A 288,358-nucleotide genomic window follows, 5' to 3' on the forward strand; every position below is an offset into this window, starting at 1 on the left:
GATGAGAACGAGTCACGGAGGGAGAAGCCACGTACGGGGAAAAAGGAGGGAGGATAGGTCGATACGGTAAACTATTGTCTGGTAGGTGAAGTGTTCACGAGAACCGGGCGGAAGAAAGCTTTGCGCCGGTTACGTGCATTCTATGTTTCGCACGAAACGTGAAGATGTGACATGCTCATCACCGCAACGATGTTCAACCGCGTCCAAGAAACCCCGCACCTCCATCTACGTCTATATAATCTTTTGCGCCTGTTCTCTCGATCGATACCAGTGCACACGACGAATCGCTTTATGCGTTATTACCGACCGAGAGGTGCAATAATCGTCATTCGTTCGTTACAATTTATTCTATAATTCTATTTTTTCCCAGGATATTTCGGTATTTTATGGTATATTCATTTCTATATGAACGGTATCAACAGTATTTTTGAATGAAATTTTGCAAAAACTGATACTGTTTCGTCAATAATAATAATAGTGAAAATTATTTTCTAAAATAAAAATATATAATTTGTACAATTTAAATAAAATTGTCTTTTAGGATATCATTAAAGATACGTTTTCAAGGAGAATTTGATATTTTCACTTGAAAAGCAGTAAGTGACGCGGGAGATATTTTCATTTCACGATTCGTAATTAATTTAAACGTTATTATATTTATTTCAATTTAATTTACTGTTTTAATCTATTAAAATTTACCTCTTTTATTTTTTAAAAATCGTTAAACGATATATTAAATATTAGAATCTACATATAAATTCGTCTTAATGAAATTTAAAAAAATTGTTGTATTGTAAAAGCGTCATTAGATTAGATCTTTCTTAATTTACGAACACTCAATAAGTACTGTTGCGACAACGCCATCTACAAGCGAATAATTTGGCGGGAGTATCGGAGAAATTGCGATAGTGGTAAAATAAAATTCATCACGAGCAAGTGGACGAATCGAAGTGGAATTAGGTTATACAATATTAAATTTTCGTGAAGCCCAAATACGAATTTTCGAGAATTTCGTCTCTGAATGCAGATTTATGCTAGTACATTACGTACACAAAGATAGTTTGGTATGCGGTGGTGCACGACAATCCTACATCGAAGTGTATTTGCCGATTGTCGTCGGGGGTTGGAGAGGTAAACACAATTCCATCCTACTACATACCTTGTTCTATTCGCTACGTGTACAATCTATACGTATCTGTGCTCTCGTCTAGGTATGTTTGTAACAAGGTTGCCAGCAGCGTTACTGCGAGTTTCGATCGTGAGACTAACCTTTATGCCGACGTGCGATAATTAATATTCAGATTAAATAAGCAAAATGATCGATAAATTTATGTTTCGCGACGAAAAAGTTTCTATTGCAGCTAATATTTTTTGAAAGAGGTATGTACGTTAACTCTCTCCTCTAATTTTTTGCATAAATTTAATCTCCTTTATACGATATTTTATTTTTAGCAAAAAAGATGTAATCGAAGGAAAAAGATTATTTCTTTGAAATTTATCGTGAAATATAAATAAGATAGAAAGAAGATATACCAAGTAAAAATAATCAATAGGAAAAATAAAGTAGAAGCGAGATTTTGTGAGACGAAACGTTCTACGTTTACTATTACCGAACTGGTTAAACAGGTTATCAGTTTATAGCCACCGTAAAGAGATTTTAAATTTCGCGGCACATGCTTGTACATTCCGCGTGTCTTTTTCTTCTTATTTCGATTGTTTCGTGGAGTTCATAGCACCGTGTACAGGATGCATTCGAGGTTCATAAATCCAAGGTGTTTTTACTTTTAAAAATATTTTTAATACATTTTTTTTTTCCTTCTATATCCTTCTATATCTGTATGTTTCAGGTACGTAATTTCTATATTTAAAATATACATAATTAATATCGTATCTTTAAATAATACTTACCTTTTTTTTTATCACTTATAAACATTATGGTTGAAATAATGGAGCTTTTTACGCATCGAATCGAAACAGGCATCTTTCAATAATAATTTCAAGGTTAAAATTCTTTTATTATATAAATTCAAATAAAAATTTTGTTGAAGTTTTAAATTAAAATTTTCAAATATTATATAATTTTTGAAGGGAATCATATTCACTTACTTGAGCCTTATCAATAACTGAAATCATTCGTAGTAGATATTTTATTTCCAATTTAGGAACTGAAATGCCCATATAATAAAAAATATTTGTATCGTAATAATAATTATTATTAAATTGGGAAACGAGGGTTACGCTAAAAAGTCACTGCTAAGTATACAAAATGAAGAAAAAAAACTCGCAAAAAGAAAAACAAAAAAACGAACATAGACTTTCCTTTTTTTCTTTTTTTTGAATATTAATCATTCTCTAATTTTTCTCTCTGTATTCTCCTCATTCATACATTCACATCTGATCTCGCGCGGATTTGATATCTCTCATTCTTTATCTTCTTTTTTTCTTTGATTCACATGCATACGCACATTCTTTCAATTTCTTCTTTAACGCTCACGCACTATAATTCGAGATTAAAACAACCACGGTAACAAAACAGAAATTAATAATTACATAAAATCTTCCATATGGAATTTTGCACTTCCTTTTTTTTTTTTTTTCCTTTAAACTTTCTTCTACAATCTTATAGTCTCTCTAATTGATAAAGGGCTCGTTAAAAGCACAATACAAACGATCGTCGATTATCGTTCGATTTTGAAAGTCACTATCTAAGCAGTTTTATGGCACGTATTCTCGTACAAGCCCTTCCTCTTTTCTTCTTCTTCTTCGTCTTCTTCTTCTTCTTTTTCTTCTCCTTTTTTTTTTCTTTTTTTGTTTTCTTTATACTTTAATCTTTATATTTACGAGAAAAAGAAAATTTTCCTCTTCGTCATATTATTATTTTCTTCCATTCTTTGTTTTCAGTTATTATTGTTTAATTAATTTCGCGGAATTTATATTGAATCGCAACAATAACGTATCTATTTTTGATATACACTCACACATTGAAATCAGAAGTCTTTTTTTTACCTTCGAATTTACGGTTTATCAGACTTGGACGTGAAGAAGGTCTGTCTTAGATCGTATATCTTTCGCAATACGTCAACGATCCCGTTGATTCCCGACGATTTTTTCTCCTCGATAAATTTTTTGAGAAAAGAAAAAAAAAAAACTAAGATTTTTTTTTTTTTTTTTTTTTAGAAATACTTCGCAACATAGCACCATTGGAACAAGAGAAGCATCTCGAGGCATATCTCGTAAAAAAAAAAAAAATTATTCATCGCGAGAGAGTGAGAGAGAGAAAAAAAAAAAGAAATAATTCATGCTCCTTTTTTGCATTACGATTATCAATTGAAACAAAAAGAAATAAAAGTTTTATATGATTTTCTTTTCAATACACGTCGGGCTTAACTCGAAGACCTTTCGAAAAACCGCGATCCTAAGTTGCAACGACGTTCATCATTTCGCTCTTGTTTCGTAAAAGAACTTCCAAACATGAACAACTTATTGTTGAAAGACATCGATATAGAAATCTGATTTTTTTTTTTTTTTTTTTGCTAGAACAGCCCGGTGAGGACCATTTACATTATTATTATTATTATTATTATTATTATTATTATTGTACGTTTTAGGGTTACGAATGTTTTTAACGTTAATCTGATATCGTTTATTTTTTGTTATTTTTTTTTTTTTTCCTTTATCAGAGTATCCTAAAACGAACAAATTCTATCAATATGTCTACATTTAACATGGATATACCATCGGTACTTCTTTTTATCCTTCCGTTTCTTCAAAACGTTGGTGGCCCTCGATGTTCGATCGTTCCTTCGGCAGCGATCGCGTTTGTTTAATCAGTCAATTATGCGATGGTGCTATTTCTTTTTTTTTTTAATTTGAAACCAATGTACGATTCGCATCTTCTCTTTTCTATTTCTCTCTGTTTGTTATTCACGAGCATATATATGTATATATATATATATACACATATATATATATACGTCGATGAAAATGAAAAGATTTTTTATTATCCGCGCTTATTTTCATATCTTTTCTTTCTTTTTTCTTTTTCTTTTTCGTATATATTCGTATTCAATGTACAAGAAATTTTCTAGAATTATTCTGTAAAATATTGCGTTGCACCCTAATAAGAGAATATACATACATACATATATATATATATATATATATATATGTAGCGATACGACTATCGTTGGCCACACAAATAAGACAGCCTGTACATTTACTAAATCTTAACGCTCTTACGTAATGTTGAAAGATATAATGCAGGGAATTTATCTAGCTTAACGAATACGTGATTATATACATTATGTACATTATCTCGTTGCTATAATCATCGCTTACGTGCACTTATTTGTTAGAGTTGACTACAGATCAGTGTTGTGTGTATGCGTGGTGATTGGTATGTATGTGTCAATACAATGAAAATTGTCTAAACTTACACAGTAGAATAGGGTTCTCGCGATCGTACGTACTACGTAAGATTTGTCGTTATACAATAAACAATTATACATTCTTGACGATCCGTCGGTTTAAAGATCTCGCGCATATACACGTATACACGTGTATACATATATATATATATATATATTTATATATGTGTATACATATATACATATATATATATTTTTTATATATATATTTCTTTATTAATTATTTATATATTTATTTAGTTATCACATCGCACGTTCGAAATAAAGGAATTCGGACTTATGATGAACAATCAAATTATTAATCTCTCTCGAAAAAAATGTACATTTTACAAAAACAATATATAAAATAATGAAAAAAAAGAAAATAAAACTAGTACTCGAACTTCTTGATTTATTTATATTATATATATATCTCCTCGAACACTCGACACTTTGTAGTAGTAGTAATAGTAGTAGTAGTAATAGTTATACACTTAAACTTTGCGAAGAATAAACGTAGAAAAAAAATCGTATTATCGTATATGAAAAAGAGTCAACTGCATTCATTCGTCCCTAATATGAGTTTCTCAGCATTTCTCTTTTTTTTCCTTTTTCTTTTTTTTTTTAAATCGTTATCACAGTGTTTTAGTACGCTCGTTTTTTCTTTTTTTTTTCCCCCTTAATTAATTATCGAATATTCTCTCGATTATTATATATATATATATATATAATAATATATATATATACATATATTATAAAAATTAAAATAAGACCGAAACATCGTTTCATCGATTTCCATTTACAATGAAGTTATCTCGTTATTATTGTTACATATAAAAATTATTACCTAATTTATTGCATGATATATGCATGTTTACACACCTAGTTTACTGTATCCATGTATATATATATATATTTTTTTTTTTTACTCGTCCACGTTCGAATATTTGATAGTCACTTCTTCTCTAGTTTTTTGTTTTTTTTTATTAATTCGAACGAAAAAAAACAATCCTCATCACCTCATCTACCTTCATTAGAATATTTAGAATGGGTATTTCAAATATTAATTTTAAACGATCATCGAAAAATCCTTAAACTTAGATACACCTTTTTTTAATTTTTCCCTTTCTTTCTCTTTCCGCTTGAACCGTCTCTCGTTTGATTGACACATTGACGACGGAGGAAGTCGTATCCCGAGTAATTTCAATGAAAATAGAATTCGAAGCGAGGAATCCGACGGATCTTTTTTTTTTTTTTGTCCTTGAGAAATGAAACCGACGTTATGCTATACACGCTCGGAAACCCTATATGAGATCCCATTTGCCTACTTAGACGTTGGAGCAGCCGGCTGGTGCTGCCCCGCCATCCCCAGTCTTGGTTGCGAGGAAGCAAGTAATTCTTTATAGTATGCACTAAATTCCGGCGGTAAAAACGACGTTGCAGCCGTGGGCGGAATCGGCGGGGGGAATAAACCATTGTAGAACGCGGAATAGTACATGGGGTCTAAAATCGGTAGGAACTTGCCGGGCGTATTTGGCAGTTGCGGAAGGTAAGCTGGATTGTTTTGCGGCACTGCAGGTACGAAACCAGAAGGTATACTTGGAACACTGTGTCTTCTTCCAGCTTCGGTTTGCCTTGGTTCCTGTTGTTGTTGTTGCTGTTGCTGCTGCTGCTGTTGTTGCTGCTGCTGCTGCTGATGTTGTTGTTGAGCGATTGTCAACGATTTATCGCCCTCGCTGATCCGACGTTGTTGCTGCTGCTGCTGATGTTGGTGATGTTGTTGATGCTGATGCTGTTGATGTTGATGAGGATGCGGATGTAGATGTTGATGCTGTTGATGAAGATGTTGTTGATGCTGCTGCTGTTGGTGGTGTTGTTGATGATGCTGCTGATGATGTTGATGCTGGTGATGATGATGCTGCTGCTGTTGCTGCTCCTTACCGCCTATCTCCACGTTTTTTCTCCTATCGATCGTATTTTGTTGTTGGATCGTGGCCATCCTGGTATAATTTCCACTATTTAGATGATTTAGATTAGGTACATTCGGTATAACAGGATGACTCGGTTTCCTAGGTGTATAAGGTGAAATTGGTTCACTCCTTGTCATATACTTGCCGTTCAATTGATGTTGCCTTCTTTGCGTTATAGGTATCGCGCTGGTATTTCTAGACGGGCTCGGCACGCGGACAGGAGCCGGTGTACTTAGGTGATTAACCTTTTGCTTAGGATTTACGATAGTAATTTCTAAATTGTTCGAAGCCATGGTTCGACTGTCGAGTACGTTCTGATAACCGGGGAAGTTGCCCCGTTTCGAACAATCCGTTGGTTTTTCTTTGATAAGCGTGGACGAGTTCCTCATCTCCAAGTTTAATGGATTAGGCCTCGGCACTACAGGTACTTTCACTATTTCTAAGCTCGGCCTCGGGTACGTCGGCTTGTTGGATTTCTGTGTCAAGTCGAGAACCCCGCCGTAAACGGGATCGTTATTACTGTACATCGGATGCGGTTGCAAACGATGATGCAGCGAGGGACGATACTTTGGAGGGATAGGAATTTCTTTTGGATCTCCGTAAACCGTCTTTTCGTTGTGTGCGAATATCGACCTCGACTGTGTCACCTTGGGCGGGAATAATATCCTACCGTTGGGGACAGTTGGCGGCACGAAACGATGATTTGCTTGATGCAACCCCGACGAAGGGGGTGGCGGCACGTTTGCGTTGGCGTACAATTGTAGCAACGCGGCGTTATTAGAAGTGCCAAGATTTATCACACGACTGTTCACCATATTGTTGTTGTTCATCGCGATATTGTTGTTGTTATTATTGTTGTTATTATTGTTGTAATGAGCGGGATGTTGCTTCGTCGGCGTTGGCAACCTCGCTTGATGATGATGATGATGATGCTGCTGTTGCTGCTGCTGATGCTCTTGAGGGGACGACAACATATGCCCTATGTCAGGCGTCACGGTGACGGAAATCAACTTGGGAATGGAGTTGGGCGTGACTGGAAGAGGATACGATATCGGTGGCTTTTCCTCCGATTTCATCGTTGCTGGCGCGGGTGAGTTGTTGTTGTTGTTGTTGTTGTTGTTATTGTTGTTGTTGTTTTGGATAACGCTCGGTCGCGTGTCCAAGTCGACGGCAGTGACCTCGAGCCCACCCTCGCGGAGTATCTCAAGTTTGCGCTTCTTGAAGCTGGGAATGATTATTTTATCCCTACTCGTGTCGCTCTCCGTTTCAAGATCGATCACCTCCGGCGATCTAGGGGGCACTATTGCCTTCTCGGCGAAAATTGACTTCTCACCGAACAACGGTATGTTCTCCTTTCCCTGCGCCAGCAAGCTGGTCTGCTTGGGATCTAATTTGATCTCTTTCATATCCTTCTCGGGCGGTGGCGTCAACGTGACGACCGTAGAGGCGTTCGTCACCACTGTGGTTACCGGAAGACCCGGTGGCGAACACGACGGTGGAACTTGTTGCGATATAAGGGGGCTACTGTTCAACTGTCTCTCCAACACGCTTTGACCTCCAGTGCCATTCGTGGGCGTGGTGGAAGGTGTGCTGCTAGGCGTTGAGATTGATGTGTTAGAAGATGGTGGCGGACTTGGCAGTTGGCTGGTTTGCTGGCTGGGCGACGGTGTACTATTGGCAATCATGGTGTTCAACGATTTCAGACGTTCCGGTTTCACTCTTACGCTACGTAGAGACGATGTCTTTCCAGTCTCTGTTTTCGGCTTTTCGTTCGACAGGAACGGCTACAAAATTATTTATAAATAAATAATAAGTTACACACAAGAATGATATGATAAATAAAATGGATGTTGTGGACGATACGTACAGCTGTCGATACGATTGATTGTAAGGGAGGGCTTGCAGTGGTAAGACTCGTTTCTACAGGGGGAGGCGTATCCGATGGATACGAATCGTTCGTTTCTTGCTTAATGTCCTCGGATTCTTCGGATACGCTGCTACTTTTACTTCGTCTTCCGTGCGTCAGTCTAATTTTTTCTTCCTCGCCTCTTTGATACCTCTCGTACGGTAACAATAACCTGTTCGATAAACGACAGACTCTATTATCTCCTATTTCACTCCAGATCCAGATTCTTTTCATTTTCGTACACTTTACCTTTCGTAATGCCGTCGAGTGATAGTCGCTGCGCTGGTGGATCCCGTATTACCACCTATATCGTCGTAGATATTCTTCCACAGCCGGCCAGCGCTGACGGAATCGTAACCGCCAAGCATTTGCACTTTCGTATAAAACAGGAAGAGATCGACTGGAAGGAAAAAAAAGGATCTAGATTAGGTCTCTCGTATTTTAGTTTCGCTGAATTATTTATATCGTACGTAAGAATATTGTCAAAAAAGGAAACACTGCTGTAGATCAGCTTCGAACAGTACCAATCACTGTTTTTTTTTTTTTTTTTTTTTTAATTTAATTCAACAACACATGGATCGGCCATTTACGGTGTGAATGAAAATACATGAGGAATTAAAAGATATAATTATCGTACAAATTTCCGCCAATTGTGGAAAAAAAAAAAAAAGACGTCACACAGATACTGACTCTGCCTGTAGCCCAGCAGTGGCATCTTTCCGACAGGCGTACCCCGCGAGTTCATGAAATTCTGCACGTCCGCTATGAATTTCTTTTCCTCCGCGCTGGTCTTCCGCTCGCTTCGCCGTACTACCGACGAAGGTGGCCTACCAACGCTCGGTACCATAACGTTCGAACTCGCCGGGGCACTTTTCGACGTGGACGCAACGGAAGCTTCACTTTCATTACTCGATTCACCGGGCGATGCGCTGCGCTTTTTGCGTTTCCTCCTCGGCCTTCCTTTCAATTTCGGTGCTGAAAAATATTTCACTTTGCTTTCAATCTCGAAACGAAGATAAAACGTAAATGTAAAAAAATAGATTTTCTGTATTGACGAGAAACGAGTATATACGTTCGATATAAATATAATAATAATAATAATAAAATGATAGTTAATATTAGGATTAAATAACGAGATGTTATCGTCTTATACGATTTTATTTTTCATTGTATCTAAAAGATTTTCAATACGATAACATTTTTTCCAAATTTATTTTAACGATCGAAAAATGACTCTACGAAAAAATATCATTTTTCGTTAAATATCATGGTTGTTTTCGTTGTCCGATGTTAAATTTTTAAAAAATTAAAACGAATAAATCAATATAATAAATTGTACATACGTATTTTATATTCTATTAATTAATATAAATCATTAATTAATAAATCATAACATGTATTAATGTAATGATTTAATAATTAAATGATTAAAAAATTAATTTCGAAATATAAAAATTGTTATTCGTAAATTACAATTTATACATTTACATTCGTATTCTTTACATTATTATTAAGCAATTGGTTGAATTATAGTCGTAATTATCATACTAAACACCCAACGATCTAATAAAAGTTAAAACATTCTTGATTTTTAATCACTAGAATTTTTACATCACTAATTTTTAAATTTATTTAACATTTATCACATAATATTTATCATACAATGCAGGTTAATACAGAATTATGTATCATTTCTACTTTAACTTCCAAATCTATTCCACGTGCACGTGTCACCACATTTCAATATAAATCCCGCCCGAAAAGTTAACCAACAATTCTTCCTTTGTACGAAGCATAAAAATAGAATACCTACCAACCAGTTTAAAATACACGATCTTATTTTCTTGTATTTTCATTACTATGGACATTGTGTTTTGTATCAAAATAAAGATTTAGCAAATGAATCGATAAACGATTCATACGTCACATTACACTATCTCACATTCACTATTAAAATTTTTATAAATCCTGACACATCGAATTATGTACATATTTGAAGACGGATGTATATATGTTAATAGAAGTGTTAATATGCTTTGTCATCGTTATAGTTACAAAATATTTTTCCAATGAAGAAACACAACCTTATATTAACGTTCTTCCCGCTAACCTTACCCGATACGTGTTCTATTGTTTTTTAAATGGCTCTCTAGACTATGCAATGTAATTGTATGTTGCGACCACATGCTAATCTCGGTCGGTAAATAATAAAAATATCTAATAATTAATTAATTGATTAATTAATGATTATTAATATATCGTATAAAAAAATACTTAATATTTAATTATATATTAAACAAATATTTTACGCAACAAATTACGAAAAAAGTATTTTCATAAATATTTATTTTGATTAAATCTGTTTTACCAAGTTACTTTCTACTTCTATTTCGTCATCGACGCAAAAAGAGATATAAATTTCAGTTGGTAACCTAACCTACCTAAATGATTGCAGAGGAGCTCGTGAGTTTCAAGATCCGGATAGTCAAAGGTATCTCTACAGAAGAGTATCCTTGTACCCGGTGTGGCGGTGAATCCACCCAGTGCGGCTGCTATGGACGAGCAAAGCCAGGACGGTTCGGCGCCTTCGAGCCTACGTAAGAGTGCTCGATATCGGCAATACCTGGGATACGAGAGCACCACCACTTTCGTTTGAGAACTATAGTCCGATTTTCGCGTGTTGTGATTGCTTTCGTACTCCTTCTGTTGCTTATCGACGTCCGAAAAATCAATGCCAGGATCGGTGAGCACCTGCGGTTGAGGTATCTCATACCTTAACGGGCTATTCTCCGGAGACGACGTTGGGGTCGGTGGGTAAGATACTTCCCGACCCCATGACCATTCCAATGCAGGCGATAACCACGTAACGAGATCATGAACACGCACCACGACCTTTTCAGATATTGTCAGCACTTCGTCCTGCAATCAGATAAGTATTTTTTTTTGTTTTATTTTTCATGTCGATATTTTTTTTCTACAAATATATTATATTTTTTACGTATCCGATAAAAAAAATTTTTTAAAAAAGAATAATTTTTAAAATGGATAAATTATAAAATGACTTTTCGAATCGAAATGACTTGTTTTATCATGGATAAAAATAATCGCGTAATAATTTTTGTCGAATATGAATTGTTATCCGCGTCATATGTCACTAACTTATCATTTAAGCAATCTTCTTTCTCACAACTAAATCTTTTCTTTAAAGTTTTTACAGATTTTATAAATACATACCTATCTCTTTGCAAAACTTTCGTACGTGTATTATATTTTTAAAAGTAGAACAAAAAGTCGTCGACATGTTTTATCATGATTTATTATCTTTCTCAAAATGCAACTGTTCTTTATTTTTTCTTTAAAATTTCGTATATTAAAATAATATTTCTAATATTGTTAATTAAATTACAGGTTAAATTGAAAATAAGATATTGAGAAGAAGAAAAATAAGCTAGAAGATAATCAATTTCAACTTTGAAGATTTTCTATTGACTCAGGAGGAAGTAGGTATCTTTCTTACCAGTCTGTTCCATTTTCGATATTATTTTACCGACCTTTCATCGACAGGTGGAGACACGGTCAAGTCTCAGCGCTACTTAAACTCGTAATCCGACCCATCCTCCACGTACATAGATCTACTTGTCGTGTATAAAGCTAAAATACCTATGTGCTCGTTATGTATACACATAATCCAGCCAACGTAACTCGTGGTTTATGTTGTACCTCGAGTGCATCGTTACCTACTCCGCTTCAGCGATAATTTAATTGTCCGTTGATGCCAGCGGCGACGTCATTTTCACAAAGTTTGACCTAACTTTTGGACCTGGTGATTTGTGGAATTTAATTCAACTGTAAGTTATTGCTTCCCATTAAAATTTAAAACGTGGAAGAATGGAATTAAAAAAAAAAATAAAAATTCCTCAAATTCCAAATAGAATAAAAATAATAATAATTTTAACAATGTATGATGGACAGTAATAAATGCAATTTGCGCATTTCGTTTATCTCGAAGATCGAATAATGCTCCGTAATGAGTCATACCAAACATTGGCGTGAAATTTATTACTGGGACGTTGAACGTGCATAAATCAACTGAAGAAATGTAAACACGCGGTATGCTAAGTATTAGCACTCTTTTCATCGGTTCTCGACCTTTGGGCAAAGATACGAGGTGGAAGCTCAAGAACAACAAAAAAAAGAGGGAATAAAAACTCGATCGTTTAACAAATTCGAGGTACAAAACAATCGGAATACAAAGGTAATTCATTTATATAAATACGAAATATATTGTTATTATTTATTTAATTAACATCAACCAAGCTCGTCCACGATGTTTCTCCGCAATTAGCTTATATAACTGGAAGATTCGTTAGTGGCAAATCGAATCGTCCGGAAAGAATTGAGATTCAACGAGGGGCAATTGTGAGATGCACTTGAACCGGTGGCTCTGCGAGTAAATCCGTTAACCCGCGGCGAAAAGAGCCTTGAGCCAAGTAAAATGGCCGGGTTTTAACCCCTTGCACTTCAACTGCCAGTCGAGTTAGCTATAAAATGTTGAACGTTTCAATGGAACTAAATTTGATATAATATTTTTCTTCTTCATCTCGATACGGAAGAGAATAGATTTTATTACTTATCTATTTGTATAAATAATCTTTTTATTCAATCATCATAATGGAAACAAAAGTTAAATTCATTTTATTTATCTATTAATTAACAACATTCTATTTAATTTGTTTTATAGCTTATATTTTCATCTTTTAACTCCGTGCTCATCCATGCCCTCCTTCAATCCTCCGCCACTTCTTCTTTTACTCCTCTTTTTCTTTTTTTCCTTTCTCGTCCCTCGTTTACATCCCATTCTCGATCTTTTCTTTTCCCATCTTTATATCTCTTCTTCTTTTGGCTTTCATTGCCTCTTCTCTCTTTTTTCTCTCCTCATCTTTAGTCACTTATTTGCTCCCCTGTTTGTACAATCTTTCCTTTGCTACCTTCTTACTTTACTTACTCGTTCCCTCTTCTCTGTTACACAAAATTAATTTATCGATGGCGTTAATAGTCGTTTAATATTTTCGAATCATTAAATTCACGAATGTAAAAATGAATTTTCTAATTTTTCCAATAATTGCATAAACCTAATTGAAAGAATATATCACTGTTAATACGTTTGCCAGTTGGATTTTCTTTCCCTCTCTCCTCTATCAGTCACGTACGTGCTCTCCCATTCTCAGTTTCAGGGAAAATCTTTCTCTTTTCTTCTCTCCTCTCGTTGACTCTCTTTCTCCTTCTCTCTCTCTCCTGTTTTCCACCCTTCGAGCACGACTCTGAAAACAAACCTTCCGTCTTAATCGCAGGGACACGCGAAAAACGATGAAGAAGAATTGTGTAACCGAGAGGTAGCACGCGTAGCACAAAGAAAAATCATCCGACACGAGCATTTCCCCCTTTGTCCTCCGCTCGTCTCTTCCATGTATTTATTGCCTGTGATTTCCTCCACGGGGTTCCCTCCACTTGGTTCTATTGACTTTTCGGACTCCCACTTGCCCCCTTATTGCTCTTCTTCACCCCCTATTGATTTCGTTAACACGGAGATATCGTTTTAATTAAACTCCCTCCTCTCCTCTCCTCTCTTGCATAGTTTTTGCCTCGACAATTCCTTGCTTGGCAGGCTTATAAACGTTTGTCACAAGGCACACGAGGAATTACGGCTGATTATTCGCGTATTATATTCGGTGGTTCGTTGTTCCAGGAGGCAGTAACGGGAGTAAACCGTGGCAACTTTGTAATCACGTTAAACCTGGTAGTGAAACTGATGGCAGGAGTTCAACTCGCAACTCGATTCTATTTAAATATTTAAATGTAGTTTTAAACTTGTCCCGCCCAAACGAAGTTTCCGCCAAATTGGTAATCTCTTACTTTTCAATCGTCTTCCAGGCCGAGCACTTACGCGAAACGCAATTAGCCGAGTGTAAATTTTGGATAACGGGGGTGAGGCTCGATCAAAGATTTTCCAGATGCTGATGAAATGATTATCGATCGATTCGATGGAAAATGATTTAAAATGATATAAAATTCACGATTCTTCGAAAGATCTTTTTTTTTTTTTTAATTTTCGTACATTATTGATATTATTTTACGTATGTATGTATCAATTTATATTTCGAGAGGATTTATTAAAATTTTATTAAATCAAAAATTTCAGATACCGGGATATAATGGTTAAAATATAACCGTTCCGAGCTCGCATGTACAAATATTATAAATTTCGCCTATGATCCATTTGAATGTTTAATGGAAATAAATGCGGGAGGACGTGATTTCTGGACAAAAGGATTAAGTTACGGTATTATTAATAGGTCAATGGCTGATGTTTCGATAAATCTCGTCGTGTTGGAAATGTTCAAAAGGTACGTATATTTTAAATTATTTCAAATTAAGGGGTGAGATGTGCAGTTGCAAAATTCGATCTAACAAAGCGAACGTATTGTTTGAGGGGATGGGTAAACTTTTTAAGGAAGGAAGGAGGGAATACCAAGGAAATTACACTCCTTGGGAGGAGTAGTTTATAGTATCTTGAAATATTAAAATATCTTCTCTGGTGAGAAACAGCCGTGGGTCCATGACTTTCCTTCCACCAACTCTTTATTACACCTTCATGTTTATTCGTCGTCGAAATAAGATCATACACCCAAGGAGAGGTAAAAGAAATATTAGAAAGAGTGGTAAGTAACCATTGATCAAAACAAATCCATTTCGCTTGTGGACAAAGCAATAATTGAAAGAAACATTAACACCTTTGAAATTTGATTAACATTTTGCATTTAAAAGATGGAAGCGAGACTCCACCATGCTTAGAAGCCATTCCCCTTGACTGCACACATCCGAGATGTGTATCTGGAAGAGGGAGAGCCAGGAAGAGTCGACCATTACTGGAAGGGTGAGAGACAAGGTGGGATTAAAGGGGTCAAAGGGGAGAAAGAGACGGTATGAGTGTATCCTGGGGTGGAGGTGTAACAGAGAGAGCGATGCACATGTGCAGGGACAACAATGTGCCAGAAGATAGTGCAATAGTTGGCACAGATACAGGCACAGATTTAACCCTAAACTCGTGACACGGACAGTGTGCATGGAATCACGTGGAAATGTATTCAAACGTTGCTATGGGGATTTCGCTGCCACCCTAAACACACCGATAACCCATCAATTTCAGCGAAATCGGACGACCCGGCAAACTGTAATATCCGATCATGTTTCTATTCGTATTAATCCATTCTTCTTCTCCAATTTTATTCGTGAATAATAGCCCGATATTATCGTAGTTGAAATATCATCTCTGCTCACGGACAGATACATAATTGTTGCACGAATGTATTCGATTAAAATTTTTATCGCGCCAATACTTGTATTTTATCGATTTACGAAACGATAAAAAGAGGAGAATCGAAGGGAATATTGATCGTGGAAAATTGTTCTTCTTTGCCGGTTGGAAGAGAATTGACAAAAGTTGTTTTTATCGGGAGCTATTTCGATTGGCACGGTGAAAAATTCAATTCTATTATTGGCGGATAAAACGTGTTATAACAATATTTTGGCAACATCCGTCAAACAGATTTTTGTCTCGTTTCGCGATTTCGAACGGTTATTAAAAGACTGGATAGATTAATTCAATTCTTGGCTGGGATTAACAACAATAGGGGACGGGATGAAAAGGGTTCACAGTTAACTGCTAAATCAGCGAAAAGATAGGGTAGACGATTCGAGAAGAATGTTTTATGGCAAGCGTCCAAATGATGTTTGTAGCTCGACAAGGAATTGTTAATGAATTTGTAGCGGGTGTAAAAAGGTTTCTATTGCTCTCCTTTTACGAATTATTTGATCAATAACCAATAATCGATTTTAGATTTTTTTTTTTTTTTCGTAATTTATTATTTACGGGTAGAAAAGATAATCGTGTTAGGCGAAATTTCAAAATTTATATCTGATATCTATGCTTTTTTATCGAAATCTATTTTACACGTGGCGAGCGTTAAATTATTTTTATATCGCTCCATCGTCCGATTATTGCCACGAGATTCGACATAAATTTCGCATTACTATTCATAAATTATTTGTAACTCTGAATTCAATTAAATTTTACAGCAAAAGTCATCCCGTGGCGGGGCAGAAATTGTCCACCCGTTTTGATTAATTTGACCGGCAAAAAATAATAAATAACTCTCGAAATTGTTTTACCGCGCGTATTAATTTTAACCGGGCGCGCGATCAATAATGTATGTTGTTCGATTTGTTTATTTCGAGAGCACATCGAAACGCGCGCATCGTTTTAATAACGATATCGGTACGACACGAAACAGGGCCCTTTAATACTTTTCCGTGTAATGCGACTCATACCCACGTCCATTTACCGACGAAATTTATTACATTAAATGTAATAAACGACTTGTATAGCATCCAAGCATGCCAGCGATATTATTATCGTAGCTGCGAAACTTTCTATCTATCTAGGTAATCTCATCTTCTGCCCGCCACCTCCTTTATCTCTTGTCTTTCACTCAACTTCTTAAGTAGTCTTTTGTAAGTTGAATTAAAATAGACGTCAGGAAATATTCCTCGGACGATAACATACCAGCCATCGGATGAAGGAAGTACAGTAATATACATATAAATGACCACGAATTTGTCCGTTTATATGGTCATTGGCCATCCCCACCCATTGGAAACGATCGGCCCCGAATGATTCCGAATAGTCCCGAACAATGGCCGTCTGTCCAGACATGGCGTGTGTCGGATTAAGACGCGAAACTTGTACAATTATCGTACGTGTATCGATAAAATCGATCGCTCGAAATGAAACGTGTGAAATTGTTGTTTGACCGAATCGATAATTACGATAAATAATGTTAAAGACGAGAAATATTATACACGGGAAGAAAAAAATCCGGGAGCCACCGTATAAATATGCAATGCTGCAGTTGACATATTCGCCGAGCGTACATAATACATTCATGAACGAGAATAGGTAGGGAGAAAGAGCACGAAGGTGGGGAGGAATACAATCGTAGAGTGGAATATGTAGCGTGTTGGTTTTAGTGACGCTCAATCTTTGCTTGTAAACCGCACTGGGAGGCCATTACTTTGGAAGTCACGTTGTTATCCGACCACGAATCTCACTGTGAAAAGTTTAGATTTCGAGCGTGCTTCCAAATCAAATTCTTTCCACCTCCGCCCGGCTCGAATTGTTTCTTCGTTTTTCTTTCGCTTTGAACCGGCTACCGAGAATTCAACAAAGGGACGTCATTCGAGTTTTATGGTTAGGGAAGATTTACATCGACAAAAGATAGACAAATGTGAATTCCTGGTGTACGTAGTAGATAAAAAAAAAAAAGAAAGAAAGAAAGGAAAAGAAAAATAAAGATAGGAGAAAATGTACGAGAGAAAATATCAATAAAAAAGAGGGGGGGAAAAATACGTAACACTTGTCGGACAGGGAAATACGAACAGGATTAATTTTAGCGCTTGTGACAGGTTTAAATCAATAAGTATGAGAGCCACTGCGAAGCATAAATCATTGTTAGATTAAACCCTGGAGCACGCGGTAGTAGTAGATGGGGCAATGGCGCGCTTTCAGGAAATATAGGGTGACCCAAAAGTTCCGATCTATATTTCATTGAGTCATATACAGATCGACATGAACAATGCAATATGAAACTAGGCTAATTGATCGAGTATTTTCATCTTTCTTTCGATAACTTTTTATGGCTATTGGCTTTTATTATATAATTTTTCTTTAAAAATTTTTCGAAATATTTAATTTCCAAAAAAAAATTTCATCTCATCTTCAGATATGTTTACATCTATACTGAAATATAATATCGAAACTTTAATGCAATTCGCAAAAATTCAAGAATTAGAATTTCATAATTTCATAAGCAATAACGATCAAATTTCTCGAAAGCTTAAACGAAAGATTTTTATATATATCTGGAAAAAATCGTGCGTATTTTGAAAATTAAAAATTAATAATAAATATAACCGCAATTAACGAGGTTGCTAATTAGCGCGCGCAATTTGAAGGCCAGTTCGCGACTAAAGTCATTTCCTTTAATGTAAGAAAATACGTTTTTGCTCGATTCAGTCGGTCTGAATGAAAACAGTGCCACTTTGAACTGGTATGCGAGGATTGAAGCTAAAAGGAATTTGATTATGCTTGGTAGTTTACACACGGTGTTTCTGGATCGATCGAGCCACCCGCTGTCTCTCCCTACCTTTCGTACTGTCTTTCTCTCACTCTCTCCCACCCCTATTATCCCTCTCTTGGCTTCCTCCTCTCTTCCTAGTCCCTTTTGCTCTTTATCTGTCTAGTACACACGCTCTCTCTCCGTCTTCCCTTTTTCCTCTCTCTCTCTCTCTTTGTGCGTCCGTGTTTCCACGTCTTCTTCATACTGGTTTCGTCAAGGGTCATGTGTGAGGAATGGGAATTACTTTTTAAAAAGGAATAAAATGGAATCGCGTTCTCGGTTTGATTATGTTTGTACAAATTCAAATGTTAGATATTTTTTTACAATTTTCTTCCACGTTAGATACATAAAATTTTCTTTCACTTAAATTCGATAATATATATATTTTCTTTTCAGATTGTATTTTTAGCTGTATTTTCTTCTCGTAAAAGTAAGAAGATAATAATAAATAATGCATCTACGTCAATGAAAAGCAATCAAGGATTTCTTTCTAATATATATCGTTAGTCATACATTACATGTCATAATTTTAATAGAATTTTCATGTAGATATGTATCATAGCCCTCTACATATTATCGAGATGACAAATTATAGGTTATACGCGTCTCTTATAATTTATATATTAATCAAAAGAAACGTTTTATTGCCAAATTCAAGAGCGTTTATAATTTGCTATTATATAAAATTTTTTCGATTATAGCTCGATAAATTAACTTCTTTAGTTTCATTTGCACGAGAAAAAAAAAACAACAACGATAAATAAAAATACGGAGTAAGGGGGGAAAGTTTTTTTTGAAGTGGATTTACCCGATGCGAAATAACCGCAAACCATCGAATTATCCACAGTTGTAGCTCTTCTCTCCCCCCCTCCTTTGCTCGTCGAGTTCCAATATTTTAGTTTTTTAGCTCGAAATCTTTGAACAGTTTTATGAAACTTAAACATCGTGCTTAAAACTTATAATTCCATGCAAAGAAAAAGTTTCGGCCAACTTCCACGTTTTATGTTTCATTTCTATTCATTATTCCGATGCTTCTTGAACGCGCCGATGCAAATTTTATCTTTTTAAGACGCGGCCACCGTCTTCCACCGGGACGTTTCTAAACAGTTGAGCGACAAAGCGACGATGACTAAAGTAGCCGGCGAACCGGATTTCGTTAAATACTGCTGCGAACCGGAAGATCTGGATTCGTTCGATCCATCACGCGGATCGATTAACTTATCTCGATCCCAAAAACGAGATTACGAACCGTCAAATTTCAACTAAATATATTCGTCGTTTTTCTATTACGTCTCGTTATTAAAGAAATGATGGAAAGATGGCGTAATAAAAGTGGCTGCACGAATATTACGAAGATTTCGCATTGTCCTCTCCACGTGGATATCCCTTTGAACGGATGCGTATTCATCTTTGATGTGTAAGATCGAGAAAAGTGATTAAATATTCTTGCGGTGGATATATAGAGCAACAATATGGAGAGAAACTTTTACTTTGTGTCCAGTGTGAAAGTGCGCTCCGTTATTAGCCCTTTTTTTTCCCTCCGTAAACGAAAGAAACAAACAATGAGGATAAAGGGAATGAGGGAAAAAGAGAGAGAGAGAAAGGGAGAAAAAAGAAAGAAAAAGAGAGAAAGAGGTGGGGATTTTATCGATCAAATGCATTTCCATGAAATTCAACGCTCTTTGTATGTTTCAAACTCTCGAAACGTATCTATATTGCGCAACGATAAATTTATTGGATAAACAAAATACGTCACTATATTGGATAAATAAATCGCAGAGTTCATTTTCACATGGAATGCCTCTGTTAAATAGTTGAAAAGCATTGCGGGAGAGGCTCCCTTTTACGAATTTCATATGGATGGATCGTGAATGCGGCGTCGAAATTATTTTGCGATTAATAAATCGAATTGGATCGCGTTACATTCGAAAATATTTTTCGCCCCTCGTTTTAAAGAATATATATATAATTAATTCCATGCGCGACGAATTTTTTTAAATTCACTCACTAAGAATAGTTTTGAAAGTATATAAAAATATATACTTGAAATAAAAAAAAAAAACAAGAAGAATATAAAATTTTAGAAATTGAGAAAGATCGTCAACGCGGAGAGATTTCCTTCGAATGAAATTTTTATTAACAAAATTTCATCCGAAATGGTACGTACACCTCGTTTACTTATGCATTAGACCGAAATATCCAAGACACGAGATAATACGAGGTGGATAATAATTTTCACTTTACCCCCTCGTTGATAATCTAATTTACTTAATTCCTTGATAAAGTCTTGGGCCAACGTATGGGAACGGGCAGCGTAAATTTCTAATTAAAGTGTCGGCGAATAATTTTATTTTGGACAGCGCCGAAACTCGAACTCGCGAGTTTCTCTCGCAATTCAATGAAACAACGAGGGTGTAGAACCTGTAGAGGGAGGGGGGAGGGAGGAGAGGCTAGAGAACGTTACCACCGACTTACCGAAAAGTTTCGCCCCACTCCACTCCACCCCCACGAACCGCCCCCACTTCGTACGCCCCTTGCGGCCGTCGGTGCATTATATTATATAATACACGCCCATAACGGCATACATTCTCGGCACGAGCATAATAATAATAATAAAGTGACGTTTACATTTCGCATAAGGAACGAGATGGAAGAAAAGTATCGAGCGAGGCGAGATCCGTGACTGTTGCGGGGAAAATGTTGAGGAAGAAAAAATATGAACGATTGAAAAAAATTTTAATAAATGTTATCTAGAGAGTAATTTGGTCAACGAGTGCGAATGGATAAAATTTTTCGTTACCGTCGGTCGATAATTATTGCGACGAGTGAAATAGAATTTGTGATAAATAAATCGAACGATTTCAACGTTTATTTCAACGTTTCATTCCCGAAAAATATTTTTTAATCTCAGATTAAACGTTTTATTCGTGTTAAATCTGAAGTTATACAGTTGAGAATGTACTGATTGTTTCGTATTATTTTAGACGGAACGGGACGAAATATAACCCGCGCGTGAAAAAAACAAATAGCACGAGAAAAGATGGCGGTATTGATTATTCGATTAAAATTTTATTTCGAGCGATAAGGTTAATCGATAGGTGGAATAATGAATTTTTATTTCAAGAGGATTCGAATACGGGGATGAATAAGTGATTTAAAAATATAAAAATGTTTGGTAAAAAAGAAAAAAGCGCGTATTATAAAAAACGAGCTTACGCATTAAGAGTAAATTACATGAGAAGATTGAACAGTTGATTCGCGATGCATTCATAACGTAAATAAAACCCGGATGCAATGTTGTAAATGCAAATAGCGTAGAGATAACATAGGGTGAAAAGTGAAGTTATTACACACTCGTGTTTGCATTCCTTCGCGAGTGGATAACAACCGTTTGTCATGGAATATATTTTCTCCCGGATTCTTATCAGAAAACTAAGGATATATACGTATTTTTCGACGGTATATATCGATTAGATAATACCATCTAATAATATTCAAACTATAACGACATCGACATTCATTCAACGTGCGTATATTTGGGGAAAACGTTATATTGAATGCAATAGTTATCTTTGAACATTACATATTTCACGATATGCGTTATTATTATGCAAATAACGCGATTTCGATAATGGCCTCGTAATATTCGAGTAATCTAAATCAATAATAATACCTTCCTCGATAGCCTTGAGGCGACAGTGATACGATTTCATCAACGAAATACGTTCCGTGTGATCTTTAAAATGATTATTTATCTTTTAATTATATAATTGTAATGATAAATCTTTCGTTTGATAAAATTATTGAATAATTTTATTAAATATTGAAAAAAAAAGATCACAAAATTTAAAATTGAAAAAGATTTAAGTCTCGATCAAATCTTGTTTCCATTTCGTCTCAAATGTAATTAAAGTAGAAAAAAGATACGAATAATATATTCATAAGAGATTCCATATTATCCTCCAAACCGGTCTTGGAGTAGTCGGAGTAGTAATCGGGATCATTCACGGATCAACAAGGATTTGTGTACACGAAATACGTTCGTTATCCGAACGTTGGTAATGTCTCTTCGCATCATTCGATCATTGCTCAATTGCCGCAGAACATTATTATCGCGATTCTCGAGAATGGAGCGATAAATGCAGAGTCCTCGTGCACAATATGCACCGGTTGAAAGGAGAGAATTGCGCGCTTGGCGCATTTAAGCGATGGCTTCAAGATACTTCGGATCGCTTAAACTTGGGCGTAAATTTCGCGATAAATAAAATCATATTAATTTCGTTACGTGTGAAAATGAGAATTTCGCCAGGAATTTGCAGAAATATTTTTTTATATAAAAATTTATAAGCATCTTACTGTTAATAGATTCATATTTCGACGAATATTATAAATAATACGCAAAAATTGTATTCTAGAAATGACAACGAGTTTAACAAGTTTTCATTTCTGTCAATAATAATTGCACACTCTCGACTAGCCAGTACCGTTACCGTTCCTTCTTCACGTACACAGGAAAAAGCCTCTGTTAATTAAGCCCCCACTAATCTAAATTACCGTGTCTGAATCTCGAATAATTACCCGATTATTGAAACTAATTGAACGCAATCTGACTCCAACATCTGTGGTACGTCCAACAAATATAAATGAGTATCTGATGAGCATCTCAAAAAAGAAAGAAAGAAAGAAAAAAACAATTACCCTCCCTCCCTCTGTGATTAAGGAATAATAAAAGGGATGAAATTCGAGCGAATGGAAGAATCGAAAGAGATCGTTAAAAGGGAGGAAAACGATCGTTGACCGAGGATGGCCGCAAAGGCTCAACGTTCAACATTATTCCAATATCGTTTCACCTGAGAAGCGAAGCGACGCGAGAGGCAAACAAGCAAAAGAAAGGGATTCCTGCCTCATTGAGGGACAAAAAGAAGAAGAAAAAAAAAGAAGAAGAAAGGGAAAAAAAAGTACACAAAAAAAAAAAAAGAAAAAAAGGAGGAACGAATGTATGTATTCCCAACGAAAACTGCAACGCGATAAACCTTCTAACGCGTACACGTTAAAACCGGTATTACATACACGCCGGTGCACGCGCATAATAATACACGTATACATGAGAAAAGTCGGCGAGGAGTTTCGCCGAGCGTGGAATTCATCTTGCTCTACGATCCCTTACATTGTGTGAGGCCATCGAGAACTGGTTTCATCGGGTCCCCGAGTAGCTGTTTCATTTTTTACCGGGAAACAGAGAGGGCATTTTAATAGACGGCGCGCAAATCCCGGCCAGCCAGCCAGCCAGCCAGCCAGCCAGCCAACCATCCTAAAGGGTTGCTCAAAACCAAGCGAACCGGCGTAAAACGATTGACGAATCACCGAACACGGTTCTATTAACCGTGCCACCGACTACAAATTGATAACCCCTCCCCCGTTTGTCGCGAGATTGGCCATCGATGGACCCGTTAAATATGTCATTTCACGTGGGCCAGATATCTCGATAAAATGTACAGATAACAAACAGTTGGAAGGGGCGGGCTTCGTTTCACGGTAAATTGGGCAAATTCGTTGCAAACAGCAAGTTGCTCGTAACGTTAAATCTTACGAATTTTTCTCACCCCTCGAATATCTTTAAAAACGAGTAGTATCTAGGAAGGTTTATATATATATCTCTCTCTTTATTCCATAATATTCAACCTCCCCCCGCCCCGAATAGCTTTCCGATAACTTTCTGTCTCGTATAAAGGAGGCAGAGTGCGGAATTCTATAGGACAGGCCGATACACATAAGAAAAGAAACGCGGAGAGAATGATGGAACTCCGTCAGCCCATGGAAGGAGAGAGAGAGAGATAAATGATGACAGTGATAAAATGTTTATTCCCGTTGAAGTACGTGCCGCGAGAATCGTTTCATCGTAAGCCGTTGAAAATGAATTTGAATTTATACCGTGTAATTTTACCGCGACTATTATATCGGCAAATACCGGCCGTGAATTTTATCCATCCCCGCGCGAACGTATTGGCAAATAAATTTTAATTGATTCAGTTTTCAAAAACTGTTTCCCGAGGTGCGCGCGCATCCGTTTACAGCAATCGTTTGGGAACGCGCGTTTATTATATACCTTTTTTTTTTCCCCTCCACTCCTTTTCTTCTCAACTGTTATTCGAACTGTTGGCAAAATGCGTACGATTCCCGTTAATAAATCTCGTACGGATCGATTGACGGTCGAATTATTTTGGAGGGGTGAAATTAGTGCGAAACAACGTATGCATAAATCAACGTATCAATTCGGGTACGTAAAAGCAAAATCTGACACTCCGCGCGCTTCCCCGCGGCCGAGCGCATTATTATTATTATTATTATTATTATTATTATTATTATTATTGCTGCAGCGATCGTTCGTTACGCTGTTCTTGACCGCGTGCAGTCCTCGTTCATTGTACCCGCGATGTTGCGATCAACGGACAGGATGTAATCGTCTATCTTCGTTTCTTTTTTTATTATACATAATTAAAATCAGAATAGGAATTCCGCCATGCGCATGGGAATATATCGTTAATATTGCGATCACTTTGGATAATCTTCGAAGGTATTTCGAAAGAAATTAATTCTTGGTCGATCATATTTTTTTGAATGTATATTTTTTTTTTTTTCAGAATAATAAAGAAATTGAAGAGTGAATTAATCGATCGAAAAAAGAAGATTACGATCATTCGAGTGAATGGAATTGCATTTGGAGGATTAAAAATGGATGATTCGATGATTCGTATTATAAAATATAAATAATGTTTAAATGTAAATCGCGTTTCGTTATCGAATCGTGATTTTCACTTTACATATTTTTTTTTTTTCTCCTCTAATAAAAACTTGATCCAATTAAGTTTGGTAACGTTCGTGGTAACGAATATTTGATTTGATTGATAAGTGAGTGAACGTGCATGTTAAAGGGGAAAGTTTTATGATAAAGTGAACCGTAGTTGTGACAGAACCTTTACGTTCCTCAAGCTGAAAGCTATTCTATAAGTCGCAAACATAATAGACCACATACATAACAGAGTCATGCAACTTTAGCGTAGAAGCTATTCCTGCGGTATGACTTGCTTGCCAGGGGTTCTCATTCGTTGTGGTATATAAAATGCTATAAAATCGAACGGTTTTGTTTTCCTCGTCAGAATTCCATCAAATGCAAATTTACATACTAGGTTATCCGATAATAACTATATATTTAATGAATTCATTATAAAAATTATAAGTTGTGCGGTCAACTTTTTCCTTCTTTTTTTTTTTTTTAATATATAAAAAGGAATATCTTTGATCACGTTTTAATTTGAATTTAGATTAATTTATTTTCTTTCGTTGGAAATATAAAAACGATATATATACGATATTAATATTTATCATGATAAATTTTTCTTTTATTTTTGCCTTTTATTATCGCGGCATCGACAGTTTTATCATCATTGTATATAATATATTGATCAATAATAACTTTGCATCTATCGGGAAAAATATTAAAAAATTATTAGTTCACCAGTTAACCTAGAAATGTCAAGATATTGATTTTCCATTTTGTCATTCTTGAAATATTTTATTACGATATCTGAGAATATTTCATCGAATAGAAAGGTATATTATGAAAGGATGAATATATATATATATTCATAATAATAAAATTGATTCGAATCTTACGCATGCAAAATTTCAAATATACTTGTGCCATTATTTGTTATCGAATATATATATTCGAGTAATTTGACAAACTGGGCAGAAATATCGTATAACGAGAGATGCGGAATTTTTCTCAAACATTCTCAGAGTATTTATGCAATTTATTGGCTTCGAATCGATGTAATTATTAAAACCATACAACACACGGGCTTACAAGTTATTAAAAAAAAAATATATATACATATATAAAACGCTGAAAAGTCGAAATTGGTTTAGAAGAGTAAAGTACCGTGATCGATATGTTTCTATATACCGATTAGACGGATCACGAATGTCCCACATTGTATTATGTAAAACACGGTTGATCGTTAAAGTCTATCCTATTATCACTCGAACACCCTGTGTTCTTCGGTGAAAGGATCTGCCGGTAAAACAGATATCTGCCCCCCACCCTTTCCCCTCACTCCCGTCATTTTTCAAACGCTTTCAGGTTTATTCTTTCCCGACGTTGATTGATGACAGAAATGCAGACGCATAAAAGCTTCCACGAGGTTCTAGTAATGAAAAGAAGGGGTTTTAAAGACTCTTCGACGCCCCATAAGTTGCTAATGTTTTTATTGCCGTAAACACGATTCTTCGAAGGTTGTAAAAATATTAAAACGAACGGAGAGAGAGAGAGAGAGAGAGAGGGACAAGGAGGAGGATGAGGAGGAGGAGGAGGAGGAGGAGGAGGGAGGAAGAAGTTAAATTAAAGGTCGCAACGTGGGAAGGAGGAGGAGGAGGAGGAGAAGGAGAAGGAGGGAGAGGGAGAGGTTAACTATATAGAAATTTTATACGTCAGATATTGCATAAACGGGAGAGGCTCACATTCTCGCAGGAAACAATGAAACGAAATTATTTCCGCGCCGAGTTCTACTCGTTAAAGTTCGAGTGGAATAATTTCAGCTCTTTCATATCCAGCGTAAAAATAAAATTCTTCTCTTATATTACTTTCTCTTCGAGGCGTTCCCCTCCCCCCCCCCGGTGAAGAGAGGGAGAGAAGAAACGTACGTAAACTGTGCGATATCATGCGTCAGAATTATTTGTCCTTAGAGCTTAAGTATTCGTGTCATAATTGTGAGACTTGTTAATGCATAGTGATTATTCGATGGCGCTAATGGCACGATGGATAATTACATCGAGATACTCGAGTAACAATAAATTCGCTTCGTATACGTGTCTCCCAATAGCTTGCCGAGTAATTGATTAACGATCAAAGTAGTTGGATAATGAATTTACTTCGAATATCACGTTTGGTATACTTTATGGGGATTGAATGCTGCTATCAAGTTCATCATGAATCATCGATGCTGCTGCTGCTGCTGCAGCTCCCATGAATTACGAAGTATTTCTTATTAACCTGTATGCATAAATGGATAAATCATTGCGTGATTATTTTTTAAAGGTGGATAAGGATGTTGTCATCGATACGAATGGAGAAATTTCTGCTAATCTCCTTCGAAAAAGTTTTAAATTTTCGTTCACTGGTACAAGTTTCTGGGACGGTGTTACTTCGTTATAGAATAGAAACTTCAATAATACTCGAAGTACTTATATATATAGTACGTAACTCTCCGTGGAAATCACGAACAAAATGTTCGTAAACAGTTCATACAACGGGACTATGTATATATATATATATATATATATATATAAAATATGAAAAGTATATACGAGTGGATACATCTGTCATGTACTCTTTATGACATCTTCTATTATAATTATAATCTCATATTCTCTATTATAATACATTTCTATAAATCTTTTCTACTCGTAAATTCTTATCTTAAATTTTATTTCTATGAAATCGTGTTGAAGAGGAATATTTCTTGGATTTTTTTTAATTGTTTGTGTAACGTTGATATTTCAATTTTTAGAAGAATTTTACAATTAAAAAAAAATTTATTTCGTTTATATTAAAATATTCGATATTAATATTTTATTTCGCTCGAGTCTTTCAATTTTCTCTTGAAAAACTAAAAATCCATGAAATTTAAATTCCATATAAATTATTTTAATTTCGGACCGTGTTAAAAAAGTGTATTAAGAATAAATTATAAAGAGCGTCCAATAAAGTGACAAGATTTTTTTATATATATATATATATATATATATATTAATAACAGTGAGGGAAAAATCACAATTTTTGCCCGTGCATTTAAACATCCATTTACAAAGCGGCACTTGATTGCACTGACTTGCCTCGCTTCCATAAAACTTGTTTGATTCTCCAGTTAACACAATGAAACGAGTTTTGTCACTTGACATGTCCTTTATTCAATTATTCCACTTGAAATTTAACGACAGGAGAGCGAGACGTAGCCTGGAATATTCGTCGTAAAATTTATTCAAGAGGATATATTGAATTATACGTATATAATACAATTGATTGACGTTCGAATCCCTGAAATGTTCCAGTTGACACGTAATCGTAATCATTTAATTAATTCAATTTCCACGTTTATTTCTTCTTTCGATATACTAACTTTATTCGATTACACAGAAGAAGACAAGAATACAAGTTCGTTAAATTCAAACAACAAAAAAAAAAATCTCGCAAATAAACAAGTTAAATCTTGGAAACATTGAAAAATGAGCGGACGCAAATGAGCGCGCGTTGCAGTTATTTTATTTGTCCCCTGGAACGAGATAAAATTAAACGTCACGTTCGATTTGGACAAAAGTTTCATTTAACCAAATGTACACAAATGTTCGATATCAACGATATCGATTGCTTTTTTTCCCCTCCTCTCTCTCTCTCTCTCTCTTTTTCTCCCTCCCTCCCCTCCTTCCGTTAAATAATAGACAATTAAGTTATCGTTTAAACGAGATGTACGTTTGCCAGACATCTGTTGCCATCCTAATCCCCACACCGGGTGATCGTAAACCCGGCAAGCTTATTTTCTCTGCCTTTTGTGCCGGCCACCCATGCAACTACTTCATGCGGTTGTGAAACACGTTGTTCCTTGCGTCATTACGAGATTATTCGATAAAATGTTTTATTTCGGCCCTTTACCTCTCTTCCAACATCGGTCATCGAATACACAAATTGGAATCCTCGAGGATTTCTTACAATTAGAAGAGAATGCGCAATTAAAATTAAATAAAATATTTTAATGATTTAAAAAGAAGGAGAAAAAAAAACTCGGTCAATAAAATTGTCGAAAATGTCCTTTATTCAAGAACGATATTTCAACCTCGTTAAAATCGAATGAGGAGGGAGAAAGGGGAGGGGAATCGATAGGTTCATTAGAATTAGTTATTATTATTATTACGTATTAATTATATATATTGATAAACGATATTATTAATATTAATAATTATTATGGCAGCGTAATTACTTTAGGTACCTTAGAACGCGTGTGTAATATTAATATTATTGTTAATTATCGAAGTAATTAACAATTTAATATCGATTCAATATTGTTAACGCGTAAAAAATAATTTCATCCACCATTTTCATATAAATCCGCGTTATTTGCGGAGCGCAGGCTGAGTAGAAATGGCTGACCACAAAAAAGAAGGGGGAAAAAAAAAATGAAATCATTTCGACGATCAAACAGACGAGAAGACAAAGAATTGAAACATGAATATGAATTCCAAGGTAGTTGCGTTTTGCGCGACACTCAAAACTCGTGGAAAAAGCTGGAACGGTCAGTTTTTTTCGAATATTTGTTATACAAGCAATACACGTTTGCATATCAAACAACTTTTTAACAGCGCATGACCGATACGAGAGCTTAAATGATTTGTTTACCCGTGTACCACCCGGATATATATATATATATATACACACACACACACGTATGTCCAGAATTTGCATGTTATTATCTAATATTAATAATTAAAGCATTATATTAATACGATCGATAATACAACGTGTGTACACCGACATGCTGTGCATTTGCGTACGCGCAACTCGAATAAACAAATATATTGATTAAACGGGCGTACGAGAAAAACACGATTCTTCGACAAGGGAGAATAAAATTTATCTCTTTTTGCACGAAACAATATATATATATATATATATATAACGATAAAATCTTCCTTTCAATTTTCTCTTCGAATATAACTTCGTTATATAATTAAATAGACAAATAAAGGAAATTTGATGGGAACGTTATTAATTTTCGTACATACAAATAACGTTATTACGTTATAATCCCTCGAAAGGGATAATTACGTTCGCGATTATTATTAATAACTATAATTGTTTTCAGTCACTCTTGCACGATACCTCGTGCTGTACGGATCTTGTTTGCTAATGATGATAGTTGTACAATATTTTCATTACAATCTGATAATCAGATCATTTGATTATACAAGGGAAAAAAAATAAGTTAATTATGTTGTTAAAATATTGATTTCGCTTGATTGTAAATTTATCATTAGTTAATCGAGTTATATTTAAGTAGCAGTAAAATTATTTGGGTAAATTTGTTTTTTCAATTTCGATATTAAAAACTTTATTCTTCGCAAATCGATATACAATTTATTAAAATATCAATTTTATTAAATCATTGAATTAATTTTTATTATTCTTTCCACAGAGTTTTAATTATTGTCATTATTAGTGAAAGAATATTGTACAATTATTGAATAAATCTTGTTTAATTACAATGATTAGAAGATACACGTACGTTATACGTTAGAGAAAAACAAATACGGAATAGGAATACACGACGTGTTATTATTATTCGTAGAAGTCAAAGGAATACGGCAAATGAATATACACAAATATACCTGCTGACTAATCTCGAGATTTCGTGTATTTTTGTTTTCGCAACAATCGAGGCACCACTGTTTGTAGCGATGGCCTTGTAACAAGTATTGCCTCTCATTGTGGCCGTGTAAACGTTGACGAATGGATCGACACGCGCTTGGAAACGTTAATATTAACCAACGCAAAATTGAAATTGTGTGATTTCATCATTATTATTCTTAATCACTGTCTTTTTTTAGAAATTTTCTATAAAAAGAATAATACGTAATACGATATCGAATCGAAGGAGCGTTCATTTTTACGGTAAGTATGATATATATATATTATATATTGTTGAAATAGAATTCGTGATTATATAAATCTTTTTCGTTTCAGTTTCACACTATCGAAAAGGGATTCGGAAATATCCTTTTAATTATCGATTACGTTTCTTCAATAAAAGTCAAATACTTGGGAGATGCTTTCAAGACTAAGCTTAAAAAAAGATACCATCAAGAGACTCAAATCCAGTTATCAAATCCCATAGCGAATTAAACTTGTTTCAAACGTGAAATCTAATTAATTTTCTAAAAGGTTGTCGATTTATGCTTACGTCGACAATTTAATTAACGGTATCAATTTCGGTGAAATGTATTTTACCTTCGTGGAATTCTGTATCTGTATGTATGAATGCATGTAAGTAATAATTAGAAATCACATAGTCGGTGTGTATAGAGGTAAAAGTCTGGCACGCTTGTAAGCTTTCTGATCGATAGCCACTAAAATTAACATGATGCGACCAGGTGAACCGTGTTCGCATCGTGGAATAGTTCATGATTTATGACCACCATAGAGAGAGAGTTAATACGTGGCACCGGTGTGCAAATAAAACGACGGTAAAAACGAGTGCATATTGTAACCGATCTTAATTGGTCAATTATCGTTTTCATCGCAACGGTTTCCATTTTTAATCATCCGGAGAAAACAATATAATTGTCTCTCTCTCTCTCTCTCTTTCGCTATTTGTATAAATCCCCTTTTCACGCGCAAAAAAAGGATTAAAAAATTGTTTTCATATTTCGAAAAATAGCGCGATCGGATGAGAAACGAAAAGGATTAATCAAATTAAAGGGGATTTGCGTTCACCATTTATTATTTCGTTATTATTTATCATTATTTATTTCCTTCCGTTTAATTTAATTATGCCGCGATATAAAAATATCCATCCAATGTAGAATTTTCCTTAATACGAAACGTTATTTAATTCCATTTTGTTTAATTAAAATATCGACCGAGGACAAAAGAAAGGCTGAGCGCGATGGGAGGGGAAAAAAAACCGAAAAAAAAAAAAAAACAAAAATATCGTCGCACGCGAAAAATCTAGCCGCGAGCTTCTCTCTTGCGATATATATATATATATATATATTTTTAAAAATGCTTTTATTCCCGTGTATAACCGCAATAAAGTACAGTAAAATTTGAAAACAGTATCCGATCGGTACATTCTATTCTCAACGTTACTATGCTATTACGCGAAACGAAATTCCGAAATAGTTTTAATATTACGTAAACGAACGAAGCTCGGGCGAAACTGCATTGATCCAGTATGCGAAACGGGAAACTTTTCCCATTGACTGTACACTCTCCTCCATATCTACCTACCTTGTCGCTCGGCCTGTACCTTGAAATAGAAATGATTAAACTTTTAATAACTGATACGTCAGTTTGCTCGCTCGGTAACATTGTGTTTTATTATACAAAGTATAATAACCATAATCAATCGAGTCGTTCAATTTAAAAAGTGACGTGTTATTTTTTTTTTCTTTCTTTCTTTCTATTTATTGTTATTTATTTTTTAACATCGCAATTATTACTGTCGTTATTATTGGTTTCCCTATATATATATATATATATTTTCGTGATAAAGTCATATTTTTTTTTTTACCGCTAAGTATTGAACGCACACAAGCAAAAATTCAACGTTCGTTTCATTATTATATACGATTGATTTTATTCGAGAAAATATTCGTAATATTTCTTTTTTTATTTTATTTTCGAATTTCAAATTTAAAAGGTAATAAGAATAGCAATAGATTTGTTTGCGTCTCGATTATATTCAAAACGCGAAATCTTTCATTCCTTTCCTCGTTTTTTTCGAAATCTTTCGTGAATATCGTGTTTTATGTATGGGTATCGTGAAGTTAAGTCTTTTATCGATATAGAAGCCGCACTTTAGTACTTAATAATACTGCAGGAAAACTTCTCTCGAAAAATCAAGAACTCGTAATTCGTACGGTGGAAAAAGAACTAACACGATATACAAGTAATACCTTTTCAATGGACGAGAAATATTTCCAGCAATATTTCATGGGCTATATTGAATTTTCTTTGAAAATACGTTTTTTAACAATAATATATAATATTCGTTTTATAGAATCATCGTGGTCTATCATATTTCGTTTTATAAAAATTAATAACGCGTTGAAGAAGAAACTTTATAAGGGAATATATATTTGTTGTCGATTAAAAATAAAACGCGTTAAAAATAAATATTTTCTTTCGTGTTAAAAAAAATATAAAAAAAATAATTATCACAAAAATATAGATAATATATATAGGATTGATAAGAAACATAATTTTTATTGCCTCGCGTAATTATTTACGAACGACGAGAACGATGAAGATTTTAATTTTTTCTTTTTTTTTCGAAAAAAAAAGGAAAAATATTTATAAGTTCAAAAAATAATATTATCTTAAAATCATCATACGAACTGATTGTTCGCTATTATTAAAACGATGACTCATTGAAGTTTGTGCGCAATATTTTTTTTTTCCAGCACAAGGTTTACAATACCATTTAAATCGCAGTCCATTATTCTTTTGTACGGCAACTAAATTGAATTAATTTCCCTGGTATTCTCGAACGAGTAAGTTCCTCGATAAAAGTATACCCGATATAAATATGGATGCATCGGTCAAATGATAAATTCAAATTTTGCCCGTTGTTAAATCATTTTTTCAATTTTGCCTTTTTATTTTGATTCGATTTAAATAATTATTTGGATTCCATTCGTATTGAAAAATACAAATTTTCATTCCCGTTTCGTAAACTAAATTCATTAAACGTAATTATTAATGGTATCCGTCCCCTCTATTAGTGTGCTTTCATTCCCCGCCAGATGTCTCCTCCTTTCATAATATTCTAGCATCGCAGGATAAATATACATATATTGCGCGTACTATAATCAGTTTCGTGCCTTTTATTCGAATTCTATTATATTCCGTATTATATTCAAAAATATTATACTCGATGTAATTATGTATATATTTGAGATTTTGAATTAAAAACTAAAATAAAGTAAAGTAAAAAAAAAAAAAAAAATATATATATATATATAGAGAGAGAGAAAATTAAATGGAAGCAATAATACTTTGAAATTCAATTTTGCTGATACAAAATTTTCAGCAATAAAAATAAATTCGTTCTGATTCAATCCTATAATTTTCAATGACTCTAGGACTTTTGAAAATTTTAGCTATAAGCTTTTATGTTTGAACAGCACTTATTCCCGTGATCACGGATAAAATTATTAAAAAGTTATTTAAATTCATGAGAATAACAATGATACTTGAGCCACGGCATTATGTGTGGGTGTGGCCTAGAAATTGATGCCCTTAATTATAAAATATTATCTGTTTCATAAATGCAATTTCATAAATGCACCGTCTCCCTCCTTGGATCAATAACTTACTCTCCGTTCTCCTCTTTATAATTATCTTTAAATCCAATATTTTCCCCTCCCCCTCCGACTTCATTGAAATTTCATTTAAATAATCTCAAAACTTATTCAAAGCTTGTTAAAATTCAACAGAATGAAATAGGGTCTTTAATGCACATAAGAAGAGTTCACCGAAAGACAGTGCCATTTGTTTGAAAGTAATTTAATAGTTTTTTCTAGTAAAATTTCTTTTATAAAGAATAAAATAATTTTACGGATTTTTGATTGTATTTAAATAAATATAACAAACTATGATGATGAATTATTAATTAAATTTTCAAAGCTAGGAGAATAAACAATTCCTATTTTGTTACCATCAGAGCAAACAGTGAAAATGGTAGATAATGCAGACTTTGTCTCTATGTAACAATTTGACATCCATTGTTCCGTTAATTATTTTAAACTTAATAATCTCTTCATTCCGTTGCAACTTATTTCATTTGCGTAACCAATTTTATGAAAATAATTTAACGACCACAAAGGAATTTTGTAATTTGCTGTAATTGACAACTACAGCATTGATTATTTTCCTTTAATTATTTTTTAATTTATCAAGTAAGAAAAACTTTAATTAATTTACATAAAAGTGAATAGAAATAAACTTTAAAATTGTTTGAGAAAAGTGAATTATAAAAACACTAAATAACATTGTATTTATTTTTATTTTTTTAACATTATATAATTTACAAAAAATAATTAGTTAATTAAAAAAAAAAGAATATTTAAACAAAATTTACGAGATAATTTTTGATACACGAAATTTCAAGAATATATATTATTCTAATTATTATTATTTTACCAGGAAAGTCCGGCTCACCCACCGAATAACCACAAAATACAAGTGACACACGAAGGGTTACGAAGCGTCACGAAGTGACCCGAATAAGGTTCTACGGGACGCTAGTAAGTATATGTATACTAACCACGACCTCATTCGAACTTTTACAAGCCACTGTATACGAACGATTCCCATACCTGTCTAAATGTCCAATTATAAATATTACAATCTCCAGTATAATGGAAAAAGTTTCATTCTCTCGATAGTGCGTCAAGTAAGAACAGACATTTTTATTAGATTTTTTTTTTTCTTATTAAAATCCATGCTACACGTTTTCAAATAATTTCAAATAATTCAACTTTCTAGGTTAGAAATTTTATAACCTAAATGAATATGTTAGTACAAGATATTTCTCTTATATTCAATTCAAAGAGAGAAGTCAGGTCGGAACAAACCAAGTAAATTATTCATATGTCATAATATATATATATATATTTCAAGAATTTTATTTCTCAAATGCTTTCAACAAATTCACATAATTCATGACAATTTAATGCGTGCAAGTTGGTAATAATATACATTTTTATAAAAGCTTTCTATAAACTCGCAGTACAATACTTCTATTTTACATAGAAATTATCATCGAAAGTTTTGTTGAAAACATAGTTTCGTCATAATTTAGCGTAATTATACGCCAAGTATAGTAAGTATATGCATATATACATGATATATATATATATATATATATATATATATATATATATATATATATGTATGTATAAATAAGAAATAGGTTTTCTAAAATATAATGTATGTTGTAGGTACCATTTGTAATGATAAGGGTTAATTAAGAAAGTGACTCGTAAGTGGTTGGTTTCCAACAGAGAGAACAAACAACCAACCGGGGTTCTCTTGGCCCAAACAGAAAAACAAAAAAAAACGTAAGCAAGATTTACCAGTGAATCTCAGCTCTTTTAATTTTATAGATACACGTCTTTTTTCTTTGTATTTCTTTTTTTTTTTTATTTTTTTCTTTCTTTCTTTCTTTTTTTTTACGTAAAATCAACTCCAATACCGAGTTAATGCTGTTTAACAACGAGAACCTCGGAAACTTGGCACGAACTTTAAATTACTTTAAGAATGTAATCTTACCTGCATTCAGTTGGCTTCATTCAAACAAAGTGAATCGGAACTTTTGAAAAATTGAACGTTCTTATGTGGAACACTAACTTGAATTCCGTTTAATATCTCTCGTGCACTTATCCATTTGTTTTTCAATTGAAAAAAAAAAAAAAATCTTTCTAAATAGAGAAATATATTTTTTTTTAAATATTTATTATATTTAGAGAAGATAAAATTTAATTAAAAATTGAATTAATTTTAAGCAAATAAATTCTATTTAATATCAAATAGAATAAAAAAAATTATTATAGAAAGGGAGGAATGAAATTGAATATTTCATATTAATAATTTTAATACAATTCCTCTCTTTCATTTTATTCATTATTCACATTTTGTAATTTTTAACAACATCGCCAATTTTAATATTATTCTACCAACTTCTAGGAACAAATTTCATAACGTAAATTACTTTTAATTAAAAATATTCACCTGTACGTGCATCTATTTTTTCTCTCTCATTTTCAACAAACGATGCCATTACAAAATACTTATTAACGCGATTCGTTAGCAACTGGAACAAATATATTTCGTTGGATTTACAATTAGTAATAATATGTGATATACGAAAGGGTTAATTAATTAAGTACGTATCGATTGGCCGGAAGATAGTCTGCATCGTGTAACATGAGCTTTGCTCCAACATGAAATCAGGGGGGAAAGAGGAGTAGCGGTGGGCGGGGGGTAGTCAACCTGCTCGTGTCAGTGATTCTCATTTCGTTCCATCGCTATATCTTGTCAAATTCATCTTTTCATTTATACAAGTAATTATTTTTTAACAATTATACTTATAATATTATATTATAAAACGTTAAATAGAAATAAACGAGAATGATTAATTTGATTAAAATTAAATTTTGATAAATTTTTTTTAGATGAAATTCGATCCCGTTTCAATGTTTGATCACCATCCGAGCTCGAACCCTTTAGAGATCACGATAAGATAACAAGTGTAGAGGAATACGACTCCATCCTTTTCCATCGTTCTCATGAGTACCGTCGTAAATTCCAAATAATAATGCATTGTACGAGCTGGCGTGTTTTGTTTCTGAATAAGCACACTCTTGCACGTTTGCATAATTCGATACGCGTCGGGGTTTACATTGTATTTTAATTATCTTCATTACGTTACAACTTGTACAAAGTATTTCTCCGTTGAAATTGGAATGCAAATAAACGTTAAGATAGTTAGATGAATAGAAAAAAAAGATATATATATATATATAAAATTCTTTGTTGCCCTAGCAAACGAAGATTTTAATCTATTTTTCTTTTTCTTTCTCCTTTTCATTATCTTCCTGCATTCTGCACCAACGAATATAATATTTTAATTCAATAATTGATATAATATTTTAATTTATTTATCGCATCGAACTTTGCCATGAATATACTTTTTAACTCGTTTAATTTATAAATGTACTCGAATTCGACGAGATTTAATTTCAAGCTTTAATTTCATTGCCGTTTGATTTCGAAGTTGAAGTTCAATTTCTCGAAAATCCTCTCGCTACTATTTTTGCATCATATTTTTTTACACCGGCGGCGTTCTATCAATGTGATTTCCATTAAGCAATGCATTCAAACTTTATAAAAATCAATACGCGGAGCGAGCCTCGATTTATGTAAATAATACGTGAATATTCCATATACCAGATTAAATTTTAGAAAATTACCACTGCACGCTAACAGAGGAGTTCAATTAGCACGATAACGAACGATGATAAAATTTAATTAACAACGAAGACTGATAAATTGACTCACTATCGTGTTTCCGATCCGGAATATTCGTGTATAACTTTATTGTATCAATTATTATTTCAACGAATATCTTTTAGAACAAATGTATAAATTGCCGGAATATATTTTCTCCTCAAATAATAGAGTGAAAGAACGAGTTATAATGAATGGAAATTCTCGATACAACAAAAAGATAATAATCGAAAATTAAAGCAGAATCAAAATCGTTAATTAAATTTTGAAACCATTTCGATTGAAAGTATAATTAATTATTAACTTTACTCGTGTATAATTTTTTTAGTTGATTGAAATTTTATAAAATAGCAGTAATTGTTGATGAATACTTTTCATAGTATATAGCAATGATAATGATTCAAAATTAAATTAGCTTTGAATTACGAAACGCCACTGTTCGCCTTATCGCAGCGTGATTAATTAAAAATTCCTTAGAAAAGGAGACATTAATAAAATATGCTGAATAATGGTAAAACTCGACTACGATTATTTATTAGGTCGTTCCGATTAAGCTTTGCCTTAAGCTCTTGAAAAATATTCGGCATTTGTTTCAATTTATCGAAGAAAGTAATTCACGCTGAGATTTAATATCATTATATTTTCACTTCGATATATCACAGAGAAATATTTATCCCCGAAATACAAATGTTATTGGATCCTACACATAAACACATGTGCTCGGACAACAATTTAAAAATCATATAAAACGCGATAAACGGACCACAGAGCTTGCTTTGTTCACTTTCTATTCAAAATGATTCCCGCTGCATACAGAAATGGAAGTAACGATACCGAGTAAATGAAAATTCACCACTCTCGGTTATTGCTACGTTTCAGCAACGAGCTGCTGAATACGTCTGGCGATCATAAAATCATTTCTCTTTGTGCGCGTTAGAGGCAACGATAATTTTCATATAATTCGCGTAGCTTTGCTTGTAGTACTGAACGTATATCGAATATTTTATTTGAAATAAAAATTATATTCGTATAATTTCCATTACGATAAATTAACATTAATTAAATTGTTACGAGTTTCAGATCCGTCGTTCGTTGAATAATTTCAAATATTGTAGCAATTTCAACTTTATTTTATTTGAAAAAGTTATTCGATAAAAAGGAATGCAGTAAAAAATAAATGCAATTTAAATCTGCTTTATCGACGGTTGATGCGCACGTTTGTTATCGACCAACCAGTTGCCTACCAATGTGCACACACTGTACAAGCACTGCCCAACTACAAATGTCATACGTTATCATAGATCGTATCGATATTTGTTTCTCCGCGACTCATTTCGCATTAGAACCACGTTAACGTGTTCATCTGTGAAGCTAATAACAATACCAATGATCGCATTCCATCCGACATCAATGATGAATGTATCTTCTGACGCATATTAGCTTTGTGATTTACGAAAATGCATTATTATCGAATTAGCTGACGTAATTTGCTCTAACTTCCCACTTACTTCTGCAATCACAATTAACTGAAAACGCTTTGTCAGATTTCACGTAATTTAGATAGTAAGCGAAATATCAGTAAGTATCGTATAAAATTAACATTGTCGTATTTACATTATTTTATGTTTTACGTTATTCGATGATTTCCATAAATTATATTATATCATTTATTATTTAAAAAAAAATTAAATCGAATTAACAAAATGTAATGAAATATTACTTTCGTTTTTTTACAAACAGAAAGTGATACTGTAAAATAACAAAGAGATTTAAATTGAAATTCAACTGGGCGGAAATGATATCCATTTAACCTGTTATACGTTGAAAATATTAAAAATTTTAAAAGTTCAGATATGTATATGTACGTTAGAGTTGCGGCACGAAAGAATAATTTTAAAAGTTAGAAAAACATTGTACGTTTCAAACATGGCAGAAGTTCGATAATTTTCAAATAAAAATGCTAAAACCTTGTATTTATTTTCGCCGAGCTATTTCAAATTTAAACGCAAATAATATTATTTACTATTTTGAATTCGAATAATAATACCGATAGTGTAATTAATTATTCGTTAGAGAAAGAATTTTAAACGATGGAATTATCTGGATAGTCACGTATCACAGTACACTCCGTTATCGAATATCGATAATGAAAATTTAAAGGGCCTTCGACGCTTTCATTTTCCTCTTCACATCGCTTTGTGATAATCCGAGATCGTTCGTGGAAGAAGATTATCGTTAACCCTCTATATCATAGATTCGTGTGTTACGATATATGAAAATTAAAATTAAAATCTGAACAAATTTTTCAAATAATCAGTAACGAGTAAACCATTCGAAGAAGACAAGGCGTGTGTAACGGAAAAAATTTACAGTGTTGCGTTTCGTACGAGTGAACTAACTATTATTGTGATATATTATTAAATTGTGATTGATATTAATAAATTCTCTTGTGTAGCATTCGATAATAAGATAAGTGAAATATTATTAGTAAAATTTTAGCGATGTGATTATTTTATCTCGCATAAAATTCGAAAAGTGAAGTTCATAACCTATAATTCGTAACACGTGAATTTACTAATATTATCGATTACTAAATTATTTATACAAGAGAGTTTTAAAATCTAAGTTTAAAATCGTATTTTCGAAATGTGTTTAAATATATAAACGAGTTTTTTATTAAAAATAATTATTTATGTATTTCTCATCGTATATTCAATATTCCATTTTCGAAGGTTAATTTCTTTAACTCGTTCTACTCGAAGCGTTGGTATATTGTACGTGCATTTTGTGTTAAATTATAATTTTGTTTATCTCGGCTCATTGTTCTATAGATCATTGTTCTTACGTGTAATAAATTATTTGATTTTAGTGTTCCTGTGTTCCTGTGCAAGTTCTTATTACTTCAGTCATTTATTCGTCCTCGTCACTTAACCTTATGGATATATTCATGATTCACTACCAGCAACAGATCATTTCCTCGTCCGTGATCCATACTGATGTATTGTACACGACAATCTCTAATGAAATATCAGCCCACACTACGAACGCAAATAATCGACATTTATAATTCAATGTACTTAGAATTAATCCAACTGAAAATATCCATTCGTATTTTTATTAACCTTTTTTTTTTTCTTTTTAGTGAAAGTCACGAAGGCTGAACAACGTCAGAGAAGAATCTTCCAATGTGAATGATTCATTCTTCCTTCATTGAATACAAAATTCATCGATTATTGGATAGGTTTGTTCTTTTTTTCTACAACTTTATTTTCAATTCGTTTTATTCATATTGTGATTAAAACAAAAGATGAAAGAACAACACAACAATTTTATATAAATATCATTAGCTTATACACATTGTACAGTGAGATATTCGATCGTAAAAATTAACGACCACGTTCACGGAGATTACTTGGCGAAACTGTTACGACTGACATTATTGCCGAGTTTATATTTATTGCCTAATTAGTTTATATCCGTTAACAAGTCAGCTTATCAAATTAACTTATATTATTCATTGTCGAAATATTTATTAACGGAAAAGTATCGAAAAAAGAAACAATTGATATGAATAAGCAAAAATGAAAATACTGAAACAATTTCTATCTTGTAAAAATCAAGATTTTTGCTTCCTCCCTAGTCATATAAAAAGTTTCACAATATTCAGTGTTCATAAACTTATACTGGAACGAAACTTCGATACTCCAAAAACTTTGATTTATTTGAAAACTTTGAATACATCTCTTAAAAATTACCATGTATTTTCCTATTTCCCATAATACATTTTGAAAGCTGTACACGGTAAGTAATTTAACTCTGCCATTTGAATTTACTTGTAAAATATTTATTGCGCACGAAAATGTCATAAATAACAATTGTATAATTTAAAAATAAATTTAGATAATAAATTAAATAAAATAAATTTCTGTTAAAAATATATTACTAGTAAATATAAAAAATTATTAGATTTATTGCTTTTTATATTCTTTGCAATGAATTATTCAAACTTTTTTGTTTTAACAAACTAATCGTTAAATTTTTCTTTAACAATTCTTCTTTATTTATAATTTTCAAATTCATAAAGAAATAAATTATCCAAGTTAAGAAACTGAATTGTATCGAAAAAAAAAAATTTAACTCGACAATTCTTTTCAGGAACTAACAAACTTGTAAAATTTCCAATAAATTTGAAGTTTTCGGATATCGAAGTTACAAACAAAACAACATTTCGATCGGTTTACAATGCTCGACGAATAAACAACGAAAAAAACGAAAAAAAAGAGATAAAAAGTATTTAAAAAAAAAAACAAATTGACAAAGGAAAAGGGAAACCGAAAACAGAGAAAAACACATCGAAAATGCAACGATATAAAACGAGAACTATTCGATGAAAGAGGTTGTAGATTGGAGTAAATTCACTTTATTACTTCATGAGTAAGCAAGAGACAAGGGAAGCGAGTAGTTTATTGAGAATTACTGTGATAAATAAGGCGGGAGCAAGCAGTGGAAGAGGTTACACCGAAGAGTGGGGAATGGCAACGCGAGGAGAACGATCTCCACTCCATGGATACTCCTCGTAATGTGTACCGTATGCAGCTACATCTACACGCATACGCCATCTCTGAGCGCATACGTTTACGTGTGTTCATGTAAACGCGTTCTCTCTCTCCTTTCTCCTATCTCTCTCTCTCTCTCTCTCTCTCTCGCTCTGTCCCCTCCCTTCTATCCCCACTCCATTTCTATACGCGCGCGTGTATTTATATGATACACTATTCAAGTGCGCGTGCGGAGAATTCAGTTTCGTATGTGCACACGAACGATACAGTATATACAGACGGTGTTTCACGAATAGGATTACACTCGTCCAACATTAAATAGACTCTTGTATTCGCGATAAAGTTATTTTTACGATCGTCGTGAAGACATTCGTCGAGTTATCCTCCATGAAAAAGCATCAGCAACAATTTCAGTTGCGAATGCGACTACCAGTAGGTAGGGAGGAAATTTTTCTCTCGGCCAGACGCGAGGTTGAACACACTGTAGAGCGATGGCGAGCAAAGTGGGGGTAGGGCTATACCGCATGTGTATATATACACCAATCTACAGAGAGACCGAATGGTCAATGCTTGCTTGGCACTGTCACACAAATATGACACCAGGATCGAACGGAATTCAATACTGGTTTGAAATTTGTAATCAGATTGACGGCAAATTTCCGATGAATCGTGACAACATCATCTACATATATGGAGAGGACGGAGATATTCGGATGACAGATGCAAATGTAATCCGACTTGCATTCCATATATTATTTCACTTTGTCCCGGGGTGTACCGGGTCGTATTTGTGTACTTTGTGATACGATGGACATTATATTGCACTGTGATTTTGCTACAATGTACTTTTCAACATTTCCATACCGGCCGCCGGGTATCGGAAACCGATAAGATTGAAATTATGGCTTGTAATATTAACCTCCAAAGCTAATATTACCACAATCCCGGTTGTATTTTTATAAAAAACGTGTAGAGTGGAAGTATACACGAGTAAACGACAACCTCGTAACTCTTTTTTTTAAACTTTTTACTAATTTACGCGAGTACACACACACACAAGAGAAGTTTTTGTCCAAAGAGAAAGTTTAACAACGTTTAAGTTGTACACAATGCTTTCTATTGCGAGCTCGCAAATTAAATTTGCATTTCCAAAGAGTCTAATTTCCAAGACGGAATAATAGTTTTTAGAATATATATATATACGTTTTATCGCATTGCTTGCTACGTTTTCAAGCTGCAAAATTACTACCGTTTCATCGGTCCATAGTAAAAATCTTATGCTTTTCGGCTTGTACATTTTTGCTCGAGCCCCTTGAGAATGCTCGCGTGTCCGGTCATTTATAAAACAGGGCCGGTTTTTATTTCGTTCGAAAAATCTCATAGCGCGGATTCCTCGCCCTCCCCCCCCCCCCCCCTGTACTTTGTGATATTCTCCTTTACTATCATTCTGAAAGGCAACGCACGAGTAAGTGAATAGAATGATATATATCGTGGCGATAAAGTGTCTCCGTTTCATATACCGCAATATTTTCTCGGTGCCATGTCAAGCGTATTTTTATCCTCGGAACAATTTCGAACGAAAGTACCGACCGAGTCGAGCAAGGGCCCGTTAATTGTTTAACAGCTATAGATAATCTTGGAAATAAATCAATTCGATATATTTTTTATATCTCTCTCTCTTTCTTCTTCTCGATTGTTTTTCTTCCTTCGTCAATTTTTAAAAAAAATTATTATTATTATTATAGACGGAATAAAAGCAAGAGGAGAATATAATAATCAATGGAAATACGACGACACGAAATAAAACAAAACGGAGAAGAGTGGTGTAATAATCGATGCTTCTGGATAGAAATATTAAATTAAAAAAAATTTATGAATCGCGTCTAGCGGAGCGCGACAACGATTATTAATGTAACGTTAATAATTTTATTGTAACGCTCGATTGGGCGCATCGTAAATTATTAGCAATGACAATAACGCGTTTTGATGCATTTATTCATCCTGTGTACAATACAGAAATAATAAAACCGAAACGAAACGAATGGAACGAAATAATGTAAAATGTGAGACAAAGATGGGGAGGAACAAGATTGAAGACCACGCTTGTATTTCTGCAATTGTAATAAACACACAGTAAAACAATTCATCTTTGTCGGAAAATTTGTTTGCTCGCGAAACGATGGAAAATTTGAAAAGAATCTCCAAAACGGAAACAAGAATTAGATAAAAGATCGATACTAGAAAAACGCCCAGGTCTCGTTGAGAAACGTGTTGTTTCCCCAATGAATTTTGCGATTAATTTGATCGTGTTTTAAATATTTTAATAAATGAAATAAATTGCATCAGCGGGAAATAAAAAATAAGAGGAAAATATCGACGAAAATGCTTGGAAACGGAAAGAGAGAAAGTTTTTTTCAGGTTGTATAAAAAAAAAAAAAAAAAAAAAGTTTGGTTGACTTTAAAATTTGTTTCACGTCAGAATAAATAAAGAGATAGAAATTGGACTGTATGAAATATATAAAATTGAGATAAAAGAAGGGATGGAAAGATCGTAATTATAAAATAATCAAATGGACGAAGCAAATTTTTATTGCAACTTAGATTCGTAATTTTTTTTAAAAAAAAGAAAAATGCGGAAAGATAACAACTTTCGAATAAATATATTTTCCGAATAAAATTATCCCTTTTTAGTTCACCTTTTTTTAAATATTGTTGCTGGAATATGAAAGAACGAGATTTATTAATTTAAAAAATCAAAAGATGAATTTATTTTAAGATTTTAATGTATTCTTTTGAAAATTAATACACATTTTTCGTATTTCTGGTAAAAAAAGAGATAGAGTAAATCTCTAGTATCTTTTATATCCAGAAAATTGTGATTTATAAATCAAAAAGCGAATAATCGTTTCGTGTTAATTATTATCCACCGAAATGACCAGTTATTCCTATTTTCAGGTGGAGAGAGAACCCGTGGGCAAAGGAGTGTGGGAATAGGTGAAAGAAATGCATTCGAGGCATGTAATCCGTTTATATTCCCTGTGATTGACCGTTCTCCCATCAGTCCCTGTTACACGAGAACGTAACTCCTCCGTTGAAATCCGTTTCCCGCCCATTGTGTACGTCGTTTCTTTTCATTTTATTAGACGTAGTATTTATTCATAAATAAATGTCGTATTATATTATTTACTTTATTTTTCAATCCTTTCGAATTGCAGGATGGAACACGCACATACAAGACGGAAATAATAAATACGGAAAGTTTGTTATTACTCGTAATTTCAATTTCAATCAAATCTGAATTTAATAAGACAAGTTTTCACTCGTAATATAATCAATTTTTAATTTTTTTTTTTTTTAAACGATTTAATTCAATGCTCGATAATTCATAATAATTCATTATTTTACGTTTTCAGTTCAATTTATCGTAACAATAATTTCACGTCTCACAGGTTCACCCTTTTTATCCTTTACATCTCTCATCTTTTACGAGGTTACGTTTTAATTACAATTCCACAAAGTTGATAAAGTTTAAACGGGAGCACGCATAGTACGGTGAAAAGAAAAAGGAAAAAGGAAAAAGGAAAGTACAATATATCTTTAGTAACATTTATTGAAACTCTCCACGGAAATCATGACACGTATGATGACGAATAGGTTTTATTTTCTCGGCCGATCGAAAGAGGCGGGGGAGGAGGAGAGAGAGAGGGAGGATGGAATCTGGAACTTCACCCTCCGCCCGTCAAAAGTAAATAAAAGTTCTGTCTCACACCGTGGTATTCAAAAGTTCTGACAGGTTCTAAAGAATACTACAAAACCTCGATGAACTCGTTTCAAACTATATAATATTTTGTGAAAGTTAGCCTTTCTCTAATTCAATTAATGAATACTAAATCCGCATCTGCATCTCTCTAACGTTTTATTTTAATTCTCAATATCTCTTTGTAATATTTTCTTATAATTTTTTTATCTCGTTCTATTCTATTCTATTCTATTCTTTTCTTTTTTATTATCGAAATATACACGGAATAAAATTTTTTTTAAATATAATTTACAGGATAAAGCGCAAGATACACAGGAAGTAGTAAGTAAATAAAACACCTCGAAAGAAGTAGTAGTACCTGCTACATGATATACGACCGATCTTTCACCGTTCCCGTTGCCGGTTGATAACTCGATTTGTCAATATCAGACGGGGGGGATACTATCGAATTTATTTTTTTTTCTTTTTTTTTTTATACAAATCCCGATTCACCGGGTCGCAAAGTAAATTCTTTCGCCTCGTGTGACGAGAACTGCACGGCACACGATTTCATATTCCAACGAAGGAAAGTATTTTGCATAATTTATTTCGCTGCAACTTCTTTTCCACCTTGCGTCGCCCTTTTCCGCCCACCTCCGCCCAACGTGGTCGCCATCCCCTTCCCTCCACGTTGCTTGTTACAAACCACGCCCCCTTCTTTTCGAATCCCTCTTTTCGAATCCTTTTTGTTTCCGTCAACGTTGCGAAACTATTGAGATCGATCGTTCCTCCATTTCATTCATTCTCCAATTCCTTCTTGGAATTCTCTACAAGGTCGTCCCGAATAAAAGTTGCCGCCAATGTGGATGGATGGACAGTCTGTTTTTTTGATTAAAAAAAAAAGGAAGAAGAAAGAGAGAGAAAGGGAAATTATTTTGGATTTTGGAATTTTAAAGATTAAATTGATCTGCAGATTTATGAAGTTAGCATCGTAGCCAGAGACGAGGGAGTAATTACGTAAAATTACATAATACCGTTAATGACGTTTACGCCACGAGAAATTAGGTTCATCACGGACAAATTTAGCACAGTTATGGATCCCTGTATTGTATCCCTTAAATGGGGCTGCTGTTAATTAAGATTAATAAAACACCATCAATTGCAATGGCTGGTTTTGATCAATCGATAATATTTTTATCGAAGTCGCGATATAAACTACACAAAATTCGCGAAGAATATTTTTCTTCAAGTTTGAAGATCTTACAAAAATGAACATGTATTAATAATAATACAGATTGTTATCCCAGATATTTTTTTTTTTTTAAATCTCACCAGGGCAAAAAATATCCATGTTCAAAGGGTTAACTCGACAATTTCCGTTCACAAGCACGAACAGTATAAGTAAAAGCACAATCGGGGGAACTCGATCAAACACGCGAAGACAAACGAGTCATTTATAATGACTTGCGACATTTGACACGAAATTACGAGAGATTAAAGCATGATACGATAATTTGTATGAATATGTAATTGAAAAAAAAAAAAAGAAAGAAAATTAACATGGAGCAAGTAAGCTTACTTTTATCGCTTACCTTTATTCATTCTTCGAATAAATTCTCAAACGTTTGCGACAATTCAAAGTCGTCGGTGAAATTTCCGAGGAACAAATAGAAGAAGAATCTCGTCGAGAAGAAAGTTTTCGCGAGGTAATCGTGGCTGGTAATTATTATACCGTTAATTATTGCAAAAGCAAAACAAAAGTTTATGGGCCACTGAATGAAACTTTATTATTCGCTTTACTTGTTCATTTATTCATTTCGTTTGGCAGAAAGTAATTCGATAACTCGGTATCGATGACAAGGTTAGAAAAAGAGCGCTCGAGCGGGGAATTTTTTTTTTCCCCTAGACGCGCGGCACGCGTCGCGGGGCAACCAAGCGACAACGTAATTTATCCATTCGGATATCCCCTCCCCCATCGAGCGCGTTCGTAAGAAAAACAGGAAACTTTTCCGCCGGTGGCACGTGTACGCGCTTGTTGTAAACTTCGCACCGCATAAAAGCATGTAAATTGCAGCTCGCGTGTACGTGCTTGGCGTAAAGCTTCCAGAGAGCACTTCGTTTTCGCATTTAACCAACCTCATTCTTGTTTGATCAGCCCTGCCACAGCTTCGAATCGCTTTGAACGCATTTTAAGTCAAACTTTTGCAAACTATTTCTGCAATATCCCTCTCCAATCCTTCGATACACTGTTTATAATAAACGATTGATATATTCGCGAGATATTTTTGAAGGATTTCTAAAAACGGTACGTACAAAAATATAGGTAAATTGCTTATTCGTTAAATTAAGTTCTCGTTGGATGAAAGGGGATAGAGCGGACGATGTGACAGAGATGGAACTGTTTCACTCTGTCTTTGTCTCGTTTCATTCGATGCAAACTTGAAATTATTTATAACCTCAATCAACGTTTTTTAACGTATCAGATATATTCGTTATAATTATTTACCGATTCGTGATCACTTTTAAACTATTTTTCTAATTTCGTTAAGTAAGCATCTTACCTAAACGGCAGATCCTTACTATCCTTACTTTTCCCCGTAAAATAGAAAAATGAAAAGCTCGAGTAGTAATACCTGGAACAGAAAATAGAGGAACTACGTTAATTAAGAGGATATACCGATAGAAGGTAAATTCGAGTAAAAAATATTTAATTTAAATTTATTTTTTTCAGCCCAGTATGCAATAACCGAGTGGTCGATGAAATTGCAAATATAAAAAAAAAATTTGTTTTTCAATTCTTCTATATAAAACTTTTCTTCTATTTCGATCGAAGTCGTAAATTTTATTCGGAAGAAGAACAATTTTATCGAACAAATCCGAAAATGATTGCAAAAGAAGCTACGATTGCGGAAGGTGGAACGATTCTCGGTAAATTGGTGTGTATATGTATATGTATATGTGTGTGTATGTGTGTATCCACGTTATTTTAGTACAGGAGTGCGTGCTCTCGTTCGAGGTCACGTTTGATATTCTAATTGACTCGTTTTGCATATTAAAGGACATTTGAGCCACGGAAAAAGGGACTTTAATTACGTTCGCATCGAACTTCTTACCGGGTCTTGAATCGATTTTTCTTCTTCTTTTCTCGAATTAATCCTTTCGCGGCCCCGTGTTGTACCTCTGTGTTGGCCTCTGTGATTCTGATGTTTTTCATTAAAATCTCTACGGTACTTTTTTACGTGTAAAAATATATATATATATATTCCTTTGTGTTGTAAATTATTTTATTAAAAACATATTGTAACAATCTTTTTTTTTTTTCCTAGGGTTTATTCAATGCAAACAAATTGTTACGAAATATTTCTCGAATATGGAAGATCAAAAATGAACGGAAGTTGAAGATTAATTTTGCGCCTTATTAAAATTTAATTGCTCGATTGTGACGCGACAAAAAATTAAATTCATAAAGTTTCGATTCATCGAAAGATCGATAAAGAAATTTAATGGAGAGAGAAGGAATAAGAAGTAATAAGGATGGAATTATTTCAACAATTCAAATTCACGAAAATATGTTTTATTTCATGTGTAATCGTGGGATTACTAGATTTTCATATAAGCAACATCGTTTGAATTCTGTAAACGTGGAGAAATTTTAGATAGAAAGGGAGAGAAAAGAAGAGAAAATGTTCGTGGATCAAGAATGGTTATTCTCATTCGAATGTCGTGTCGCGAAAATCGAGATGAGCGACTTCCATTTCGCTATTGCTCATTCCACCTTTTCAGCGGCTGTGTCAAGACACGAAATTCTCGAAATAGACGGCACCACGAGAGCGAGGGAAAACGTGAAACAGAGAGGGGGGGAGGGACGAAGATGAAAATTCGACCAAGAATCTTCTAATCCAATCCAATTCATCGTTGAAAAGATTGTATTTGACGTCGACCGGCGTTATATACGCTTATGACGAATACTTTTTCAATTTTCAAACTTCTATACGATTTGTAATATTATTTTGAATTTTATTTTCATATTTTAAAATTCTTTCTAGATAAATATTACGAACGAGAGATATAAAAGATTTGCCCCGTCAGAGAATGAAAAAAGAAGGAAGACTTTTCACTCAATTGGGGCCAAAGATTTTGAAATAAATATATTACATATATATTATGTAATCAACTATTGGCACATGATCAAATTAATTCATTATTTGGAAGCCTTTTGATATCTTTCAGCATCAACTCTTTCAGAGCTGAATGATTGTGGAAAAAATTTTTTTAATATTAATTATTAACGATTATTAATTATTTTGTAAATTTAACATGAATATTTACTTTTTGATTGATCAATAATTAATTACAGAAATTATATTGCATGGAATATGATTAAATAAATAGTAATTGAAATAAATAAATAAATAATATATATATATTTAATATTGGAGATAATGGAGATTGAACATAAATATATTTTGTAATTGCAAGAATGAAACAGAATACGCAATTATAGATAGCACTATTTTATACTATAGCATAGTGCATGCTAGATAATATAGCTGTTTGATGTATTAATTCAGAGCAATTATAAGGGTTACGTTGCCCTACTGAGCACAGACTTGCTAACTGCCGAGCACAGTTATTTTGAGATAATTGCATTTTAAAGTTTAATCGTGCTGCTACCGCTTATGTATGCTGCCACCGAATTTCCAAGCCTTTAGTTTCCACCATGAGACGAAAATACTATTATACGTTATTATTAGTTGTATCCGTGTACAATTTCTTCTAATAATAACCGAATCTATTTCCAGCGTCGTGTACGATGACAGACTCTTTTCCAGGTAAAATTTAGATTCGATAAATTTTTGCAATTATTATTTATAAATAATTTACTTGTAAATTATTGTTACGTTCACGTAACAATTTAAATCCATTTTCTTTGTTCAAGATTATTTCCGCTCCATCTTTTAAAATATTTTTCATCGACAATTAACCTTGTCTTCAATCCTTTCAAATTGAAAATTAATCTTCGTATTTGGAAAATTGTGGTCGCAAGATTCCATTCTTGCTCAGTGCCAGAACTCTAGTAACACTTTAAGTGACACGCAGCACTCGAGTGATCGATTCTGTGGCGAGTTTCCAAGTAAGATAATCAAACTTTCGTCTCTTAATACCCATGGATGCAAATAAACGTTGTATGCCGTTGAATGTTGTTCTGATGTATACGAAAAACAACTTCATGATCAAACAACAGAGTATCGGGAACGGGATTAAAACAAATAATTAAAACTAGACGAACGCGCGTATGATGTTCCCGCTTTGTACAACAGGTTTAAAAGAAAAACTTTTTACCGACCAACGGTATACATGCTCCGCGTGATCCGAGCATTGACGGAGTATCTTGCGTTCAAGCTAGACGTGAAAAAACTAGACAAAGAAATAAGAAACGGGAAGAAAGAAGAAAATGGCAAAGACGTGAAAAGATATAAAACAAATAGACAAATAAACGGGGGGACAAGCAGGATACGTAGACAAAATTGAATCTCGAAATGTATTCCATAAATAAATAAAAGGCTTCCGAGTGGGGACGGGGACGAGGAGGAGATAGCAATGGAAGGAAGAGTGGGGGAATGATGGTACAGAGGAAGGGATCGCAGAAGAGTAGGGGAAGTTATATGGTCGTTACGCATCGTGGGTGTATGTGCACGTGTTCGCAACGCGCACGCGTATTTATATCTCTTTCCCTGTATGAATGAGCAGCGTAAATGTGCGAAAGCTCGTACGTACTTACACGCGAATGGCATGAATAACCAGCGCATAAAGTCCCGTTTACACGTCGAAGGAAAGCCGCTCTTCTGTTTCTCGCTCGGTAAAAAAGAAACAATGCGTTTGGCACGTGCCTGCCGTAACAACACGAAAGATCTTAAAAAACAAAAACTCTGTCCCATTTTTTTTTTTTTTTGAAACGTTTCAAAGAAAATCTGAAATTCTAATTTATACGACGGTACCATTTCATTTATTTTTCGCATTTTATATTTCAATTTTAAATTAAAGTTTCTAAAATTAAAAAAATTTTTTTCTATATTTATATTGGTTATATTTTTTATATTTGTCGTGTACGTGTAAATTTGTATAAATCTATTTTCGGTTATGAAAAAGATTGATGATGTTTCAAAACATCTTAATATAATATTTAAACGAAGCATGTTAAAAAAAATTAAATCTAAATTTATGCTTCGAAACTAAAAATTTTCATTTGTTTGAATAGTCGAAGCGTTGAGTTTCATTTGCAATCACTTCAGAATTTCTTAATAAGTTCGTTAACATTTTAAATATTGCGGTTTTAAATATTAAATTATACATTCGCGGAAGATTATTGGAGATACAAACGTTAAACTTCTTGAATTTTCTGCCAGCTTCTCTTTCAAATATAATCTTGCACTGAATCCATGAACGAGACATTCAAAGAGACGTTTCTTCTTTGATAAAAGGATAAATGTTTATCTCTGTCACGAACTTTTATAATGGATAAACTGTTCTTCCGTTCGTTGCAAATAAACCAAGAAACATTTATTAACGGATTATATACAAAACAAATCTAGCGATATTACATTTATATACGTGTATAACGTAGCTCGTTAACCGTTTGTATGAAATAATCTTGAAACAAGTTGCGTGTAGTCGAAGGTTTTTGCCGTTTCCTAAATAAATTATTCATGCATCATTCCCCTTTACCTTCGCCCATTAAATACCGCGAATACTAAATCAAATGTACATCAGAAAACGATTTAATTGTATCAAGTCGAAAAGTCTTATAAATAACTGCGGGAAAAACGGGAATATATTTCGTTCGAATTTATTTATTTATTAACGTTAAAAAAAAAAAAGAAAAGTCATCACTGTTTTTTCCCTCCTCTCTTCTCTCATTCTTTTTATTCGCTGGTTTTTACCCACTTTTAAAGTCTTTAAATATTGATCGGTCCTATATTATGTATACAAAAGAACGTTTTATTCTATTTTAATCTGCTTTGTATCAAAAAAACAACGGTGCTCGGAGCCTTTTATATACAACGCAGTAGAATCCTCTCCTCTCCCCCCCACCCTCATTCCAGTTTTTATTACTTCAATTGCCAACTTTTTCTTACATCAAATGAAATAATACACAAGCAAGACTCGCAGACTCGCTTTGCCTTATATACAGGCAAGTTAAATATTATATTATTATCCCTCACGGGGATAAAATAAAATCGTATATTTTATTGGAAAAGTAAATTAAAACTCTTCGAAAAATACTTTTTTTTTTTTTATACATTTTTCCCAAGTTTTCAACTCCTCTAAAAATCCAAACGGGGAGCATTTGATCGCGATATAAATTTCAATCGAATACTACTCCCGCTCGCCAATCCTTGCCTGCAAAACTTTTGCCACCAACTGTACGTTTATAACCTAACTCCTGCCAGTCCCACGTTTCACAATTTCAAATAATAACACGAGCAAACTTTTTATACCTAATAACAAGAAAGGGGGTATATATAAAACTGGGGAGAGAGAGAGAGAGAGAGAGAGAGCGAATGAATATCGAAACCTTGACCATTTCTTCCATTTACGCAACTTTGATTAAAGAAATCATATTTATTTTCTCAAATTTTTTACTTTAATATCTTTACCGATAGTCGATAAAAAAACGTGAATTAAAATTTACATTTTCACCGATAAGCAAAAATATTTAAAATATAATATGAAATACAACAAATACGAGGAAAGTTAGAGGAACAATCGATTTAATCCAGGAAATTGGTGAGATTTCTTTTCGAAAATCGAATTAACATTAGGAAAGGCAAGAGTAAACATATTTCCCTGGGCATTTTATCAAACCGGGTATCGGGTGTTCGTCAACAAAGTTTCGTTTGCGTCCTTCATTAATTCGATTAAACGTAGGATCAATTGACCAAAACTTTGAGGGAGCTTCTCTCTTTCCCCTCAACGCTCCTACTCAATCCTCCCCTCCCTCCTCCGTGTTGCGTATATTTGTATGTGTGCGCGCGCATTCTGCCCCCACCCCTTCCACCTCGAATCTGTTTCTCCCCCACTATTACTATTAACCCTTACCGCCAGTATTTCCCTTTTACTTTGTTTGCCCCCCTTAATCTTTCATTCCGCGTGACGTCTAAGCTGAAATCTCGTAAATACGGGCAAACTTAAGACGAGGTTCAAAAGGGCTTTTCATACTTGAATGTTGCTTCGTTTTCCAGAAAAAAATTTTACGAGCGTCCCTATATACAAGTTTATTGACGCTCCGAGTAGCGCTTTTGAGTCACGGATACTGTATTTCTGTAAACTTTTATTTTCTCTTTCTCTTCATTTTTCGACGTTTTTCCCATTCTGAAGAGAAACTATGTTTTTTCTATCGCGATGACACTTTTTTTCAACATTTACCTCCTTTTTATTCCTCGTAATAGAATTACTGAAAGAAAGAAACTCTTGCAACCGGTTTATTGAAATGAAATCTAAAGCTTGGTCTTTGGGAAAATTGTGATAATAATCTTGGATTCGAATTGTAATTATAGCGATAGTTTTTAGAGGAGAATGTTTTTAATTTGAAAAAAAAAAGGAGAAAAAACAGTAAACTTTTTAAATATTTGAATTCGATTACGGTTCCAATTTTGATTTCATAAATTGCAGTAATAAATGTTCCCTGACGCGTATACCGCGCAATGTCCACAAACTACAAGCAAATATCAGTTAATTACAATTTGCATAATACACTCGAAACTGTTCAATTCTAATTCAGACCCAGGTATGGAATCAGGTGCATTACTCCCATATCTGTTATTATATCGTAATTTTATTAGACCTATATTAAAATCAATACCGCTCGCGTGTTGAATAATAAATTTTATACGTGTACACATATATATGTATCATCTATATATTTCGAAAAATAAATCGAAGCTTTCCCTTCCTTCCGTTTTAGAAAAATTAATTAATCGGCAACAATAATAAAAGTGGAAAGGGAAAAGTTTGGAGAGAGAGAGAAAAAAAACAATCAAAGGTGAAAGGAAAAAAAAAAAAAAAGAAATTGACACGAACGAAAAAGTAAGACGTCGCCGCCATTAATCGACCGGTAATCACCCTGTGGAAAATCAAATTTATTACTAGCCCGACACCGACGAACAAGAAAAGAAGGGGGGGGGGGAAGAGGGAAAAAGGACGGATGGAGGAAAGAAAAGAGAGAAAGTTCTTTCCGTTCGTCGCACAATAGCAAATCTGATTGAGAGAGGATTAGCAGAACGTCCCTCGTTACGAGGCAGCACACTCTGATTTAATTTGATTCAAGCTGTATAAAGTAACGTTGAACAAGGCCAGAGGGCAGTGCGGTTTCGCCGAATGCGTCTGTTCGCTGTTCTATAAGATACCGAAATGCACTCGCCGTCGGTTGAATGGAGGAGGTGGAGGTGGAGGTGGAGAGGAGGACAGGCGGAATAGCCCAATGAACAAACGTATTTTAACCACCTCTCAACGCTTCGATCGATCGATGCGAAACCCTGTTTCTCTTTTCCCCCATACCCACTCGATTTCAATTGCCCGTTATTATGTTCTTCGATTCAACTATTCGACAAAATTATATGGGAATTGCGCGCTATTCGTAGGCGCCACACCTATGATTCATGGGGATTTCCTATCGTTTTTTTCAATCGAATTATACCGGGCCGGTAGTCAATTCAAATATAACACGGGAGAGAAAAACGGGGAAGATTTAATATCCTTTTTTTCATTTTTTTTTTTTTATTCCCATTTTCTTTTTCAATTCGCTTTCGATTGATTTCGAAAATCGCAATCTTTCTTTATTCTTTTTTTTATTTCCGCGACAAAAATTCACGGGAAACATTGATTTCAACTTTGGACAACACAACTATCGGGAAATCAGAATAGCGGCAGATTCGAATTCGCCGCGTTCAAATATTTAAAACGTTTTCAAAAATTTTCAAACATTTTGCGTAATAATCGTAAAAAAAATATTTTTCAAAAATATTTCAATTTGTTTTTTCCTCCCCTTTAACAGTATTTTCTACGATAATAAAAAATAGAATAAAGGGACAAAGATCGGTCGTGTGCACTTTTATTCGCAATTATTGATAAAAATCTATTCACTTTTTAAGCCGTTGATTTTAATATCGATATAATATGATTCTACGGAAATGGAATCATTTTTGAAATAAATTTTGAAAACGTTGTTCAAAAAGAATACAAATTATTTTTGCGCGTAATATAAAACTTTTTAAGAGAAATGATTAATTAAACGAAATATGGAAAACGAAACTTCAAATATCCAATCGATACATTTTTTTCAATGTTAAAATTTTTTTTATACATAATATTTCGGTATTACAAAGCGAAGAACACGCTGCTTCGTATGTCTAAATAGAACTCGCACGGTTATTGCATAAACATGCGCGGCCCGATTTATCAAGGGTAAAACGGAGTTGGCGGTCACACGCACGTTCGTGCTCAAGGGGAGAAGAAGAGGTCGTCACATTCCGCGAGAACTAATCTGTGTCCTTTTATGCTTCAATACTTATGAATAAAAGGAAAATGAAATTAAATGTTGAAAGAAAAAAAAAAAAAATCTCACGTGGAATAAAGGAGATATATTTTTTTATTTTTGTCAAGAAGACTTCAAAAAAACAGCAGAAAATAATATTCGTATATAATGAACGAGAAAAGAAATAATTTGACTGAATTATTTGAAAATCATCGTCAAGTAACAATTTTTATCAACTCGAAATTATCGACATCGATTTCTCTCTTCTTCAATTAATAAATCGATCCCGTTCGTTTTCAATCTGTTCGAGACTTGCAAACTGTTTTATCCGAGGAGTGGGGAGGGGGAAGGACTCTGTTTCGAGAAATTTATAAATAAAATTTCTACGTAACAGCATTTTAAACGACCACGCGAAGTTAGACCCGATACTATATTTAACGTAAAGAGTTTTATATTAAACCACGGAGGAAGTGCAATGGGGCACGTGCTTTGGATAAAAATTTATAAAATTTTCACCGTGATAACCACAGTCACAGTAATCTCACCGAATCAATCAAAGTGCGTTTTGTAACAGTCTCCTCCCTCTTCCTCCCTCCTCCCCTTGTACGCGTAAACATATCTAATTTTAATTTCGATATATTTTTCTCGGTTAACGAGTTACTCGATCTAATTAAACCGAAAGCGCGAACAATAATAGAGGATCTAGTCGTTCTATTATAGAACGACTGCGCGCTTTTGTTAATTTTATTCGTTCCATCTAAGATAATTCATTAACATTTACTGTAACGGTTATTAAATGCCTCCCTGTCGCAATTTTAATTAAGATAATTAATCCTCTTTCTCGAGCGCTTATGTTCGCGAAGCAACGAAAACGAACGTCTGAAAATGTAATTATTAATCCGATAAAAGTATATTTAATTACGTGATTAAAAGATTTCCTCAATGAAGTCGGATAATTAAAAAATTCAAACGTCGCGACATTAATTAAAAATTATTTCAAAAAGAAAAGGAAAAGGGAGGGAAAAAAAAGCTTTGTGTTTTTGATAGAGAAATTGTATGGCTGTTTCTCTCTGAAGAATGGAATTTTTTTATATTTTAAAAATTGGTTTCTTTTTCCCCCTCGCCCCTCTCTGAGAGATATCATCAGAATTCGAGCGATTTGTGTGCATTTATGAGATTATTTCGTGTCCGTTGAAATAGGATGAATCGATTTAGCGATTTAAAAAGCATGAAGCTCGACGTTAAAGTGAAAATAAATCTGGCTAAATTAAATGGCATACGGCATACGATAGTAATTTACATTGATTACATTTTCAGCATTAAAGTTTATTTTACGTTCTATTTTCCACAAATACGTCGTCTCTCGACGACGAATTAAATTCGTCGAAAATACGAATAAAATCTTTGCATACCCGAGTTATTTCATGCGTAATGAAATCAAATTAACGATATTAAAAAAAAATCAAAGAATTTTTCGCATTTAAAATTAATGAATGCTTTCAGGAAAATACGTTTTCACATACCGAAAATTAATAATTCAAAACTCTCGCGATATTTAAATTTACTCCCTTCTAAATTAAAATTTATTTCATTAACGTACGAATTTTAATTTTATTGATTTCCGATGACTTTCAAACAAGTTATTCCACGAATAAACCGACAGACGGCTGCACGGTATTGAATAACTTTCTGAGAGAACAATATTTCAATTCAAACATCATTCCCGATTCACCTCGGAGGAAGTAATAAAAAAGAAGCGAGACACGAGACTTTTCCCTTTCGGCTAAAAAAAGGAGAATATAATATTTTGATCTTGTATCCTTTTTTTCTCTCTCTCTCTCTTTTTTGCAACACTAGCGCCACTAAAATGTCCTGACACACGCCAGTCACGATTTCGATTCTTCAAACGTTTTCAAACATATTTCAAGAAAAATCTTTCAATTTCCGATATCTTAAGATACGATATAAGAATTCATATCTCAATATATATATCGTTGATTTTTCCTAGTGGGGGAAATCTAGAACGAAAATCACGATTCTGTTCGACTCGAATATATTTTTTATTAGAAAAGAAAAAGAGAGAGAATGAACGAGCGAGTAAGGGAGAGAAAGAAGGGGAAGGAAAAATAAAAGAATTTCAATAATTTCGTTAAATTAAAAAAAATTTTGCCGCAAAATTAGCGAACGAGGATAGGGAACGGAGAAAGCGGACAAATCGTTGCATAATGGTCAAAAGAAATCGCGAAGGGATATACATAGGTTTGTAGATGAAAAGAGAAGCACACGGGCTTTCGAGAACTTGGAAGTCGCGAGTGGTTACTATAGCAACGCGGAAGCCGGTAAAATATTGTCTGGGGACTGCGACGAAGAGATGGAAAAAGCAAAGGTGGAAGAGAAGAAAAGGGAAGGATGAAGCAAAATAGAAAAACAGAGTGAAAAGAGTAGGAGGAGGAGGAGGAGGCGAGAGGTGAGTGGGAAAAGAGGGTGAGAAACAAGAGTAAAAAAGAACATGCAAGAAAAAAAAAAAGTAGAGGGAAGGCAGAGAGTTTAATAGAAGAAAGAGGAAGTTGAAATATTTGCACAGTTATAATATATACAATTTGTCTAAATACAATTTAAATGGTATAATTAATATACATTCGTTTAAACGTGAGTACGTATTTTCTATTTTTTTTCTTTCAATTTTTCTTTTTTTATATTTTAAAAATTCATCTTGTATTTACAGCAATCGTTATTACGTGAGTGAATTCAATATTTCATTCGATATCATGCTATGTAAGCTTACTTACATTTATGAAAATTTAATGTCCGTTCAAACGGTATATAAGTACAACAATGTGCTCTAATAATATATATTTCGTGAATTCATTTCTTGACCGGAATGCGTTCGTTGTATGAGCGGCGGACAATAGTTAAACCGTTTCGTTAAACTAAGGTATTTAAGTGGAAACCTCGGGTCACAGGGAAAATAGTGAAATTACTCGTAAGGCAACGTTACACGAGGCATCCTGAAAACGGAAATTAAGCCTTACAACGGTATTAGACTCGTCAAGTTATTTTACGTTAAACCGTTTTGTATGTTTATCACAAACCACCAAAACGACAATTAAATCTCTAAACTTAATGAAAACCACTGGTTATTTCTTTTCGCGAAAATAAATCGATTTCGAAATAATTACAGGTTATGAAATGCAATGTAACTATCTATGGTTCAACGATGCTATAAAAAGGAATTGCAGCGTGTTCCGTTTTATCGTATAATTTATTTCATTAAAAGATAATGAACAGTAATAAATAATTAATATTAATTAGTTCTAACGTAACGAGTAAGTGAATTTTATTAAAAATTAAAACTTGACGAATTAAAATTATCAAATCACAAATATATTATTTTATAATATTGATTAATTATATATATATATATATATATATATATATTTTTTATTAATTATAAATTCTAAATACTTTAATCATTTCGTTATAACTTATTAACGTAATCTTAATAATCTGCTTTAATAACTATATATAATATCAGAGATAAAATTTTAACGCTTCGTATAAAAAGCTTTTCTCGAACAGTACAGTATATATGGAAGCTAAATCAATACCCATTGTATACATATGTATATATATATATATATATCACAAAAATAGTAGAAAAAAAAAAAATAATTATGAGGAGAGAACATTTATATTTTGAAAGAATGTAAAACCAATTTTGATAATGAATAATTTAAAAAGGAAAAAAAAAAGGAGAAGAAATTTTAATGGAATTCCATTGCATATCCGCATCGTGTAATATTGCCTTTTTTCATACATTTAATATCTGTTTCATTATCTCATAAACCTAAGCGGCCATTTTGCTATACATAAGCATGCATCTAGAAATTGATGGGACAAGAATTTTTCGTTCGAACAAACAGCAGGATATTCTAGTCACGTTCGGCGACAAATCTTTTTCTTCCTATTTGAAACGATCTTGATTTTAAGAGGCACAGGTCGTGTGAAATGTATATTTTCAGTTTCTCCTCTGGTAAAGGAAGTATATGACGGGCAGAGTACAGCATATTCTCGCCACTTACCGACGAGTAAAATATTAAACGCCAACGTGATATTCAGTGGAATAATTTCCATTTCTTTTCTTAATTCTTACATCCATGATAATATCTTTCTATGAATGCGAAACGTTATTATTTTAAAACAATTTTTTAACGTTAAACGAAATGAATAAAAATCGTATATAAAATGGAATGATTGTAAAAATTTTCTTTATTTTAATTAATTTATATTTTTTTTTTTAGATTCAATTTCCAACAAACTCGTGAATCGGTATTTGAATAAGATGGCACGAATGGATACGCAAATGCAAAATAACAGTATAATTAATAATCGATTATTAATTATTAAATTGCGATATACGCAAATATAAATATATATAAACGGAACGAAATAAACGGATATAAAATATAATTAGAAACAAAATGGTTACGAATAATATCACACAGATATAAATTGCCGATAATTCATCACTGAAAAATATATATTTCGAAAACATATCCACCGAAAAATTTCGTGAAAATTTGATGAACGATCAATTCCGATCCGCCGATAATATCGATGTTCCGTTGTGAATTTTGCGAAACGCACAGGTCTGCGCGCACGTAACGCTTAACATCAATTAACCCCATGACAAATGCGAACAGAACTGAAAAGCAGGTTTTACGACTAGTGGCTTTCCGTGTGAATGCATCCTAACACGTGGGTATAGCGAGTGGGGAGAGACAAAACAAGTGAACGAGCTCTAGACGTGGCAACGACCGGATACGCGCGCTCGACCGTCCTCCATCTCATTCTCTCTTCCTTTCCATCCTCTCGCTCGCGCCATCGCATCTACCTATCGCTCCGCCTCTCTTTCACGTCTTCTCCGTCCTTCTCTTGGCTTCCCCTCGATAGCGCTCTCTCGCTTGCGTGCTTATAGTCCTAAGTATGCACGAATGAGAGGGGCAGCGAACACGAAAAAGCCGAGGCAGTTATTATTTAGGGGGCAGTTGTCATACTGACGGAGACAATAAATTGACAAAAATAACGAGTTGGAAGGGAGAGAATTTGTAACGTCTGATCGAGTTGGCCAGATACTTGAAGTTGGTCATGTGTAACTTGATAAAGTATCGAATCCATAATATTGCATACGATTATTTCTATTAGAGTTTAATAATATAACGTAACAATGTTACTAGATATCGTTATTGAATAAAACTTTTAATTTATCTCTTATCGCGATTCAAGTTTATTATCGTTTTTATATATATATATTATTTTTCGATGTACATTCGCACTTTTTGCAGACCCTGTTCTCTCGTGATATTACTTATTTCTAGAAAGCTCGTATCGCGTTTTACGAACTTTTTTACGAGACCCGTTATAATAATAAGAGTAACGAGAGCGAATCAAGCAATAATAAAACCCAACTTTAACTGCAAATTACGAATTGGGAGAAATAAATTGTACGTAGAGTGAATTAGTTTCAGATACTGAATTTATGGAATGATATACCGCGTCCCAAGAATCACCGTCCAAGTATTATTCGAATGAAAGTTTATTTTCACAACGTTCGATATTGCTGGCCCGCCGTTTTATATGCAAAAAGGAAGGAATATCTACCATTATTTAAAAGTACGACCTCTTTCCCATTGTAAATTGCAACGAACGGTACGCGAAATTTTTCCTTCTAAAGTGGAGTTAGGTTGTTTCGCTACTCATCGATTTTATGCAAAGTTATTTGCTTGGCCTATTTCTCAAAGAGGAGCAGCTAAAAAGCGCGCATTGAAATAGTGAACCTTTTTCCGTATGCAATTGAAAAGAGAGCGTAAAAATTATTAAATTAAATGTCGAAAAATAAAATAAACATCGGTAATTTTTCCCCACCCCCTCTCTAATGGTGGAGAAAAGTAATTAATAAGTTTTTTTTCCATGCTTTGATCTGCATCTATGGGAAATGACAAGCAAATTGTTTCAAATACGCGAGCAATGGCGGAGGCACAATCATTTCTTCCCCCTTTTCCATCAGTTTCTCACTTTTCATACCGGCTGATCGCTTTTTAAATTCATCACTCATTCATTCCCATTTTATTCGATGAAACGAATACAGAACTCGGCAGCTGGCGCGACTCCAATTCACTCTTATCTATCAGTCGCAGAATAATATTGGGAGGCATCGTAGAATTAATTTTATTGAAAATAAATGCCACAATCTGTAACAATGTTTCATTTCCAGAGGAATGATGGTTAATCGATTGTTACAAGTTGTACGTACGTTTTTTTTTGTTTTTTAAAACTTCTAACAATTAATTTTTTTTTTTTCAGATCCATGAATTGGTGGTCGCAATGATTCTCGTCGTAAATTTTAACCCGATTAAAATAACTTAAAGGTTAGACGATTGTTTTTTAATCGATATCAGTCTCTAGTTTAACGAAGACTGTTATAATATACTCTAATCAAGCCATATTTAACTGAATAAACAATGACGGCGCATATAATTAAGTTCAATTAGTGGCGAAACAATTTTATTTTTGATACTGGGAAATGGATTTTAATGTACAATTAAAATTCAAGTCCATGTACTGAGCGTCTGTAAATTTATAATAAAGCTGCATAATTGAGAACAGAGAGTTGTATAATGAAGTTACAGTGTATTACGGATGCACCACTACATTAAATGAAGAATATTGCGTTGAATACACAAATTTTCCATTAGCCCGTGTTTCGGAAAAAATCGTTCACACAAGCGCAAGAATATTATAAATAATATTCTCTAATTAATTTTTGAAATTAAAAATCTTTCCATTACCGTCACGTAATTTTTTTATTTTTATTTTTATTTATTTATTTATTTTTTATTTTTATTTTTATTTTTATTTTTTATCTCATCTCGCGTAAAAAGATCTCCCAAAACGTAAAAATTATATTCGAAATTTTATTACCCGATAGTCCGGATATTTTTATACATACACAATTAAAACTTTAATTAAATAGACTACGATTCAACTACTATTCCCTTGTTGAATTTTTATGAATTTTAATTAAATTTCGCATTCAATCCTTACCTCATTTTCACGAATATCAAATTTTAATTCAAACACGAAAATATATTTGGCCTGTTTTAGATGACTAAAATTACGTCGGATGATAAATATCTATTACAACGTCGTTTGATATAACGAAGAAGAAGAAAAAAGGAGGAAAAAGGAGTCATATTTGAAAATTTGAAAAGAACAAAATCTTTAAAAAAGAAAGGAAAAAAAAAAATCTCATTTCCTGTGAACGTAGTAACTGAACGAAATGAAATTTTTAACCGTGATTGTCGTGGAGAACATTTTGTGTAAATTGGCAACGTTCGAGTTTCAGGTACAAATATTTAAATGAAACACGTGTTCAAATTCACGCTGCACATACAAAACAGATGCCCCACGTCGTCGTCCCATCGTCCCTCTCTCTCTCTCTCTCATTCTCGCCAACGATAGACCAATTGTGGGAGAAACAAGAATGTATTATGTATATATGTATAGTTATATACCGTTGGATACTCGTTTTCTCTTTCTGTTGCGAGTTTTCAAGCAATTTAGTCATGCAAAGGCTGAATCACTTCGTATATTATTCGAATTGAAAAATATCGTAATGCTGTTACCTTCGTAAATAAAGCCGTCCTGATTCGAATGTCTGCATTGGCGTAGCAATGGAATTTTTATTGAATTATTTATCAATATATATATATATATGTATTGATTATATATTTACAGAAATAAAACAAACGATAACTGTATCGTAAAAATAATAACAGTGACTCGAAATGCAAATCGATGGAGTTCAATTGTTTTATATTATATAAATTATATTATATAAATTCAGAATGGAAAGATATTGCAATTTGTGTTTCATGATTTAATAACGTATTTCAATTTAGGATGATTATTTATAATTAACATGCTGGTGGATTAAAGTTAGCACAAGGATTACTAGTATTAACTGTGTAATTTCTATCTTCGAGTGAGTAATAATAACATTTCAGCCGGAGATTTATTTTACGACCCGCTCTGTAGAGACTGTAATACAGATATTGATCTGCCTGGCATTTAATGTCACTCACAATGTTATTCCAACTAATACATATAGCGCTGGAATTTCAATAATTAATGCGCATATCTCGAGTTATTTTTGAATTAATCAACAGCTCGGACTTGTTAATAATTAGGATCTGAATGAAAAATATAATTTGCGAATTATAAAATGGAATTTTTTTTTGGTAAAAATCAAATCGACAATAAATAAAACGTATCATCAACATTCGACGATATTTAAATATCATTTAGAATTAAAAATAACACTTGCCCTCGGAATAATATGGATTGTATTTTTGGTTAATTTTTATAGGAAACCATAAATGGAAGTATGCCAAATTAAAGCCAAGTAACGTGGCTTTTAATTAGAAGCTTAAGACCGTTAAGATCGTGTGGCTTCCTTGTAAATTTACGACTTATGTATATGTATATTTTTGTATTATATAGATGTTTCAGCAGTTCTCAATCGATGAAAATATACATTTTCTTTTCTCGACACAAAAACAAAAGAAATTACAAATTAAAATCAGTAATTAACTTTAATAAGATAGATAAATTTTATTGAATATAAAATGGCAAAAGAATGAAATCAAAAAAAGAATGAAAAATTAATTTTCGATTATTTGCATTTATATGAATAATATTTTGAATAAAAGGATTAAATGCACCAACGTATAAAACGGAGAATTGATTTTTCTAGTTATTATTATTATATTTCCAACGACTAAAATTACAGTTTGTATCTACGGTCGGTATAAAAGTAAGGTCGGATATATTGGTTATCGACAGAGTATTAAATATAAAAGAGATAAACAGAAATGAAAGCAATTGAATTGGACTGTATTGCTATTGAATTGTATTTTTCAATGACACGAGTGATCTAATATGCGATACGACATAGATATTATATAAATAAATATATAATTTCGAAGTTGCATCATGATAAATCTACATTTTTACAATATTTTTTATTATTACGATAAAAATATTTACGAAAAAACATATTATCCGTTAAAATAATAATTAACTTTATTCGGATATATTTTTATTTAGATATTGAAAAATTTTAAAAACATTTTTAAATATCGTATAAATTTTGCATTACATTCGTCGAACTTGTAACGAAGTGAATAATTTATGAAAGTAAATGAACGATCGATCGCATAGATTTCAGCTATAAATCAAAAGTTTCCAGAGGATTAGATAGCGGATAATTAATCGATTGTATAAGAATAAAAGAAGCAAAGAAGAATAACTTAACTTAATGATTTGTTTTAAAATACGTTTAATGGATTTTACAAAAACATTTCTTATTTTAATTTACTATATAAGAAAAATCTACATTCTCTGAATAAACAATTTAATAATTCTTTCTTCAACATGAGAATCATGTAAGTTATTGCGCGATAAATCGATAAATTGTCAATCCGGCTTGTTCCACGGACATCCGTAATTTATCGAACGTCGCGTCTTCGATCTTCGATATTCAAATTACATCGTTTCCAATGTCTTCAAAATGGTAGATCGAGTAATAAGTCTGTCCATTTTTGGTGATGTATACTCTTTAAAGAATGTGATAAAAATGTTTTAGCATCAACGAATAAATATTTTTTCTAAAAAAAAAATTATATTTAAATATCCTTGATGATTAAATGGATTTTATATAAAAATAATAATAATATAACATCATTTAATATACTTTCAAGGAACGCAACAAACGAATTGAATTTTCAAGAAACTCGACGAACGAAATCAAGTATTATTCAATTTAATACTTTCATCATCTTCCTTTTAATAATTATAAAAATGCTACCATATATTTTTAACGTCAATCATAATTTCGTAAAAATTGATTTTCAACATACATAATACACATGGCACAGCTAAATGTTGACGATAAAATGGAATTAACAAAATTGGCGCTTGCGCAAAGATGGAGAGTGAGTGCAACAATGAACAAAGACGAGTCACGATCGCTGGAATCAATTACTGTATAAACAGTAAACCAGCTATCCTCTATAATAGTTTATCCTCCCTATAAAATCCATACCTCTGTAATTCAAGAGTATCAACAGAAATCCCAATGTAATTTTCTCTGGTGAATTCACCCTCTTCCCCCATCGCGGCTGCCACCTTAAAGGAGATACCATCGACAGCAAAAGATTCCAATATTCCTGCGCACGCAACGCCGTTTACACAGTTTTTTTTTTTTTTTTGTGTGCAACTCGTTCACCGAGTATACGCTATCACGGTGTTTGTGTTCTGTTGTTACGAGTGTATTGCACACATATGCTATCCTAGTCGAGCGAGGGACCGCGCCATACCATTTACGTTGGACGGAATAGGACGGAGAGTAAGCACTAGATAGGGATAGCGCGAGTTCGGTGAGTTGAAGAGTAAGTGAAACGGATAGACAAATGGAGGGACATGGCCAAACATTAAGCGCGAGAGAGACAGATAATAGAACGAGAAGAGGATTAAAAAGAAGACGCCGAACGAATAAAGGGCTAACGGAAGAGAATAGAGAGAGAGACAGAGATAGAGAGAGAGAAGAGAAGAGAAGGACAAATAGAGGAAAGCCAGTGTGGGCAAATAGAGAAGAGTAGATAAGAAAATAACAGGTAAAAGAGGATAAAGGAACAGATGGAGCGAATGATGGAACAAGAGAGAAGGCAAGTGATGCCGTGAAAAGTAAAAGAGTTAAAAAGAGATCAAAACGGTAGAAAAAAAAAAGAAGAAGAAGAAGAAGAAGAAGAGAGAGAAAGAAATTGACGCGAATCCTGACAAAGAGGAGAAATTGGAAGTTGGAAAACAGAAGTAAGGGAAGACAAAACGAAGATGAAAGAACGATGAAAGAACAGAGAGAGCAACAGGGGATCCGGAGCAATTGAGCGCGGGTGCGCGTGTATGAGGTACTAAACTCGTTTAACTGTGTGAACGATAATTGGCACATGAATCATGCATTTGGTTGTAGCATGTCACTTGGTGTACGTTCCACTCAGGCAACTTTTCGAGCGTACGCATGCACGCACCGTCATTATTATGCATACAACGCAAAATAATTATCGTAAACGCGAATCAAGCTGCGCGCTATTTGCATTTTCCACGCTAAATAGCGAACTTCTGAAACTTTATCAACCTGTCAAGAAATTAGCCAAAAATTTAAGTTAATCTTAGTTTTCTATTTCTCGTCTCTTTTGACTCAACTTGAAAGATATTTCAACTTTGATATTAGAATATTAGAATATATCGTCGAAATATTTAGATAGAAATTCAGGGATTTTTTTTTTTGTTTGTTACGCAATTATTAAATATATGAATATTTGAATCAACGTGTTAACTTTTATCCAAATAAAATTACAATTGTATCAATATTATGTAATTATACATCGAGATATATATATATATATTTTCATTATATTATTTTAATCTTTTGAAGGATAATATTGATTGCACACGCGTGTTATTGTTTTTTAATCCAAGTATAAATACGATAATCACGTACGAATTATTCTCTCGTATAATTTAAAATTTATTTTACTATTTTCCCGTCGCCGTTTAATATTTTTTGAATATTCAATCTTTAATCGCCTTAATAATTTTGTTCCATAAAAGGTTAATTATCATTTACATATATAATATATGTGAGTTAGATACTAAGCGACGATAGTTCCAGTGTATAAAATGAAAAATTTATCCACCGTGTTGTAAAATATTTCAAATAAAATTGGACATAAATTATACGATAATGGCGGCCATTTTCTACGACGACCGTTTAAGGATCGATCTCATTATATTTAAAATTTTCTAACCGAAGACAAATGCAGATCGCGCCGATAGATTAGAAAATTTAATATTGCTTATAGAGTAAGTAATTTAATCGAAGAACGAAGGATATTTCGATTCATTTAAGATAAGATAATTTCTAGGAAAAAATTTCCGCGCTATGGCACGTCGTTGACATACCTCATTGAATAACATCCAAGATCGAATTCAGATCACGTAGATCAGAGGAAGGATATGTATATGGTGAGTAACAATGAGATATAGATTTCAATAGTGCCTTAACGATCTGCATCGTCGTGCGCAAACCTGTTTATCGAGTTTACTGTGAGCATTGGGAATATCGACAATGTTATCGTCGCTCTCATGGACATTGAGCGGCCAGATTTCGAGTTGTCATTAAACGATCTTTCTATCTTTTATATTTTCTCTTCTCATTAAACTTGCGATATCGATTCGAAATTTTCACCAATACGATACAATTTAATATTTGGAATTTATTTTTCTTATCTCAAACTATTATCATTTTCACATCTTCCGGTTATTTTGATTCTTTAATCGAACAAAGTTTGATTTTTTTTTTTTATTCATATTAGAAAAAATTAATAAACATGTAAATTAAAAAATATTTTATTACATCTAATATTTATTCATGAATTATTGTTCGTTAATTTATTAATATTTATTATTATATTTTAGGTACAATAACTCTCTTCGCTATAGAATCGTTTTATCTAAATTACAACGACCTAGCTTCACTAGTCAGCGTCTCGAGTTTAGTTTCGAACCTACCGACGAAGACGTATCGTGAATAGACACGACGAGAGGAAGCAAGAAGGATATAGTCCCTTGTCGAGCGTTCATATTCTTGAAATAAAATTGCTACTTGTACTTGTATAGAATTATAATGGTAGGTATATTTATTGAATTTTAAATTTAATGCAAATATTATAAAATAAGAAATACGTTCAGAAAAATATTTCATTCCATTTTGACATATTCCCTCTCTTCCACACAGCATATTTAAATCTATCTAAAAACTAAAATTCATATCATAGAAACGCGGATCAAAATCTCAGCTTTGGCAGCGTAGTATTACCACGAGCTAGAATTACCACGAATATTTCGTTGCATAAATGAATATATATTATTTCTAATATTCGACGTCAAATAATATTTCTTCGCGATTTTTTTTCTCTTTCTTTCTTTTCTTTTTTTCTCGCATATCGTTCCTTTTGTGACACGACGGGAATTTTTATGGGTTTAATTATACGACCTTGAAACTGCATCACGCGTATAATTATACATTTTAATCTCGAAAATAGGAAACGTAATATAATTCACGCATAAAGAAATAAGAGAATAAAAAAATAAGGAAAGAAACGATATAATAATTTAAAAATAATTTTGTATATATATAAAATTATCGTTAGAATATGCAATCGAGAATAAAGAGCAGAGACGAAATTTATATAAATAAGTCGAAATACGAAATTCCTGTAAGTGAATGGTAATTATTCATATGAAGGGAATAATTATTCACTTCCGGGGTGTGAAAATATCGCGTCACGAATCGAATTATTATTTGTTTTATTGGCTGTGTGCGGACAAATTTGTATTTTAGCGATCGTGCATGTGTACTTCTCCTCCACGCGTGTGTGTCCATCCACGATCGATGATACACACCGATGCACGTGTCACGTACAGGACCACGAAAAAATCGACTTTATGAACTCCATTATCCCGTTTCTTTCTATTTACGGGATTTTTTTTTTCTTTTTTTCCACCATCAATTAAACGTATCGCTCACCGATGAATGGATAATTGATAATTGTTTTCAAGATTTTATCGACGAATAAATTTAAATCCTGTATTTTTCAAAAATCATTATTTCTCGATCCTGCATACGTTATATATATTATTAAAATAATTATCATCATTACAAAATATTTTTATCACTCACAAATACGTGTTTTACTCAAAATAAAGAAGGAAAATCCATTTGATTCAATGTTAAATAAAAGTTTGACGATCAAGGAGCAACGAGTCAGGTAATAATTATCACATATAAATTATTTTTCAATTTTCTGCCACGAACGAGATACAATTTCCGAAAAATTTAAAACTTATCCTTTTAATTTACGCCGGTCGTAAAAATCAAGAGGAGGGAGGGAGGAGGGGGAGAAAAATTTACAAATTTATCTCGCGACATTCCCGTAACACGTTGTCGTGTCCTTGTTATTGTCCTCCCTCTTTGTTTCCCCGCGGGGGCGGAGAAGAGGAGAGGAAAAAATCAGGAAGCTCCTCGAGTTTGAGATTTTCGACGTTATAAAAACGTCCCGAGGAATTTATGCGGCATTAACGACGTTTTCACGAGCGTGTTCCCTCGCGCGTTCTCTTGTCGCTGGGAGCACCGATACGTTGATACCGCCGAATTACCAACGCAACAACCACGAATTACCAACACTGGCTACGCGAATTACCCACACCGGCCGGCCATTATTCCGATAACCAATCAATAAGGTGCACGTATATAGGGGGCCTCGGGCTTCTAACGAATCGTTAAAACTAATTTCGTTGATGTAGACAGTTGTTTATACGCGCCTACCGATTTACAACGGGTGAATAGAGTTGGGGTTTATGGGGGAATGAAAAATAACTTATAATCGTGTGACGCGCGGATGGACGAATTGATAGCACACATGTATCGTAAGGTTTGTTAAGGTTTGAATTAATTTAAAAAAAATGTTATATATAAAATTGTTTTCCCCAGGTTGGAAAAAATAATTTTTCAATTATTTATCACTCTCTTATATTTTAACGTGTTTTTACGCGCCTTGAAAAGGTTTGATACTGAAACTTTTAATCCAAAGTTAATGCTATTAAGCTCAAAGCACGTGCAAAAGTAATTAAAGATTTTACAAGCGTTAAAATTATCTGCTTTACGATTTTCTATTTAAACACGATAAAGTAACCTTACCCATTTGCGAGATGAAACAGCGAACGGTAAATGGAAATAAACGGCTCTTACCTGAAACACATAAAGCAAAATAATAATAAAAGCTAATGCTAGAATTGCGGATAAAGGGGAAATAAAGAGGAGTGAATTTGACGTTGAATTGGTTCCCAATGGGTAATTAATTTAGGTGTAACCGACCAAGCACACTGGATCGTGTATATCCCACGTTTTCAAACGAACCCCCTCCCTCTCGATTCCTCCCAGCATTTTTTTCCTTTCCTATATTTCCTTAATACATTTTATGTATATTTTATTCAATCAAATCTCGCCAAAAAAATAACAAACACATTGTTTTTATTGATTCCGTATTTTTGTCAAACTGACACCGCTAAAACCGGCTTAATTTCACTTCGATACGCGACAATGCATGCTTATATTCATCACGATCACCGTGGTCAATTGTTTCCCCGTGGCGGCGCCCTCTAAAACCACGGCAGAACGGGCCGCGTAGCCGGCAAACTTTCGTCCAGTTGGCAAGTTGGCGCCAATATTTGTGGCCTACCCGCAACAGGATTCCGAGGCCCCCTTCAATTTGTCACGACTTGTCAAATTTTTTCCTTCATATTGCATCGCCCGATTTTTACAGAATACGACGAGAATAAGGAGAGAGGGGGGAAGAGGAATAGGTCATTAAAATCGTGTCCGACCAACCCCTCCTCTCGGCCACGCGAAAAGTGAAATCGAGCGAGAGAGGGGATTTATGGAGCGAGATCTTTTAATTAGCCTCGAATAATTCTAATGACTCGCGAAATTATGTTACACGTTGATTAATGATAAATTCGGCAACGATTTGCTCGATGCAAACCAATCGTTTGAGTTTCTTGATTTCGATATTTGCTAAATTTTTAATATTATACGTCGATTATTCGTTGGAAAAAAAATATTTTCTCACGGGATTTTATTAAAAAGTGACTAACTTTTGTTCAACATTTTTTCCCCCTATTTTTTCTTAAATTAATGAAAGTAGTAGTGATAATATTGGAATGTGAGGCATCCTGTATACGCATGCAGGCATACGCATAACGGATTATAAAACACTCACGTAGATCGTAAACGTCAAGTATTGTATTCTAAAGTAATATCATTGTGTTTATTTTAAGAGGAAATTTTAAATTGTACTTTTTCTTAATGCCATATGTGAATAGAGGTGCATAATTAAATTTCATCATTTTTGTTTTTCTGAAAAAAAAAAAAAAAATATCATTTTTGAAATATTCCCCACGAATCAAAAATTATTATTTTCTTTCTTCACTTGAAAGAAACTTATTTATTTATATTATCATCGTCCAAAAAAAGAAAAAGAAAAAAAATAAGCATCGTTTCGAAAACATTCTATAAGAGTAATTAAACACTTGCTTTTTGATACTACAGTTTTGGGTGCTCAATCTCTTTTTTCATTCACGTATCCTTTGTATTTTTCCAACACTGTATTTTCGTGTATCATCCACGACACGTAAAGATTAGCATGCAGACACAAAAGGGCCAGACGTACGCGTACGCGTACACATATGAATGTATTGTTGTACCGCGGGCAAAATAAAAAGAGAAGGGTGCACAGAGAGAGAGAGAGAGAGAGAGAGAGAGATGAAAAAGCAACGCTTGTGCGAGCAAGATGGGAACATGGCTAGGGAAAAAAGACACCATCTGTTACCGGCAATGAAATATATCTGTGTCAAAAAAAGATGGCAAAAAGAGAGGCACGAGTGAAATACTCGGGAACGTATAGAAGCGTGTGAAACTAAAAAACTCGTCAATAAAACGAGAGGGGGAGGGGGGGGGGGAGAGAGAGAGAGAGAGAGAGAGAGAGAGAGAGAGAAAAAGTGTAACTTGCAGAGATTAGCGTGGCTCAAACAACCAGAGGAATTAATCCATTAAGAAAAGGAGGGTAATTGAAAAATATACGCTTTCAAGCAAATTGTGCTATTCATTGCGCGTAAAAGCATAGATGCTATCACTAATATTTTGTTGTTAATTCTATCCGATTTGAAATCAACTTGATTATATTGAAATTATTATTTTCTTTTCGTTTAAATAAAAAAAAAAAAAAGTGACACGATAAAAAATTTTATTATTTCAGCGTGTATTATATCTATAGAAAATGGACGTCGATCGATCAACAACATTTTGTTTGGTTTGTATCCGTTAATGGACCGTTTATAAATAACTTTTTCCCATTGTTGCGCGTAACAATGCACGCCATTTGATTAACTATAATTCTAAATGTAATTTTCGAATAACAACTATGCCCCTCTTATTTTATTAAAGCCAAGAATAATTTAATTAATCGAGAAATTAAATTTTCCTTCCTTTTAAAAAAACACTCCAATTTTACAAATTGATTTTTTTTTTTTTACTTTATTAAAATCGAAATTCACTTTTTTTGACAAGTTCAGGTAAGGTGAGTAAATAATAACAGTATCGTATTCATCATATTATTTTATTTTATACTTTAATGATATATACACAAATATATACATTACAATTTTTAATAATAACAATAATAATAAACATCGTGAGCTTCCAATTATGGATTGTCCGTTACCATTAAATTCCAAAAGTCGGATATTATTTTGAACATTCGTCGTTTCATGGTGGCCAACCTCGCAAGGGAACACGCAATACTCGTTATTATTTGCCGTGTACGTTCTTTCTTCAATTACGTGAACGCCAGCAAACCTAGAATAGCGGGAATAGTTTGGTTTGGATGCTCGGTTATTTCGAATAGTTAGATTATAGTTATCGGGTAACTTTATTGGCCGGACGCACGGGTACGTAGCCATTATTAATCTCCGTGCTGTATACGTGTGTGTTTGCGTATAATTGCGAATATTGTGGATGCATTTAAAAGCTACATTTAAAACACGCGTTTCAAACGAATTGACCCGAGTCGTTCATTTATTCATTTGTGACAAATTGAAATTTACTTTAAAATGCAATTATACGAACACAACATTGTAATTATTCGTTCTCTGTTCTATAGAAAGACTTTTAATTTAATATTAGAATGTCGATAACAGAGAAGAATATATATATATATATCTCGTTACTTGATGAAAAAATATTTCTCGTTATAAATTCGCTATTAATTGTTTTTTTTTTTTTTTTCATAATTAATGGATCATATTATATTATATTCATTATATTAAAATTCATCGATATGATTACGAGAGTGTGCAGTTGGTAACAAACTTCACTAAATTTCACGTGATACGTTTCAAGTTGGTACGATTGGCTATACGTGACTATGTTCACTTTCTTCGCCGATTTTAATTATTCTCAATTATTTATATTCAGCATCTTTTATTCATATTATTTGCAATTTTTTTTTATTTAACGGTTATTAAGCATCAGAAGAAAAATTCATTTTCATTTCACACCGTTTTTATTGCTTATAATATATAAAACAGTAATTATGTATTTATACCGTTCCGTGTAACGTCCACTCGATATTTATTAACTTGATCTTATTCGCCGAGTAGTAGTTATAAATAAATGTTCCCCAATTTCATGATAAGACGGCTGATTTAAAAAACATTACAGCTTTTTTCCCCGTTGGGTTAATCATTTCTCTTCAAATGTCAGATTTCTCAGCCCGTTATCATTTCACTCTTTGCCTCGCATAATTTCACAATGCAACGTGTGATGCGAATTAACGCTAAATCACGTTTATCGAGTAGCCATATTATTTATCCTTGATTACATTTCAAAGTTTAATTTTAGATTTTAAATAAATAAATACGTAAAAAGGAAAAACAGAAATTGCACGTAATTGATGGTAAAAGAGATTCGATTTTCGAATAAATATAAATAAAAAAAAATTGTCGTTTTTATGATCAAGTCGAATCAGCCAATTTGTATTAGCCAACGATCAAACGATCGTTTGAATATTAACAAAAAAAAATTCAAAATTTCCAAAGCGAACCGAATTTTATTAAAAATATCCATCTTGTCGTGGATAAATCGACAAATTTCACAAGAAACATTTCCACTCTCTTTGTTCATCGCGATGCCCAACGGTAACAGAAGAAGTAAATCTTTTTTTTCGCGCGATAAAAGCGGCAGACCGCTATCGCAGATTAATGCAACGTGGATTTTTGCAGTTTCGGTTAATCGCTTTCTCTTTTCCTATTTTTTTTTCCCCCGATGCTGGAAAAAAAAAAAAAAAGATTTATTCCATCATCTTTACCATCGAGGAACAATGGAATTCGACGAGTTTACCAGGTGGCGTCCTTATCGCAACACAAATTTTATCACATAGAGATACAGTACACGATTAAATTGATCATAAATCATGACATCGAAATTCGATTTCACCGCACAATAAATTCATCATTTTATTTTAATAATTAAATATTATTCTACACGTCAATGAGTATTCATCCTTTCAATTATTTTTAATCAACACGTAACGTATTTGTTGTTATAAATCATCTCGTCTTTCCGTTCTATAAATTTTTTTTAAATAGTGAAATAATCATTCCATCCAATATGTTTATAATCTTTGTGCATAGAGGAAAATATTCAAATATTTCCTAACTAATTTAGAAAAGATTTAAAAAGTATTACATTTTTATTTATAAATTTAGCATTTCGTTAAATAATGCTGTATGTTAAATTTCTTTCTTTTTTTAAATTATTCGAAATATTTGTTCAAAGTTAATATCGATTCGTGCAACTTTTATTTCACAAGAGATTTACATTCAAGGAACGTGACAAAGTGCATTATTTAAGAAATTCTATTCTTCGATAGAGATCCTTCATAGAATACTGGTGTTTTTAGGGAACAAAATATATTTCAAAGTCCAACGACAAGTGTTCGGTTATAAAATAACAATCGACATCGTGGAAAAAAATAGATCAAACGTATCTACTAATGGTAATCATTTTCTTTTATCATTGTATTTCGATATTGCATATATAAATTTGCTAAAACAAGGATCATTAACGAGTTGGATATCTCAATTTTATTTCATAAAATAGTAGAAATAATTAATTAAAATAAACTTTCGAGTGAGTAAAGACGAATAATTAATTTGAACGAATCTATCGAGGATAAGTTTAATTTCTGAATATTAAATCATTTTTGGAAATCTATCTTCAGTCAAACTGGTGTCAAACAACAACGTCGATTTAATCGATTCGAAATTGGCTGAAACTATAATTCTCTCGCATAATTAACAGTTTACAGTCATGGAAACAGGTATCTTGTCTACGCTTGCCTTTATACCTCATTTCAGAACGCGTGCGTATAAATGAATACACATTACGTGCCCCGTTGACGTGGTGCACACACGCGTGTGTTACACTTAATGTTATACCGTTCCTATACGACGATAATCGCAGAAATGTATAGACAGGAATAAATCATTGTTCGTTTCTAATTTAGAATTTTTTTTTATCTCTCCTTATGCGTATAAATACAGTATATATATATGAACATTTGCATCGAAGCAGGCATATCACCAATCATGCGTTATTTTGATCGTTGTAATAAATACTTTGATTATCTAATCAATGCTATTATGCATCCCGCGAGATCGTATTTCTGTTTTATTATGCTCAAATTATTTCATGGATTGTTGTAAATGTTTACATTGGTCGTTAAATAACGTTTATTAAATTATTGGTAAATTTATTAATTATAATTTTTATAATTGGATCATAATCGATTAGTATTTCCGATTAATATTATTATGATCGATTATTGAAAGAAATTTATTATCGTTATTTGAAGGCGAATTTATAGGTCATGATCATTAAAAGAAAATGTCATTAATCGTTAATCGTTGATTAAAGAAAATTAATCATGAATCATTATTTGATAATATCAAATCGAAATTGAATAAGGGGTTATTGAAATGTATATTGTATCATTTATTTTTTTTATCTTATTCGATCTTCCTTTAGATTTATGTAAAATATATTCGTTTCTGATATAATTCAATTCGATACAAAATAAATATATCAAAAGAGATATGTTACTGATTATGGAAATAATATTTTTCCAATATTTATTTCCATAATCAATATAACATATCTCTTTTGATATATTTTATCTGAAAAATAATAAAAATTAATCAGAATTATTTTCGTTATGAATCCATTTGTGACAATAAATTGAAGAAGAATTTTTTTTAAAATTAAAATAAAAAAAAAAAAAAGGTTTCTGGCGAAAAATTTAATGATTACAATTTCTTTTTTTAGATCGAACATTTTCCAATTTTAAACGATAAAACATACTATGTTTTATATTACAAAAATAGTCCGATATTAAAAAGAAAATTATACGGTAAAATGGTTCGTGTGAAACAATGTGCACTAAGACAGATGCGTTAATTGTTTCTATAATTATTCATAACCGCTTAAATTCTAAAAATGCAATCCAATCGACTATAAATTATGTCCCGTGTACAACTAACCCTCCTTTTCCGTGACAGTTAATTTCCTGTTTTATTGCAGTATCGATCGATAATTAAATTGAAGCGAACAACACAACTAACACTTTTACACGGAACAGAAAAAGCTTTCATGTTGGGCTTTCGTAAAATTTTCGTTTTATTACCATACATTTATTAATTTCTTGTTTAATAACGTTCCTTTAATAACATTTTTATACACGTGATGTTATTGAAGATGACAGATTTATTGTTGGCTATATTTTAAGAAATACTTCGTAATTCTTAATACATTATTTTCAATGCACTTTATTGTTTTGTAACTTTGGCAATAAAATTTTGCAACAATTTTTATATCTTTTTCAAATGCAAAGAAAAAATAAAATGTAATATCACTTTCAACAGATAAAAAATATAATTGTAACATTTGTTTTTGATTCCAAAATTCCCTACTATTACAATTAAAACAATATGATAAAAAAATGATTAAAATTCTAAAAATTCAGTACCTTTAAAATTATTTTTAATTTTAATTAAAAAGGTAGGATACATGAAGAAGAGGCACTAGAAATTTTTTGTAAAATTCAAAGTTTTTAAGATTTTGATTAAAATTTTGACTATTCAATAGGAAAATATGATATATGAAGAGGTAGCACCAGAACTTTTTCAACATTTCGACTGATTTTACAAAAATATAATTCATTTTAATTTTGTTCACGAATGGAATGTGGTGAGCTACAATGAGGTAAGTATATTAGTTTTAAGAGAAATGTTTAAAAAATGAATAAAACATGAGTTCTTCAAAAAAAAGTATAGTAAGTATAAAAGGTAAGTATAAAATTTTTGCTTGCTACATACTTTAAGATTATATTTTTCTAATATAAAGTCGTAAAATACAGTAGAAAATATATGCCAATGGCACAAAATTTTGAGTTATGAAAATCTTGGAAAAATTTCACATACTTCTTCTATAATTATGCCTTTCTATTATCCAAAATTGTATTTAGAGAAAAAAATTGTATAATTAGAAAAATCGATTACATATTACAAATTAAAAGTAAAAAATATAAAGTATGTGAAATCTTTCCTGGAATTCAAAGACTTGAAATTTTAGGATAGCCAGCCATGATTTTTGGTTAATTTTGCGACAGTATTAGGAGACTATAATTTTAAGAGTAGCACGCAAAAATTTATTAAAAAATATTAAATATGATAGATTTTTGATTAAATTTCCACTTTTTATTAGGAGAATATAATTCTAGAAGAGGTGGCACGCGGAATTTTTAATAAAAGAGTTAGTAAGGTAAATTCTAGCTAAAATCTCCACTTTTTATTAGGAGAATATAATTCTAGAAGAGGTGGCACGCGGAATTTTTAGTAAAAGTGTTAGTAAGGCAAATTCTGGCCAAAATCTCCACTTTTTATTAGGAGAATATAATTCTAGAAGAGGTGGCACGCGGAATTTTTAGTAAAAGTGTTAGTAAGGCAAATTCTAGCTAAAATCTCCACTTTTTATTAGGAGAATATAATTCTAGAAGAGGTGGCACGCGGAATTTTTAGTAAAAGTGTTAGTAAGGCAAATTCTGGCTAAAATTTCGACTTTTTATTAGGAGAATATAATTCTAGAAGAGGTGGCACGCGGAATTTTTAATAGAAGTGTTAGTAAGGCAAATTCTAGCTAAAATCTCCACTTTTTATTAGGAGAATATAATTCTAGAAGAGGTGGTACGCGGAATTTTTAGTAAAAGTGTTAGTAAGGCAAATTCTGGCTAAAATTTCGACTTTTTATTAGGAGAATATAATTCTAGAAGAAGTGGCACGCGGAATTTTTAGTAAAAGTGTTAGTAAGGCAAATTCTGGCTAAAATTTCGACTTTTTATTAGGAGAATATAATTCTAGAAGAGGTGGCACGCGGAATTTTTAGTAAAAGTGTTAGTAAGGCAAATTCTAGCTAAAATCTCCACTTTTTATTAGGAGAATATAATTCTAGAAGAGGTGGCACGCGGAATTTTTAATAAAAGAGTTAGTAAGGCAAATTCTGGCTAAAATTTCGACTTTTTATTAGGAGAATATAATTCTCGAAGAGGTGGCACGCGGAATTTTTAGTAAAAGAGTTAGTAAGGCAAATTCTAGCTAAAATCTCCACTTTTTATTAGGAGAATATAATTCTAGAAGAGGTGGCACGCGGAATTTTTAGTAAAAGAGTTAGTAAGGCAAATTCTGGCTAAAATTTCGACTTTTTATTAGGAGAATATAATTCTAGAAGAGGTGGCACGCGGAATTTTTAGTAAAAGAGTTAGTAAGGCAAATTCTGGCTAAAATTTCGACTTTTTATTAGGAGAATATAATTCTAGAAGAGGTGGCACGCGGAATTTTTAGTAAAAGTGTTAGTAAGGCAAATTCTAGCTAAAATCTCCACTTTTTATTAGGAGAATATAATTCTAGAAGAGGTGGCACGCGGAATTTTTAGTAAAAGAGTTAGTAAGGCAAATTCTAGCTAAAATCTCCACTTTTTATTAGGAGAATATAATTCTAGAAGAGGTGGCACGCGGAATTTTTAGTAAAAGTGTTAGTAAGGCAAATTCTGGCCAAAATCTCCACTTTTATTAGGAGAATATAATTCTAGAAGAGGTGGCACGCGGAATTTTTAGTAAAAGTGTTAGTAAGGCAAATTCTAGCTAAAATCTCCACTTTTTATTAGGAGAATATAATTCTAGAAGAGGTGGCACGCGGAATTTTTAGTAAAAGTGTTAGTAAGGCAAATTCTGGCTAAAATTTCGACTTTTTATTAGGAGAATATAATTCTAGAAGAGGTGGCACGCGGAATTTTTAATAGAAGTGTTAGTAAGGCAAATTCTAGCTAAAATCTCCACTTTTTATTAGGAGAATATAATTCTAGAAGAGGTGGTACGCGGAATTTTTAGTAAAAGTGTTAGTAAGGCAAATTCTGGCTAAAATTTCGACTTTTTATTAGGAGAATATAATTCTAGAAGAAGTGGCACGCGGAATTTTTAGTAAAAGTGTTAGTAAGGCAAATTCTGGCTAAAATTTCGACTTTTTATTAGGAGAATATAATTCTAGAAGAGGTGGCACGCGGAATTTTTAGTAAAAGTGTTAGTAAGGCAAATTCTAGCTAAAATCTCCACTTTTTATTAGGAGAATATAATTCTAGAAGAGGTGGCACGCGGAATTTTTAATAAAGAGTTAGTAAGGCAAATTCTGGCTAAAATTTCGACTTTTTATTAGGAGAATATAATTCTCGAAGAGGTGGCACGCGGAATTTTTAGTAAAAGAGTTAGTAAGGCAAATTCTAGCTAAAATCTCCACTTTTTATTAGGAGAATATAATTCTAGAAGAGGTGGCACGCGGAATTTTTAGTAAAAGAGTTAGTAAGGCAAATTCTGGCTAAAATTTCGACTTTTTATTAGGAGAATATAATTCTAGAAGAGGTGGCACGCGGAATTTTTAGTAAAAGAGTTAGTAAGGCAAATTCTGGCTAAAATTTCGACTTTTTATTAGGAGAATATAATTCTAGAAGAGGTGGCAAGCGGAATTTTTAGTAAAAGAGTTAGTAAGGCAAATTCTGGCTAAAATTTCGACTTTTTATTAGGAGAATATAATTCTAGAAGAGGTGGCACGCGGAATTTTTAGTAAAAGTGTTAGTAAGGCAAATTCTAGCTAAAATCTCCACTTTTTATTAGGAGAATATAATTCTAGAAGAGGTGGCACGCGGAATTTTTAGTAAAAGTGTTAGTAAGGCAAATTCTGGCCAAAATCTCCACTTTTTATTAGGAGAATATAATTCTAGAAGAGGTGGCACGCGGAATTTTAGTAAAAGTGTTAGTAAGGCAAATTCTAGCTAAAATCTCCACTTTTATTAGGAGAATATAATTCTAGAAGAGGTGGCACGCGGAATTTTTAATAAAAGAGTTAGTAAGGCAAATTCTGGCTAAAATTTCGACTTTTTATTAGGAGAATATAATTCTCGAAGAGGTGGCACGCGGAATTTTTAGTAAAAGAGTTAGTAAGGCAAATTCTAGCTAAAATCTCCACTTTTTATTAGGAGAATATAATTCTAGAAGAGGTGGCACGCGGAATTTTTAGTAAAAGAGTTAGTAAGGCAAATTCTGGCTAAAATTTCGACTTTTTATTAGGAGAATATAATTCTAGAAGAGGTGGCACGCGGAATTTTTAGTAAAAGAGTTAGTAAGGCAAATTCTGGCTAAAATTTCGACTTTTTATTAGGAGAATATAATTCTAGAAGAGGTGGCACGCGGAATTTTTAGTAAAAGTGTTAGTAAGGCAAATTCTAGCTAAAATCTCCACTTTTTATTAGGAGAATATAATTCTAGAAGAGGTGGCACGCGGAATTTTTAGTAAAAGAGTTAGTAAGGCAAATTCTAGCTAAAATCTCCACTTTTTATTAGGAGAATATAATTCTAGAAGAGGTGGCACGCGGAATTTTTAGTAAAAGAGTTAGTAAGGCAAATTCTGGCTAAAATTTCGACTTTTTATTAGGAGAATATAATTCTAGAAGAGGTGGCACGCGGAATTTTTAGTAAAAGAGTTAGTAAGGCAAATTCTGGCTAAAATTTCGACTTTTTATTAGGAGAATATAATTCTAGAAGAGGTGGCACGCGGAATTTTTAGTAAAAGTGTTAGTAAGGCAAATTCTAGCTAAAATCTCCACTTTTTATTAGGAGAATATAATTCTAGAAGAGGTGGCACGCGGAATTTTTAGTAAAAGAGTTAGTAAGGCAAATTCTGGCTAAAATTTCGACTTTTTATTAGGAGAATATAATTCTAGAAGAGGTGGCACGCGGAATTTTTAATAAAAGTGTTAGTAAGGCAAATTCTGGCTAAAATTTCGACTTTTTATTAGGAGAATATAATTCTAGAAGAGGTGGCACGCGGAATTTTTAGTAAAAGTGTTAGTAAGGCAAATTCTGGCTAAAATTTCGACTTTTTATTAGGAGAATATAATTCTAGAAGAGCGGCACGCGGAATTTTTAGTAAAAGAGTTAGTAAGGCAAATTCTGGCTAAAATTTCGACTTTTTATTAGGAGAATATAATTCTAGAAGAGGTGGCACGCGGAATTTTTAGTAAAAGTGTTAGTAAGGCAAATTCTAGCTAAAATCTCCACTTTTTATTAGGAGAATATAATTCTAGAAGAGGTGGCACGCGGAATTTTTAGTAAAAGAGTTAGTAAGGCAAATTCTGGCTAAAATTTCGACTTTTTATTAGGAGAATATAATTCTAGAAGAGGTGGCACGCGGAATTTTTAGTAAAAGTGTTAGTAAGGCAAATTCTAGCTAAAATCTCCACTTTTTATTAGGAGAATATAATTCTAGAAGAGGTGGCACGCGGAATTTTTAGTAAAAGAGTTAGTAAGGCAAATTCTGGCTAAAATTTCGACTTTTTATTAGGAGAATATAATTCTAGAAGAGGTGGCACGCGGAATTTTTAGTAAAAGTGTTAGTAAGGCAAATTCTGGCTAAAATTTCGACTTTTTATTAGGAGAATATAATTCTAGAAGAGGTGGCACGCGGAATTTTTAGTAAAAGTGTTAGTAAGGCAAATTCTAGCTAAAATCTCCACTTTTTATTAGGAGAATATAATTCTAGAAGAGGTGGCACGCGGAATTTTTAGTAAAAGAGTTAGTAAGGCAAATTCTGGCTAAAATTTCGACTTTTTATTAGGAGAATATAATTCTAGAAGAGGTGGCACGCGGAATTTTTAGTAAAAGAGTTAGTACGGCAAATTCTAGCTAAAATCTCCACTTTTTATTAGGAGAATATAATTCTAGAAGAGGTGGCACGCGGAATTTTTAGTAAAAGTGTTAGTAAGGCAAATTCTGGCTAAAATTTCGACTTTTTATTAGGAGAATATAATTCTAGAAGAGGTGGCACGCGGAATTTTTAGTAAAAGAGTTAGTAAGGCAAATTCTGGCTAAAATTTCGACTTTTTATTAGGAGAATATAATTCTAGAAGAGGTGGCACGCGGAATTTTTAGTAAAAGTGTTAGTAAGGCAAATTCTAGCTAAAATCTCCACTTTTTATTAGGAGAATATAATTCTAGAAGAGGTGGCACGCGGAATTTTTAGTAAAAGAGTTAGTAAGGCAAATTCTGGCTAAAATTTCGACTTTTTATTAGGAGAATATAATTCTAGAAGAGGTGGCACGCGGAATTTTTAGTAAAAGAGTTAGTAAGGCAAATTCTGGCTAAAATTTCGACTTTTTATTAGGAGAATATAATTCTAGAAGAGGTGGCACGCGGAATTTTTAGTAAAAGTGTTAGTAAGGCAAATTCTAGCTAAAATCTCCACTTTTTATTAGGAGAATATAATTCTAGAAGAGGTGGCACGCGGAATTTTTAGTAAAAGAGTTAGTAAGGCAAATTCTGGCTAAAATTTCGACTTTTTATTAGGAGAATATAATTCTAGAAGAGGTGGCACGCGGAATTTTTAGTAAAAGAGTTAGTAAGGCAAATTCTAGCTAAAATCTCCACTTTTTATTAGGAGAATATAATTCTAGAAGAGGTGGCACGCGGAATTTTTAGTAAAAGAGTTAGTAAGGCAAATTCTGGCTAAAATTTCGACTTTTTATTAGGAGAATATAATTCTAGAAGAGGTGGCACGCGGAATTTTTAGTAAAAGAGTTAGTAAGGCAAATTCTGGCTAAAATTTCGACTTTTTATTAGGAGAATATAATTCTAGAAGAGGTGGCACGCGGAATTTTTAGTAAAAGTGTTAGTAAGGCAAATTCTAGCTAAAATCTCCACTTTTTATTAGGAGAATATAATTCTAGAAGAGGTGGCACGCGGAATTTTTAATAAAAGAGTTAGTAAGGCAAATTCTGGCTAAAATTTCGACTTTTTATTAGGAGAATATAATTCTCGAAGAGGTGGCACGCGGAATTTTTAGTAAAAGAGTTAGTAAGGCAAATTCTAGCTAAAATCTCCACTTTTTATTAGGAGAATATAATTCTAGAAGAGGTGGCACGCGAAATTTTTAGTAAAAGTGTTAGTAAGGCAAATTCTGGCCAAAATCTCCACTTTTTATTAGGAGAATATAATTCTAGAAGAGGTGGCACGCGGAATTTTTAGTAAAAGTGTTAGTAAGGCAAATTCTAGCTAAAATCTCCACTTTTTATTAGGAGAATATAATTCTAGAAGAGGTGGTACGCGGAATTTTTAGTAAAAGTGTTAGTAAGGCAAATTCTGGCTAAAATTTCGACTTTTTATTAGGAGAATATAATTCTAGAAGAAGTGGCACGCGGAATTTTTAGTAAAAGTGTTAGTAAGGCAAATTCTGGCTAAAATTTCGACTTTTTATTAGGAGAATATAATTCTAGAAGAGGTGGCACGCGGAATTTTTAGTAAAAGTGTTAGTAAGGCAAATTCTGGCTAAAATTTCGACTTTTTATTAGGAGAATATAATTCTAGAAGAGGTAGCACGCGGAATTTTTAGTAAAAGTGTTAGTAAGGCAAATTCTAGCTAAAATCTCCACTTTTTATTAGGAGAATATAATTCTAGAAGAGGTGGCACGCGGAATTTTTAGTAAAAGTGTTAGTAAGGCAAATTCTGGCTAAAATTTCGACTTTTTATTAGGAGAATATAGTTCTAGAAGAGGTGGCACGCGGAATTTTTAGTAAAAGTGTTAGTAAGGCAAATTCTAGCTAAAATCTCCACTTTTTATTAGGAGAATATAATTCTAGAAGAGGTGGCACGCGGAATTTTTAGTAAAAGTGTTAGTAAGGCAAATTCTGGCTAAAATTTCGACTTTTTATTAGGAGAATATAGTTCTAGAAGAGGTGGCACGCGGAATTTTTAGTAAAAGTGTTAGTAAGGCAAATTCTAGCTAAAATCTCCACTTTTTATTAGGAGAATATAATTCTAGAAGAGGTGGCACGCGGAATTTTTAGTAAAAGTGTTAGTAAGGCAAATTCTGGCTAAAATTTCGACTTTTTATTAGGAGAATATAATTGTAGAAGAGGTGGCACACGGAATTATTAATAAAAGTGTTAGTAAGGCAAATTCTAGCTAAAATCTCCACTTTTTATTAGGAGAATATAATTCTAGAAGAGGTGGCACGCGGAATTTTTAGTAAAAGTGTTCGTAAGGCAAATTCTAGCTAAAATCTCCACTTTTTATTAGGAGAATATAATTCTAGAATAGGTGGCACGCGGAATTTTTAGTAAAAGTGTTAGTAAGGCAAATTCTGGCTAAAATCTCCACTTTTTATTAGGAGAATATAATTCTAGAAGAGGTGGCACGCGGAATTTTTAGTAAAAGTGTTAGTAAGGCAAATTCTGGCTAAAATTTCGACTTTTTATTAGGAGAATATAATTCTAGAAGAGCGGCACGCGGAATTTTTAGTAAAAGAGTTAGTAAGGCAAATTCTGGCTAAAATTTCGACTTTTTATTAGGAGAATATAATTCTAGAAGAGGTGGCACGCGGAATTTTTAGTAAAAGTGTTAGTAAGGCAAATTCTAGCTAAAATCTCCACTTTTTATTAGGAGAATATAATTCTAGAAGAGGTGGCACGCGGAATTTTTAGTAAAAGTGTTAGTAAGGCAAATTCTAGCTAAAATCTCCACTTTTTATTAGGAGAATATAATTCTAGAAGAGGTGGCACGCGGAATTTTTAGTAAAAGTGTTAGTAAGGCAAATTCTAGCTAAAATCTCCACTTTTTATTAGGAGAATATAATTCTAGAAGAGGTGGCACGCGGAATTTTTAGTTAAAGTGTTAGTAAGGCAAATTCTGGTTAAAAATTTCCATTTTTCAGTAATATTGAGATAATATGATAGATGAAGAGATGGCAATAATTTTTTTGTATATTTTCTGAAGCATGTGTTTTATTCTTTTTTATATACTTATCTTATATATTTACGTTATTTACTTACCGTTTATACTTATCTTTATTTAGCTGTTGCAGCTACTTTTTTTGTGTTTTTTCAACAGTTTACTTAATTCTAAATATACTTACTATATATTTATTTCTTACATTAAGAGTTGGTATCATTACGTGGTATTGATCGAAAAATTATAATTCTGGACTTGTGTATGTATTATGTGTCTTGTGTAACTTTATATCTAAAATATTTTTTGTTTAATAATATTAAAAAATACTTTAATAATGTATGAATTGATTCAGAATAATTTCATTACAATGTTAACTTGTTTAGGAATAGTTATATAAAGAAATTATGCACATTAATTTTGTTTTTATTAAATGAAACACATTTTTTGAACATGCTGATATATCTCTTTATTTTCTATAAAAAAAATTTTATGCAATTTAAAAAATTTATTATTTTAATAATAGTTAAAAATGTTTAATAATAATTAAATATTTTCTTAATATTAATTAAATGATATAAATGATGAAACGTATAAATAAACGATATTAATGATTTTTCATTTATTAATTTAGAAAATTTTAACTTTATTTAATTAAGAAAATATTTATATTATAAGTGGTAATAATTTTTTGTAGAGAATAATAAAATTGCATCTGTTTATGCATTAAAAAATCAAAGTTAATCTTCATATATGTTCCGCGTATTTTCCAAAGAGAAGGATAATTGCATTATGTTATACCTCTTTGAAAGCAGTCAACTTTTATGTGAAGTATTTTTTAATATTCTTGTTCTTCATTATTCCAACTAATAAAGCTATATAGTAATAAAAAAAAAGTACATGTATAGTAAATACGATAGATATATAAGATATACAAAAAATATAAATTAAATAATAAACATGTAAATTTTATAAAAATTAATTCCAAAAAATATTTGAGAATATAAAGTTACGAATGATATATTTTTATTCTGAAATTAAAAAATTTTCAATAATAGAAAATTTTTTAACTTCACACGATATATTTATATCTGCAATATTGTAGAAGATTCAAAAAATAATAAAAGATCTACATTTTTATATAAAATTTTATTCATAATATTCTTCCTCAAACATTAACTGTCTTTTATTTTCATAACTACATTCATAATTATATCGATCCATTCCGCAGTTTTAACAAAACACAATTAAAACCTGATGAAATGGTAGAGATATAAATACACTTTTTTCTAATGAAATATTAAAATATATAAGAGAGAGAGAGAGAGAGAGAGAAAGTGAAAGACAAATAAATTTTATATTCTCTTTTACATACCATGTCAACGTATAACAAGAAAAACCATTCTCAACCCATACAAGCAAAGTAATTTGAATATAAAAGGGTTAAGTGTCCCATTGAACGTGCAGCGAATAACAAGTCTACTCACCACGACCCGAATATCTTCGCGAAAGAAGATTACTCTTTGAAACGTCGAAAGGATAAAATACGTATTGAATTGGATGGAAAATATGAAATTATCGAAAGATGAAATAACATTTTTCGGATGAAATATATATCGAATGTCTACGATGAAAACGTAAGGAGGAAACATTAAATTTATCCAGTATGCACTTTCCAAGTTGAACATTAGATAGGGGTAGGAAGAGAGATGATATATATATATCGTTACAACTGTGAACAATGAATATCATCCAGAGAGGCTAATCCGATTTTAATACTCTTGAAAGGTTAAACTTCGGGGCCAGCCATAAAATCGCCTCCCTTTTGCCCGTTCGATATCCAGCCCAATGACAATTTAATAAATCCTTTATTGTAGCGTTACGAGCGACCAGCTACCAGAAGAGAAAGTCACAAAGCGTAATCGAATCAGAATTTTATGACTCATCGCTTGTTCAATTGTATTATTCCGTGGAACGTTCGGTAATAAACAGAAGGTACAAATTGCTTGTTATTGTTCTCTGCGAGGTTGGCTCCATAACGCTGGTTCGCGAGTATTTCGTGAACTATATTGGTGAAGCAATATGAATAGTTTTGTGAACAACGAGCAACGTGTTGTTGTTATTGGCCACTGAACACTATCCGCTTGATGAATACGCCTTAACGTTTAACGAATACAAGTAACACGGAAAACAGACTAAAAAAAAATCTAGTCATCTTTACGAAGAAGCCTCTCAGAACGTGATATAACACTTAATTAATAGATTGTTGCAATAAAATTACATCCTCTTCTTTCTCCACTTTAATATTTCTCCGGGTAAAAGATTTTATGAAAGTGGTGGAACGAAGAAGAAAGAGGTTTTCAAGTTCTTTAGCTCGATTTCGCCTTTTTGTTTCTTTTTCGACGAAGTTCAGCTTGAATCACGAAAGTGTTTTATTAAGGCAGATTTATTATTATTCCAGAACACGGCCTTATTTCCAAGGGTGAATTCTATCTGTTCGCAAAAGTTCAGTGAAATTTTCTTTTTTTTTTTTTTTTTCTTTCTTTCTTTCTTTTTTTCTTTTTTTATATATTTTACGCGACGGGGAGTTAGGTTTCTCGACTTATCAAGTTTATGCAAAGTCGTATAACCCGTTTTAGAGAACGAAACAACTTGCACCCATATAAATAGATTTTCGATTTTTATATTTGAGAAGTTTGTAAGAATTTTTAATATATTTTCAATATTTTCTTCGATATTTCCATATTTTAAACATAGTTTCAAATATGATAAATTGAAAAAAGTATTTTGTAAAATAATAATATTATAAAAATTGTAATATTATCGCATTGCAATATAATATTAACATTATATTATTACATTCTAATATCGTAAAAGTACTTACTTTTCTTTCTGTATGTATATATTTATCTTGTAAGATAAAATATAAAAATATGAGAAATAAATAAATTAATAAAAAAAAATCAATCCATATGATTTTTAATTCTTTCAATAAATCTTTAAAAAAAAAGTCTACATTATTATTTACCCGATAAACAAATAAAAATTCGTTTTGATTTTATTCCACTTCAACTTTTTCAGCACTTTTTTACCGACTGTAGGAATTACATCTCTTTATGCGTTATTCGTTCTTTCCTCGTCTAATTCTTGTTTGATTACATTAAATGAGGAAATAAATATATTTTATTGCGGCTCTTCGCCACAAAAACGTTTCGAGGAGTACATCGATCCTATTCAGAATCCAATTCTTCGAAGATAATTCATTACAAAATCCGAATTTAATTTCTCGAACATAACCTCAACGTAAGCTTCACCCGATATTAAATACTTTTTCTAGTTTTTTTTTTTTTTCGCAATATAACTTGCATGAATCGATCAAAGGTTTAATAACTCTTCTCTCGGCTATATTTTTAAGCCAATGAGATTGTAATTTGCAAAATACAAGTCGAGTGTACGATTAAATAGTGAATAAATATCCGTATAATTTTGTTACATCGATATATACGATTTTATTACTATAGTAGTTTCAATTTACTAATTTGTCAAATAGAATTCTACATTTTTCTCTATGAATATATTCGAATATCGTATTTATTTTTCCATTTTTGCTGCATAAAAAAGAATTATACTTGTATATGAGAAGATAGAAAAGAGAAGAAAAAAGTAAGGAAAATGTTCAAAAAAATTTATAAACATACCTCTGCGATAAATATATATTCATAAATTCATGAATAAAGATTAATTAGGACAGGCAGGAAAATTTAATTGAATGAAATATTCAATTATAGGGATTGTTGAAATAGACGATATTTTATATAAATCAATTTTATTAGATTTAAAAAGAAAGATTCGGAATTGATCGAAATAATCATGGAGTAATTTAATAATTCAATTTTCGATCGCATCAATTAATTTCCTTTATCCTATTTTACTTTATATTTTTGAAGCTTTATTCCTTGATAACATTTCAATTTCCACGTATATATATATTTTATTGCCCTTTTGGTTTTTCATTAAATCAATTTCATAAGTGGCGGATAACAAAATGAGATTATGGCGTTTAATAAAGCAAAGTTTGCTTGGAAACTTTACAGACGTTTATTCTTTCATCGATCAGTTCTGTTCGAGAGGGAGGGCAAAGATGAAGGGAATGCAGTGATTTAATAAAGCCTGCAGGTGGACGAGCAAATAAAGATGCATGGACGTAAATCTTCTTTGTTAAATCTAATCTGATCCAGCTAAACGATTAACCTTTGATCTTATTTATATATGCCGAAATATCTTCACGATGTTCAAAGTCATCTCCAATTATCAATACATGTCTGTAGAATTTCATCTTTCGCAATTAATAATTGAACTATGCGATGAAATATTCATAGATATATATATAAAATTATGAAATATATTGTATTTATGAAATTACGATATATCTATGAAATTTATATTTATGAAATTTATCTTTTATTTATTTCTCGTTTTATCCTTTCCTTCGCGTACGTGGATGAAAATATTAAATTTTCCCCCATCCTTGCAAATTTATAATACATTTTACTTACCGTAACTTTTACGATATCAAGGAAATATCGCAAAAATGGAGGGAATATTTTTAAATAAACGATAAAATGTTTTCACATTTTCTTCTCTTCGTTATTTTCGTTTCGACAAAACCTATGTTATACACAAGATGTTAATGTATCATGATGCTACTATAACGTTCCATTATACAGGATTAAGATAATAATATGAGCATCAAACTGTCTAGTTATATCGATCTCTGCTTCTCTCTCTCTCTTTCCTAAATCGAGTTTATTTCTAAATAAATGTTGTTACATCTCTCAAAATGGTGTGTATCTCGAGGGAATATGGATGTATATTTCGAGAGAATAAAATGGAAAAATGTAAAAAAAGAATTCGAAATAGATTCCAATTAATTTCGAATGCGTGTACACATACACGTAACCTCACTTATTTTATCACTTGCCTTTATCACTGCGGTATTCGCATTGCTGTCTGGATTTATCACATTACGTAGCAAAGGATGACAAATGAGAGAGAGAGAAATATATTATTTCCAAGTAAATTAAATTCTTTCCGTGACTCGAATTATCAAAAATGTAACTAAAATTGAAACTTTGAATTATGAAAATTAATATACGATTTCTTCTTGATGAAAATAAAAAATCTTCTCCTCTTAATTTTTAATCTCTCAAATATATTTTGTATTCATATAGACGCGTCCAAATTACTTTACTTGAGTGTAATTCAATTATTAATAATATTAATTTATTCAAAGATGAAATTTCGTACGGAAAAAAAAGAAAATATCCGCATTTTCGATTTACTTTTCTATGTAAATTCACTCCCTTTGAATAGCATCACTTCGGAAACACCCTGTATAGATCACGTCGAAAGCGCTCATGCCGATCTTTCCTTATAGAGGAAAGAGGAAACTTTATAAGTTCCATAAATATTTAACAGACGAAACGTAACTGACGGAACCGTGGAATTTTAAGTACGGTTTATCAGATAAAGCTCAGATGTGTATACATATTTTTTTCTCCCTTCTCTCTCTTTTCTTCTTTTCCTCTTTCTTTTTTCTTTTTTTTTTTTTTTTCTTTTCTTTTAAGGGAGAAAGAGATTAAATGGCTTATCGATTTGACCCCCCGTCTGCCCTTTAATTCGTTGCAACTCATTCATAATATGTGCACATTCGAGTCTTTATAATAGAAATTGACCATCGATTCGACATTTGGTTCATTGGCATTGCTCTTGGTGACGCGTAATCAATATAACAATCAACCAAATAAACGCAATATTAGCTCGTTTTTATTTTTCGCGAATTAAAATTTCGAGTTTATTTAAATTATTCGGGAAAAAAGCGAACGAAATAGTTTTCAGAAAGCAATTCGATATTGCAAATATCGAAATATTGATTAAAAAAAAAAAAAAAAATTTTATTCCACGTATATCGAAATATCATATGAATATTAATTAACGCATAATATTAATTATATCCCCGTATTATTATTTATCGAGAATGTTGAACGTTGAACGTTTTCAAAGTCCGAAATTTTTCGAAATTAATCGAACAAGTATGACATCTATGAATAACTTGCGAACTATTGTTCGAGGTAAGAGCACTTTATATATAAAATATAACGTTGAATAACGAAGCATTATCGTGTATCTTGAACTCATAAAATCTATTTACACGTTAAATATGTATTCGTATTTTAAAACGAAGAAATATGTACATATACTTTACGAGCGATAATGAAATATTACGAGATTATTTGAAATAACGATAGGTAAAATATTTTTAAATTTCATATATATATATGCACATTATAATTTCATAATGTTGGGAAAAAAAATTGAAAGGAAAATCCATTAATGAAAAATATAAAATGAAACATGTATCTTTTTTATATTTAAATTTGAAAAATATGAAAATTTTTTTATCACGGTATTTAATATATCTCTTTGTTATTGTTCGGTTAACATGCTTCTCGATTTCGAAAACATTACACCGGAGCTTACATGCTTCTTTACATACTACTCGAACCTACCGACTGCGTACACATCGATCAAAAATTTTCTCCCGACACGGTTGATAAAAACACCTTCGAAAAAAAAGGAAATACATTTCGAAAAAATATTCGATACACACTTTTATATCGTACGAAATGCGATAACATTAAAGCAAAAAAAAAAAAAAAAAAAGAAAAAACGATGTAACGTAAGATTACATCTCATTAGTGCAATTAGTAGACATGAAATAACAGCGCTTTGAATATGGTAATAAAATGATGAATACGATGAGGTTAACGATAGACAGTCGGTAAGAAAGAGGGGACGGTCGGAGAGAAAGAGAGAACGGAGGAAGAGTGGAGAAAGAAGAGGGAATTAGTAACGTCAATAATAATAGTTGCAGCGTAACGAGGCCAAGAAGGAAATACAGGATCGTAGGACAAACGAATCGGGCAACTTTTGCGCGACACTGTACTCGCTGAGTGGTAGCTATCATACACACGATTCCATCATATACAATTCGCGTCTGAGCCTCGGCCACGACCAACCGCGCATTATAAATAACTTTCAGTATCGTGATGTGTATCCACTTGAAACTGCACACAACGTAGAGTCCATGAAGTCCGTGCTTCAACAAATTATGAATTCCTTATGAAAATATATATCTCGGATGAGATGGAAAAATTAAAATTAAAATAATTATTTTTACAAAAAAAAAAAAAAAAAAAGAAAAGAAAAAAAGACTTGATTCCAATTATTTTATTGATTAAGCGTATCGAAATGAATTTTTATGATATCGATAGAATTTTAAAATTTTAATTTATCTTTTTAATACATTTTTATAATTTTGAATTGTTTCTTTCTACATTGTGTATTTATATATTTTATATTTATTATCATAATTATTACAACTTTTATATTAATTTAATATATATTATTGAAAATAAAAAAAATATTATTGATCAAAATTTAATGCAATGATTTTTATAAATAAATATTTGCTCTGTATTTTGTTTTATTTTAAATACAATTTTATTTCATATACGATTTAATTCAATTATAAATGAAATGGGAACGAAAATGTGATAAAATATTTAAAAAAAATATCCGACAACATATTATTATAATATCAATATATTATTATTATATATTATTCTAAAAATTTCTTTTTATCGTGAAAATATGATTACCTATAATAATATTATATATCTAAATGATCATTAATTATTTCTGAAGTTGATTATCTACATCCGACTATAAATACTGATAAAACATACAGAGTGTATCACGTAACGGTATCCTCTCTTCAAATAATCTATAAGAAAATGCTGACATATAAAATTAATTAGTTTTTAGTAGCGCATAAATTACAGCGATAATATTTTTAAAATGTTTCTCTTGTTGAAAATGTATATTTCAAAACATCGATTAAACGCTCGAAGAAAACGTACGATTATAATTAAACGAATTGAGGAAAAAAAAAAAAAAAAAAAAGAAATCTCGATTCTTTCGAACAGGAAAGGAATGTAATGAAAAAAAAATTTTAATGAAGAAAAATTTAAGAATTAATTAAAAAAAAAAAAAAACTAAATAAAGTTCGATTGTCGTTTAATGGACGTTTATTTGACGACGTTCAAAAATGTTAGTTACCGTTATGCGATACGTATACATCCTGTATTGTATATATATATATATATATGATTTGTCTATTCATGGATCTATTCATGGCTTCCCCCTTCAGAAAACTTTACGTTATACTTCGTTCGAGAAATCTTCGCGGCTTTATTTATTAATATAATAGCGCGTCACGGGGTAAATATTATACATAACGAACAACTGTACGTAGAGAAAATTATGCGACTTATGCATTACAGCGAATCGAATCACTCGCGTAATTTCAAATGATAATAATGTTCTCGAGAAATTCCGATCCCACGGCAACCCCCACCTCTTCTCCCCACTCCCCGCACGGCTGTTATCTCTATCCTTCTCCCTTCCTCTTGTTCTCTCCCCGTCCCGCTTCCACCAATGTTTTTATGCGGATGGAACACAAACAAATACTACCACTATGTGAATAAGGAACACAACGACGGTAAATCGGCAAGCAAAGTGACAGCATAAGCTGAATGGAATTCTGGTAATTAAATGGATCTCTGAATGAACGACGATAGGCTATTCGGTGACCCGAGATAACCCCGGCAAGATAATGAAATTCTTCGATCCATAGCTCTATTTGTTCCTGTTTGCTTGCCTCAGATTATTAATGCGTTCGTAGAGTTTTACAGGGACTCGGCTCCATGTGTTGAATTCAATACGCTCACCGCTCGTTCTTGCTTGTTAATCTTTTCCGCTTTAAGGAACAGACCGTGTATACGTGTGTGCGTGCACATATGGTGGGGCGTGCGCGCGCGCGCATATTTCTACTCGAAGAAGCTCTAGTACAGTATCGTCTAAAAGTTGACTTCAATGATTTTCAATGCTCGAGAAACGTACAATTATCGTACGTATATCATAGTAATCACGTTTCACTCGCGTATTTCATACGACGAAATATATATATATACGTGTCGTGATTTGTGCAAGAATTCTGTAAAGAGATGAAAAAATTCAATTAGAGTTAAATAAAAATAAGCGTAATATAAGAAATAGTTTCGTGTATTAAAAATTTTGTTATTTTTCTTTTCGTCTTTTATTTTTTTTTTTTTTTTTTTTTTTACGACTATCTATCCAGTGTATACACTATATATGATACTTTATCACGCGTGAATGCCATGTATTAATTAATTAAAACTCTATGCGTCATATATCGTATGAAACAACGCGAGATTATTCGAGATCCACGGTCTGAATTTCAAGTAAACGCTTCTCGTATATTGGTTTAGTGGAATTAGAGTTTAAATGACTTTAAACACTTGAGATGCCGATGTGACTTGTTCCATATTTGCTTAGTACGTTTATCTAACGTTAAATATTTAAACGTTTGAAAAGTTGAAATATCATAATTTAACAAAGTTGATAATATGAAAATTTAAAAATTCGGGAAATCGAAAGATTTGAAATTTATTTATTTAATCGACGAAATCTCAAATTTGCATAAATTTTAAAACTTGGACGAAATGAAAATTTTGAAAACGCGAAAATCGTTTCGAAAATTAAAATTACAAAATTTTCGAAAATTGAAAATTTTGCGGAGAAATGGCACCGCTGCTCGAAACTTCCAAATATGATGAAAAAAAAAAAACAAAATTAAGAAAGAAATTCTTTCAGATTGATGCCGAATAATAACCATTTTGCCCCAAGTCTTTTTTTCCCTATCTTTAATACAGTTGATGTTTTTCTTCGCAACATTTTCAGCTACGTAGCAGCTGAGTCAGCCAAAGAATGATTGCACCAGCTGTACAACCGACACGAAAGCGCATCGCTAATTAATTATTTTCCTCCGGATAATAAAGGGCTACTGGCCTGTTTCTTTATAAATTAAGCGTTCCCTTCCCCTCCCTCCTCCTAGATTATAATACGTTACACGTTGAAATAAATTTTAATAGCCATCTATAAAATTCTGATTAATTTAGAGAATTTACACCCACATAATAAAGTAGAGGAATAATTATCATACTTTATTTTTTCCCATAATTCCCCCTTTTTTAAAAAAAACTTCTCTTTTATTTATGACTCTTATTTTATCATTTATTTATTTTTTTTTCTTCAATCAATAAAAAAACTTTTTATTCGTGTCTTTTTTTTTTACCCGAATTTATAAAGAACATTAAAGGAGGATCACGTTACATTACATGACGTGCAACTACATATCATTGTCGTTTCGTCATTCTTAGATATAATTATGCCTATGTTAAAAGTAACTTGGTAGGTAAGGAAGGCTGCGACATTACTGAATACTAACGAACGTAAAAAATATACAATTGTTTTATTGAACGTATATATCAAGAGGATTAGGAGGAATTTCGTATTTGATTCGACGATGATACGAAGATTATTGATTTATTGTTCAATCAATAAACGACGAATGTTGTTGACCACTTGAAAATAGCGGCTTTTAGATCTACTAATATATTTAATACTCCCCGTCATTATAATATTTACTTAATGAGTAATTACATTAATAATACTGGATGATAATAATAGCACATGAGCAATATGCGCATGATACACGAAAGAACGTTTGAAAATATATATATATATTAACCGCAATAAAATTGCGCTGCAATCGCGAAATTATTTATTATCGTTGAAGTATCATACAACCACCATTTCTTATTCCCACGCAGAATGTATTTTAGAACTTGAATCTTATGTTCTCCTTTTTCTTACCGCTACACCATTCTGCAGAATATTGAATTTTTTTTTACAGCCAACCATGTTATGACTCAGTGATGGGAATACAGCGACTCAAATAGTATAAAATATACGATGGAATATTCCATACACATCTCGATAAAAGTTTCAAAAAATTGTTAAAATTGATCTTGAAATCGATCACATTTTGTTTCCAATATAATTTAAATTAATTTATTATCTGCTTTATTCATTTTTTAATAAAACGAAATAAAATCTACGAGAAACATTGAGATTAAAAGTAGGTTGCAATAAATATTAGCGAGTATAAGGCAAAATTATTGCTGCATAATATATTCTTATTTTATCTCGACGAGAAACAAAAAAAAAAAAAAAAAAGAAAAAAAAAAGGAAAAAAAAATACAAAAAGAGTAGAAAATCAAACATTTGCGAATGTCAGTTACATCTGCAAACAACGCGTGAACACTTCACAGCTGTCTGTTATAAACCGGTGTATCCACCTCTAAACACTTTTGCCCCTTTCCTGCTTTGATAAATATTTTCATACAAATGCTAAAAATTTATTGATTGGGAATGCCAACTGCATAAAAAAAAATAACGTAATAGCCGTACGTCTTCCTTTCATAAAGCTCAATACGTATCTTTGTCAAAGTTTAATCCGTTACTGAGCTTAAAAAAGCTCAAATTTTAATACATCATACAGCTTTTTATTGCAAAATTATATTATTTTTTTTACAATAAATTATATTACGCGAAATAATTATCAATCGAAAAAGAAAATATCATCTTCCTATATATATATATTTCTAATAGATGTAACAAAAAAAAAAAAGTCAAACACCTATCAATATTTATATAAGAATATAATTTCAAAGTTAACGATAATTGTAAATGATTATTGTACTTTAATCATGTTCTACCTTATATCCTATTACCGCTTATGACTTGTAGGTTCATAAATATTTACAGCAAGCTTGGAGTTTAAATTTATAACGTTCGAGTAAACACGAACGCACGTCGCAAGAAAAGACGAGCGCGCGCGCGCGCGCACGACCACCCATGCGACGAGATGGTTGGAAGGTCGAAAACGTTCCAAACGTTTTTCTCTCTATATTGCTCGTAAACCAAGTTCGACTAAATTAACTAATTTCAGTCCCGTGCACAATATCGTTCCGATACTCGTCATCATTCATCCCCCACAAGTCTGTTAATATTCCAGTTACTCGAAAGGCACCAGTAGCTCGATCAAAAATTCATGAGAAAGTGCAGGTCGAATGGGCAGTAGTCGAACTAAGACTAGGCTCGGAGGCCAAACTAAGTATTCATTAAGCGTGCAATAAGTTCGTACTCGCAACGATGAGCACACAGCGGCGTGTTCATGATCTCGCCCGTGTATGTATATATATATATTTCTAACTTTGATTTAATGAATTTACTTGTACTTTTTTCACGAACGCGCGCAAAAAAAAAAAAAAAAAAAAAAAAGAATGAACAATACGCGTAACAAGTTGTTTAATTATATTCTCTCTGACATTAAATTAAATTATTTAATTGATTATATTGTTTAAAAAAAAAAAATTATCAACGAATAGAATATTTTAATTTGATTTCTTTTTCTTGGTTGTGACTAAAAATTTAATTATTTTTTCGTTTAAAAAGAAAAAAAAAAAATGAGTATCCCGTCGCATTAATGCGTAAAATATTGAAATGATTATTGAACAATTATTTCGTTTATACTATTTTGATATTAATTTTTAAATTCGTTGGGGAAAAAAAAATTCATCTCTTTGAAATCGCATGAAATAATAACGTTATCAAAATACAAGCCGTTATTAAATTATAGTGAGAAATAACCGCTTTGGGCCTGAATAGCGAGGGTCACCTTTTTTCCTATTATTGTGAAACCCTCTCTGAGTACACCGGAGAATTATTGTCCGCGAAAGGAAGGGCAAGACCAAGCGTTCGGGGACAATATTTCTACCGCACGGCAAACTGCCAAGGACGGTACATAGGCGGCTGCATCAGTGGCTGCATTCTCTAAAACCTTTCTCCGTTTCTTTCCATATCGTTACAAGAAAAGCAACAGATTTTCGAGTAAGAAGATCGAAAGACGAAAAAGCAACATTGCAACAATCTTGAATTTAATTCCTCCTCCTGCGATCATTTCTTTTTTTTAAAATTCTTAACCGTTGGAAAAATTCCAAAGATTTTTCGGGGACAATATTTCCTCTTCTCTACGAATTCGATAAAATGCACAGGAAATAGAACAATTGAAACAAAGAATAATAGTTTCTCGATTTATTAGTTACAAGATAAGAAGTATATCTTGTAGTTTTATTCTCTGTTTCAATAACATTGCGACATAAATTTTATTTTTCCAATAATATAATTTCAATAATTTTTAACGATTATTATTATTATTACTTAACTTATTCTTGTATAAATAAACGTTTCAAAATTTCCTAAAATATCTTCCACCAATTATAATTCTCTTTGAGAAGAATAATATTATTCAAGAGGAACTGTTCTCATTTAGATCTCGGTTTTCGCGCTTTTGGTAAACTTCAAAGTCGAGTAAAATCACGGAATTAATTATTTTGAGAGCATGTAACATGTTTGCATAAACAACATTGCGATAAAAGATATTTTTTATAATGAAAACGAATATTTTTTTTTTTTTTGTTTGTTTAAACAAAGAGATCAAGATTTTATCTCGCGTACGAGTAATTTGTCAACTCGTAAAATCATAAATTGTACGCGGATACACGATTTAACGATTTACATAAAGCCACCGAAACGCAACGGTTCACTACGCCAATGGATTTAAACAGACTGCAGGCTCGCCTGTATCACCATTGGCGTATAACGTCCCACTAATCGCCGCTCTGTTTGTCAACGTAATACGTTATCTGGTTGATCGAATGATTTTCATAGGAAATAAGTTAACAATGTAATTAAAGCTGTATAACTGTATATTATGATTATTCCATCGTTTCAATAATTTTATCCATCCATTTGGAATTCTATTTTAATTTTTATTCTGATAAAAAAAAAAAAACGAATTGACATCGAATTTGAATAAATTAATTTTATACAGATTTTTATTATATTATTTAATAGACGATTATATTTAAATTTCGTTATAAATTTCGAAAGAAAATTGTTAAAATCTAATCTCGAAATAGGGCAGAGATCGTTGTGTTATTTTAAATTTGAAATTGTAATTCAAGAATGAGATTTAAATGAAAAATGGTAATAATAATAGAGTTAGCGTGGTTTAATTTAAAAAAAAAAAAAAAAAAAAAAAAGAAAAAGAAGAAGGTTCGGTCGATATGGAAATATATGAATTTCCAAGTGGAATCTTTTTCGCGCAGAAAAATCGTTAAGTTGACGACTATGTAGAACTCATAAAGAGAAATGTACGATACGTATATGTTATGTATATTACGTGAATACTAAAGCCTCGTACACTCGACGTTCGCCTGTTTTAATTCAACGCGCCGATGATAAAGTTATTCAAGTAAGTTTTGCAAAAATGTATAAATATTTTCTTAAACAAAAGTACAAAGCGCGCGATAGTAACGGTGCATTTCATTAAAAATATATATATATATGTATATATATTTTCGAAGAAACGAATTCGGCCGAATGCGTGTATCTTTTATTTCTCAAGATAGATGAATTAATTAAAATTCTTCGTTAAATAGCAACTTCAAATATCTTTTTATTATTCAGTTGCCAGTATTATTTTATGAATTATTTTCAACGACCAGCTTTCATTATTCGTAAAATTCTCGTCCGCTATGGACTCCAATCTCGTTTACAAAGAAAGGAAGATCATCAAGCTCTCGGGAGCTCTTGAAGAGAAATTTATTTGAAAGGAGATTTTATTCGTTTCTTCTCATTATTCCCCCGTTTTCCTCTCTCTTTCTCTTTTTTATATATATTTTTTTACCCCCCCCCTTCCCTCCTTTTTCCCTTTTTAAATCTAATGTATTATGCGAGAAAAAAAAATTTTGTTTCTCATCTCGATGCTGCTTGATAAACGCGTTTATCGGTATATACTTTTATTGAAAATTGTCCTCGAGTTAGAATTATTAAATTTCTTTGAGCGAGGAAAAAATTCAAGAATTTTGCAATCACGTTAAAAAAATCCGATAACAAATTCTTTCGTGATTAATTATTTTCTATTTATTATGATAACAACGAAGTGGTATATAATTCAAAAATATCTTCTACGAGACGTTACAAAAGAATGTTTATTAAAAAATAATTTTTCAGAAAAATAATCTTAAAAAATTTTTAAAACTAATCACAGAAGATATTAGATTTTCCAAAGTCCAATATAATGAGATTATTTTACGTTGATGACCGACATTGTCGTATTATCCACGAATAAAATTTTAATTTAAAATGAAGAGATTAATATAACAATTATTGAAATACTTTTAAAAAGCTTTAAATTAAAAATCACAATTTATTTTCAAATATAAATTCAATTTGAAATCAATAATAATCTAATCTAACTTAACCTAATTGAATAAGAACAACAAATATCTAAAACTGTCGTATCAACGATCGATAACAAAAGATAATTTATTACATTTACATAGAAACAAAACAAATGGAGAATAAATACTATAAAATCGATAATTAATCGGATAAATTAAATGCTCTTCAATAATTTATAATTCTTGTTATTAAAAAATTCAACAAACTTAATTTTCTCGTCTGAAAATAAAATAACAAAATAAAAATGAAGAAGAGGCGGCTCAAAAAGGACAATGCACCCCAAAGGTTAACGACGTTTCACGAATTTATCGGGCGAGAAATACTCTTTGAAGTCCATCGTAGAGAGGAAGTAATTAGGGAGAGCTAATAGTTAGCACGAATAATCGGCCCTAGACAAATAAACTTTCGCGGATGACGCGTTAACGAGTTTCTGACAATGGGTTCTGTGTGATTAGCCATGATTTTCGAGATTGAGTCAATGCCAGAGGGAAGATTCATATCTAAAGAAAGTGGCGCCAGAATCACGACCGACAATCCTTCGACCGCAAATTAAATAACATCATTTCTTTAGGCGAGAATTATTTTCTTTTCCAATAATTCGCAACGCCATCTATCGTGTCTCTATCGTGTCGAGAAATGAAATTAATTTTTCCTTCCATTAATCTTGATAATTTCGTAAAGATTAAAAAATACTCGTGAAAAATTTGAAATTATTTTTCTTATTGCATATATATATATACATATATTATTAATTCTCTTTCGATAATTTTGCTATTAATTTAATATTAACAAATATTAATATAAATATAATAATAATTTCTTTTTTATTTTGACAAAATTTTATTACTTTCTTCCAATTTTTATTCCAAATATTTTGTTTTTTTATTTTATAAAAAAGAAAACTAATACAGGATACACGAGTTCATATATTATAAAGGGTAAATCATGTATACATTGTATACCCTTTTATGAAGATAATTTAAAATTGAAAGAAAAAATGAATAAACAGGATATAAAATTTTACCTTGACATTTTCATATTTCGATCCGTAAACCAAACCTATTTTCCCCCCCCCTCCCCTCACAAATATCATACCTCTCACTTTTATTTAAATTTATATGAACCACCCTCTCTCTCTCTCTCTCTCTCTCTTCCTCTTCGCGTTCTTCGTCTCTTATTAACGTGAAACTTTTTCTCGTTTATTCGGATATAATTATCTAATTTCCTTCTGAACATTGTGGCAAATTTTCTCCTGAAAGCATTCTCTGATTACGCCAAGGGGTATCTTTAATTTAATTTCTTTAGAATTAAATTTTTAATAGTCGGCATTAAGCAAATTAAATGAATGTTTCAGTTAAATAACATGGTCTGTTGTTTTTTTTTTTTTTTACCTGAATCTCGTGAGTGCTAGATGCTCGTTATAGAAGAAATAGAAAACAGAGTGTATTGGAATTTTTGCCGGGTAATTTTTCACCGCATTTACAGTATATCAAGCTTCTCGATAAAAATATAAAAAGATTAAAAAAAAAAATGAAAAAAAATACGGGAAGGGATTAAACGTTCAAACGTTCACTTGTACCACCACAATTTCTTTTTCCCGGGAAGAATCGAATTCTTTTAGCAAACAGAATTTTATCGCAGGAAAAAAAAAATTGCAATTCTTTTACCTTATACGTCATATTTTATTGGATCAATAAACACTAGATTATATTCGCTGCGAGAAATGTTTCTCCGTGAAAATCTTTAATCCCGGGGATTTCGAAGCGCGACTCTCTTTGGTGTTGTTTAAAACGAAAAAGAGAGAGAGAGAGAAAAAAAGTTTATTAAAGTCATTAAACCTTTTAATGGAATTTCATAGTTATCAAAGAGTCGTGATTACTGAACGCAAAATATAATTTATGACGCTGACGCTTTGATCCTTTTTTTTTTCTCCCACCCCTCCCTCCACCCTTCCTCCCCCTTTTTTCTTTACAGTTTGAAATATAATTTAATTAAAAAGCGTTTCTCGTGTTTTATCTTTTGCATTTTATTTAATATACGCTGCTCCAGTTCAGAACATGAATTTTCTGAAGAGAAAGAGAGAGAGAGAGAGAGAGAAAGGGGAAAAGGGAGGAAAAAAAACCTTGGCTTGTTATGTGTTGTGTAAAAAAAAAAAAAAAAAAAGAAAGATAAACTAGTTTCTCGAGTATTTCTTGTTTCTTAAAATTACTATAATAATATCGAAGTCCTTGAGAATTTCGCGAGTACGAAGGCCATCGAGAGAAGAGATTCCATCCGAATAAAATATAATAAAAGAGAATTTTTTCGATTATTAAAATAATGGAATAGGTAAATTTTCGAGGGGGGGGAAAAAAAAAGATATTATTCCATGGATAATTTTGGTAATTTCGAGAAAAAAAAAAAAAATTGCATCGAGGGGTGTCGCCAACAATACATTGAATTTCAAATTTTCATATGTTTGCGAAACATATTAATTATGCACACATTCGGATTTGATTAAATAATTTTCGCCGGGAATATTTCTCATGGTATTTCGAGTGATTCCGGGGAAATGCAAATATTTAACAGGAATGAATTGAATCGAATTTTAACGAACGGTGAATTAATTGAAACTGACAAACACGCAAACGTGGGAACGGCGAGAATATTCTTTTGACTAGACAGTCGGAAAAAGAAAAAAAAAAAAATAACGTAATTTCTTATTAATAGGCACGTTAACATTCATTAAACCGCATGGGAGTCAATGGAACGCGCGCGCTTGTTCCAATCCACGAGTCCCGCCATTATATCCGCTTCGCATCTCCCATTAATTTTTTTTTTTTTTCAACATCTCTGAACAACAACTCTGCTCCTTCTCTTTTCTCTGCGCTTCTCAATTTTCCTCTTTCTTCGAAATTTATTCGATAAATGGAAAATACGGGGGGGGGGGATTTTTAACTTTGAGGAATCGATTTCCAAAAAGTGTTTCCGCTCGAAAAGGTATTCGCGAGCAAAAGAAAAAAGCTTTATACTTTTGCTGGATGTACGGTTGCGCGAGATTATTATCGATCGAGGCCCCGTCGATTCAGGAGCTGAATTCCCAAATAACGCTGCTTTTGTTTTCCCTCGGCGACGAGGGCCCCGTATTAACTCGAATTTCCATCTTTTCTCCTCCCTCTTCCGACCCTACCGCCTTTCTTGCCCGCCATTTTCAACCTTTGCCTTCGAGACCAAAAGAAATTCAAATGATCTTAGTCGCGATCGCGGAAATAATACACGAATTTCAATTTATATTTAATCCATTTACACTCCTCTAAACTTTTTTTTTAAAATATGTTAACTGTCGACTGACCTGAAAACAAAATTCCTCGCGCTTTAAAAAAAAGAAAAAAAAACATCATCGACTATGCCCGCAAATTAATTGTACCGTTAGGTCAATACACGTTTGGTTACACGTTTTTAAGACGCTTTGTTAATTAACACCATGGTGAAACGTTTTAAAAAGATATTTTAAAACTTAGCCAATAACACGTCCATATTTGTAAATCATAAGTGATTGCCGAGATAATTCTCACTTTGGAGAATTAATCGTAGAATAAAAACGCATAAATTTCGAATGAACGATAAGACCTTCGGGGGGAGAGGATAGGGAGAAATAAAATGTACAAGTACGTTGGCAAATAAGGATAATCAAGATTGTTGGAGTGTAATAAAACGAAAAAAAATATGGGCCGAATCAGCGATGAATATTATGACTAATCGTACCGTGAATAAGAATGTGTGGCGTCACTATCATCGAGTTTCAACGTTGTCCAGTTACTTTTCTCCTCGACAAAGAAAAAAAAAAAAAAGTAATCCTTCGTTGCGTAATAAAACAAATCGTTGAATCTCATTGCTCTGTTAATTTTTGTTTTTTTTTTTTTTTTTTTTTTTTTATTCCAACGAGAATTATATTTTAAATTTTCTTGCTCGATAAAATATTAATTATATTATTGCGATAAATATTTAATTTCTAATAACGAGCGTATCGATTCGAATAGAAATGATATAAAGATAACATCCGGCATAAAGCGTCGTATTAAATCGTGCTAGGTTAGAATTAGTACGATATTGTTCGAATAGATGGCCGCAAATCTACTCGCTTAAATGGCCATGAACTACTCCTACCACTTCCTAATACTGTTGCCTCGAGGCAACTATTATCTATGATCTGTATCGATCACGATTCAACCATTATTGAATTACCAAAACCGAAAGAAAATTTTTTTTTTTTACGTTCCAGTCGAATTGTTGATATTTTTATGAAAATGAAGATTTTGTTTCTTTGTCGTTGAAGGATAACTCACGCTAGAGTGAGCAGGTGTCAAATTACATCGGCCGATTCATGGAAATATGTCTCTCCAGATATATGGCCGCGATAAGTCTTGAATAAGTCGCCACATATCTACCATATTATATTCTTGCAACTATATATTTTTCTGTATTTTTTTACAATCAAATCTCGTCCAAGACGATTTACAATCGTTCGTCAATTTCGAATTCTTCCTTTTCCATGAGATTACAATATCATTTCTCTTTATGCAGCGAAAAGGTTAAATCATCCGGATGAATTAAACTTGTCCGTCGGAGAATTCGAAAGATGTCTAAAGATTTCTGACTACGTTAAAAAAAGATAGAATGAAAGGGGGGGGAAAAATGTAGCGAGTAACCGAAGGAAAAGGAACTGGGTTTAAGAGCTTTTGCCATTGGACGGATCCAGCTTGTTTTCAAAAGACACACTCGCTACGGGTAACCCCTCTGAATACCAATTAACGTGAATTACGTGGGTACATGGAATTCGAGACCGTACTTTATCTCCATCGCTCCACCACCCTTCTCGCTGCTTCCTTCTCTCTCCCTCGCCCAGGCCCAATCTCTGTCTCTATCGTTCCCTCTTGATACTCACTCTCTCGCGCGACTCGTAATTAATTTGTGGTGGTCCAGACGTGGCAAGGACGCGTACACACCCTTGTCTCCTTTTTTCTCTCTCTCTCTCTTTTCTTTTTTTAAATTTCTAATCTTGTTTAAACGATTTTCCCCGTTTCCGGATAATAATTTGATTTCCTTTTTTCATTTAATTATCGAAAACTGTAATGAATAATATGTAAATAAATATTGTTTCAAAAGTTGAGATTGATTAATTTTGTTTATAAAAAAATTAAAATTGTACAATTTAAAATTTCTTTAGAGATCAAAAATTGTTGTTGAAACAACAATCTGTATATTTCTACATTACTCGGAATAGTTTTTCTACAATTAACTGGAAGGTTAATAAATATCTCAGCGCTCCCCCCCGGTGCTTATGCTTTTCTTTTTCTTCCTTCTTCCGTCTCAGCACAATCCGTTACAATGACGGTGTGCACTTGACAGCCGCGATAAAATCAGATATACACGAATATATGAAATAGTGGTAGTTTAATTGGCGTTGTGTTGCGGTTCGAGATGATGAATTAAAACAATTTTTAAATATATATATAAACGTGCTGGCGTTTCAATTTCGTTTTTTTTTTTTTTTTTTTTTTATTCTTTTAACGTTTAATAATAAATGAAATTTTGCAAAACAAAACACATCCATAAATATTTGGACATATTTTGACCTCGTTTGTCTCGATGGAAATTTTTATTACATATTTATATTTGATTACCTCGCGCGTAATCGATTTTACACGATATAGAAAATTCCTCAAGCTGCTCCTTGAAGATAAAAAAAATTGTACAAATATTTCTTGGAGGTCATTCTAGGTATTTTTTCAAGAGAGCAAACTTATTCCGTCGTAAATTTCATCTCTACAAGTTGGTTGAAATTTTTAATACGAAGAGAAGTTAGACTCTGTTCCTTCATCGATTTCATGCAAAGTTATTCTGTTTGCCTGACTTCCTTCCGAAAGAGAAACTCGCAGCACAAATTACAACATTCATTCAATTAAACTTTAGTTATACCGTGCAGTATTAAAACGTAATTTCAACATTCGGTTATTCAAACATAAGTCAAGTCTTCTCCCAAGTAAAATCTAAAATTTATTCTATTTCGTAAGGACAAAAGAAAATGGAACGAAAGAAAAGGTCTCCCCTTTTTAAAATTTTTCGTTAAATAATTATTTCAATTTTTTTTTCATCCTGACAAGAATAATAATATCTTTCAAGATTTTGTAAAAGCGGCTACAAATTCGTATGTTTTTAAAAAACGTTTAATTATTAATATATTATTATTAAATTAATATTATAAATTATACGAGACTCTTACTATGTAAATATATTTATACGTATATGATAGCAATGTGAGACGAATGAACTTGGAAAATCTGTAGAATCTCTTGACAGTACGATTTATGATTCATCGACGACAGGAAATTGCGGCACGAGCGGATTAATCACGATTAACAGCGGTCACGTTGCCATAATTGTGTCCAATTTATTCGATTCTCTTATGAGAATTGATAACGCTTCATGAATTGGTTCCCGATAATTTATTTCACCTGAAATATCACCATCATCCTTTCAAACTTAATAATTATATCGATAAATTTTATAGATTTTTGTCAATTCATCTTTGGGAAAGATTAAATGTACAATACCTGATAAAATAATGACGATAATATTTGACTTAATATATAAGGAAGGTACAATTATATCAAGTGGGGGGAGAAAAAAATCTTGAGTTGCTTAAACACGTTTCACAAGCGTTTAAACAGCTACTAAGAATTCACTTTGAACGCCCTCTCTCTCCATCGTCGAGGAAAAAAAAGAAAAGAAAAGAAAAAAAAAAGAAGAGATCCAACAGCCCAGTTATAATCGGGGAGAAGAAATCCGATTTCTGTTGTATCTAGAATACAAAACCGATGTAATCGCAAGCATAGATCGAATCGTTTTATTAATATACCTTTGACGAAGAGGTTTCTAGCCCCAAAAGATCATCCCTGAAGTCATTATCGTCCCTTGAAAAAAAAGAAAAAAAAGGATAAAAAGGATACGTAGATATATGCCGGTAATGGGAATTCACCCCTGTGAAAAAAAGTTGGTTTCATGGTCGAGAGTCGGGGTCTCGAGTATTGACAATGAATAGTTTTCTTCCGTAGCAAAAGACTGACTGCACAGTGGGAGGGGAGAAGAGAAAGACAGAATGAGAAAGGAGGAAGAGGAAGGAGAATAGACGAGACGCGCGTAATACTGGTCGAGAAGGAGGAGAGAGAGAGAGAGAGGATATGGGTAAACGTGGGTGAGACAGAAACTTTGGTGGTAGGGGAAAACAGAAATATAGAGAGATAAAGACACATGGAGAGACCGACGAATAGATGGAAGGGGTAACCGAAAGAGAAACACAAAGAAAAGGAAAGAAAAACAAGTGAGATAGTGACAGAGTTACAGAGCAAGAAGGTAAGAGGAAGTGGAAGCGCTAGATAGAGTGAGAGGGAGAATGATTCGGAGTGGGGGAACGGAGAAGAGCAGCGAGAGTGGGGGAAAATTTGATAGGAGGGATGGGTTACCATGGAAACGCGTCGTACTCCCAACCAACTCAGATAGAATACAGGTATATATGTGTTTACATACCTACATTAGATACATACATTATAGTATTATACGGCACATATACAAGATACTCGTATGAGAAGAGCCGTAATTTGTAAGTCGATTTCCTCTTTTTATCTCTTTCTCTCTCTATTTCTCTTTTTCAATCGCGTTAGTCGCAATGCAGTGTATTTTTAAAAAATTAATTTGTATAATTTTCAAAATTAATATTTCATGATTATCTATCCATTCCAGTAGTAGAAGATTTTTTTTTCGGAATATTCTATTCCAATGATTGATTCTCTGTTAAAAATACCGACTCTTTTATGTGTGTGTGTGTGTGTGTATATATACATACATATACACAGTATATCCAATCCTCTTATCCTATTTTTCTTTTATTCCATTTTTTTTTTTTTTTATTTTTATTTTTTTATATTTTGTGAAATAACTTTAGAAATATGCTCGCTGGCTTGATAAAAGTTTAGCGGTATTTGCGTATATGAAAAACGTATTCTCCGTTTTTAATTAATTTCAATTTTGTAATGCTTCAAAATGAAATTTACGAGAATGTGAATGAATACATTTTAGTTACCAGAGAAATTAAATTTACTGACCATATAACGTAATAACAATTTGAAAATTAAAAAAAATATTATCAAAAAATAATATAACGGTGGAATATGATTTTATAAAATATCATTTTAAAATTTCTTTTAATCTTGTTCCTTAAAAGGAAAATAAATTCTGAAAAAAAAAAAAAAACAATTTAAATACAAAAATCTAGAAATGTAACATTTTCAATTTCAATATTTTATTACGGCCCCGATCGATAAATATGATGACAGGTGATATAACACTTTCAAAACTATTGTTTACACGAACCTATACATTGTCGTCTACCTAAACAAAAGACAAGATAATTGCTTTCATTGCTATGTGCATCATCGTAAATATAAATAAATGTATACGTACAATAAAAAAGTAATTCGTCGTACCGGTCGCATAAATTTAGAAGCGATTACATTAATTAAATTTCAAAGGCGAAAATCGGGAACAAAGTATGCAAAGATGAACAATTCATGGGTCAATGAGGCCTTAGAGATACTTTAGAAATACTATGTTCCCCCCCTCCTCCTCAACTGAACTGGAGTCCGGGAGGGCACATTGGCGTAGAGTAGTGCCAACAGAAATAGAATTCCAATAAAGCAGGTTTCCAAGTGATCACGTGGAAAACTCGCTCCCCGTCTTCCTACGAAACACATACATATATGCATGGGTTTGAATAATAATTACGTTACGTAATTCGAGCAGATTATGAAACTGTTTCACGTCTTAATTATCCTACTCATTGCGAATTAAAAACATTGTATTATCGATTATCTATATTATATACACGAATATTCACATTGAATATTTAAAAAAGAAAAAACAAAAAAAAAAATTACAAGTTCATAAAAAACATACAATTTAAAAAAACACTCGTGAAAACTAATCACCAAAAATTGGAAAGAATAGTGACACGACTATGCGAGCAAAACTATTGCTTTTTTACTTTTATTGCGGAAACTCGTTTATATTCATAACGAAAACATCGCGCAAAACAGAAGTTGAGATTCACGAGAAACTTTAACTGCTAACTTTTCTTCTTTTTTTTTCCCCCTTTTTCTCAAATATTCTGAAAATGAAAATCGAGATTATATCATTTCAATAAAACGTAAAATGTAATTATAACGAATCGAAAATAATTAATCATTGAACGATAATTTTGTGAATAATGTTAACTGAAGTTACCTCAATACTCAACCGCAAATATGTATTTACGTGTCCCTCTCCTCGTCATTTCCCAGTCACGCTAATATACCTATAGGATTCGGTAATATTCGAATGTACACTGTAGATATACTATATATATATATATATATACATATATATATATATATATCGATCTCTGCAACTCGACAGGGGAAGAAAACAAGCAATATAACCGAAGAATGCTCTATTGAAAACTCGTCAGACAGAGAGGTTAGGATCCCAATGTGGGAGCGTGAGCCTGTGATTTTTTTTATTATTACGATTTCGAATGAAAATTTTCTCCAATCTTGTCTATTCCCGTCGGTACATGGTTACGCGATTTTCGCCACCGAGGGCGACACATGCGTCATTATCGCGTTCATTGTTAAACACAACGACAGGTTAATTTTATTAGATCGCTTCCTCCACCACCCTCAACCACCACCCTTCGAAGCGAAGTTTTTCTTTCTTTTTTCTTTTTTTTTTTTTTTCTTCCATTCGTTAACGATCTATTTTTCTTGGCATGCAGAACTTCCCCCGGAGCGTGAACTGGTTTCGAACGAGTGCCATGCCTTTTACGTTTTCTGGTTTTTGTGCTCCTCACGGAGGGAGACAAGGGCCGACGACTTTTAATGGACGACAGGGCGAGCCCCATAGGCGTAAACCGCGATTGTACTCCCATTCAGAGTCTAATATCCCATCCACTTCAACGGACCGGAATACTATAAAAGAAACTCTTTGTTACTTTCGATCTCAATTATTGGATATCTAATATAAATTAAAATATGCTTGTAAATATAAATTAGATAAAAAAAAAAAAAAAAAAAAGAAAAATAAAATAGCAAAATTTATTTCTATCAAATGATTTGATACTTTTCATTTAATCTAAATGAACCACTAAAATATAAAAATGGATTAAATTTGATTATTTATTAATTATGACTTAGAAAAATTAATAATTAATTATATACAAATGTATTTATAGAAATACATTTTTTTAATAATCAAATTGAAATTGCAACTTTTAAAATTATCGCATTTCAATATTATAAAAAAAAAAAGAAAACCATGCGTCATATTTCGCTATTTAACTACGAGAAAGTAATTAATTCACAAAAATTGTTCCAATTAAAATTTCGAGGATTCTAACCTGGTACCACGGATAGTATAGGGAGTATTATCGATCCCTGTCCTCGAGTCGGTGCGTAATTGTATAACATGACACAGTGTTGTAAACGTATGTAACGTAACATGATGTTTCAATAATTATACACATCCGGTTTTCGATACATTTTATGTTTTCCAAAGTATGGGGAAAAGATCGTGTTAATTAACTTACATATTATTTCAATTTAATGAAATTCATCTTATATTTTCTTCACTCGATTCGATTATATTCCCTTTGTTCCCGGTAACCTAACATCGAACCGCATGAATTGTGACACCAGAAACTCCCCCCTCCCTCTCCCTCTCTCCCTCCCTCCCCGCCCCACCCCGCTCGTTCGGATATATCTCGTTCCATTCCGTGTAAACGATAAAAATATGAGCCATGAGGAGGCGGCGGTTCGTTACTTTCAGCTTGTTATCGATCTTCCCGAGTCGAACTCTCTCATGTAATTCAATAATGCAACATGGCATTATTACACGAACTCCGTTACCGTATTTCCTGTATTGCTTCGCGTTTCAAAATAGTGTTGTGCCGTATGAACGGCAATATTATTAGTCACGAGGGCCGAGGGGTGGGGGAGCACGAGCGGAGTAGCAGGAGAGAGAGAGAGAGAGAGAGAGAGAGGGAGAGGGGAGGCAGAGAGGAAGGAGGGGGACAGGGCGGGGGAGGAGACGTTCTGTTACTGACATTTAGCGGTTTATTAATCGATACATTCTCTCTACTCCGTTTTAGCGTTTGACACGAATGTTATTCATGTTATTTCGTTTGTCATTCGTTTGTTATTCTATTCGATCGCATAGAATTTTCGACAGAAATATTATATTCCCCCCCATTTCATTTTTCCCTATTTCAGATATAATATAAATTGACAAAAAGATCGACGAATATATCGGGAATATTTCTTTCTTTCTTTCTTTTTTATGATCGTTATTAATTTCAATTTCAAAACTGGATATTCTGGAATTAATTTAATACACCGGGTTAATTTTTAAATAATTTATTCCATATAATGTCTCGATTAAAGATAAATGAATTTATCGATTAAAGATTATTGAGAGGAAAAGAAAAGGAAAGGGAAAGAAATGACGGTTGAAATAGCATTTTGAACCGCGATTCGCTTGATCCATTAAACAATCGATTTACATTTGTAATTTCGCTGCGTTTGCTGGATTTCTCATTAGCGAATACAATACGATATAAATGAATGGAAGATAGGTATACAATGAACGTGCTTTTCATTCGTTCGAACGATTATCGAAAACACAATTTGAAACACATTTGATACGGTTTGAACGTACGGGGGGGGGGGTCCTCCAATGGGGAAACGAGGCTCGAATAAATTTCATTTACAAGCGAAATATATTAATATTAATTATTCGCGATTGTGTTATTTCTACTTTGATATTAAATTCCAACGAATATAATATCCCATGTTTTGAACGGCAAAAGTTTCCAACAAATCTATTCGACTTTCGACCATCTGTCTCGTAAATTCTTTCCTTATTCCCTAACATACGAGATCCATAAATTATGTTTTTTTTTTTTTTTTTTTTTATAAATCCCGCAACTAATATTCATTCGTTTCAACTTTCTTAAAAGTTTTCTATATAAGGCTACGAGACTGGGTACTATACGTCTACTATTATGTCTGGAAGTATATATATATTATATTACGAGGTGGAAAATACAACTGTATCGAGGAGCAAACGTGCGAGTAAACGTTTTTCATAGCCTAATGATTACAATGGTGCGCGAGCATGTAAGGTAAGGGGATAATGCGTTAAGTAAATTGCCTTGATGTCGATGAAAAGTGGGGCGACATTTGTAACGGCGCAAAAACATTGGAATTTTTGTTATCGCATCGCCCACGCTTCGCCGCAAGCAATCGTTTCATCATTCAAGAAATATCATTCGTAAGGATATCGACTAAAAATAACCGATGGTTTCTATATTCGTGCATATTCCTGGAAAGAAAATTGAAAGAGAAATTATACACGTATAAAAAAAGAAATATCTTGCACCGTTGAGAGATTAACTCTCTTAATGTATATGAATTTAATTTTTAATGTAACCATTAAACATTAAGAATAAGAATAATATAAATAATAAAAAGGAATGAATTTAATAATGTTTCTTCCTTACTTTTTCGTCGTTTTTTTTTTTTTTCTTTTCCAGTCGTAAAATATTTAAATTTTTATGTAAATAAGAGTTGTAATAATAAAAAGAAAAATATTAGAAATTACTACTATTGTCCGCTATAAATATAATAAAAAATATTCATATGATTTTTTTAATGAATTTAAATTTCAAAAAAAAAAGTATCGTGAAAGTTCTCGGGGAGATATAAATTAAATACATTTCTTAAAATAGATATATATATATATATATTTTAGTTATTATATTCCAGTCGGGATATATTTTTCATTCCGCAAAGGAGATATCTGTTAAATTATGTAAAATAAAATAAATATAAAATAAATTATTTTATTTGGCAATATCTAATATACCGCTTGTAAAATTTTCAAATAAGCTTTTGAAATTAATTTTTTATTGCGATTATTTCAATTACACATTATTTAAATTACTACGATTAAATATACATGTTCTCAAGAAATTAAATTTTCATTCGAAGAAACGAAATTTCATATTCACTAACCTAATAATTTAATCCAACGTTGGAAAGCGGAAACTGCTAAATATTATGTATATATTAAATGAATATGCAAATCATTTTCATTATTAATAATTTTAATAATTTAATTGAAAAAATTGTTTATTATTTATTTTATATACTTTTTATGTATCTCTCTTCTTTTTTTATTATTTTTAATATACCGTTTGTTTCTTATTTTCTTTTTTTCATTTTTTTAGAATCATCAAAATTCTGTACTGATACCGAAACATTGAATTTTGATGAAATATTCAAAACTATATAAAAAAAAAAAAAAAAAAAATTTTTCTGCACTGCGTCTTTAACGATGGAGATATTTTTAATTAAAAGAGAATCCATGAATATGCAAGTGATTTGTGTAGCTGTTTTTGAAACATCCATTGGCAAAGAATACTGTCACAATTCAAAAAATGACGGGTTTTCGGGAAATTGAAATCTCGTCTGGCGGAGGTGAAATACAAATGTAAATAAAATCGAGTTTCCCGTCAGCTAAAACCTATTTCAAATGGAATCGGTTCATATCCATTCATAACTTAAATAAACTAAAAGCTGTTTCGGATAGAAACTAAATAAATAAATATGCATTCATGAAAATTTATCTAAAAAAATATGAATTTTTCAGAAATTATTATTCAATTAAAATAAATGATATTTTATCGTGAAACTGTATCAAACGTAAAAATAAATATTTTTAAATAGATAGATTTAAAATAATTTCTAATATAATTACACGAAACATATATATATATATATATATAGAGAGAGAGAGAGAGAGAGGAGTATTAAACACATATATAAATGTTAGAAAAAAAAAAAAAGAAAAAAAAGACTCACTACTCCCTTGACGAGAATTGAATACGTTTTCCGAGACGAGTGTCAGTGAAACAATTTCTAAAGGCTCGACAAGTTGGAGGTGCTCAAACGAAACGAAAGCTCACAAGTGTTGGACAGAGAGGAGTTCATTTTTCCCCGGTTCTCGTTAGAGTGACGAAAAGGGCCGACTTCTCGCGAAGATTGACGATTTAATTTAAGAATTCTCCATTCACTGAGGCTCTTTCTACTGTTCGTAGAAATATATATATACGTATATATTTTCGTTTGGAGAGATAGAAAAGCGGTGCTCAAACTGTTAAAATTAAAATCGGAGAAATCTGTATTAAAATACTTTATTTCTTATCTTTTCTCCGTTTATTTATTTATTTTTTGAAATTTAATAATAAAAATCTTTCCAAATAAAATTTCGTATAACAATTTTTCTAAATAATTTCTTTTTTCGTTTTTTTTTTTAAACAACAACGGGAATTGTTCAAACGATATGATTAAATTGCTCTAAAACTTGAGAACAGAGAGGAAAGAGAGAGAGGAAAGAAAAAAGTGAGCGAGGAGAAGTAATTTTATTAAGGGGAGGAAGAAAAAGAACGGACGATGTAGAGGGAAAGAAATTAAGAAAGATGGGGATCAATTGTGAAGAATGAATAAGGACGGAGCATTTCAGAGAGAGAGAGAGAGAGAGAGAGAGAGAGAGAGAGAGAGAGAGAGAGAGAGTGTGTGTGCGCGCAAGTAAAAAATAGCGAAATAGAAATTGAATGACAAGGAAAGACTTAAATAGTGAAATAATGAACAAAGAAAAAGAAAAAAAAAACGAGAGACAAGCAGACAAGTGGAGGAGAAAAAGACAGTTATTAAAAAAGAGACGGCAAAGAGGAGCGTGGTCTCCGTGATTGAAAGGGAGAGAGAGGAGGAGTGGAGGAGCCTTTGTAAGAGGAAGAAGGGGGAAAGAGTAGTAAACGAAATAAAAAGAGACGGAGAGAAGGTAAGAGAATAGGGGAAAGGAGAATCCCTTCCTTTCTCTGTAGGGAGAGTCCATACACAGTTGGTCAAAGGTTACTATACAGGCAACTGTGTACGACTGTGTTTAGAATTATCCAATCCAATCCAAGCTATACAAGCAAAACACATAATGTACAGTAGAGAGCAAAATTACTTTCCTTGTGAAAACTTTTTACCTCTTTATCCTTCCTCTATCCATGTCCATTCGCGTGCTCGTAATATAATTGATTAAAATTCAAATAAACAATTTTTTTTCCCCCCCAAGAAATCATATGAAATCAAAAAGAAATTGAAAAAAATATATCGAATATTTTTTTTTTTTTATTTTCTTCTTTTCGAATTTAAACATTTAAACGTTTTAATATGAATTTAAAATTTAATCACAAAGGAAGTATAATACAGGATATGGCTGTGGAATGAATTATAAATTAGAATTTTTAACAAACAAACGGATGAACTGATGAAATAATAATAATTATATAAAAATAAATAATTAATAATTATTATTATTAGTAATACTTAATTACTTGAACATAACGAATCGCGTTGATTTTATTTATAAAAATATCGAATGGAAACAAAAGTGGGTATTTTTTTTTCTTTTCTGCTCGTCAAATATTCAATTACCGTGCACCAGCGATGTAAAAGCAACGCGAATGAACGTGGACGAGGCCATAAAGGAAGAAAACCTTGAAGAAAGATGGCTCTAACTACTCGACATTGGCCAACGAGCTGAATAGGCAACTTGACATAATATAAAATCATTTTACCAAAGAGAAATATATTTCAAGAAGAATTATTCTCCTTAATGCAACTCAACCTTATACGTTTTCCCCTAATGAGTTTTATTTTAAGTTCTCCTACCAAAAACAAGTTTCATCACTATTAAAACTAATTTCATCCAATTAATTCATTTATTCGAAATTTATTCCTTTTCTTAAAAAAAAAAAAAAAAAAAAAAAAAAAAAAGAAAAAAATATATATATACAAATATATATATATATATTTTAATTGATTTGTAACAAGAGGGTGGCATGAATTGCACAAATTGCACGCGAACCGTGACAAGAAGGGGCCGAGAAAAAAAGCGATTCGCGGCAGGTCGGTTGGGATGGAAATAAAAAGGAAACTCGACGAAAGTAACTCCTTTTTACTCGGTTGGTATTGTAGCGTTCATAAGGGTACTCTGTATTCGCCTAAGTAAACTAAGAACGAAAGCGTTCTGCCGCGCTGCCCGCCAAGCCACGCAAATCCCACACGAACGTATCTAACCGTCGTGAAGTCGTGATGGTGAGCAGGTAAATACCCATACATTGATCACGATCGTGTGAACGGGCCTTAAGCATCTGCCTGTATGCGGAGACGCGCATACATACAACGGCCGACGAAATGGCATGAGCGCAAATACAAACGAATTTCAACCTGTCGAGTTCATTCGGTTAGCCACATGTACAGTTACATACGTCTCAACTACTACCTGTAGCGATTCAAAGGTTAATGTCGCTCGGAGGACCGATTCCTTTCCCGCCATTATCCTCGTCATCCCGCCGTCGATACCAGCGCCATCTCCCTTCACTAATGCAAGCCCAATACGCTGTGTTGCGTTGTAGCGGTACAACACGGTTGTCCCTTTCAGTATCGCGAAAAAATATATATATACGATCTTCGAAACTTTTATTTTCGAACCGCATTCTTTCGGTACGGGTTCGTTCCCTTTTTTTTTCTTTTTTCTTTTTTTTTTTTCGTACAATCTTATGCACATCGCGCGACCGCGGACTAATTTCGTTTAAGCGGGATCACCGCGCGGGGAGTTGCAGCTGTCCGCTTATCGGCGAAATTGGCTTTTCAGGATCTCGAGTAGGGTGGCGCTCGATTCGAGAAAAAAGAATGGAACATCATGCGCGATAAAAAATATAAGGAAGGTAATTTCTTTTTTCTTTTTTTTTTCACGTTGATTGTTAGAAAGATTGTTAAAATTGTTCTTTTTTTTTTTCTCTTCTAAATAAAAAGAGTTCTCGGTCGGGATAAAAGGGGGAAATCTTAAGTTCATAAATCTCTTATGTTCCTTTTTACGAACTCTCGAATCGTTTCTCGTGATTACACATCAAAATTCGTTTTCGTGCCATCGGGAGGGAGTAGATAGAAAGCAATAAAATGGTACGTAAGAACCGAAGAATCGACGATCGATTATTTATTCGTCGGAAGGAAACGAAAAATAAAAAAAAAAAAAAAAAAAGAATTCGATAAAAGCGATTGAAAAGGATTCGAGGGAAATATTCGACAAAATTTTTACTACTCGCTATTCTTCCTCTCTTCTTTTCTATATATTATTATTTATACATTTATACAGTATCGTAAATATTAAAATTTATTTTTCCATTAAGAGAAATATGAGAAAACATTTAATCAAAGAAATTTATATTTTCAAATATATATCATATTATATATTACGTATATCATAAAAATTCAATAATTTATAATAAAATGTATTCTACCTGAAAAGATCTCAAATACATATATTTCCAATATTATTTCATTTATTATTTTCGAAAAAAAAAGAACAACTCATAATTTTCCGGTGTCTCGAAATAAAAACCGATCAACGATCGTCGTGCTAATAAAATATCCGATAAATTTCGGCGACTAAAAATCAAAAAAAAAACGAAATGAATCACACAAGAGAGGAGGAATCGAATTGATTTTTCAAAATCAATAATTTTGATCAGATCGAAAAGAGAAAAGAGAGAAAAAAAACGAGAGAGAGAGATATTAATCGATTAATACGCGAGAGCGGAGTGAGGCCATTAAATTACCAACTTCTGTCATAATCTATCTCACCTCTGGCCAGTTAAACTTGGCTAATAATTCGCCAGATTGGCGCCGGCAGTAGGCATGCGCAACAAAAACCAATAACACTGGCTCTCTCCACTTACCCATACAGAGTAGCTCTATGCTCCGCTATAGCTTCCATTTGGCACCCCTGGTCCACCCCTGTCGTCCCCGATTCCTCCCTAACCCCGAGATCCTCGGCAACCATGCGAACCATGCTGCAGCAACAACGTACCAACACCGTATTACTAGAGATGGGAATAAACCTGACTCGAATGGCGTCCATACGTGCTACGTTCGAAACGTTACGAGCATCACGAAACCTTTTATCGACTTCTGTTTTTTCATCGGTAGAAAAATCATGTTGGTCGAGAGAGAGAGAGAGAGAGAAAACATTACTCGATGAATTATTTATGTTACGAATAAACATTATCCTCCCCCCCCTCGAAATGTAATCAATCTCTTTTTACGCTTTTATATACGAAAAAAACACATGTTCGATCGGAAAATCGAGGAACGGCCCGATAATCGATCAGAATTACGTATCCACGTCCCATTTCCACGTCCACACTCGATTCATCGAATCGAAGCTTTCGGGTCAGTTCCAGTTCACAAACACTCCACGATTCCATTTCTACGTGACAGCGTTCTAATATATCCAATGGCGGGGAGCACATACCGGGGCCGAATTCGCATAAATTCTGGTGGTACACGTAATGCTCGGTAGATGGCGATCGAGACCGGGCAGAATTTACGTTTTATTTGGACAATCTGACGAATCTACTTGGCGAGAGAACGCCCGACCCCGTTTCTCGTCGTTGCAACGACAGTTTAATTAATTAACACTGTGTGTCTGGGATAGGACAAACCTATAATAATAATAATAATAATGTCGCTCCGCGTAGATGGAAATTTTGGATCGTTTCGAAATTCGCACGTCGAAAACAACGATTGATCGATGATGTGTGTTCCATTTTTTTTCCATCCACGTGGATGGAAAAGATACTTCAAAAATCAATTTTATTCCAACTGTTAATGAATTTTTATATCGCGACGAAAGGAAGCACGTCGTGCTTTCGAATCGAAATTTCATTTCAATAGATCGATAGATCGTTGTTAATAAATTTCCACTTACGCGAAGAGAGAAGAAGATTCACGAAATGCTGATGAATTACGTAATAATACAATTCATTCGCGAGAATGATAGAAAAATTGTTAATTTTACTTTAAATGCTAAATGTAAGAATTAATATTAAATAAATGTTAAAAATTATTATTATAAATTTAATATCAATGAATATATTCGTTTCACGGAATACACGGATCGTAATGTACTTGTTCGTCGTAAAATCGAGTTGGAAATTTTGCGGAAAATCGACTATTGATTGAATACAGAGAGAGAGAGAGAAGAAAAAGAAAAAAAGATTGGGAATTTTTATTCTTGAATATCCTCCCGTTTGCTAATCCCGCGCGTTACATCGATGGAATCACAATTTTTTTTTTTTTCCCCTTTTTCTTCTTCCATCGATTAGATTCAAAAGATGGATCATATTTGTTAATCGTAATGAAATGAAACGGGTCAAAATCAAATTTAATTAATATATACACGGCTCGTGCGTTACAATTGCAAATAAAACGCGATACGACCATTTAATCGATTCCTCCGGTTAATAGCCAGGGTAACAATTTAATTAAATATTTTGCTAATTACTTCAATTTACGATTCAATTGCGTATATTATAAAATTTACTATTATTATTATACATATATACGTAATGATGATTAAATTTGATAATAAAAAAAAAAAAAAAAAGAGAGGAAAATTTAGAGAATATTTCGTACACGTATGAAAATTAGCATCTCTCGCGTGGTGCATGTATTTACATCGTATGCAGCAGAGAAATGTAAAGAAAATGTATGTGTAAAAAGATAAGATTAATTTGATAAAGAAAGAAATGAATTAACGTAAATAAATCGATTCTGTCAGTCTCTCCCGTATTTTATGAATTATATCTCTGTAGGAAACGTTAGCCACTGTAGGAATGTATTATGTAAGTCACGCTCCTGAATAAGAGCCTTTGCAAACACTGCATTGATTTTGTGCGTGTACATATATCCAACTTGAAACACAAAGTGGCGTTAGGTTAGCCGCCATGTTGTACGCCCGTCTCGTGTATATCAATTTCTTGTTATTCTTTTTCTTTTTTTTTTCCTTTCTTCTTCTTCTTCTTCTTCTTTTTTCTTTTTTCTTTCTTCTTACAAATAATTTATCGTCGATATGTCGCGGCATGTATAGGAAAATAAATCAATCTGTATTTAAATTCAACCAATAATTATATACGTGTATATTTTTCTTTATATTCCTCCGTTATAGATACACGTATATATATAGATATACGTGTAAATATATTTATGATCGAAGATATTTTTTTAAAGTAATTTAAAAACTTAAAACTTGTTTTCTGTATGTAAATAATGCCAATTTAAATAAATAATCGTGATTTTTTTCTGTCTCGTTTTCTCGTTTTTCCCGTGTGTTTGTAATGTTTTATACTTTATGAAAATGTTTGGAATCGCTCGTTTAATTATTATTTAATTTAAAGATTCTGTGATGTCAATTAAAATTATTAACGTTAAATAATATTTTTTTTTTTCTATCCCGATTATTATCTTATTAATTTAAAAAAAGAAAAGAAAAAAAGAAAAATTTTCTCCGTTTTCTGAGAGATTTATTAACGGATTATAAATTATTGTCTCTCTTTTATACGCGCAGATATATTTTTTATTTAATAAAAAAAAAAATTCAAATTGAGAGGAATTGAAGAAGACCGTTTTTTTTTTTTTTTTAATTCCCTTTTTATTTAAAATTGTAAACGTTAATTTCATATATTTCCATTACGAAAGTAATATTTCTTCCCATTTATAAATATAACGAAACTGTAGCCGGAAATATTTTCTTGTTCGTTTTTAAATTAAAGCGAACTAAAAATGTAAAAAATAAAAAAAATATTTGAAACTAACCTCTAATTTCCATATCAAATAATTTTCATTTATTTTTATCCGTCTAAAAGAAAAACAAATTTTTTTTATCAAACGGTTAAAAATGCATGTAATAAAAATAACGAAGAATTAATTTGAAAATGTAATAAATTTTTTATTTACCTGATACGTAAGTATATAAGTACGTATTTCAGTTAAATCATTTTTTTTTTCTTTTTTTTAATTTTAATCGTAAAAACAATAGTTAAAAATAACTATCCAAGTATCAAGTTTTTCTCACAAAAAAAAAAAAAATATAATAAAAAAATTTATCCATCGAACAAATCTTCATCGTTTATCTCTTCGAAATAACAGGTTGCTTCTTTCTTGAACAATTGAAATAAAATATTCTCGCGAATATATAATTTTTTTGACAATATAGAAGGTATCCTGAATCGATCAACCTCCTCGAACCTCTTCGCTCTCACCCCATTTCTCGCCAGAATTATATCGTTCCCGAAATTTTTCTCAAAGTTCCCGATTCAGCTTCCGTCATCCTTTCAAGGCATCCTTCCCCGGTCGAAATTCGATAACAGTCCCGAAGGGAGGCACTCGAACTATATCAGGAACAATTTGTCACGTTGGACGGAGTTAGCCGACGAGTGTTAGACGCGATTTATTTTCAAAATGTTCCTCCAAAGTGTCTCCCTTCTCTCCTAATCGATTCGTATTGCAAAGAATCTAATTTCTAATATACGAATTAAACGATATAATATTCTGATGAAAGATTTTTCCTTTTCGTTAAAATTTTCGAATAAAAATTAAATGTTAATGAAGAATCAACGTGACGAGAATTATTTCTATCTTAAAATGATTTGAGGTTAAGGAGAAAGTGCGAGACGAGAGAAAGGGAGAATGATAAATGGACGAATGTAGCGCCAACTGTATTCTAGTAAATATATCGAAATATATCCCTAGCAATTGAACAGCTCGGTGTAGAAAATATTCCTATTTTTGCATATTATATATCGTATTATCGTTTGTTTATTGTTGTTTCCCTATAATATCTGAATGTTTTTCTGAATAAAATTATATTATTTAACGTTAATTAACGTTTTAATTAATATTAATATGAATTAATTATCGTATTTTACGTAATGATTGATTGCAATTAAAGTGATATCATGAAAATAAACAGGTACATAATTACACTTTTATCTCAATGAAATGCAACGTTAATTTTCTTAATAATTTTCTCGATAATCACCCGCGCAAACGTAAAATCCTTCCTTTCAATTTACAACAACAACAACATATTTCACCGAGCTTCTTAATTTTTTCCTTCGGAAGAACACAAATCTAAAACTCGATCTTTTCCAAGCGAAAATAACAAAACGAGACACGGAAGAGAATAATTAATTTAATTCGTAACGCTCGTTCGTATTAATATATAAATATTTATCGAATCGTTATTTTTTAAAAATTTTTCAACCAACCTTAATAATTACATACACAAAGTTAATATGATAATTGATTTAAATTTCAAACAAAAATTTATCAAACCCAAAATTTCCTCTGGAACGAATTTATTACCAACCCTATCACCAGAGTTATTACAAAAATCACCAGAGAATCGCGCACAATGCCTCGTTTCAATACGTAACAAAGGCCAATAAAAAACAGTTCGATTCTTCCCTTGCTAATGGAAGAAAACGATAGGTTAATCGCGTTGTATGCGCAGGGCTTAAGGGTACGTTCACCCGATCGTCAATTCCCCCCCATCGTCCTCAACACTGACCTAACAACAACCGCGTGCACGCGAATTCCACGAGTTTTATTTAGAACATTGAATTATTCTAACGTGGAGGAGACATGCATGCACGCGCGTGAGAAGATCCATAGAAAGAGGGAGGAGAGGGAGAGACACAGAGAGAGGAGACGAGGAAACTCGTTCGCTATTTTCTAATAAATTATGCAGCCCAAGTGGACTCTCTACGAGTATCAAATGAAGCGTGCATTATGTACGTTGCAAGTTGAATTTGACGAAAATAATAAAGATGGGAGAGAAACATATATATATGCATTTTAATGGAATATGTCAAGCGAGATGTATTGGAGGAAAAAAAAATAAATAAATGAAAATTGTAAGGAACAAAGTATATAATTGGAATAATGAGTGGAAAATGATACATAGGTCATGCATAATTCATGAATAACAATAGTGAAAACGAGTCAATTATCCAGCTCAATTACTTTATCGATAAAAAAAGGGATGAAGAATTATTTCTTCGAAGAAGATTCGCGAGAAGGTGAAGTTTGGAAAGTTTATAGAAAATTGGATAATTAATTTTAGAAATAATCTTAAACGAGAGGGGATGTGAACTTTTTCCTCTCCAAAGATGGAATAATTGAATCAATCGAATAATTAATATTTCAAAAATTCTTCCTCAAAGCGAGGAGGGAGACGCGTTCTCGAAATTTTAAAATCGAATTGCTTAGAAAACGGCTTTGAGTCGAGCTTCTCTCGTGGAAAAGGGAGGGAAATTTGGAAAAGAGGGAATTAAAGAAGGAACGAGTGCAAATAAATTTCATCATTCCCGGAACAAACTTTTTCTGACCAGAAGAAGGAGGGGGAGGGAGGAAATAAACGAGCATAAAATATTTTTCTGACGGAATGCAATGAAATATTCGCAACGTGTATGTTCGATCGCGATGGAATGCATGCAAAACAACACTTTGTTCGCCCTTGTTATTCTCTTTCCCCGCCCGTATTTATGCCGTTCAACAATACCACGATGTTTCTATCTTCCTCCTTTTTTTCGTCTCCTCGATCATTAAAAGCGATTCGATCGAGAGAAAGAGAAAGATTTTGGCGTCGATGAAATCGGATAGAATTAGAATTAGAATTCCCCTTCCTCTATATTTTGTAAAATAAAAATTTCGTTGAAATTTACGCTCGAGAAAAAGTTTTCGTTACTTCCATCATTTAATTAATTTCTCATTGGAGGATCGTTTCACGATTTATTCTAAACTTTCGTTTCGCAAAAGATAAGGCAAAGTCCAACATTTTTGTTAATTAAATAAAACCCACACGCTTGTTAATCTCCAACACGCCTGTCTATATCGATTCATCTGTGTATATTAGTATTATATTAGTAACAATATAAACTTTTTATAACGTATATTATAATATATTTAAATAATATTCGTTCATTTATTTGTTCGTTCCCGGATCCGCGTTCCGTCAACGGAATTTAATTAAATTAAATATGCAAAGGGAAAATAATATTTATGAAACAAAATAATGTAATAATGCCACTAAAATTAATGTACGTATTTATCTTGAATTACAGTGGAAGGGAAAAAACTTCGCGAGGATTTCTACGAATTACACGAAGGAGGGGGGAAAAAAAAAGAAAAAAGAAAAATGATAAAAACCAACCTTTGAAATGGGAGTAGAAAAGTTCATATTCTCTTAATTTACTCGCATGGAAAAGAAACAAAAGAAAAAAAAAAAAGGAGGGAAGAAAGATAGAAAAAAAAAATATATAAAATAAAATAAAATAAAATCGGGAGGAAAAAATGGCGAAAGAATTTTTTTCCCTTTTTTTTTTTTCTTTTTTTGCAAAAACAGAAAAAAAAGCTTCGAAGTTTTGATGGAAATATCTACGCCCAACATTTTGCATAGTGAATAATAACATCCCGAACATATATCGAAAAAAAAGAGAAAGAAAGAAAGAAAAAAAAATAGGTAAAATGAGAAATGGCTGCGAAGAAACATTTTAATATTAAAATAATGCATGTGCGACAACAAAGCAACGCCATCTATCCTCGCCCCACTCTCCTTTCCATTTTCAATACTTTATACAAGTCGAGAAATTCTCGTAATTGCCTTTCTCATTTAGAGAAGTTGCCAGAAGAAAATCGAATCAAAACTGGATGGTTGAAATGAAATGAAATTTATTTAGGGGAAGAGGAGAGGAGGGATGGAAAGCTGGATGAAAGGAAGTGCAAAATTTCGTCAAAATCTATCTCGATGACGCGTCCTCTGATTGGCCGTAACGAAATATCATATCCTCCTCTTCTTCTTCTTCTTCTTCTTCTATTATTCTCTTCTTCTGTCCTCGATATTCGATTTTTCCTCCCAATAGGGAAAGGACAAACATTTTGAAACAAACGGGAGAAGTATTTTATTTTTTACTTTAATCCAGAAAACGATTAAAACCGATCAATCTGGACGGTGTGAAAATATTATGCCAATGACTTATCACGAATCGACTGTGCCACGTATATACAATTGACATGATTGATGAACACGATCGAATTAAAAGGCCCCATTCATCTTGGACTATCGAACAGCAACTGTTTATCCGACAACTGTACCAACCCCTCCTAATTTATTCCAAAGCGCAGATGGGATTATAAGATAATCGATCCTTGGTTTCAGTCCTCCGAATTATTCTTTCTGAATAGTTTTAGACCGAAGCTAATATAAAATATATACACGATTTCATTGCCTTAAATTTCATTTGGTAATAGCGATTTCCAATTTTACCATCTATTCGACAAAATTAAGGAAAGATTCCGTTAATGGAAATAAAATGAGAATAATAATAATAATAATTTTAACAACGCTCGACAAAACGTTAGAGAAACACAATTTTTTATTCGAATAACGAAGACTTTTAATCATTATTTGAAGTAATTGACGTTCAACTTGTCTCGACATCGGTTCAAAAATCGATTCAAAGTCGATGGAAAGTACAAGTTGAACATCGAGAACGAAATCCAAAGATTTATCGCGATGAATATGTAATGCGATAAAAGAAAAAAAAACACCAAAGAGGGAATCTGTGTGTATGTATATATACATGATTATAAATGAATTTCTTTTTTTCTTTTCTTTTTTTTTTTATCGTGTACAGACACGAAAAACAGGCCACCTGAATATCTCGGCCCCTTACTGATAAATTATTTTGCAGTTGACCTTCAGTGACCTTGATCTTGAACCACAGGTCGTTGTACGCGTTTTTTAAAACGCTCTACTATGTGATATATCGCATTTAATATATCGTCCCATTTAAAAAAAAAAAAAAAAAAACAAAGATGGCACGTTCGTATATCAACGAAAAGAAGAAGAAGAAAAAAAACTATTTACACCAAATTAATTATTCCCCTATTCACATATACACATATTTTTGTTTTTAACATCTTAATAACAGCTCAACAACAACAACAAACATTCGCGTAATCTATTTTAAGTGTCTTACCTAATACGAGAAAAGTTTTTACATAATACATAAAAGAATAAAAAAAAAAAAAAAATTAATTTACAACGTAAAAAGATTATATAAAAAAAAAAAAGAAGAAAAAAATATCATGAATATTTAGAATATTATTTTTACACTTACCTCTTTTATTTTATTTTATTTTATTTTATTTTTTTTTTTTTTTTGTTCAATTAATTAAATTCACGTTAAAATATAAATTCGCGTATAAAATATGCGTCGAAACCATCAAGAACGAATTAATGTTCATCCGTGATGTGATTGTATGCATATGTGTGTTGTGTTTCATAAAACTAACATTTATCGCGGGAATGCATTATTCATTACCTCATTTCTGCGGACAGTATTAGAACGTAACCTTGCCGAGCTATAGAAGATACTACTACTTATTTTCTATATACACACTGCCGCTGTGCCGTGCAATATAAATGCAATAAAAGAAGAAGAAGAAGAAGAAGAAGAAAAAAAAACTCGAATATAATAAAGAAATAACTTTCAATTGATCGTCAACGACGAAAAGATACGCAACAATGATCCATCCTCTTTCATTGACGATGATCGTATTTTATACACTTTTTCATCCCAATATTTCTTACATCCTGAATTTCCAATCAGACACGGAAATAACGAACGAATAAATTGCAAGTAAAAACTGGTCTCCCGAAGGGGAAAAGAGAAAAAGTTCCAATTTTTTTGCCATGCTCTCTTTCTCCTCTCCAGAGCCTTGACTTTTATCACTTCCATGGAGGAGGAGGAGGAGAAAAAAAAAGAAAAATAGAAAGCTTTTACTTTAGTTTTACAGAACAATCCGTTTTCTTCCTTTTAATTTCATCGAATTATCATTATTAATTGTATATATATAAAATAATAATTCTTTTCCAAAAGATAATTGATCAGAAGGAAAAGAAACATTGCGTCTTTTATTAGACGATCGTTAAAGAGGAAAATTGGCCCTTGACACAACGTAATAACAACGAAAAATTAAGAATAATAATTCATATGAAATAACATCATTTCGCTCGAAGCGTACTTATATCCGTAGATATATCCAGTTTCAAATGTAATTTAAAATAATATTTCCAAGGTCTTTTTTGCATCCAATTTATTGTTCTTACTCGATGCCGTGTGCAATAATACGGACGTGATTGTGAGCACGGTGATTCGATTTAACAGTGGCTCTCTCTCTCTCTCTCTCTTTCTCTCTCTCGCGCGCGCACAGACGTTTATCGATTTAAAATAATAACGAACGCCTATGTGTTTTTCCATTTACCAAAGTGTACCATTATATCTCCGCCTATTATGTTTGTATATGCACACGTGTATACAAACATACCCGCTTTGAGATCTGACAAAACGATTTCTATAATATCGCGAGAGAGAAATTTCCCGGTTGAAATAGAAAATATACATCCGGGATCTCCAATTTTCCAAATGCGTAAATTCGTTCGTTCGCTCGAATAATGTTCCGTTTCCCTCCTTATCTTTTTGTGTACAATGAACAATAGTGGTCCAATTAAATTACGACGATGATATTTTGATGTATAAAATTATACAGTCATTAGAGAAAGATAGATAGAAGAGAAGAGAGAGAAAAAATCTACTTTTGATAAATATTTATTTATTATTTCGTTTCTCACCGATATCTCGAGTTAAAAAAAAATAAAATAAAATAAAATAAAATGCAACGCATTTAATTGACGCGATGATTTCACGTTGAAAAAACGTGAGATACGTAAAAATAATTTTATCCGATCAACTGTATATTTAATAAGATAAATTGTAATCTTTTTTTTTTTTTTTTTTTTTTTTTATTTCAAATATAATTATCCAATCATCGATGTATATATACATCGATGTATATATTACGTATCAAATTTGAAATATGAGATGTTCGATAAAAATAACGTTTTATCTATTTTTTTTTTTTTTTTTTACGACTAGTTTCATTCTTACAAATTGATAACAGTTGTTATTTCTTCTTCTTCTTTTTTTTTTTTTTTTTAATTTAAAATTTCCTTTAAAATAATTTATCCGATGAAGATTTATCTATTCTCCCTCTCTCTCTCTCTCTCTCTCTCTCTCTTTCTCTAAATGATAAATTTATTATTTCCAGCAATTATCGCAATAATTTTCCCAACTTAAAACTTATATAAGATTATCACACGAACACGATTATTCATGATGATTCATGCGATATTAATCTATTCTCAAATTCAAATTTCAAAGAAAACGATATTTCGTAATTCTAACTCGATTAATAATTCGGGACGAATTCGAAGCCACAATTCTGTGATTCAACTCGACGAAAAAATTAAAAGGACGAAACATACTCGTACGAAATGAAAAGATAAAATAAAACTATTATATATATATACACTCATTTCCAGAGAAACTAAAATTATGATGGATCACGTGTATTATTCAAAGATTATTCTCTCATTCTTCGTGCAACCAGGTTATCTGCATAATTCATTGGGCTTGTTTTCAGAAAACTGTCCCCCCTCCCCCTCCTAGAAATTATTACCATTTTCTTTCTCGTCCGAAAAATTCGCAAATACGATACGGGAGGATTATTTATCAGGGAAAGTCGGTACAACTCTCCGGACTCGGTGCATATTTAATTAACCGAATTATTTCGACCAACTAAATGCTGCAGTTTCGACTGTTCCAGACTCTCCCAATTAGTAAAAATGCGAATTATGAACTCGAAAAATATCAAGTTTTTTCCTCCTATCTTATCTCTTCGTCCCAAATGATATGTAATTTCGATAACTCTGGATCGAATAATCTCGAAGGGGAGAGAAAATTTTCTGAACGAAAGTGAAAAGAGATAAAAATTTAATTTCAAAATGAGAAACAACAAAATTCTTCTCGTTTACCAAACGAGCCAGACCCTGTAAACAGAATGAGAATGACGAGCGAAGGGGCGCGGGTTAATTGACAATGTCTCGATAGTGGAGTCCAACCCCGAAATCCACCCTAACGTTCGACCAGGGATTTTCCAACCGTGTCCTGCAAACCCCCCAGGAGCATTTTTACATCTGCCACCCACCTACTTCGCGCCCTTGCCTCTATTAACCGCCTCCCTTACACCCTTTTTTGCATATCTCTTGGTTAATTCCACTTGGAATTTCTCTAACTTCTAAATGGGGATGAGAGATTTTCTTTCGAAAGAAATCCGCGATATTAAATTGCGGATGTTTATGCAAATCGGTAAAAAAGAGGAATATTTCTGATATTTTTTTTTTTCCATCTTCGATTTTTCCTTTCGATCGAAAGAAATTTGAAAAGATTTTACTTTATTTTAAAAAAATAGATGTTTAAGAAGGGGAGGATATCGTAGGGAAGTTGATGGAAATTTATCGTTGTTTTATCCCGAGCAATTTTTCTGAAAAAAAAAAAAAAAAGGAAAAAAGAATTTTGATCGTAAAGGTTGAATTAAATAAAATTTATATTTCCAATCTTTTCGTGTGTATCAATTTTCCACGAGTAAATATCCGCGAGCGATATCATTAGCGATGTGTAACTATATATTTGTTACATTCTTTTTAAATTTTTCTTTTTTTTCTGCCTGGATGAATTAATCGATGATGTCAAGCGTAATTCATACATTCAGTTACGGTAATATTTTGCAACGGCATTATCCGCGTATAAATTTAATTAATGTATAAATACATTTGCATATTAACGCGATTATACTATCATCCTCAATCAATATTAGGCATTTAAATAACATCATTACCAAGTTTTCATGGACCAAAGCCTTGCACAAACTGGTCGTATATTTATTTATTTCGTTTAAATTCTTTATATATATGTATTACCAACAATTAACAAAAAGTACCTAGAAATCTTCCATTACCGAGTTTTATAACCTGTAATCATCATTACCGATTATCGATAATAACAAAGTGGGACGCGATTTTTGTAATTTAACAATTAGCCAATTTAACGAGAGAAAAATCGAATTGAAAGGATTCGATTGTTAAATTGCTCGAAATTACAACGTTTCGTTTATTGCAAAATGTTCGTAAAAAAAAAAAAAAAGAAGAAGAAATAATAATAATAATAATAAATGTATTTATCACTCGCGCCCTCAAAGCGAAGGGGAAAAGAAAAAAGGAGGAGGAGGAAGAAGAAGAAAAAAAGGAAAACGAATTTAATGCTTAGAGAAGATGGAAAATATAAGTATGGAGCTCGACGGAATTTCAGAGAAACTTCAACGAAAGGGAGGCAAAAAAATAATGAGAATGCAAATATGGTTTTGAATAAAATCCGGAAAATATGAAAGCCGCAAGAACAACATACAGATCTGCATCTACTGCCTTCTTTTTTCTTCTTCTTCTTCTTCTTCTTCCTTTTTTCCCTCCTCCTCCTCCTCCTCCTCTTCTTCGTCTAGCTCCCTTTTCTTTTCCCTTATGAAAAATTGCGTTAAACATTCGTTGTAAACTATATAAGCGTAATACTTCTCTATAATCTCGAAAAATTCCGCGATGGAATCTTTTATAAAGCGAGCTCATAAATCTTTTTTATTATCTCCGTCTTTCTCGCAGAACTATTTATCTTTTTCTAATATTTTCGTACTCGCTTCCAATCATATTTTCATTTCGTTCCCTCTTTCTTCCCCTGCTATCGTATTTTATATACCCGTGCAATTTTATCGAAAAACTTGGCAAACTGAATTTTTTTATAATACAAGAAAGAGAGGAAAAAAGAAGAAAGGAGTGAAAATAAAGAATTATTTCTTCCACGAGAACGATCGATCGATCAGAAATATCCACAGAATAATTAAATGATTAAATACAAAATGTGATTTCAAAGAATATTCATTTCATCGATCGATTAAATAATAAATATTCTCCTAAATAGGGGAGGGGGAAGAAATTAAAAAAAAAAAAAAGGAAAAAAAAGTATTCGATAACACCGATTCACTCGTCCCCCTATTAACAGAGGGAAATAAATCTATATTGTGTTTTCGCGATCGTGCCTCGGAATTTCATGAATTTTTCAACTTTGCCATTCGTTTCATTTTTTCCTTCCTCTCTCTCTCTCTCTCTATTCTACTCTTCGACCCAATTGATTTCTCTTTGCCTCCAATCGCTCTTCGTTTGCATCCCCGTTTCACGCTAATAAATATAAACTTGCGATTATTAACTATTTTATCGACCGAGCCGATTTACATCACAATTGATCGATAATATCTCGTTGAATATTTATAGAATAGTTCACGGGACGGATATAATGCAATTTTAGGGTACTCTGCCAAAGTTTATATCCGAAATATATTAAATTTTGATGTTTTTTTTTTCCCCTCCCCTTTTGTTTCTTGCTTCAGCCCGGTGGACAGGAATATTTCGTAATTAATATCGCCAGATGGGAAGCCATGGACGAGTCGAGTCGAGGAGAGAAGAGAAGAGGAGAGGAGAGGAGAGGAGAGTAGATCGAGGAATCAAAAGCGAGCTCACAAAAGGAAACGGTCGTTAAAGAAGGGGGGCCATTAGCATGTCGTTAGCATAATACAAGGTGAATTTGATTCCGAGTGTACACGAATGTGCCCCGAACACTATCGTGGCCGCGGTAATCGCGTTATTATAAGACAGATTAATTTTAGTTAAACTGGTATCTTTGATACTGCGTGGGTGGAAATTGGCTTTCGACTCGAGATACCGATACATTTTGTTACAAAGAAATTAAACGTTGCGTATCGTGTTATTGATTAATTTTGCGAATATTATAAATATATTCGAATTTTCCTTCCTTCTTTTTTTTTTTTTCATAAATAAACGTTGCTCCACTTAATTTCAATTTTGATATTATTTATCATGCGTTGAGCGTAATGAATTATACAACGCGTTAATATATTCGCGGCACGCCTTTAAAAAATCGATTTCACAAGTCGAAACAATTATAAAAGTTGATATATAAATATCGTACGAGTTACAACCAATTTAAGTTAGATGAAATAAAGATAGAGTGAGATTGATTCCATTTCATTTTCTATCTAAACTTAAATTGCTTTGTAAATAAATAACCGATATTTTTTTTCCACGCACAATCCTTCCATTTATTTTCTCCAACGCAATAAATGATGCATGGATCCGAAGTGGAGAAAGAGAGAAAAAAAATTTCGTCGCTCGAAATTTTCATTCCGAATACCTCTAATGAAAACTAATTCCCCCAAGTTATTTTCCATCCAACGAGAAATGTTTTTTCCACGCTTGCCAAGAATTTCGAATTGAATTTCTTTAGAGAGATAATACGAGATGCGTGCGATCGAAAGTGCGGAATTGAGAAAGGTTAATGGTCATGAAGAAGGAGGGGAGGGGAGAGAAAAAAATCATCGTTTCGCGTAATGCGTGCTCTCGGAGGGAGGGATTTTTGCCGATGAAATGTTCGAGCAACGATGGAAAAAACGGAATGTAAACCGGTTTACAACGGTCGAAAGAGTATTTCCTCGTTGCGGAACGAGACGTTCGAGCGTTCGCCACCGATTACCGGTTAAATTACAATTATACGCCTTCCAATTTTTCAGGGGCGAAGGAGGGGGAGGAGGGGAGGACAAATTTTAGATAAGACGATGGTGGTCGTTTTGTTTTCAATTTGAGACTGATTATAATTTCAATCTCGTTCTCCTTTCTTTTTATTTGTTTATTTATTTCGATTAATGTAAATATCGTGTACGAAAGATAATGATAATGATAATGATGATGATTATGATGATCGATGAAATATGAATGTACGAGAACGATAAGCTTTATGGATAAGTTAAAGAATTTTAGCGAGATAATATTATTAAATTATATTATAATAAAAATATTTAATAATATTTAATAATCGTATATGAATATTTATCACAAAATTTATAATAAAAATATCACGATATCCCGTCAGGATAAATATTTTCGAATTTGCGAATTTAAATTTGCAAAAAGCGGTGGAATTAAAAAAAAAAAAAAAAGAAATTTATCGAATTCTGAAATCTGACAATTTTATTTTAAATAATAAAACTGGCTAATCGTTCGAAATAAATATGTATGAATTATTTTGAATACTGTAATTATACATATATGATGATTCTATGAGTTATCCATAAAGAGAGAAAAAGAAAAAAAATGTGATCTTGCGAGAATCACGTTTGAAGAAGAAGAAGAAGAAGAAAAAAAAAATATGCGAACGCGATATATGTTCGACATGAAACGTAGAATTGTTTCGAGTAACGTGGTCGAGCAATGAATTAGATCAAGGTTGCATTGCATCGCTAAAATTAGCCGACAGAATTCAGAAAAATTCTGGCATTACGACACTCCGTAATCGCTCGACGATCTTTCGAATTATTACAATTCTGAAAGGATAATCGTTGCTCGAACACAATCGATAATAAATATATTTTCAAAAGGAGGAGCAACTAAATTTTTATTGGTCCGATTAGTGGAAAAGATTAGTCGGTCGTAAAAATTTTTATCGCTCGAAAATTTTTCGACAGCCAAAGCCAAATTTCTAAGAAATATATATATATATATACGGAGAACATTTTACATTTTTCCAATTTTTCGAAAAAATTTTATCAAATTTCCCGAAAATGTTTTTAAATTTTTATATGAAAAAAATCGAAATAAGTTATTTTAAAAATAGGGAAAATGACGAAAAAAAACTTTCTACTATCGAACAATTAAAATATAAATGGATAGAAACGACAAAATTTTGTTTCTTCCAAAAAAATGTATATTCATATTTCACTCGAATCAAATTTTTATCGTATTTAATATAAAAATTTTATTAATCGATTTATTTTTTAATTTATTTCTCGAAATTTTACGAATTTGTTTTTTTTTCCCTCCCTTTTTTTTTTTACTAGTTCCTACTAAAAATCGATGGTGGAGATGCTTTTAGCGAGATTATTTTTTGATCCCGGTTAAAAATAAAAAAAAAGCTATACGCGTTTAAATTATTCCCATAATATTATTTCGATCGTAATCTATGCGCAACAATAATTAATTCTAATTTCGAGGCGAAATCATTAATCACGATTTAAAAAAAAAGGCGGGAAATCAGGACCGTGTACGTAACTTTCTACGATTATTTATACCGTTAGTTTGTGTATTATAAATATTGTAATATCCCATATTATTATTATTATTATTATTTCCCGTGCCGTTTTTTTTTCTTTTTCTTTTTCTTTTTTTTTTTTTCAACATTGCTCCACTCTGATTACACGTTCAATTAATATACTTTATATATTTGAAACTTGGAGGAAAAAAGATTGCTTATTATCTTATCTGGGGCAATTAACTCGAATAAAAGATTACAGTCGAGTAATTCTCTCCGTTCTATCGTGAAACGAGATTAAGTTTTCTACGTATTTTTAACCGCGAGATTTTCTATTTTACCACTTATGATCTATACTTTGAACTTTGTGATGGATTCGAGAGAGACTGGAGATAAAAAAAAAGAAAGAAAAAAAGAGGGGGAGGAAAAAAACCGCGTATCTTTTTTTTTCTCCACGTCCAAAGTTTTTAATAAAACGACTCTTATTCAAATTTTATTGCATATTTCAATATAACGAAATCTTTTTGAAGCGTGTTCTTCTTTTTGAAAAAAGAAAAATTTTTGTAATTTCACTCTTCCGAATAAAATGTCACGAGTTTTTATTCCGAACGTCCGACTATTATTATTATTTCGATTTTTATCTTCATTTCATCTATCTCGAAGATGAAAAAAATCTTCAAAGATAAGAAAAAAAATCTGATACATCTGATTGCCGTAAAACGTTCACAATCTTAATTACTTTAGCCCCAGTCCTCTCTCTCCCCGATAATTCTTATTCATTTATGGATTAAGAAAATGTTCCTCTCTTACTTTCACAATAAGATTACAACGAAACAATCCTAGCTGATTTACCGGTTTAAATATTACTTTCTATTTTACAGAATATAGCTATTTACGCGGCGCTGTCGTTATGAACCAAGATTGCTTCTCCAATTCATTATTTTCGCAATAAGAGCAATGTAGCAATTCGTCTGATTCATTACATTCGAAACTTTACTTTCTATCCACCATCGAACTGAATAGAAACGAAATTTAATAGACGTGTATGAAGAATGAAAAAAAAAAAATATCTATTTTTCCTTTTTCTTTTGCCTACAAAACTGCCACTACTATTTTGATACGTCCTATATCCTACGTAATTACGATACAAATATTGTATCGTCAAATAAAATTAATGGATTTTTATTTATCTTAATGGAAATGTTCTAAAATAATAACTTGTTTTCGCGAAATACTTCTTATTATACGGATCCTAAAAATATCGATTCCACAAGAACAGTTTAAAAAAAAAAGAAGGAAAAAATCTAATCTATTCATCTCGGAGAATGAGATATATAAATAGATTGTTTCTTTTCTCTCGGTGCGGACAAAATTGCTCGTTTATAATTATTTCGATCGATAAATAACCATTACAAAAATGAAATATTTCAAATATTTATTATATATCTTATTCATAGTCTTAGATAATAACAAGATATAATTTCTTTCGCAATAAAGGAAACATAAACGCTCGAAAATCCATCAAATTTAAATTTATTTCTCTGCGAAAATAATTCTCATCTTAATTTAAGACTACGAACAATCGAAATATCGTAATAAACCTTTTCAAATATATTTATTATTAATTATTTATCGAACGATATAATCACGAAAGAGTAAAAAACTCTTTGCAACTTTGTCGAACAAGTTGAATTAAATTAATAAAGATGACACACACACGCTTACGCACACACGCATACACGCGACATAATTCATCCTCGAGAAGTAAGAGGAAAAGGGGCAGGGGGGGGAATAAGAAAGCAAAAAAGCCACTCACCTCTCCATGCGTGTCCCTTCGGCCATCCGGGGTGTTCTCCGGCAAGAAGTACAACCGCAACGATGCCAGAGGTTGATTCGGTCCCCGGCTGTCCATCCACAACAGCTGAAGTTCCCCGATGCTGACGAGATCGGCATCGCTCCACAGTTTCGTGAGGAAGAAGCTTCCAAGACGAAGTACGCGACCATTTCCTATTCTAACCGCTTTGTAGAACGTGTACGGGCCATGGCTGAAGCAAGCACCGCCCAATAACTGAAACGAAATCGACATCGTTTCCTCTTATAACACTTGTCCCCTGTCCGTGTTTACATATAATAACGAGCGTTCCGTAATCTCTCCACGCGAACGTTATTATTTGTTTCCACGCGCGGAATGTCGAAAATGTATACACGCGCTCGCCTCGCCTATAGACGCGTTATTAATTCGTGGAAATTGTGTTGAACGAAAGCTAGGAGGTATGTCAACAAAAACAGTGCGACGGAAAGTATTCGTGTACGAGAATCGAAGAATTTTCTTAAATTTTTACAATACAAGATACTTGATATTGTACGCGTTAAAAAGTAATTTATTCGTTCAATTTTTAAATATATATATATATATAAGACAGGATTATTTTTTAATCGAGTATTTTATTCTCAGTTTATCGAAAGTTTATTCGGGGAACTTGGAGGCTTGTTAAACAAATGCTATTCAAATAAATTGATATATATAAAAAAAAAAATCGATATATCGATAGATTTATTTTTCTTTTCCACGAAGCCCGGGGATAAGGCAAATGGGTAAAAATATAATATTCGTATAGTCGGCGAAATATCGGAATAGGCTTGCGTCGAGTACGCTTATTTGTAAGCCATCAGATCGGTTTTATGGATGTTCGTCAAGTAAAACAAGTCGTTAGATGACTCATATCCCACGCCAGTGGCCCTCATTTGTATCATTGCGTCGCTTTGAAAAAAAAAATTTTTTAAAATTAACAACACATTTGTTTCCCGATAAATTAATAAATTGCACGGGGAAATTGATCCCAATTTATTCCTTCGTCTGTTCGATATAATCGAATATAAATTATCGAGGTAGATTTAGATAGAGATCTTTCTTATTAATAATAAATTTCCAATGTTTCAATAATAATCCATATAATTGTGAAATTTTAGTTCGCATCGGCTACGTGTTCATTAATAAACCTTGAGCTCATTTACAAGATTAAATGGAAAATTATATAGCGTGTTTGAACTTGGATAACGTGCAAACTAATGAAGGTAAAGTAATACATTTTCCAAGGAAGAAAATGGTCTCTGGTTATAATCCCTGTGATGTGAATATCGGTTGTTGAAAATGCGCGTTATATATGTTGATATGCGATTCGAAAGTAAAATTAAATCTTTCTAAAAAAAAAAAAAAGAATTTAATTATATAAAATTTAGTGTTTTTTTTTGTTTTGAAGAAATATAGATTATCGATACGATCTTCGGTATCTTCGGTTATTTATACATTTAAAAATGAGTGTTAAAAAAAAAATGTCATACTTAGATAATGAACAGATTATTTTATCGAGCAAATCGCAAACATTGTAAGTATGTCGGTCAACTACAATGTAACAAATAATTTCAATAAATATATATATTTTTCACACTTCTCTATAAATACTCGAATACGTGATTACGATATTTTTCAAGATTTTAATCGGAAATTATTCATTTCTTCTCGCGTTAGAAATTAAAATTTTTAAAACTAATTTTATATAAATAATTTTTAAAAATGAAACCACCATTTTTTTTTATATATATTTTATTTCATTTATATAAAGAAATACGAAACTAACGATATTAAAAAAAATTATCGATTCAGGAAATATCTTAAAATAAATATTACAAACCTACCATTAGCAATATCTATTAAATTTTATCTGCTTAACTCTTTTAAATTGCATTTTCTTTTTTTTTTGTTTTGTTTCAACAAACTATATAATCCAATAATTTTAAATAATAATTTTATTTTTTAACTTCAAGCATTATCGTCCAAACGTTCCCCGATAAACACACAAATATTACTTACAAACAAAATATTTCCTCTCTCGAATAAATATTTTGAAAATTATTGCGATTTACAAACAACTACGAAAAAAAAAAAAAAGAAAGAAATCAATTAATCAATCTTTTTTTATCAATCTTTTTCTTTCCAATTATTCGAAACGATTGAAAATGAAATCGGAATAATCCACGATTTTCGTTTATCCTTTAAAAGTATATAAAAAAAAAAAAAGAAGTAACGTTTATTATTTTATGGGAAGGTAACTAGAAGAGAGAATGAGAAAAGGATGAAAACAAAAAGAGAGAGAGAGAAATTCGATAAACGAAGCGTGCACGTAGTACAGTCCCGCGTATAACTCTCGATGAAGCTTCCTGTGCGAACAGCAAAGCGAGCAACGACTCGCATTCATGTCTTTTATGCCTTACCTCTTCCCTCCCTCCCCCCTCCCCCACGCTCACAAATGCGCTCACTTCTTCGTTTCCTTCCCCCCTTTTCTTTTTGCCAAGATTCAACCGTCAACCGTGCGTGATTAACGAAGCACGCGAGGGGACACGCGCATGCGCAATGCAGACGCGCGCATCGCAAGCGCATCAATTAAGCCGAAATCGAATTTTTTTTCGCGCTTCACCTTTGAACCAATTGAACCGAGATTGATCGATGATTACTGTGTTATATATCCAGTGGCGATGGCCGATTTCGAACGATACCGATACCGTAGACATTGGATAATCCCCACGTACGAGATTGCGAGCCGAGATTATTAGACACACAGTGGAGGATAGATAGATTATAAGTGGATGGGATATATCTGGTGGTGTTTGCATTGAATTTGAGATGTTTGGTATCTTTGTGTTGAATACCTTCGAACGAAGAAAAAAATTTTTGTTATTTATATAATAATACAGAGGATGTTAATAATTATTTAACGATGATTTATTTGCAATAAAATATTTGGAATATGAAATAAAATTCATTTTCGAATGAAAATATCAAAAGTAAAGTAAACTGAAGTAAGCTCGTAAATAGATTCGATTTTTTATTCTATATTTTTATTTTATAAATTTGTTATCTATTATACACGCGTGTTATCTCGTATCGTTTATCGTTTCATTTATAGTCTCTTATCTATTATAAATATATGTTATAAATGTCTCCGTTTTAAGATATAAATATGTAAAATGTAAAATATTAATAAAACATGAAATAATAATTTTTATGAAATGTATGAATACTCGATTAATTATTCCGTGAAATAAGATTAATTTTTTCTCTCTCTCTCTTTTTTTTTTTTTCTTTTCAAATTTTCCTTATAGTTTCATAGAATTTAATTTGAATTCCTTTTAATCTTATTGAATTATCTAAGGTAAAGTACTATAAAATTAAATTATAAAATTACGCTTCGTATATTAAATTAAAATAAAATTTATTAATAAAATTCTCTAATAAATGTAAAATGAAAAAAAATATATATATAAAATGGAAATTAATGCACATAATATTAAAAATAAGAATTAATGTATATATCCTAATATTCATATTTAACAATGTAATTGCATTAATTCACTTCGTTCAAGAATTCTGTTCGAGAAAAAAACACGCAAATAGACGTGAAAAAAATTAATTAAAATACTAGAAAATGAGATTAAATTCGCAATATCGAAATAATTTTCATATTATCGTGATATCAATCAAATATAATCTAGAATGCAAATATTATTAATGCAAAAGGATATATTATATCTTGCTTGAAACATTTTGAAACGCATACATATACATATATATATATAGTTATTATAAAGCAAACATATTTAATCTAATCTGATATAGTACTAAGTGCAATTTAATTTTCTCGAAACTTATTTTATAAATGCATCTTAAACTATAACCTTTATTAACCAAGTTCCCTCTCATGCGCTATTATTTCTCGTCATACGTGAACGAAATGCTTAAATTCCTACATAATTTAATTAAATGATATTACGAAAATTGAAGCAATATAACTAGGAAGAAAACGTTACTAAACTAAATGAAATATTTAATTTGGGAAAACTTCTTGATATTTCTTAGTATATACATATATATATATATATATATTTTTCCCCCCCTCCACTTCAAGTAAAAGTTTCTTTTCCAGTTTCGAAAGTTGAAAAAAAAAAAATGAACCGAATGGATTAAATAAAAAATGAAGACGCGATTAAATTTTTAAATTCGTGAAAAGTTTTCGCCTTCCTTAATTAATTATGAATCATTGGATGCAAAGAAAAAGTAAATTAAGTGCATAGTTTTGCAAAAGCTGTTTAAAAAAAAAAAACATAAATAATTTCATCAGCCAAGAAAATTTAACAAAAGATCTTTTCGAAACGCGTTAAACTCTTTTAACGAGGGAAAATATGTGCACAGATCCTTGCACAGATCTGTTAATATGAATTCAAATATTGCCGTGTATCGAATTGCAAATATCATGTTCTACCGCTTTCACACCAATGAAAAAGATTCGTGATTCGGAATATCCAATGGTACCAATGGTGAAAAAGCGAGAAAGAAAAATCTGATGCGCCATCTCTCTGCTTAACTCGAATACGCCATAGAGTATATACGCGTCTATACCTTATAGCAAAAGCTTGTCTATTTCTCCCCTTTACTTTACTTACTACATGCCCGATCTCGAATCGAACGGATTTCGGTGTGTGAAAACGACATCGTGCGTGTAGGAGGATTGTCGATTTATGTATACAGAGAGTTACTAAACATGTGACGTGGAATACCTTTGGAGGTTATATACCGATTCTTGGCCGGTTGCCTATTTACAGCCGCTTCTTGTGCAAATATAAACCGCTTGTAATTCGAAAAATAAGCCATATTTTCTTACATCAATATGTTTCTCTTTTCCTTCTTTGAACGCGTCAGAATCAATCTTGTAAAGACTTGTGTGTTTTCTTTGTACAAAGTTTGTCTCAAATTTTGTTTAAATTCCATTATATCCTGAAATATTTCTATTGTTTTTTGATGAGTTTCATAAAAATTTTTATCCAGAAAAATTTCATAGTTTTTGTATAGTGTGTATATAATAATAATCTCAGTTTTGTTTTGTTGGAAAGTACAATTTTATTTTCTCATAAAATACAGAGAATATGAATTCCATATTTAAAATAATAAAGATAAAATACAGGATATGAATTCATATATAAAATGAATTGAATGTAAATATAATATTTTAGTTTAAATTTTCGATTCCATCGTTAAATATTATTTGATGTTAATTTTTTTTTTTTTTTTTTATTTTTAGAAAGAAACAAAATTTATCATAAATAAATTATTTCGAGTATTTTTCTTTCGTAATAAATGATTTTGATGAAATTTAAATTACAGCGGAAATATTTGATCAAGTTTGATAAATATATGTATATATATATATATTTGTGAAAAATTTTTCAATATTATGAAAAAAAAAAAAAAAAAGAAGAAAAAGAAAAAAAGGACATATAATTATTATCTAAACATAGATTACATTAATTCTGTTATTTAATTCCGATTCAGAATGCATCATGTTGTTGTGCAAAAATGCATAATTACTTCGTTAACTCTAATACTTAAATAGGATGGCTATTTCCTTCCTCGATTGCATCGGGTTTAATTGCTCACTAAGTCAACCTAATAATAATCTATTCTTAAACACACTCGTGCAGTTTTCATTTGAAATGAAAATAACAAATATATTACATAATATAATAAGTAAAGATTATATTATATAACGTAAGTCATATAGTCAAACATGTAATAATTATATTTTCGAAATTAATAAATATTAAACGCGAATAACATTATTTATGATAAAAAAAAAAAAAGAGAGAGAGAGAAAAAAAAAATTTAAATTAATTTTATTTGATTATTTTAATTATTATAACATTTATTTATTCATAATTATTCGAATATAATTATTAATTAATATTTATTTCAATAAATTGAAATATAACTATTTTCTCAAAACTAAATATACCTCATGACAAATAATGGGCACACGGAATACTGAATAAGAATAATATATTCATATGTTATTTCCAGTTAAATAATTAAATTATTAATAGCATTATTAATTAAGTTATTATCTCGTATGAAAATCGTGACGCTCATTACGCCATTTACTATATTTATCGACATGCGACCTCGAAAACCATTACAAGCAAATAAAATTGAACACTCGAAAAACATTAAAAAATAAAAAATAAAAAAAAAAAAAAAAAAACAATTTTTTGCGTAACAAAATGTATTTTACACTCCACGATATTTCTATTTTATCCAATTTGAAATTTCATTGAATGAAAAGTTAAAAAAAAAATAATAATAATTTTACATCATAAAAAAAAAAAAAACGAGACAAAGGATACAATTTATCTACGATACATTTACAATCTTTTTTTTTTTTTTTTTTTTTTTTTGCGTGTCTACTCCTTAATCTAATGCGTTAAAATACAGAAAAAAAAAAAAAAAGACGCAAGCAGAGAATGAAAATTAAAAAAAAAAAAAAAGTTTGCTCGAACTAATCAATTATGAGAGAATAAAAACGTTTAACTCCGATACGATATACATATGAAAGGCCAGTTACATAATTGAATCAATAACCACGGAACGGTACCGATTGGATGAGCGCCACTGTCATAACTATTTCTAATGTTTTAAGGGTACAGTCGCGGGCAAGAGTTTCTCGCCGGTCAAGACACAGACCCGGCCACCAATGGTATTTATAGCGTTAATCTCGTTTCTCCGCTACAGCTGCATCGCCTGCGAACCCCCAACGCCATTGATATCGCAATTGCATCTACCGGTCCTTCTTTTTTTTCTCTTTTCCCTCCTTTTTTTTCCTCCTCTCTCTCTCTCTCTCTCTCTGTCTCTCCTCCATCCCCTTCCTCCAACTTCTCCCTCATACCACCGCCACTCCCCCACCCTCTCGACGTGTCCACGTAGTCACTTGGTTGCTGTGCATGGATTTTCGTGTGGCGCGTTTCTGCCTTCATTATTTACCCGCACACACACTCCAATTACCATCGCGCGTACCGGCCCTACCAAATATTTCTCCACGGCATCGAGAACGACAGCGCATGTATTATTCAGCATACGTTGTCGATGCCTCGTTCAAGCACATTTTATCCGTGTACACACATGGAACGTTACGATCGGTTTATTATTTATGCTCGTTGTCAGTCATGACCAGTGGCGCTCAATTCCTTAATTTACTTTGGAGAGGGGGAATTTTTTTTTTTTTTTTTTTTTTTTTTAATATATATATATATATATGTATATATATGTTTGAAACGAAAGATAAGATTTCTTATCGAGCTGTTCGAGAAGTATGCAATGAAATTAAAAAGAAATTTAGAGATAATGCGCTTTTATCGAATTCTTTTATGCAAATATAGAGATATTATTTTCATATTGATAAAATTGTATCGAATAAATATTTTTGTAAGAAATTTATTGACTTTTTTTTTTAATAATGAAATTTATTCCAATTATACTAAATTATACTTTTTCTTTTTATACCTTGTAATAATTTGAAACAGGATAATTATAATTTGTAAAATTTAATAATAAGAAAATGTTTATTGCCAAGCTTATTCGATCATTGATATTATTAATTTATAATTTGAAAAATTTTCTAATGTATGTACAAAATTATTATATTTCTCTCCAGATGCAAATGAAAATTTCTTTTATTCATCTTCTCTACACGGTTCCACACAAGGATATATAATATCCCCTCCTCCGTTTCCATGAAATAATAATTTCGCCCTGGATCTTTCTCTTAAACCATTAATTAATTCGTCCAGAATATTACAGGATATTAATTGGATCTAATATAAACTGACATCGCGTTAATAAATTATTAATCGATTAAACTGTAACACCTCGATATAATGATTCGAATAGCTCAATATATATATATAAGATTAAATTCTCATAATAACGAGAAAAAGAGAGAGAGAGAAATTTTCTTTGAAAATTTCACCGTTCATAATTTATCTTAATTGATTAAAAATCGATTTGTCCGTCGAGGTGTGGTGGTAACGATGTTTTTCGACCGAAAAATAGGTCAAGTAAATGACTTTATGAACTTAACGAGCAGAAGAACAATCCATCCCCTTCTCTCTCTCCCCCCTCTCCATTTCTACCAGAAGAAAATGCAAAAACTTTGACAAGTATTTTCAAATGGAAACGAAACACCGCGATCTACATTCTTTTCAGCAGCCTGAGAACCGCTTCTTCTGTAAAGCTAGAAGAATCTTTAGAAGTCACGCAAGTCGAGTACGAAAAAGAACCGAGAAGAAGAAGGAAGAAAGAGAAGGAGGAGGAGGTGGAAGGAGGAAAGGAACGACGAGGAAGACAAAATGATTATTCCGCGTAGAAATAGTAACTAACTAACAAATGGAATATCGTCTCATTTCTATAATTGCTCTTAAAGGGAACTGGTTCTCGGGGAGCTAACATCACGAGAGCTAATCCGTGTATGAACACCACTTCGCCGCTGTGTAAAAGTGAAAAGTGTTAAATCCTTTAACCGTGAATAATTATCGTTCGGGCGTGGGGAGGGTGGGGGAGGGAATGTAATTTAATTTTCTCGTTGAACATGTCTAATTGTAAGAGAGCCGTGTCGAGCCATTTCTATATATCTGCATATCATCATTGTATACAATGAACATTGTGATGATATGTAGGCAATGCATATCATTGACTTGGATATCGTTGTCCGTGACACGTTGTGAATAACTATTAAATTAATCGTGAAAAAAAAAAGAAAAAAAATGTGAAATGCTTCTTTTTAAACATAGATTATGCATGAAAATTATTTATATAATATTTCAATTTTCCGTGTTGACAATTTTAAGTTATTGAATTTTAAAACTAAGTTATACATGTAAATTTAAATTTTAAATAACAAAGATAAAGAGTTGTATATAAACTTTGTATAGTTTTATTCTATGCCGGTTAAAATATTTTTTTCTTTTTTATTTGGAAACCAAATATTATTTAAAAAATTTTTATTTCACTTATGTAAGCGTTGTCCAAAGTTTCTTCTTCTAACTTGAATTAAATTAAATCAGGAAATTTCCGATTTTGTAAACTATTTCGATCGATCATTTTCTTTATAAAAATGATGCCAGCGGCCATGTTTCCATTTCTTTTTTTCGAGTTTTCTTTTTGGTTTCATTTTTTCTTTTTATCCTAAATACCGTAACGTTCAGTCTGTTGTGCCTCTTCGAGTTTTATGTAATAGCCGTTGCCTGGTTTTCCTCTCGGCAAACCGGAGGCAACACTGGATGAGACGAGAACGAAAAAGGAATGCGAAAAAGAGTCCTGCGCATAACGTTTTAAGGCCAGTGCCAGAGAAATATGATGTGTAGCACGTTTTCATAATACAAGATTACGAGTGTTTCATCCTTCACCGGCGGACAATTACGAATTTATAACTCACGGTTGATACAACGTGAGAATAGAAAATAATGAAAACGACCTTTTCAAATAGCCATATGCTAATTAACTCCTTTCACTTCGAATAAATATTAACTACAAAGGAAGGTATGGAATAGACCTACCATTTTACGGGGGGACTTTGTATCGAGTGGAATGAAACATCGACCTTGACGAAAAAAGAAAAAAAAAAAAAAAAGGAAGAAAGGAAGAAAAAAAAAAAAGGAGCAGCGAAAAGAAACAATTTGCAATTTATAATACGTGATTCACGCGATTCAGAGATTTAATAAATTATATCGTAACATAATCCATACCGATTGATATAAACCTAAAATGTAAATACAATATCTCTATTTGTCAAATCTTCAGACTCGAGGGATAATCTTCGTGAGAGATAAGATATGTTGTTGCATCGTCTAAGAGAAATCACGTAATAATGTGAAAAGCTACGTGTGTGTGTATTTTCGATAAAATCTCGACGATCGGTAATTGGTAAAGGAATAATTATAATAAATAAATGATTAAAATTTACCATTTCTTTCCTTTTTTTTTTTTTGTATGGATTAACAGAGTCGATATTCTCGTTGCGGTAACAGTTTGAATGAGACTTATGTAATGAAGTAGATAATTGAAATTAGGGACCATTGGACGGTCTGCTGGATGAGTCATCATTGTTGAAAGACATTGGGCCCCTTTGTGGAATAATTTATCAACCGATGAAACACGATGAAAACTGATAGAGCGATAAAAATTAAATTATTCATAAAAAAAAAATTGCCAATCTATAAATTTTTTAATAATAGAACGAGATATGAAAAGAAGGAAAGAAAATTGGAGAAAAATCACGTATTGAAAATCAACTTTGCAACTTTGAATAATAAACATGCACATGTTAAATTTGCACTATATATATCAAAGAATAAATATTTGAAATCATAACATCATAATGATCCTCGCTCGAAACACCGAGACTCGTTTGTTTTATCGCATGATAATTCGCGGCATAATTTTTGCATTCGAAATAAAATATAATGTAACGAAATGAGGAAGACGAAGAAGGATAAAAAAGAAAGAAAGAAAGAAAATCTGACATAACTTTCCTTATATAAATGTTTCCAATGTAATATTCTAACTTGGTTAATTCATAATGCAGATATATATATATTCTAATCTATCACAGAGACGAAGATATCGATTCGTCTGCCCTCTCTCTCTATCATACGCGCTCTCTTGTACTCCCCTATGTATCGAGCATTTTATTCCATTGATTAATAATAATAAAAATTGGCCATTCGAATTGACTTAAGGAAAGGAAGGAAGAAAAAGAAAAATTAAGAAAGAAGTTGATTTCTTTCCCGTTTAATACAATCACGGGACGAAAAATATGGGTTGATTGTTATCCTTGAACCGGAGAGATTGATAAAACTGTATAAGCGAAAATAGATTGTTTACTTTATTTATCGATTAATTATAACAGGAGAGGGAAAAATCTGATTCAATTGCTCAACGTTTAAAATAGAAATAATTCCTTTCCTGATAATTATATATATATATATATATATATATATATATATATATATATATATCTATATATATATATATATATATATATATATATATATATATCTAGACTTTGATGGAAACGGAAAGAAAGAAGAAAATAAATATTTTCCCCCTCCCCCTTTTTTTTCAATCACAACACATTCTTCGTAGGAAGAATTTGAAACGTAACTAGCGAAAAAAAAAATCGTACAATTACAAAACATGTGATTATATACATTGAGCAAAGAGAACGAAGATTCCAAACAACACAGGAAGTTTCACATCCTCATACATATTAACGAAAGCAAGTCTATTAATATAAATAACTCGCGCGAGGAGTGGAGGATCCTCTCTTACAATGTTACACGATTACTACGGTTATAAGAAATAAAAGGGTATGCTTCTCATTTACTAATGCGAACACAATGAGACGGCTTATATAATTACTCACCGATAAAACGACGAATTAGCTTGTTTCTTCTCGTATATTTATATGTATAAAATATATATAAAAAAAGAGAGAGAGAGAGAGAGAGAGAGATATCGTTAAGTAATTTCCATGCTTATTTAACTTGGTTTACGTAAGAAAGTAAAATGTTAACATTTTCGTTTACAACTGTAAAGGGAAGGGGGTGGGAGAGGCAGAGAGAAAAGGAAATTGTCTGTAACACTTAATTGCAACAATCGATCTGTTACATAATTAATGAACTTGTTTATTCTTTATCGATGAAAAAGAGAGAAAGAGAGAGAGAAAAAGGAGAGCTTAGAGAAAGCGCGCTTTTAATTAAACGATCGAAACGATTTCGATTTTTCATAAATCTTTGGTTCCATTGTTGGATATTGAAAAAAACGAGAGAGAGAGAGAAAAACATTGAAAAAGTTAGCTTATTGTGATATCTGTCCATTCGCAATTTAATAACACAGCTATAAAATAAACACTAAATCCAATTTCCAACCTGTGGGTCTCAATTTCCCAAGAGGATAGTCGCCATTATTTTCGTTGAAATTAGTTTTATGAAAAATTTCATAACAGTGCGTTCAATATTTATTCCAGAAATTTCAATATTTATTTATTTCTCTACAACCTTTGTATTGTAATATCCTACAATTATTATTATTATTCGCAATATTTTAATACATCTTTGAATATTGAAATAAAATTGTGCGCGAGAGACGATTTTCGGATACGTAGTGGAAAAATTCGAACTCGTCAATTTATTTTCAATTATTATCGAAAAATTTTACGAAACATTAATAATAAATATTATCCCTGCGACGAATTAATATAATTCGAGGAGCAAGAGTATGAAATACGAGTATGAAATGTCAGGGGGACAATTTTATCGAGGGTAAGGTAATTTTAATAAAGAAAACGACACGCGATGAATTTCGATCTCGATATTATTCGACAACGAAACGATTCAATTAGACGTAATAAGAAAAAAAATTTCCAATTGTAATAAGGGAAAAAAATTTTTTAGGAAACGAGTGTTCCAAGTTTCAAGCTAGTCATTGAAAAAAGAGGGGAAGAAAAAGGAAAAAAAAAAAGATAGAATATATAGGGCAATGCCCCCATCTCCCTTTACCCCTTGTCTCATTGTATACACTCACCGCGTGTAATCGCATATATACCAAGCTGTCCAAAAGCCCTCCCGCACTCCAGACCTCGCTCGTCCCGTCTCTCTCTCTCTTTTCCAGTTCCCTTTCCTTCTTCTCACTCGCTCTATCCCCGTCTGGCGCACTACCCGTCTCTTTCGCTCCCCACCCGCTCGCCCGCTCGCTCTCTCTCTCTCTCCCTCCCAATGACACTTCTCTTGAAAAGAAGGCATCGTTCCGTCTCTGTCTCTCGCGCGCGCATCGCTTCCCCCACCAACGGCCTCCCACTAGAATGAGTTTTACTAAGCGCTTTAAGCCGCCGTCACAATCAGTGACTCACCTCAAGACATTAAGGGGCGATTCACAAACAAATATACCGAGAATGAATATAACGAGACAGGGGGAAACTTTCTATTCGAATATGTATATATATTTCTTGTTCCTTTGAAAGTTATTTACCGCGTTTATTTTTCAAGCGAGGAGAGGAAGCGGAAGAGAGGGTAATTGAATCGGCGTTATGAAACTGTAAATGTAAAGTAAATAGAGAGGGAATCTTGTGTATTCTTTTCAAATATTATCGATATTATTTCGTTCGATTAATTAAAGAAACGTTTCTTTTTCTTTTTTTTTGATACAAATTAGGACGAATTTCGAATCGATTAATCCTCCATGTTTTTTCCTTTTTCTTTTTCCAAAATGAGAATCGTTCGCGACGTGTTTCAAAAAAAATCATCTAACTTGAAATTTAAATATTAGCCTCGTTTTCGAGTGTGGAGTACAATCTGTTAGCGGAAGTTCTTGATAGGTTTATTACATAGACAGATATACATAGTTTCTCGAGTAAATATTCCTCGGTACTCGAATGATTTATTCTACCCGGCCAATCGATACCCCGGCCTTAAAGTGCATCTAGAAATGTTATTTCGCCGATTGTTATAAAGTCGCGCCAAACACTCGAAAAATTGTTTAACCTTTTCAAATATCTTGTCGAGTCATTCTAATAAATATGCATTATACGGGAAATTTGTATCGTCTCGTCTCTGTAAACTTATTCGAGCAAATACGTTTGTCTCATAAAAGCTTTAAATTAGAAACACTCAAAGATATCAGAGGAGATATCGTTCGCTTTTATATCCCTCACACACACATATATATATATATATATATATTTGTCGTACAGTCTGCTCCAAAATTTATCTCACAACGTTCTTGCCTACATTGAAATCGATACACAACGTTCGCACACATGTTCCTATTTCCACTTGGATTTAGATCCCCATTGCACGTCAAGCGCTGTTTGTGAGACAGCCTTTAGACTACACGCTCGCACACACGCGTACATATAGATACAGCGCATACTTTGCTTCGATCGGCGTTATTTCTTTCGACAATATTCTTTCCACGCACAATTTTCGTCGAATCAGAAACAATTAAATGAAAATTCTTCGAACTTTTACAACATTTCGATTCGAGAAAAGTTTTTCTTATTTTTACGTATATATTGTAATACTATACATTTAATCGATGATGATAAAATGAAAGCAATGAATTTGAATTATTTCGATACGGTGAAATTGACGGGTCGAATGTTTACTCTGATTGGAAACGTCTCAAAGCCATCGCTACCGTAGGCTCACAAACGCTGCAGTAAAGTAACGCCTGTGTGTACAAGAGTGAATCGACACAGGGGAAACGTACACACATACAAAGGAACGCAAAGACATATGTATACACACTCGATTCACGATATACGGGGAATTTGACTCAGGTACGTATGCACGTTTCACGCACACGCACGCCTCCCTCTGTAATACGAATCAACAACTAGGAATACTTGACTCGTCAACGCATCACTTCACGCAACATTTGCGGAACCACTTAACCCCTTTGCTTTTTTCCTATTCCATATCGAAACAATTTGTATTGATTATCGGGGAAATATCTCATAGCTAAACATCCCTTTGAACCGTTACTCGGGTAAAAGAGCGAGGTATTTATATCCGGGCTAATCCCCTTGACTGAAGTTATTCACTTATATTTCCCTAGCCTTTTCCCGCCGTTACTAGAAAAAGTTACTAGATCTATTATTGCGCAAGTACATGATGAAGAAAGAAAAATGTTTTGAAAATATTTTTGCATCGATATATTTCGTTGTAAAAATAAATAATCGCGAAATTTAGTCGACCGAATTCGTATTTAATTTCTAATAATTATATTTGCATTATTCGATTTCATTGTCGATTATTTAAATAAAGGATATTGTTGGCGGAACAAATAAACGCGCGTATATTACATGTATATATATTATTTTATAATAAAATTTGAAAGTTAAACTTTAATTCACCGGTGTACCATTTCCTACGGTTACAGCAATTTGTTCAAAAGCCATATTTTGTTGACCAATGCCAATGTATTATTTGATATATTATTTGCAAGGATAACGTGTTCAAACAATTTATACAAATATACCAAAAAAATAACGAGTTCAAAAATACGAGAATTTCGGAATGAAATATCGTTTCGTGGAGAGAGAGAAATATTTCGAGTCCAAAACGAGTTTATCGAGTTTAAGGAGTTTAAATCGCTTATTAGGAAAAAATAAATGGATAAAAAAAAATAAAAACAAAGGGAAGAAAATTACGTTCATATTCAGAATCCGTTTGAGCGGTCGATTTATTTTTTAAACATCCGATTTGATGGGTTCACGAGTGTAATCAGTTCTCGTTATTCTCGATCGGATAATTGTACGCATTATTTACCGAGTTTTCTCGTCATCGCCGGGGTTAAATTTTTCTCGAGGGTCATCAATTTCAATTAAAAAAAACGAAATTTTTCCCTCGATCCACCGCCGCGCAAGTAAATTCATAAACAGGCCGATGAAAACGCGCGCGTTTCCCCGCACAAGCCAATTATCGCCTTTCGAACGAGCGCTACTTTTAATAACATTTTTCACGCACGTTTGATAACGGCCATTCCGACTTGCGAGTTTTCGAGCTTTTGCTTCTGAAAAATTTATCACCGACGAATTAATAATATTTTTCGAACCGCAGAAAACGGTTTATTTTTACCATTCGTAACAATTTTTTTTTAGGAAATTTTCTAAAACTGAAAATGAAATAGAACGAAGAGATAATTTATTTGATCGATGAAAGAAGTCGAAAAATATCGCCGATTAAAATTTTCTCGTAGAAAAAGAGAGAGAAAATAAACGCGACGAAAACAACACGGCCTCGTGTTTCATCCTCGCTTCGAATCGACCGCGTTCAAGCGAAAGTGACATCTCCAATATTCGCATTCTCACCCCCTTCTTTTATTCGCTTGTTTTTATTATCATTCTCCCTTCTTATTATCATCTCAGGCAAGTTGTACAAATAATAAAAGGTTATATACACGTGTGCCACACGTATGTATATTCGGGAGCGGGCCCCATCCTCCTCTGTCGACAAAACCCGAGATCCTATGAGAATCCTCCCTACACGAAGGAGAGAGAGAGAGAGAGAAATCAGAAGTCACCTTGGAGATGGCTACGAAAATGGAACCGGTTCCTCGCCTCATATAATTGGGTCCCGCTTTGACCGGGGCCCCTCTTTGAGAATAATCAACGTTTATTTCGCCATTTAGCGCGGCCAGGGTGTTAGCCCATTCAACACTTTTTCTTCTTCTCCCTCTTTTTTCTTTTTTTTTTATACCTCTTCAAAAAATCGCCACAACCCGCTACAATTTCGCCCCCCCGAATAATTTCTATCTCCATTTCCCATTTTCCACGCGTCCAGAAAATTCATCTCAAGGATCTAACATTTGATTTTTATTGTTAATTTTTTTCCTTCCTACGTTTTACGTACGTGGAATGAATGGTCAATCAAGAATGAATGAAGTATATCTGAGACTTAAGGCGAGGGAAGAAAGATGCTATGATGACACGACGTGTATTTATATTGTATATATTTCGTATTGCGTACTTGACGATACAAATATGTAAATATTGGAATAATAAGAAATATATATATAATATAAGTGATGTATAGATAGAAGGATATTTTCTCACGTTTATTATTTCGATCGGTGTGATGGAAAATTATTGAAAAATAATTTTTTTCCATTGATCTCTCGCGGGTATGAAACGTTTGAATATTTCGTTCGATGTTTTTCCCCTCGTTAAGCTTAATCCTTTCATCGATACATATATATATATATATTTAATTTTTCGCCAATCAAGATTTCGAAATCCAATTTGGAAATTGTAAATCGAATATTTGGCGGATATTTATCGGATAGAAATTTTTCGAGTGTATGTAAATTAGGTATATTAAGGAGAGGGAAAATAAAGTTGGAGAAGAAGTTAGAAACGTATCGTGGATAAATTTTCAAATCACTAATTTTTCGAGACGGTTCAAATTTATTAACTTGGAAAGTTTTAAGATTGGAGGGAGAAGAATCGGAAAAAAAAAGTTGTTAAACTTCGAAAACTTTGGAATTATTATTATTATTATTATTATACTTTTATTATTAATTTCGTGGAGTATTATAATAACGCAAATTTATAATTAATTCCTTGAAAAGTTACGAGGACATTTTCCACTCAGATTTCGAGGGAAATGTAACGAAGAAGGCTGGTCACAATAATCTGGTTGGAGTTTGTAGATCGTAAGTTGCTATCTTTATGAAAGTTTATCTCTCGGCTGTACTGATTAAAACTAATTTCGAATAATTTAAGCCAATAATTTAAAAGCCTCCCCGTCGAAAGACGACTTTGTTAAAGAGATTCAATTTATCTTTTCTTTTTTTATTATTATTCGTTCATCTATTGATCTTTATTTATCTTTATTCGTCCCTTTTTTTTTTTTTTTTTCATTGTTTCATCCCAGTGTTAATTATTCGCGCACGAACAAAAACATTCGTTGCCTCATTTCTCCATCGAATAACCGAGCGTTTCTTTCTATTTTTTTTTTTTTCTTTATTTTTTCTTTTTCTCTCCTTTTTTCGATCTCCCTCTTTCACCTCGAATCTGTGAAACGTGAAATTACCAGTCGGATTGAAACGCCTCTTTAATAAGTCTTTTTGATGTCTCGCTCGCTAGAAAATGTCTGTCGTAATTTCTATTAATGTTATAAACTGCGAGGGAAGCAGAGTTCTATATTTTAATTAGAGACTTTTCATGCCTCATATTTTTCCATTTAGCGCCACGCCGTTGCACCGGTTTTAATATCCAAATTTCATTCGTTGATGGAAACTCCCTTTCTTGCCCTCCCCCTCCTCGCTTCCTGGATAGAAATAACAAAGAAGATCGAAAAAAAATTGTTTATTAAAAACCGTTTGGAGGAGGAGAGAAAGAAATTTGAAAAACTGTGATAAATTTCTATTCCATTCTCGATCCATCTTCATCGATTATCGTTAATAGACGCCGAAGAATTGGCGAAATTAAATGGCAATTGGAAGATAACGAATGGATCGAGGAGAGGGGAAATGCGAAAAAATTCGGGGATAGAAAATATTCGATCAAAGCGAAACGGTGGATAAATGAAAATGCAATTTATAACGGGAGTAAAATGCGTGAAATTTTTAAAATTCATAATCGAGAAATTTCAATTTGTATCCTGTATAATTTATCAAAAAGAGATAAAAGAAAGCAATAAATATACGATGCGCCACTTGTCTTAAAATTTAATTTATTATTTTTTTTAGTTGATAACAACTCGCCCCCCGCCAATGAGATAAAGGATCATCTTGCCAAGATCGTATCGATTTCGTTTTTCCAAATATTAATCGTAATTCTCTATTGTTTTATCGATATTACTCTTTTGAAAATGAATTATTCAAAAGGACAACAAGAAAAAAACGGAGAAAATCGTTGCCCCGATAGAAGAAGAAGAAGAAGAATGCAAGAACAAGTTCCACTTTTTCCCTTCTTTTAAACGAAACTTTCCACCGTCGAAGCCGGTTAAATAGTATCTTAATGATGCAATTGTATGAGTAATAATGAGCTATAGAAACACTCGTGCCGCGGCGTAACGCTTTACAAATACGAACATGAAACGATAATTACATTTACCATTGTGCGTGTAACAATAAGAGATACCATACCAGTTATTCAATAAAAGCAATTGCACTATCGAGAGTAAAGATAATATATATATATATATATATATATATATGGTTATTGAAGATTCGATTAAAACTTTTGACCGAATCTTCAAATTTTTTTTCTCGTTGTTGCGTTAAAAGTTTCGGATTTTTTTTTTTTTTTTAAAATTCACCGATTCAAATTTAAATTTTAAATTTAAAAAAATTCGTTTCGCGGAGAGGGGAGGAAAAAATTAATTCGCGCGTAAATTTTTTTCTGTGGAAAATTGTTTTCTATATCTATACGTGCAATTTCGCATAGATAACGCAACGCGACTGTTTCTGTTTCTCAATCGCGTGCAATCGGTGGTTTGCGAGGAGGAGGAGTGGGGGGAGCATGAAGGGGGGAGGGGTTATACATATAATATGAATAAGGCAACCGCGCATGCGCGCCAACACACCGACAAACGGTATATTCGCGTTTATAGATCCGATATCACATTATTATTAAATCCTGGCGCAAGAAATATAGTATTGCTGAACGGTCGAAAGAATCCAGGTTATTTCGTAACGTAAGATTTTAATTTATTCACTTTGCTTATCAGCAATATTTTTTCTTTCCGTTTCTTTTCTCTTTTCTTTTCTTTTTTCTCTCTCTCTCTCTCTCTCCCCCCTTCCCTCCTCTCACTCACTTTTAAACCGATCATTTCTTCTAAATTACTTTACTTAAATAAGACGAGAGCGTAGGAAGCGCGCGGAGATTACGTTTTCTCCTTTAATTACACATTCCGTCACGCGTTTATCTGTCAATAATTTTCTTCTCTTTTATCGAACTTCGTAAACAAACTTATCTTGTTTATTTACGATGCGCAAATAATAGATTATATTTGTATTACGTTAAATTTTATACAACGGCGGATCGACGACGGCGATGGAATCGAGAGAGAGAGAGAGAAATGGGCAAACAAAAATTACGATATAATACCTGAAAACAAAGGATGATAATTTAAAAATTCCAATTTATCTCTCTCCCATGTATATTATATGTTATTTCTACTTATCGATTTCGCATAAACAGCTAAAGTTAAAACTATAAAACGGAAGGTTAATTTAAAGGCTACGATTAAGCAAAGAGCTCGAGTCATTAAACTCGTTTAATTACAGCTTTGTGCGGACTTAATTATCGGAATTCTCTGTCCGCCTATATATTTCTCATATTTCTTCGAAATGTGTCTTCGAAAAAAAAAAGAGAGGGGCGATAAACAAAAATTTTAATTACGAATAAAAATTTTTGTAAAGAAAAAAAAATAAATATCGCATCGCATTTCTATTTCTCTCAAATCGGAAAACGTTATTATTGTCAACTCTCGATAGGCCACGTAGGCCAGTTCCTCCCCCTCCCCTATCTTCCCCACCCAACGTAAATTGAAATTCTGATCGTCTTATTCTTTCCACCTCTCTCTCTCCCTCTCTTTCTATTTAGTTATTATTAAATCACGAACGAAAGAAATATAATACATACAACCGGTGAATGCTTCGAAGAATCTAGGTTATTCCGTGACGCGCAACTTTAATGCATTTGCTTCGTTTATTTATAACTATTTTTAGTATTTTAATATTTTTCGTATACGCAAAATATACTGATTTTCTTTTTCACAATTTATTCCTTTATTCTTTTTGAAAATTGTGTTATCTTTCGTAATTGATATATAAAATGAATAAAGTGATTGCTTCGAGTAATTTGTATAAAAGAAAAAAAGAAAAAATTATAATTTTGTTATTTTAATTTTTCTTTACACAAATGATTGAATATTTTTTTTAATCCGGATTGTTGTTTCTCGAAGAAGAAAGAAATATTAATTCGATTAATATTTTCATAGACGTATTATTAAATATACGTGAAAGACAAGGACACTCGAAGTTGTTCGTGCTTTCGTTTCGTTGCATCGATCGACGTAAGATATTAAAAGAAACGTGATTCCAATTAAAAAAAATGAATTTGAAAGCTTGACGTGTGTCCTCTACGATGTACTTGCAAAATACTCAGTGACAATTACGACTTCTTCTTCTTCTTCTTGTACAAAATATTTTCTTTCTTTTTTTATATATATATATATATATATATATATATAAATTGCATTCTCAACTTTCCTATATACACATCCTATAATTAATTACACGATGCGTTAAACGATTTCACGATATTTTCAATATAAATTTATTTATTCTAAGATATGGCACAATATACTGGTAAATATACTGTGTAATTAATAATATGTACCTATTATTAATTGGCTTTATGAAATAGTAAACTTTCGATACGCGTTTACCTGTATTTCGTAATAATACAATAATCGTGTATAATATAGAAATGCAATTCGATATCGAATGGAGAGAGAGAGAGAGAGAGAGAGAATGTTTATCACCTAGATCAAATTTTGTATAAACACGGTTTATTACTCCAAAATTAACCATTTACCCAGAGTCAGAATCGTGCATTATAATATATCATTTGATTAATTAATTCTCGAGGTTAATATTTAATTTTTGCTGAAATTGAAAAAAACTTGCTTGTTTCTTTCTTTCTTTTTTTAATATATACGCCGCAAAATCATGAGAAAATTGCGAGGAATATTTTTTTAACGACCAATCGTCTCTTATAAATTAAGATTTTCTTTTAATTAATCACGTATATCCAATAAAAAAGACACATTTGTGTATTTAATTTTAATATAATATTTTTTTTTTCACAATCACAAAATTTGCATAATCAACGTATTCTTTTCCTCGTTCAAAATATAATTCGTTTAAATGTATTCTCTATAGTAGGCATTTTATTAAAAAATACCATCTCCTGACAGAGCCGATCAGTATACGTTAATCATAACGTGGCATTACTTACTTTGTACACGAATTACACGGAGAACTGTCCCGCGAGATTCATTCGAATCGGATGAATTCAGCTTCCTGCAGGCAATGGTTCGTCTATTATTTCACAATCGGCGATGATTTCATCCGACCGTTTCAATCTCTTTCGTTATCGGGCTTAATTTATACAATCATACACGATATTTTTCTTTTCTCTCTCTCTCTCTATTGTGATTATATATATTCTTTCTCTCTTTTTTTTTTAATTTCCTTTCTTTCCTCGCAAATTAATCTCTCCTCTCTCTCTCTCCACCGCCCACGTATCGCATTCAATTCGTCTCTCTTCATTCGAAACCCCGTTCATCATTATTCTATCTAAACAGTAGTTCAGGTGAACTCATTTCGAGGATGGATCACAATTTATACACGTTTCTCGTTTTCTTTCTTCTCAGGAGAAGATAAATTGTAATATCTCTTTCCGATATACAAAATAATTTTTAACTTCGAAAATAATCTGTTTGAGAGAGAGAAACGTGTAAATGCAACAGATAGAAGAATTAACACGTTTTTACTCAGCGTTCCGATATTAAGAATTTTTTCGTCGTACCTCAGAGAATGGCGGTCGTAAACCTTGAAAATGTCCCCCTCGAGGTTCAAATTAAATCCTAATTTTATATGACGGACTCGGCCAAGGATTCTTTTTTTTTCTTTTTTTTTTTTTTCACGAATATTACGTACATCTATTTCATACATTTTTATCAATCCTTAAGGGATAAAATAATTCTCTTAAAATTCGTATTTATAAAAATTTCAATCGTTATACTTATTATTAAAAATATATATATTGAAGATATGATGCTAAATTTCTATCGAAATGATTCAAAAAAATATGAATATTTTTAAACGGATCGCGTTCAATTTTCCGAGTCCCGAGTTTTATTCGCGACGAAATACACACACATACACACACAACTTCCCTCCCCCCCCCCCCCCCAACTCTTTCTACTCCAACGATTCGCCGGCCAAAGTAATTTTCCCACAGTCGTTCCGCCTCAAAATTACATTTATACTTCGTTACTTGATTGAAATCACGTTCGTGGCTAACGAAATTATCCACTTCTTTGTACACTTAAATAAACAGGCATCCGATTATTAATTGGCCGTATTTCATGCTTATCGAAGAGCAATCGGGCGTATTTAAATTTGTAATCGTTGATCAAGATGCATGGAACAATAATGTTCGTATCCACTGGAATTTATTGTTATGATATTATTAATATTGTTATTATTATTATTCGAGCTTCCTCCACGATCTATTTTTCGAATTAACCGCCTTAATGGACAGCCGTGGAAACACACGTTCGAGAGACTTTTATGAGTGAAAGTAATGCAGCTGGAGCTTTGTCGTCGATTAATCAAATTTATTTTAATGTGCAATAAGTAAAATTTTTGTTATCAACTTGAGAATATAATTATAATTATCGATTGATTATAAAGTTAATTTATTTATTTTTTTTTTTAACTCGAATCCTTGCACTTTGGAATTCGATCTATGAATTCGCGCGACATTAATTTATGGAAAAAAATTCTGCCCCTCCTCTGTCGAGAATACGAGGAGAATCGACTCGATTAATTCTTTAAACTCTTGCAACTATCGAAATTTTTTATATTTATAACACGAATGAAAATAACAAAGGGAAAAAAAGACTGTAAGCTTATTTATTTAAGGGTCAAACGAGAATAGTTTCTTCTTCTTTTTTATCACAATTCATCCAATCACTATGACTAAAAATACATAATTATCAATGCCTCTCATCGAGCAATAATCGGCAATGAAAAAGCGGACGTTCCTTAATAAACAGCTTGGAATCTATTCGAGAAATTCCAAAAGTGAAAAAAAATTAACATAAAACGATGTACAAAATCCTTAAAATTATCGCTAGATCGATCTAGGAAATTAAAAAATAAATAAATTTTTTTCCACTCATCATCCCTTTGAACGCGCACGGAAATCAAATCTGCCAAATATTCCACTCGTATATAGTGCAAATATAATACACGTTGTGTACACGTTATTCGGACGATGAAGCATCGAGGCAAAGATTTTTGCCCGAAAACATCAAAAGCAAGCTGCCTCGGGAGCAAGAAAACAGTGGATGAAAAAGGGGGAGGAAAAACGGGGGCGGGGAGAGATACGCGTGTACGTGTGTACACACTCGGGACAGGCTGTTAAATAAGCTGACACTCAAAAAGTGGGCGGCTGACAGTTTGAAGGGAGTCGCGCGAAATCACAAATCCCTCGAAGCGCTTTTGTAATAACTTTAGATAACCGCGGTTTCCAGAAATTAATCGCGATTTCCCAAACATTTTTCTTCACGCCCCTCTCCTTTTTTTCCTTTCGATAAATAAAAATTTATCCCAGAAATGGAATAAATTTTTCTTTTTCTTCTCTCTTTTTTTCCTTCGTAATTTCTCATACGATCGTTGTTTACGTTGTATTCGTCAAATTAAAGTTATCTGTAATTTATGCGTATCAAGCTCAGCGGGAGGAAATATTCGAACGAGAGAGAAAAAGAAAAACTAAATTATGGGTCGCCGTCGACATCGATTCGAGCCCCGTTCGCTTTACTTTCAATTCCATCCGCAGCGATGGAGTAACAACACAAATTCAAGAGTTGTTTTTTTCAATTAACTCGATCGTGAATTACGTTACGAGGAAGAGAAGATTATATATATATATATATAATTCATTCAATATGTATTTATACAAATTGGGAATACTTTTTTTTCTTTTATAAAGAGAAAGAGAATGGATGGTAAAATTTTTATTTATATTATTATTTTAAATAGACGGGGGAAGAAAAAGATTATAAACAGAAAAAAGAGGAATACGCTATAAATAATACAATCGAGCAGTCGATAGATAGTCCTGACAGCAAACTATAAACCAAACAAATAGCCAGTATCTTTCATGCGGTATTATTAATTCCTCCGATAACGCGGTATCTTTTATTCATGGCAAAAGTGTCGATAAAGCCGCGACGTGTACCACACCTAATTTTCTCGAGGATCGAGAAAGAAACAACTCGCGGATTCGGGATGAATCCACCTTGAATCCACCGAGTTATCCCCCCCCCAAACAGAGACGATCTCTCATCCGATAATGTTACACACCCTATTTACCGCGACATCTCGATTTTCCAACGAGTGAGAGAGAAGAAACGAAAATATTGGAAATATATTTGTCGTAATTTGAAAAAAAGAAATTTAATAATAATTAAATTGATATGATTTAAAAATTTAATAACATTATTAATAAATAAAAAAGAAAAGTTAATACTCTTCCTTTCGAAAAATCGTTCTTCGTAAAATTTTGATTCAATTTAATGGGCTTATTGATAAAAAAAGGAAAAACTTTGCAAAGATTAATCAATCAAAACTGCTCGCTTGTGATAATCCTCTACCTTCGATTTATCAGATCGAATTATTTATCTCGTCGAATATGTATTGAAACACGAGTGAAATAACGATTAGGTAAATGCATTCATGTATGCGCTCTACCTATATGTATATATATATATATATACCATTGTATCGTACTTCTTCAACCACGTATCTATGGTGCACGATCAATTGCTAAATAGATAAAATAGAAAAAAAGAAAAAAGTGAGATGGAGATTGGCGTCTCTTTCCTTCTTCTTTTTTTTCTCTCTCTCTCTACCTCCATTTCAACCAGTCAATATAAATTTCGATATTTCACCGGTTGGAAAAAGGCAATTACTTTTAATACGTGTCAGCGTGGACATGCACGAAGGTAATCACATCTGTCATAAGCATATGGCAGAGATAAGTTATCGCTGGTAACTCGATTCACTCGGACGTGTACACACACACACAAAACGAATTCCATCTTTAACGATGATTACGGCTGGAAATTATTATTCCCTCTTATTTATCCGCTTTTATATGCCTTTTTTTCTTTTCTTCTTTTTTCTTTCTTTTGCGGAAGCAGAGAAGACGAATCGATGAAATGTTTTCAATCATCGAATGAAAGTCAATAGACGAACGATTAACTCTAATGAATATGTTCCGTTGTTTCCTTTCTTTTTTTCTCTCTCTCTCTCTCTCTCTTTTCTTTTTTTTTTTTTCGTGCGTTAATAGCCATTCAAATTCATCGTAATCGAAAGAATATATAAATGAATCGCGAATCGATTTTTCGAGCGTGGCAATTTTTCTAGGACACATATTAATCGTACGCGATAAATTTTATTTTTAGTTTTAATCCTTTTAATAATATTCAATTCCGACTCTACTTCTATTATTAAATTTTATTACTTTTTCATACACGTTGAATTTATATTTTTTTTCCCCCCCGACGTATTAATTTTCAGATAGCATAATTTTATGAAAAAAAAGAAAAAGAGAAAAAAAAACACGAATAGAAATAATCTAATGATTTTTTAATTCGTAAAATTTTTTTCTCATAAAAACTCGTTATTTGTTGTTTTCGGTTGCGCAACGACATTAATGAAATTTGTAACATTTGGCTAATTGAATAATAATAAAACTCGAAAACTCGTGAATAATTCAATAATAATTCATATTTCGTAATATTGGGTTTAATTGCGAAAGAATTGTGTAATTAAATGAACTGTGCAAAAGGAAAACATATAATTCAAATTAAAGTATTATTTGTTGGAATATTTTTCTTATGATAGATATATGTAGGAAAGAAAGAAAGAAAAAGAAAAAAAAAAAAATATGTAGGTAGCGTATTATGAGTCATACGTGATATTGCAATTTCTATATACCTATATATTTCTAAAAGTATAATTATTAAATACTGTAATCACCGAGTCGTTAAATGCCAACTTTTTAAGATCTTAGATTTCTCATCAATCAAATTAATTTTATTTATTTATTTATTTATTTATTTATTTATTTTTTTTTCCCTTCTCTCTCGCTTCATTAATAATAATTAATAATCCATAAGCGTGTATAAAATTATTAAATCACGACATTTGCAACAACATAAGAATAGAAATATCATATATATATATATACATTTATATATATATAGGAGGAATATTTAATGAACATTTATCTTTAAATTTATCTACGTATCAAATATTTTTACGCTACAAAAATAGTATGTCCTACATTCTAAAATCAATATTTAACATAAAGGAAAGAGGATATTTAAAATTTAAATAAGAAACTTCTATCTCAAATTACCTTTTAAAACTCTTATTTATACATTATCGCATAATATAACATAAAGTTTAATTTGTAAAGATGTAATTTTTAATAAATCCTTCTCCCGTAATATCCCGTAATTAAAAAATATTATTATGTAACATAACGTGTAACACAATTACAATATATTATGTAACATTATTATATCGGGAATTCCGTATATTTTAATTAGAAATTTCTTTTTTTTTTTTTTCGATCGAACGTTTTTTTCGTAAATTTTTCAACGGACAATCAACGACAATCCACGAGAGCCGGATTAAACTTGATCCCGCCACAATGGATAATCTTTACAACAACGATGTAGACAATACAACGAGCAGCAGAGTTGAACTTTCTCCGAGCGACTAGATTCTATCAAAGCATACAATTTATGCTAACTTGACTAACGTAACGAACAGGATTGTCCCTAATAACTCGTGTCAGCAGTTGATCCGGTGCAAAGTAAATAATGAAACGCAACGGGGAGGGGAGGGGAAGGGAAGGGAAGGGTGGGGGACGAGGCAGAGCGAAGGGAGTGGGGAGAGGGAGGGAGACAGACAGACAGACAGAGAGAGAGAGACGAATACCCATTTTGCTCGGTTGGGCCGCGCATATTCGAATGACCGTGCGAACTGAAAAGTCATCGGTGTGCAATGTGATAGTGTTTATGCGCATGATTGTTTCGACCAATTCTCGTTCCGATCCGGTAATTAATTCGACAGTCCCGCGGAATGTAAATCATCGCTATCGTGGAAATGAATCGCGCCAGAAATGAAGGGTTTTTGACCAATGCGAAAAAACGACTCTCTCTCAACTCAACCAACGGGATTGATCGGACGTATTCTCTAAAACCTAACCTCAAACGTGTTTTGCTTTCGGCTCGCGCGGACAACTTATTACGACAAACTCGTTCGAAATTGGAGCTCGATATTGATTTATGGATGTGATACAACGGATGATGAGCAAAAGTATTTTGCTGCGTAAACAACAGATTTTTTTTTTTTCTGAAGAATTTATCCGTCTCGTAAATCTGTTTTACATAGAATTTTTTTTTAATCGGTTTAATTGTAAAATATTTAATATTATTTCTTACGAATATTTAACGTAAAACGAATTAGAAATTTCGAATTTAATTATTAAATATATCGTTTGATATTTGCACGATGATATATTATTCGTAGATAATAATAAGTAGTTTCTAGTAATTTGTTACGTAATCTGGTAATTTTGTTACGCAACTCTACGTAAAATATAAATACAGGATGATGTTATCTTTTAGAAAATATATTTATCGAGTTTAAAATTTTTGAATACGTAATTTTTAATTTAATTCCTTTAAAGATAATATTATTTTAGAGATCGAAATTTAATTATAATATAATTTATCACCGTTTAAATTTGATAAGTTTAATATGATTTTCGATAAATTTAGCAAACTATATTATTAAATGAATTAAATTGAGCTGAATTTGAAATTGAATTTCTGACCTTATATATATATATATATATATTTGAGCAATCTTTTATAACTATATAATTATATACAATAATTAGAGTTAATATATATGACGAAGATAATTAAATAATATATATAATTAAGTTTCTATTTAAAAAAACATTTTAATTGCAAATATAAGAAATTCAACAACTCATCGTTATAAGATAAATTATGTTATTTAACCTTTAGCCTCAAAAATAATGTTTCACTAAAAATATTAATATATCAAGAGTGGTTATATAGTTGATATACAATTTTACGCGATATCTTCTAGAAATGTTGATTTGATATTACAAGTTAAGTTCGCGATACAACCCTTTATATTTATTTATATCGAGCGACAAAAATTTAGACGAAAAAAAAAAAAAATAATTTCCCTCGGACATATATTACAGAAGCGAGATATTCAACAACTCTCAAAAAAATTGGAAAAAGTTGGTCTAATCTAAAAAAACAAGTTACCGTGACTTTTTTATTGATCCGGGCGTAAAATTATACTTATAGGATTTGGGAAAGTTTTCGCGCTAAAAGTTACAGCTTAAGATAAATTATCGATGGCCGGTAAGATGTAATTAAAAGTTGAACGTAAGTAATATTTGGGCGTGCTCGTTTTCATTTTGTTCAAACTTTCAAGAATACACCGTTGCGGAGGGGCGGTTGACCTAAATTTAAAAGTTATAGGTTATTTCGTAGTACGCTAAAAATTTCAGTGAACCAAAGTGAAGCAAAGCTCGAGCTCGTAGAAATAGAATTTACGATCAAATAAAATTACATTCTTAAATAATAGCCTATCTTTGTATTCGAGCAAGAAATAGAAGGATTAAATGGATAGAAAGCATATCGAAGATAATGAATGCAATAGAAACAGAAAAGAGTTTAGAACGAGCACCAGAAAAATCCATGTGTTTATCGAAATTAATTCTAAATCTCGTAATTCAGCCGAGCTACGCAGGAAAAATTAATAATTTAATAAGCATCATTTATAATCGTTCTCTTTTCCAGCGCGAACACGCGAAAAATGATTCGATTGCAATTTCTGTTATTTTAAACTTATAATACCGCGCGGGTGAAAAAAAACTTCATAAAACTTTAAACTTGGAACTTTTTTAAACTGAAACAAATTATCTTTTAAATGTTAAGTTTTTAAAGCGTGATTTAAAATAAGTGAAATATTTTAAAATTAAATTAAAAAAAAAAAAAAATGCTATTGAAGTAATTTTAATTTTCAAGCAAAAGAAAAGAAAAAAAAAAATAAAGACTTTTAGTATTTTACATCGAACAGCGGTTCTGAATATAAATTGGATATTTCCAGAGAAATCTTTTTTCCTTTTTTTTTTTTTTTTTTTTTCCATCGAAAGTTAAATTCAAACTAGATTAAACTTAATTGAATAGCCGCCTATACATATATTGTATTTTCAATTTATCGCACACAAATCGCAAAATTAACTCGAGTTCCATCGAGTATCCGAGACTTTTGGAACCGTTATTGTTCCGTTAATAATAAATATGCCCATCTTGGAATAAATTCCCGCGGACAAGGTTCATGTTGGTTCGAGTTTTGTACCCGCAGATAGTTTCGCTCGCGATCGATTAGGAAACGATCCCACCTGCCTGTGGGCCAACGACGTTACGATCAACTATGCGGAGAAGAGTATTATTTAAAGAGTCTGTGTCTGGATAGAGCGTGTGTCTCGACCTCTAGCATAATCGCGAGACACCTGGATATGGTTGGTGTACGTTGGCCGGCGAGAAACCGGTTTCCGCTAAGCTACGACCGAAAAGAAAATTTCAATAATGGTTATTACGCGTCTATTCACGACGTTTTCTTGTTTGTCCGATTAATTAGAAATTCCCCGATCTGTTCACCGATAAACGAATGCTTTAACGAACGAAAGATAGAAATTATATTATAGATGTTATTATTTTATTTCACTGTATTAAATTCTTGGATTTTTTCTTTCTTTCTTTCTTTCTTTCTCTCTTTCTTTCTTCTTCTTCTTCTTCTTCTTCTTCTTCTTCTTCTTCTTTTTTCTTCTTTTTTTCCAACGGCGTAAAATTTTAGGATTTTAAATTCATGTTTATTACGTGATTATTTCGAGGCGTAAGGCTTATACGATCGTTTCGAATTGATAGTTTTATCTCTCCACGTTAATTATGCCCCGTGTCTTGAAATTCTTAACTTTCGGTTCCATTATTTTCTCGTAATAAAATTGTAAACTTGATGCTCGATGGAAAAATATGACGAACAATGACAAATTGGATTTAAAAATGCATTTGACTGGGAAAAGGAATAAAATTTTTTACTGGCATAAATTAAATTTTATCAACGCAAGAACCCAAATTGTTATTTTTGCAATTTATCTGGCGATAATTTTTTTTTCCTCTCTTTCTTTCTTTCTTTCTTTCTTTTTTTTTTTTTTTTTCGAGCGACCACAACACTCGATGCACGCGTTATGCTCGGTAAAAAAAATAAAAAAGAGAGAAAAATTGTGAAAAATTTAGAAGAGAAGTTGAAATAGAAACGAAACATTTTAGATTTGTTTGTTTCGATCGATTCACTTTATATGTATATTTAATGAATTATCATTTCTTAGAATTCGTTCAATTGATTTGATATTTAATTCAATTCGAGATATCCAATTTCTCCATATTTCATTCGTTATATTCGACAAAATCGTGTACGATTTGATTAAATTTTAATGGAATGGAAATAGGCAAAGGGATGTTGTCTCGAAGTAGGTTTGCATAATTGAAGAAGAAGAAGAAAAAAATTTGTCGAGTATCGAAAATCTATTATTATACGGAAGGAAACGTGTAACGATTAGCGTATTGAAGGTGAAGAAATGACAATTATTAACAGAATGCGGATTAATTGGAAACTTTCTCATTGTGGTGAAAAATTTTTCCTCGCAACAGTGAATCTGTTTGATAGAAAGTAAGCTTCGGTTACAAATGGAAAAAAAAAAAAGAGAAAAAGAAAAAAAAATAAAAGAAAGAGAAAAACAGACACAAACGATGATCATTAACAACTCATTAATATTAATTCCACTAGCAAATTTTCATGGATTTCTCCGAACGAGGACGTTTGTTCAATTTACTAATGGATTCGCTCTATGAATACCGGATACAAATGAGGAAACAATTATCGGTTTTCAAACGATATGAAATAAATCTTAAAATAAATGTAATAAATGTACAATTGTATTAACAATTGAAGTCATGAATTTCGAAATTCATAAATAAGCAATCCGAGAAACACGAATTTTTTATTTCCCCTCTTTAATGACCAATTAGTAAGTTTTTATTATTCTAATGAATATTCATGAATTTTCATTGCGTTTGTATATTGAATATTGTTGGACTTTTTATAAAAAGAATCGAAAGATCGTAAACGCGATGTTTTCAAGTTTCTTTTTTTTTTTTTTTTTTTTTTTAATGAATTTCTCAAGCTAATCGCTAAAATTTTCAATTTTTTCGATTATCAAAAATTATACACGTATATGTATTTCGTTCCTTTTATAAATTATATCAAACAAGTATTTTTAATATAATTTCTTCAATAAAAAGAAATTGTGAAAAAAAAAAAAAATTTCGACTTTTAAAATTCATAATTTAAATTTATCGTTCGCTTTTAAGAGATAAAAAATAATAATTATTATTATTATTATTATTATCCATTTCGGTTATTATCTTAAAATTGATTACAATATCATATATAAATACATTAGTAAACATTCAGCAAGAAAAAAAAGATAATAAAAGTTTTGAAACGCGAATGGTTAATGAAAAACAAGCTGTCCTTTAGAACGCACGGTACAGTATAATAGAAAATTTATATTCACTCTATTGGAGTTGGTTGATATTCGAAACGCGGCAAAAGCACAAGTATACTGTACCATAAAAAAAAACACTGCATGCCGATATATATATATATATATATATATATACATATATACAGGCGCACGTTAAAAGTCTACTAGGCAACTGTTCCCCTTTTGCAGGAAGTTGCTACAATAATAGAATGCATTTTCCATTTGTCCAATTCCCAGCAGTAATTACGTCGGACCTCTCTATCGGGTTTGAAATCCCCACCATCCCGTCCATTCCCCCCCCCTCCACTCCTATACACTGGATTTCGAGCTCCACTATATCGACATCGAAGGCAAAAGTTACTTTTATATGTGTATATATATATATATTATATACAAAGTATCAATATATTGGTGGATATAATCGATCCATTCTACAGATCGAAATAAACACGAAAGTCGATATACAAAAATGTCGAGGTTGAGGCTTATTTATTAAGTTATTTATAAGTAATTTAATATCGTAATATTGGAGGGAGCGAGACAGCCAAGTGCGGCGAACGGTGACGACGAAGACGGAGCGACCAGCTCTCTGTCTCGCTTCGTCCAACGCGAACGCGCATGCAATTATTACACACGCGTGTTATTATGCGTAAAAGAAAAGAAAAAGAAAAAAAGAAAAAGAAATATTAAACAATATTATAGAAATACATCGAAAGATGCATGCATCATTCGCGCGAACAAAAAAATATTTTATTTCGACTCGCCAACAACGAATGTATAAACTGCGCTACGTAATAATCAGATTACGAAGTCCACGCAGCCTGTATAACGTGTATTACATCAGAGATGTAATAAAGAAGAAGAGGGGGGCGAAAAAAATAAAATAGAAAAGAAATATAATATAATGAAAAAGAAGAAAAATATTTTTGCAGATATTTTGAAACGAAAAAGAAAAAAAGAAAGACTCGTTTACGATTATTATAAATACAAGATTTCGAGAAATAATAAACGAACATTAAATTGATTCGGATTGATAAGTACACGTTCGGTTTGATCCCACCGCTGGCCGGATTGGAATAGAGAGACCTGCGATAAAAAAAGAAAAAAGAGAGAAAAAAAAAAGGACCCATTGCCGCTCATAGTTGTAAACCCTTCGTTCGGGGATCGATAATGGGCTCCAGGGGCCGACCGTGATGAAAAAAAAGAGGAAGTGGGAGGGAGGGAGAGAGAGAGAGAGAGAAAGAGAAGAAAAAGCATTCGATTCACTCGACGGGGCCGTAATCTTTCGCTCTGTACAGCAGCTGATTTGTCGCGTGCCCGATTGACACTTTGCTGTTGCGTGCTGTCTTCGTTACAGGGAATTTTTTAGAGATTTAAATTGTGGATATTTTTTTTTTTTTTTTTAGAAAAGAGATAATTTTGAAATATTTTTTTTTTTTTAGAAACAACGGAAAGATGAAATGTTTTAACGAAGGTGAAACGAGATTGAAAAAAAAAAAGTTAGGGTGATTACGAATTATTATTTTAATCAATTACTATTTTGCAAATATTATTGCGAATATCTGATAATATATTGGAATGTGAAAGTCAATATGTATGGTGGTAAATATTGGAAATGATTGGATATTTACCGATATCCAGAATATCGATTAAATATCGAAAAAAACAGCAATGTCTCTATAAGTGGTAACAATTCGGGTAACAATTTTTGTTATTTTTATAAAAAATGACTATCTTTAACCTTGATTGAATATAAATAAATTTTAGAGATTTATTTTACCATTTTATGAGAAACGAAATGCGAGAAACGGTCCCGTTTTTTTTTATTAATAAAATTACACGCGAATTTTAATTTTTTTCTTTTTTTTCTAAATTATATTACGATAAACTGCCGGCAAAAAAATATTGAATTACACGATTAATCGATTCCGGGATCAATTGTCTTTTTGTCGAGTGGTGAAAATAGCGAGCTGCCAATTACGGAGTCACGCGATCTGCCATTTATAGAGGCACATTATTAAAAATAATCTCCTCGACATATGTATATTTCGAGAAGTGAATAAACTTGTTGTTATCGCAAAACGGATTATAATTATATTTTTTTAATTATTACATGTAAATCGAAATAAATATATTCGTTCCATTTTTTTTCTTTTTTTAATTACATTTAAAAAGCAACGAATAAAACTTCTCTTCTCCGATACGATCTTCCTCCTTTCCCTTCCCTCCCCCTAAAATTCAATAATTCGAATTTAACAATTATCTAATCGTCATATCAAGCGCAAACTGTAGCAATTTTCTGATAATTAACGATAAGGATACACAATTTTCTCGTGAAATTTTCTAGATCGATGGGAAACACAGGTTTACACAAGTTTTGTGGAGAGAGAGAGAGAGAGAGAGAGAAAAAAGAAAAAAAAAATGCTTGTATCAAATGTGAAACGAGAATAACGTCGCGTGTTTTAATTTAAATTTATGATGTTTTACTTCATGCACGGAATTATGATTGCCCGAAACGATTTCCTGTGCAACAGCTGTCGCTGCAACACAGAATTACAATACAAATTGGTTTTTCAATCGCGATTTCCAGTTATATCCCTAAAGAGAGATCGATGAAATTATTGGAACAAGTTCAAGTTAAAAGTTAAGTTCAAATTATTCCGTACGATCTAAGAATAATTAATAAAAAGAAAAAAAAAGAAAAGAAAGAGAGAGAGAGAAAAAACAAGGATACAATCTGGAAAATACGAAAAATCTTATTAAAAAACATTCATCTAGTTTAAAATAAGTACGAAGAAAATGGTTTTATATAAAAGTTCAAGCAGTTCAATTCACAGACTGCACGAAACGCGATAAAAAACGAGGTCAAACTTTTAGATATCTCAAACATGACGGGACATTAAATTTAAATTCTAAGGTAAATATTTGATCGTTAATGGCATAATAGGAACAGAGTATATACTCTCAACTCGAACTTTTCCAATGAAATTTTCTCAACGAAATTTTAATTAATCCTAATTTCTAATATCGAGTTCGAATCGATCTCTTCTCTTTCTTTTCTTTGAAAAAAAAAAAAGGGAAAAAATTTCACGAAATTAAATATCTCTTTTTATTATTATTCCCCATTATTGTGCAACATCTATAACGATGCGAATATCTATCCCGTATAATTTAACAAGATTTATGACGAGGATATTAAAATAATTAGAATATTCATAAGGTTTCTCTATAATATAAGTTTAAAGTAAGTAAAGCGGTAAGTAAAAAATCGTTAGAAGGAGAGAAATGGATATTGAGAAATGTTAAAATATTACGATACCATCAAAAATAATTAGATAATTAAAATTAAAAAAAATTCGCTTCACATTATTTTGCATGTATCAATGTGATTTCTTTTTTTTTTTTTCCAATTTACGATAAACGATCAATAATAATAATAATAATAATAACGATAATAAATTATTTTGATATCATTTTTCTTTATCTTCAAGACAAACAATGATAAACGGAGATATCTATTTAAATAAAAATCACATTTTCCATTTGAAAAAAAAAAGTCACAGATAATATGACTCTCTCTCTCTCTCTTTTTTATTCGACAAAACAAAAACAGAAACAGGAAAACTGATAAAAAAAAAAAAAGTTGTTACCTTTCCTCCCTCGAGACAGTGAAAAAAAAAATTTGTACGACAAATATTTGGGGAGAAAATTAACTCATCAATTACAAAAATACAATTAGAAAAATAAAACGTTTCGTATCGGATCTTTCAATTTCAATGCTGCAAAAATAAAAATAAATTCCGTTTTTCCAGTTTTTCATTCACTTTCTACGTGTATTGTTTACTTGGCATTTGCCGAAAAAATGAAAAGTACAGCGGGAGAAGAGTGGAGGAAAACTGTTTCGCGAAAGTTGGGGGAAAAAGTTTGGCGAAAAAGAGAGAGAGAGAGAGAAAGAAAAATTTCCATTAAAAACGAACGACCAAGTATATTCTCGAGACAGAGAATAAAATCCTTCTCACGCATCTGACCATCCCTCCAATTCGAATTTACGCGATACACATAATAAAATATGAGATTCATCTATCCAGGGAGAACTAAAGTTAAAAAAAAATAAACGCGAGCTTTGTTTAATTCTCGAGTTAAAAGTGGTAAAGAAAAAGGGAGGCAAAGGAAAAAAAAAAATGAAAAAGAAAACCGGTTGGAAAGTAACGAGCTTTGGCATCAAAGTTGCATCATCCAGAGATGTAGCTTCCTTCTAATAAAACGTGCGACGAATCTGCGGGGATTAACAAGATTTGGAAGAAAAAAAAAATTTCTGTAGGGAAGGAATACATATTTTATTCGTCCTCGATTAAAGTTTATGCATTATTGAACAGAAAACGTTTGATAAAAATGGCTAATTTATACGTAGATAATATTACGTTGTTGCATATGAAATTATTGATTTCACACACGTGTCCAATAATTCAGAATATAATAACGGTTAGATAATTCGACGAATAATATTTATTTCTCGACTTGAAAGCTGCTAAGTTTTTAATCATTAAACAGAAAGATTCGAATATATTTATACACATATAAAATTAAACCCGTGATAATTCCTCTCTTTTCTTCTCCTTCTTTTTAATTATAATTTAATTGAATAAAACATCCGTTTATAACTCAAAATGATCGAATTCCCGTTACATATATATATATATATCTCGTGGGATACATATATATGGCGATAAATCACGTCAGAAGTTTGTCAAAAAATCAAGCCAGAGAAACCAGACAAATGTCGGTCGCGTGACCATATAGAGGCCCTGCTCGATGATCCAGGAAGTTTTTCAAAACGAAAAGACCGGATCTTTGTTGTCTGCTGGTAAACGAAACTTATTGTTAGTCGCGGCATTTTCTGCTTGACCCGGTTAGGAAGCAAGTTCGAATCGCTCTTTACGCATTCGCAACATGCCCCTTCTCGTGGACAAACGCATCCACCTATACTATTTCGTCCCGTGCCTGTTTCGGAATATTCCATCGTGATTCAAAATTCATACAATATCCCCGCACACGAGTTATACAGAGTCGATCCACCAATTGTTATTTTTAGATTATTTTAGAAGATTGCTATCGAGATATTTCATCGAGGGGATTTTTTTCCTTTTGTTTGTTTCACGAAGCAATGAAAAAAATGGGTAAATTAAATTATCAAATTCTTCTAATACTCCTGTATTATCGATTATTGATTTTTTTTTTGAGAGAAAGGATCTTAAGGTTGCTATTATAAAAAGGATTTATATTTGTGAAGATTCATGCTACGATACATATTAAAAAATATATATAAAATTAACAACAACATCTAAAGAAAAATTGTATTGAAATTTATTTATAAAACGAATTAAAAGAAACTTTGACCGATTGAAATTTAATTGAATCGATAAGCACACATATATATATATATAACTTCTTGTAACTGTGACTCCCTTTTTATCAGATAAAAACTCGCCAGATATGACGAGTGTCTCCTCTGTAATCGAAAGGATCGATATTCACGCGCATCCGTTTATCATTGTATCTAACAATGTTCATAAACACGCTTACAAAGCAGAATAAAAAGACAAACATTTACTTTCCGCTGACACGCGCGTGCACGCATGCGCATACGCGCACATATATCCCCTCTCCTAATCCACGAAATTCACGTCGGTTATCTTATCTCTCCCTCCTTCAACCCGAATCCAAATATTCAAACATTTGAATTCCCCGCGTTACGTTCGTATATATATGCATCCTCGTCTAGATACCAGCCACCCAATGGAAAGGATAAAAATTCTAATAGACGCGTAATCACCGGAACCGGGCCGATGATACAGTGCCAATAAAACGCAATCGACATTGACATACCTACACTCTCTCTCTCTCTCTCTCTCCCATCGATTGCTTATATAATTGAACTGTCCCGTCACGATGAAAAAGAAAAAGAAAGAAAAAAAAAAACAACTCTCTTTTTCGACGTTCTACACGTAACTCTTCCATTCCCAAAAAAGGGGAATAAATCGTTAGTTATACGCGCAATAAAATATATCCAAAAATTGCTTTGAAAATTTTAATGAAAAAATCCCTAGTCTAGTTCATTTTTTTCCCGCCCGGTTCGAAGATTGAAAATGATTTGAAGAGAGAATACAAAATAGGGAAATTGTTATATAATTTTTTTTATACAATTTTATCACAAATAACAAGAAGAAATTGTTTATTAATAAATTTATTATTATTTTATTTATTTTATGAATTTGGATCGTTATTAATTTTTTATTTAGTTGTAAAATGAGGATATAGTGAAAATCAGTTGTTATCAGGATTTTATTTAATATTTTATACAATAGTTTTTTCTTTACCAATATTATTTATTATATTTATTGATTGTTTGTTGTAGTTTAAATTTTATATTAATAGAAATATTAAATTTGAATTTAAATATAATATTACTTATTTATTTATTAATATCATTTTTAGTAAAGATTCCTATTTATTTATTTCATGGTTGATTATTAAAAGCTCATATATTGAAGCTCCTTGGATCTATAATTTTGGCTTCTATTATTAATAATTATTTATAAGAATGAATTTAGTTACTCTATATATAAATATACAGCGCTCCTTTCGTTCCATTTTCGCTCAAATTTCTTTCGATCCGTTGTTTGGGGGGGACTGATTTAAAAAATGACTTGCGTTTCCTCTGTTCGCCGCATCGAAACTTCTCCCTCTCCCCTTCCCCCCCTCTTCTCTTTTGTAAATATACAGTTGTTCGAGCTGTTTGAACGCGTGTGAAAGAGTTTTCGACGTAATGGGATGTAAAATAAAAAGAAGAGGAGGAGAGGGAGGAGGAGGAGGAAGAAGCACGGTATCCGAGGCAAAAGGCGTACCGACTCGTTCTTAATTTGAAAAGTTTTCTTCGACGGTAATAAATCGTCGAAAACGAAATTTATCAATTCTCGGTGCTCCGTCAGTGGTGTACACGTGGTGTACAATGCTCAGGCTGAAAAGGAATTACGATCGAGAAGGAAGGATCGAGAAAGTAAGCGTGTATATTATGTATTTTTCAACGTGGATCATGGAAGAGTCAACGAGATACACCGGGTCTGGAGGCTGGAGAAAATTTACTGCCAATTACTTTTTGCCTCTTATATATATATATATATATATATATATATATGTATGTATGTATGTATGTATGTATGCTTGCTACATTCTTGCTACATCTACCTGCATCTAAGGCCAAAACCTGCTGACTGAAGTGCAAGAGGGTGGGAAAGAAGAAGACCAGAAGCAAAGTAATGAAACGTGAGTATCTCTGTATATCTGAATGTGATAAAAGTGTTTCGATGCGAGAGATTACGTTTGATTACCTATCGAGATTAAAACAACGGTTTTTGTACAATACGAGTGTATTTAGATATATCTATGTAAAAGATTGTGATTGAAGTATTGTAATAATAATAAAAATAGCTGTTATAAGTACCCGTATTCTATTTTCTCATTACGAAGACGAAAATGATTTGATTTTATTGAAAGTTTTTGTGTATACGGGGAATTAATTAAAAACAATGAAAATAATAATCATCATAAAGTTTCGTCGGAGAAAATAGAAAAATAAAATTAAATTTTTCGAGTGTATATACGAATATACGTGTATTATATTTATAATATTATATTTTTGTAACTAAAAATATCGATTTAATGGTAAAAATATACCTTACTTTTCTTGTAATAATTACAAGAAATAACAATTTGCCAATTTGGCGCGTTCTGGAATAATTTTCAGATGATAAAGAAAAGAAAAAAAAAAAAAAATTTTTCGACCTTACATAGAAGAAATTTTGAACTAGCTATATAGTAGATATATTAGCTCACAGATATATTTAGTCACGGTATATTTTTGAATGTGTTCAAATCGATAAGATATAAAGACATGTTATTTGCATAAATTATAAAATACTTTAGAAATTGTACATAACCGTTAAAAAGAAACAAAAAAAAAAAGGCATAATTTATTATGTTTATCTAATAATTAGTTTAACTATGGTTAAATAACGGTAAAATAATAACTCTGTCCAAATGTAAAATTAAAAATAAAATTACGAATTATATATTTTTAAATCGCTTTTCTTTTTTTTTTTAAATCTATCAACGATAGCACGATTCAATTAAAAAGAAAAAAAAAAATCGCTCGATATTCAAAATTTATAATAAGTGGCGTATTACATGTTAGAAATGACTTATTGAAAAGAGAGAGAGAGAGAAAAAAAGATAATATTATAACTATGGCGGATATCAAGATTGTGCCGGCGAGTCCCGAACAGAATCTGATAAGACGCGCAATATTTATGATAGTTTTGCCATGAATATACGCCGCACGAAAGATACAAATGTGTTTTGAATTGATGATGCAAACTATTGTACACCACGCTGAATGTAAATATCGATAATGCTTCTTTGAACAGAGAGAGAGAGAGAAATTACACGTTGATACAACACACGAAAAGAAAAAGATTTCGAGAAAGAAGAAAATCGATGCGAATAGAATATAAGAGAATTTAGTGGAATTTGGTGGAGGAAAGGAGGGGTGAAAAAAAATTGCATTGCATTATATTGTAACCTCACCGACTTATTTACACTCGCGTGAACGTTCGGTAAACTTTGAGTAAGGTCCAGGTCGTGGCCTTCTTTCGCCGGATGAATGAAAGAAGCAACGAAACGAAGCGAAGCGACGATCGCATAAGTTCTTAATTGCAAACATTTCGAACTCGCTTTCATAACCCGAGTGCGCATTCGTGGTACGAATATATATATATATATATATATATATATATACCATATATTCAGTATCTTGGCACATTACCAATGGGAAATGTGGAATCCTCGTGTATTAACATATCATGTTATATCGATGAATCGTAATCGACGCTAGATAGATTTATCAGCGCGTTACGATTCACTACGTTACCGACCTCGTGTGCGTTAACCCCGCCCATTTGTAGGTTATGTTCGTAACGTTGCGTAACGTTTCGGATAATTCATCGGTCGATTCTTTCCTTTCCTTTCCTTTTCTTTTTTTCTTTTTGTTTAAAATTCGGTTTAATTAATCGGACAATTCTCGATTAATGGTAAACACGGATATACACGGATATCAAAGGAACAACGAGTTTCAATTAAAGTAAGAAAATGGATTGAATTTCATGATCATCTACAAATTGCGCTCGGTTGTTTGCTCATCGGTTACCCGCGGAAATTTCTATTTATTTATTTAAGCCACGCGTAAATTCCTATCGATCCGAATCTTTGTGCCATTATTCATCCGCAATGGATTCGTTTCACCATGTATCTCGCGAGAACAAAACTCGTAATTTAACAAATCTCTGTCTGTCGATTATTCATTCGACGCAACAAAATTCACAATTGTTATTAATGAACTGTTCATCCGTGTAATTGCAATTTGTATCGTTTATCATTAATGTCTGTTCCAATTTCTTCTCCAATTTTTTCTATAATATTTATAATAAAATTAATTAATTCGATATTTTCTTTTATTATTCCAAATTCTAAATTCTTTCAATAATACCTCTTTTCATAATAAAATAAATTCAAATTACAACGTTGTAATTAAACCATCTTCAAATGTGTAAATAAAAACTGAAACGTGTAATAGTAGTAATTCTTTTTATTCTAATAGAACAAATGCATACGGAAAATGAAAAGCAATTAAGATTTCGTGGACACCGTTTTGAAGCGCATATTTGATTACGGTTCGACAATTTGTGTCAAGGATGGATAAACTTTGGTTCGCGAGTGCGCTCGACGAGTTGAGGACGAATTACGCGAAATAATGAAAGATCTGTGAGCGGAATATTTATAAAAAGACGACAGATAGAGTAAATAATTTTGGAAACAATTTCGAACGATTGAACGCACCGATTGATCTATTTGTATCAAGGACCCAATAGCGAACCTCGTTGCCGTTCGAATATTAATTCGTGCCTAAGGGGAACGTATTCGTTTTAGATCGCGAGGCGATCAATTAAAATGTTTATATAAATAACGAAAGGAGAGGGAGGGGAGGGGGAGAGAGGGACGATAGCGTACCGTTGCGCCTTTCCACGAATTAAAGCTTGAATATTTTAGTTATAGTATTATGTTTCTAAAATTAAAAAGATGACGTAATGGTAGAACTCTCGGATTACAAGACTCGGAGAGTGTATGGTTAATATTAATGTAGTTTTATGAGCTTCAGCTTTTTCCAACGGTTAGTTGGAATAAAAGGGAACGATGTTTTTAAAATTATGATTTAGAGTTTAGTTTAAAACGCCGTGTTTCATACAGGTTTTGATAACTTGCCAACAAAGTTGTTTAAATTACACAATTATGTATGAAGTAAATTTATCGTTGGGAGAACGGGTTCGCGTGTTGTTTTTAGCACGTGATTAATATAATAGCGTTGCGATTGTTGTTATCAATTTATTACCATGGAAATATTATATTACTATTTCAACGGACAAATATCGTTATATTATTACATATTCAGCCGTGGGTCGAAACGATATTTGTTTAATATTACAAATTCCAAATATCGTTAATGTTTTCGATAAAACCAATTTAGCTTGTTTTTTTTTTTTTTTTCCCTCCCCCCCTCGAAACGAAAATAATATTACGCGTAATAAATATTGTAATAATCGAGTTTTAAAAACGGAAATTCGTAATTGTATTTCTTTTTTTTTATTTTTTATTTTTTTTTTTTTTTTCTATTTATAAACCGTACGAAACTCTCATAACTAGAGCACGAACCAATCCAATTACGCTGTAAGTAATCATTTTAGTGAAAAATGTTTCGTAGAAAGATTGAATGGTTTAGAGTTGGCCGTATAGCGAACAATTTGATTTTTCTCATCTCTGAAATTTTTTCGAGATATTTCAAAGTTATTTCCAGCTTTTTTTTTCGAATTAAAATCGCATTCCTTTTTTTCCTTTTGTCATCCACGCCCGAATGTAATTAATGCAAAATTTCCTCGATTGATCGATCGATGAATAAAAATTTATTATCAATATTAATATCAATTTGGAAAATTGATAAAAATCTTCTTCGAATAATTGATTTCGACTCTATATATCTGTCCATTTTTATTTCGTTAAATTCTATTTTTTTTTTTTTTTTTGAAACAAGAGCTCTCATAGGAGCTGAAATTCGAAGTCGTAAGTTTGATTTCGTATCGTTGTTTGTTTTTCGCTCAATAATGCATTTAAGAAGAGTCGCAGATAAGCGTCGCTCGGTTATAACTCGCGTACACACAGATAAAGTGGAATCAAGTTAAAAGTTGCTTTTTCTTCGGCACGTACACACACGTACACACACGCGGGGGAGAGGGGAGGGAGGGGGTACATATGCTCGTGCAGATATAGATATACATCTGGTTCCCTCCGCGAGGCGAGACTTTCGTTTTTGAACTTTTTCGTTTTCAGCAGCAGATGAAAGAAGCAATGTACTTAATCGCGTGAACGCGTCTATGTGCCAGGCCTGTGTGTACAGTCAGCGCGGAAAGTGAACGTGGATGCGCGTCGAATCACATTTAAATTGCGCCGCTGCGTAGGAATTCAATTAAGTTGGCGTTGATTTAACGAGTATTCGTTATAACAAATGCGAGATACATCGCGATGCGTCGGTTGTGCAATATAACGTTAACGTTTTTCCACGATCGGTAATAATATATCGCCACGCTTTAACGCTCTTAAGGTTATTTGGAATAAGAATTTTATTTTATCTTTTTTTTTCCCTCTTTTTTATTTTATTTTATTTTATTCTATTCTTTTTCTCTCTTCCGTTTTCGTTTTTAATATTAGGTTACTACGGAGAGATGAAAATTTTAGATTCAAGATAGTAAATATTATTCGTTATTCAATATATATATATATATATATATATCTGGTATATTATTTACACCGTGTTTCCAGAATTTTGCCGACTCGAGTTATTGTTGTGCGTTAATGTCACGAGTAGATTTAATGAAAATAAAAGTTTCGGAGAGATTTCTTGATTGTCGAAAAATTTGGAAAATTTTATTTTTCTTGAAAATGTAAAATTTTTATACGTAAATCTATTAATTAATTTAATTTCGTCTTCTGATTTCTTCTTCTTCTTTTTTTATTTTTTTATAAATAATAATAATAATAATTCACACGATGAAACATAATTTAATTTGTTAATTCAAATTCAAATTCCGAAACGATATTTCATATCTAATGTCATATGTTACAACTATTTTCATCGTTATTACTTTTGCCCTACTTAATATTAACGTTTCTCTCGTGCACGAATAAATTATTCATTCGTTGTATTGAAAGTAGTATTTATGGTATACTAAAACTGGCCAGTTTACATGTTATTCTAAATATATGAATAAAAAAAAAAGGAAAAAAAAAAGTAAGTGGAACGTTAAACGGTAAAAAAAATAAAACGTAATGGAATTTAATACAAAACATCGATCGAGGGGGAAAAAAAAAAGCATTTCAATTATGAATATATATATATATATATATATACGATATAAAAGATTCATGAAAGCTGAGAAAACATTGATTTACTTAACGACCCTTCCCTTCCCTTCCCTTCCCTTCCCATCAGTCTCGAAAAAATAAAAATAAAACAGTAACAATGAAAACGGATCAACCTTAAATTATAATTGATTAATGTATCCGGTGTCCCTGACGAGATTGTATAAAACAAGCTAATATAAAACGAAATTGATTTTGGAAAGCAAATTCCAGTGATAAATCGTTCCAAGGGCCCGAATAAAATTATCTATCATTCCCTCGCCGTCCTTCCTCCCATTGTCATAATGCTATTGCACAGTGAATTTCGGTGCCTGTTATTCTACCGATCATAGCCGGTGATAACTGGTCCCGCAAATGTTGGCATTACGTGCTACATCCGTGTTGTTAAATGCACGTCGAAAGTCCATTAAAATCAATAGGAGAAAAGAGAACGTAGGAAAGAGAAAAATTATTGATAGATGATTGCCCGAGAGAGGGAAAATTAAGATTTAATAATATATAAATTTTTTAATTTTGAAAATGACGATGCGAAATGAAACATTTTTGAAAAAAAAAAAATAATTCGTTCAATAATTTGATGCATAATTTAATATATATATATATATATATATATCTTTCAAAAGAATTATTATTGGAATAAATATTTTATCGTTGTATCGTTATATCTCTCTACTATTTACTTTTATGTATCCTTCAAAATCAATATCACGACCCCGATTGAATGAAGCAAGTTTATAACGTTTTAAACGAGGTCACATGTTTCATCAATTTTTTTTTTTTTTTAATCAGTTATTTATGAATAATATATATATATGTATGTGTATATGAATAATCGCGAACTTTCCAATATTTGGATAAAATAAATTTCTCTTGTATAATAATTACACGAAATTTAAACAATTATTTTAGATAAATATACGCAGCGAGCACACGTTTGAATAATTCTTGAACATTATGTACATTTTCAAGATACTTGATGGTAAAATACTCTTTCCATTACTTATGAAAGATAACAGACCATTAGTATTATACCGATAACGAGTTTCAGTCGTTCTTATCATCTAGAATTATTTTAACATTTACAACAAAGCAAACATATATTTTACACTGTCTGTCTATCTGTCAACTTTTTAATACAATGTGCCTCTTTTAAAACGTAGTACTTGTTATTAATTTAACAAGTAGTATAATTAATGTATTTTCGTCGATTAACATTTTTTCGAGAGAAGAATTGTTCGATTCGATTTCACTCAAAAAAAAAAAAAAAAACAACAACATTTTCAAATTTTTATTATCAATTAACGATCTTTTCTTTTAATAAGGAAATTAATAAGCGTTAATAAGAGACATCTTATTAAGACGTTTATCTTATATATGCATCAAAAGCAAACAATTGGATATTACCTATGTGTATGCAAAAGAAATAACAGAGCCAACAATACTATACATGCCAATCCTACATTGAATTGATTTCATAACTTTTCTACTTGGAAACGCGGTCAGCCAGACTTTCTGGCGCGACTGTACCCCCTCCCGACTAATTTTGCCGATTAGAATTTTAGCATGATGTACACTCCGTGGTAAAAACCTCGTTTCTTTTTTTTTTTCCACTCGTGAGCATTCTCGCGCTTTAAAAATTCCGTTCTGTAATTACTGTTCCTGAATTGACGATTGACGCGTTTAAAAAAATTAAAAATCGAGCATCGATTTTCTTCTTTAACGAATACAAACGGTCTTCAACCGAGAGAAATTATGAAACTGAAATAAACTAATTATTTCGATGGATACTCAATGATGGATAATTACTTTTCACGATAGATAACGATATTATTATCAGCATTCCTTTTTTTTCTTTTTTTTTTTAAAGCAAAAAGTATACAACGCCGTATCATCGCGGTTAACAATGTATCTTCGTTTATCATCGTTATCTTGATCGTGCAGAAGTCTCTTGTCGGTTCTCGTTTTTAATGAGCACGGACAACACGCGATCTCAAACAAATCTAAACGTGTCAAATAATTTAATAATTTATGAGGAACGTATATAAGATAATTACAGAGATAAATATAATTGTATATTACAGGAAACGTGGAAAAGTGGGGGATTGATCGCGTTAATAAAATTTTTATGAAAATTTAAACACAGGAATTTAAAAATATCCTTCTTGATTTGCCACCTCTGCTAAGTATAATAATATCGAGCGAGATAAGGGAAGAGTTCTATTGTTCCTGTCAAATCGAAACACTTGTTTTTCAAGATCCTCCGCCCTCCTCGCGGTGCAATTTACTCTGTAAAGTATGGTGAGCTCTGCGAAGCTACAAAAGTAAATTCCATTAAAGCAGCAACGGGGTACTTTCCTTTAATGTCGTTAGTAGGAAAGAGCGGGAACGAGGTGTGGTGGGGGAAGATCGTACGAGGGTAGAAGTGTAAGAAAAAAACGAATATCGTATCAGAGAATCAAAACGTGCAAAACTTGGATGATGAATATTATCGCGTAGGATTACATTTTTTTTCGCCTCGAAGAAAAGGAAAATAAATATAAACGAATAGTAATAAAAAGTCATCTTTAAAAGAGAGGAGACTTTAATTGGAAAAAAAAAAAAGATAAAGAGTGATTAATGAATTAAGTGATTAATATCTCTTTTATTACGTTGTATATTAAATCAAAATGAAGGCTGCTAACCTAAATTCATTTTTCACGGATTATGAATATTTGGTTCGGCTGAACGCATGAAGATCGATACACGCACTCGGCACGCGCTTGTGAGCGCGAATAAATATACGCCCGGTCGCGTGTACACAAATTTTAATTATGAATCGCCAATTGAATTCTGGCGAACAAGATCGTGTGTTCCACGCTACCAGAAGCGCGCTCGCGCGCGCGCGAACGTGGATAAATTATCGGCTAATTTCCTTTGCTGCTGAAAGATCGTAAAATTTATCTGGTAACTGGTTTTTGTGGTGTGCGTTGTGCGTTGGTAGTTTTACGCGATAACTGAAAGTGCGCTTAGCGTCGCGATCATTATTTGAAGTACATTTTTAAAGGCGCGTACCACTATTGTTAGTGAAGCACCTGTCCCGCTCGGTTCGTTGAATTTGGCTCGTGCTATACATGTGTGTGCGCGCGCATCGTGTCACGCGTACCAACACGAACGCGCACGAAGATACACGAATCCGGAGAGAGTCATGTAAACAGTACAAATATGCGGCCACATGTAAGTATGTATATGCATGACCGATTACCGAGTAAATTAATGAAGGAAAAAATATATATATATACATATTTTTTTTTTTATAACAAGATAAGAAACTACGTATTCAAATTACAAGAAATAATTCCTTAATATTTTTGTACATCGATATATGTGTGCCAATGGAATAAATTATAATTACAAATGAATTCATTATAAGGTAAAATTATATATATATATATATATATATATATATATGGTAAATTATGGGCAACAACGATGTATGATGTATTCAAATATAATTCTAATATACAGAAATAAATAGATAAACAGAAGATAATATACACGTAGTAGGAAGAGTGATAAAGAGAAAAAGAGAAAGCAGGAGGGGAAAAAAAGGTATAGGCTATAACTGACCATAAAATTTGTTAACGATCTGTAACGAGAAAAAAAGCAACAGTCGGTGAATCATGGGATAATTATCTTTCGAGCACGACTAGTATTTTATCAGAGCTATATTTGCGGTAACACGTTCGCGAATTGAGAATCAAGAGTAACGAGAAGCAAATATTATATTACATAAATCCCGGGAGAAAATGATTACCGTGAGAAACGTTTTTGTTATAGGGGCCTGTACAAAGTCTTGCAAAGACGTAAATTATGCCACGCGCACTAAATTCTAAATTTAATCTTTTTAAAAAATGTCATGTGTAATATTGAAATTCTTAAACGTAAATAATGAGTCGTCAAATCGTATTACGTAATTTTCACGATGCAAAAATAAACCTTTCGATCGAAATAATTTTAATATTAACTCGTAAATACTACGCGTTTTCTACTTTCGAAGCGAAAAATTGTAGAAAACAACTCGTCTATATTTGATGCACGAAAACATTGTTCAATATAAAACATATCTCGTAGAAATTACACAGCGAAGCTAAAATAAATGTTTTGTTATTTTTTGCGATTCTTGAATCGCGCACAGAAAAAGCACGGATATGTATGTATATTTGTTTACCGCAAGGACAAAGCATTATTTTAATCGTGATTCACGTATTATTTAACCGACGCACGAAATTAATAAATAACATTAATAATATATATATATATATATATATTGTTTATAAAATTTGTTTTTACCCGTTATTAAATTCAATTTCGGAAAACACGCGCGCATTTTATACTAAATTTAATGAAATTATTACATTGTTTTCCATCCATTATTTATTTAAATTTAATTACAAAATTTAAATATTTAATCATCTATATAAATGATTTAAATATAATTTATATGCAACGAATGTATATCCGATTAAAATTAAAAAAAATTTATTATTAATATTTGTATATTAATATATTCATTTATTTAAATAAATTCCATGATGCCATCATAATCATTAATATTATCGCAAAATATTACTTATTTTATAAGATAAGTATTCATTGTTGCATAATAACATCATTTCACCGTGCCTCACTTATCATACTCCAAACAGCTTTGCGTCGTATAAATATATAATTTTATTACGTCATAGACGCTCAAGTATAGGTCATAGGGAATTTTCGTTAGAGCACCTATTATTATTCTATTTATCAGTACCATTTTTATTTAATTTATTTAATTTATAATATTTTCCATTTTCCAGCAACAACATGGAAAAAGGAAACGAAATAAAATTTCTATGGATAAATAGCTCACCAGAAAAGTAAACTTTTATTCAAAAAGCCAGAGAGAATATTTTAAGTTGTTATACGGTGAACAAAGGCGACGAAAAATTGCAGAAGTTTGTTGTCTCTTTATTGCGAGAAAAAGACAATAGAGACCACTTTACATGTATTACGTATTCAGTCGAGTTACGATAACAAAAATAACGCTCACATGCTTAAATCCTGATATAATAATTATTTCACGATCCTTCGTTAACGATTAAATTTTCAAATATATATTTTTAATTCGTCCATTAACGATAAAGGCAGAAACAATGTGCGAAATTTAGATCTCTTTTATACTCGCGATACTCATTGGACTACTACTATTCTTTTACACGTAGCAATTTGTGAATCGCGATTCATATGTAATATATGCGTCCGATCATAAGATATTCATTCGATGCAATATCTAATTTCGTAGCACTGTCCTTGTTCATTCTACCATTGCGAATGAGCGATTTTATAGCTGCTATGTGAATCTACTATCATTTGTTTCTATGTTTCGTCAACCGTCCCGATTCGAAAAATGTCGCCGACAACAAATCGACCCATACACGGAATCGAAATCGCTATTCTGAATCTCACAAAAATCGTTTTCTGAATGCTTCCATGAGTATTCATCATATGAATTGCAATTCACGAATCACTGTATGAAAAACTCAGACAGCATGCGAGAGGGAAAAAAAAGAGATTTGAGAATGGAAAAAATGGAAAAATGACAAAAAAAAAACGAAAAAATAAATTTAAGCTATGATAAAACCAATAAAAAAATATTATCAATAGAAATCCATAATTATGATTCAATAATTGAATATAATTTATCGAATAAAATTGATTTCGAGAGATAAATAATATTAATTCAATTATTTTCGTATTATAAATAAAAAAAATTAATTAAAAAAAGGAAAGGAAAAAAACTGTTGATAATAAAAATTGTAAACTTCTTATTCGACTGTACATCCTTTCTACGAACACTCCTAAATATATTTTTTTCACGACAGCCACAAACATACGCTCTTAAAATTTTCTTTAAACAGACGACGCTCTATTTATCTACCGCTTGTACCATAATATTTCATCCTAATAATAACAGACGTATTTATCGATTCGACTCTTGTGCACAAATAATATTGTTGTATTTTCTCTACAACGTTTCTTTTATACAATAATTTTATCTATCTAATTCAAAATATTTTTAAAAAAAGAGAAAGTATCATAAAAAAGCCAAGAACTAAACAATTCGGGGAAAAATGTAATTTCTCATTAAATCGTTGTTAGGACAATGCGAGTCGAGGTGGCTGTGTTAAATCGGGTTAAGGCACATCTATAAATACCTCACTAACTGCGAGTGAGAGAACATGAGAAGAAGAGAGAGAGAAAGAAAGAAGTATAAAGTGTACTGGTAGAAGTGTGAGAAAGAGAGAAAGAAAGAATACAAGAGATAAAGAGAGAGAAAGAGGGAGCGAGTGAGATATGTAAACGGAGAGAAACAGAGAGAAATAGTAAGCAAGCATACGAGTAAGTAAGAGAAAGAATGAGAAGGGTGGGGATGGAATAAGGGATGGAGGAGGGATAGAAAGAGGGAGGAGGGAGACTAAGAAACGTGCAAGAGAGATAAAAGCAGAATCACAAAGTTGACATAGAGAAATGAAAATGAAACAGAGAAAGACGAAAGGTTGATAACGATGGAGAAGGGAGAGTTAATCAGTCCTTCTAATAGTGTGGCACATTGAAGATATACACAATTGCATTTGTTGCCAGATGTCTAAGTACACGATTGTCTCCCCTCCATTGACTACCCCTTCCCCCACTCATCACCACGCTGTCACTTCTGCATTACGGACGAGCAAGAGAACACATCAAGTGAATTCGACAAACGGGGGAAAAAAAAAAGATCGCAGGCGCGTAAATTCGTATTAACTAACGTAGACAATTTTTAATTATAATTTCAAATTATTATTGCTCACCTCTATCTTTTCCATTTCTTTGCTGCACGAGTGTCACTTACTATTCCCACAGTCATCTAGGATCCTTTGGTACACACACACTGACGGCACATAGCGCAATATATCACGAGCTACACAAACGCGGTGTGCGTGTATCGAAACGATATAGGTTTGACGCGCGCGGACCAGCGACTCACGGTGCGGCGCACGCCGCTGTCCCATCAAGACTACTTTGTATTTACTCTAATTATGTGACGTCACGGATACACTGCTCGCCCCACCATTCGCCGCCGGAGGCGCCCGAGCAATGACGAGCGTGCTCGAGTGTTGCCGAGGTCGAGCGAGCAATGCGCATGGCGCAGGCACCAGTCACCTGTCGTCTCTTCTCCTTCTTGTAGAGCACTGAGTGCAGTACATCGTGAAACGTTTGCAATAATCTACACTGTGCGATTCTTTCTCACCGAACTCTAATATTTGTAGTTACATATTTCCCTATAATTACGATTTCGTTCTATCCATTAGAATATCTTCAGTTTCTAACAGATAATCACAAATAATGTGCAATTACAGCTACAGAGCCAATTTTTGTGTTCTAACCTTAATTTGACATATGAATCTGTGCTACCAGTGAGACATTCATCCTAAAACTATGAAAATTCAAGAATGTGTATTCATGTTGAACGTTAATATGTTGTGATCTAGAGGATTTTTATTATGAAAAATCACATGTTCGACGTTTAATTTACAATGCATATTTATGGACTTTTGCTGTGAGTTTTAACCTTTTGAGCAAGATAGTGCGAGTGTCGTTTATGAAAAAATGAATTTTGAATACTGAAAACTGATTTAATTATTATTAAAATGTGTTTATAAAACTCAATTATAAATTGATAAAATACCAATAACAATTGTGTCTTGTAAATTCTTTTAATCATTACGTTTGATGTAAGTGAAGTTATATTTATTTGTTTGTTAATAATGAAATATTTGTATTTCTGATGTTAATATTAAATTTAAATTGTGAAAAACAAATTGAAAATTAAAACAGAATTATAAAAATTAAGAAATTAAAGAAATTAAATTTCTTTTCAAAAAAAATTTGAATTCCTATTATAAATTAATATGAACAGATGATAAATCTTTTAAAAAAAGAATTGATTGAACATTTGATTCTATATTTAAAAATAAATAAAATATGATAATTTATGATTTTAAATCCGTGTAAAAATAACTATTAATTTTGAATTTAATAAATATAGTCGATATAGATACGGAAAAGTGTGTCGATAAAAGTGCATAATAAATTACACCATTGTTGAAAAATCATATTTATTTGTTCCATTCATTATCCAAAGCTCTTTTCTGGTGTCTGATTTGCATAAAACTAGCGTTTTTCACGCTAAAAACTATTTGCTTTTATCGAACACACAAATTACATAAATCGATATCTACACACGGTAGACAAATTACATTTTCCAGACATTACACTTTATAGGTTAACTTTATTTTCTCGTCCTCTATAGTGAATAAACTTCTGATTATTTTGCACTCGCGATATTCTTTTTTTATTTATTCAACAGTTTCATACGTGTAACTTTCATATGTTATATGACAGAAATTTAAGAGTTGCTCCAGATAAAGATTTTGTTATAGCGGAAAGCAACGTGCACGAGGAAGTAGGAATATATGCATATATGTACATCATATATGAATATTCCTATATATATATATTTACAATAAGTGTAGAAGAAAACATATTTAGATGTTAATAGACGGATTTTAGGCCTATTTCGCGAGACATTGATTTGCACGATATTAATTAACAAACTATAGATGCAGGCTCGTATAGATAATATTCAATTGTATTAATTATTTCGTTGTTATTTTTTTCTTTTTCATTTTTTCATTTAGATATTTTTCATATTTTTTTCATTACAATTGTGTATACAAAACAAGATATAATATAAAAACAGAATTTTAAATAATATTAATATTACTTTCTTAATTTAAAACAAAAAATTATGATTGATAAATTAAACGTCTAACTGTATTTGAAACTACAAAAATACTAACAATTAATTACTACGTCAATTAATATGTCAAATTAAAATAAAAATTAATTTCCTAAATCAATAAAAAATAAGATATAAAATTTAAAAAAATTTTAAACGCATTTTTTATTATTTAAAAAATTAATTTTTAAAATCATTTTTTTTTTATTATCGGTTTGATATATATATATATTTGAAAATGAATAAAGAAACAGATTTATATAATTTGAAGTCAATTTGTTCAAACATACGTAACGAAATTATACATGGTACGGCCATTACAAGATATCATTTTGTGCAAATTATATACGTCACTAACTAATGAAAATTTTTTAGTCGAAACTAAAAAAATATCTAATAGAACAATATTATATAACTATAAAATTAATTTTTACCTTAATTAGTAGCTGGATAAAGGGTATATAATGTCGAAATTTAAAAATAAATTCAGCAATATATTCGTTAATTAAATTTTGAACTGCCATGTTTCTTTTGTCTATACAAACTTTATAATCACACATTTATTCTGTATTTATATGTTATATATTATTGAATTTATTCAAAAATATATAATATTAAACGAAAATAAAATCTTCTTGGTGTTCAAGCACTAGTTAGTGACGATATATGACACAAAAATATTATTACACTGCGAATTATAATTGACATAACGCGATCGAATCGAATCGAAAATTGCACTGCATAACTTAAAAATGGAGGGAAACTGTCCTGACAACAGCGCCACTAACCACCTCCGCTATCTAGTTCTAATTTTAGGAACTACGATGAATTTTTCTTGTGCATAAAATCACAGTTTTCGAACTTGAAATTCAGTACCCTTTTCATTTATTCGATTCGAAAATTTATATATTTTTTTGTAATAACCGTACTGTATTTAATCATATTTGCAAATTCCATTCGAGCTTGTGCACAGTATAAGAAGTGTACGAAATTGATTGTGATTTAGGTTATGATTATTGTTATAATTCAAACTGACAAAACAAAACTTGACAAGCTTACCATACAAGCAATGCAGGGAAGTATGTAGATTTGTTTTTAGACATTGAACATATATATATAGTCACGTACGTTTGAATTATTTCTAAATTCTTTATCAAGTTTTTTTTTTTTTATTGTAATTATTTAAACTGGAATATTAGAATATAAATTATACATTAAATTTTATTGTATCATTTTACGATAACGTACGTGACATTTTATTGTATAACGTTTTACACTTAGAGGACTGATGCTATATAACTTATATATGTTATAGTAATGTTTTTAACATTACCGAATTTAACATTATTATAATTTCAAATTTTATATTTTACTCCATTCCTGTCAATGCTAGTTTCGTTGGTCCTCCAAGAGTCAATAACTGAAACAATGCGAAATAACAAATTTATTCGCTATTTTAAGCACATCCATGACAAAATATTAATAGAATTGAGCTATAGCATGTCCCATTAACAACAATCAAGTTTCGTCTAAATCTAAATATTGGTACTATGACCAGAGCGTAAGTGGGGAAAATATCACAGCTGGCCCCCAGCAACGTCGAAAATCCAAAATAAAGGAGGGACATTGAGGGCCTTCGAGGAACTGCCCGGTCGTCCCAGCTACGACTTTTTTAAACCTGTTATTTCACACTTGTTTGTCGTGTAGAGTATCATTGAAAATGCATCATCTGTGAAATATAGAAAAAATGATACAAATAGTAACTATCATCTAGATTTTAAAAAGAATTTCTCAATAACCGAACCGGGCTGATCGGGCTTCCCTTTGCGCGTATATTCATATTATACATGTATATTCTGTAACTAATAGTAATATTAATTGTATGATCGCTATTATTATTAATATTATTTATTGTTATTATCGTTGGCTCGCACGCTAGACCGATTATTGTGTCTGTGCACTACATTCTTTAAAAATTCTTTTATATTATAATAAAAACTATTTTTTTTCTTTTTTCAATAAAAAAATAATGAAGTAATTTCTTGAAAATGTAAATGGCTTAAGCTAGATAGGTAAGATTTTAATTAAATATTTGTCTGAAACTGGGATCACAATCGCACGTACATACAATTTGTTAAAATTGTAGATAAATTTTAGAATAAAATTTCATTCAATACCCTATTCCAATCTTGTCGAGTTAAAGTTGTTATCCCATAATTCAATGTGTCTGAAATTTACTATGGTTGAGCGCACCGGCACAGTAATTGGCTTCTACTTGTATTAAGGAAAGCGTGTCGAGGTCGCACGAGGCTTCTGAATTTTTATTCGAAATGCTACTTTATATAGGGAAATTATAATCACAGATTGATTCAGCGCGTAAATTTCTCAACTGTCGTACGTTTCACGACGACTCATTCACGCTGATTGTTCATTTTTCAAAATAGAATTAATTATTTTAATATGGTGAAATCGTAATTCAAAGTCTATCGTAATTTTTTAGTCGCTAATAGATTAACAAATTTCATTGATCACTTTCAGTTTTCTTTTTTCTAGAAGAAACTGAATTTTATATTCATATTCTTGTTAATTAGATTTAATTCAATAAATAACAATCAAATACTTACTACTTAATAAGAATATATATATATATATCATTTTATCAAAGATATAAATATTATTACAATAATTAGTCCAAAAGTACGACCAAATGAGAAATTAATTTCGTGTTAACTTTCAAATATACTTCACTGTAGATATACAATTATTATAAACTTAATATTAAACGTTTGAAATAACGAATAATCCACTAAATACAATAGGAAGATATTCGACGCGGTATAGATAGACTTTGAAATAATCTAACCTTGACAATTCAAAGGATACGTCTACCTGTTTCCTGAGACCTTCATGACATACTTCGAGCAGTCTGATATGAGGAATCCGTACGTAGATACATATTTCTTCGTACGCGAATTGAAGCCTCGCACGAACGCGGGGTGCTGTAAAGTTATTAAGATTCTTAAAATAATTTTTCTTTTATTTTCTTGTATCTCATTCATGCTGCTCGAGAGTTCTTTCCAACGAAAGGTAACCATTTTGGCCAAGGTAGCCAAGGTACATCGATGCATGTAATCGGTCGATCTTACAAATCATCCCTATCACATCTAATACTTTCAATTGTTACAGATTTTTTTCGTTTCAAACTTGTTTACAAAGGCTTTAAGAAAATTGTTCTAAAACGAGAGTTGTAGTTCGTTTAAAATCATACATGTGAAGTGTGAATTTTCTGAATAGTTGATCGATTTCTTTCTTCCATCAGCCTTGGAAAGAGGAGTGATAACCCTCGAGCGAGCAACACGACGTAAATCATGGACCTTTTATCGAATAATCGAACGTGTACTTAATTATTCCGCGTCCCCACCGTCTGTTCCCCCATCGTCTTGATTATCACCATCATTTACTGCTTCTTCAGCGTTATCATCAGTCCCCTCATTATCCTCGACATTTGCATCATCATTGATTATATTTTTCACGTTCTCCTCGGTCGATACTTCCGTCACTTCGATACATTCCTCATCTGGAGGATTCTCATCTCCTTCCTCAGGCTCCTCTACCACAAATTCCGAATTCCCTGCCTCGTTCTCTTCAATCTCATCGTTTCTGAAAGCGTCCACTACTTGTTGCTCTATGGTGAGCTGTCTGACAGCGTTCTCCAAATTTTCCCTCAGAATGCGAGTCGTTTTATTCTCCTCATCTTGCCACGTGAAAGGCATGAACGTCATTCGAACAGTTTGATAGATTTTCCTAAAGCCTAGTTTCTTGTACAAACTTTGGCTGGCTTCGTTTTCCGGGCGTATGACCACGAAAGGCTGATAACCTCTGTCAGCGACCTGCTTCGTCAGGTACCTACGGTTTTGCTATTATGAATGGAGAAGTATATTTGATCAAAGACATTATTTCAAAATCCATCTAAATCTCTATCAACAGTATCAAGCAGTAAGCACCAAGCAATTAGATTAACTTTTAATACGATAAAAAAACAGAAAAAGAGAAAGATTTGTCTACCTTGCCAATTTCGTCCCGTAACCCTTCCTCCGATATTCAGGCTTGGTTTGCATCGAAAACATGGCCCCGTAATAAGACTGGACCATCCAAGCCGCCAAACTACCCTTGGCAAACACTCCAGCAGCGGGAAGCGTCCTGATCAATCGGAGGAAAACCTCGTGACACTCCATATCGTTCGCTGGATACAATTCGTAAATACTCTCAGCGTGTTCCGCTTTCAAGGGTTGAACTTGAATGTCGGGATGGGCTTCCTCGTCCGGTTCCTCCACGTTATCCACGTTCTGAGGATCCTTGCACATAAAAACATCCCCTATCACCCTCTCGATCGTCCCTGTGCCCTCGTAAAGGTGTATCAACTCCTCGGCGATATCGTAATGAACGAAATTGATGTAAAGGGGCTTCGTCCAGTCGATCAAAATATCCTCCTCCCTCAATAATTTAAGCAGATCCAGTCGATCGTTGGGGCAGAAAACGCCCACGCTTTCGAACAGTAAACCATGAGGCTGAAAATCGATCGAGCGATTAAAAGAGATCTTAGATTAAATGTAGAAGAGAAATTGTTACATCTTATTGTTAGAAATTGAATAATTTGATTTGTACGCAAGTCGTAAACACGATGATAGATATCAAGGTTTTTTAATTTTTGATTTATGAATTGGCGAATTTGGGGAAGGACAATGAAGAGAATTTAATGGTAACCAGTTATCGAATGGACAAAATTGCGGACACGTTAATTAAGTAAAGAGCATGGAATAAGATAGGGCGGCAGATTAGAGAAGTTACAGGGGAAGGTCAGGAAATGAACTGGCAAGGCTGTGAAACAAAAGGTTGGACGAAAGCCAAGCTAGGATTTGGGCCAAATTTTCTGCACCTCTGTGCGATACGTTCGGAAACAAGATGAATTTGTCGAAGACACGCGAGTTTTCCTTTTGATTTTCAAATTTATATTCGTTAGAAAAGGGGCCATCAATTTTCTTGTGTTTCGATTATCAAGCAGGAAACAAAAATGATATAATAATATCCATATCTTCAAGGAAAACAAATTACGATTTTGGCGATGTTTCATATTCACATTCTTCTCTGATGTACCTATTCGATAGAAATGAAATTATATTTGCTATATGCGTAAGCTACACGATCTTATCAATCTTGCTCTTAAGTGTAATCTAAAACAAATGGGTATTTCATACTTACAGATAACGTCATGCCTGGAAAATGTAAACAGATCTCATCATCCGGCCAGTCATTAGCCACATAGAAATTAAAATCCCATACCCTGTCATTCATATAGGTCAACAAAGTTTGATGGAACTGTGAAACAGAAAGATAACAATGTTACGTTAAAAGGTGTAAACAATTGTCGAGAGTTTATTCAAGGTACATTTCCCAACTGAATAACGTTGTGGCAAGTAAAGAAGCAAAATAACAAGTAATCCTTTCCCACCGTATGTTTACAAAGCTATGGAACCGCGAAGAAACAGTTGGAAATCTTCTTCATCTCGCGAAAGAATTAGAAGAGTACAAACTCTTGGGGTAGTTAAAGGGAAGCCTTTTCTTTTTTTCCCAGTGCGCATTCACTAAAGGCAACATCTTGTCAGATGAAAAGGTGGATATTTACGAGGAAGCTGCAGGATAAAGGAGAGCCTAGCCAAGGGCGATGCTCCAGACGTCGCTTCTTAAAATAAACTAGCATGTGCTGTATCTAATACTTTCGTGTTTAAAGCGTTCCTTTTCTTAGTCAAATATTGCAATGATATTCATTTGCAATGAGAGAACGGATTCTATCCGTTCTACTTTCATTATCATCAAAATCTAAATCAGAAATGTATAATTAAAACTAAATAAACTTATAAAAATTAAAGGAACTTTATCAATCGATACTTAAGATGAAATAGGCTATTATGCGTTATCTCTGACACTTTAGCATCGTTTCTCCTCTAAATAATAATTTCTATTTTCCAGAAAATTGGATAATCTTCATTCGTTTGATCCATCATCATCCACAAAGTCAATGTGTTTAATAAAATCAATAAAGCATCAATAGGAATTCTGAAAGAAAATGTATCTATTAATTATAGAATATAGTGAAAATAATTTATAATGAACTATGTATTTACTAGCTCGACTTCAACCTCGATCGAGTTGAAAGTAAGTAAATAATCGGCAATAGAATCTATTGCGGAACCTCGTAGCCTGTCCTAGATTTTATACGTATAATCTGGTTGCACCAGATAGACAGAATGGACGAGTATTATACTCGACAAACGTCCTGGCAATTTTACACGTCGATTCGATTTGAAATTTCAATACAAACAAGTCAGGAATGGCACGTAGCCGCATGTGTTTTTATTTGTTACGCACGTTTTATCCGTCATTGCCGATATCCGTTCTATCGAGTTTTACTTTTTCGAACGTTCAGACGAATTCACGTGTACGAATTGGAATTTTAACGTCCCTTCCCTTTCTATCGTAAGCGAACAAGTTCCCCGCATCTTCTTTTGTGGAAAGGGAATGTAATCGGGCTCACTTATTCTCGAAATACTTTGGCGAGCATACGTGTCGTATAATAAAATGTTTCACATGCAGCACGTGAAGTATAACCGGTGTAAATTTACATATCACTGGCTCGATCTCGAAAAGTGGCAGGAACGATGATGCAAATGAGAAAGTTGTAGAAACTGTCTCGATTCATTTGGTGTCTTTTAAGTGGAAACAGTACGCCCAGAAAATTCTTTGCCGGTAAACATGTCACTCTGTATGATCATAAAATTAATTTTAAAAGGAAAGTTAAATTGCGATAATCAAGCAAACTATAAAAACGTTAGTTTATGGGATTTCGTACACCAGTCAAATGTGAGATTGATTTTAATTATAATTAAGTTTTGTCTTTCGTGACTATCTTTCTTCTCTTTTTTCTTTTTTTTGTTCTTTAATATTATATTAATAAATGATAAAAATAAAACGAAAGATTTTTGTTTAATTCAACAGAAACAATATGATGAATCATTTTTAAAAATTCAATTTAATAAGATAGAACAATCTTGACACGAATTGATTGCGAATTACAATCTAATCTATTTGAGGTTAATAATAGAATAGAATGTAAATGCAATGGTAAGCCAGATAAACCAGATCTTATGGCACTTTATTAATTATTTTTAACGTATAAAAACATTTTATCTCAATTAACTAAATTCATGATTCATCAATATATTTCATATTTCGTTTTATTAAGAAACGAAATTTTTATTTATTTGAAAAAAAAAAAGGAACATTATTACTCACATCGTCATTTGTTGACAACAATTTAAATTTGAAGAACTTAAAAAGAGAAAAAAGAAATATAGTTAAAGATTAAGCTTATCACGAAGACAAAAGAAAAAAAGGTTAAAAAAAGAAGCGATTGAGAGAATGCTTTGTCAAAAATTACTCATTATCGATCATCTTCGAGCCGGGTTGACGTCACTTGGTAAGGATCATCGTGACTTGGTAAGCATGCAAGAAGAATCGATTCGAATGCGGATTCGAAAAAGCCATATGGCATCGCGTGTGCACGTCCGGACATGACCTTGACCTTGCCTTTTCGTTGGTTGGCACAACTTTATTCGAGGATAAATGACGGTATGCGGTATCGTTTCATGTTGGCCAAACATTATAACGCGTAATACGAGTACCAATAAGCATGTTAATTCTATCGAATCGCGCGAACTGGATAGCAGGAACAAGAACGGAAGAAAATCCTGTAAATTAAGAGGTTATCTTGTACGACTTGAACGATTGATATTTAAAAATCTTATGGGAACTCTAAGAAAAACTAATGGATGATGATAGAAGAAACGTATTTATATTGATCTTTAATACCAACCTTAGAATATTTTTTATTTCTATAAATTTGTATTATGTTTATCATAATGATATTCTCATTGAATCTGATATAATAATATTATTCAGAATTATTATTTTATTGTATTTATTATAAATATGTCATGTAGAAATCAAATCAATTTCAGAAATTTATAATTTTTCTTCCAAAATATATAATCAGCATTCAACTATTCAGAAATCAAATGTAGTATAAATATACATTTATGACCTAATCTTTATACATAAAAAGTAACATTAGGATCCTTAAGTGATTCCATCTTGCTATATTAAGCGTCAAATCAGCTATCACGAAATATTCTCTGCATAATTATATATTGTATGTACATACTCTCGACATTGTAATATAGTTGTTGAATTCATACGAACTTATGAATATTGTATCAAACGGAAGATTTATGATTTCAGATAAACAATCGATCATTTTCTTGATAATGTTAATTACACTTATAATATTATATTTTAACAGAATGTCGCAAAAACGAATATCTTGATATCGTGAAAAGATTACGAGATCGACACCGCGCGTTGATCATGGAAACGCAACCTTGGCCTTGACTCCGCTACACCTTGCACATCGGTAGCGGAATCGAGGTGGCGTGGCCAGCAGTCGTAACACCGATAGTCCCGCCACTCCGCTACCCGTCGACGAGTAACAAACAAAGCTCTTTTTAGATCGATAACTCACTAGCTCAAGAATGAAAGGTGAAAGAGAAAAAGATGGGTCGATGCCATCTTTCTAATTGATTTCTCTTCATTTTGTTTGCTTTTTTTTTAATTTTTTTTTTTTTTTTTATGTATCAAGTTTTTCTAGTAACTTTTTAAAAAGAGACCTCTGGTGGCTAATAATTTAATTGCGAATTCGGCGACACTAAACTCATCAATCTAACGTTCATTGTTTATTTTTGTAACAGATTCTCGAAGGTATTGAATATAAATTGTGGAATTAACATAAAGCAATATCGAAGTCATAATAATTTAGATGCCAATCACAATCTATTACGTAACGATATTATTTGATGTATGAAATTTCAATAATACACGGTTATCTACGCAATATCTTTTAAGAGATCGTTTAAAATTATATATAGAAATTTCTTATTTCTATTAATTTCTAATAAATATGCTTGTGCTGGAAATCTCACTTTGCAAAAAGAAAAAAAAAGAAGGAGAAAGAAGATTAAGAAGTCTTATTATACAGGTAGGAAAATTTTTCATTATTTGTTGAGAATTACAAGACAGTCTTAATTGAAAAGTATGTCGAAATAAATGTCTTATTAGCAATGAATAAATCAGCATAGAAAGGTAAGCTAGATTTAACAATTTGACTCTGAAATACATGCTCATTGACCGATTATCACACTCTGCTGAATTTATATTAACAGGTGTCTACACGTTTTCGATTAAATGGAAATACTAAAACTTCATTTAACGCCTCGACAAAACTATCATAGAAATAGACATAACGTTATATGCAGATTTATTCAAATCTGCAATTAAGAAATAATATATCGAGATAATATAATTTGATGATAATTTCTTGTAAATAATCAATGGTAATAAAATATTATTATTAATATTATTATAAAATTTTTTAAATTTAATTTATTATTATAATCATTATTTATGCTATTTTAATATATTTTATAGAAAAAAAATCCAAATTGAACAAACCAAAAAGCAAAACGTATTAGTACTACAAACTAGTACTAATAATAAATTTTGAAAATACTTTATAAATAGCTCTTACTAATATTTGATATTAATTAATAAAAATCACTAATATTTAGTGACACTATATCATCTTAATACCTTGTAATAATTTAGTTAGTCTGCTAATAGTATCGACCAGTACAGAAAATACATAGAAGAAACTTCACGAAGTAAAGTTAAAATAAACCGTTACTGGTCTGTGTAGCATGACAAAGGTGAAAGCGGCTAAAAAATATCAGTTATAATGGAAAATGAGAACACGATTTTAAATTTCATAATCAATACACATATATTTATGCCATCGAAATCAGAAGAGATTGTTCGATATTATATACTATACATATACGATTTAAAAAATAAAAGAAATCATGTCGCATTGTCTGTACTACTTTACGACGCCACATGCAAATATCACACCGAGAATATCGCCGCTGCGCAAAACGATCTGTACCAGCCGCGACCTTGACACTAACCTAGCACAACGGCCCACCATTTAGACCAGGTTACGGAGGAAATACTACGCAGGAATCTCTTCCTTTGCACCGGTAATCTTATCCTATCGAATCTCGTCGCCTCTTCCCTCGGGAATCCTACAATATTCTATAGTTCCCCTTTACGGTTCATCCAATTTCTATCAACCACGCGACAACTTTTATTTCTATTCTTCTTTCTTCTGTTTACTTCAACTTGTTTTTGTCTTGTACTTTCTTTCTTCATTAGATTTATTTTCCTAATCTAATTTCAATGTGAAAAATCATCATCTTTAATACTTATTATTTTAAATTTATCAAGATTATTATTTTAAGTTTTAATTTTAGAATGGAAAGTTAACATATAATTTAACAATATCATTCAAAGACTTCAGACTATGGAAAAGTAGTTTAAAAGTGGCAGACACAACAGGTATTGATCTTTTTCACTAAATTCCTTTTGAGATATTTTATTCCATGAATTCAATATTATCATGATATATATTAATCTTTTAAATATTGTAGATCTATGTTTCATTGATGTTCCATGAAATTCAAAATCTTCTTGGAAGAATAATTTAAAATTGCTTTAACAGAGAAGACGTCGGAATTTTCAATTAAATTTTACTCTATAAAAAGGTTTCAAAAACTTTAATCAATTATGTTTTTCATGTATTAAAAATATAAAAAAATATAATAATTTGTAGAGAATTACAAATTCTGATAATTATAAAAATGATTCGTTATTAATCATTGGAATTATTATTAAAAAGCTTAAAATACAATAACAAAAAGAAAATATTAGCCTAAAACATAATAACAGAGAAAATATTTGCAAACTAAGCAAAATTAATTCGTTTATACATAACAAGACAAATTAGGTTTTTCTATGAAATATGACATCATTCATAAATGATGTAATTGAAATATGACATCATTTGTAAATTGAATTTTATATATAAAAAGATGCCATTAATTATGAATTAATCAAGCAATTATTATTTATATATACATATATTCAAAAACTGTTTTTTCTGGATTTCCATAATTTTTATAATCAAATCAAGACTTTCTTTTTTATTTCAATGATTTTTAATGAAATCAGAATTTTTTCTAATTTTTAATTATTATTTTAAAAATTTAAGAAAAATTATAAATTCTAAGAAAATTTTTTAGGATTTTTTTGAATGAAAATATAAATTGAACAAGTTTAAAAGGAGATCGGACGCACCTTTAAGGATTCGGGCAAATAGCCATCAAGGAAGTCCAAGAGTTTAGGTAGTTCTTCCTTGGCAAGCAAACGAAAGTTTCTGCCTCGTTCCATCGCTTCAGGACACTCCATACTGAAACTAATTACCAAGAGATCATTGTGTAAGTGGCAAATTTTTGAACTACTTGAATCGGTCTTCCTCAAAACATATGATCTTATAGGTCCGTACAATTTTCAATCAAATTGTTCAATATTCGAAAATTTGCTGGAACTGAAATCATTATGATAAAAATCAATAAATATTTAATTAATTAATTAACTGTAATAAAACAATATGATATCTTTAATGTATCTTTCTTTAATGACTTTCAAATGACTTATTAATTATTGATTTAAAGATTTTCTCCATGAATCATTCACAATAATAATTTCCTAGAGTTGATTGAACGTCATAGTTTTCAACGAATCGATCAAATAGAAACTTATGAGAAAGAAAAATCGATTAGATCGCTTCGAGATGTAAAGCGAGGCAAATTAGTCGGTGACTATATATATCTAGCGAACTATAATGCCATTATGTTCTCGTTTCATGTTCATGTTCGTTTATAAATACGTATTGATAAAGATCTTTCTGTACAATGATTATATAATTACGAATATACTTTTGAACTTTAAAAAAAACGTCATTCTAACCATTTTTACCAAAAGTTCATGAGAAAATTCCAAGGTCTAGTTTCTTATTGCAACAAGTAGAACATATCCGTGCACGCTCAGACTTGCATTCACAATTATTCAATTTTCAAAATCATTAATATGGAAAGATGAAAGTAATAAGTTAGAATGATAATTGAATCAATTCTGGTATTCTCAGAAAGAAATCAAAAGAAAAACGAGAATATGAATAAATGATATATTCATTCTAAAAGTTGTAATACTAGAGGATTTATTTAAGATTGAAAACTAATGACTTTATTTGGAATAACTTGGAATTTGGAATTTTAAAAAAAAATTTAATAACTTGAAATTTAATGATCATCAGAACTAAAAATTGAGATTTAAAATTTTGTTCAAATATTTAATATTGTGAAATTTCAAAGATTTAGAATTTAGAGATAATAATATAAAATTACATGATCTTTTTTTTTTTTTTTTATATCTATAATGATTGGATAAGACTAAAGCATATTATTTCTCAAGTGGCGACAGTTATCTATGTCTATAATGCGCTTAGTTATGCCTACAACAGTTAACAGTGTCATCGATGTCAGTATAATCTCCATATTTTTTTTTATTGATCGATAATAATAATCTTCAATATTTTAAAACAATATATTTAGTTACGCATTGTGAGAAAGAGAAACGACATTGATTGTAATTAAGATAACTTATCTCTCTCTTTAAGTTACTTGCAAGCGATTTATTTTATGAAAAATGCCAATAAATCTAGTATTACTAACTAAGCATTTAACATTTTAATTTATTTTTATTTAATTTATTGACAAAGTAATTGCACTATGAAAATATTTTGCGAAATATCAAAGTATAGAAAATTAATTAAAAATAAGATATTAAAATTTATAATTATATAATATTATATTATCTTATCATACTAATTAGATTAATTGATGATAATCAATGAATCGAGAATACAAATGGTCAATATCGATTAGTATTATATGTGTACTAAATTATATGTACTAAAATAATTAAATAAATAATTAAAAATTGAAAATATTGAATTTTTTATCGAATTTCACTCGTACGAATAAATTGTTCTTCGTGTAAAATTCATTTTACCGAGTGATCATGTCAATTGAATAAAATGTAAAGCGAAAAAATTTCTATATTACACAAAGAAACCAAACTATCATGAATAACGAGTATTAGTTTCGCAATATTATGTCAACGATATTTTTAATAATAAAGAAAACATTCGTTTTTTTTAGAATGAATAAATTCTAGAAGGACGGCAATGAAACGAGAAAAGAAGATTATCTTACTAAAAAAAATCAAATATAGATAAAAGAAAATTCAGCGAAAAGTAATAAGATTATCCCTTACGACTCGTAAAATCGTAATAGTAGAAAGAATAATTCTTTCAAACTCTCTTACTTTATTTTTTCCCGCCTTTAAAGCGAAGTATATCTTTGCCTGAATATTTAAACAGATTTATCGTCTTCAATTTATTACCGTAACTTGTCCCGCGTCGTATGTCCACGTATGGCTCTAGTCTATTATTTTTACGATGAAATTAAACGTGTTCTCAATTTAATTAATGAACCGACTTAGGTAACATTACATAAACATTACATAAATGAAAATACGATGTGAATTAATATACGTGGCATGTTTCACAGCATCCTAAACTGCGAAGGATTTTCATTTATCGACAAGTAACCAACGACTACGTACATGCAGCGATTGCTGCAGATAATCACGCCAGTATCACGATAACATCACAACGGAAAACACTATGATCCAAATCGCATAACTTCTTAATGGAAATATCACAGGCAAAAGATTTTAAACGTTTTTTATTGTTGGCGCACCGATGACTAATGATTTATCGCATCCATTTCTTAATCGGGATATTATAATTATGCTTCTTCGATTTACCTTAACAAATTAATCGCGTGATTGTTATTCCAGCAAGTCGTAAATAATAATCACTGTGATCGACGGATATTCGATTGTCGAAAGAAATGAGAATTACGCGGCGTGAAATCGGCCGGAGGTGAGAATAGTTGCGGGCTGTTATCAAGAGGTAGTTCCAACGGAGGCACCCGCCCTCGCCGCCCCCTGAACCCGCACTGCCGCCCCTAGGTCACCATTACCCTCCTTGCACCTAACACCACTGTACTAGTCCCAGCGCAGGCGCTTTTTTTCTTCAATATCGTATCATTAGCTTCCAGCACCCAGCACTACAGAGTTTTGCGTTTTCATTTAATTGCAGGATTGTTAATCGAATTTGTTTAAAGAAAACTTCTTTTCAATCAGTATGCTTAATGTTTGAAAAAAAAATCTCAAGAGAATAAGATAATTAAGTATAAATAATTCAAAATTTGTTGATATATAAATATTTCAATTATTCTAACTTTAGTTAGAAATTATAATCATTAATATTAATTTATTTGATGGAAGTATAATTATATTAATATATATAAATATATGTTTATTATATGATCGTTGTAAAAATTAGCTATGTTATATACGAATCAATATTTTTAAAAAAATATCATTGAATTATGATTAAGTCCATCAAACTCTTTTTTCTCATGCATATAATTTATTTTAAAGAAATATATCGATTCTTTCTTTCATTTCTTCGATTTTTCATCTTCCATACATTGACCTTTAATATCGTGTTTTTCTCGAAATTATTAATGCGTTCAAAAAGTGATGCTTCTTAGACATTTCAAATTCTGTAATTATATAATTTAATAAATCATTTTTGTGAAAAAATATATAAATAAAATAAATATTCATATTTATTTTTATTTTACATTTTTTTCTTTACAATTATATTTTTTGTAACGAAAATATACAGTCTTACTATATTTTCACATGTATTTTTGAAATTCAAAATTTTATTTTTAATTCCACAATTCCTTTATATTTTATTTTCATGTAAGTAATATAAAACTACTATAAGAAAATATTCGCTTTGAAAATGTCATGATATTATTGAAATTCTATAAAACCCTTATAATTGTACGGTACTGTGTTCAACGTCACGGCGCAGGAAAGCACAGCTTCCACCGCCTCTTCATTTTCGCAGATCGATCCGACCAACTGACAAGAAGTGTAATTGAAAATCTCAAAGTTAAAGTTGTCTATGCTAATAGTGCGCGTTAAATGTACTAGAAAAATAGTAATATTAATTTATAAACTTCGTGTATCTAATTCTTAATCAATTGCTTTCTTGACTATAAGTCAATAATATTTTTGTTTGATGAAAATTTGTGTGGAAATAATTACTTATAATTAGTATTTGGTTACTAGTTACATGAGCTGAATGTCTGCATATATTGTTATTCATTTATTTAAGTAGTGATTTTGATTAATTTATACATTTTTATGAAAGAATAGAAATCTGGGTTTTAAACCAATTTAAAAATATTAACGAACTTTTGAGAAATTGATTCATTTTATTTAGGAGCATTAAAATGGCATCTAAAAGATTTGTCAAAATGAATTTGAAGCCTGTCTTTTTTTTTTTTAAAATCGTACAACATTTTCTTCATCGATAGCAAAGTCCAATAAAAATAATTTGATGATTTTATCCATTCGATTTTAAGTGTTCAATTGTTGATTGATATGTGGACGAGTTGGTGTAGCACAGGTAATATTTAATTTATATATAATAATATTTGTTTTTAAATTCTTAATACTATACTTTCACTATACTTTTCTTAAATCAAATTTATCTCTATTTGTTGCTATATAATGTTAAATAAATTAAATATTTAAACGTTCCCTCGGAATCTATCCCTACTTTTAACGTACGCGCATGCGTTTTGAATTTAAAACACGTATCAAATACTATAGATAATAACCTATAAGTGTTTTTGTTCATTTCTTTTAATAAAAATAATAAATTGCAAAATTTAATTTTTTTCTCTAAGTTATTATGAATGATATTTGTTAAAAAGTTAAGTACAACAATTTATTGATAGAAAAACTTGTTTCATTTGACATAGTTTGACATTTTCAATACTCTATATATTTACAATTACGCTACAATTTATAATTATAATTTGTACATAATTTAATATGTATTTGAAATATTTATAAACAATATATATATATTCATAATTCAATCAATATTAATAAATTTATTTCATATTTTTGAAAGAATGAAATATTCAGTTTACAAAATATTTACATATTTTTGATAGATTAATTCGATCAATTACATACAAATTTCATAGAATATTTTCATAAAGAAGATTTGTTATACAATAAATAAAATGTTATGAAATATGAAATACATCGTTAAAAATAATTGAAAAACAATCTATACAAGACAAAATTTATTTTAAATATAATATAAAATAATGATTAAGATTAATTTAATTTAATTTAATTTAATTTAGAGAAATAATGAAAATTTTGATATTATAAAAACTTGCAATTAAATTTATTTTTATAGATTATATTCACAAAGTGAGTATGTCTAGAAGGAAACTTGGTGATAAACAATTTAACAACGTGGATTATACACAGCTTACAGAAACTGATAATGGTTTTGTTGATTCCCAGGTTGAATATTATTTATTAAATATATTTTAAATATTTTTCTATTTCATAATATTATAAATATATTTATTAAAATCAATCAAGATATTATGTAACTAAAACACGTGAAAAATTTTACAAAGTAAAATTTTAAGCGATTGATTAAATATTTTTTCAACAGTTTGTGAGTCCATCAGTAAAAATACCATGGAAAGCCATTACATTAGCTGCTCTTCTTTTTGTTGGAGGTACTATAATGCTTATTATGGGCAGTCTAATTGTAAGTGGACATATTGATTCTAAGGTAAAGTATCTTAACAATATTTTTATATTTTATATTTTTGAAATTATTGCATTTCATTATAATTTAAAAAAAATATCTTTTCTTATTATTTCAAAATACATGTATGTTTTATTTTATATATATATTTATTTTATATATATTATATTAATTGTATCAATTTAATAAAAAATAAATATAATTGTAATAACAATAGTTTAATAATAATAGTAAACAATTTTATATATATATATATATACATATATATATATATATATATATTTAATAATTATTTTATTTTTTACAGTATTCAGATCGTATGTGGCCACTTATTATTTTAGGGATTCTAATGTTTATACCAGGTGCTTATCATATGAGGGTAGCTATTTTAGCTTATCAAAAAGTACCAGGTTATTCATTTGATGACATACCAGAATTTGATTAATCAAATGCAAGTCTTTGAAGAAATAATTATGAAGATTTTAAATAATTAATATCTTAAATGTTTAATTTATTTTGTTTTTATAAATTATAAATATGTTTTTATTGAATTATACATATAAATATCAAGAGTTACTTACGATAGTATAATATTGCAATAGAATTTTATTTAAATTAATTTTATACATTAATATTTTATTTAAATGTTCATTTTATTAGATTTAAGTGTAAAGAATACACAATTTATCAATAATATCAAAGATTTATTTTATTGTATTATAACTATATATGTACTATTTTGATGTAATTATCATATGCTTTCAAAAAAAAAGAAATTTATATATATATTACATATAATTTATTATTATACAATTATATAGTATTTATAATGTGTATAACTTCATAATACAATATATTTTAACTTACTCAAGACATAATCATCTTAAAAATATATTTTAAAATTTGTAATATATTGTGTATAAGACAATTATAAACGAAATATTGTTAATTTAAAAATAAAAATTAAATAATATTTGTTATAATTAAATTATAATAATTAAATTGTATAAGTAAATCAGTTTAGAAGTTAAAAAATTAAAATTGAAATTTTTACATAAAATTTTAAAGAAACAATTTATTCAAAAATATAATCTTGTTTCCATTAATTGTTTCCTTTTAATTAAATATATGTATGATTAAAATTCGAATTTATTGTTTATTTCTTAAATATCTTAAAATATTTATACTACTTAACTTACATATTTTACCTTTAAGTTTTTTTGTTGGTAAATAAATGGATTGAATTCTTTTTGTAATATATTTTGCATTAAAAGTTTACTCTGTTCCATTTGTTTATCATATTGTTGATTTATTTTTTTATTACAAAATTTCTTTATTTAAATTCTGTAAAAGATTAAGATTAATTAATAAATTCTAATTAAAAATATAAGTAATAGTAAGTATAACTTTCCTCAAAAATAAGATATACAGAATATTTTTTTAGATGATTGATTTCAGATCCAATATTTGATAAAAGTTGTTCTATTAAATCCAACATTGTAAGATACATTTCTTTTTTTGTCCAATCAGAATTTATAATAAGATGTGTTGTTGGATAAAACTAATCTCAAAAAATGATGAGCACAATATATATAGTGATATGAATATTTTTTATTAACAGCAATTATAATTTTTTTTTTTAATATAAAAATACATGAACACTTATGCTTACTTGTAATTTAGAATATATTCCTAAATTAATTACTATTTAATGTAAACGTTTAGCTAATGTCACATTAATATGAACCAATTTGACAATTAATGCACGAAATGTAATAATATTTAATATAAAATTATATTTCATAATTAATTTTGCAATGTTTGCAATTAAATCATGATTGTTTAATAAAAGCATTAATATTATTTTATTTGCAATATTCGTAAGTTCTAAAAATGTGATGTATATTTAAAAATATATATTCTGAATGTATTTATTAAATTTATTAATAAATAATATCATTTAATCATATAAAACTATTTTTACCTATTGGATAAAAATTGCTAAATTCATCTACAATTAAAAGATGAAAAAGAAAAATTGCATAATCTGGAAATCTTTCACAAAATGCATTTAATAAAGTGGTTATTATTTGTACTCTAATAGGATTATCTTTTACAGAATATATTTTCCATTATATTTCCACTTGCATCAGTACATATGAGATTAGTTTCTAGAAAAAAATGTTTCATAAATATAACTGCAATTAATTATTAATTTTCATTTTAAATATTATATCTTAATAAGAAAGTAACTCATGTTTAAGTAAGGTAAAAGCTTTTATAATTCGTTGATTTGCTAAATATATTTCAGCAAAAAGTAAAATAGTTGCAGCATCAATTTTATGCAAATGAATTTTTACTTGAATTATAAAATTAATATTTTTAAGAAGTGCATAAGCTAATACCCATAAATTTTTCTCAGCTAAACGAATCAAAATATATTTGGCAACATCATATGATATTTGCTATGATATAGCATTTGCTCCAAGTTGGACTAAAAAATATTAAATGAACTTAGGAATATTTTAAAATAAATATTAATATATTTTAATGTAATATTTTTTTAATTAAAAAATATTTCAATACAAATTTATTTTTTATTGAAACTTGAAAAAATATATAAAGCAAATTATGTCATTGAAATTAAATTTATAAAAAAAATTTAATTCAGAATTTAAAATAAAATATTATGCTTATATTTTTTTATATAAAATTTTATTATTATAATTTAAAAATATTTAAGTCTAAATATTTAAATAAATTAATTATTCTGATCAAATTCTTTAGAAAATGTTCTTTAAAAAATCTTAATTTAAAAATTCATTTAAAATTAAAAATATATATGTCAATTATCATATCAACTAAATATATCAATTATGCACATAAAAAAACAATTTTAATAATTATAATATTTTATTAAATTATTTATTACCTGCATACATTATGTTTAAAACGACAATTTTCCTATTTGCTACATATATTATTAATTATAATATCATAACAATAACCTTGGCAAATAGCTTTAAGTACACTAATATTTTTAAATTTTTAATTTCATTGTTATATCTTTTATTTCAGAAGTTTGTTTATTATAAAAAGATTTTTTTTATAAAGTATTTTTGTTAGCAATAAAAGTACTTTTTTTTGATTTTGATTTTATATTTCTTTTTGGAATATTATTTTCATTGTTATTGCTATATATTTTATTAAAATTTGTAGTATTTTTGTAATAATTTTCAAATACATTATCAGTCATTTCAAATGATTTTTCAATATATGATGAATCATCTAACAAACATGAATACCTGTAAAAATTTAAATATTTTTAAATATCAAAAGCAATTAATAACAATTATATTAATTATTATTATACAATAATTAAAAATATAAATAATTACTCATTCATAAGGATTGAATCTGCAAATAAAAATATACGGTCTTCCATTTCATTATTTATTTCTTTTTCATTATTTTCTTCATTTAAAAGAAAAGACTGATTTTTTATACACAACTTATTTGATACTACTTTTGATATTGTTGATTCACATAATTGTATACTCTGCAGAAAATCACAATCTTGTTTATTAATATTCCTAGAAATTTGAATTTGATTCTCTTTTAAAGGATTTGGAATATTTTTGTCATTTTTTAATTTTGTATCTACCACTTTTGTATCTACCACTAAATCTATATTTTCACTTGAGTAACAATATTTAATAGAAGATAAATAGTAAGAATTTGAAGTTATTTTTTCAAATAATTTTTTTTAAAAAATAATATATAATTATTTTTAAATTCATATTTACAATCTTGTAACATATGTTTTACATTTAATTTTATTTTTTTTTTTGCAGTATTATTATCACTTTTTGCAATATTATTATTTATACATTGATTTAATAAATCTGTATCTTTATATGAATTTTTTACAATAATTTTAAATTTTCTTTTTGATTGGACAAAAAATACTCAGATATATTTTTTGTACTTGGAGATATTTATATTTGTTTTGTAAATTTTTTATTAAATCATTTTTATGTAATATTTTAAAATTACTTTTATTACATTAAAATTTATATCATATTATGAGAGTCTTCTTAAATAAAATTTTAATTTCGTACCATTCTTTAATGCTTCAGCTTTTATAATTTTATCTAATGAAATATTTAAACAATAGTCAAAATAAAAAATTTGTACAGAAAAAGATACGAACATACAAAAATGTAATAAAAATAGAACAAAATTAGTAATTGTATTTTAAATTAATAATCATTTATTATATTTTCTTTTCCAGAAGACAAAATTATATTCATCTATAATTGTCACAGAATTTTCTTTTTTGGAAATATCATTATTTTTAACTTTTATTTTTACATTGCAATCTAATATCTTTAGATTTTTATTTAATTTTTTACATGATTTTTCATTATTTTAATTTTTTTAATTTTAGTTTTTGATAATTTAGTTGATTAATTTCCTTTAGAATCATTATTTCATTTATTTAGAGAAAATATAAATGATTAGAATAATTGTTCATATTTTTTATATTATCAATGATTAATGTATTATTTTTAATTTTATATTGCAATGGAATATTATGCATCAATGATATATTATTTAATATATATATCTTTTTGCATTAAACAATTTATTAAAACAATAATTACTTTTTTTAAACCTAAAACATTTTTAAATTTATTTAAAATATCTTTATTAATTTCGATATCAAATTTATTACAACATTGTTTAAATTTTTTTTTTAAACGATTCATTTCTATTTCAAAAAATATTCACTTTTATTTAATCTTTCGTATTTATATTAAAATAAATAATATTTATCGACACAAAAAAAAGTAAAAATACTATTACAATATATTATTTTTTTACAAAAATTTAATGCAATTTTCTGCAATAAGTATATGAATATGTACATAGTAAAATACTAAATATAATAATTTCTGACAATAATGTTATACTTACTTAATATTGTGATTTTTTTTTTATTTAAAAACAAATGAATATAAATTATATCTAAGTTTTTATTAATCACTTCTAATATTTCACAATTTAATTCATATGGAAGAACACATGTATATATTCGAACTTTATTTAGTTTCGAATGTCACCGCGAAAATATTTAAAAATAACGATAAAATAACGAAAATCATAAACAATTGATATATCGATAATATAAAAAAACTTTTATATACCTCATAAAATTTTAAAATTTTAAGCAAAATAAATACAATATATAATTGAAAATATTAATTGTTGAAATAATAATTTTATCATTTATTAATTTTGTATCTTTCTTCCTTTTTTCTTCATTATTCTTTTTACTTATCAATTTTTATAAATATCAACTAAAATTAGCAAGTTAATAAAGTTAATATATATATATATATATATATATATATATATATATTAAAGTCACAACTATAATAATTGTAACTCAATGTCTTAACATCATTTGAAACTTTTGTTTTGTAATGAAATTTATTATTTTGTTTATTATAATAATAATATGTATATTATATTATATTTATAATAATAATAAATATATTATATAATCACATAGCATTGTTGAATAAAATTTTTACGAATTATTCACAATAAATAAACTAATAAAAAAAAAATTTTAAATATAATATTAATGATTATAAAATATAAATATAAAATTTTTATAAATATTATATAAATATAATATTTTCATATTTATAATTGAAAATAATTTGAAAAAAAAATATATTGTATAAAAATATATAATAATAATAATTATTACTTTATCGAAAAAATAAAATTATTCAATTTAATAAAAATATATTAAAAACATTCAAAAAAATAATCATAGAAAAAAATTATAATTAATCATTTTAAGAAATTATTTCTTTTTTTTTAATAAATTAGGAACATCTAAATGTTAAATTTAGATAAGAAAAAGAAAATCAAAGATGAATACTTACTTCAGTATTTTTATTCTATTAACATGAAGATCTTTTTTTGTCTTCGACCTAAGTAATTGCAGGTTTTTAGATATTTCCAAAATATGAAAAAAAAAAAAACATAATAAAAAAATTGTAATTGTAATTGAATATATAATATTACATATTATAAAAAAATACAATTTAAATTATAAAAAATAAATATAATAATATTTTAAATATAAAAATATTTTTTATATAATTTATATAATTATATAAATGAAATCTCTGAATTATATTATATTATATTATATATATATTATATATATTCTTTTGAATATAAAATTTGAAAAAAATAGAAAAAAAAAGTATGATGAAGAAAAATAATAAAAATGATCCGCATCTGTAATAAAAATTATTTGAATATCAAAGGAATTTTATATAAAAAAATATATCCAATATACATATACCTAATTTCACATACATTATTATTTTAAAAATAGCATGCGAAGAATACAGTCTTTCCACAGAAAAACATCAATTTCTATGCACACAAACTTATAAAATTTTGAGAAATCAATCAGTTTATTTTTTGAGCCTGATATACAGTATTGTCCAAATTATAAAAAGCCATTTGTTCGTCGATCCAATCACGAACAGATGCAACATTAGCATAAACCCCTGGAATTCCACCTTCACCACAACCAATTCCCCATGCTACAATACCTGCTTGCAAGTATATATTAGGATTACTATTACTTGGACAAACAAGGGGACTTCCTCCATCACCCTAGAAAAAGTTAAAAAAAAAAAGAAATTATATTGCTAATATTTTTCTTTTTATATTATTAAATTTGTAATAAATTCTAATTACCTTACAAGTATCTTTATCAGACTCTCCACCAGCGCAAATAAAACTACTATCAAGAACAAAATATTTTCCTAATCTAGTTTTTCGAAGTAAATCCTGGCATTGATTGTGTGGTACTACTGGTAAATTAATTTTTTTTAAAATTACCTGGTAATGTCCTTCCTTACCTGTAAAAAATTAATATTTTAATTTATTAATACAATAAATTTTTATTATTCCAATAAAAAAATATTATAATTATAATATAAAATATAATTATAATATATAATAAATATAAATATAAATAAAAATATAATTATAATATAAAATAATAAATAAAATATTATAATTATAATATAATATAAAAATAATATAATTAAATCTAATAAATAAATTTAATAATTAAATCTTTACCAAATTTATCTTTTCCCCAACCACTAGCGAAACATCGAGTACCATCGAATACAGTATTTCGTTCCGGTAGACAAACAAGATCCACGTTCTCCATTAGATTCAAAGGCTCGGATAATATTAAAATAGCAAAATCGTTGTAAAGAGTGCCGCCAGCAAAGTTTTCGTGAATGATAACATTTTGCACATTACGATCTTGATGAGGAAAAATCTCGTTCTTAGTTTGCGTGTCCCATTCTCCAGCACGAATTCTCAATTCAGATGCTTGCTTTCTATTTGAAAATTATTTCATTATAAATAATAAAATATAAATCGATAGAATAATATTTTAAAATATTATCGATTATTATACCCTTGTACACAATGAGCAGCTGTTAAAACAGCTTGTTTGTGAATTAATGAACCTCCGCATTGATAGACGTTCAATTTTTCTTCACCGATATTTTCTTCTTTTATTATAGCCACCATCCACGGAAATTCACCGAATTGCGCTTCGCCATTCACATCACCAGTAATTCTAAAACCAACACCCTGAGGATGCCTTTGTCCACAGGTACCTTTCTTTTCAACTGGTGGTGGTGTAACTTTTTCTATTCTATCCGGTGGTTTACAACAAACATCCAAATAATTCTCGCACTGACCGAGCGCCCTGCATCATTAATAACGTTAAAATATTAATAAAATTTCCTTGAATTATCATTATATGATATAAAAACAAGATATATATACATTGATTGTGCAAGAAAAAAATAAAATTATAGTAATCTATAATTTTCATAGAGTTCAAAGATAGTCTCATGCTTTATTAGACTTAAATAATTATCATTGTGATAATATGATTAAGTTTTAAGAATAATAATTCATATCAATTATTATTCCGAATATGGATCACCATTGTATTGTCAAGTTAAATTATTAATTCGTATTTTCAAACTCCATCAAAAAAACATGAAATAGTAAATGTATTAATATATTGAAATAGTAAATTTCTATAAACTGTAAATAAATATAATAAATATAAAACCATATATTTGTTAAATTACGAATATTTGTATTTGTAAGTACATGCAAAATAACTTTGTTCCATGTTTGTTTAATTAAATTAAAAAAAATTAACAGTATATCTTTAGTATTAGTAAATTCAACCTTATTTTAATCATGTATCACTTGAAATTATGCTAATTTTAACCGTTATGAGACTATTCTTTAGAACTCACCGCGATGTGCGATGCTTAGTGACACTTTCATCATCGAAACCCAACCTGATATCAATAATTCCTGTTCCATTCTCCAAGATAGAACCATTGTGACACAGATAATATGGTACACATTCACAATTCGTCTCTGGTTGCTTTGGCCTATTCTCTGTGCCTAAAATCGTGTCCGATGTAGTAGAGCTAGGATCCGAAATCTGCGGGTTTTGAGGAGTTCCAAATATATTTGTTATTAAAGAATCCAAATTATTGTTTTGAGGCGCAGCTATAGAACAGCTAGCTATCCCCAATATCAAAAATATTTTCCTCATTGCCATATTTGGAATCCTGAAATACATTATTTTTCAAGTTATTTAAGTAAACGTTTCAAAAGATTAAAGTGTAAAGGTTTTCATATATAGTATAGTATATGAATCATCGGTTAAATAGTATCAATAACCAGACTTTTTTAAGAACGAACAGGTTTATTTGAAGGACATAAATTTTACTACACTTGTTGATTTACTTCTCAAGATTTCTCTCAAGATTTTAAAACATAATATTCACTTATGAATAGAGATATTTAATGCATTTTTGGAATTATTATACATTTTACTTAAATTCGTTCATTTTTTTCAAAAAAAGTATTAACTTTTCAAAGAAAATATCAACAAGAGTTAAAAAACATTAGTAGAATAGAGAAGATTCGATATTTTTTTTTAATTTGTTATAGATACTACTTATTATATATATAAAATTGAAAATAAAATAAGAGAAATAATTTTTTACATACTATTCGCCCTCATGCTATTGTGATCTGATTTGTGGATATGAAACTTTCAGCCAATACGCATGCTACTTTTTATTCTATCGGAAATAAGCAATTAAAATACAAAATACAATTGTCTTAATATATAAAGTGAAAATAATTTTATATTTATTAAACAAGGAATATTATTTAATCAAGTACTTATTTAATTGATCGATAATAATTTTAAAGAAAAGAAAGAATTTTTCTATATATATATATATATACACACTATATCAAAGTAGCAGAATATTTTTATGGAAGAAAACCTGTTGATTGGGTTTCCAGCAATTCCATTAAAGTCTTTTTATTGTACACATTCGAATAGATGATGATAGAATTAATATGTATTTTGATAAATTTCTGCCTAGAAAATTAATTATGTTCATCGTTAAAAATTATTAACTAATTGTAATTTATTTCATTTACACTATAAATAAGAATGATTTCACGATTTCGATATGAATTCTCATCTTCACAAAAGATAAACAAGAATACGATACACGTTTCGTACAAACTTATGAAAGATGTTCAATTATTAACATGACTCATTACTCGTTTCTTATGCTAATTCTGCGTAATGTTTTCAAGATATTCACATGTGTTAATTATTCATTGTCAATGTCATTATAACCATTCATCTTAATTAAAGATGATTTATAAGGCAAGAAAAGTAATTATTTAAATAATGTTATTTAAAAAAATTTATATTTAATATCAATAATAATACCAATGGAATATTCAGTTTAAAAAAATTGAGAATGCATAAGAAAAATATATTATCCAACAAATACTAGAATTTTCCTGTTTAGATTTCCCAAGAATTATCGAAATTGTTTAAAAAAACATGTAAAAAAAATTAGATAATATAAGCAGAATACATGGAAGAAATAATGAAAATAATTATATTGTAAATATCTTAAAAAATTATTATGAACATCATAATAATTCATTTCTTAATCATAGATTATATAAAAAATGATTAACTTTGACCTCTTTTATGACCACAATCATAATATATATTATATCAACATGATATCATAATGAAATATTGTGTATTAATTTCTTATATAAAAAACGAATTAGAAAGTAAGACAAAAAAATGAATATAAACAAAAAAACAGCAATATTTATAAAATTGATCATTCAAGAATACTTTTATGAAAAATACTTAAACTTGAATATTTATATTTATAATAAATATAATATAAATTTAATATCTATTTATAATATATACAATATTATGTTAATATCGTTAAAATTCAATTCTAAGAATCAACAAAATAATTTAGATTAATTTTTCAATAAATATTTTTCTCATATTTTTATATATAATTCAGTATAATCTATATCTTTTTAATTCAATAGATTATAATAAATTTTTTTACGTAGTAATGATGAATTCATATTATTATTAATTATTTAATTTTATAACAAAAATTTTCTAATAAATATACAATTGTGCATATATATAAAAAAAACATAAAGTACTTACGATTATCTTAAATGTCAAAAATTGAATTTTCTCTTCAAAGAACAACGAACAAGCGTGATGTGTCGAACGTTCGGACCGCAATTTCTTCGTTTACATACACAGCAGCCAAGCATCGAGCATATATATATAAGAATTGCCCCCTCCATTGTTCATGATTTCATGATCTTGTCTTACAGCAAATGTTTGTATATATATTCACATATACTTATATATTATGCTGAAACCATTGAATACTGAATTATCTTGTTGGTCAAGGTAAGTACTTAGATGGTATTTCCCATGCCGTTATGCAATTATAATATTAAAATAGATTTCTTGGAATTATCACAATTTTTTTTATTGACGTAATTTATGAAATTTTTAATAGTTTAATAATAAAGATTTAAATTAATAAAGATTTTTTGATATACCTTTTAATTTACTGTTTATTATATTATTATATATATGTAGTAAATTAAACAAACAAAAAATTTGCACTACTAATTGTATTTCATGCGAATCTAAAATTATTTCAATGAATAATTTACATATTTATTGACGAAAAGCCAAAAAAATCAATAACATTCTATTTATATATTTTCTTTTTTTATTAAAGATTTAAGATTGCATCGTTTAACTTGAATCAATTGCTTCTAAACGTGTTTGGCATTTAATGTATTTCTTGGAATTTTTTTTTTTTTTTTACATTAAGGTTAAATACCTACATTCCTTGTCGGACTTGATTTTATTTCTTAGAATTATTTAATTTATTCAAAATTATTGTAAAATAATAATGAAACTATTTTAGTTATTATAATTTTATTTTTTTTATTATTTTGAATTTTTTACTCGTAAAAATGATATGAATTATATTTGCTCTATTTATTTTGTATCAAATATTATAATTATGCTATAATATAATAATTTAGATGAATTTTAAAAAAAATTCATAACAATGTATTTTCGTTAATGACATTAAATGCAGATTTTACGATTACATTGTAATATATTATAGCATACATATTATCGATAATAGATGAGCAAACTACTAATAAAAAACTAGTAAAATATTATCATAGATTAAATATAAAACAGATTCTAAAATTCAATGCATTCTTTTATATTTTAATCCATTAAGTCCATTTTAATCTCATTCTCAAAATTATCAGCATTATTCGGCTAAAAAAAGAAATCACGATAATTAAAATTTAAACTAAATTTCAATATAAAAAACAGACAAGAAATAAAAGAAATATGATTGATTACAAAATATTTTGTAATATTGTCTTATATAGTATTAATATATACTGTTTTGCGAAGCAGAAAATATAATATCTATTTTTTAGATATTAAAGATTAAAATACATTGTAAATTTGAAAGAAAAATGATGCAATTATATCCAATTAATATCTTATATCGCGTCTCATGATCATGCGCCAATAGTAAGTATAGACAAAGAAACTAAATAGTTAAAGAATAGAGATACAGAAATTTAGAGAACCAGTGGCGCCATCTTTAGAGTGCCTTAGAATATAAAACATGAATATAGATAAGAAAAACAAATAATAAAAAATAATAGATAGGCTTAGAATTAAACGATAACGCCATCTCTTGAGAATCAAAGAAAAACAAATAATAAAAAAGAATAGCTAGGCTTAGAATTAAACGATAACGCCATCTCTTGAGAATCAAAGATAGAATAAAATAGAATTAACAATCAGCGCCATCTCTTGAGAATCAAAGATAGAATAAAATAGAATTAACAATCAGCGCCATCTCTTGAGAATTCTTGAGAATCAAAGATAAAATAAAGTAGAATTGACAATCAGCGCCATCTCTTAAATATTTTTTAAAAAAATATTTTGATACTCAAAAGATGGCGCTAAAAGCTCAATTTTTAACTTTATTCTATTAAATATAATAGTGCAGAAAATAAAATAAAAGTGCAATTATAAACAAATTCCAATATAGAAAAAAATAAACATAGGATAATTAATTATTAATGCTATATTTTTATTATTTTCTTTAAAGATAATATATATATTGAATAATTTTGATTATATATATTAATAATATATATTGATAATTTTTTGACTTACGTAGTTCAATATTTTTTTTGTAAATTAAATTATAGCGAGATATATTAACTTCAATTAATGGCAAAAAATGAATTTTAATTTAAGAGGTAAGTATATATAAAATAAGTATCTCTAAAATTTAATAAACTGTTGAAAAAATGATTAAAAATCCAAAAAAATGGCAACTGCAACAAGTAAATATATAAAGGTAAAATATAATAAAGATAAATATTTCACATATATATAATATCATAAAAATTTAATTAGCTGGAAAAATTTCGTGTTTACTTTTTTTTCGATTAATATTCCTAATATTTTTTTTTATAATATATTATTTTTATAATATATTTCTAAGAAGACAATTTCATAAAACATAATTTATAATGTTAGAAAATAATTTATAATTTATGTCTATTATAATATTATAAAAATATTGGACGTATATTGTATAATTATATTTATTCTGAATTTTAAATTGAGAAAATAATTTAGGATGGACCACAATAGAAAAAATAATTTAAAAATAATTTCTATCATGAAGATGATTTTATATATCTTTGGAACAGCTCTTATTAATTTAATCACTAAAATATAATTATTTTTTATAAATTTATCAGAAACAATTATTTTTCATCATTTATTTATTTTGTTTTTTTTTTTTTTATTAATCGTATATAATTTTATCTGAAAATGCATCAAAATATATATAATAAAAAAACAAAAAAAGACTAGATAAAGACTTGTAAAACACGTTAAATTTTTTTATCTCGCCCCGTAAGTTGCCAACTGTTGATTGATCCATTCTGTGAATTGTGCCACATTCGTATAAACAGCAGGTAAATTCGACGATCCGCAACCAATTCCCCAAGATATTATACCAGCCTAGAAAAAAGAAAGTCTCTCAATGTCGTTGCTTTTTCTTTTTTTTTTTTTTTTTAGTAACATCTGTAATCCATACTATTTGCAATAAACCAATACCTGAAAGTATTGTCCTGTAGCTGTGGGACATACCAAAGGTCCACCACCATCTCCCTGACACGTGTCCCTATTTGTCTCGCCCCCTGCGCAAATGAACGAACTATGTAGTTGAAAATATGGTCCCAATTTTGATGTTCGAAGCCGATTTTGACAATCAATTCTATTCACAATAGGAACCTCCACTTTTCGTAGTTCAGATTGATATGTTCCACCTGCATCATAAAGATTTTAATTAGTAAAACTAGGTTATGTATAGAATAGATTTATTAATACATTCAAATACATTCTTTTAAGCCTTATTCTTATGTCACACGTGATAACATCAATATAGCAAAAAATAAAAAATATCTAAGTATGTATAAATGATTATAGATAAATATATAAATAAATATAAATTAGGTGAATATATAAATTGTTATAAATTATAAAAAATTTTTTTCTTTTGAATAAAACAAAAGTAACTAGATTTTATTTGAATATTAAATTAAAATTATAATCAAAATCATAATCAAAATCATAGAGAATATATATACATATATATATAATCAAAATATTGATTTTTTGCGCGATCGATATTTCAAAATATCAAATACAAAGTTTTATAAAATTAAATTTTATAAATTTGTAACAAAATTATATTAATAAAGAAAAAAAATATATAAATATGATAATAATAGTTACCAAATGAGTTTTTTCCCCAACCTGTACCAATGCACCTAATACCAGGAGGAAATATCAATCCTTGTTGCGGTATACAAATAGGAACAACATTTACATTCTGTTTTACCGGTGCGTTTAAAATGACTACTGCTATGTCATTAAACAAAGCAGCACTATAAAACTGAGGATGCGTTACTATGATTTTTATGTTCGCTTCTTGAAAAGGCACTGGTTGATCGCCAGGTTGATATTTTAAATCCCACTGACCAAAACGCGCTATCGGTCTATTATTTCCTAAACTAACGAGATTTTAAAAAATTTTTTATCGTCGATTTTAATTTTCAATAATTAAATTCATATATATTTTATTACAAAATTAACATAATTTGCTTACTTCGTAACACAATGCGCAGCTGTAAGAATAGCACTATTTGTAATCATAGATCCTCCACATTGAAATAAATATTTACCGTCCGATTGTATTGTTAGTAAAGCTACCATCCACGGAAACTCTGCGAAATATGTTTTTCCAGTATCTACAGGTTGGGCTGTGAATAAAGAAAACAGCTAGTTACGATAAAATAGAATTTTCTTTAGTATATTCATGGATTAATGTGTTAATTTTTTTGGAAAATTGATTCTAGAAATCGAAACAAATATAAATAATATACAAAAATATCGATTGACGATTATTTATTAAATTATTAAGGTAATTTTACTTTGCGTCAAATGAAATGAGACAGAAACAATGTGACAAAGATAGAATTATCCCATTTTTCACTTAAACAATAACAACTATTGTTAACTACTTAATTATTTAAACTACTTACTGTTATACGATATAATTTATTAGTACGAATAATTAGTACGAATAAATTGTAAATTAAAAATAAAAGATAGGTTATTCAACTATTACAAGAAAGGGATTCAAAAAAGTTTCAAAAAATATTAATCTAGTATCTACCTGTCGCATACGTTTTGTTTTGTATACCACATCCAATTTGCGAGAACGAAGCTTCCCCGTTTATTATATTCTCTCTTGATTCTTGAAAGTCACGATTTCTTGCTACATTAATAGCAACAGGTCGACAACAAACTTCATCCACAGTTCCACACGCAGAGAACCTCGGATCAATGACACCAGCGCCATCGAAGCTAACAGAGTTTCCTGGCGCGCACAGCCAACTCTTCATGCAATAACAAGCCTGAGAGGTTCCAGGATTTCTAATGGATCCGATAACCACTGGAATCCCATTCCCATACGATGGATTTATTCCTTGACAACAGGAGGTAGGTACAGGGCACGTCTGTTGTCCGTAAGTCACTAAAGGATTCACAATTCCAACGTTTACAGGGATCACAACGCCATTGCTACACTGGACTGCGTTCCCACATAAAAGACAAATTTGCGACGAGACAGGCGGAGGGTATGAATATTGGATTACACTGGCTGGTTTGCAACAAACCATATTGCTAATGGGACACTGTATGTATTGCGAACGAGGATTGATCACACCTTCTCCAGACGTGCCGATGACACCGTTTGGATCGCATTGAGACACAAGCACACAAACACATATTGGAGCAGGTGGTAATTCTGTGTTAGTTGGAAAAATCACCGGTGGAAGAGTCGAAGTGGTCGTAGTTGCCTTTGTAGTGGTAGTTGGTGCTTTCGTGGTAGTTGTTGCTTTTGTAGTGGTTCGCATCGTTGTGGTAGTAATATTTGATGGACGACAACATACTTCTAAATCTCCTGTGCATCTCCGATATCTGTTTTGAAATCAAAAGTGATCAGAAGTGAACTAATCAGAAATTCTTAATAAAAGATTCTTATTAATTTTCATCTTTTTTCTATCTTTAAATTTTAATAAGATATTGATAAAAAATTTATACTTATTTACCATTTATACTTTAAATAAAGAAATTGTGATTTAATGTGGATAATTGTGGACAGACTGTTCTTGTTATAAATTCCCCGATATTTTTATAAAAAAATAAAAAAACTCACCGAATATCGATTGGTACAGTACCACCCGCAATTATGGTACGATTAGCATCGCAAAGATAATAAGGCACACAAATGCAATCCGCAGTAGGTGGTGTAGTAGGCACTTGTTCTATTTTGTTAAGCTTCTTTTTTAATTTAAGTAAATGAAACAGAAATAAAGAAGGAGATTCCTTGTGAAATGAATTGTCTAACGTTCTCACCATGCCTTTATTCGACTTGTTTAATGCCTTTGAAATCATTAATAGAATCGTGACAGCGTATGCCAACGTGAAGAGTCGCAACATGGCTTGTTTCCCACTCGCTGGCTCGTTTACTAGTGAACGATTTTTAACGCCAGTCAACGTTTTTATGTATACAGGATGCATCGATATTTCCTCCTCTAACGCATAGAAGAATATACAGATTCATACATTCAACGCTAATAGATATTTTGTTATATGGATCAATTGTCAATTTTTTTTTTTTTTTTTTACACAATGATGATGGTATATCATGATTTATCGACCCAGCCAAACATATAACCAGATAAAATTAATGTTTCCGCGCACGTCGTTCATCAAACAACAAAATTTTTTTTCTAAAGGAATTGTTGTATATTTAATCAAGGGCTCTTTGACACGCTAGATTCTTTTACAATAAAATGTATTTAAACGATTATTCGCACAACTCGCAACGAATACAATGAATGACCTATTTACCTAACAAACCATTGATGAACGTTAAGTTTACCGGTATAAAATATTGTCCACATTCGCCGACCAGATGCCCGATTGCGATACAAATAAAGTGCATTTACGTTACGTTGAACGATCAATAAATTACTTGCACTTGTAATATGGATTTAAAAAATTAAATTTGAAATGTAATATCGAATTAAAAAAAGAAAAAGAAAATTCTATTTTATTTTAATTTCCTTCGAGATAGCAAATGTATAGAATTTGATTATATAAGATTGATTGCTTCTATCGTGTTAAAAACGCGCGAAACGATTTGCGTTTGTCGATGCGTGTACCATCATAAAATGTGAACCGTTTCCATGAAATCCATTGTCATACAACAACAGTCGATAGTTTACCTGTAAAATATATTATTCTTTTCTTCATTTTTTACTCGCGATGATTATATGTATCTCTACGTTATTTTTTTTTTCTGGGCTAGGATTATGATAAAAGGAAAAAAAGGCAGGAAAAACGTTCACTTGTACTATCTTTCCAGTGCAAAGCGCGTTTTAATAGTGGCAATTGACAGAAATGTAGAAAAATAACGTTATAAAATTTATTTTTTTGTTTTAATACTCGATAAAAACAATAAATTCATACCAAGAACAATATAGTTAAATTAAACAAACCTTGGCTCTTTTTACTGGCAGATTTAATTTTTTTTTCTTCTATATACTCTTCAATTACTTTAAAATAAAAGAAGTATACTTGTTTGAATTGCAATTATTCTTTTATAAACATTATTTCTTTTATAAATCATGATACAAATTATCAGACTACATACACTTAAATAATGACACGCCGATAACATAATATTAATAATAATATAATATAATATAATAATAATAATAATACAAATAACATTAATAATAAGAAAAATAATTAGATACAAATATGACAGTGGTACACAAAAATGTACTCTAAAATTACAATGCAAAAATGGCGAACAAATCAGTAGTAAAATATCAAAAATCAAAGTAAAATATAAATATTCACTTTTGATTCGCATAAATTCAAAAAAAAATAAACAAATCATTCATACGTTAGATTTTTATCATCAACAAATTAGAGGAATCGATATCTTTTCTTTTTTTTTTTCATTTTCAATTCGAAGATTTGCCAAGATTTATAACCATTCGATCGGCTCGCCATTACAATGTGCTCGATAAAGGACAGAACATGCGATGAAAAGAATATATATCGCGTGGAAATTAACATTTGTACAATTCTGGTTGGATATCATCGGGGGTGGGGTATTATACGTTATAGATGATGAACGAAATCGTGAACAAATAAAGAATACTACCAGCGTTAATAAACGTCGAAATTAGCTACACCTCTTGTACGCCTGTGACTCTATTCTAGCTGCTATTATTACGTTATCACCTGCCACTCATAATCATAAGTCACACTGGCATCAGATTACGGTAACGTCATCTCGCGTTTTATTGTGAATCATCTTTTATACGAGTGACGCTGGCAACAGCAATCGCAAGATGGTTTTCTTTCTTAATTATTTCTATCGTGATTTCTTTTTTTTACATATATATATGTAAAAAAAAAAAAATTATTAGTCACACGAAGAGAAATTTCTGTCTGTTTGTGCTGGCGTTTTAATGATCTTAATGTTAATATTCTCTTTGGACTCTTTGTAATGTATCACTTTTGAACGATAATACTTAATTACAACTATCAATTATAATATATAAATATTAGAAATACAACATCTTTATAAACAATTCATATTTTGTATAAGAAAGTATAAGAAATACTATATATATATATATATATATATATATATATATATATATATATATATATATATATATGTGTGTATATATATATATATACTATATAGAAATATTAATTTTCATTACTTCGTTGCACTAATAAACTACTTCACATTGATAAACTCAACATAAAAAAAAATAAAATAAAATAAAAAGAAATAAAAAAAAAAAATAACGTAAGTATCGTTGTAAATCTTTAGATAATTTGTTATAAAATCAAAAAAGAAAGACAACGATGATATGCGAGCTATCGTTTGATTTCGCAATCGGAATTTGTTAAACGCTATGAGTCTTTTTCTCCTTACGCACAGTCAATAATATATCATATACAAATATTCGAGTGCAATTAATTTGACAGTCAAATGTATTGACGTGTCTCGGAGAATATATTGTCATTTCTTACTTCTATACATAATAATATCCTAACTAACGTAAACGTATCAATTATTATTGCATAATAGGAACATAGCCGTAAAAGAATATTAATAATAATAATATATAATTATATATCAATGTACACATATTTATGAATTGTCTTACCTCAGTTCAATATAAATTTTTTGAAATTACAAATTAAAGTTATACATTTTATAAGAATTCTAAGTTAAAGAAATACGTGTATAGTTGAGCAATACAACTTACTAAAAAGGACAGAATGATCGTTCCATTCTTTTTAACATGCACAGAGACAAAAAACCTTAGCAAGTCATTCGAAATGATATTAAATTGCACAAAATAATAGTAACTCGATTTCAAGACCGCCCAGGAAGTTACTTCTTATCTCTTTAGACGTCTAATCTATGCTATATTATATGCTTCTGCATACAACAAAGTAACTGTTAGATTACAAGTTGCAAAATCGACCAAATTTTAAGAAAAACAACTATTCTGTTCTGGTTTAAATACTTAAATATTAAATAATAATATTTAACTAATATTAAACTTCAATTCAAAATCTCTGAAAAATTGCCCAAACTTCATTAAATTTAACTAGAATTCTAAACTAGCTTAAACCTAGTTACAAAAATTGTCACTAGTTACAAAAATATATAAACACGAGAAAGGAATTACAAGGAAACTTTGATTATCCGAACATTGTTTAAAAGATATAATGAAAATTGTTACGAACGAATACAAAAAAAAAAAAATAAATTTTGTATAAATACTTATTTTGAAAATATTTATACTTGTATATTTATTTTAGGATTGTAAATTAAACTGTATTTAAAAATAATTAATTTTACGTTATTTTCACTTGATATAATACGTTCCGAAAATTTCTTTTCTTTAAATTATATAAAACAAATCTTTTTTAATTAGTTCGAATAATCAACTTTCAACCATACTCAGACTAATATATAAAAAATATATTAAATGATTGCCTAACTTAAATTTCAAAATCAAAATCAATATAATAATGAAATTAATATTTACGCGCTCGTCTATCCATGTTAAATATATAAATAATATTTTGCGTTCGTTGTTTAATTCGACTCGTGTGTTGTGTATTCTGTAAAAGATCGATAAACCAAGAAACAAAAAAAAAGCTTTCTCCGCCTGAAAAGAGGCAAGAATCCGGCCATCAGCTATCGAAGTACCAAAAAACAAAAGAATGTAAACACTACGGCTAGCATTATCCTTCGTTCGATTTGACCTTCGTTGAAGCTTGTGGTCAGATTCGCAGGAACGAGAGAGGCTCTTTCTTTAGTTTCAAAATAATTATGCATCTAGAATCGTATATAAGATTGAAAAATCGTACGTGATTCTATTTCTATTTAATTATTGCTCGAAAATAACAAGCATCATAGAGTCCTATAAATTAAAAATCAAACGAACGAGCTTCGTAAACTTCTTCTCTGTGAAAGATGTCACGTAAATAGTGATATACATACAATTAGAAAAAAGTTAATTTTATATGCAAAAATAAATTGAGAATACAAAATAAAATTTTTTTATTTAAGATTTTTTTAATAAATTAAAGTTGAAAATTTGTCAAATATATGTGTGAATTTGGATAATTTTCAATTATATAATAATCAATTATCAATTATATAATGGATAAGAGTTTATATTATACGTGAAAATAAATAAAAATACGGAATAAAATTTTTTTGTTTGAATTTCCATTTAAGAATACATATTAATTATAACAATCTAAACACTTTAGTTAAATAAAGTATATTCAAGATATACTCGATTAAGAATTAGCCAAATTCACATATTAATATTTGATAAATTTTCAATTGATATTTTTGAAAATAAAGCCTCAAACGAATGAATTCGTTTTATTTTAACGTTAACTAATCTATTCTAATATAGATATTTTCAACTTATTTTTATAAGTAAAAAAACTTTCCTTTGCCCTTTCCTTCCCTATGTAGTAAATACCATCAGTTAGGATACTCTATACATCATACTTAATGCTGTCAAATGATTAAGTATAAATTTTAAAAGGAACTATTTATCTCATTGGTCCATCGTCGACTTTTTAAGAAAAGTCTAAGTATCTTAAAAAGAAAAATCTTTTCTTCTATGACTTCTAATAAACATTAGTAATGTACAAACGCAATTTTCTATGTTACACATTTTGTATAGATAAATAAAACTGCGTAAATGTTTTTAATTTCAAATATCGTCTAATATATTTTTTTAAACTTAATTGAACGTAGTACTCTGTCCATTAACGTGTCTCGATAAAAAAAAATTTTTTGCTCGAAACTATTAAGATTGAAAAACGTGATTTGCTTCGTTAAATGATTTATAAAAAATCAATTATATTTGTAATCACAAACAACATGGATTTTTTAATATTCATGACTGTCGCATAAAAAGTCTTGAAGAGTCTTATTAACATTATCACAGTATTTGTTTGTAAAGTTTCAATCTTTTTTTTTTAAAGTCATTTTCACACTGACAAACATTTGTCGACAATCTTAAGAAAAATATGAATATTTATCAATGTTATGTCAATGCATGTAAATGTATACTTATATGAAATTAAAAAAAAAAAAAAAAGTTGAAATTATCATAAGTGATGACTTGAAAAGATGATAAAAATATTCATTTATAAATAAATCTTTTTCGTAATCGCAAAGGAAACTTTACAGAGAAGTGACACGTTTGGCGAGAGTATATGGCACCGTTTCGTATAAATAATTTCTTATGACTAAAATGTCTTTGGATACAGCCTCTTGATTATCTAAACTCTAGACGATTCATATTACGATTCGAATAATAATCTTTTTCATAGTTTGCCTCCAAGCTTCCAAGGTGGTTTATTTTATATTTCTTTTTCACTAGATACGATTGTCCAAACCGAAATAAATAAATTGATATAAGAACAGAAAACAAAGACAAAGTAAATTAAATGTAGAATCTTTTTTTTCTCTCTTTTGCTTAATCGATAAGATAAATTTCGTAAGATCCGATGGCAACCGAGCAACGAATGGTAACATTGTTTAGAGAAATTGTTACTAGGAATTTAATGTACATTCCTGGCATAAGGCACTTCGGTTCGTTTATATTTGAAAAGATGCGACGACGGTAAAATTACCTGCCAGCAGATGATACCGAAACGCTCGCGAGAGTTGTTAAGGATGGAGAGGAGGCACCACTTCTTCGAAATCCTTGAAAAGAAGATATACTTTTGATGTTTTATGGCACAAGAATGGTGACACGTGCTCGAGTGCCACGGTGTTTTATTTGACGCGTCGTTTGCCCATAGAGTTTCTCAACAGTTTGAACGCATTTACTGTTGCCAATGTACCAGGATTTTTGGTGCCTTTTGGACAATACTTGACCGTATGAGCAATGTCTCCACACGCACCACAAATTGGACACGTATAAGCCCTAACGATTCACAGAAAAAAATGATATGAGAAAAACAATTTGTGGCTTTCTCAAAAAAAGTTTTTTTTTTCAACCTTCCATAATATTTTTTTCTTTTTACTAACAAAGTAATGATCTTGACTTTTATTTTGTTTATTCTAAATCTATCTGTTCATTATTCAAATTTTTAAAATTGTTTTGAATAAATGCGTTGAATGTTTTTAAGTTAATAACTAGCAAATAATCGAGGCGAAATATCAAGTGAAATTTTGCTTTTCTGTTCAAATACATTCAAAGATACTACGGAAGATTATAAGAAAAAAAGATCGAAAGTTAGGAAAAAAAGTTACCTTAAAACTGGACAGGAGACGCGACCATCAGCATCTTTCAGCAAATGTTTACGGTAATAAGCCTCCTCTTCGCCATTATTTCTACAGAAAACGCATTCTGTAGGCAAAGGTTTCTTATTTTTCTTGCGGCGTGGTGTCGTTTCTGGCATTGTAACATTGTCCAGATCTGGACAATATTCAAAATCACGTCCATTATGACGGAACTCCTCCATTACATCTTCGACTATAATTGTCAAATTGTTATGTGTATTGCATTCCGTCAAAAAACATAAAAAATGTAAAAAATAAAGTACAAAGAACAAATAAAAAGATTTTAAGATCGGAAAAAAAAAAATCATGTATGTAGGAAGTGTATATAATCTAAAAAGTTTTCGAAAATGATCGAAAAATGATAAAAAAAAGAAATATTTAATAACAGATAAAATTTGCGATCTGTATGTATATTTTTGTTGTGAATTTAATGCGATACATCGTAAGTCGAGAAAATAACGTCCGTAGGTGTTGGGTTTCACGGTTTGTAAACATTCGTCGTCCTAATTTTTCGAATGACGCAGAAACGATATTGTCGTTTAATCGAAAATATATAATATTTGTAATAAGTATTATTGTTGTCAACGTTTAAAAGCCATCAGAAAGTTACAAAAAGCTAACGTTCATTTAGCGTTTGTATTTTCATCTCAAATATATTATATATGTGTTGATATGTAATGAAATAAGCCTGCCATCTTTGAACTCCTTTATCCTAAATCGAATGTTTCAAAAAAAGCACGCGATCTTCTGTTTACGTTCATACAATCTTGAACATCTGTATCACCCAGCCCAGACAAGAACGATCACTTGTAATCTTTTTTTTTTTCTTTTGTCTTTTTCCCCCCGAAAAAGCAAATGGTCGATAGACCATTATGTTTATGAAACAGTGAAATTTATTAAGTAATACCAATATATTATTTTTTTTTTTTTACATAATTCAATGAATTCGATCGAATAAACGTTTCTAGGAATCTCTTGAACGACGTGTTATTCAGCGGAACGTTTTAGAATACAGAATTCCTCTTATCGATTCGTTTGTTTACAAACTATGGAAAGTATCTACTAATCGGAACGCGAGTTTATCACGCATAATGAATCATGATCAGAACGCACGATTTTAAATCGAAGTACATTACAAAGCGACAGTGACATTTTAAATTGAGAGAAAAAAAAAAAAAGAAAAAAATAAGCAGATATCTATTCGAAAAAATATCAATTTTGACACATTTATAATTATGCGAATTAAGAAATGTCTCGTGCGCAGGTTAATGAGAAACGATTTCTTCTTTTAATCAAAACAAATGATCATCGATGACAGTTTATCCTAAGTTATGAGGAATCCATGATGTGAAAACGATTATTATGTAAAAGTTATTTACATTATTTTGTATTTGATTTAAATTATTTATGTAAAAAGGAAAAGATATTAATAAATAAGAAATTTGTATCACGATGTAGAAATTAAAATTCATTGCGATATAAATTATGATAGATAGAAATATAGGTTAACGTGGAGCAAAAAAAAAAAGAAAGAAAGAAAAGAAAAATCAAAACAAGTACAAATTAATATTAATATTTTTAATTTTTTTTGTTCACAATCATTTACAACGCAAAAAGGTTACGTTACGTCACACAATCCACGTTATGCGATCTATATAATTCGAAAATTTATAAATGTAAAAATTCGAAAATGTAATAAAAAATGTCTTATCGATTTTTTACATATCTAACGTATCAAAATCAATGAAGCGCGTCTCATTTCAATGGATTTTTATCGTCGATATTATTGTTCATAAGTTTTCCAGCAAATTCTATACTTTTTAAACAAATTGACTTACCATTTGGAACAGACGTGTTTTCTGTCTCGATCGAAAAATTGACAAATAATCTCTTGATCTCTTCTTCGAGGCTAGTGTTGAACGGATAAAAGAAGTTCGACACCTGTGGCATCGGAAGTTTTTGCATGAGCGAGACATGCATCGCGAACAATAAAAAGAAATTACAAGAAACAAATAAGAAAGAAAACTGGCAAAATCGCGCGCACGCAACTTTTTTACGAGAAGATGGAAGACGAAAGATCGCGAATAAACGATAAACGAAAGACGTCTCGATCCACCACAGTCGAGTTTCGAAATTCAACTGCCGAGTGCCGAGGTAGGATGTCACTTTAGCCTAACCAACGATCGCGAAGAAAGGATCTGATGGTGGGGATGATGCCTCCATACTTGAATCCGTATATTTCGTATATTCAAGTATTTATGTATTACACATTCCTGTAAAAAAATTACGATAATTGTATATATAAAAATATACAATTTAATTATCAATCTAAACGATTGGTCTGTAACATTGTAGTTTAGAAATTAATAATTCAATGATTGGAAAAGGAAGGCGTGAAATATGATATTGTACGTTTTGTTGGTACTTAAAAAAAATGTGATTTAACGTTGTTGAATTTTCAAATGGTTTTATTGAGGTTTTTATTAAAAATTGTTGATGAAATTTTCGAAATGTAATATTCGGACAAAAGAGCGAATTGAGATGAAACGAATGCCGTATCGAGATGTTTGTATTTCCTGGACGGCTCGGAAAGGTCGAATCGCTTTGATCTCGCCGCGAGACGACAGTGACGTTAAATTGTAATTTAAATCCACAGACATTATGCCAGGCTACGAAAGAAGACACAGTTTTTCACTCATTTATTTTTAATATCAATATGTATATCAGTTATATAAAAATACTGGAAAACGATCGTTCGCATTGCGGTACTTTTTTAACGATCTGCGTGTACTTTAATGGTAATTAATATGGTTCGCTTGCGGCAACTGGTTTCGATCGATGAATCGAAATCGTATCTTTTTTTTGGTGAAAAAAGAGACAAATGAATATTCGCTAATCTTCATCTTTATTGTTACTGTGTAAATATGTAGGCACTGAACAAATAATGTTTCATAATTTGTTTACAAACATTTACATTTACTGATCTTCTTTTTTTTTTTGTTCAATCATTGAATATTCTCTGCGAGCAGCTTGGCCACATTAGCCAAGACCGCTTTTAATCCATCTGCTCGACCTTTTTAACATCCTTACGCGTAAATATCATTATCGTCTTTCAGCATTGTATGCGCTCGACCCAATTTCTAATTACGATCTCAATATTTTATCAATATATATATATATATAATATATATATTTATATATATATTTTATTTTATTTTGTTATGTATATTTTTAATCTCTATCCGCTAATATAATGTTTTTCTAGTCTAAAAATTACCACGATTATTAAAGATAATATATACTTCTGGGAAATTATAATTAAAATAATAGTAAATATAATAATATGTCAAACATATATGTCCCGTGTTCGTGTATGAGTGTAAAAAAGAGAAAAAGAGATAAAACGATAAAGGAAGAGGGAGAAAAAGTGAGAAAGATGGATGGAAAGAACAATGAAAGAAAAACAATGAAAGGAATAAAACAGGACGCGGTTCGTGAGGAAAAAAAAATTAGAGATAAACACAAAATTCTAAACTTTGGCTGCTAATGAGAAACAATATTCCGCAGAAGCGAGAACGCGACGTCGTTCCATCGATCGATCAGTGCCCGTTATCGCATCTTTCGATGATTTTCAAAACGTTTTATTTACGTTACACGTAATTATATTAAGTAAATAAACGAGAATTAAAATCTTAAAAATGAAGTAGAAATTCAGATTGAAAGAGACAGAAGACGGAGAAGAAAGAGAGAAAGAGGAAAATAGGGAGAAAAGTAAAAAGGAGACGAATAGAGGCAGTGGAAGAGGAAGTTTTCTGTACGAAACGGATGCGATATGAATGCGCATGCGTGTAATGCTTGCGTGTGTGTGTGTGTGTGTGTGTGTGTACGCAATGATCATGCATATGATGATTTTATCATCGGTAGAAAAGAGAGAAAGAAAAAAAAAGAAAATTCTAATTTTGTTTCGTTTTGTTCTTTTTTTTTTTTTTTTTTTTTTTTTACTTTTTTACTTTTCATTTCTCACGGACAGCGGAAAGAGAGAAAGAACGAGAACGCAGAACTGAGGGGTTTCGAATTGTTTTTATCGTCTAACCGTTTCAGCCTTTTTCTTCGTGTCTCAAGTATAAAATTAAATGGGCGATAAAGCCTTCGTGTAAAACTATACTCATATACTTTGTTCTCTCTATTGTGCTCAAGTGTAACAACCTTTTTTTTTTTTTTTTTTTTTTTTCTTCTTGCTATACATGCGTGTTTTATTATATTTTGTTTTTTCTTCGTACTTTCCTGTATATATTACGTATACACTCGGAAATTCTCGAGTATTTGAAAATTGACAGAGACTCGATTACGTTGTTATACATGAGACACTGATAACGGCGGTGCTGTTCTCTTAACAACGAAATGTAACGCTGATTAATTTTAACCGACGATTCCATTATTTTTTAAATACGCATTTTTTTAATCGCCGATTTTATTAGGGTGATTCTCACATTTCTTTTTCCCCGACTTCCATTATTACTTTTTTTTTTTTTGTGTTTTTTTTTATATTTTTTTTTTTTTATTTTATTTTTCTTCCATTTCTCCTATCGCGTTTGTATTTTTTTTTGTTCAGTAATTTTAAGTGATCTTCGTACGTCGATGTCGCGGTGGTCCGTTTTGGAATAGCTATATAATTATTATAAATATATTCATATGTGTATGTGTCTCTGCATGCGCGTCCGTGCATGCGCACGCGTACACGCTTATCCCTGCGTGCGAATGCACACGCGCGTACACGTATACAATAGGTCCATGCGTTTTTTTTTTTTTTTTTCAAATCTTTTGTAATGCGCGTGTAATGCAATGTATGTGACAGTGACATAGTGTATACTAGGAATGTACATAGTGTACGTAGATATAATTAAGTTGTGTATAAAACGATGATACATACTATATTCATTACTCGTTTATATCAAACGACACATAATTATGATATCAATTTTTTTAGTCTCATTGTACGATGCGCACGGCGATCGGGCATCGTTCGCCAATAATAGGCTAGTCTTGTCCCGTCTTCCCATACAATGTCGATGTAGCCCGCCGATCTTGTTACGGTCACAAGGTCGCGCGGCGTGAGATTACCATTACAAGAACTTCCAAATGAATGGCCATCAGTCTTTGAGACGTACGGTTTGGCATACGCGCGATCTCTTCGTTACAAAAAAAAAAAAAAAAAAAAAAAAAAAATATATATGAGAAAAAAAATATGAAATATAATGTATATTATGTTAAACGAATTGATAATTTCGTTTAATAAATCGTACAAAGTTAATCGTTAACCGTTTTGGTGCCCAAAAGCGAATAGAGAAATAATACCGACGCGATGTACATATACATATATATATATACACATGTATATATATATATATATATATGTATATATATGTACGTATCGTGAAACGTGTATAATCGTTTCAAGTTATGCGCAGGATAATAAAATCAAATATTTTGAAAAATGTTTATGGCACCAACAGGGTTAACAAAAGTCCCATGCAATTTGTACTCTCGCGAGGAAGAAGATTCGCTTAAAAAAAAAAAAATGTCTTGCATAAAAAGGAGGAGAAAAAAAAAAAAGCGATGTTGCGAAAAGAAAAGGAAAAGACTAATGTTAAACTTGGAGTCCTTATGGACGGTAGAAAAGTAGGAAATTTTTCTAAGGATCAATTGGCCGATAAAAAACAAAAAAATAAAAACGAAACAGAAACAACGAATGACCGAAAAATGGAAGAAAAAAAAAAAAAAAAAAAAAAAAAGTCAAATTTCCTCTTTATGTTACACTTTTCTTTTTTTTTTTTCTTTCTTTCTTTCGTCTTCTTTTTTTTTTAAAATTCGTTTGTTCCTTTTTGTTCAAAATGGCTCGATGTTGATCCTCAAAAACATGACCATCCATTCTGGACAATCCGCGTTGATTATTAATATTAAATATTAATACTTCTAGTCGTATACTCTTGCTAGAGTAAAAGTGGTCTTGTGCGCCCCAGATACGTTTCACCGGGACGTGCATAGGCAATACAGAGTGCTTCAGGCGCATGTATTCTTGCGTTCTTGATATGCGATAGTACTAACCTAACAAAACTTGTCCTTATATTTCTCATTTGGTATGTCTTAGTCTTACTTTACTTAAAAAAGGAAATAATAACAATAATAATAATAACAATAAAAATAAAAATAATAATAATGATGATGATGATGATGATGATGATGATGATGATGATGATGATGATAATGATAATAATGTTAATAATAATAGTAATAATTATAATAATAATAATAATTATAATATTTATAATAATAATAATAATAATAATAATAATTGACAATGGCAATGGCAATGACAATGGCAATGACAATGACAATAATAATGACAATGACAATGGCAATGACGATAATAATAATGATGATAATGATAATAATAATAATGATGATAATGATAATAATGATAATGATAATGATAATGATAATAATGATAATAATGATAATAATAATAATAATAAAAATAAAAAATATTAATAATAATAATTAATTATAATAATAATGAACGACAGAGTGAGAGAAGGAAGTGAAAGAGAGAGGGAGTGAGAGAGATATATTTTATAATGAAATTTGAAAATAGTTAAATTAATGAGTGAAAGAATGAACACACAGATCTATATCATCAACAGTGTCCTAATAATAATCTACAACTAAAATATCGAACGGTGCAAAGTTATCGTATAAAATGATACTTATACATGGTAAAATAGTCGGTCCAGAGCACTCGTAAAGTAATCAAAAAGATTATTCTTTGTTCTTAGGTCCGACTGCGATAAACAAAACATTTAATAAAAACAAAGAAAACAAAAAAAAAAAAAAAGAAATAAATCAAAAAACACAAAATATAACGCTATTTTTCCTTTGCTCATGGAGCAGTTTATCGTTTAAAGAACATCTTTATCATTAATAGTCAGTCGATTTTAGAATTTCCTCTAGAGAAAAAGAGATATATGTATATATGTATATGTATAATATTTTTGCGTGCTCACATTTTCACGCTTTTTATCGTTCTATTTTAACCTACGCTTCTGTATGTACACACTTCACAATACCACTTTTTTTTTTCTTTTTTTTTTTTTTTAATCATTTCGATCTCTCCTCATTACTACCCTTCTCTACGACACTGTGTGTTCTTCCTTTGTGTGCGTCCGGTTTTTCACAAATACATTTTCCTCTGGATTACTTTACAAGTACCCTTCTCTGCATGAGTCCTCTCAACGTAACTAAGTCTTATATCGTCGAAAAATATCATATCGAGAATACCTCTACTATACTATTACTTCTTACTTAGTGTTTTTTTGTTTGTTTGTTTGTTTGTTTGTTTTGTTTTGCTTTGTTACCTTCAGCGAACAGGAATACTCAAAGTTTTTCCAGTTGAAATATCTCGTGGAGTACGGTTTAATATTGCGCGCGTGCGACTTAATTTTTCGTTTCACGTCTACTAGTCTCGCTTAGACACGATATAAACAACTGTGCCTCGAACAATTTTTTTTTTTATGAAAGTAAAATTTAAACGTAAATTTTTCCAAGTTGGCACGCACCAACAAGGCATTATATCGATTGATTAACGGGAATCGTCACATGGATATATCTTTTGAATTATCTTCCCTCGACTTTTTTTTTTTTTAATTCCCTTTCGTGTCTTCTAACCTCACTTTTACGGCCAGAAGATACGAAACACAATTGCACGACACAAAAACTGTATGTCCTTTCTTCGTTTCACCTTTGTCTTTGCATTTTTTTTCTTTCTTTCTTTAAAATAGCGATTAAACGCACTCTGTGACAAATAAGATTAATTAATTTTAGGTCTTGCTATTGCACCAATATTTACAATGGACGTTATACGTGTTATCTTCTTTTAAAGCGATCTTTGATATCGATCAGCAATTGCTTGTATAAAAGCCACTTAAAATATCAACAACGTAATAATATGTATATGTACATAAAAAAAAAAAGAAATAAAAAATTAAAAAAAAAAAAAAAAAAAAGAAGAAAACAAAAAAGGAGGAAAGAAAGCTCGCGTATACGCTTAAACGAATTTTTCTTTTCTAAAAAAATATCATCTATATAAGTGCAATATATAAATTCTATATTATACTGTTTTAAAAACAGAGTGAAAGGGAGGCAGAGAGAAAAGTAGAGATAGAAAGTGAGCGAAAGAAAAAAAGAAAATAGAATTGTACTGATTACATATCCATTCATTTACGCAATGAATTTTCAACGCGTTCGTCAACGTTTCAACGTTGGCTGTAAAATCGAGGATTCCTAGCGAGGAAAAGATCGTCTCCGCGGATGAATCCCTTGAGACTGAGAAAAATCACACCGATCGAAAAAAAAAAAGATAAATTTCGACATCGTGCGATATGCTTTGAAAAATGACCGATGTATATAATAATATATATATTTATATATATATATATCTAATGATTAATCTTGCGGCATAAATCGCATATGTAAAATGTTTTTTTTTTAGCACTCAAAGGATTTAAGGCTCCCGTTGCAAAAGTGTATTTTCATATACCGCTTGAAATATACGCTCGTGCAAATTATTTGTTTGAAAACGACAACCGCACGAGAAACATATCTATTCTCGAAGGAGTTTGTTACTCTGGGATCACTATACTGATGGGTCTACGGGTGAATAATATTGTCGCTCTTTACGTGCTACCATACAGACACATGCGGCAGAAAATAGTCTAGGCATTCTTTTTCGCGATACACCCTACATCGTTATTCAAAAGGAACTTCGATTGAACTTTATTACACGTTTCTTTCTTTCTTTCTTTCTTTCTTTCTTTCATTCATTTCTTTTCTTCCTTTTTGTTTTTTCCCTTTCTTCTTTGTTTGTTCCTTGTCACGAAGGCCAAACACGATCAATAATCGCTACCGACTTTGGATTAAGCGAACCAATTTTGAAGTAACGAAGAACCGTATCGCTAGGTACTAATTTCTTAAGAAGGAATCGTTCTCTAGTTCGACGCACTCTGTTCGTTTTCATTCGGAAAATATAACGCGGCTGGCGTTGCTTTCGTGCAACGGGATAGAATCGAGCCGGATCCCGGAGAAAGGCAGGATCACCGAACACAAATCCTCGCTTCGCGAGGTTTATCATCGACAAATATGTCGGCCTGTTTGTTAGATCCGTTTAATTTATAGATTATCCCTCGTTTATCCGCAGTTTACTCGCAGCCGCACAGTTTTGCCCGACATTTGCACGCGACTCCTGCCTATGCCACATGATGTCGACACGATCGTACACGCGGGATTGTCTAAAGCTACGAAAAAATGGCGTCGGCTGGCCGCGCGTGGAGCGCCACAACGGAGGAAGGGCAAAACTGCTGCAACGATGACATCACGATACATCACGACGGACAAATAATTACATGGACAGCGGAACGCGTTTCACCTTCGTACCTTCTATTTCAAATGAAAATTCGTAAGGAAGCGAGTAAACACGTTCGAATAGAATCTTCGAGGGCACAGATCGGATCTGTAGTTAGCGCTCGGTGCACGGGGATTTGCCGGTTGCAGATAAGGCCTGAATAGTTAGGGTTTGCTGTTGTCGTTGTTCAACGACAACGGGTCGGTGATCTTTTGCTGCTGCTGCTGCTGCTGCTGCTGTTGCTGTTGTTGCGTCACCTCGCTCACAGCCCCACCACTCATCAGTTTCGCATTGTTGTTCTCCGTGTTCGAGACTTTCGCGTACTCCCGTTTGCGCGGCATGCTCTCCGTCTTCACGATCGTGATGTCCGGATTGTTCTCGAGTACAGAGGTCGCTGGTTTCGGGACGGGCGTCGGCACCTCGATGTACCCCCCTCCCTCTCTCTTGATAGGCGTCGAGGTAGTCGGTGTCGCTGTTGTGGCCGCGTTCGCGTTGATCTTTTGCAATATGTCGTTCACGGACTCGTTGTTCTCGGCCGTCTCGTTGTTACCGTCGATCGCGCCCGACGCAACGCTCAAGTCGCCCGCCAACGAGATTCTGTCCGGCCCCTGTAGCGTCGACAGATAAGTAGCCAACGTATGGACGGTCACATTGAGGAACTCGGCTGCACGGAACAACGTGATCTCCTTCCTTCGCAGTTTGGCTAACACTTCCGCTGGCCCCGGCTCTGACCAAAAGTCCCTTACTCTGCGAACAAAATTCGTTACCGTATTTTCAATACTTGGTTTTTTCTCGAAGAGGGTACCGTAAATAATATACGAAACCGATGAAAGCATTAATTAAGCACGATTTCATCTTAAAAAAAAATGGAAACTATTTTATTTCATTTTACGCGATCGTTCGAGATATTTCGGGATGAAAAATCGTTGATGTTGCATTACCTATACGGATGTTTAAGGCAACCATAACTGTCGCGATATCTGCCATAGAGGGTTCCGTAGGAGACGCCAAGTATCTCGGCGGCAGTCTTCATTTCCAGTTCTTTGCTCTTGATGGCATCCATAACGCGTCGCGTGAACGGCTCCTCCCAGAACTCTTGGCGGCGTCCCGTCGTCAGGTAATCGTTCATCTTCACGACGTCTCGGAATTGCTCGGGGATCGATGGATTCGTGGCGTTGGAATTCGAGGGAGTGGTAGGCGCTGCAGCAAAATCAAACCACGTTAAATTCTTCGCGCCTACCGAACATGTAGCCGCACATAGCCTCTGCACTATGATGTGTCGTGTGTGTCGTGTATCTCTCATCCCCCGTTGTTACGCCTAACCACGACTACTTTTTGCTTCGATCGAGCTTTGGAGTGTGTCACGTACCTTTCTTTTCCTGGTCGGACGCGTTGTCATCCTTGGACATGTACGATAGCTGCGATAGAAAAAGGGAAGAAGAGAAAAAAAGGATAAGTTAAAAATCCAGAACACGGGGAAGAAGGGATCGAATGAATTGATCGAACGAGAATTGATCGTGTGTCCTTACCACCGGCAGTGGCGTTTCGTTATTTTCGTTCATCATCATCTCGTCGTCCCAACTCTCGTGGTCACCGCCCTCGCTCATCATTTCCTCCTGGGAAATCGAGGAGGTTTGAACAGGCGCGTCAAAGAAATCTCTCGGTGACTGTCCATTTCCGATCCATGTTTCCAGCAAGGATTAAAAAGGGCGAAAACAAAAAAAATTGAACAGTTGATAAATACAGTTGATAAACGATCCTTGTGAATTCGAATCTCGATCATGAGATTCGTAATTTCATGGATGGAATTATATGTTGTATGCATGTCGGTATGAATGTCGTAAATAAAATGGCCGGTCACACGGTAGGAATTATTTATAACAAATTTTTAAAACGAAATCAAAGCGCGCCGTTATTTATAGCGAGGATTAAACAAATGATGGATACGCAAGCAATGATACAAAAATTTATCTGGCATTAATATATCGCATCTACTATATTCTTCTGGATCAATTAATTACTTTTATTGACAATTCATGAATTATCATTCAGAAACATTACTATTATTATTATTATTAAACTAGATTTCTAAAATAAGTTAATTACAAATACGAGTAATGGAGAATGGAAGAAGAAGAGAAATTGTCTTTGATGAAAACGAAACATCTGAGCCATACTTGACGTACATTTCCGGTGATACATGTGATTTTCGGTGTGAAGACGTCGTGAGACGAGGGTGGATCGTCCAGAGGCGGGCGCCCTCTGCGTCTCTGCTTTGGAGGTGGCGGTTCGTCAGCGTCTCCTTCCCTGAGGACCGTCTCGACGCCTGGAGTCGCCGCCCCAGGACTGTGGCCGCTATTTCCTAGATCATTTTGCGTCGAATCGCTGCGCCAGCTCACCTCGGCCAAACCCTTGATGTGCAAATCCTCCGCGGTTTTCAACAGGGACGACAATCTCGTCTGAAACATCAACAGCACCACGAGTTTAATTTCAATCCGGTAGAAACGAAACAAAGAAGAATTTTCCTTCTTTCTCGCGAATCTTCTTTTCTCTTCTGCCGTTTAATCCATTCGAGAATTGCAAAATCAGTCTTTTTTTTTTTTTTTTTTTTTATATTATTTATTTAAGGTAATTCCGGGAAAGATGGACCACTTATCACTTTTCAACATCTCGGAGAAAATGTAAATAGGAATTAATATTCGTTACTCGTAGTTTTAAAGTTTCTGGTCTAATGGATGTTGTTGTCGAAAGAAATCGTCGGAATTCGCTGTGTGTTTAATTAAACGGGAAAATATTTATATTTCAATGGAGCGCGAGAAAGAAGGAATAAAAATAATGATCAAAATTGCGATCTTTTCGTTAATTGTCGAAGGCAACATTAACGGGAAGAAAATAATACGAGATAATTGCATAGTAAAAAGTTGTTTTCGTGTTACATTATTCTTCAAAGAATTAAATAAATCATGAATTGTCATATCCGCATTGAGTAAATTGTAGAATAGTAAAATGTACATAAGCAGTTTTATAACATCATGCTTTATTGTATATTATATTACACAGGTTTCCTTTAAATAACTCGTATCTTTTATAAAAATTCTTTTTCTTTACTTTACTCCACTCCACGTATCCGATAAAATGATCATACTTTTTAATGAAAATTTATAATTTGAAACAAACAAATATGAATTAAAAAAATAAATAAAAGGATCAAGCATTAAAATATATATTTTCATATTAAATTTTCACGATTTAGTTTATCGAGCGATATATATATAGAGAACCAGAACAGAGGAAAGAATTCAGTATCAGAATCGTATCAGAGACAAAGAGGATCGAAATTCGCGTGGGAGGTGGAAAGTAGATATTTTTTTTTTCCCTTTTCCTCCAAGCTGGGATACAGCTATATCCTCGATATCCTCCGACTAATCAAGGTAAGTAGCGAATTCCCTCTCGTTTCCGTCGACATTAGCCCGAGTGGTTTAACCATTCCTGGCAAGAGTTACCAAGGCAAGGAAGACGGCGGCAATATTTCTAACCGATCCGCTTTCAATATTTCCGCTGTGGAACGGGCATAAATGGTATAATATACGGGGCGCGACGGGTTTCAACGTTTTTGGCACGAGCTCGAGTCGAGTCAGGCGATTCCTTGTCTCCCTTTCCTCCCCCCCCTCCGAGCGGAGCATTCGATTCCCTCCTCTTGTATACTGTTACACACAGCGATGGAATACTATTATACATCGATGGAAGAGCGAGAAGTCAGTCGATGGAGTGTAAGAAATTCGAGGCGGAGCTAAGTAAATCTAATTATTCCCTGGCAGTCCGTAGGAAAAAGCGATCACGCGGCGGGGAGGAGTAAAAATTAGTAATTCCATTAATCCTGCCCGCTTCAATTTGCGCGAGCAGCATACTCGCAATCTCTATTCGATTCGCCGGGATTCGAGTAATGAATCGGATAGTCGCTGTCCACGGAAAAAGATACAGGATAGGCTAGATGTAAAAAAGAAAAAAAAAAAAAATTCGATATATCTGATCGGCGGTATAGGGTTCGATTACTATTTGCCAATTTTCACCGTAATAATAGCCGAACGACCGAGAGAATGCTAAATAATATGAGAACTTTCTACACAAACGATTCTCCGCGGCTTTCTATCAGCCACGAATGGAATTGGAAAAATGCTTATGTGGGTCAGCGTCTCCGGCAGCCAGCGTACCGGGAATAATGTGTATTTCAGAAACAAACGTCACCACCATCGTTGTCTTCGATCTTTGTCTTTCGTGTTTCTTCAATTTCGTGCGCGAGAAAACGAATGAAGAAAAAAAAAAAAAAAGAAAAAAAGAAAACAACGCGGCCTCCGACCTCGTTTAAATCCGATCGAGCTTGAAAAAAGTCTCAACCAACGATCGAACACATCGACGGATCTTGGAAGAACCGTGAACATATTTTCACCAGAGCCGGATTTTTCGCAGGCAAATCGTGGCCACCGCAGCGCCACCACGGAGAAAGCTCTCCGCGAATCTGCGCGCTTGATCACGACTAGAAACACGGAAGAATCGAGAGAGAGAACCCGTTGCTCGCTCTCGGGATACTCTTCGCCAACCTGAATACGATTTCTTGCACGTTTTAAACGATACACGTTCGACTTTATATATTTCGTGAGTCATCCGAAACGGTACACCACGACATCTCTCAGGCTTCGCATGATACTAGTTGCTTTCGTTAGGGACTATATGTCGAATTGTCGTAACAAGTAGAGGAGAAACTAAGCGTCTGGTTAACGAGGATAAACAGTGTCGGTTTTTGCGAGGCGTATCGATGAAATTCTCGTTTCTTTATAACTTGTTCATCTTTGACATAAATTTTGTTAGTTTTTTACGTGATTATTTGCGAGTAATAAAGTGATAGATTAATTACGCGATTCTATATTGAATTATTTCATTACTATGCTTAGAGGTTATAAAATTCAATGAGTTCTTTGTTTAATGATAGACCTTTTTATAGAAGAAGATAATACGACTCCTGCGTATGTATAAAAAACTATTGTATATATAATAATGGAAAATATGCAGTTTAAGATAAATATTGTTTTCAAAAATCGAGTGTATTGGAAATGTTCTCAAATAAACAGTACTCGTTGTACCTACAATGTAATCTAACCTATAAAGTTCTCGTGTTACATGTATATATATATATATACATTAATTAATAAATAAAGAATTTTATATCAAAGATTTTTACGATTAAAAAAATCATTCCAACTATATAAAATTCAAAGATTGCAGGATTCAAACGGATCTTTATTAAAAATAAAAACTTTTTCGATCGTTAATTAACCACTGGCAATAATAACGCCACTATTCCGATTTTTATCGATGCTTTTCTCCGGACGACAAAGTGGTCCTTCTCCCTTTTGTTCGATTATTCTTGACAACAAGAATAAAAAAGAAAAGAAAGGAAGGAGAGCGAAGAAAGAAACGATCGACAAAACAAATTGCATCTTCGCGAGGATTTTTGCCCGTGGATTAATGGGAAGTCGGAGTCGCTTTGAAGCGATGGTACATCGCTCGAAACATCGAAGAGCAAGAATCTTCAATTATTAATAAATTGAGGCCAGCCGCGTTCCTACGCCCTGTCCCCCGCGATATTTTTCCCTCCGTCAGCGAGACACAAGTGCCCTCCATAAATGTCCACGATGTAAATAAGTCGTTCATCGCGTCTGAGAAGAGGCGAAAGAGTCTACGTTCCGCGGACTTTATTTCTTCAATCAGTTTTAATTTCGACGTTCGAACGACGGTTGGCCAGTCTCGTTTCTCTCGAAAGTCAACGTTTCAACAATGTCTTTTCTCGATTCGCGTTAAGGTAAGGTTAGACTTACGATATGATCAAATATATATGTTTAATAAAGAATATTAACTTTTAAAATGTTCAATTCTAGAAATCGAAACAAATATAAATATTAAAGATTATTGAAGCTTATTTATTAAATTATATAAGCGATTTATATTTATCGTTAATTGAAACGAGATGAAAAAAAATTGCTTTGTTGTCGTATTTTGTTCTCGCCTTGTTTCATCTACAAGATAAATTTAAATTGTTTATAATAACTTGATAAATAAGACTTAATTGATATTCTTGTATATGAACTTTTATATTTGTTTTGATCTGTAAAAATCGTTCAAAGATATTTTATGAATATATTCCGTATATTTATGAGAATTTGAGAAAATCGAAAGTAAGACCAGTCGAAAAATACGAAGTAACGAAGTAAGACTGCAAATTTAAAATCCCCCCCCCCCCCCCCTCTCTAATCTTTGAAGAATTCGTATAATTTAATTTCGATGTAATTTAATTTCAATTTCAATTTTAATTATGGTATGAAAAAGTCCGGTTGTGCCAAACCAGAAAAGTAAAGAGCGCGGTTTTGTACAGAAATTCCTTTTTCAGCTAAAAACTCAGTTGCATTATATGCATAGCTATGCGTCTGCACACACATATCAGTAACATCGTTTTTTACTCTCCTGATTTAGCACCAACACACTTTTTTTTTTTGATTCCATAATTAAAATTGAAATTGAAAGATAATCTGATCTCGATATTTAACAAAATGTGACAAGATAATTAAACATAATTCAAGCAGAAGAGAAAGTTTTAAACTCTTTTTAAATAATTAAACAACCGATTCGTACACGTCGTATTAAATTCTTCAAGCATTATTTTAAAGGATAAAATTAAAAAAGTTATTTTGTATTTTTTACCAGTCTTGTTATCTTCTTCATCTACCTAGATGATATCGCAAGTAAATTCGAATTTGATTGGATAGTTTCGTAGCCAAGTACTTTGAGAAATCTGAGATATTCCAAGTTTAGATATAGTTTAAAACTCGTAAGTTTTTAAATTCTAGTCCTAGGATTAGAGAAAAATGATATTCTCTTAAGTATTACTCAAGCATTAGAGGATGATTTCGAATTTCGAAATGAATGTTGTATTTACAGAATTCGAATGTAAAAATTATATTTCCAGTAGACATTCCCTTATCCTTCTCATTTTTTAGCAAAGTGTTTCATTATCACGTTCCATTTCGTTTATTATAATATCAAACTTGAAACAAAATTTAATTACGTGAAATTTAATATATTATATTTGCATTTAATTACCAGCAATGTTTCGAATCCTAACTGTTTCTTTTTTACTCACTTTCTGGAATTATCTTTGTAAGCGAAATTACAGACGTATAGTATAATATAAACGATATAATAAATATACAATACGTAAATATATTTTCATAGTTACAAGTATTTTTTTTTTTCCCCCGATACTTGAAATCTCATAAAAATAATAATCGAAAAGAAAGCACGAACGAGTTAAAATTAAAATTTCGAAATTAAAAACTCGTCGACCATAAATTATGCCTGAATAATGATATAGGTTAAAATTATTGAAAAAAAAAAGAAAAAAATAATCGCGAAATCGAAGTGGTGGAGAAATGGCACGGTTAAATAAACACTATCAAGCAAATTTCGAAATTAAATAAATTTTTTTAATCGAATTTATCGCAAAAGTTTCGAATCTATCCACACACATACACACACACACACACCCTATATATTATATCCGATCCCGTCGTTGTTTAACGTTTGTTCAACCCGTTAACAAAAAGTTACAGATCACTCACATGGTCGATGTTAATCTCTCCCTTGTACATGAACTCGACCAGCACTTTGATGTCTGAGAACTTGACGTCCCGCATTATGACAATGGGGTCCTTCTCCTCGTACTGGGACAAAATCGTGTCGAAGTACGTGCTGCACGCTGACAGAACCACCTGCGAAAAAACAAAAGCGAGAAGGGCGGCCGTTAATGAAGGGGCTAAACGATCCGTCGAAAACTTTTGACGCTTGCAAATCGACCATTAAACCGAGGCAAACCGGTTACAACGGCGTGGAGGAAGAGGAGGGGAGGGGAGGGGACATGACCGACAAAACTCGTCCTTGACAAATATTCCTCGATGGGTACGAACACATCGAGAGAAAATCAAGAACGTTGAAAATTGAGCACCCGACAGAGTTAATTCATAGGTGTGCGGATAAGGGCACGCGACGCTGTGTCGCTCTTCATTAATTACCCCGAAAACGTGGCGTGCCACACGTGAGAGCCGTTATACACGCACGCGCGTATACAGAGACACAAGATCGAGTGGAGATGATCGAATTCTTAAGCGGTGCTTCCCGAACACCGCCGGATAAAATATGTATTTCCGCTTGGACGGGCGAGCCGGCTACTATGCGCAGATCTGTCATGAAAGTCAATGAAGCACTCGACGAACGGGCTACTACTCCTCTCTGACCGCTGTGATTCTCTATTTTTTTTTCTTTCTTTTCCTTGAAGCTTGTTACACACCTTCCTTAACTTGACGCTTTCGATACGAGGAGGAGGAGGAAGATTTCACTGATCTCGAGGAATTGCACACGTGCTTGGAATATCGTGGTGGGAAGAATTAGGGTAGAATAGGGGAAGAAAATAAGGAAAGTTTGAAATTGATAAGATAATTTGGATGAATTAGTTCTCTTTCTTTCTTCATATTGGGAAGAATATTTAAAAAAAGGGGGGGGATAATTTTTAAATACACGTTTACCTCGTCCAGGTAAAAGTAATTTCGATCGCACTTCTAATATTATTTCCTCCAGCGGAGAGCAATGAAATTTACTAATTCAAAAGATTAGAAAGTGTGTTTACGGTAGAGACTTGAAACTTGATTTGTTGCAACACCTGTTGACTTTGCCGGTGTATTTGCTGCTAAGTAAAGCTGCAGAATTTGCAGAAGGATGATTGTAGAGGAGAAAGTGATTGATAGGTTTATAAATCTCATTCTTGAAAATATCCCCTGTTTTTTGCAATTTTCTTGATGGCTTTGTAATATCCCCTTCCCCGTCGACCGATTTTTAACTCCTCTCCTTTTGCCCCTCCACGCTATACCAACGGTATCATACTCACAACTACCTGAACCCTATTCTGCAACGAAAATAAATCGTATCGATCGACGTTTTAATTCTTAAACCCGACCTATCGACACAAAAAAAAAAAAAGGAAACAAAGAAAGGATTCCCCTCCCGATCGACGTGGAGATCTATCGATCTTAAATAGAGGCACGTATTAAATTAAATCGAGCCGGTATGAAAAGGCCTTGGAGGATTGGAAACACGGTTTCTATTCAGGTCAGATCGGTTTATTAACGGCGGAGCGTGTAGTGGAGGAGACACCGGGTTCTAAAATCGGCGCGGAGGATCGATCGAGTGTGTGAATGCGAAACGGGCTTAAAAAAAAACGGGTGTCCAAGAACGGCTTCGCACGCCCACGGATGCATATTTAGCAGCAGTTGAACAACCGATATTTCTGTCGATCGTGATTTTATTTCCCGGCACGTCGTTTATTAAATCGATATCCTCCAACTGCCGTATCGATCGTAACTTTTCTCACACGCGTTCACCGTTTAATCCTTCACGCGAAAACTAAACTGGAGGGGGGGGTGGATACGTAAACGGAATCGGAATTTATTCCTTCGGATTATTTAAAATGATCGAGAGATTACTTCGTCCTCGGCAGCAGGAAATTTTCGTTCAAGTTTAAAAGATATCGATATCCCTATTATGTAGAATATAAATTGTTCTCAATATCTGGAGGGGAAATTTATTACTACTCGTTCATTATCTTGCTTGTTTGTCCCAGGCTAAACCGAGCGTTGCATCGTTTCCAATCCAGCCCTCCGGTAAATCAGCGTAGCTTAGCCCAGATTTGTCACCTATCATCGGCACAGATCAACACTCATCAAGTGTATTCAACACCTTCCTGTGTGAACCACTCTGTTTTTTTTTTTTTAAAATTATTTTTTCTTTCTTTATTTTCGTTCTATTTTTATCGATGCTCTCTCTCTCTCTCAAAAATTAGAATAAAATTATCACGCGTGATACATCTTAATTTATTTTAGTTAAAGCTTAAGACGCATTTAAAGTGTTGGCAGATCTTTGATCTATATTTTTGTTAAGTTTAAAAGTGAAATTAAATTATTTAATTGTTACGAAAAATATCATGGATTTGAAAATCGAACACGTTGTTTATTCCAACTTTCCTTATAGTAATTTCTCCGCGAGAGAGCAGGGAACGTCTTCTCTCTTCTCGCAAAAAGGGGAAATCCGATTCTTATTATACTTTGAATTAGGCGCCACCGGGTTTGGAATCGTTCGAGAAACTATCGCGAGATGGAAGAACGTTTTTTCAGTACAGGTTAGAAAATCATTTCTATATTTTTCACGTTGATAAAAATATTCGAGAAGCAATGAAATAAATAAATAGGAATCTTTTTCTTTTTACAGGGAGAGAGATTACTTCAAATATACAGAAGCTGTATTTTACTCGATCAACGGTGGTTCTAATTGTCAACCGAACCGAGCGCGTATATGATTTTTCCTACGAAAATTTGCATTTTATTTCACGAAACGTGAAGCCCACACGTAAATCGCGTTCCTCTCCTTCTCCCTCTCCTCTTCGACTGTCTTTTTCTCTCATCTCGACTTTTTTCTGTCGCTCGAGCCGTGGTTTCTATCGACTCCCCTCCCCTCCCCTCCCCCTCCTCTACAACAACACAAGAGCGTTCGCGTAATTCCTTGAAAATTATTCTGCGGAACGACAATAGAATTTTACATGCAAGTAAAAAAAAAAAAAAAAAGTGGAATACATACGTCGTATTAATTCGTGCCGCGGTTATTGTTACATTTGCAAAAAAAATCTCTCTCGCGTTTCGTTTTCGTTCCGAATTATTTATTCCTTAACCCTTTAACCCGGCCTACGCCGGTTTCAGTTTTTTCGCAAATTTGTTTCCCTTTCCGTATTTTTCCATTGTTACGTTGATCCCCTCTCTCCCCCCCTCCTCCCCCTTTTCGGTGGAAACAAATGTTTACCGTCCAATAAGGTCTCGTATTATCGCGTTGCGTTGTTGTGTATCAAATTGTCCGATTTTTCACAAACGTAACCGAAACGATTCAACCAATCGCGAACGTTGAATTTGATTGCCGGTTACAGAAAGAACGTCGGATATTGTGCTTTTCCCTGGAAATAATTGCTCAGTTAAAACGTTAATCGTTCCATGCATCAAACAATTTTCCGTCAAAAGGAGCCTCGAAATATCCTCGTCCCGCTCTTTGAAAATTGTCATTTCAATATTGATCACATCGCACATGAAAATCGTTTTTAATTATAACGAGCATCGAATATCTTATTATTTTTGGGGGGAGGAGGAGAAAAAAAAAAAGAAAAAAGGTATAACTAATCTGGTTGGAAAGACGTTTATGAAAAATCTGCACGATATTGCTTGCGATGTTGACAAACAAACAATTTGTTATTTTCAGCGAAAGAAATATCGATTTCGAGATAATTTCGAAAGAAAGTGGGCACGAAAATACGATCAAGATGATTCAAATTAAATAATGTTTATTCTTCTTAAATTGATGATAACTTTTCAAGTTATAGATTATGTATATATATATTTTAACCTAATATAATAAAAAACAGCATATCTGGATCCTTCATCCCAACGGGTTATTCATTTTATTGTTTTCAAACATCGAATCGTACAGTCTTATTCGAAAGTATATATATAAAATTTCTTCTTTAATCTTTCGCGCGCGATGTAAACACACGTGAGAAAACCGCGGCAAATTCGAAACGCTGCACAACGCTAACGAAAAATAACGCGCAATGCAAAAAAAAAATATTTGCTCATGTTAATCGTTTTATATAAATCAATGCCTCACCTATGCAAATCTCTCGGGGAAATAATCGAATTCGAAAATCGTCCGATAAATTTGCATAACTAACCATGAAGGATCGAACGGAAGCACGCGTCGCGAGTTGCTTCTCGCTGGCAAAAAAAAAAAAAAAAGAAGAACGCACGTTCGAAGAAGGAAGCGCGATGCATCGCGAAACATCTGGAAGCAGTAGTGTATGTGTGTTTCTGGAAAGCGAATGGTAGTATCGCGATCGCGGAAGAATGGGTTTCCCATGGCGGAGGCCGAGGAACTCTCAAGTACGAAAGAGTGTCTGGCTCTCGGCCCCGCCCAGTCAATAGCCTGAATATTTAATGTTAGAAGTTCCGTATTGATTTTCGCGATTTTTACGTCTCCGCAAATAAGGCCGTAAAAGACCTTACGCCGCCTCGTGTCTGTTTCTTACACGTACCCACACAGTCACGACCGCGCATGCACGTATAGGAGGACACTGTGTGTGTGTATGTATATATATATATATATATATATACGCGCGTACACGGTCGAAACGGATCAAGTAGGGAGGAAGGAAGACGAGGGAGAGGGAAAGAAAGAGAATGAGCGAGCGAGAGAGAGAGAGAGAGAAAGACGCGCGTTACTTTTCAGTGCCAGCTATATAACGCTTTTTATTATGCCGGGCCGCTTTTATGGGGAAATACTGCGATGAAAAAAGAGGAAGACGTCGAGACGCGCGGGGGAGGAAGGAAAGGGCAGAAGAAGAAAGAAATTGCACTGCCCGGGTTTCATATCGAGTCATTACGATCCCCGGGCACTTTCACCCCCCCTCCTCCCATCCTCCTGTCCCGACGTCGAACCCGCGCCTACCCACCCCACCCACCCACCTCCTATCCACCCCTCTCCTTGCCCCTACCCACCGCCGCCCACGACGTCTTCTCTGACATTAAACTTTTTATCGTGCATAACGGGGTGCTTCGTCTTTCGTCGTCGTTGGGAATAAAAAAAGAGAAAGAAAGGGGGAGGGGGGAGGGAAAAAAAGAAGGGAGAGAAAATAGTAATAAAGAAAAAAAAGAACGAAGAAAGAGGAAAGAAAGGGGGTGGCGGCGGCGGTAGTGGTGGTGGTGGCGGCGGCGGTGGTGGTGGCGATGGTGGTGGGACGGCGTAGGAAGAGGAGAACGAAGGAGGATATAAATGGACGGGGCCGATGGTGAGCGACCCCTCCTCGGAGACGGGGGTGCGCCGCGTCGAATTTGTCGATTCGCCGGTTTTCTCTCCCCGGCGTAAAAGCTTGGCAGACGCAATCGATTGTACCTACGTGTGCACACCCCCGTGAGGGGGGGGGGAGGGCAACCGGCGGTCCGACCGACGGGGGGTGGAAAAGGAGCACGGAATGATAGGCGACGTATCGTTGTTGTTGTTAACGCTGCCTTACCGTTATTTATTGATATGCGCGGCCTCGTTGGCTCGATGCAATAACGCCACGTCGGCACGAGCTTTCGAAGAGACACCGACCCGTTGTCTCGCGGATCGTTCCGGATTTTTGATCTTTTTTTCTTTTTTTTTTTTTTTTTTTTTGCCCGTCGAGACGAGGAAAGATTCTCTCTCTTTATATATATATATGTGTGTGTGTGTATATATATATATTTTATTTTCCAGAGAGTTTGCATACTGGCGCACGTGGGTGTACAACTGCGAGATACCACGTATAGATGTAACGTTTTTCCACGCGACGCCGGAGACTTTAACGCTTGACCTCGGCGTACCGAAAATTTTCCCCTCGTTCCAATTTTTACGGTAAACCGGACTTTTGAAACGGCGCGAATGTGATCGAGAAAGCAGATCGAAGGGCGCGATCATTGTCATTACCGATGCAGGAAAAATGATAAATAGCTCGCCGTGTAATCCATATTATTCTATATTTAACGTCTGAAAAGCGGAAAGCGTAACCGTTTTCTCTTACTTTTGACGTGCCACGTGCGTGTGGGGAAAAAAAAAAACGAAGTCGAAACGATTCCTCGAACTCGATTCCGTTCGTCGCTATAATGCAAAATTATAAATTTCTTTCGAGCCGAAATATCGAAATACTCCGAGGAAGAAGAACTCCAGTCGATATCTTCGCTTCGCGAGGGGTTGAAGCGGTGGCGAGGGGCTCGCGGGGGGAAAAGGAAGAGACGTAGAGTAGTAAGTACTTTACTTTTGATCGAGCGACGAAATATGGCGCACGATTCGTTGTTCGACGTAAGGGGCATTCGCTCGCTACCAAGTTCATTAGAAAAACGAGATTACCGGCCTCTCTGCCTCTAGTTACGTAATTCGATCGATAGTTCAGGCGTTTCCCGTTTCTGGCCGCCGCCGACGAGGAGAAGCAAAAGGGGCGACAGGGAAGAGGGAAGGAGGGGAGGGGGGGGGAGAGGTGCAGGGGGACAGAAAGACAGACGGTGAAACGAGAGAAACGAGATGGAAGGGTAAAAAAGGAATTTGCAACCGCGATGAGAGAAGGTGTGGCCTTGGAAAAGAGAGAGAGAGAGAGAGGAGAGAGAGAGAGAGAGGGAGGGGAAAAAAAAAGAAAGGGACTCGCGACGAAAAATTCAATTGGCGCCGGATTATTCGATTATCGAGTCTTTGAGACGCATGCATCGACGACGCGACGTTTCGTTTCGTTTCGTTTCGTTTCGTAATATCGACAGCGGAACCAAGAGAGTCGAGAAAGAGAGGGGAAAAAAAAAAAAAAAAAATTTCCAGGCTGCTGGAAGGAATCGGAGAATGAAATTAAATCGGATTTCACCAAGGACTTCTTTCGTAGATTCCCTTCCTCTCTTCTCTTTTCTTTCCCCTCCCTCGTTTCGAAACTAATCTCGCGTTTCGTTAAAACCATCGTCGGATGAAGGAGGTTAACGAGCTTGTAACCGAACATTTCAAAGTTGGAACGATTTTTATAGAAAAACGTAAACGGTCTAGACAAACTGTTCGAGTTTACATCGAGCTTTCCGAAGAAAAGAAATAACCGAAGGAAAAAGAAAAAAAATTGACGGAGAACGCGTATAAAAAAAGACGCGACGGCGTAGATTTCGATCAAATTTCAGTTGAAGACGTTGAAAGTGATTGTCAAGTACGGTCAACGACACTCCTCGTACAAATCGACTGTCGTTTACATTAGCGTAAAGACGTTTGAAGAGATTCTGGCCGCGAAAAAAATTGTCTTACGTAATTTCATAAATAACGCATACGCATAATTTCCATTTCAATAGGTGACTGTTTATCTCTAGAGTTCATCGTATCCCACCGATGAATGGAGAACTGAAATTAACGAAAACCGACTGTCCATCTCGCGTACTTCTCTTTCTAAACACTTTCAATTTTATTTATAAATATTTATTTATAAATATTTTTATTTATAAATATTGCGCAATCTCTACGGATTCGGCATCAATCAGTCAAGTTTTTCTCATCGGATTTAACTAAGATCGTTAAAAACTTACCTACTGTGAGAGGTTATGTAACGTTTTTGCAACAAAGTAAACACCGACGTTGAATTAAACAGGAATATATCGGCAATTTAATTCTAATTTCAATAATTGGTATTGTATTATTAAGTTACGTAGTAGATATTAAAAATTGTGTTATTAAAAATATCTAGAAATGGCACAACAATCGTTGATATGTCACACGACACTCGTCCCACTAATAACTAAACATGGCGGCAACTATCGATATATCGATATACTAGCAAGCATCGATATTTTTACCATCGATAAGATGGTATCGAAACTATCGATAATATAGATAGATTTGATAGATTTTTGACAATTTAATGACTTTTTTTCTCTCTAGGAATAAAATTTTTAATCCGAAAATATTTATTATTTATTATCGTAATAACATATCAAATAATCGTTGGATCGAACGAATAAAAAAATTTATGTTCTAAAAAGTAATATTTATAAAAATTTAATTGAAATTTCTATAAAATCCCTTGTTTTCGAATAAATTTAAAATAAATATCAATATTTTATTACATCGATATGATTGATCCAATAGCTGGTATATCGATATATCGATATTTTCCCAAAAGTTGTAACGCGGAAACAACTACTGGCATAACATATTCTCGAACCGAGAGACGGATCGTAAACCGACGAACGAACGAATTCTGAGAAAGCGGCGAACCGTGAAGGCTATGGTCACGACAAAGCGAACGGTGAAATTTTCAAATTTTCACCTTGGTCTTGGTTCATCAAGTGATGAGAGTGAGTGCGCATGCGCTACTAAGTTTGTCTCTGTGTTTGTATCACCGATGAAAAGGAAAAGGTCGTGTGTAGCAGAGGATCGCGGCGACAGAAAGAACAATGACGCGAATAGAAACGGAAAGAAAGAAAGAAAGAAAGAAAGAAAGATGAGAGGTAATAGGAGACGAATAAAGAGCAAAGGAGAAAGAATGAGAAACAGTTTGCTAGGAAAAAGGATAGGGAGTAGAAATAGAACTTCAGCGAAAGAAAGAAAGAGAAAGAAAATAAGAGTCAAAGAGAAACGGACGAGAGAAGGATGAAAAAGGGGAAAAAATAGAAGAGTGCAACGAGAATGATAAAAAAGTCGGGAAGAGAAAGGCGAGGGCGAAGAAGGAAGATTGAAACGGGAAGGGGAGGAGGGGGGGAGGCGAGGAGAGAATTGACGGAGGGAGAGAAAAATGAAAAAGGAGGGAATGACAGTGGGAAAAAGGTCCGTGAGAGGGAAAGAAGGAGCGAAAGAGCAGTAGGAAAGACGAGGAGGGAACCGGAATAGAGAAGGAGAGAAGACAAACGCAATTGTCCGAGGTTCGCGTGCATGTATTTACGTACGCGCGATTGTATACGTACTTGTACACATCTCTACTTGGACGCGCAGCCATGCATATGGGCTTGCGTGTCTCCATGATCGCAATGGCGTAAGGAACTCGTCGATCTACAAAGTAGAACGTAGTCACGCGCTGATTTTCTAATAACCCACTGAGATTTCATTGATTTGTAATCGTCACGCTCGAACGACTTAACAACCGAGGGAAACACAAGTGTGACTTTATAATACGAGATCGAGGGAACAAATCGTACAACACGTATGCGAACAACAAGACACTTAACCGTCGATTTCGAAAGTTTTTGGAAAATTCGAGCAATGCGAAGGCCGAAGGCTATTTATCTCGTCGGTTACCTTCGTGACTGCCTCTCTCTTCCAGGGGGAAAAAGTAACGAGATACAAAATAACAAGAATCGTGTCTGATTCTGGTTAAGCGCCTTTCAAAACACAGTAACTATGTGCACTTCGGCCACGATTGCCAATCGTATCGAAAATAAAATTGAATCACGCCTGTGGAGCGAATTATTCCTGGGATACGATTAAACGTCAATAAGTAAAGAACGATAATATTTCGACGATTAAATATATCGCGCGATTGACTTCTTGAACTTTAATTATTAGCCTTACTTAACAATGCCACCCTCCAAACGAATAGAATGCGTTCGATGATTCTCATGTTATCGCTGTATCTGGATTAATCTTGAACAAGATTTGTTTATCGATTCGTCACGCTCGTTTGTAAATTGAATTGCACACTCGTGATTCAAAAACGTCAACGATTAACGGATGTCGATACATCGATGTTGTTCGTTTTAAATAACACGATTTTCTAAAATGACTTTTTTTTTTTTTTTTTAATTTTCGTAAAAGAAGAGAAACATTAAACACGAATGAAAAATTTACGGTAGAAACGTTTCACACGAATACACAAGTTATGGGATGATACTTGCTTCAGAATAATAAAAATTAATAATAAAAACACTTATTATTCACGCACATTATATTTTTATCAATGCCAAAATAATATTCGAAAATCCCAATCTCGATCAGAAACTTTAACACGTCCAAATTTACGAACTACTGTGCTACGTCTCAATCAAACCTAACCTATTAATCACCTTATTAACGTTTAACCAAATAAGTTCGATAAACGATCAATCCGGATATTTTTTGTGCGATAAACAATCGAGAAGGCTGGAATTTTCGTAAAATACAGTTATCTGGTGGTAAGTGGGAACGGCGTTTTGATCGCGTGCAAGCAAAAATTACAAGTTTCGTCGAAGCGCGGACTGTGTATCAAGGTCCCGAAGGAGCTTTGCATAGATGGCGCAAAGTTTGTCCGCGAATTTCCACGTGATGATAGAACGCGTCGCGAGACAGTCTCGACGGTTTGCAACAATATAATATAAATGTGCGCCAATAGGAGCCGGGGGAAACGAGCGAGGCGAGATCTAATGAAAAATATTAAACTCCGAGACACGAGTAAAACAAATTAATCTTCTACGCTACTGTCAGTGGCGGAAGAGAAGGGGGAAGAGAGAGAAAGAGAGAGAGAGAAAAGTGATGTATAATAGCATGTATATGTGTAAGTGCGTGTTCCGAGGGAAGAGAAGCGTGACTCAATGTGAACGCAGACAAGAGAGGGAGAGAGAGAGGGAGAGAGAGAGAGAAAGAGAATGAGAAAGAAAGAGAATGAGAAAGAGAGATGGGGAAAAGTACTTACGCCCGTACGAAAATATCGATTATATTTTTTTACGAGTTCACTCGCTTCGGCGGGTGTTAATTTCGTGAAACTGCTTTTCCTTCGCCACGCGTCGCTCGTAAAATCCCATTTAACACGTGCGAGAGCACTCGTCCTCCCTTACCCTCTCCCTCTCCCTCTCTCTCTGTCTCACTCTCCTTCTCTCCATTTCCCTGGTCGCGCTTTGCCATCCTCTTTCTTCATTCGCCAGCGATCCCGGCGCGCATCAGGAGAAAATTCAAGCGCGCGCATTTTCCACTCGGGGCTTTTGAAGAATCACCCACGCGCCGATTTTCCCCGGGTGTCGAGACTGGCTGCGTTTTTGCTTTTTCCTTTTTCTTTTTTCTTTTTTTTTTTTTCCTCTCCTCTTTTTTTTACGCAGTGTCACCGGATTCTGGACCCCTTTTTTTTTCTTTCTTTTTTTTTTTTTTTTTTTTCCTTTTATCACAGGCTACGGGACGTTTAATGAACGCTTTGTTTACTTGCTCGTCGGTGTTGTTAATTCAGTCTTTGTCAAGTGCGTGTACGAACGATGAATCTTTTGTTGGACAAATCTTTTCTATTAAAAGTCGAGTGGTTTGATTCTACGATCATGCAAACCTGTATATACACCTAACTTTATTATTTCCGCGATATATAGACAACCAATTTGATTTCACGCGAGAAAAATAATTGTATTTAATACGATCATACGTAAATAAATCATTGAGTTTGTTTTCTTTTTTATTAATTAACATTTAAGTTCAAAGTGGAAAATGACCCGTTCTTAACAAGTCCTTATTTAATGATGCAACGTATGCGTCATGTGGCTTTAATGATGCGTGTACCGTATATAGAGTATTTAAAAATACGTAGGCGATATTCATAAGACCAATTATAGACAATAATACAAAAATATCCGCCGAGGCTTATTTTTCGAAACACAATTCAAACGATGTAAAATATATTTTTATCATTACGCAACTCGTTATTCAACCAAGCTCGAACCTCCATTTCCAAAATCACATCGGATCTCGTTCGAATTTGAAATTTCCCGCGTATCCCCGCGTAAAATAGCGGGAAACTCGAATATTTTTCCACGGAGGGAGGGGATGAGAGTCGCGAGACACTCATTTTCCCGGAGATGATCCGCCACGTAGACACTGTTGCTGCTGAAATAAAGCACTTGCCATTATTTATACAGTTAGGAAGCGGCGCGCGTCGTGTTTTTTAGAACACAGGATGTCCGGGTTTAACGACCCTGGCACCTGGCAACCCTTCTGGTTGCGCGGCATATAATTACCCGCGAGGCACACGGCCTCGTTGTAACGTGCATGCATCTCTCCTCCTCGTGCCGGCGGATACAGAACCTGAGAAACACAAACCGCGCGGATATCATCGTCACGGTCTCGGGGCCGCGAGGAATCTCCACTGTCGTTTTCTTTTCCATTCGGGGTATATGATCGATATCGCCTGACCCCGATTGAGGCGCGTTACAGACCGAACGATCGAAAAACATCGTAACCTCCCCGTCGTGCATAGACACACTCCGCGTTGACCACATTCCCAGACGACTGACCGATTCGCGACTCCTCGCCCACCGCTACGGTTTCTCGAGATACGATGCACGACTTCTCCGAGTTGGCCGCGATCCAACTCGGATCCAAATTGATTTCGATCGAACTTGCGGTGGATTGCCAACTGCGGCGGTGGGGGGAGCGTTCATCGATTAAAGGGGATTAAGGTACACAGGTATATAACTCGAAATCTATCGGGTTTCGTGACGGAGAGAGAGAGAGAGAGAGAAATTCAGTGGAATTACGAATAAATGAAAAATGAATTTAACCTAGAAACTATTCGGTGTACGTATATTATAAGATATGCTATAGGTCTATAGTTGAAAACTGCTTTTGAAAAAATAGGTCGTAATGCGGTTAACCGATACGGTTACCCTTGAGAGTATCGCTCCTCCGATCTCGATATGAAATTTTCACCGATCTTTTTCGCTATTTTGCGCGCACGTCGGGTTTCATTTTCCTTTTCAACATCCATTATCGGCAACGAGGTTTCCGGGCCAAGGGACGGCCGAATTTTTGCAACGGAGAGAAAGTAAATGTGTTTCGATATCGATTATTGATCGATCGGAGAAAAATAATCGGTAGTAAATTTTTGTAACAGATCGTTAAGACACTGTATATACCTTCGTCTTTAGCAAAGTTGGAGCAGAGTTTATCGGACAGAGTTTGTTAACAAACGGTAGAATTAAGCGGATTTTCATGGAAACAGGATCGAGAGTTATCCTTTTTGCCGTCGTTTCTTTTTTTTTCTCTCTCTCTCGTCGTGTCACGGGATCGATATTTTTAATTAACCCTTTGTCATCAGATTATTTCCAGATTTATTTTATACGGACCATGTTTTCGTAGAATTTATAATATCCATCCATTTTATTTACAACGATTCTAGGTTATATATTTCTTGAATTTGTAAGATAGATCGCAGACGGATGAAAAATCTATAAATACAAAATAAAGGAAAATTAGAGAAACATTTTCCCAATCTCTCTGTACTCTACGATGTTTGTCTCGTTCCTTGCGGGAAGGGTTAATACGTCTTTCCAACGTAATCGAAATCGTTCAGAGGGCTCGAATCGAATCCCGACTTTTAAATATTCACAAAACCCGGGCATCTATTCATTTAATAACAATGGCCGGGAATCAAGCTGTCTGCATCAGGGATCATCGGTCTCGGCCACTCGAAATCGGTTTATTTTACGAAAAAGACGACCTCACCTGCCACGAGCAAAGCGTTACATCGAACGGCAATCGATATTTAACCTCCCACCGGCGGCGATCGCGAAAACGAACAACAAGGAAGTAAACGCAACACCGTCATAAAACAAACCACAACATTGTAGCGCGATTGACGTTGCATTTTCATCCTTCTCTATCCTTCATATTTCAATCCGTATATTTTCCACCTACATACCGAAACTTCACCGTACATATATATATATATACCCTTTGACAAAAAAGAAAAAAGGAAGAATAAATCGACCAAGTGTCAAACATCTATTACGTATTTTAGTAATTTTCAAAGGAAAGAATCGTAAGACATTTAATGACTTTTATCCTATCTCTCTCTCTCTCTCTTCTTTCACGAGAGGAAAGAAAATTTTCGAGTCAAGCACACCTGGATGCAGGTGGTGGATAACAAGGCAACAGCTGTTCGTCAGCATTTCCTCGCTTTCCCCGATCGGATCTACGTAACCCTAGTTGCGTGACTGAATCTCTCTCTCTCTCTCTCTTTGCGTCCTTCGGTATCCGGCTTCCAAGTTTTTCGAATAAAAATCGGGGGGGAGGAGGAGAAGGCGAAAACAAGCACGCTTATATACACGCGTAATATACGCGTCAAAACATGGGTGGTGCAACCCCTCCTAGTTAGGTCGTTTCTTTTTTATTCTCCTTTCTCCCTCTCTCTCTCTCTCTCGATCCTAGGGTGTCTCAAAGAGTGCGCGCATTCGGTCGCGCGTCGGCTTTTGTTTTCCGACGCGATGACGCGGCGCGCGAGATCACCCTCGCCTCTCTCTCTCTCTCTCTCTCTGCTCCTCTTCCTCCTCCTCCTGCTCGACGCCGGTTTCCCGCGCGACGCGCGCGGCGACCAAGCCTCCTCCTCCTCCTCCTCCACCTCCTGCTCCTCCTCGCCCCCGCGTGCAGGCCGAAAAGAAACGAGGAAAAAGGCCGCGCGCGTCGGCGTCGCTCGGTGGCGGCATTCTAAATTTAGGAGGAAGTATTGATTTTACAATTTGGACCCCTCCCAAAGTAAAAAATAAACCAAGCCAAACGTACTCTACTTTGATAGAGTGCCTCTCCTCTGCGCGGCTCGTTTCGACGCACAGCCCGAGACGGAGATACAAAAAGGGAAACATGGAAGGGGGGAGGAGAGAGCAGGAGGAGGATGGGTGGTGGGGTGGCGGGCGAGCCGCCGAGGCTCGAGGGTAGGGGTGAAACAGCCCCGCGAATCGGGTGGGGGGGAAGAAAAGAAGAAGATAGCGATTGCCAGGGAAAGTGAGAGAGGGTGGCGAAGCCGAAGGGGCGAAGCTGGAGAGAGGGAGAGAGAGAGGGAAAAAAAATAAAGGAAAAAAAGAAAGGTGGAGAAGAGAGGTGGATGGAACGGAGGGGGGTGGAACCGGGTGTCGGCCGAAGGAGAACGTTAAGGGGGGGTGGGGTGGAGAGAGAGAGTGGCGAAATACCGTAGTTCCAGCCTGGTAAGAAACAAAGAACAGAAAATTGATCGTTTGTTAAGTTTTATGTTCCCCGGGGCAGGAGGCGAGGGTGGTGCTCTCGCCCCTCTCTCTCTCTCTCTCCTTCCCTGTGGATGCGTGTATGCGTGCACGTAAGACGAATCTTGGGGAAAATTCTGCGCCGTGAAGGGAAAGAAGAAGAGGTGCAACGAACGTGAGGAAGACGATGGAGAAGGAGGAGGAGGAGGAGGGGGAGCGGATGGAGAATGGATGGCCGGACCGTGGATGGAGAGACACGTGTACGGGAAGGGGGGTTGAAATGGACGAAGCAGGCATCGTGGAAGTCAATGGAAGCTGGACGAGATTGCCTTCGTTTCCCCCGTTGTCGTCTGCTCGCCCGCTTTTTTCCACAGAGGATGAAGTTTAATTACGGGGAAACGCGCGTTTATCGAGCTTACCCGCTTGTTTCTCTTTTTTGCCCCCCCCTCTCTCGCTTCTGCCTTTCTCCTTTTTTTATTCTTCTATTTATTATTTTCCTTTTTCTTTTTTTTTTTTTTTTTCTGCAAAATCTTTCGGAAAATTGCTCTGTTTACCGGCCTCGAACGATCCGTTTGGCCACCGTCTAACCGGTGCGTGCTGCTGCTGCTGCTGTTGCTTTCTCTGACGCGATTTCGGGCAGGCATTTTCTTTTTCCCCCTTTTTCTCTCTTCTACTCTGCCTGGTTTAAGGGCACAAAGGGCGAGAAAAAGGGAAAATAGTGGTAAACTGCATATATTGTAGCAATTTAAGCGGGCAAAGCGGCTGTGTGGAAATGGAAAGTGAAAATGGAGTGCTATGCGTTTTCGACGAGATGATACAATACGTCTGTAAACGCGTTAAACGACGCAGAGAGAAAAAGAGAGAGAGAGAGAGATCGCCTGTGAAACATTTCGAAGAGTGAAAATAGCTGAAACGAAGCGTGCACCTCGGGAAAAGGGACTTTAAAGCGAATAGGAGACTATCGGGGGTCCGACGAAGGGCAATGTTGTCGGTGATAAAAGGCCATCGATGGACCGGAACGATTATCCTCCTTTCCATCTCTGTCCCCGGATATTTCAACGCGCGAATCATCCTCGCGATCGCGTGTTTTCAGAACGAAAATGGAAAATGCCAAAAAATTTACGCGTCATCTGATCATCGTGTTTTCATCACATGTTGGAGGGGGGGGGGGGGGGGGAAAGAAAAATTTTCCTTCCAACTCTCTCGTTCCCTATTATCGCGAAACGACTAATTATAAACAATACACAAATATAAATATTTATATTTAATTATTCAATTATATCGTTAATGCAACGCGATATTTATATCCGAGATATAATTATGTAATAACAATATCAGACATATAAATATTTACGTTTATTATATCCGTGTCTGAATATCAATGAATCAATCGGACCCTCTCCTACAACAACGTCATATACGATTTCCCAACTCGTAATAATTGTATCTACGTTCCTTTATAACTTTATAAATTTCCTTGTAAATTCAACCTCCCACGCCTCGTCCCAAACGTAGTATCGTAAATATTCGTCCGAATAAAATTTATTTCAGAGATCTAAATAACCTAACCGAAAGAAGAAAAGAAAAGGAAAAAATTATATTCGTTTTAAATATAATTCGAGAAGAACGAGAAATTCCACGCGAATCGAAAATATTTCGAACGACGATCGAGAGAACGTCGAGAGAGAGAGAGAGAGAGAGAGAGAGAGAGAGAGAGAGAGAGAGAGAGGAGAGTGGCAGCGGAAATTCGATCCGTGCAGCCACCGTCCACGTGGCTGGTGAATTCGGTGGAAGGGTTGAAAACGTGTCTCTGTTTACCTTGTGCGCTCTGAGAGTTTTGCCCTCGCAGGCCAGAGTGACGTCGCAATAAGCTTGCCGCTCGAGCAGCTGTGAGAACATGGTCTGTAGATTGCTGTGATGGTATTTCCATCGTAGGCAATACTGTTGAGGGAACATGTTGGAGGATGACGTCGCGGGAGGTGTCGTTACTGAACTGCCTCGTTGCTGAAGCATGCGCGGACCTGGCAATTCAACCAACCGTTCGCCGCTTAGATCCGTTTCCTTCCTCTTCGCCTCACCTTAATCCCTCTCGGCCTTCCTTCTTCCCCCACTCTGCAACATTAAGTTAACCTCGGGTCAGCAAGATCAACTTCTCGCCACTTCCACCTCCAATTTGAAATATTAATTTTTTCATCGTATCTAAACAAGAATATGTGTGCAAGATTCGATCAAGAATGATCGAGGATCGAGAAAAGATAAAATTTGTTAAAATTTCGAAATTTCATTTAATTAGTCTAGATAAAGATGGCCAAAAAAAAAAAAAAACAAATCTCGTGACTCGTACATATTATTAATTTGAATCTTCTTTCTTTTAAAGAAGAACGAATTCTTGGAAATCTCCGGGTCACGAGATACGTTTCCAGGAATTCGACGAGAAATGATAAAAAAGAAAAGAAAAGAAAAAATCGAGGGGGTAATTAGCGCAAGGATACGCGCGCGCGGGAACAAAAAATCTTGATAGAAAAATTATTTTTAATTGCTCGACAATCGTGAGGAGGGAGAGAGAGGAGGGGGGGGGAGGCCGTTTCTCTCACGAGAGATACAAAAGAGGTTTACGATTCAATTCATTTCGCGGTGATACTTTTCGAGTTCTCACGATACCTGCCTCTGGTTAATCAGTCATTAATTACGTGATTAGGTTTGAAAATTACGTTTGAAAATTGCGAACGATTCGCGGGGCCGCCGGTAGTTTACGTTTCCTGTTACACGAGATAGATTGCACGAGAACGTTTTCCGGAACGTCTAAAAGAGGCGGCCAATTTCCAGTTCTTCAACCCAACTTGCCTACCTGCATCCGCGCGATGTAAATAAATACGCGCGCGGAATTACAATTAAAATCCCGTGGAACTTTTTCCATTTGTTGTTACAACATTTTCGAAATTATATTCAACAACTTTGCGATTCTCTAAACTCAATCGAATGAATTTTCATTTAGATCATTTTGCAAGAAACGTATTCAAATACAAATCTATTTTGTACCTGTTGTTTCATAATATTTGATCACTTGATATTTGGATGAAAGATTGAAGGATGAAAATTTCTAGAATCAGAAATCTATCAGAAGAATTGTATAGAGCGATAGAATATTTTTCCTCGAAGAGTGTTAAGAGTATTTGTAGGCGAAAATAAAAAAAGAACATTCTCGAGAATGTTCTTCGCTGGTAAATTCGCACCTTTATATCCCATAATTGAGGAAAGGAACAAAACTCGTTTTAGCAATGGAGGAAGGAATGCTTACAGGTATTGGTCGATGCAGAGTCAGTCTTTGGGCTCGTTCTCGAAGTGAAACCAACCCGGCTCCCTGTCAACCGGACGAATGGTTCCAAGACGATGGCCTTCGAAGCATTTACGCGCGAGTTTGAACGTCCACCTCGATCACGATTGTCCCTGACGATGCTGTGTCTCACGTGTTTCCCCTGTAACACACGATAGAGGTATTGGTCAGACAAACATCGAATTCGATTCAATCCACTTTCACCTTGTTCGAATTCACCTTGTTCAAAGATTTGCGCGAAAAATAAATGTTGATTCGATTTATGAATTTAGGGAAATATCTCGCAAAGAGAAAAATAAATTGGAAAAGGAAGTTCGTGTAAGTATTTTTTTTCCTATGGAATTAAATATTTATGATCCTACGAAAATGAAAATTCGAATTTTAATTAATTAACGTATCAAGTAAAACGGCGCGAGAATACTTTATGTATATCATATACGAAACGTAACTAGTTTGATGTTCCGTCATTTTTTTTTCGATCATTTGATCCAAGAGAGAGATGATTTTGTTTATCGAAAACTTTCAAATTTTCAAGATTTTCAATGCATATGAATAAATGTTTAACGAATTATACTTTGCCATTTTCACTCGTGTTTCGTGTTTGTATCCTATCGGATTATTATCGATCCAACGAACAGAAGGATAATATTTTAGAAATATTATACGATGGACAACTAGTTGCGTTTGTAAACAAGGTCGAATAGGACACACGCTTATTCGAGTCGCGAAGTCCTGAAACGACTCGCGAGCCTTCTCCTCCATGTCGTTAAATATTAAGATAAGATAACCGTCGAAAAATAATGTTCCAACCTCAACAAAATAACGTAATGTCAACAAACATTTCGTCCAGTCTGAAACACTCATCGTTTCGAAACGAAAAATTAAATTCTTTTAATCTTACACAAATATTTCTAAGAGAGATCCTTTTTTACAAATTGAACGTGATATTTCCTTTGTATAAAAATTTGTTTCTTAATTATTTTAAATAAACAAACATTTTAAAAAATTGATCTCGATATTGATCTTCGTATAGTTTCAAATACGAGAGAGAACATAATCTAACTTAATCTCGTTTTAATATTTACTCGATATTTACAAATTTTGGTAAAAATTGTAATTACGATCACGGAACAGAATCCTGTTGAATCATTTAGGGATAGGGTTTGCCCTTATTGTATTTCTACCAGTTTTGATCAGTTCGATGCGATTAGATTCGATTCGACCGTAGTCGATAACTAATTTTCCGATGATAGAAACGTGGTCGTAGCCGTTAATTTACAACCAGTCTCGAACGAGTGACCACTTTTATGAAGCAATTTGCCGCGATGCATCCCCCATCCAACTCGGGATGGTCTCGTAGGAAAGAAAATAAGAAATTCCGGTGTCGGGGAATGTAAAACGAACGAAACGATATACTTCCTACCGTGTCAACGATTGTTTGTCTCGAAACAACGATGAAAGCTGATAATTACTAGATATTAGATCGGTGCTGTCGTGTAAGCTGGTTATCGATCGGCTTCGCTCTTTGCTATTTGGATGGCCTAAAGGGAAGCACGTAGTATTGAAAACAATATCGGTTAAATGTTACTCGGTCGATAATATTGCCGATATAATTTTACGATAATTTTTTAATTCGCTTCTGGGATCGAAAATAATAATCGACGAGTGTCGATGATATCATCAATATATATCTTGGTTATTTAGAAACAGTGGATTTTAGAAATGTATTTGAGAATAAAAAAAATTATTATTGTTGTTATCAAATAATTATTCGAGATAGTTTTATTTCTCAAATTGAACATAGAGTTACGTGGAATATTTTCGAAAAATTGACAAAGGTCGGTCGAATAGATACGTATACGACAGGGGGGACACAACAAGGTGAAACTATTCTTTCTTCGGTATCTAATCTAACGAGATTAGATTTCTCGGTTGATTCGTTAAAATTCTTGGAAAAGATTGGAAACGAAACAAGATCGATTCGAAGAAACGGTGGATTTTGCCGGGGAAAGAAAGTTTGCCGGGCAAACTCGGGCAGAAAAAGAAGTATTCATTGCATTATCTGGAAACGATTAATGTGAGCCGCTTGTATCTATTAGCATAATTACCGAGAGAGAGACTGACTTTGTAAAATCGTGAAAGTGGAATATCGACATTTATCGGGGATTACTGACCGCTGATGAAGTTTCCATTACACGCGAAAATCGGAAAGCTGATTTGCCGAATCTACCCACTATTGAGACCGGTCACATTTGATTACACGTGTAATTATCTTGATAATGAATGGTGACAACGTGGCAGATGTCGTTATGACATTATTTAGTTAACTTTATTTCGCCGGCTCAAACCCGTTTAACTTCTCGTTACGTCGATATGCTTAAATAAAAGAAGATAATTCTCGGACGGACAATTTATTTCCGAATCTTTTAATTCCTTTTTCCCCGTAGATCTTCAATCGGGAACTGGTCGAGATATTATTAGACATTGATAGTTGGATAGATCTGTCTATAAATAAATGATCAAGTGTAATTCTGGCTCGTGTTAAATAACGTTATATCTAAATATAAGATCTACGCGTAATGTGTCGGTTTCGAAAATAATCATTTTCTGATAAAGCGTTTTTCATCAGAAAAAACGTCGATGTAAAATTCAAGAAACGGATAGAAAGAAAATTAATCTTAAAAGGAAAAAGTTTGAAAATTTGTATATACGATCGATTTACGTACGTGTGATAAACGAGGACTGGTATTAATCGAAAACGATGAATAATCGTTATTCGATCGATCGAGATCCCACGGTGGTAGGAGAAGCATGCACCATTTTTCGATATCTAGTTGGTAAACTGGTCAACGTCTTTCATCGAGGATGGAAGGTAATAACAACTAAGCCCAGGACTTTAGGCCGCACGCTTGAGTGCGGTTTTAAAATTCCCCCCCCGGGGCAAGTCTCTATGGAACTCGTTGGTGGATCGTGGGAATCAATAAATTCCCCGTATCGAAAAACGCTGAGAGTACAATACGCGGAAAAATCGGCAAGCCGCGAATTTGCGCGAAATTACGATCCTCCTTTCTCTCTCTCATCGTCCTCCCAATTTCAAATATTCCCGCGTGCCACGTTACCCACCCATTTTCTCAATCCCCTTCCCCTTTCATCTTTTATTCCATTACTAATTTTCCTCTCTCCTCTTCCTCTCCCCGACTCATTTTCCCATCTTTTTTCCCTTCCCATCCCCCACATTTTTTCTCCCCCCCCTTTCTAATTTCCATCTCTCGAATTCCTCCATCACCGCTATCTTACCTAACCTATTCGCCTTTTTTCCCCCATCTCGCCGAAAAAATGTCGATGGCGCGTCAAAAGACCGTTCTCCACGAGGTAACCGGATGTCAAACATTTTTGCCGAGGCTGGAGGGCAGCTCGGTATTCAGGTCTCGGTACGTATACGAGAATAACACACACAGAGAGACGTGTGGCGCACGCGCGCAACAATATTCGCTCGGTAGCCTAGATTCCCTGAGATACTTTCTATTGTGTTTACGGATCGGATTAGAGTACCTTTCGCCGTTGAGAAAATCCTCGACTACTCGAGACGCGGAAGACTACCAACGCTCAACCGGTGACCTTTTGGGAATCCGGATCAAATTGGGAAATCGGGTTAACCCTCCTTTGATGGGACACCCGCTAGAAGATCTAACTCGAGATACCGAGAGCGACGAGCACGAGAAACGTGACTGTCGTTCGTTAATTATCCTTTACGTGCATACGTTTGGGTAATATCGAATCGAAAGTTTCTTGCAAGTGTCGAAACTGGAACGGTTACTTCGAATGAATTAGATTAGGTTAGGAACGTATACGTATACATATGAATTGCATAGAAGGAATAAACGAATTGATACGATCGAGATTTAGATAGTTTCGTTTCGATAAAATTGAATAATATTAATCTTATAACACTTTGACAATTTGATTGCAAAAATTAAGAATTTTTAGAAAAGATAGAGTAGAGAACACTTCCACTTTTAAATTGTTTACCGGTGGGACGCTAAACGTATGACTGAGAATGCTGAAACTAGAGCCGATCGTATTTCGGCTATTTTCGACTAAGATCGGAAAATTAGCCGAAGATGCCCGAAAGACGCTCGGCTCTCGAGTTCGGGATTCTTGGTTGTCTCTCATCGATCCAAGTCGATCAATTTTCTGTAATTTTCAACCATAATTGACCAATATTCGCCGAAAGTAACTGAAAGACGATTACCTCATGGCTCAAGAGATTCTCAACTGATTCGAAAGTTTTCATCGATGTTATAGTAAACTTGCAAATTACTTGAATTACTTGAATTAGGTTATGTTTTTGATCAAGTTCGTTCCATGCTTTCTTAATGATCGTTTGTCTGATGTGCATTCGGATTATTCGAAGTAGGTAAGTAGTTGAAACGTGTTCTTAGGATCAACAGTTGAATACGTGACAGGAACATAGTTGAAAATTGTTCATTCGCGGTGATCGATGACTCGACGTGAAGTAGAAAATCGCGGCATTTGTCGAACGAAACGTTCGGAATTTAGAACAGAACGGTATATAGAATGTTCCGAAACATTCATTCCTATATACATCCATGCTTCGTTTCATAATTTCGATAAAATTCTTACTATTGAAATTTTTTATCGTCTTTAAATACAATTTTTTCATTAATTTTCCAAGGAAATAATTAAAAGTGAAGAAAAAAAAAAAGAAATTTAAAGAATAAGCACGAGAAAGAAGGAAGAGGGATAGAAAGATAATGATAAAAAGTCCGATTTTAATTATAGCTTCGCTAAAACCCACTCGGTTTCCGAATTAATAAAGAAAGGATTAAAACCTGAAAGAGAGTATCGAGCCTCTTTTCTTCCCAACTCTTTCCTAGAATACATTAAAACCAACAGCGCATTAATTACAAAGTTCTCGTTAAACTGATACGAAACTAATACATCGAGGGACGAAATAGGGAATTGGACGAGCATCGGTCGCGGCTTTTCTCTGAAAAATCCGTCGTCGCGACGGTGTTATCTCGTTCACAGGTTGCGAGCCCTACAAATTAATCAGAAGATTAATCCGCGATCGTTTCTCGAACTTTGAAATCGGTCGATGGGCCACTCGTGTATTCATCGGGCTTCTTCCTATTTTTTTTTTTTTCTTCTTTTTTTTTCTCTCTCTATCTTTTTTCCTTTTTCTCCTCCCTTCCTTCGATTATTCCAAAGTGTTCATTGCTGCGTGGTGAACGAACCGCGCCAAGTGGCCTCTTCCTTCTTCGAGAGGCCAGAATACTGTTATAATTCACATAATCGAAGTGTTTACGCCATCGGTCACCGGAAAATCGTAAAAATAACCGAACCATATTTGATTATTCGCATTCGTTGAAATGCGTTTTGCAAATTTTTTTTTCCCTGCAATTAAATTTAACAATTTATTATAAATTTTATAACAGATATACTATATTTCTATTATCGCGTTATAATTTTTTAATACGTTACATTACGAAAGATCATAATCATTTCAATTTTTTTCATTATCCATTTGGGAAACAATACAATCCTTATTATTTTTAATTATTTTCACGTCGTCTTATGTTGTTAAATGTTGCGAACAAAATAAATTCTTACTACAACATAATAAAAAAGTAAAGGATCTTTTCTACAATTAATTTAATTATTACATTAAAAAAATAACTTAACTTTTGAAATAATATCGTTCCCTCGATAAATATTCTCGAAGATTATTAAATACACGGTAGTGTAGAACATCAATAGTATCATTCAGCAGTAAAAACGAAACTAGAGTAATACATAAAATGCTTCGCGACCGTTAGATAACTCGAGATAACTGTGACGTCTTTCAATACGTCCAATCATTCTGAAAAAAAGGAAATAAACAAATAAATAAAAAGTAAAAAATGAGAAACGAATATACACATAAATCCTAGTCCAAAAAATGGAAAAACGTCCCGCCAATGGATGCTGCAAACTGTCGAAAATAAAAAAAAAAAAAAGAATATCCCCAGACTTTGAGGAGATGGAAACTTCTTCGATTCGTTTCGAAAGCAAAGAGAAAATCTTCGAAAAAGTTTAAGACAATGAATCGACGCGGAAGCAAGTTTAATTAACCTTAAATGTCAGGCAAAGATGTGGCGGATTTGAATTTGGAAAAAAAAAGAGAAAGAGAAAGAGAAAGAAAGAAAGAAAAGAATAGAAAAGAAATCCTCTGGAAACTTCGTAGGCAACAATTGAAAGTAACTCTGGTATACTTTTGAATAGCTGCAGGCCAACGACAATCGTTCGAAGTTGAAAGTTTGGCAGGCGGGAAGAAGCCATGAAAACTTCCAAGACTGCAATTAACCGTAGAAACAACTAGAGGATAATTCGTGAGGCAAGTTTATAGAGAATTACGTTTTTCGATAAAAAGAAAGCTACTGCTGCAAAGCAAACTGTCCAAGTATGCGCCAGCTCGAGACATCGCGGGGATTTCCGATAAAAATCTTCTCTTTCGAAAGGTCAAAGAGGATCAGTCGTGGTCACGATTTTACGAGAGTGAAGAATCGAGGAAGAATCCTATATAAGATACTTGCGTGTATTATCACGTTACAACGTGTATCGAACTTGTCCAGATATCATGCACATCTTTGCACATTTTTTCTCCACATTTCTGCAATTGAAAATCCCATCCTTCCACGTTTGACGAATTAAAACAAAAGCGTTTCTTTGAATACTATTTTTTTTATCGATACCCATAATAAATATGCAAATTTCGTATAAACTTTAAGAGAAATTCTATTATCGATTTTATTTTTCGACTGACGAATTCTCAACTTGTGAATAGGAGGATACTTTTAAAAAATAATAATAATACTGGATTTTTCTTTTTATTGCACGATTTAGCGGCACGTAAGAAAGTCAATTAATTAATTTTCGAGAAATTTGCAAATGGCACAGCCCGTTTCCTTAACCGTGACAGGTTCGACGCTCTTTTTATCGACTTCTCGTTCCACGCTGCTTTTCCTATCGCGATATTTCCCCTCCCTCTCGCGTGGCTACAAAGATTCTGTTGCATATATATATATATATATATATATATATATAGTTGGGCATAGGATAGTTGGGCATAACGGTTCCGCGGTTACTGCACGAGAGAAGACAAGACGAACGAAACAAGAACAATTCGCCTCTCCTCGGAATAATCCGTTTATTTTCTCCAAGAGGAAAACTCGTTATCGAATATCCTTGTATCCGTGGATCGTTTTCAACTTGTTATCGTCGTTTCTTTCGAAATAGATTTTTCTTTTTCTTTTTTTTCAGAAATTGAAATACATCGAATTGTAGGCGCACATCGTAGAAGTTGAAGAGATTTGAAGAAAGAATGTGATAATCCTCGATGTTTAATTCGTTCTATGTATATGTGAATGTATGTGTGCGTAATAATATTTGGTTACCTTTTAACTCTTTTTTAACTCGATCTTGTCAAGAACAGATATGTTAAAATCGATGCAGAATATTGAATATGTAATATATGGAATGGAATTAACTCGAAAAAATACGATGATAATATTTTACTTTTTACTATTGTTATTCATACGTTACTTTTCTCGAAAAGAAGATCGTCTTTTTCTGGTTTCCCGATGAAACCTCGCTCTTTAACCACCATTTTATAATATTATTGTTAAATCGTATTTAATAATATCGTCATATACAATGATCATCATCGATTCCCTTCTCTTCTCTGCATTGTGGGCAAACGAATCGAGGAGGAAAGTTCCTTAAATCCTCGACATAACTCAAAAAACTTCGAAATTAATCAATGTATAATTTTATACACGCAGAATAAAAATTAAATCTCCAAGATAGACCACCTTGCATAAAAAATATATTCGTTTCCTTTCCGCAAAATTTCGGAATCGCGACCGAATTTCCTAGGGACTTTTTTTTCCCCCCCCTGTGAAAAGCTTTAACAGAGAACTCTGCGCGAGAGCCACGATAGTGGCTTTATCACTCGCACTCCAAGATAAACCTCGTTGCACGCTGCGTTGGGAGGAGGGAGGGGGAGAATCTCCTTCTCTCTCGTGCGCGCACGAGGGGGCGTACACACTGTTTGCTTTTTTCTCGTGCACGCACGTGCCACATTACACACGTCCTTCTCTCTCTCTCTCTCCGTTCCGTGGAAAGCGCGCCGTAGAGAGGGGGAAGGAGAGAGAGAGAGAGAGAGAGAGAGCGAGGTGGATAATTGGATTGAGCGCAGAGTCACTCGTCGTTGCAAGGAGATCGCCTCGTTTCATGGATTCTATTGATTTCCACTGGAACATCAACGTCCCGACACAACAAGTGGTGACGAAACGTCGAACCCCGTGACGAAAACAAACGCCCGAGAATCGTGTGGAAATTGGAAATCACCACCACCACCCGGTTTCCACCCATCCACACGGTTTCGCTTTTTTCCACGGCGGGCCGAGGTGTCGACAATATTTGCAGCTCCAGATCTCTCTACGTGCGTCGAATTTTTTTTCCATCCCACGATGTTTGGAAACTCGTCGACCATTTTCATCGGCCAATCGGCGAAGTCGATTCGAGGAACGTGGCGATAAAAAATATTTGCTCGAAAATATCGACGAAAGGGTGGTGCGAGAAGATACCCCGATCCTCGTTTCGAAAATATCGCGGAAAAGGAGTGAGAGAGAGAGAGAGAGAGAGAAAGGGTGGCGCGAGAGGTGCGAGAAATCGGGCTGCGGTCGACTGTATACGCGCTTTTCTGGACAAAAAAGTTTTCTACGAAATGTCGCGGTATTAAAATTCTGAAGAGAGAGAGAGAGAGAGAGAGAGATACGCGCGTGGTCCATCGGGAAAAGTAAATTCTCGAAATTACCCGTTACATAAAAACAAAATTTCCACGGGGCGGTCGTAAACTTTCGAGGAGAAAGGGGGGAGAGAGAAAGAAAAGAGAGAGAGAAGCGTTAGATAAATTCGTAAAAAGCCAAGCTTTTTGGTTTATTACGCGATATTTCTCGTAGTTGGAAGAGAAGAGGAGGGAGGGAAATTTGGAGATGGGGGGAATCGACTTAAAAGCGTAAACTCCGCGAGTTTCAGAGGGGAGGGGGAAAAAACGTTACTTGGTTCTTTTCGAAAAACCGGGCGTAAAACGCGTCTCCTCTTCGCGAAACATCCTCTCTCTTTTATTTTCTATTTTTCCTTTTTTTTATTTATTTATTTATTTTTTTTTTTGTTTCCGGCTGGCGCGCGCCAAAAATGCGAACATCAAAGAAAATGTATAATTACGCGGCCGGAATTGTTTTCTCGCTCGCCAATTGCGTTTCATTGCAGGTAGAACGTGTTGCCACTGCATGGAATTGCGATTGCTCCAACAGGTTTCCAAAAAAGGATATCGACGCATCTTTCGTTTTCTTAAGAAACTCTCTCTCTCTCTCTCTTTCTCTCGAGAATTTTGACTGCTTCTAGAAATGATTGATCGATCAAGCTTCCAAAAGAAATTCAAAATCTTGCAAACTAAGTCTAAGATTATCTATTTAATAAAATACAACAAGTTGGAAGACTGATTAAATCTTCTCCGATTTAAAATTTCTTCGAAAATATTGCGCAAATTTTTCTATAATTTCTTCTCTAAGAAATTACACGTAGCAATATTTAATACCGCGTGCAATATCTGGAGGATCACGTTATTATATGGTTATTCCTGAACTAGGACCCATGACATGACCGTATATGCCGTCTGTGTTAAATACATTAATTCTAGCGGGGAATCGCCGCTATTATAAATACCACGTCTGAGTTAAAAGTGGGTTAAAGTGTTGAGTGGCGAGACTTGGAAGAAATGGAAATCAAATCGAACGTCGATCGGATGCATGGCGCGATTAGCGCAATTAAGCGCCACTTGGGAACGCGTATGCGAGCGGACTCGTTAATCATTCACAGTCACAACAAGTCGGGAGCAGACAACCGTCGAATCGAAAGAAATTTGAAATTTTGACGCGGTTACGTAGAAACGAAAAATCGTATTATATGTTATATAAACGATGGAAAATACGTATACGAGTCTTTTTTCCCGAATAAATTTGACAAAGAACGCGAAAGCGTTCCAACAGTCACGTATTCGAACGCGGCCGAATTACGCGAGAGCCACAATTTCCCGTTGGCTTTCATCTTTGGAGAACAGCGGCGACGAGTAAACGACGACACCCAAAGTAAAAGGGAAAGGAAACAAGGGGAAGAGCTTTTTGGTCACGTTCAAGATGCCTCGAGAAGAAGAGGTCGAGCCTGTGTAACCAAGACACTCGCGATTCAAACGGTTGAAACGAAAAAACTGGCAGAGTTAAGGATTGTTTTCTTTAGCTTGAAAAAACGTAACGATTTTAATAGACTTTGAGGTAAATAAAAGTTTGTCCGGGACAGCCACGTACCTACTACGCGATAGTCGTCACCAATAATTGCCACCTGTTTCGAAGAGGCGCGGGAAAAACATGGCGTCTATCTGGCAAAAAATGATCGCTCTTTCCTTCGTCAACGTCGTTCAACGTTATCGCGTTACGACGTGCCTCCAACGATCATCGTGACAAGGGTGAAACACGTTCGAGAGTATCCCGGCACACAGCAGGCACGCGTAAGAGAGAGACGAATACACATGGACACGTAACCGCAGAAAAAGCAACAACAACAACAACACAACAACAACAACAACAACAGTAAGAGAGAGACGCACACTATATGCAATTACCGCGTACAGAGAGTCTCGTTTCCACGCGTCGACCACGCGCGCGCCGCTCTTTGTCCCGTTCCCGTCCGCGATCGAGTCAGAAACCATGGAAAACGAAGAAGGCTCGAGCAAAAAAGCCTCGTGGGTCCATTAAGGGTACCAGCCGCGTCCTCGTAAACGCTTCATCGCCGCTTAAGGAGGTTCGCATTCGTAACGACGAGCCACCGCACGCACAACCACGACGACGAAACTCGACGCGAGCGAACAGCACACACACATACACGCGCGCGCACGCACACAAAACACCAGCGACGAAGACGGCACACCGCAACGACGAGAGCGACAATAGAACGGCGACGAGAGGTAACGATTATTACGGGACGATTTTTCGCGGACAACGCGGACAGCCAGTCGCGGAAATTAAGGAGTCGCGTTATAAAACGCAACGACCTACAATGCTACAAATGCCACGGAACCGTCCTCTGTGTCTCTTCTGGCCTCCCCCGTCTCGCCTACCCCTGCTCGACCAGCCGCCATCGCCGCCGCCACTGCCTCCTTTTCCTCCGTTCGTTCGATGTGTATCCCTCCTCCTTTTAGCTTTTTCCTCCCCTTGCCAGAGCCCCTTCTTAGGCCGACGCCGTCCCCTCCCCGCCTTGCCATCGCCAACCACCACCCCCCACCATCGCTTTTCTTCCTACGATACGATGCGATACGATACGAAACGATACGATAGGACGCGCGATCCGATGCGATACCGATGCGATGCGATCTCAACCTATGCCCCGCGCCGCCTTGTCCTCTCTCTCTCTCTCTCTCTCTGCCTCCCCCCTCCTCTCTACGCGTACCGTGTATATACGTTCAGCCGGGAAGGAGACCTTACACTTAAGCTTCGACCCCTCTTTTCTCTCGCTTTATTTTTCTCGCGTCAAGCTTTCCTCGCTTTAAGGCCGTCGCCTTACCATTCGCGCGTACGTATTCACCGAGTTTCACTAGCTATCTCCTATGCAACCGATATTACGATTTTATGGAACTGGGCTGGGGTGGGGATTTGTTTTGCGAGAGTCTGGATGCAGCGGCGGCGGCGTGCGTCATTAATCGGTGATAAGAGACGCGAAGGAAACGGAAAGGTCCGAATATCGACGATGTGTACCGAGCGCAACCTTGCCGGATTATTCGCATCCGAATAACCTATCGCGCGATCGGCAATTTCCAGTTGTTATTTTCGTTCGAAAATAACATTTTTTTTTCTTCTCTAAGCTATTGGGAATTTAATATTGAAATTTATCTAACGTTTTGGTGATCGATCCTTTTTCTAAAAAATGAATCGAAATTTGATATTTAGATTCGTTGGGAAATTGGGATTCGAAACTTCGTTTAATATTGGAAAATCTCGAAATTTGAAACTCTGGAAACCGATAATTGTTTATTTTTTCTTTCTTTCTTTTTTCCTTTTTTTTTTTTTTTAAGGAATAAATACACTACACTCTCCTCTTTTGCTCTCTATCGTTAAAAATTGAAATTTTAATAAATTTTCAACCAGTGGCAATCGCGGTTATCTTCTCGATTTGCAAAAAACCGAACTTTTTCTTTTTATAAACTATTCATATCGTCCCGAGATTCTCGTTATTTATACAAATATTGTTTTTTATTTGGGTTTCAAAAGATTTCGTATATCTTTTTTATCCATATTACATATCAATTCATCGATACATCCTAATTAAATAAACTAGACAATTTTCATATAATTTCCAAATAATTTCCCTGCAACTATAGTTCTATAATTATAAACAATTTTTCATTTCATTCAAATAGACCACGTGACCGCTTCTTTACTACGACGAACGAGTTTAATAAAAAGGAAACGAGGAGGAGGACGGAGAAAATGATTCGATGCAAATGATCTGTTTGCACTGCCGATGTATTTTCGAAAGGATCGGAATTTTACAAGTAGGCCTTATCGTTTAATTCCCCGCCGGCCGGAGAAATACGTAACCGTATCGATAACCTTTCGCGTTGGAACTTCGGTCGGTCACTTCGAGACGAGCACTATTTTTCAGGGGAGAAGAGAGAAGAGAGAGAGAGAGAGAGAAAATGCGTGTCCTTGGAAATTTCTCGACCACGGAAATAACAAAGAGGCGAGAAAAGAAAGGTCTGACCTGTTCCGCGACAAGGACCGAGCGATTCGCAAATCGATGAGCGGGCGAAGGAAGGGGAGAGAGAGAGACACCTCTTGGGCGGAACGAGCGACGAAGACGGATAGAAAATACCACGCAACGAGGGACGACGACGCTCGCGTGCGAGCGAAACGATTCTGAAACAGAACAATCGAGAAACGTTCGAGCTGGAACCGAGCTACCTGAATCCAATTTCTTTTCTACGCAAATTTACAACACAATAATAATACAACACAATTAATGTATCAATATTTCTGTTGTTGCGGATGATATCGCTTATCTTTGGCCGCGCTTTGCGGACTGCTCCTCGTTGCGGAAACATCCCGGTCCGGAGACGCGATGTAACGCGTGGAAGCCACAAGTGGTTCCTCTGGAATCACGAGTTCCGTGGTGGGGATGATTTTTGGACCTGTACTTTTCTGCGCTCTTATTTTCTTCACATCGAGGAGAGAAATTGTCGTTGAGATATAATTGGATATTTTTCTTTCTTTCCCTTTTTTTTCTCATCGAAGAATTGGTCGGATCGATGGAAATTAAACCAGGGCATCCTTTATCTAGCAATTTAATAGACCGAAACACGTTTCAAATTCTGCGGAAGGAACGATTTGGATCTTCGATCTTTTTCGACCGAATTTTTATCGGGTTGATGAATCTAAAAATGAATTTTTGATTAATAATTTTGGTTTCTTTGGAATTTAAAAATTGAATCAAAGGAATCGCATAAAGATTTAAAAATTTCTAATAACGAGAAATATGTATATCTATCCGTAGAAGAAAATATGCGGAGTAAAATATTCGTTATTTCATATGCAGCAATTTAATAATTTATTCGTTTCATTATTATATTCACTGGTAGTAAGTGTTTCCATGAGAACAAGATGACCTTTTGCTTTTTCACTGTATTCGACATTCACATCGTAATCATTTTACCAAAAACAAAAACATTATTATGTTGCAACGAGTGCATATAATAAGATGCAAAGATATTAATCAGAAAAGCGTAAAAACAAAATACTTTTGAATCTCTCTCGACGATAAGCTCCAAGGTTAAACCATATATATATATATATATATATGCACGGTATACATGTTTCACGTTCCTCCGCAGAGCGTTACCACCACTTCCGGTTATTAGACGGTGACCAGCTGTTCTTCCAAGTGTATTAAAGCCAGTTGCCTTAATATAGAATATTTCTTTCGTATAAACTTGTATATAAAAAACTTAGATATCATAGACGAGTAGAAAATTTTACGATTAAAATTAATCACTTTGCATTCTCTTAATCATATCGATGAACCGTTACACCATTTTGCTCACAATCGTGTTACAATGCTATTATCGAGATATAAAAAAAAAAAATCATTTTTTTCAAAATTATACTTACAGAGATAAGAATCGATATTTCTTTCTTCGTATTGGAAAGATAATCAAATATACTTTTATCCGTACGATTAATATTAGAAATTATTTTGAAAATCTCAAACACGTTCCTTTGATTATAATAATAATTTTTCCATATCCTCAAATACAAGACGAATCTACCTCGTCGATATATCTTTATCAGGGCAACTAACTTTGCCACGAGGTCACTGCCAAATCGATCTCTTTTTCCCTCCTCTCGCCAATTTTCAACGAATTTTCGTCGGTTAAAAAGCGGCGGTGCGGTTTTTTCGACTTTTCTGTTAATTAAAAAAAATCGGCAAGACCGCCGCGATCGGTGATGAAAAAAAGCATCCATCTTCGGATGGATAACAAAACCACAAGTACACACGTAACATTTATACACAACAAGTTACGTGTATGCAAAACGAGAAAAAATATTGTATTAGGTTACGCTTCATCGAGCCACCGCGCGTAATCGCGCGTGTGCGTACACGCCGCGCACACGAACGTGCGAGATCTTCAGCGAGATCCGCTAAAGCGAGCGTTAGTCAAGTGCACTCGACGATTACCAGGCGACATACTCCACTGATCTTCGCACACGTCTTTCTTCCCGGTCAAAGACTACGACGAAACTTTTACTTTGGTTTCCCTCTCGTTCGAGGACCGGAAGTGGAGACATTTTTTCCTTTCGTTCGATCAGAAAGGACCCGTGATTTATTTCAACCCCTTCGAGATATATTGTTATTATTATTATGATATTCATAACATTATTATATTAATCTTGCTAATTTTTATTACGTTGTATTATTTTATCGTACGGGATGGAATAATATATAAAAATTTTCATAATGAGAAACGAGGTCGTACGACATCGTGAAAATAAAGAATATGGACGATGGAAATTTGAAAACGAATCATCGAAAGATCATTTTTTTCTCAGGTAGAATAAGTAAAAAAAAACCTGACAGCCGTAAAGCCATTTTAATCGTAATTACGTATGATTACATACGAGATTAAAGAATAAAGGATAAAGGATAAATTGTTCTTTTCTTTTTTTTCAATGTTTAAATTTGACAAATTAACTGGTAGATTTCTTTTTAAAAACGAATCGTAATTAAGTTTATTCCTCTACAAAGGATTCCTTCCTTCTATATAAAAATTAGAATATGCGACGTGATAAATTTTATCTTTCCTTCGAGAAATATTTCTTTGTATTCCGTGAAAGATTATTCTCGATTCATCGTCCATATTCGATCGGTTTGAAAAAAGTTTTTTGGATTTCGGTGCGTGAAAAATAAACAAATTTCACAAGGTACGAAGGTAGACTAATCCATCTGGGGCAACGTTGTTCGACCCGTTCATCGGTTCGTTGCATTCTCTCCTTTTTTCTTTTTTTTTTTTTTTTTTTTTTTTTCCCCTCCATCTTCGGCACACGGAGGGGAGAAATGGATGCAGCGGCGAAAATAAAACGCGCTTTTCGAAATAGAAAATTTTCCCGTAGAAAAAGTTTTTTCTACAACCCAACTGTTTTCGGAACACCCCTCTTTCTGGAACTCTGCTTTTTTTTTTCTTTTTTCTCCGAATACAAACCTAATGGGACCTTTTTTCCAGAATTCAAAAAGACGAAAGGGAATGAAAAAAATGCTTTTCAATTTTTATCCCTTCTCTTTTTTTCCTTTATAAAAATTCAAGCCTGAGAAGAAGAAAAAGATACGTCAATTGGCGGACGAAAGGAAGGAGCATTCGTATCGATTGGCCGATACCAACAATTCCGAAAATAAAACATCAGGAATACAGAGAGAGAGAGAGAGAGATATCACCCCCTCCTGAACTAGGTCTCGCGTCGATGAAATTTCCGTCTTTGACATTCGCAGGCTAAGGCAAGGCTTACGGTACTGAAAAGAGACTTCTGGAGAGCGTGGCTGGTAAATAATAATACGTGGTTGCTAATGGAAACCTACTTCGCGTTGGCTTCTCCAGACTAGGTTTCGCGAAAGGGAGAAGTGTGTCATGCACAAAAGCCTTTTCCAAATCGTCTTAAAGCTTCGCCACTATTATCATAATTATAGTCAGATCGCTCTTTCCTTTCCTCCCTCTTACTATAAACCGAAAAGAAGATAGCTGTCCCATTTAAGAAAAGAATTATCCCCCTCGTACGAAACAAATTCCAAAAATCCCATTTTCGAGCTTCCAGATAACAATTACTCCAACTTAGAAGGAAAGAGGAGGGATGAAAGTTTCGAGAAGCGAGAAAGTTGATCAAGAAAGTTGGAAAAATTTCAGCAATTACTGGTTTTCCATCGCAGACGGACGTCGACAGTCGTTGGACGGGCAGGGGAGGGGGGGAGTTCGGGAGGGAATTGGATTTTCGGCGCGCCGCTCTCTCGCAGACAACAATGGGATCGGGTTGGTTCAATTAAGAAGAAGAAGAAGAAGGATACGTCGGTTGAACGGGGCTACGTAGCAGAGTCTACACGAACCTGGAGCTCCGAAGAGAAGACCATTCCCCTCCGACGCCTCCACCTCGGCGGCCGAGAGCCGGGTCCCGAGAGTCGGCGTAGACACAACCGGTTTCCGCGGTGTTCACCCGCTTTTTCAGAAAAAATTGAACCAGTTTGTAAAACGAAAAAAGCTCTCCCCACCAAGAAGGGGGGAGGGGGGCCCGCGGGACGCCCCGCCTCGCTCCTTCTCTATCCCTTTACCTCGGATCGCCGCGAAGACTCATGGGAACCGAAGCGATTCCAAGCGTCCCGGAATCCGATGCGCATCAAATGAAAAAGCCTCCAACGTTGCCAAGATTTTGACCTCCTCCTCCTCCTTTCTTTCTTTCTCTCTCTCTCCGCGATGTAAAGAGAGAGAGTGAGAGGGGGAAAGAATCTTCATTTTCGTTTCTTTTCCTTTTCCAATCTTTTATTCCCACCGCGGGGATCAAAACACACCGTGTTGCCGGTGCCGGTACCAAAATGTCGGAGGATGACGGGAAACGCGAGGCTTAAACGCGTTAAAAAACACCGCCGCTCCGGTCCTGAATACATTCTAGTAGTGGAAGAGCGTGGTTGCAACGGTAGGCCGCCTCGAGGCTTCCTGGCAGGGACTATTGATTTTCGAATTGGTTCAAAATTTCCATAATACCACGACGGTTGAGAGGGTACGGCGAAGCGCGCGGTTCGAGGCGGAGAGGTTGTGGAGAGGGGGTGAGATAGCGGGTGCGGGAGAAACAGACGGAGAGGGAGAGACGACTGTGTGGAGAGAAGAAGAGAGGGAGAGAGAAGCGTAGGGGAGCGTAGAAGGGGAGGAAGAAGAAGGGTGAAAGCCGAATGCACGTCAGAGGGTGAGTCCGCCACCGGCCTCGGACGGTTTCGAACTTGGCAAAGTTCAGCGGCTCAAAAGAGACACCCCGCACCCACTCCACCCTTTCGAGAGCGCACCCCACCATCACTCACCCTCCCTCCCCCCATTTCTCGCTTCTCCTAGGCTTCTCTCGTCGGCCAACTTCATCCCCCCCCCCCCACGAAACGAGCCGAGCATCTCAGCGCGCGCGCATGTATACGTATCCCCTCCCCCGTTTCTATCCGCACCCTCCTCTGTCACTTGCTACTTGAGCGCCACAACACAACCATGTGTTGAAAACGACACGGACGCGTGAACGACCGCTCGTTGCGTTGCGTAGCTTGCGCCAGCTAACGATACCAAGGAGGGTATTACCCTCCTTGTCCCGTTCGGCGGGATCCAGAAGAAACGATGTTTAACGCGTTATCCGAACATCTACCCTCTCCTTCCCTTGCTCCTCTCCCGCCCTAGTTCCAATACGAATCTACGATTATCTATATATTCATGAATAATTATTTCTAATTATTTATAATGGGGAGGTAGGGCAATTTAGATAGCGATTACGAGCATTATATATATAGATTTGTTGCTTGTCGACGTTGAGCGGATTTTTTATTAATTTAGATTCTATTTTATCGTGCGAAATTAAATTGGCGAGCAGGGTTAAATCGGGACGGGTTAAATGTATAAACGGTTATCGAGAAAGTATTCTTCGAAATTTGGATGTCGATCAAGGGCAAGGGATTTCCGAAAATATTCTTCCCTTTAAGAATTCGATAATTTGCGCGCCGACAGAATGATCTTTACATTCCTCCGTTTTTATCAACCTTCCTTTGTCCGTCACGAAAAATATTTGGAAAAGAAAAAGAAAGACGATAATAATAAAAAAGATTCTTAATCGAGAGATTAAATCAAGAATATAAAATAGGATAACACAAATAAGAAAATCCATAGTAAATAAATAAGATAATTTAAATACTTTCAATTTTTCGAGAATATTATTTTCTCAAACATCCTATATATATATGTATATACACTCGTTCGACAACTACAGACACGGGATCCACTTGAAAAGTGCGCGGTAACTCCGCTGAAAGGGGCATGAATCCTCGAGCGTGGCGTGACATGACCTGTCCTAACTGGACGGATCTCGTACCGGCTACCGTTCGCCTCTCCTCTGCACGATCACACTTCGGAGGCTCGACTTCCTTTGGCCTCTCTTCGCCCACTTCTCTCTCTCTCTCTCTCTCTCTCTCTCTCTCCCCTCCATCCTTAACGACGCGTGTTTCACGGACCAGCTTCACGCTTAAAACCGTATCCCGTATCTCGACTTCCTTTTTTTTTTCTTTCCTTCCTTCTTCTTTCTTTATCCCTACCACGGTGAAGTGAAATTGAGCACTTCGTTCGCGTTCTAAACACCGGTCGAGACACGAGTGACCTCGATGCCGGAGGTATACCATGCACTCACGGGTGTTTTGCTTTTCAGGCAACAAGAAACAAGAGTAAGCGGTGGTATTTTCATTTCTGTAAAGTCGTAAAATTGAATTTTTGAGAATATATATATATATGATAAAGTATATGTGAGGGGGAGAGAGAGTATAATTGAAATATTTCAGAATATTCCCTAAAAATGCCATGGGAAGAAACTAATCTGCACTTTCAATGGATCGTTCTGCATGAATATAAAGTTTGATAATTTTTTGAATTTTTTTTTTTCGATTCTCCGATTGTTCCTTCAATTGTTTCGTTTCACGTTCAATTGAATTCAAAGAGAAGAAAAAGTAATCGATTGTATTGTTTAAAAATTTTTGAAAAATTGACGATCGTATTTTTTTCTTTTATAATATGTTAAAATTGAAAGTTTTAAAGAAGTAGAATTGATCGATTTAACTTTTTCAAGAATGTTTCTGGAAATTTTATATTATACCTTTGTAAAATATAATCGAAGAAATACAATCTTTTAACCAAAGTTTTAACCAACAATCGATAAATATTATAACGAATGCTTTACTTTGAATATTTCATATACAATGTCTTTGAATTATCATCTAACTATCTGATACAAACTATTAAATATTATGATCGTTGTAATTTTTTTTAATCAATCTTAATCAACCTTCGAATGATTAAACTCGTAAAAAGTAATTAGACGTATATATCATTTCGATATATAATTCTAATCGTAGAATTTTTACTGGAAAAGTCTTTTTTATCCGCCAAGTTCCACATAATTGTTTCTTTTAATTATTTTAAAAAAAAATCTTGCCAATTTTTTTTTTTCAAAACTTTACCGGTCAACGGAAGAAGCGCCAATTATTCATGGTCATCGTTTTCAAGTACGCTTAAGATCGCAAGAAGGCTTTGCAAATTTGTTTGACAATGACAACGCGTTAACGAGATGAACTAGATGTGTAAATACTTTTCAAACTCATTAAGTGTGCACAAATAGAGTGCACAACAATTTTCGCTTTGCTTCTCCACGGTTATCATCCGTGTGTAAAAACACGCTTACGTTTCTGAACCGAGGATTTCTGGAAACACGTTGAATTTCAAATTAGATAAAAATTATAATCCCAAGTTCATTTTTAATTACTTTCGCTACTGTATGCAAAAATTCTATCCATATACTTCCATTAATTTGCTTTGATTTTTTTCAAATCTTTGAGTGTAATCAACCGTGTAATTAATTTTTATCACTAAATTTAAAATTTCGATTTATTCGTGGCTTATTTATATGGCTATATGTATACGGTTAATAATTTAATTAATATATAATCACATATAATTTCAATAATAAAAATCTTTGTATTTTAGAATTGTAAAAAAAATTATATATAAATTTCTTTTCAATAGACATCTCTATCGAAAGAATCAACTCTCAAAGTTTCATTTCTCTCAAATATTTTTTAAAATATAATTTTAAAATACGAATCTGAAGATATTTTAATAGATGGAATCTAAACTATTCAAAGTTTAACATTATCCGATATCATTGCAAAGTCACGTTTAAAATAACAAAAAAAGAATTGAAACTTTAAAGATTGATACTAACCTCTAAAAAAAATTAACAAGATTTCATCGAAAGAAATGTTTTTACTTGAAGTAATACGAATACTTTTGTGACTGATTGCACGTATCAAAATTTTAAATGTAATTTTCCACAGACTAACCTCAAACGAAAAAATTGCTTTCCATATATTCCTCTTATCTTTCCATGAGAAATCACCTCGTGCCTCTTTGCGCATAA

At 32.6% G+C, this 288,358-nt stretch overlaps 7 protein-coding genes and 7 long non-coding RNA genes across 51 annotated transcripts in view; 8 read left to right on the top strand and 6 right to left on the bottom strand.

The window, feature by feature from the left end:
• Positions 1–732: 732 nt before the first annotated feature.
• On the top strand, positions 733–3,692 carry LOC100576699. 3 transcript variants are annotated; one of them, XR_407789.3, is made up of 5 exons: positions 733–1,131; positions 1,212–1,380; positions 1,453–1,772; positions 1,978–2,001; positions 3,178–3,692. It is a non-coding gene; the product is annotated as an uncharacterized LOC100576699 (long non-coding RNA). The 3 variants fall into 3 exon arrangements; XR_119774.4 differs by lacking the exon at positions 1,978–2,001 and having other exon boundaries at positions 734–1,131; XR_001703888.2 differs by lacking the exon at positions 3,178–3,692 and having other exon boundaries at positions 734–1,131; positions 1,848–1,982.
• A 1,629-nt stretch (positions 3,693–5,321) lies between these two features.
• On the bottom strand, positions 5,322–191,000 carry LOC100576405 (AT-rich interactive domain-containing protein 5B). Of its 3 annotated transcripts, XM_006558215.3 has the most exons (8): positions 190,164–190,999; positions 138,609–138,860; positions 10,724–11,201; positions 8,973–9,257; positions 8,532–8,682; positions 8,244–8,454; positions 6,522–8,160; positions 6,023–6,421 (listed from the first exon to the last, which is right to left on the bottom strand). In XM_006558215.3, the coding sequence occupies exons 1-8, from the start codon at positions 190,176–190,178 to the stop codon at positions 6,351–6,353; spliced, it is 3,102 nt and encodes a 1,033-aa protein (XP_006558278.1). In that variant the 5' UTR covers positions 190,179–190,999; the 3' UTR covers positions 6,023–6,350. The 3 variants fall into 3 exon arrangements, with proteins under 3 accessions (XP_006558277.1, XP_003249244.1, XP_006558278.1); XM_006558214.3 differs by having other exon boundaries at positions 5,322–8,160; positions 9,015–9,257; positions 190,164–191,000; XM_003249196.4 differs by having other exon boundaries at positions 5,322–8,160.
• Positions 11,357–12,931, top strand: LOC113218948. The gene is made up of 3 exons (XR_003305204.1): positions 11,357–11,782; positions 11,847–12,130; positions 12,292–12,931. It is a non-coding gene; the product is annotated as an uncharacterized LOC113218948 (long non-coding RNA).
• On the top strand, positions 14,422–15,676 carry LOC113218947. Its single transcript, XR_003305203.1, has 2 exons — positions 14,422–15,001; positions 15,108–15,676. It is a non-coding gene; the product is annotated as an uncharacterized LOC113218947 (long non-coding RNA).
• On the top strand, positions 30,766–50,995 carry LOC102656347. Of its 14 annotated transcripts, none has more exons than XR_003305189.1 (15): positions 30,766–31,238; positions 31,311–31,610; positions 35,496–35,745; positions 35,838–36,174; positions 36,293–36,412; positions 41,230–41,433; positions 41,503–41,601; positions 42,516–43,644; positions 44,662–45,334; positions 45,872–46,032; positions 46,132–46,661; positions 46,971–48,960; positions 49,387–49,591; positions 49,714–49,882; positions 49,982–50,994. It is a non-coding gene; the product is annotated as an uncharacterized LOC102656347 (long non-coding RNA). The 14 variants fall into 14 exon arrangements; XR_003305194.1 differs by having other exon boundaries at positions 49,387–49,583; XR_003305192.1 differs by having other exon boundaries at positions 35,496–35,596.
• Positions 51,075–64,436, top strand: LOC113218946. The gene is made up of 3 exons (XR_003305202.1): positions 51,075–51,487; positions 51,595–51,789; positions 63,553–64,436. It is a non-coding gene; the product is annotated as an uncharacterized LOC113218946 (long non-coding RNA).
• A 4,198-nt stretch (positions 191,001–195,198) lies between the features above and the next one.
• Positions 195,199–206,317, bottom strand: LOC413002. 3 transcript variants are annotated; one of them, XM_006558211.3, is made up of 5 exons: positions 206,111–206,317; positions 203,516–203,633; positions 197,414–197,530; positions 196,220–196,722; positions 195,199–196,060 (listed from the first exon to the last, which is right to left on the bottom strand). In XM_006558211.3, the coding sequence occupies exons 2-5, from the start codon at positions 203,624–203,626 to the stop codon at positions 195,559–195,561; spliced, it is 1,233 nt and encodes a 410-aa protein (XP_006558274.1). In that variant the 5' UTR covers positions 203,627–203,633; positions 206,111–206,317; the 3' UTR covers positions 195,199–195,558. The 3 variants fall into 3 exon arrangements, with proteins under 3 accessions (XP_006558274.1, XP_006558275.1, XP_026298026.1); XM_006558212.3 differs by lacking the exon at positions 206,111–206,317 and adding an exon at positions 197,838–198,268; XM_026442241.1 differs by lacking the exons at positions 203,516–203,633; positions 206,111–206,317 and adding exons at positions 197,838–198,268; positions 198,337–199,094.
• Positions 201,738–203,580, top strand: LOC102656151. Its single transcript, XR_003305164.1, has 4 exons — positions 201,738–202,359; positions 202,633–202,717; positions 202,810–202,923; positions 203,461–203,580. It is a non-coding gene; the product is annotated as an uncharacterized LOC102656151 (long non-coding RNA).
• A 941-nt stretch (positions 206,318–207,258) lies between the features above and the next one.
• LOC724630 (transmembrane protein 230) lies at positions 207,259–209,602 on the top strand. Of its 2 annotated transcripts, none has more exons than XM_006558209.3 (4): positions 207,259–207,836; positions 208,647–208,756; positions 208,914–209,036; positions 209,320–209,601. In XM_006558209.3, exons 1-4 carry the CDS (start codon positions 207,812–207,814, stop codon positions 209,455–209,457), a joined length of 396 nt encoding a protein of 131 aa, XP_006558272.1. In that variant the 5' UTR covers positions 207,259–207,811; the 3' UTR covers positions 209,458–209,601. The 2 variants fall into 2 exon arrangements, with proteins under 2 accessions (XP_006558272.1, XP_006558273.1); XM_006558210.3 differs by lacking the exon at positions 207,259–207,836 and adding an exon at positions 208,010–208,145 and having other exon boundaries at positions 209,320–209,602.
• Positions 209,603–215,394: 5,792 nt separating this feature from the next.
• LOC100576326 (phenoloxidase-activating factor 2) lies at positions 215,395–219,846 on the bottom strand. 5 transcript variants are annotated; one of them, XM_016913694.2, is made up of 7 exons: positions 219,691–219,793; positions 218,181–218,254; positions 217,412–217,735; positions 216,547–216,843; positions 216,198–216,466; positions 215,808–215,971; positions 215,395–215,723 (listed from the first exon to the last, which is right to left on the bottom strand). In XM_016913694.2, the coding sequence occupies exons 3-7, from the start codon at positions 217,723–217,725 to the stop codon at positions 215,514–215,516; spliced, it is 1,254 nt and encodes a 417-aa protein (XP_016769183.2). In that variant the 5' UTR covers positions 217,726–217,735; positions 218,181–218,254; positions 219,691–219,793; the 3' UTR covers positions 215,395–215,513. The 5 variants fall into 5 exon arrangements, with proteins under 5 accessions (XP_016769183.2, XP_016769186.2, XP_026297871.1 ...); XM_016913697.2 differs by having other exon boundaries at positions 217,457–217,735; positions 219,691–219,783; XM_026442086.1 differs by lacking the exon at positions 219,691–219,793 and adding an exon at positions 218,428–218,442.
• Positions 219,847–222,279: 2,433 nt separating this feature from the next.
• On the bottom strand, positions 222,280–226,259 carry LOC107963995 (serine protease 7). The gene is made up of 6 exons (XM_016913692.2): positions 225,395–226,259; positions 224,351–225,156; positions 223,781–223,934; positions 223,408–223,685; positions 222,727–222,938; positions 222,280–222,630 (listed from the first exon to the last, which is right to left on the bottom strand). The coding sequence occupies exons 1-6, from the start codon at positions 225,757–225,759 to the stop codon at positions 222,511–222,513; spliced, it is 1,935 nt and encodes a 644-aa protein (XP_016769181.1). The 5' UTR covers positions 225,760–226,259; the 3' UTR covers positions 222,280–222,510.
• A 4,731-nt stretch (positions 226,260–230,990) lies between these two features.
• On the bottom strand, positions 230,991–238,362 carry nanos (protein). 3 transcript variants are annotated; one of them, XM_026442021.1, is made up of 3 exons: positions 233,950–238,362; positions 232,082–232,247; positions 230,991–231,752 (listed from the first exon to the last, which is right to left on the bottom strand). In XM_026442021.1, exons 1-3 carry the CDS (start codon positions 234,089–234,091, stop codon positions 231,602–231,604), a joined length of 459 nt encoding a protein of 152 aa, XP_026297806.1. In that variant the 5' UTR covers positions 234,092–238,362; the 3' UTR covers positions 230,991–231,601. The 3 variants fall into 3 exon arrangements, with proteins under 3 accessions (XP_026297806.1, XP_026297805.1, NP_001035321.1); XM_026442020.1 differs by having other exon boundaries at positions 232,082–232,304; NM_001040231.1 differs by lacking the exon at positions 233,950–238,362 and having other exon boundaries at positions 231,602–231,752; positions 232,082–232,293.
• An 872-nt stretch (positions 238,363–239,234) lies between these two features.
• Positions 239,235–288,358, bottom strand: part of LOC551432 (zinc finger and BTB domain-containing protein 20) — an 80,111-nt gene continuing 30,987 nt past the window's right edge. For 2 of the 12 annotated variants that reach the window (XM_016913560.2, XM_016913559.2), the window contains 8 exons: positions 267,465–267,642; positions 265,985–266,278; positions 249,236–249,385; positions 243,743–244,024; positions 243,095–243,232; positions 242,935–242,983; positions 242,507–242,765; positions 239,235–242,312 (listed from right to left, as the gene is read on the bottom strand). In XM_016913560.2, coding sequence (XP_016769049.2) covers positions 241,730–242,312; positions 242,507–242,765; positions 242,935–242,983; positions 243,095–243,232; positions 243,743–244,024; positions 249,236–249,385; positions 265,985–266,179 — 1,656 coding nt within the window. In that variant the 5' untranslated portion in view covers positions 266,180–266,278; positions 267,465–267,642 and the 3' untranslated portion in view covers positions 239,235–241,729. The other 10 variants (XM_026442485.1, XM_016913569.2, XM_016913564.2 and 7 more) reach the window with 9 other exon arrangements.
• LOC102655507 lies at positions 246,848–255,883 on the top strand. The gene is made up of 2 exons (XR_001703935.2): positions 246,848–247,422; positions 254,994–255,883. It is a non-coding gene; the product is annotated as an uncharacterized LOC102655507 (long non-coding RNA).

This window comes from Apis mellifera, linkage group LG8 (genome assembly GCF_003254395.2).
Source record: "Apis mellifera strain DH4 linkage group LG8, Amel_HAv3.1, whole genome shotgun sequence".
NCBI lineage: Eukaryota > Metazoa > Arthropoda > Insecta > Hymenoptera > Apidae > Apis > Apis mellifera.

What these genes read in the sequence shown, in the direction of transcription:
- LOC100576326 (XM_016913693.2), bottom strand. Translation starts at nt 217,725, where the DNA reads ATGGCAATGAGGAAAATATTTTTGATATTGGGGATAGCTAGCTGTTCT. An exon ending in ACTAAGCATCGCACATCGCG is followed by an intron (nt 216,844 to 217,411) that starts GTGAGTTCTAAA and finishes TTAATGATGCAG; the next exon opens with GGCGCTCGGTCAGTGCGAGA. An exon ending in CTGATAAAGATACTTGTAAG is followed by an intron (nt 215,724 to 215,807) that starts GTAATTAGAATT and finishes AACTTTTTCTAG; the next exon opens with GGTGATGGAGGAAGTCCCCT.
- LOC100576405 (XM_003249196.4), bottom strand. An exon ending in GCTCCTCTGCAATCATTTAG is followed by an intron (nt 9,258 to 10,723) that starts GTAGGTTAGGTT and finishes AATATTTTTCAG; the next exon opens with CACCGAAATTGAAAGGAAGG. An exon ending in ACTCGACGGCATTACGAAAG is followed by an intron (nt 8,455 to 8,531) that starts GTAAAGTGTACG and finishes TTTATCGAACAG; the next exon opens with GTTATTGTTACCGTACGAGA.
- LOC413002 (XM_006558211.3), bottom strand. Translation starts at nt 203,626, where the DNA reads ATGGAGTGTCCTGAAGCGATGGAACGAGGCAGAAACTTTCGTTTGCTT. An exon ending in ATTTGCCCGAATCCTTAAAG is followed by an intron (nt 197,531 to 203,515) that starts GTGCGTCCGATC and finishes TCTGTTTCACAG; the next exon opens with TTCCATCAAACTTTGTTGAC. An exon ending in TACGGGACGAAATTGGCAAG is followed by an intron (nt 196,061 to 196,219) that starts GTAGACAAATCT and finishes GCAAAACCGTAG; the next exon opens with GTACCTGACGAAGCAGGTCG.
- LOC107963995 (XM_016913692.2), bottom strand. Translation starts at nt 225,759, where the DNA reads ATGCATCCTGTATACATAAAAACGTTGACTGGCGTTAAAAATCGTTCA. An exon ending in ACTGTACCAATCGATATTCG is followed by an intron (nt 225,157 to 225,394) that starts GTGAGTTTTTTT and finishes ATTTCAAAACAG; the next exon opens with ATATCGGAGATGCACAGGAG. An exon ending in CTACAGGACAATACTTTCAG is followed by an intron (nt 222,631 to 222,726) that starts GTATTGGTTTAT and finishes TCTTTTTTCTAG; the next exon opens with GCTGGTATAATATCTTGGGG.
- LOC724630 (XM_006558209.3), top strand. Translation starts at nt 207,812, where the DNA reads ATGTGGACGAGTTGGTGTAGCACAG. An exon ending in GACGAGTTGGTGTAGCACAG is followed by an intron (nt 207,837 to 208,646) that starts GTAATATTTAAT and finishes TTATTTTTATAG; the next exon opens with ATTATATTCACAAAGTGAGT. An exon ending in ATGGTTTTGTTGATTCCCAG is followed by an intron (nt 208,757 to 208,913) that starts GTTGAATATTAT and finishes TTTTTTCAACAG; the next exon opens with TTTGTGAGTCCATCAGTAAA.
- nanos (XM_026442020.1), bottom strand. Translation starts at nt 234,091, where the DNA reads ATGCATGTCTCGCTCATGCAAAAACTTCCGATGCCACAGGTGTCGAAC. An exon ending in AAACACGTCTGTTCCAAATG is followed by an intron (nt 232,305 to 233,949) that starts GTAAGTCAATTT and finishes TGACAATTATAG; the next exon opens with TCGAAGATGTAATGGAGGAG. An exon ending in GTCTCCTGTCCAGTTTTAAG is followed by an intron (nt 231,753 to 232,081) that starts GTAACTTTTTTT and finishes GTGAATCGTTAG; the next exon opens with GGCTTATACGTGTCCAATTT.